Source organism: Symphalangus syndactylus, chromosome 3 (genome assembly GCF_028878055.3).
Source record: "Symphalangus syndactylus isolate Jambi chromosome 3, NHGRI_mSymSyn1-v2.1_pri, whole genome shotgun sequence".
Taxonomy (NCBI): domain Eukaryota; kingdom Metazoa; phylum Chordata; class Mammalia; order Primates; family Hylobatidae; genus Symphalangus; species Symphalangus syndactylus.
The window spans coordinates 75,244,969-75,533,326 of NC_072425.2; the positions used below are offsets into that span (position 1 = coordinate 75,244,969).

Genomic DNA, 288,358 nt, shown 5'->3' on the forward strand with positions numbered 1-288,358 from the left:
TTTCTTAAATTGCTTATATTAATATTACCTAGTTCCTCAAATGCTCTTTAAATGAGTCTTAACATCGTATTGGTTCTCTCTTTTAGTACTGAGTTCATTTTATACTTGCATGAGAATAATTTCACCCCTTTGAAAATTACACTTTAACATTAGCCTGGTCAAATTAAGATCTTAGCAGATTTTCTCCACTTTCACTAATGTTTTCCAGTTTGTGTCAGTGGTGTCAAGTGTTGAAGTTTAAACCAGGCACGATGTGAGAAAATCATTATGTGATCAACCCTCTTTTGTCATAAAAGCAAATAGTGGATTTCAACTTATTTCTCTCCTTATTAATTCACTCCATTTTTCATATAGGGCACTGATAAGAATACATAGGTGAATACAGATACACCTCCCTTAATGGAACTTAGAAGCAAGTGGGGGCCAGGCGCAGTGGCTCACGCCTGTAATCCCAACACTTTGGGAGGTTGAGGCAGGTAGATCACCTGAGGTCAGGAGTTTGAGACCAGCCTGGCCCACATGGTGAAATGCCATCTCTACTAAAAATACAAAAATTAGTTGGGTATGGTGGCATGTGCCTGTAATCCCAGCTACTTGGGAGGCTGAGACCAGAGAATTGCTTGAACCTGGGAGGCGGAGGTTGCAGTGAGCCGAGATCGTGCCATTGCACTCCAGCCTGGGCAACAAGACCAAAACTCCATGAGAAGGAGGAGGAAGAGAAGGAGGAGGAGAAGGAAGAAGAGGAGGAGGAGGAGCAGGAGGATGAGGAGAAGGAGAAGGAGGAGGAGGAAGAAGAGGAGGAGGAGGAGCAGGAGGACGAGGAGAAGGAGAAGGAGGAGAAGGAGGAAAAGGAAGAGAAGGAGAAGCAGCTAGTGGGAAGCAGATTTGTGCATCAATAACTAGAATGTCAGAGGATATAGGTAAAGGGATATGGGAGCTTTTTGAAGAAGTCAATGACAAATTTGGTTGGGGGCTTCAGAGAAGGCTTGACAGAAAATGTGACATAGTAACTGGACCTAGAAGGATAATACGGTTTTAAAAGATGGTAAAGAAAGAGGAAGGATATCCTCCAGTGGAGGTACCCACAGAGAATTCAGGGAGTGCTTCCATGTAATCGGAGCATATGTGAGTTTTGCAGGACAAAGTTACATGGAAAGGATTTGGAGGTTTATTGTTACATAACAACTCACCCCCAAGCTCAGTGGCTTAAAACAACCCTTTTTTATTATTTCTCATACATCTATGGGTTGGCTGATCTAGGCTGGACTCAGCTAGAGTGCTTCTGTTTACATCTCTCTCGTGCTGCCCTGGGCACACAGCACCTCTCATGGGTGGCAGAGGTGCCAGAGAACAAGTCATATGGCCAATCCAAAGCCAAGGGTCACGGAAATATCTTCTGACCTTTAGTGGGAGGAGCTGTAAAGTCACAGGACAGAGGACACAGATACATAGAGGACACAGAGGGATGAAGAACTGAAGCCAGTGATGCAATCCACTACAGGGACAGATGGTGTGGAAAATCATTTTGAATGCTGTAATAAAATTAAATTGAGGCTGGGCACGGTGGCTCACGCCTGTAATCCCAGCACTTTGGGAGGCCCAGGCGGGTGGATCATGAGGTCAGGAGATTGAGACCATCCTGGCTAACATGGTGAAACCCTGTCTCTACTAAAAATACAAAAAATTAGCTGAGTGTGGTGGCATGCGCCTGTAGCCCCAGCTACTCGGGAGGCTGAGGCAGAAGAATCGCTTGAACCCAGGAGGCAGAGGTTGCAGTGAGCTGAGATGGTGCCATTGCACTCCAGGTTGGGTGACAGGGTGAGACTCCGTCCCCCAAAAAAAAAGAAAGAAAGAAAGAAAAGAAAAAAAGAAATTGGTTCTAGGCAAGGGGAAGTCATCACTGTTTTTCAAGCAGGAGGGAGACATTCTCAGATCTAAGTTAGAAAGACGATTCTGCCTGCTAGCTGAGTGGAGGATTAGAAAGTTTACAACCATCTGAACTAGGGTAGTGGCTGTGGGAAAAGGGACACAGAGACAAGTTAAAAATAGTTATTAAGTATAATAAAGTAGGTCATCATCTGGAGGAAGAGTAAGAAAATCAAAGACACCACTCAGGTTTCTAAATTGATATGGCAAAACCATTGACAGTGATAATAATACTAGATGCTTTTATTGAGCACTTACTGTGTGCCAGCCACTATTGCAAACATTTTATATATGCGATCTTATTAACGTGCCACAAAAAACTTAAGATGTCATGTTAGTTATAGTTTTCCATTCCTATTCTATAAATGAAAAAACTGAGGCTAAAAACATTTAAGTAACTTGCCCAAGGTTTTACAGCTTGTACCTGACAGAGCTGGAGTTTGAATGAAAGTCACTTTGATTTCAGAATCTTAGTTCATAACTTTTGTGTGCTGCCTCAGGAGGATGGGGATAATAAGGAAACCAGCTCTGGGGAGGAACTAACGTCTGATTTGGGGTAGGGACTTCATTCGTGATTTTTATATTCTGACTCACCATATTATTTTGAGTAACAAAATGCTAGTGTATTTATAGATGTATAACATCATTTTAATATTTTAAAATACCTGGTGTGAATAATTTACATATTAGATTTGCCCAGAGAATCATATGTTTCATTGTGACTCACAGGTGCATTCATTTGGACAGCATTCAGGATCTAGCCGTTCCCTGTTTAATACCCTTCCAAACTGTCTTGCTGTCATCCCCGTTTCCCAGGCTTCTCATGAGGTGGAGCTGTGTTTCCTATGTGGAGTCACCATTTCCATTTCCCACAGATCCTATGGTGGGCCCCTCTGTGCTTCCTAATGGAAATGTGTGAGAATGGAAGGGGGGCAGAGGGCAGGGAATTAAAGCAGAAAAGAAAGAACATGTGGTGGGAGATTAGGGAAGGAGGAGGGAGGGGAAGCTCCTGCCCTGCTCCAGCCCTCCCCTCCTTTCTTCCAGGTCTGGGTTCTCTCCATTCCTCTCTTCCCTGAACCTCAGAGGTGGGTCTCCTGGACACCAGGCCCTCCATACCTGCAGGTTCTACATCCTCGGACTCAATCAACCTCAGACCAAAAATATTCCCCAGGGGGAGAAAAAATAATAAAAAATACAAATAGAAAAACAATACAAGATAACAACAATTTACACAGTATTTATACTGTATTGGCTACTATAAGTAATCTGGAGATGATTTAAAGTATACATGAGGAAGTATGTAGGTTATATGCAAATACCACACCATTTTATTTATTTATTTATTTATTTATTTTTATTTATTTATTTTTTAAGATGGAGTCTCACTCTGTCTCCCAGGCTGGAGTGCATTGGCGCAATCTCAGCTCACTGCAAGCTCTGCCTCCCGGGTTCACGCCATTCTCCTGCCTCAGCCTCCCAAATAGCTGGGACTACAGGCGCCTACCACCATGCCTGGCTAATTTTTTCTATTTTTTAGTAGAGACGGGGTTTCACCATGTTAGCCAGGATGGTTTCGATCTCCTGACCTCGTGATCCATCCGCCTCGGCCTCCCAAAGTGCTGGGATTACAAGTGTGAGCCACCGTGCCCAGCCCTATTTTATGTTATTTTTTTGAGACAGCATCTTGCTCTGCCACCCAGGCTGGAGTGCAGTGGTATGATCATAGCTCACTGCAGCCTCACACTCTTGAACTCAGGCCATCTTTCCACCTCAGTCTCCAGAGTAGCTGGGACCACAGGCACGCGCCACCATGCTGAGCTTATTTATTTATTTATTTATTTTAGAGGTGGTGTCTCACTATGTTGCCCAGGTGAACTCCTGGCCTCAAGCGATCCTTCCCCCTCAGCCTCCCAAAATGCTGGGATTACATGCATGAGCCATTGTACTCGGCCTACCACACCATTATATCAGAGACCTGGGCATCACTGGATTCTGGTATCCATGGGAAGTCACAGGAAACATCCTCCACAGATACCAAGGGACAGCTGCATTTTCAAAGCTCAACCTATGTCTCTTGGGATACTTTCTGTTTTTTTGTTTTTTGAGATGGAGTTTCACGTTTCTCACCCAGACTGGAGTGCAATGATGCGATCTCAGCTCACTGCAACCTCCACCTCCCAAGTTCAAGCGATTCTCCAGCCTCAGTCTCCTGAGTAGCTGGGATTACAGGCAAGCACCATTACACCTGGCTAATTTTTGTATTTTTAGTAGAGATGGGGTTTCACCATGTTGGGCAGGCTGGTCTTGAACTCCTGACCTCAGGTGATTCACTCCCCTCGGCCTCCCAAAGTGCTGGGACTACAGGCGTGAGTCACCGTGCCCGGCCTCTTTTTTTTTTTTTTTTTTTGAGACGGAGTCTTGCTCTGTTGCCCAGGGTCGAGTGCAGTGGTGTGATCTCAGCTTACTGCAGCCTCTGCCTCCTGGGTTCAAGCGATTCTCCTGCCTCAGCCTCCTGAGTAGCTGGGATTACAGGTGCTTGCCACCAAGCCCAGCTAATTTTTGTATTTTACTTAGTAGAGACAGGGTTTCACCGTGTTGGTCAGGCTGGTCTCGAACTCTTGGCCTCAAGTGATCCACCTGCCTCAGCCTCTCAAAGTGGTGGGATTACAGGCATGAACCACCGCACCCGGCCCCAGGATACTTTCAGTCAGGATCTTCTTCCCCAGATATCCTTCCTAGAGAGACTCAAACTCAGAAGGACAGAGCAACCTGGACTCTCGAAGGTGGAACGGCATCCGAGGACAGTGCAGAAGCAATCAAACCACATTTCACTTCTTATTGCACAAAATAAATGCCAAAATGCTCTAATTGCCTTTGCAGTCACTAGTGTGGGGAATATAAAATGTGCCAATTTTCTATGTATATATAAATGAGATTTAAAATAAAAGGAGGCAGGATGGAAATGTTTTATCTCTGTCTCTGCATATATACACAAACATATATACATATTATTTGCCATTCAGCCTTTTGTCTCATTTATTTCACTAAATATTTTTAAATATAAAGTATTTTATTTTTATTGGAGTTTCAGCTCTATTATTCAAATTTCTTTCATTTTTGTTTCTTCATTTTTAAGGCTTTTTTTTTTTTTTTTGAGACAGAGTTTTGCTCTTGTTGTCCAGGCTGGAGTACAATGGCACCGGCTCACTGCAACCTCTGCCCCTTGAGTTCAAGCGATTCTCCTGCTTCAGCCTCTCGAGTAGCTGGGATTACAGGCACCCGCCACTACGCCCAGCTAATTTTTTGTACTTTTAGTAGAGACGGTGGTTCACCATGTTGGCCAGGCTGGTCTCAAACTCCTAACCTCAGATGATCCACCTGCCTTGGCATCCCAAAATGCTGGGATTACAGGCATGAGCCACCACGCCGGCCCATTTTTAATGCTTTTCTATTCATCAAATTTGCTCATCTTTATTTAAAACAAAATATAGGCCGGGTGCGGTGGCTCTGTAGTTCTGCAGTCTGTAGTTCCAGCACTTTGGGAGGCCGAAGTGGATGGATTGCTTGAGCCCAGGAGTTCAAGACCAGTCTGGGCAACATGGTGAAACCTCTTCTCTACAAAAAATAAAAAAATTAGCTGGGCATGCTGGCACACACCTGTAGTCCCAGCTACTTGGGAGGCTAAGGTGAGAGGATTGCTTGAATCCAGGAGATCGAAACGGCAGTGAGCTGTGACTGTACCCCTGCACTTAAGCCTGGGTGAGTGAGACTGTGTCTCAAAAAATAATAAAACAAAAACATAATTTATAATATATGTATATCCAGAGTATATATATTGTATAAAACCTATACATATGTGTAAATATATGTAAATAATTCTCCCTTTTTCTGGTTCATTCATTCACTCATGCTTTAACACTAAACCAAAAGGACGGCTGCAGGGTGGCCTACATGGTAAACAGGATGAGGGACTGCAATGGTTAATTTTTATGCATCAACTTGGCTGGGCCACGATGCCCAAATATTTGGTCAAACATTATTATGGTTGTTTCAGTAAAAGTTTTGTTGTTGTTGTTTTATTTAGGAGATTAACACTCAAATTGGTGGACTTTGGGTAAAGCAGATTGCCCTCTGAAATGTAGGTCGGCCTCATCCAATCAGCTGAAGGCCTTAAAACAGAACAAAGACTCACCTCACACTAGCTAGAAGGATTGGATTACATCTCTCCTCTGGGTCTCCAGCCTGCTGGTCTACCCTTCAGATTTTAGACTTACCAATCCCCTACAACCCTGTAAGCCAATTCATTAAAATAAATCTCTTTCTCTTCACATATGTATATGAAAGCTAGAACTGGCAAAATGACCCCAACTGAAAAGAGGTTAGAAAAGGAGGGGGCAGATTGACTGTGAACCTTTCTCTTAAAAGACAGCTGCAATTGCTTAAATGGACTGTTCCTAACCAACTTTTCTTCATATAAAGAAATTTGTTAGTGTCAAATTACTACTGATGTTAGTGACATCAGTAGCATCTGATATCATTCTGGAATACCCATCGCTCATCTATCTCACTGGGCTAGAAGCACAGGCATAATTCTATCATAGATCCAAGGTGCCACCGGGGCCACACTGGCTTCTGGAGAGCTGCAGAGTCCTGACAGTGCAGAAAGTGAACACGGCTCTCACTCATGCCTCTGTCTTCCCTCTACTGATACTCTTCTCCGTTTCTTCATTTGCTTAACATCATTTTTTTTCATTATGTTCCATGTATACTGTAGGCAGCTTTAAATCTTTCCCAGAACAAAGGAAGATATGCATAAACAGGGGTGGTGAAAGCACTGGGGGTCCGTCAGGCACACTGCTGGACATTCTGAGGAATAGTGGCACTGCCCGCATCACAAAATTGCTGGAGCCAGATGACAACCCAGCTCCTGCTGAAAGCCTCCTCGCCTCCCCACCTATGTTTGCAAAGGGCTCATTTCTGGATTTAAAGAACACAAGCAAACAGTATTATCATATAGTTAACTAGTACATTTTTCCCCTGTTCACAAAAGGTGGCTTTTATTTATGGAATATGCAAATTTTAGTCAGTGCCCTGAGGAGTGTTCAGAAATTCAAGATACATTAAATGATTTATAAGTGACAGCACCCATATTGGAAGAGACATAAACAAGGACACCTTTATAGTATAACTCAGTTACCAGTAAGCCAAATTTCTACCACCACTAAAACACAAGCCCAACTCCTTTGTGTCAATTCATATCATCAAAGACCCTTAATGGAGCCAAGACTCTTTTCTCCTTTTCCAAGTTCATTGTTCATTAATACAAGTCTAAATTCCTAATCTGTCTTGCTTAAATTCTAAATTTATTTTAGTACTTCGAGAATTTAAGTGGTGTTTGGGCATGGTGGCTCATACCTGTAATCCCAACACTTTGGGAGGCTGAGGTGGGAGGATCACTAAAGGAGTTCAAGACCAGGACCAGCCTGGGGGCAGCAAAGCAAGACCCTGACAAAAAAAAAAGGGGGGTGGGGAAGAGAAAGAAAGAGAGAGAGAGAGATAGAGAAGGGAGGGAAGGAGGCAGGAAGGAAGGGAGGGAGGGAGGAAGGAAGGAGAAAAGAAAGGAAAGGAAAAGAAAAGAGGAAGAGGAAGAGGAGGAAGAGGAGGAAGAAGAGGAAAAGGAAGAGTGGATGTAGGGCTGTAAATCGATGCAACTTCTCTAGGAAGCCATTTGGCAGTAAACATAGAGAGCCTTAAAAATGTTCCTATACTTTCACTCAGTAATTCTACTTCGAGAACTTGCCTGCAGAAAAATACTGAAATGCTGATCAATGATATACAAAACTGAATTACATACAAAGAGGTGCATTTCATGTTAAAAAAAAAAAAAGGCAAAAACCTGGAATTAATCAGAACAGCCAACAACAGAATTGTTCACTTATGAAGCAGTCATGGGATATATTGCTCTGTGGTTGTTAATGACGATGTGTGCACCACGCTTTAACTACCTTGCTGCACAGTCGTAACCACCTGAGAAACGTTAGTGATAGAATGATAAACAGAAAAAATAGGAAATAGAACTACAAACACAGTACACCCTCAAGTATCATATGCAGAGACATCCACAAATATGTAATTGGAGAAAATACACCAAAAGTATCTGAGGGATGGGATTATGGGTATAATTTTCTTTTTCACGTTTCCATTTTCCAATGTTTGACAAGGAGATAAGTACTCACTTCCATGATTAGTAACAGAAATAAAAGTTGCATTTAAAAATAGGAAGTAGCATACAAATCCACCACAAAGAAAATTATGGATTGCAATGTATTCCTTTTTATTAAATTATAAAACTGTTGTCAATACATATGCTTTTGGAAATAGTGTTTTCCTCAAGTATCTGCTTTTGTGCAGCACTTGGTTTGAAGCAAACAAAAAATTTCAATACCAACTTCTTGGGCTTCAAGCTGTTGAGCACTTATAGCCAAACTATCAAGTATAGCTATGATATATACAGTCCGAATTTATGGAAAATATTACAAAGACAAATGCCTTGAAAAGATGACACAGTGCAGGGAAAACTACAGCTATTAAGCTGGTATAAAAATTAGTCAAAATGTTTTAGTCCATTATGGCTCTGCCTAAAGCTTCAAAGGAAGAAAATTTAAGACACTTCTCATCCAAGGCACTTAAGAGTTGCAATAAAGTACTTCTTTGAATTTAGTTTCAGCCCAACAGTATTTTTTATTCCTTTTTCACATTCTGACTCACACTGAAACAGTCCTTGAAGGCAGCTATTAATGGGAAAAATAGTTATTGCTTCTTAATATACATATTAAAAGTACACAAACAGAATACAGATTTTGGTCTACTGAAGCAAGTAACAGGATCTGACTGTAGTGTTCTGCTTAATTCTGAGCAAAAAGCCACAGACTCCTCTAACCCAGTCCCACAAACAGAGCCTTCAGTTCTGAATTTGCACCAGCTGTCCCCTGGGTTCTCCATGAGGACACACAAGCTGGAGTCCCACCACGTCTCCATGGTACATTCTAACTGGAGAAGAACCATCCCGGCGGCCTGGCAGGAGCGGCTAGTCTGATGCCATGGCAGGCGGGCCTGGGAGAGTCCGTGCTCAGACATCTATAATTCCGTGTCCCGGTATCGGGCAGACTGGCCATAGTAACCGCGCTTGGAGTGTTCCGACAGCTGCTGGCGGTACTCCTCCTCCTCGGCGTCACTGCCATAACTTCCTCTGGTATCCTGATAAGGTCTGGAAGGAGCTTTCTGTGGCTCGGGGGGTCTGGAACTAACAAAAAAAGGGTGTTAAAGACATTCCAGAGCACCTCCATGTCCTCCAGCTGCCCGGGGAGGCACGGCTCTGAGCACAGTGACTGAGCATCCCGAGCAGATCACTCACCTCTGAGCCACATTCTGCAGAGCCACCAGGGGCATCCCTGGTCCTGCTCCAGGTTCGTAATAGGTCAGATCCAATGCCCACTTGGGCGGTGAGTGAGGAAGCCAGCCAGGTGCTCCCTGACCTAAGAATCTCCCTGTTGGACAGGGGGTGCCCTCCTTACCCCTAAGCTCCCTGGCTAGTCTCACCCAGCAGCGAGAGTTCTCTGCCAGTTTCAGTCCATCATAACCAAGAACTCTTTGTTGCCAGAGGCAACCTGGTTGACTGTGTTACCACTCAACTGGTAAAGAAGAAATTTGTTTCCAGTTTTCTATCGCTGGAAAACTAGACTTCAGCTTCCAGTTGGAAGGGCCACAAGAGGCCAGGTACAGTGCCTCACACCTGTAATCCCAGCACTTTGGGAGGCCGAGGCGGGCGGGGGTCAGGAGTTTGAGACCAGCCTGGCCAACACGGTGAAACCCCGTCTCTATTTAAAATAAAAAAACTAGCTGGATATGGTGGCACACACCTGTAATCCCAGCTACCCAGGAGGCTGAGGCACGAGAATCGCTTGAACCTGGGAGACGGAGGTTGCAGTGAGCTGAGATTGTACCAGTGCACTTCAGCCTGGGCGACAGTCACTCTGTCTCCAAAAAAAAAAAAAAAATGGCCACAAGAAAATGTGACTTTTTTTTTTTCCTATTCTCGGAAGCAGGAAGCAATCCAGTCCAAAACTTCAACAGGAAGACACTGTGAACATTCCTACTGTTTGTGTGGCATTTACCAAGACTGCTCATTTGCTTGTCACGGTCCCTTTAGACTTCAGGGCAGCACGAGTGGTCTGACTTTGCTGGATGATGCAAAGGAATTAAGAAGCTTGGCTGAGAGTCAGCAAACAAGACAAAACAGGTCTAAGCCCTAGGAATTCTGCTCACGTGCTAACCATGTGCAATGTAACATAACCAGGCTCCAATGTGTCAAATGTACCGGCTTGAAACATCAGTGATTACACTTTGTCAGAGTTTTAGCACACAAGCAAACTATGCTTAAATTTTGACTCTGTAATCTTTACAATTAAATTTGATGGAATGAGTAAGGCAAACAGTCGACCAGTGGAAAAAAAAATCCTCCTGTTACTCTGAAATTTGGGTAAAGGAAATTCTTTCTTCAAGTCCCATTCCTTGAGAAGTCCCCGCCTTAGACCTGCACCCACTAGGCAGCCCTTACCTTGTGTGCTGGGGCAGGCCGGGGTCTGGCTTGTGCGTTTTGATTGGAACTGCATAGATATCAGGATGCTTCTGGGCAATTTCAATCTGTGGTAATTAAAAAAGAAAAGAAAAGAGTGAAAGAATGAACCACTGGGCACTCTGCTTGCTGGTTTCCTGCTGGTCCCACCCTTTCCCCATATCCTACTTATTTTCCCAACCCATTTCAAGAAGAGGAAACACAGAAGCGGCTTCCTCATTTCCATGGTCATGTGCGGTACACGTCAGACAGGAAAACCATTTAAAAGGAATGAAACTCTGACATATGCTACAACCTGGATGAACCTTGAGGACATCATGCTAAGGGAAATAAGCCAATCACAAAAAGACAAATAGTGTATGATTCTACTTATAGGAGGTTCCTACACTGTCCAATTCACAAAAAAACAGAAAGTAGAGGGGTGGGTGCCAGGGACTGCGGGGAGAGGAGAGTGGTGAGTTAGTATTTTATGGGTACGGAGTTTCACGTGGGGAGGATAAAAAAGTTTTGGGGATGGATGGTGGTGATGGCTGAACAGCGATGTGAAGGTACTTAATGCTGCTGAACTGAACGTTTTAAAATGGTTGAGGCTGGGTGCAGTGACTCATGACTGTAATCCTAGCACTTTGGGAGGCTGAGGAAGGTGGATTGCTTGAGCCCAGGAGTTCGAGACCAGCCTAGCAACATGACAAAACCCTGTCTCTTCAAAAAATACGAAAAATTAGCTGGGTGCAGTGGCGTGTGCCTGTGGTCACAGCTATTCAGGAGGCTGAGGTGATCAACGCTGAGAGGTCGAGGCTGCTGTGAGCTGTGATCGCACTGCTACACTCCAGCCTGGGTGACAGAGGGAGACCCTGTCTCATAACAGAACAAAACAAAATAAATAAAACAAAAGAAAAAAGTGGTTGAACTGGTAAATTTTATGTTATGTATCTTTTACCACAAGAAACGAAAAATGCTCAGATGTACTGCTGCTGTTGTGCTAGACCTGAAAGAAAACTCCCACATCTACTGGGCAAATATACTCCACAGACCTTTAGTTAAATTCTTCTTTGATGTTGGAAAAGTTCTATGTGCATATGGCATACAAATTCAAACAGCTCAAGAAGTACGATCTATGGGCCTTTCTGTTTTAGCACCCAAAGTTTGCTTGGTTTCTATGGTAAATCTGGGAGCTACACGTTTAAGAGAAAAGAAAAAAAAAATCACATTCTAATTAAAACGACTTCTGAGAGGCACTGATTCTCTCCTCACACTTCCTCATTCCAGAACCCTATACAAAGTTCTGTGTATAAACAGCAGAATCTTCTTCTCCTATATTGTCAAGTTTTCTTCATTGGAAGAACAAGGGACGTGCTGGGAGCTGGCCATCTGAAGTGACATACATAGCACCTGCCTTTGGTGCAGTGCGTGTGAACATCCGTCACGTCTGCGGCAGTGGAAAAGGGGTTGTTCACTGTTATATTGAAATCAAACTTATTTAAAACTCTTATTGATGATGGGTAGCTTAAAAACAATTACCCTTGCATTCTGTGCTTCCTGGAGCTCCTGCATTCTCTGTAATCTGGCCTTGTGATCCATCTTCTCAAATATTTTGACTTTGCCCAGGACTGATTTGGGAGCATTATCTTGCTCCTCACTGCTCTCTCCCACCTCCTCACCCTCTTGAGGAGGGATGGGAGTGGAGGGCTTCAGTATAGACCGCCCAAAGGTAGGTTTTGCTGCAACAGGAGGAGGATAACCTTTGGTAGATGCCCCAGGAGTTTCATTACCAGCAACGGCAGAGGGGTTTGACTTATATTCATAGGATTTGGAGAAGTCATAGGATTCTTCTTTGTTCTGGGGTTTGGCCTGTGGAGAGCAATGACACGTTTTCACCTTGGGCTTTTAAGTTTATTTTCAAATTTATATTAGTGATGTAATACACTCCATTTCCTGATCAGTTTCCAAAGGTGGTCCACAAATACAATTCTGACAAGGAATGTAATACAGCAGGGCAAATAGCCACTGGCCAGGCTTCCTGAGCCCTATCTCCCTTCCTATACTAGTTTATTAGGAATGTCAGGAAGCCAAAAAGGAGTAGGGAAAGTGCTGGGAAGGCTGTGATTGCTGGAGGTAAGATCAGACCTGGAATAATTTTGTTCTAGAGGAGATTAGCATCTTGGAGAATATCTCAGAACAATTCAGGCTTTGGGACTGGAAGAGTGGGCTTCTGAGGTCACTGCTGCACTGAGGGTACATGAGCCGGCCAGTTGAGACCCATGTCCAGCTGAGGAATGAGACTGGGGTGGGGAGCGAGGAGAGCACTGCTTCACGCTAATAGCCACTTTTCCTTCACACTTCCAGTCTTGCTCAGCTTGCAAATTTTTGCTGATGTATTTTATGAGGTCACTTATTATTACTTAGTACCTATCACATTTACTACTTCTGATGGCTCACACAATCAATTATGGCTTTCTTCTCATCTAAATTATTGAGTTAGGCTGGGCGCAGTGGCTCACGCCTGTAATCCCAGCACTGTGGGAGGCCGAAGTGGGTGGATCACCTGAGGCCAGGAGTTTGAGACCAGCCTGGCCAACATGTCGAAACCCCGTCTCTACTAAAAATACAAAAATTAGCTGAATATAGTGGTGCACGCCTCTAAGTCCCAGCTACTCGGGAGGCTGAGGCAGGAGAATCACTTGAACCCAGGAGGTGGAGGTTGCAGTGAGCCGAGATTGCACCACTGCACTCCAGCCTGGGCAACAGAGTGAGACTCTGTCTCAAAAAATAGTAATAATAAATAATAAATTATTGAGTTAAATAGATTTTATTTGGGTATAAGGAAAAACATAGAGTCATAGCTCTGATTCTGACTGGAGGTAAATAATCTTTTGATATAAGCCCTTGTGTCTTTATATTGATTCTGTTCTGGATAATTATTTATTAAACAAATAAGCAGCTCTCTTAATGAGAGGCATTGTAAGCAGTGGTGATGATTATTCTCTTTAGCAAATCACCAGTAAGAATTATCCGGTGCATCTAAATCAGACTGTGGGCAGAAAACTTTAGCTGGACAGCAAAAGAAAAACAGGTTCTGCGATTGGTGATTCTGGGCATACAGTACAGTATTGTTCAATCTTTTTCTTTACAGTCTTTTTTTTTTTCTAACAAAAAAAGTAAATTAAATAAACATTAAGAGTCCTAAAATTATATGCTCTCCTAATATTGCCTTTCCTTCCTTTTTGCCCTTCCCTAATTTGGGAGTTCACCCAACAGGCCAAAAGATAGGCTCTAATAGAGAACACAGTGAGTCCGAACCGTAATTAAACACCATCTCAGTGTGCATGCTCCTCCCTGGCCGTCCAGGAGGCTTCAGAGGCATCTGCTTCCTCTTCCTTCCCATCCTGGGCTTCCCAGCCACGTACCTTGGGCGGCTCTGGCTTGAATGCTGGGGGCGGGCTATTGTCCCTAAGTTGATCGCTGCTAGCAGCCCTCCTCATCTGAGCTCGTGGCTCTGGGCTGGGTTTCCTTATGCTCTACAAGACATAAAGGTTCATTCACAACAAGAACATCCAAGCAGAGAGAACAGAGCACTCGACTGCTTTGGAGGAGTTCTCCAAACTTGAGTAAGTTCAGAAGTTGAGGTTCTGAGCCGGTGCTTCTTTACTGAACAGGCAGAAACCATCACCAAATGCTTCAGACACATTTTTAAAAACTGGCTGCATCCAATGTAGAGTCTCTTCCCTTAAAGTACAATTTTTTAAGAACCCTCCAAAAGTCTAAAATCTCTTGTGTCACTAATATCCATGTCTATAGGCATTTGAGAGTTAATTTACTCTTTACAACTTGTCTAGCATAAACTAATTTGTTGCTGTGGTAACGGTGTATTTTTCTCCCCCTTCAGTTTGTTGTCGTTGGTTTTTTTTTTCTTTTTTTGGTAGTTCTATTTCATAAAGAAAAAAATCATTTACTGGAATGAGCTAAAATGCTAGAGAGAAATCCACAGCAATAATTATCCAAATATATGAACAATCCCATCTTCAAAGATCATTATTCCAACATTCTCTGAGGTGCAACTAATAATTGCTAACTTGGCTGTGACTTTACAGTGCCTGTCAATGTGATTTCAATGATCCCATAAACTAATCACAGTGGATGCACAGTACATGTGATCAGATGAAGGTTTGATCATGAACTCAATTAAAAAACTGAAATATAAGAGAGAAGGAAACTGATGGGGAAACACTCAAGAGCTTTGGCAAGATTAGAAAGGTTAAAGGCAGGATGGGGAAGAAAAGCAAGGACATCTAAGAGTACAGAGAGAAACCTAATCAAAGGTTACAAGTACATACAACAATACTGCATGGGAAGGAATGTTCCGCTGGTAATTTGGACAGCCAGCACATAAAGCCATTCTGTTTATCCATCACACCTGAGGGCATGGGTGTGAGGAGTGCTGACCCCTCAAGCTCTTCTGAAGTCCACCTGCCTGCCCCACTTTCCCACAGACTGCAGCCATGCCAGCGTGGAATCAAAGCGAGAGACTCCCTGGAAGTCATCTGCTCCAACCCTTAGGAATGCCTTCCACAGCACCCTGAACACACAGCTGTCCACGAGAGTGCAAGGAAAACACCAGGCTCTCCTGCTCCTGCCCGTGGCCTGCCTCGCCTCACCTCCTCGTGCTGCACCGGCTCTGAGGAGCGGGTGATGGACGAAACCAGCGGCTCCTCGGCTGGCTCATCCAGCTCATTGTCAGTGTAGGCGCCTCCTTCGCCATCCGTGTCTTCAAAGTCGCTGATGAGGCGGCTGTCGCAACTCAGATAGTCCGCGCCCATGGCGGTTAAGTAGGACATGCGGTCTTCGGGGTCATCATCCATCCCTTCCATCTAGAGGAATTTGTGTTGGAGGGTCAGTGGGGTCTGATGTGGCTCCTGGGAGTGGAGACTCAAGAAAATTCCCAAGGACACAGCCAAGCGACTGAAACCTTGATGTGCTCGCCAGGGAAGGCATCTTTTATTTTTCTCCCTGAAATCACTTGGCTTTGGTACAATGTTGATATTAAGGTCATTTTTGTGCAGGAACTCAAATTAGGGGCCCTGCAGCCTATCTGTGCTACCATCCATCCTCCATACCACGGCTGAGCCACACTTCCTCAGACTGTCTTGCTTTTCTTCTGAATCCAGCTCCTCTGCAGCCTGTTCTCCTGGTACCACTCTCCTAGTAATATCAACACATGTGCACTGCCTTGTGCTACACTCACATCCATGCCTCTATAAGATTCTCAGACCCTCAAAGGCAGAAGCTATGTACTGTTCAACTTGTCCTCCCCAGGGAAGCCTGCATAGAGCCTTCCAAACTGGAAGCACTCCATAGATGCCAGATACTTTCATTACACATCTAGTTTTCAAAGAGCAAAACTTAGTCAATTCTGCAACAAAATAGTCACTGTAAAGTCTCAGAAAACTACCTCAGTTCAGCTGGTGTACAGGATACTAGCACCAAAAGCTTCTAAAATAAAAGGGGCCACAGGTAATAGAATCTCCCTTTTTCCTCCCTGCAGCACAGCCGTGTGTGAGCTATCTCCCCGAGGGAGAAGCGATCCAATTCTAGAGGCCTAGACAAATTCCCTAACGCTCTCATATCACCATTCAAACTCCCAAAACGATGGCACATTCTCAACCAACCTTTTTTTCTAAGTAATTCTGACTCCATTAGCTTTTCTTCTTTTTATTAATGTTCAGCCATATTCTCCAAGTTACTCAACCTCACCTCTCATCTGCACTCTAAGTTTCCCATGTCCTTAGTAAGCTGTGGAGCTCAGCATGAGATCTTGTAAGCTCTGATTAGTGTACTTGGAATGTAACACTAGTTACTACGTTAAAAGTGAAAGGGAAGTGAATGTAGGGCTGCACGTCACATTCTGCTCTTCTTTTAAAAGTCCCTTCATTTTTATTACTTCGTCAGAGAATTTATGAAATTTCAAACTTGATTAGCACACATGTGAGCATCACTTCAAATGGGCATGGCTTGACTACATTCACTGCCCTCTTGAGAAAAGTTTCAGAACAGGGACTCTCACCTCATAGCAGCATATCTATGCCACATACCTTTCCTTCAGAGACCCAAACCGCTTCTCCTTGCTGATGCTGAATAGTGTCCTTTAAGCTGCCAAACCAGCTATCATTGGCTGAATTTAGGTTGATTGTAGCTATAGAAATATAAACAAAAAGGTCTGCATTAATTTCCAGAGGCATGTTTATCAAGGATGCTACTTGACATAACTTATACTCATTTCTGTGATATTTAAGACTTTGGCAGATGCAAGAAAATGTTTGCACATCTTTGAATATTAAAACCCTTTTAATGAATGCAATTAAAACTGTTAATCATGTAGCTGTTTTGAGTTCACATTATAGGTGGATGTGATAAAGCTAAAAATAGATTTTTAGAATGTTTATTTTCAAAAAGGCTAACTTTAAAAAATGTTTTTAAAAAGTGTGTTTTCGGCCAGGTGTGGTGGCTCACGCCTGTAATCTCAGCACTTTGGGAGGCTGAGGTGGACGGATTGCCTGAGGTCAGGAGTTCAAGACCAGCCCCACCACATGGTGAAACCCCATCTCTACAAAAATACAAAAATTAGCCGGGCGTGATGGCGGGTGCCTATAATCCCAGCTACTAGGGAGGCTGAGGCAGGATAATCCCTTGAACTCGGGAGGCGGAGGTTGCAGTGAGCCAATATCGCGCCACTGCACTCCAGCCTAGGTGACAGAGCAAGACTCTTTCTCAAAAAAAAAAAAAAAAAAAAAAAAAATAGTGTGTTTTCAGGAACAAAGAAACATCTAAAACAAACATAGGCAAGCTGCCATGGCTCATGCCTGTAATCCCAGCACTTTGGGAGGCCTAGGTGGGTGGATCACTTGAGGCCAGGAGTTTGAGATCAGCCTGACCAACCCGGTCTCTACTAAAAATATCAAAATTAGCTGGGTGTGGTGATGCACACCTGTGGTTCCAGCTACTCAGGAGGCTGAGGCACGAGAATTGCTTGAACCCAGGAGGTGCAGGTTGCAGTTAGCCGAGATCACACCATTGCACTCCAGCCTGGGTAACAGAGCAAGACTCTAAAGATCATTTATACAGACATGTATATTATAAATAAGAAAAATATACACTAATATACTGTTGGCTACCTCCAATAAAACACTAAAAGTAACACTTAAACATAAAGTTGTCCCTTGGTATCTGTAGAGGATTGGTTCCAGGACACCCCCCACTTGGATACCAAAATCCACAGATGCCAAGTACCTGATACAAAATGACAACAGTATTTGCATATGACTTATGTACATCCTCTTATATACTTTAAATCATCTCTGGATTACTTATAATTCCTAACACAATGTAATGCTATGCAAATCGTTGTTATACTATATTGTTCAGGGAATAATGACAAGAAAAAAAACCTGCACGTTTAGATGTAACCATCCATTTTACCCCTCAAATATTTCCTATACATGGTTAGTGGAATTCATGGATGTGGAAACTACAGATACAGAGAGCTGACTGTATATTACTTTGATAGACTTACACATTTTAGAATATACATATGGATTAAACAAACCCAACCAGTATGTATTCAAAGAATATACACTGTCTTTTTTTTTTTTTTTTTTGAGACGGAGTCTTGCTCTGTCACCCAGGCTGGAGTGCAGTGGCGCGATCTCGGCCCACTGCAGGCTCCGCCCCCCGGGGTTCACGCCATTCTCCTGCCTCAGCCTCCCGCGTAGCTGGGACTACAGGCGCCTGCCACCTCGCCCGGCTAATTTTTTGTATTTTTAGTAGAGACGGGGTTTCACTGTGTTAGCCAGGATGGTCTCGATCTCCTGACCTTGTGATCCGCCCGCCTCGGCCTCCCAAAGTGCTGGGATTACAGGCGTGAGCCACCGCGCCCGGCAGAATATACATTTTCTACTCAGAACAAAGTATATCTTACATAATAGCACTTACTATGCATCAATCTGTTACTTTCCAAGTACCTTACCTGGATTAGCTCATTTCATGATTACACAAACTTTGCAAGGTAGGTATTGCTATGATGCCCATCTTATAGATGAGAAACCAAGGCAGAGTAGCGAAATCAACTAGCCCAAGGCCACACACCAAGCAAGTGTGAAGCTTGGATGCAAGCTCAGAAGATTGCTTTCAGAGCCTATGGCCTCAGCCACCACACTACATGGCCCATCTAAAAAAAAGAAATTTAGAGCACAGATACAAAATACCAACAAAGTATAACATATGCCATTTCTTCAGCAATATGTATCATGGACCTAATGGAGATAAATTAGACAAGGAAGTTGGTCCAAAATAACAAATTAAATTGTACCCCTAAAATTATCAGACTGCAGGTAAATTAGGATTTCTTTTAAACTACATTGCCATGGCCTCTTATTGTACTATCACTTCTAAAGCCAAAAAGAACCATTAAGCAAATTTTGTGAGCAATGGTGCTTCAGGTTTTCCTCCAAGTAACATAGCTTTCTTCTGTTTAAGAAGTTCTAACAGTGACCTTAGAAAATCCTGAACGAGCTTACAGTTTCCTTGGTTATTAATTACTTACAGCATTGAAATAAACTGATCCATTGGACAACCCGAAGAAAATTAACTTTGATTCCACGGACTTCTGTATTCCTATTATGGTACTCTGCAAAGATTACTGTGCTCGTCTCATAGCTAAAATATGATACTTACAAATGGAAGTGAGATTTTGTACCCCAGAGACAAAATGAGTGATTTACACTAAATATATACAAAATGTTAAGCAGTCTTTTAAAGCCTTATGTTGCAGCTGTCTGAGGTAAGTATTCATTATAAAGAAAATCTAAAGTTAAAAGGGCATTTTGTGAGATGCAGGAAATATGTTCTTGCCCCTTGATAGAATACAGAAAATCACAAAACCTCTTACTGAATTCACATTAACAGTCAAGTTTATGAATAAAAATTGAGAGCTTCACAGTAGCTAACTTCCTAAGCTGCATATAAAGGTAACATCCAACTCATGCACTTGACCTCTTTTTAACAGGCAGGTGCACAGACATCAGGCTGCCTTCCTTTGACCCTGCTGAATTAAGTACCTTTAGCTTATTATTGGATTCTCTCATTCCGCTTCTCAGATTCTTTGCCTTAGAGCAATAGTAGTTAATTATCTGTTGCTCCCAACCTCTGGGCTATGCCTATATCCCCTTGGATAGACTTACTCTATCTTTTGAGCTCAAGAAAGTGAAATACTGAAAGGATGCTGACTCAGCCACTGCCTTAGTTGGGAGTACTGAGGTTCTGAGGGCACGTGTGCCCAGCCCTGACATGTATGGTCAGTGCTACTTCCCCCTCCGCAGCCAAGGAGGTTTGGAAGCACTAAGAGCAACAGCAAAAGGTAACATCTAAGACTAGAGGGTTTAGGGAAAGGGAGAAATGGGGAATGACTGCTAATGGGTATGGGGTATCTTTTGGGGATGATAAAAATGTTCTAAGATTGATTGATTGTGATGACAGCTGTACAACTCTGAATATACTAAAACCCACTGAATTGCATACTTTTTTTTTTTTTTTTTTTCCCTGAGACAGGGTCTGTCACCCAGGCTGGAGTGCCGTAGTGCAATCTCGGCTCACTGAAACCTCCAGCTCCCGTGCTCAAGTGATCCTCCCACCTCAGCCTCCAAAGTCGCTGGGACTACCGGCACCCACCACCATGCCCAGCTAATTTTTGTATTTTTAGTAGAGACAGTGTTTCATCATGTTGCCCAGGCTGGTCTCAAACTCCTGAGCTCAAGTGACCTGCCCACCTTGGCCTCCCAATGTGCTGGGATTACAGGCGTGAGCCACCATGCCCGGCTGAACTGTATACTTTCAATAGGTGGATTATATGGTATGTAAGTCAAATCTCAATAAAGCTTTTCATGTAGCTGGGTTAACAGTGGCACACTAGACCCCCCTCTAAATGGGCATGCAACAGCAAAGGTATCCATCTAGGGGCCCAGCATCTTCCTTCTCTTTTCTGTGGTCAACTAACTACTCTATATAATCCTTTGAGAAAGCAGGAATTAAAATTCTACAATTAGCATAAAAGGGTAGCCCCATTTGGGTCTCTAAATCCACAATTCAACTTAAATGATCTTCAAACCATGAACTGAGTGCTTTGAAGACTCCAAGAAAACATGTAATTCAAAGTTTGTTTTTTTAAAAAAAAATTTGTGATATGCAAATGTATTTTATAGTCAATTTTTAAAAACTGGTAGTGGGGGAGGCAAACCTAAAACTTAAACTTATTATGACAAGTCAACTTGCCTTTGGGCAAATCTCAGAATAAAGCTTCTCTTGTTTAACTGAGAAGTACTGTAAGCCTTGTAAGGAGAACCATTTTCATATTGTCATAATTAAATACTTGTGAGGAAGAGGAGCTTTCTTATTACTTTGCAAAAAGGAAAACAAAAGGATATTGAGCCTAAAGAGACTAATGCAACATAAAGCTTGACTTCAAATTACTGTGTACATCAAAGCACTCTATTATTCTCAACTACTAACTCACAAAAATGCCATATACTTAAAATCATTTTAAAAGCCTACAAAATAGGTCAGGCACGGTGGCTCATGCCTGTAATCCCAGCACTTTAGGAGGCCAACACGGGCAGATTGCTTGAGCCCTGGGGTTTGAGACCAGCTTGGGCAACATGGTGAAACCCCGTTGCCAGAAAAAATACAAAAATTAGCCGGGCATGGTGGTGTGTGCCTGTAGTCCCAGCTACTCGGGGGGCTGAGGAGGGAAGGTGCCTTGAGCCCAGGAAGCAGAGGTTGCAGTGAGCCGAGATCGTGCCATTGCACTCTAGCTTGGGCGACAGAGAGAGACTATGTCTCAAAAACAAACAAAAACTATAAAATATTAATTCTGCCTGAAGGTTCTACTGCTCAAATGTAAAGACTAGTGTTTCTGGCCATGGTACACAGCCTCAAGTCAAAACCTGGTCAAGCTAAGTGGGACGAGGGTGAGATGGGGAATAAAAGCAATTAGTGCAGTCATCCACACAGCTGTAGGGAATCAAACTTAGAAGTCTGGAAGAGTACTGTAAAAGACCACTTGCTAGAAAATTGGAGCTTGCTGGTCAAAGTTGCTCGACACCCTACACCATCTATCCTGAAGACTGCACAATTCTACATAACAGATTGGCAATTTCTGGTGAGATAAGATCACTTCAATGTTCTAGATGAAACTCAATGCTTACAGTATATGTTTCCATTCCAATCTCTGACTTGAGTTATTCTAAAACTTTTAACTTCCTGATGAGTTTAGGCAAGAAATGGCTTGGTGTGCCAGGGGCAGTTATAATGTAAGTTACAAACATTTATTCCTTGCCCATGTGCTAGTCCTGATGCTGGCCTCAGGCACGCAACGCTGGGAAATGTTCAGGCTCTGCCTTCAAGGATCTTGAAATCCATATGTGGAGCTAACAGAGGTGTTGCTAACCCCTTCGACACACATGGAACCCTCCAGATCTTCACTCAGACTCAGCCAGCTACCGTGGCCCGTGCTCCCAAGAGCAAATGATGCGGACTCAGGTTAGATCAAGGGAGAGCCCCACAGTCACTGGCTGCCTTCTTCTGCCCTGCTCTCCTCGTCCGGCTGCCTTCAGCCTAGTTCCTCCTCTACAATGCACTGTATTTCCCTTCCCGATTTTCCTACATCCTCACGTGAACCCCAAATTTAACTCTCTGAAGGAAGATGCTCGCTATTCAGTGTACTCAGACAAAGGCGGGGGGAAAATAAAGTGCGGATAGTCTTAACTTCATTTATAATCACTTCAGCCTCAGTTTTTTAATCTGTCAAAAGGAAGAGCTGCATTACGTGACCCCTTTTGGGATTAGAATATGTCTGTGCTGTAACATATGTACAATATTGGACAGTTAGGGACACCATAGTTTAGTCTGGGCTCAGCCATACACCAGAACTGTGATTATGCAAAAGTGCTGGCCTTTCTTATGGCCTAATAAGACAGCATACATGGAAGGCTGTACTACTCTTCACTGTTGCTATAATAGTAATAATCATAATAATTACAATACTAGTAGTAAAAAGGACAGAAATGATATTCATAAATATACCAAGAGTATGAGTACTTAAGACTACATTCACAGAAATCTAGTTTATGATGGACCACTTCCTCCTCTGCATTTGGTTAAACTATCTCTCATTTGGCCACAGTGGTAAGTAGCGCACCTCTCTTTAACAAGAAAAACCAAGTTACACTAAAACAAGCATCTAATGTGAACACAATCACTCACCCCCTTCCTCTCTAGTATCAGAGATACGCTAAAAATGACATGGGTGGATGATGATGGGCAATGAACTCAATGAGCTATCCTCATCCTGAGGATATCATATCCTTGCAGTCTCCTCGTGTTGCCCCGACAAAATAATGCCCTGCATGACCACAAAATTTATGTAACCCTTTAAAACTCTTAATAATCCCATATGCACAGAATTAATCATTTATATAGACAGTGTATATATTGTTACTAAAATATGTCATGTTCTTAGACCATTTTACTTTCATGAGTAATAGCAATGGCTCTTCATTTCATGGACTTAAAAATATACTCTATTAGGTAAATCTTTAAATATGTACAAAAGTACACATAGCAGTTTAATGAACTCCCATGTACACATCAACCAGTTCAACAACTAACAACTAGCAAGTCTTGGCCAGTCTTGTCCTTGTCTATAATCCCATCTACTCCCCTCACTGCAGACTATTTAGGCAAATTTTCAACATTATATTAGGTCAACCATAAATATTTTATTTAGTATGCATTCCTAAAAAAACTGTTTTAAAAAAATCACAATATTATTATTATTATTACTAACAAAGAGAAGTAATAAATCTTTTTTTTTTTTTTTTTTTTTTTTTTGAGACAGAGTCTCGCTCTGTCACCCAGGCTGGAGTGCAGTGGCGCAATCTTGGCTCACTCAAGCTCCGCCTCCCGGGTTCACGCCATTCTCCTGCCTCAGCCTCCCGAGTAGCTGGGACTACAGGCGCCCGCCACCACACCCGGCTAATTTTTTGTATTTTTAGTAGAGACAGGGTTTCACCGTGGTCTCGATCTCCTGACCTCGTGATCCACCCGCCTCGGCCTCCCAAAGCGCTGGGATTACAAGCGTGAGCCACTGCGCCCGGCCGTGAAGTAATAAATTTTTAAATCATCCAGTATTCAGAGTGTCCAAGTTTCTAGATTTTTTTTTTTTTTTTTTTTTTTTGAAGAGACAGGGTCTCACTCAGTTACCAGGCAGGAGTGCAGCAGTGCCATCATAGCTCACTGCAGCTTTGAACTCCTGGCTCAAGCGATCCTCCAACCTCAGCCATAGGCATGCACCACCATGCTCGGCCTTTTAGTAGAGACGGGATCTCACCATGTTGCTCAGGCTGCTCTCCAACTCCTGGGCTCAAGTGATCCTCCTGCCTTGGCCTCCCAAAGTGGGAGGATTACAAGTGTTATCCACCATGCTGGACAGGAATATTTTTAAATAATGAAACCAAGTTCCTCTCACTTTGTAAGTTAATGCATGTATTGATGGTGAGTAGAGAACAATGACACAATCTCTAGAGAGACGTAGGTGTTTGGCCTGGCTCAATCACTAGCCTTATAGTCTCACAGGAAAATATGAACTTCATCAAAATGGCTAATTATTACATCATGGATCTTTATGATCATTTTCAAATAGACAAAATTACAAAGTTCAATATATAAATGCCATTGGCCTAATATCCCATTTTATAGGATTAACTATTTTTCAAGGAGACATGAACATGATTTCAAATTCTCCATTCAGATTAATTATTTCTTCTATTCTTCAATTCTCTATTTCTCATTTTTTAGCAAAGGGACTACATTTACATTTCACTTACCAGTAAAAAGGTGTGCACACGTTTTTTTAAGCTTGTTGGCTTGATCAAATAACTTTCGAGAACTTTTGTTGGACGTTGGATTTAACCTTTGTCTCATGGTTTTGACACCTTGTCTGGAGTCTGGGTTGAAAAAAATCACAATTGGGAACCACTGGGTGTAATTCAACAGGTCCACGGCTTTCGGAGTCACATCCAGTAGTGCATGCTTATCCTGTTACAAAAGGGGAAAAGTTATAGAAATGGATATATAAAGTAATATAGCATCAAATACTTTAATAAGTAAAGGCTGTATGAGATATATCTTGTTTGTTTATTTACTTATTTGAGATAGATTCTTGCTCTGTTGCCCAGGCTGGAGTGCAGTGGCACAATCTTGGCTCACTGTGACCTCCGCCTCCCGGGTTCAAGCAATTATCTTGTCTCAGCCTCCTGAGTAGCTGGGATTACAGGCCATGGCCAGCTAATTTTTGCATTTTTAGTAGAGATGGGGTTTCACCAAGTTGGCCAGACTGGTCTCAAACTCCTGACTTCAGGTGATCCGCCCGCCTCTGCCTCCCAAAGTGCTGGGATTACACACATGAGCCACCGCGCCCAGCCTATCTTGTAAATTTAAATCAAGAAGCAGAACACATTTCCTTCTACACAATGCCCACTTCAATATTACCAATGTGTTAGAACTTCTGATAAAACGAATTAACACATTATTTGGTATAATGCTGGGAACTCTGAAAAAAAAAAAAAAAAAAAAAAAAAAAAAACCAGTATGTTACTGCCAGAGAACAGTGACTGGTTTCCACACAGTGAAATGGTTTGCATTTACATTAATTTTTTTTTTTTTTTTTTGAGATGGAGTTTCACTCTTGTCATCCAGGCTGGGGTGCAATGGTGCAATCTCTGCTCACTGCAAACTCCGCCTCCTGAGTTCAAGCGATTCTCCTGCCTCAGCCTCCTGAGTAGCTGGGACTACAGGCACCTGCCACTGTGCCCGGCTAATTTTTTATATTTTTAGTAGAGACAGGGTTTCACCATGTTGGCCAGGCTGGTCTTGAACTCCTGACCTCAGGTGATCCACCCGCCTCAACCTCTCAAAGTGTTGGGATTACAGGTGTGAGCCACTGTGCCCGGCCAATTTTTTATTATTAACATTTAATGATTAAAGTACAGATACTATCCTAAAAGTCACTGCAGTAAACCATAATCTAATTCTTTCTGAAAACATGGTCTGTGGATGAATTTTCTCACCTGTTCAATAATTTGCCTCACGGTATTTAACCGGACCACTCCAGTGGATTTCTCACATCCTGCATCTTTTGGTTCCGTTTCTGCAAAAGCAAAAACAGGGAGCTAAATAATTGTTTAGAAAACGATGACAACCAAATACTCCCACCTAGCATCAGCAATGATGGCACACCTGACATTATGTGTCTCCTAACAAGATTCAGTGGGAAGGACCCACACAACCTGGTTAGTGGAAATCTAATCGTGAAGAAATGGTTAGGCCAGTCCAACAGGAAGCATTCTAGGAGACAACTAGCTTGGATTCTTCAAAATATCAGTGTAACAAAATTATTTAGAAAAAAGAGGGGACTGGAAAGACATAAAAATCACAAAAAGACATAAAAATCAAATGTCATGAATGATCCTTGGTTGTATTCTGAATTTAAAAAAAAAAAAGCTATGAAGCACATAACTAGGACAATTGAGAAAATGTGGAAAATGGACTATATACAAAATCACACTGTATCAATCCTTTCTTGGCTGTGTTAATGGTATTGCAGTTATGTGGGGGAAAGTCCTTGTTCTTAGGAGATTCACATAAGTATTCAGGAATAAAGTGTTATAAATGATTCTGCAGAAATTTTTCAAAGAGTATGTGTGTGTGTGTCTATGGTGCAGGCAGTGGGTGAAAGAAAATGCATGACAAAATGTTAGCAACTGGTGATTCCAGGTGAAGGGTACGTGGGTGTTCATGATTCTTCCAACTCCTCTGTTAGAAATTTTTCAAAATAAAAATTGGGGAGAAAAAAAAAAAAACACTGACAGACTTACTAGCAGTTTGAAACAAGTCAGGTAACTCATTTGCCAATTTTTCCATTGCTATATCAGCTATGGGGCCGAATAAGACCACAGGTCTCTTGAAACCAGCTGAAATGACAAGAAAGGCCGTTAAAGCATACACACTTGCCTAGCTGTTAAGATAAGCAGTAAAAGTATTGTATGGGCTTTTGATAACATAACTAAACGAAAGAAACTGTGGTTTCTCCCCAATTCAGCTCGTGTCTATTCTGAAGAATATGCTTTCACTATCCTCACCATTTAAAACAATTTTTTTCTTTTCATTCAACCACATACTAACCTAGATTTTTTTTTAAGAGACAACATCTCACTATGTTGCCCAGACTAAACTCAAACTTCTAGGCTCAAGTGATCCTCCTACCTCAAGCCTCCTGAGTAGCTGGGACTACACTGCCTAGCTCCTCACCATTTTTAAACATAAACTTTCCCATTGATAATATATGGAAACTTTTTTTATTTTTTGCAGAGATGAGGTCTTACTATATTGCCCAGGCTAGTCTTGAACTTGCTGAGCTCAAGTGATCCTCCCACCTTGGCCTCCCAAAGTGCTAAGATTATAGGCGTAAGGTACAGTGCCCAGCCAATATACCGAAACTTTTCAACAGTGGTATTAAAACATATTTTAGGTTGCAGAGATAAGCCTCAATTTAGGAACTGAAACGGCTTTTTGTAAATCATGCTCCTTGTTAGAATTCGATTTCATCTCTATAAACTGCCTTTGGCATAACTGACATATATAAGTTAAAACTTGACCACACAGTCTGAAAATAAAGGTGAATAGGCTCAGAGCCCAGTCAGTTCATTTCCAGGCCCCATGTGACCTCCTCACCTTCTCGCAGCAAAACCCTCTCATAAGCTGGGAATTTGGTGCTGACAGACACAACGGCTGTGAGGTCTTCCCGACTTTTCCTCAGGTTCTTCTTCACCCCAGACCTCTGGCCACGCATTCTCCAGAAATCTGCCCGGTCCCCAGCATTGTCTCTCTGGGCATTTTGAACACTGGCCATTTGTTCAGCTCTGAGAAGAAACCATGGGAAGTAAATCTCTAAAGCCAGAAAACGCAGCAAACATGCATTTCATTAATCAAATCCAGTCAATTTTACTTCTGAGCTCAGAGAAGATTCTGCTTGACAATGAAGAAGTTTCAGAGGGTGGAAAATGTGGGGACCTTCACTTCCAAATGGGAGCAGAAAAAGGCTGGGTCTCTATGAAATCTCCCAGAAGTGGCTCAGCAATAAACATGTGAAATTTGGCTCATTCTGATATGCAGGTACACAGTACACACACCTGGAACTCCTGCTCAAATACAGGCTTCTTTTCTAGGTTCCTCACTGTCAGCCAAACACCAAGTGTTCACTGGGGTGCATAAACCTCTCCAAGGATAGAGACTGGGCACCAGACAAGGGTATCTTGTCTCTGAGAGGTGTGCTGGTGTGCTACGGCCATTCAGTATATCTCTTGTACACGGTACAAGGCAGTGGATGCTCCTTAGGAAGTTGTTCAAACAGCCACATTCAACAGCCAACCACATGATGCTAAATTTACTCACAACAAACTGGCTGGTGGCTATTTCCAGTTCACGCCACTCTCCATAAACAAGAAATAGATGATGACAAATAATGAACTCATCATGTGGGGTTTCCTTTTACGGGGGAAGGGGGGCGGTCTCTGTAGTTTTCTGCAGGGGGAAGGATTAAAGGGGTATGTGAGAATTCGATCTCTGTTACCTGCTCTTGTTGGGGATTAAGCCTTTCTCCAACTCGTTCCCAATCCTCACAGCCAGCCAGTTGCCCAGCTTGCCGTCATACAGTGTGTCTACCACTCGGAAGACCTCCCCTCTGGTGAAGGCCAGGCTCTGTGGAGTTTCCTTCTCACATTCAAAGTGGCTTCTTATAAAAAACGAATCCCCTCTGCCACAAGCCAGGATGTCTCTATACACTGAAACACAAAAGCATCGTTTGTTGCATTCATCTTAGTACAAGTTACAGTATTAGACACTCGACACAGCTTCTCCTATCTCTGATCTCCCCTTTACCTTCCTTCCATTCAGTGCACAAGTCCCATGGGAGTCACAGCTCCAACAGGAACAAGGACAAATACGCAGCTTCACGGCTTGCTGCAATGGTTAATTTTATTTCAACTTGACCGGATCATGAAATAACCAGGTATTTGGTCAGACTTTATCCTATGCCTTTCTCTGAGGGTGTTTTTGAATGACAGTCACGTATAAATGGGTAGACTTAGCAAAGAAGATCGCCCTCCCCAACGCGGGTGGGCCTCATCCAATCAGTTGAGGGCCTGAAGAGAATGACAATCAGACCCTTTCTCAATTAAGAGGAAACTAGGCTGGGCGTGGTGGCTCACGCCTATAATCCCGGCACTTTGGGAGGCCGAGGTGGGTGGATCACAAGGTCAGGAGATCGAGACCATCCTGGCTGACACAGTGAAATCCCGTCTCTACTAAAAATACAAAAAATTAGCCGGGCGTGGTGGCGGGCGCCTGTAGTCCCAGCTACTCGGGAGGCTGAGGCAGGAGAATGGGGTGAACCCGGGAGGCAGAGCTTGCAGTGAGCCAAGATTGCTCCACTGCACTCCAGCCTCGGCGACAAAGCCAGACTCTGTCTCAAAAAAATTAAGAGGAAACTACTCTTCCTGCCTGATGGCCTTCAAAAGGCGACATCAGTTCTTTTCCCTGACATTGTACTGGAACTACACCATTGGCTCTCCTGGTTCTAAGGCCTTCAGACTGAGACTAGAACTAAATCACTGGCTCTCCTGAGTCTCTACCTTGCCCATTTTCACTGCAGATCTTGGCACTTGCCAGTCTCCGTAATTATGTGAGCCAATTTTTTATAATAAATCTCTTTCTCTCCTACTGATTCCAATATCTCCTATTGGTTCTGTTTCTCTGGAGAACATTGATTAACACAGTTGCCAATCAAGCTCTGAAGCAGACAAGGAGGATACTCTCAACCCCCACTTAACAGATGGCAACAAGGCCTGGAAAGGTGAAACAACTTGTCAGACTGGCCAGGGGTAACAGGTGCACCAGCCAGCAGCCATGGCCTTTGTACCTGTCGTATGTAAACTCACTAATAACTCCAGGCAGAATGTAAGGCTGCATCACTGTTCAGAAAGGCAGTTTTATTCCAAATTGACACAACTAGTAAAATTATTTCAGTGCATGCACAGAAAATATTTTTATGGAAAGTTAAATGGCACTCACATTTTCTTCACACACCTAGGACCCAAGGATTAGGTGTTGAGATCCATCTCAACTTTTTAATACCCAGACTTGGTTATTCTGGTACCAAGACACCTCTTTCATCCTTCCCACTCCCCACCCCCCACCCCAACTAAACTAAATGACCAAACTTGCTCACCATCGGCTCGGCTCTGAGCTAAAATGGTCACCATTTCACCTTTAGGGATTTCTAACAGGTACAGAACGGCATCCTCCCGCACTAGTCCTCTGAAATCCTGTGTGTTCACCTATTAGGAAGGAAAAACAGAAAAAGAAAAAAAAAGAAAAGAAGAAAAGAAAGAAAAAAACAGAGAAGTTTATAGTAAGATGCCACTGACCCTTTTGTTTGTTTTCATCGGGGCCTGCCCAGAGCAAAGCCAAGACGTAAATGAGTCCTTAACGTCACTATTCAAGTCCTTCCGCCCAGCACCTTGCTATGGGCCTGCGCACTATACCTTCCTGCCTCCCCACACTGCTAACCGCACCTTAGAGATAAGCCATTGAAGCAAGGATCTGTAACCAGATCAGATTAGAATTTCTTGTGGTTGTTTCTATCCATCTCCCTTCTATGAGTCTCTCACAGATGTGGCCAAGAAGGTAATACACAAGTATAAAACAGATAACTATAATGCAATGGGGAGTGTTGGGGTCTGTGACAATTGAGCATGCTGGCCCAGCATTCATGCTAATTTTAAACTGGTTCAAATAAAAGTATGCAAATAAAGACTCTGACCAATTCTACCCTTCTCCTATAGCTTCTATCACCTAAAAGAGTTTAACATGTGTTTATAAAATTGAAAGGTATTTATCAAATTAAAGAGCATCAGCCTTATAGTTACAAAGCAAGTAAAATTGAAACGTAGCACAAAGAACAAGACATTTTGAAATCATAGTGCTGTATCTTTTTTTTTTTTTTTTTTTTGAGATGTAGTCTCCCTCTGTCTCCCAGGCCAGAGTACAATGGTGCGATCTTGGCTCACTGCGACCTCCGCCTCCTGGGTTCAAGCAATTCTTCTGCCTCAGCCTCCCCAAGTAGCTGAGAGTACAGGCATGTGCCACCACGCCCAGCTAATTTTTTTTTTTGTATTTTTAATAGAGATGAGGTTTCATCATGTTGGCCAGGCTGGTCTTGAACTCTTGACCTCAGGTGATCCGCCCACCTCGGCCTCCCAAAGTGCTGGGATTATATGCGTGAGCCACCACGCCTGGCCCATAGTTCTATATCTTTAAGCCTATTTTAAGCCAGAATTATAAATAAGTAAAATGCAAAAACCATATTAAAGTACCTGATATGTTAATAATATTTTATAGAAATAAAGATATAAAATTCCTATGAAATATTTTCTTCAGTCATTGACAATTACAGAATCCTTTTAATCACAAGAGTAATGTTTTATTAAAGAAGAAACTTATCCTTAGTTGGGTGGGCCTTAATTAAGGCCAAAATTTATGATTAAGTGAAAGTCGGCATTAGACTAAAACTAATTTGGTGCTTTTAAAATAAAGTGATGTGCTAAAGCAACTGAGTTAATTTTTCCTTTGAAACAGTATTTAGTATTTAAGGTACTGTCATTTGTACCTTTCTGTCCCCCAATTAGGGATCATCCCATTTTGGTATCCTTTCTTGTGCCATTTGTTTATCTACATCTGTATCTACATATAGACATACGTATATTTTTACATGTACTACATATGCTTATATTTGTTTACTTAAATAAGACAGGGCCACAAGGCTGTGGGAGGACTTTGGGAGTCCTTTAGTCCATCTCTGTGGCCACAAGAGATTAACCTTAGATCAGTCTCGATCATAGTCTTCGATAGCCAAAAACTATAATGGTCAAAATTAAAGCACACATGGTAGTTACATTTTAAAAATCTACATGGTTAATAACCAAACTTAGAAGTCTTTTTTCTCTTTTCCATCCCATAGAAGTTTCTGAAACAGAAATGACAACTCTATCAGATAAATAACAAGTAAAGAGGTAGTTAAGCCAAGCAGGAATAAGCAAAAGCACATATATCTCTATTATTGATAAGGAATATACATATCCGGCTCATGCCTTCATTCCACACATCAGGCTGTCTGTCACCTTTGCAAAACAAAGAGCCACACTTAAAAACCCCACAACAGAAGAAAGTGATTAGCATGTGTATAAGGCTCACTTTATATATTCAATTTGACCATGAAAAGGAGCATTGAAACAAATTAAAGTGAAAAAAGGCTAGGGCAGCACTTTTCTACTTGAAGGTTACATTGACCAGTCCTTTCCAATAAATATCCTCTTTGATTAGCTATTTAGTAGTCTACAGGGTCTAGCCATGTCTGCTGTGAGCCTTAAGAGGATCCTGTATCAGCCACAGCTTACTTAGTATTGTGCAGCAGCTTCTCCGCCCTCGTAGGCAAACTCAATGTTTTTCACCCCTTTCTAGAACTAAAAGCTTCTTTTGTAATCAACAGAAAATTTATTCGCACCCAAGAAATGAGGACCACCTATTGCCTGACCTCCATATGGGATGACTGCAAAAGAAGGCAGTTCCCAGAGTTCCTTCCGTGTTGCCAGGGTGATAACAAGAAACAAAACACCTTAAGTATAAATGCTGATATCATGACTTTTTATCCACCAAAGTGACTCTCCCCGTCTAGCAACAATAGCAACAACTGACAGAGAGGTCTGACTGCCAGGCCTCTAGGTGAATTCACTACTTTTCTTCACGGAAATTTAGAAAATCTCCCAGCCCCTCAACGTACAAAAATATTTTATCATTGAACCTTAATGAGCAAAAGCTCCTAATTTCTAGCTATCATCCCATGGTCTCACAATAGTTAGAAAAAAATGCCTTTTTCCTTCATTAGCATATATGCAAAGAGTAAACTGGTATGAGCTGGCACTCAGATGGGTTTTTATCAGTAACATTTGGTGAGTGGTATTTCCTAGGATCATACGGCAACATGAGGTTCGTGCAGGTACATAGTCTTCTAGGATCCTGACTAGGGCCAAGGATAGAATTTCAATGGAAAGCTTTTGCAAAGCTCATGATCAAGGTTTGCCCTTCATCTGCTCCAGAAATGAAATCTGAACTACTGCAATGGGGCCAAGAAGGAAGGGGGCCACCTGCTTTTGTACTTTGCTGCCTGCTTTCCTTGAGAATTCTAGAACTTTTTTCTCCCCTCTCCTTGGAGCCTTAGAAGCCCCTACCAGACCCCTTAGTTTACTACAAATGGATTTTTTACTAACATTAACAAGAAAAAAAACTCATCTATATGAACTGCAAGTTTGCAGACACATAAAGAAATTGCAATGAAGACAGTTCCCAGCCAAGTGCGTGGCTCACGCCTGTCATCTCAGCACTTTGGGAGGCCAAGGTGGGTGGATTGCTTGAGCTCAGGAGCTCGAGACCAGCCTGGGCAACATGGTGAAACCCTGTCTCTACTACAAAGACAAAAATTAAGAGTTCACCTGTAATCCCAGCTACTGGGGAGGCTGAGGACTAAGAATTGCTTGAACCCAGGAGGCGGAGATTGCGGTGATGTGAGATAGCACCACTACACTCCAGCCTGGGTGACAGAGTGAGACTGTCAAAAAAAGACAGTTCCTTAGTACTCTATATTTTTATTGTAAGGAGATACTTGATGTTCTTGAAATTTATTCTGAAGTCAACAAAGAATGCTACACACACACACACACACATAAATGTCAAGTTATTTTTCAATTCCTTAACAGATTATACAAACACATAGTAATATTAAAAGTATCAATATTTGATTAACCAGGAATTCCCTTTCCTGGACAATTTTAAATGTAAATAACATTGAGTAGTAGCTATTTGTTATCTTCCAGTAAGAAAAAAGAATGGACACTGACCTTCCTATTCTGTGCCAGGGAACTCTGCTAGGTGCCTTGTAAATGTTACCTGGTCTAATCTTCCCAGGGTCCCTGTGAGGCAGGTATTCTCATCCCCATTAAACAGATACAGAAACCTGAGCCTCAGGGTGAACCAAGGCCACAGAACTAATGAGAGGCTGGGACGAAATTCCAATCACCCAGTCTGATGCCGACACTCACCTTTGTTCAATTACAGGACACTACCTTAAGAAAGACGGCAGGCAGGGGGAACACAGTGAAAAAAGCAAAAATCAGAAAGATCTTCTTGAAAAATCTTTCCTGTAAGTGCTTACTTAGAGTCTCAATGTTTTCACATTAATCAGACTAATAAAATCTTGGCAAGGGTAGAAACACTATCAGTTCTCACGGATACATGGATGAGTTCTGGGTTCCATGACTGAGAAGACAGGACCAATTTGAGGAATACAGAGACTTCAATGCTGGGCATCAACAAACTCGCAGCTGCTCTATTTCACCAGCTGAACCACTTTGTCTTCCCTTACAGAAAGAACACCCAGAAAAGCGCACTCCTTACAAGTAACTTCTAGAAACAGAGCTGGGCTGTTCTTACCTTCAGAATCTGGTCTCCTTCTTGAAGGCCCTCCTGCTCCGCCGAAGTCCCTTCTTGAATGCCAGCAACAAATATCCCGACATCGTTGCCACCAGCCAACCGGAGGCCCACGCTGTCTCCCTTCTTGAACCTTACCATTTTGGTATTAGGGCTGCAATAGGTTCCATTTCAGAAAGGAAAGATAGGAGATATTTTTTAAAAAGGAGAACAACATTAGCAAATGAGAGACTTAATTTCTTCTAGCTACAGACTGATTTACAGTTTACAAAGACCTCTGATTTTTCTCATCTATCTTTTATATCCTACAATTTTATCTTTCTTGGGACCATGAGATGAGTATCAGTAGGTCCCTGTTACTGGTGAAGACGTAGAATTATAGAATCTCTATGGCAACTCATTCAAGATGAGAAAGCAAATAAAGGGCAGAGTTAGGGCTAAAATTCTTCCAAAGGAAGGCTGGCTTGCACTGCATTCTTGTCAAATAAAGACACAGTCTGGGTACAAAGAAGAAGAATCCTAATCCAGGAGGCTGCTGCCCTTGACCCCTGCTGAACTAGGGGTTCTGATTACCAAGTGCAGAGCACAGCAGCACTCCTCCTCCCTCTCCTACACAGACTGACACTGGGATCATCACATCAGTGCAGTCACCACGGGGCACCGTAGTTTAGCAATACTTCACCTATTTGGGAGTGAATTTATCTGACAAACGCAAATACTCAGGGTAACACTCTGGAAAGGTAGCTAGATAGGTAGGTAAACAGACAACATTAACATCACAAAGTTCACCCACTTCCACATTTTGCTTTCCTACAAATGATTCCTCTTTCTCATAAGCACTACCAATGGGGGTTGGTTAAAGGTGGCTGACAGTGTACAAAATCACCATCTAGGCAAAAGCCACCACTCTTCTGGATTTCAGTTAGAGACAGAGCTGTAAGGAAGAAGGGAAAACAAACACAGATGGAAATACATACCCATATATTGCTTCATCTTCAGGACTAGGACGAAGAAAACTTCTCGGGGCTGCTTTTGGTTGAGGAACTGTAAGTTAAGAAACATCTATTGTTATCAATCTGGACTAACAAGAGTGCGTTTCTAAATAGAAAAATCACAAAATCCACAAAAAAATGTAAGTGTATGCCACATATACGTCATCAGAAACAAAAAGAAGTCTCTAAGGTGCAGTTTAACTCTGAAGCGTTAGCAGGTGCCAATGGTTTCTCAAAATACAAGAGATTAAAAAATGAACCTCTAAAATGCAAGGTGTACGGTCATGTGTACAAGAACACAGAATTTTTAATAACTTAAAAAACATATAATAATGATACTGTTTCCCCTTAAATATTTATGAATATAAAATTATGATGATAATTGCAGTGTGGTGGGGAAGGGTTGGGGGAAGAGGTCAGGATCGAGAATGGGAGAAAACAATGACCTCAACTCATCAAATACGACAAAGTGTGACCAATTCTAATGGCATTTAGACAAGGTTATTATTTTATAGTTTGTCAACATCAAGAGAGAGAGAGAAAGGAGGGCCTCTTCCATATGTAATTTTTTATTTCCCTCTTCCCTTTCAGCCACCCTCTGGAATTAAGTACACACTTATTTATATATACACATATACATGTACATACATATCTGTATACATACACATATATACGTATATATGCATACATATATAGACACATACATATATGTATGCATATATATGTATTTACATATATGTGTATAATTTCAACTTTTATTTTAGGTTCAGGGGGTGCACGTGCAGGTCTGTTACATGGGTATACTGCATGATGCTGAGGTTTGGGGTACAATTGATCCTGTCACTGAGGTGTAAGCACGGTACCTAATGGTTTTTCAACCCTTTCCATCTCCTCCTTCAGTAGTTTCCCACCTACTAGTCCCCAGTTTCTGTTATTGCCACCTTTATGTCCATTTGTACCCAATGTTTAGCTCCCACTTAAAAGTGAGAACATGTGCTATGTGGTTTTCTGTTCCCATGTTAATTAGCTTAGGATAATGGCCTCCAGCTGCATCCACGTGGCTGCAAAGGACACGATTTCACTCTTTGTTATGGCTGTGCGAGCACACACTTCTCAATACAACTGTTGAAACTGAGTAGTCTTAAAGGCTCACCTGGGGGGTCCTCTTGGTATCTGGGTTCCTTGTTGGTCTCCGGGACAACTGTGCCTGCAATATCCCCTGTGGACTTAAAGGGAGTGGGTGTCGCACCCATCCTGGACAATCTGCTCGGCGTGTCCTCTCTGGAACTGAAGCACATGTCATATGTTAATGTCTCAAGAGATAACAGTTTCATAAATACATACGTGTGTACATTCACAATGACATGTACAAGAGAAAATGCATGTCATCTTACCTTGGCCTTTCCTTCAGCTTCTCACTTGAAGAATGATAATCATAATCAGAATACTGCTGACGTCTCTCCTCTGGAGAAAATGATCGGTTTGACTCTATTTCTGAGATATCTAGTTTCAAAAATAAGAAAAGACTTTTAAATAAAATATTTAAAATATTCTCCTACCCAGAGAAATTGCACTATTCTCTGGGTAGGAAACATGGGAAATGGAAGCAAGGTAGGCAGGAAATGTGCTAATAGTCTATTAGTCCTGGAGAAAAACTTGCTCATTTTAAGGGAAAAGGCATTAATTAATAAAGGGGAAGGCAAATTTAGAATTGTGTATTTCTCTTTTGTCTCATTTTCCATCAAAGCTGCTACAGAACAGTCAAAATTCTATTACTGGATCACAGATGTATACACTAATTCTTCCCAAGCAGCCCAGTGCTTCTCAAACTTTAAAGTGCATATAAATCTTGTTAGGATGCAGTTGTTGTGGGGCAGCTGAGGGGAGACTGAGATTCTGCAATTCTATCCAGTTCCCTGATTATGCAGATGCTATTGGGGTCAGGGGTTGGGGGGATGAGGACCACACACAGAGTAGCAAGGAAATAAACTGCAAACCCCCTAACATGCTGGCATTATTTCTCATGCTCCTTTCGTTTTCCTGCACTGCACCCATAACAGTGATCAACAACTTCTGATACACTGGAAACTGAATTAAGTTTTAAGGTTTTATAAAGAAATTCCTTAAAAAAAAAAATCAACAAAAGTCTGCTTTACAACTTGGTAACTTAATATTTTCTAAACTTCTCTGCACAAAAGCAATAGTAGATGGTTCAGTAGGATATACTGTGATTAACTATTTTTACTGGCAATTTTTACAAGGCCAAAATGTTATCCTATGTATAATTCATATTCAAATAATGAATATAGCTCTTTAAAAGGGAAGAGGTGATGCAGACTGCTAACTAATGAATGCCACAATATTAGCCATTTTGATTCTTTTTGAGCATCTACTTGTTTTAGCTATCCTCCAAATTGTCTTCTCTATTAGAAATATTAATAGCCACTTTTAAAGAATGAGCAATTAAGGCTGGGCCTGGTGGCTCACGCCTGTAATCCCAGCACTTTGGGAGGACAAGATGGGCAGATCACGAGGTCAGGAGTTCGAGACCAGCCTGGCCAACATGGCGAAACCCTGTCTCTACTAAAAATACAAAAATTAGCCGGGTGTGGTGGCAGGCACCTGCAATCCCAGCTACTCAGGAGGCTGAGGCAGAAGGATCACTTGAACCTGGAAGGCAGAGGTTGCAGTGAGCCAAGACTGTACCACTGCACCCCAGCTTGGGCAACAGAGGGAGACTGTCTCAAAAAAAAACACAATAAGCAATTAGCAAATATATAAATGATATGGTTAGTTCTTTGAACCACTCAAACACACATTTTTTTACTGACAACTTTTGCTTTCAATTGCCTAATTAATAGTTCTCTGAGAGTTTGCAAGTGCACCAGAATTTTATATTGGAAACCTAATTTCAATAGGCACTTTAATAAGCAAATAACAACCAACCAGTGACCTTTGGGGATTAAGGTTTCAAGGGGTCTTTCCTTAGAAATTTAACTTCCAGCTGGATAGCTACACTAAATAGAATGGGGAAGCAACAGCCTTCCTTACTTCCAGCTAAGCTCACAGCCTCCTCTTCTTTTACCTTCTATTTCTGAGTCACTGTCATTTAATGATGGGATGTTGATGAGGGTCTGCTGGCTGTCTCTCAACACCACTAGCTGTAGTTTTCCTCTTGACTTTTCTATCAATTTTCGAGCATCCGTTAAAGACATGTTCTCAGTTACAGTCCCATTGATCTGTGTTTATAAAGAATGGTAATGTTAAATGCAATAAAATTATTCACAGTAGAAAATTCATATTTTCCCCTTCTAAAAATGTAAAGGCATTGCTCAGATATTCAAAGAGATATTGGCTTTAGGATGACTCAATAAAAATGAACTGTCCTTTAAATTAAATATAATCCTGCATGCCTGGATCCCAAATACAGGTGTAAGTTACTCTGCTAATTTATTTAACTTCCAAGCTCAAGACAACGGTTTGGTTTACTATTGGAACATGTTTCCTGACTGGAGAGGTTTACAAGACCTATTAAATATTCAGCATTCATATACCACCAACTTTCCTTCTCATCTTTCCTTAGTTTAGGGAACAGGGATCTAAACTTTAAACAGGAAAGAAGAAAATATTCATGGAGTTTTTTGTTTTTATTTTCTAAACTGACATTAAACTGTTACAACCCTCGATGTCCGGTTTTTCTGATAAAAATCATCTCATTATGCTGCTCTTGCCACCTCTGTCTTACCACTGACTCTCACTGGACCTAAGTCTCACTGTGTTGGTGCTGCATGTGGACATGCAGGCTATGAACGGCAATATGCACACTACCGTTCTCTGCCCCCATCTACCCACCTTGAGAATTATGTCTCCTTCGTGAAGGTTGCCATCTTTAGTTGCCAGACCCGTTCGGGTCATTTCCTTTATGAAGATCTGACTCCCAAGCCGGAGACCATACTCTAGGAGACAAACACATAAACATACACGTATGTCATCCATTTGTTCAAAAAACTTAGTCTGGCTTATAGGACTATTTTAAAATATGTATTAAAAAGTTAATTTTGTATATGGGAAATTCTGTAAGATGACTGGCCTGAACTCTTCAAAAAAGTCAATGCCATAAAAAACAAAAAGGTAGAGAAACTGTTCTAGATTAAAAGATACATAAAAGGCCGGGCGCAGTGGCTCACGCTTGTAATCCCAGCACTTTGGGAGGCCGAGGCAGGCGGATCACGAGGTCAGGAGATCGAGACCATGGTGAAACCCCGTCTCTACTAAAAATACAAAAAATTAGCCGGGCGTGGTGGCAGGTGCCTGTAGTCCCAGCTACTCAGAGAGGCTGAGGCAGGAGAATGGCGTGAACCTGGGAGGCGGAGCTTGCAGTGAGCCGAGATTGCGCCACTGCACTCCAGCCTGGGCGACAGAGCGAGACTCTGTCTCAAAAAAAAAAAAAAAAAAAAGATACATAAAAACCAAATGCAATGCATGAACTATCATAGGTCCCTGATACAGTGGAGGGTGGAAGCAGAATGAGTTACATCATTTGGAGCAATTTGAAAATGAACTATAATATATGAAAGGGATATTAATGTTAATTTTCTTAAGTGTTACAATGGTATTACGGTGACTGATGTAGGAGAATGTTCTTATCCTTGGAAGATACCTCTGAAATATTTATGGGTAATGGTGAGTTGCCTGCAACTTACTTAAATAGTACCAAAAAACCCACTGAGAGAGGTAACAGGAAGGGTGATGGAGTAGAAGGAAAGAAAAAAAAAGGAGGAGGAAAAAGAAAGTAAGTGTGGCAAAATGTTAACAATTGGTAAAACTAGATGAAGGTTATACGTGTATTTGCTATAAAATTAACATTTTTCTTTTTCTTTTATTGGGACAGAATCTTGCTTTGTCACCCAGGCTGGAGTGCAGGGGCATGATCTCAGCTCACTGCAACCTCCGCCTCCCAGGTTCAAGTGATTCTCCTGCCTCAGCCTCCCAAGTAGCTGGGATTACAGGTGCCTACCACCACGCCCAGCTAATTTTTGTATTTTATTAGAGACAGGGTTTCACCATGTAGGCCAGGTTTGTCTCGAACTCCTGACTTCAGGTGATCCACCCGCCTCGGCCTCCCAAAGTGCTAGGATTACAGGTGTGAGTCACTGCACCTGGCCAAATTAAACACTTTTCAAATAAAATGTTGGGGAGAAAAAAAAACAATTCAGCACACCTTAATAGGCATGTTCTGCTGACAATGAGGCTCTCTACAGGAAGGCACTGCAAAAAATCTAGCATTTTAGATTATATGAAGCTTGGCATTGAAAGGAATTCAGTGGGTGAAGAAAAGGGGTAAAGAAGTCAGGCAAAGTAATTAATAAAGCATTTAACTAAAACCAGCATAGCTTTGGGAGTTTATGGGCTCTGAATTGCTATCGAAAGCAAAAACATTGTAATTACTAAGTATATATATTTTTAAATACTTTCAATGCTACTTAGACTATTCTGGTTTTACTTAATAAACTTGTAAAAATACATCATTTTAAGAATAAATTTTCACATTCTAGGAAACTACCACAACAGAGCAGGTTTTAAAACAGGCACAAAATATTTTATTATCATTCAAACTAAAAATCTTATAATTACAAAACAAAGTAACTTTCTACAATTCAGGAAAGGTATGAAGTCAATTTTAAAATAAGTTTTAAATGATTTACAATAAACTTGTCAGCTAGATCTTACCACAAAGATTAGAAGTGTTGTGGAAGCTGACAGTCAAGAATGGAGTAAGGGAAGGGCAAAGCTACTTTCATGGATGGCGACCCCCTAGTGGTCAAACAGCCTCACAGCCCAGAACAGAAGGCTGAGTGAGACAAGCTTGAGTGATAATGTCTCTCTGGCATTTTTCAACAATTCCTCAATCCTCTTAAAAAATGCACTCATTATAATTTTGCAAATAGATCTTCTGGTGTGTATGTGGGCATTTCACAAATGAAGATAAAAAAATCAGTTGACCAGCTTCTAAGAAAGACAACTGGTGCCGTGAAATATAATAGCTGGATCATATTTTTTCTTAATCAAATGTAGGTCTTACCTACTGTCGAATTTCTTTAAACATTAATTCTTATAAAACCCTAGCCAATGATAGCCAAATTATTATGCAATCTTAACAAAAGGTAGCAAAAATTTTTCTTTTATAAAGTGGAACTGGCCAGGTGCAGTGGCTCACACCTTTAATCCTGACGCTTTGGGAGGCTGAGGCAGGCAGATCACCTGAGGTTGGGGGTTTGAGACCAGTCTGGCCAACATGGTGAAACCCCATCTCTACTAAAAGTGCAAAAATTAGCTGGGCATGATGGCGGGCGCCTGTAGTCCCAGCTACTCAGGAGGCTGAGGCAGGAGAATCGCTTGAACCCGGGAGATGGAGTTTGCAGTGAGCCGAGATCACGCCACTGCACTCCAGCCTGGGCGACAGTGAGACTCCATCTCAAAAAAAAAAAAAAAAAAACACTCTGAAATCCTTACACTTCCTAAAATGCACACCCTCAGGGAGATATTGCAATCTCAACGTTCCCATTTATTTTCATGGACTGGACTCCAGGTATCTCACTATTCACATCTTTGCATTATTCTTCGGTTATTTCAATAGGCACTTAGTTACATAACTCAACTCTTCACAAAAAAACTAAAGAAAACAAACCCTCTCATCCGATAGGCTATCAAAATGCAAATCCCAAACCTAAAACGCAAGTCTTTTCCTTTGCATTCTCAGGTGCTCTTTAACTTTTTTCCTCTTAAAATGAGAACAATTAAGAAAACAAAAGGAAATTAAAGATGTTACATGCTACAAGGAATTGTAAGTCAGAAGACAAGAAATAGTGCTAGGCGTATCTCAACACTAGGCTCAAAAGCCCTGCTCACTCACCTACTTGTTTCCAATCACCTATTTCCAGAGGATGGAGTTTGAGTTCCAGCTCCACCTTTACTTACTGGCTTCCAGACATGGGCAAGTCACTTCCCTAGTCTGAGTTTCAGAATCCTCACCTATAAATGTCCCCTATAAACTCCTCTGTATGGCTTGGCACAGTGGCTCACATCTGTAATCCCAGCACTTTGTAATCCCAACCAAGGCACGTGGATCCCAGATTGGGCAACATGGTGAAAACCCGTGTACACCAAAAAAAAAAAAAAAAATTAGCCAAGCGTGGTGGCACACAACTGTAATCCCAGCTAGCTACTGTGGGTTGGGGAAGCTGAGGTGGGAGGATCGCTTGAGCCCAGGAGGCAGAGGTTGCAATGAGCCACTGCACTCCAGCCTGGGTGACAGAGTGAGACCCCATATCAAAAATAAATAAATAAAACCCCTCTCTATCGTGGTATTCCTCACTTGTAAAACAGAAACGAAGTCTCCTAACACACAGGGTTCTTGTGGGGACTACGTAAAAGAATATTCAACACAGCCCCTTGCATAGAGCAGAAACTCAACAATGATTAGGCGGAGTGCTGTCCTCCACTGTTGTTTTCCACTTGAGATGCTGCAAGGCCACAAGGAGAGCTTATTAACACAGACTCTGGAGGTCCATCCCATGGTTTCTATTTTTTTTTTTTTTCCGAGACCGAGTCTCGCTCTGTCACCCAGGCTGGAGTGCAGTGACATGATCTCTGCTCACTGCAACCTCCGCCCCTCGGGGTTCAAGCTATTCTCCTGCCTCAGTCTCCCCAGAAGTGGGGATTACAGGTACCCACCATCACGCCCAGCTAATTTTTACATTTTTAGTACAGATGGGGTTTCATCGTGTTGGCCAGGCTGGTCTCCAACTCCTGACCTCAAGTGATCCACTCACCTCGGCCTCCCATAGTGCTGGGATTACAGGTGTAATTCCACTGCACCCAGCCCCACCCCATGGTTTCTGATCTAATGGGACTGGGCTGGACCTGAGAGTCCGCATTTCAAACAGGTGCCCAGGTGATGCACTGCTTTGAGAACCACTGGTTTCCTAGTTTAAAGCCAAAATTCTAGAGCCTGGCTCTTCCACTGATGACACAACTTTGTGTATGTCAATTAACCTTCTGTGCCTCAGTTTCCTTGTCTATAAAATGGAGATACAAGAGTCCTCCCTCATGAGGTAGTTCTGAGGATTAAACAACTAATTGGTGTTAGGCATTTAGGTCAGTGCTGGGTACAATGCTGGTTAAGTGCAATTAAGAGATAGCTCGGCCAGACGCGGTGGCTCACACATGTAATCCCAGCACTTTGGGAGGCCGAGGCGGGCAGATCACCTGAGGTCAGGAGTTTGAGACCAGCCTAGCCAACCTGGCAAAACCCTGTCTCTACTGAAAATACAAAAATTAGCCGGGCGTGGTGGCAGGCACCTATAATCCCACCTACTTGGGAGGCTGAGGCAGGAGAATCACTTGAACCCAGGAGGCAGAGGTTGCAGTGAGCCGAGATCATGCCACTGCACTCTCCAGCCAGGGTGACACAGTGAGACTCTTGTCTCAAAAAAAAAAAAACAGCTGGCCGGGTGCAGTGGCTCATGCCTATAATCCCAGCACTTTGGAAGGCTGTGGTGGGCATATCATCTGAGGTGAGGAGTTCAAGACCAGCCTGGCCAACATGGTGAAACCCCGTTTCTACTAAAAATAAAAAAATCAGCCAGGTGTGGTGGTGTGCGCCTGTAAGCCCAGCTACTAGGGAGGCTGAGGCAGGAGAACTGCTTGAACCTGGGAGGCGGAGGTTGCAGTGAGCCCAGATTACGCCACTGCACTCCAGCCTGGGCAAGAGAGCAAGACTCAAGACTCCGTCACACACACACAAAAAAGTAGCTATTCCTGGCCAGGCGCCGTGGCTCATGCCTGTAATCCCAGCACTGTGAGAGACCAAGGTGGACGGATCACCTGAAGTTGGGAGTTCAAGTCCAGCCTGGCCAACATGTTGAAACCTGTCTCCACTAAAAATACAAAATTAGCTGGGCGTGGTGGTAGACGCAGCTACTCAGGAGGCTGAGGCAGGAGAATCGCTTGAACCTGGGAGGTGGAGGTTGCAGTGAGCCGAGATCACACTACTGCCCTCCAGCCTGGATGACAGAGCAACTCTTCCGGGAAAAAAAAAAAAAAAAAAAAAAATAGAAGTTAGTTATGCATATCACAACAGTGCTTTTCTTCCTACATCAAGCATGCCTACCTTCGTTCGCTCTGCTTTTCGTCAGGAGGACCCCGATGGGCCCCGGCCGCCCCCTCGGCTCGGGGCTGGGGCTGCGTGAGTGCGGGTGCTCGCGGCTGCGGCTTCGGGGCCCCCGAGAGCGGGCGTCGTGGCGGGCCCCGCGCCTGTACTCTGGGCTGTAGGCCCGCTCGTAGTCTGGGTCGTAGGCCTGGTGATAGGCCCGCTCGTAGTCCTGGTCAATGCTCCGGCCGCGGCTACGGTCGCGGTCCCGGTCCCGGGATGGCCCAAAGTCGTGGTCCAGGCCCCGCTCCAGGCTCCGGCCACGGCTGCGGTCTCGGGCGCGCGCATGATCTTGGTCCAGGCCCCGCTCCAGGCTCCGGCCGCGGCTCCGGCCGCGGCTCCGGTCCTGGCTGAGGTCCCGCTCCCGGCTCCAGGCCTGATCGTGGGGACGCCCCCTTTCCGGGCTGTCCTCCCAGCTGCGGCTGCGCCCCCCATGGCTGCTCAGCCGGCTCCTCTCGCTGTACCCACTCCGGAAACTTCTGCCATCAAACTCGTCCATCACCTCAAAAGCCCGGTCATCCTGATCCAGGGGAGGGCTGGCCTGAAGCGGGGCCACCTGGACCTTCCGGGGCCTCTTGACCACCTGTTGTCAAAACAAACTCAGTGTGAACGCAGGACAATCACAACTGAACGTGGAGAAGGCAGTGGTTAAGAGCCCTGGTTCTGGTTTCAAGAAAACTGTATCCCTGCCGACTCACTAAGGTTCAGGTTCCTCATCGGGAAACGGATAATAAAAATCTCACAGGGTTAGAATGAGACAATGATGGTGAAGCTCTGAGTACAGTGCCTTGAATTAAGGTAATAATAAAATAGTACCTCCAAAATCTGCTTCTGCTGAAGTTTGAAAAGTCTCAGAGGCCCAAATCACTAAGTTATAAAACTCAAACAAAAATCCAGAAAGTGTGACATTCTATACATAGCTGCCTAGGGGGCAAAGGGGAATAAAGAGAAGTTGATTGATGGGTACAAATATACGGTCTGATAGAAGAAAATAAGACCTAATGTTAGATCGGCAGGCTGACTACAGCTTACAGGAATCTACTGTACATTCCAAAATAGCTGGAAGAGAATAATCTGAACATTTCTACCATAAAGAAAACACAATTATTTAAGGTGATGGATATTCCAAATACACTGATTTGAATTTTACAAATCATGTCTACAGCCATACCATCCTGAACACGCCCGATCTCGTCTGAATTTTACAAATCATATTAATGTATTAATCACACATACCCTATAACTATGCATTATGCATAAATTTTTAAATTTTTAAGGAAGAAAAGTCAATGCCTTATTTATTTATTTATTATTAAGACAAAGTTTCACTCTGTTGCCCAGGCTGGACTGTACTCAGGTCACTGCAACCTCTGCCTCCCAGGTTCAAGCGATTCTCGTGCCTCACCCTCCCAATGGCTGGGATTACAGGTGCACACCACCATGCGTGGCTAATTTTTGTTTTTTTAGTAGAGATGGGGTTTCACCATGTTGGCCAGGCTGGTGGCTGGGTGACAGAGTGAGACCCCATATCAAAAATAAATAAATAAAACCCCTCTCTATCGTGGTATTCCTCACTCCTGACCTCAGGTGATCTGCCTGCCTCCAACTCCCAAAGTGCTGGCGTGAACCACTGAGCCTGGCCCAATGCCATTTTTAAAGTGGGGGATGGGGTAGAGGGGCAAGGGGAAAGAGGAACCCTTCTAGATTAAAAGGAACTAAAGAGATAATTAAATGCAATGAGTGAACTTTGGATCCTGGATAGGGAAGAAAACATTTATCAAAGACATTTTGAGAGCTGCGTATGGTGGCTCACACCTGTAATCCCAGCACCTTGGGAGGCTGAGGTGGAACGATCGCTTGAACCCAGGAGATCAAGATCAGCCTGGGAAACACAACAAGATCCCATCTCTAAAAATGAAAAAGACATCTTGAGATATGGGCTGGATTTTAGACAATACTGTAAAATTATTACTTTTCTTAGATCAGATAATAGTATTATATAAATGAATATCCTCATTCATAGGAAATGCATGTGAAGTAAGTAGAAATGAACTGTCATGTCTGTAACTTTCCTTCAAATGGTTGGCCAGAAAGACGTGAATGTTTATATACAAACAGAGACCAAGTAAAGATGGCAGAATAGTAATATTTTAGAAGATAAATGTTTATTACGTTGATCTTTCAACTTTCCTTTTTGTTTGAAAATCTTCATAATATAAAGTTGAAAAACATTAAATACCATATATGTGGCCAGGTGAGGTGGCTCATGCCTGTAATCCCAGCATTTTGGGAGGCTGAGGCTGGCGGATCACCCGAAGTTGGGAGTTCGGGACCAGCCTGACCAACATGGTGAAACCCCGTCTCTACTAAAAATACAAAATTAGACGGGTGTGGTGGCACATGACTGTAATCCCAGCTACTCGGGAGGCTGAGGCAGGAGAATCGCTTGAACCCGGGAGGCGGAGGTTGCAATGAGCCATGATCGTGCCACTGCACTCCAGCCTGGGCAATAAGAGCAAAACTCTGTCTCCAAAAAAAAAAAAAAAAAAAAAATATATATATATATATATATATATATACACACATATACACATACACACACACACACACACACACACAACCATATATGTGGGTATATCCCTACTAGCATTGCCTCTAAGCACACTTTATTACCATTCTCACTTTGTGTGTCTACCTGCCCCACTGTAGTGAACACATCTTGCAACACAGATTGGCCCCAGGGCCTAATGGCATCCAGCTCATAGTTGATTCTCAGCCAGTGAATGAATGAATGAATAGATGAATGAAGATTATAGACAGTCTTCTAATGAAACTCTTAGTCTATGAAGATATAATATATCTTGCTTGGGCCTTTACAAGTGAGTTTTTGCGCTGAAAGATTTTTTCTCAATTAATATTGTTTTACCAGTATTCTGAATCTAGCTAATTCTCTTAGGGAATAATTGCCTAACTTGGTTCCTAAGGCAAACTAACTCAGATTAGGCAATCACCGGCCTCAGGAGAAGACACAAGGAAAGGTAGGAAGGATAACTTACACACATCTTCACACCCCTCCGAAAGTACTGAGGATCCAAGAACAGCGGTCCCTAGGTTATGTAATTCTGTCAACTGCTTAAAAGCAAGGGGTAATTTTCTTCTGGGCAAAAAAACAAAATGCTATTGAGGCAAGCTGAAAGCAAACCCAGTACTTACAATAGCAGCGACCTTCCCACTTTTTCTGAGCTGCTGAACTGCAAACGAATGAAGCACATCCTCCATGGGGGTGCCATTGACCATGACCACTCTGTCATTTTCTCTGTAAACAAGAAATAAAAATGGGTCATGAAAAACTCCCATCTATTCATTGTAAATTATTTATTTAGGAACAAATAGAAGCAGCAAATCGACCTGAAAGGCTTTCTAAAGGGCTCAGTGTCTGGTGGCGCCCAAGGCCCAGTCAAGTTGGCCTGAGATCTTTCAAAGAAAGGAACTGGGGGCCATACAGCTCAATTCTGAGTGTCTAAATGGAAATCATCTGGGAAGAGAGAGGCCTGATCGCCCCAAACCACAGGGTCACACCAGGAGGTACTTGATGACGGTGAGGTCTGGACACCAAAAGGAATTTCTCTATCAGTCCCCTATTGCCTGAGGCGCATGGTGGGCTTCAGAAAAGTCTAAAAACACTCCCTCCAAGTAGGTGTATATCCATTTGTGCTTTTGTGCAGGAAAAGGGCCAAGAGCTTGCCTCGGATTCTTAAAGAAATTCTGAGATCACAGAATCCTATTGCCCCAGTTCATCCCAAATATTACTTTAAAATTTTGCATTTCTCCATATGAAAGACTACTGACTTTGATAAAACTATAGAGGCTTTCTTAATTATAATTTTCTTTTTTAAGAGGTATGGTTTCCCTCTCTCACCCAGGATGGACTGCAGTAGTGTGACTGATAGCTCACTGCAACCTCAACTTCCTGAGCTCAAAGGATTCTCTCACCTTAGCCTCCCAAGTAGCTGGGACCCGAGTAAGTGCATGCCATCCCAGCAGGGTCTCACTATGTTGCCCAGGCTGATCTTGAACACCTGGCTTAAGCGTTCCTGCCACCTCAGCCTCCCAAAGTGCAGGATTATAGGTGTGAGCCACTGTGCTTAGTCCACAGAGGCTTTAAACACCAACAGAACCTAAACTTTTGAGCTATTTAGCCAATGCAGCCATACAGTTAACTTTCGATTTCTTCCTGAGAAGTTATCTCGTGGGAATCAGGCATGCATCATTTAAAATGGTGTTACCAGCTGGGTACGGTGGCTCATGCCTGTAATCCCAGCACTTTGGGAGGCCGAGTTGGGCAGATCACTTCAGGTCAGGAGTTTGACACCAGCCTGGCCAACATGGCGAAAACCCATCTGTACTAAAAATACAAAAATTAGCTGGGTGTGGTGGCAGGCACCTGTAATCCCAGCTACTCAGGTGGCTGAGGCAGCAGAGAATTGCTTGAACTCGGAAGGTGATGGTTGCGGTGAGCTGAGATCGCACCACTGCAATCCAGACTGGGTGACAAAGCAAGACTCTGTCTCACAAAAAAAAAAAGAAAAAATTTATTAAAAATTAAAATAAAATGGTGTTACCTCTTCAGGTCAGAAAGCTGGCAGTTGGAAAACTTGTGGTTTTCCCATAGTAAATTTTCCCAACTTCCACATCACTCTTATAAATAATCAATAAACCAAAGTCTCCTCATTAAATTCTTAAAGAATATAAATTAAAACAAACATAAACAGTGTTGGCTAAGCATTGGGGTTCAGAAGCATGCCAATTTAAAACTCCACGTTCAGAAATGATTCCTAAACATAGGAGGGATGTTTGGAACTATCTTCTTACGGAAACAACTGCCCTCCTCGCTCCAAAGCTGGGGTGTTCCCAAGGTTTGGGCATTATTCAAACATGGTGTGTTATGGCTTCCATTCCAGCTTGAAGACTTTTCAAATATTATATAAAAGTTTGTTATTTTTTCTTTTTTTTTAAAAAAATAAAGTGGATACCAACCAAAATACCCTGTCTAGGGCCAACCAGTAGGGCTGGCAGGGGCTGGGGGCGAGGGAGGACACTCACTGGAGCAGCCCATCAGCAGGCCCACCCGGGAGCACATCAGAAATGACAATGGATGTTTCTCCATTTTCAAAGTGGGGGTTGTCTCTGCCTCCAGACACTGCAATTCCAAATCCTCTTTTGGAATCCTGTACATCAGAGAGGAGAAATATTAAAAATCCTTCAATAAGTGGCTTTCAGGATTTATTACAAGCACTCAATAAAATAAAGGTCAAATCAATAACCAGAGACTGTTCAGGAACAGATGGGCTTACAGAAACAAATGAGAAACAAAATAAAGCATAGTCATAGTCAGCTGACAGGTTTATAAAGGGAAATTCCTCATCTGAAAGAAACAGCGTGTGGAGGCTGGAAAAGATTGATAGTGCAGACTGGAGTTATCACTAGAAGCAGGCAGGGATAGGAAACAATGTCTTCAGTCCAAATAGGGATGTACTGTTTGAAGCACCAGTTGTACCTCTTTGCATTATGCTGGCCTGAGCTGGAACAACTTCAGTAAAAACTGAATCTGTACTAAAACTGTATTTTTTTAATTTTCAGATTTTCTTATTGTATTTTTTTTTTTTTTAAGAGACAGAGTTTTGATCTGTTGCTAGGCTGGAGTGCAGCGGCGTGATCACTACTCACCGCAGCCTCAAATTTCTGGGCTCAAATGAGCCTCCTGCTTCAACCTCCCAAAGCACTGGAATTACAACAGGGAGCCATTGTGCCTGGCCTGTACTGTAAATATTTTTAATTCCTCTGTATATTATGATATTTTGACGTATTAAAAAAAAAAATAAAACCTTCTGCCTAGGCTCTTGGCTCACTTCTATAATCCCAGCACTTTGGGAGGCCAACGCAGCCAGAATGCTTGAGTCCAGCAGCTCGAGACCAGCCTGGACAACATGGCAAAACCCTGTCTCTACTAGAAATACAAAAAATTAGCTGGTCATGGTGGTGCACGTCTGTAGTCCCAGCTACTCGAGAGGCTGAGGTGGGAGAATCACCTGATCCTGTGAGGTCAAGGCTGCAACAAGCCAAGGCAGCTTCTGCACTTTAAACTGGGCAACTGAAGAAGTCTCTAAAAAACAAAAAAAACCCACAACTTTCTAGCTGGGTGGGAAGAGACTGCTCTTCCCAGTGCTAGCCAACCCTTTTTATTTTTCTTTATTTTTATTTTAGATTCAGGAGTACATGTGCAGGTTTGTTATATATGGGTATTGTCTGATGCTGAGGTTTGGGCTTCTAATGATCCTGTCACCCAAGTACCGAACACAGTACCCAAGAAGTAGTTTTTCAAACTTTGCTACTCTCCCTCCCTCTCTACTTTTGGAATTCCCAGTGTTAACTGTTCCTATCTTTGTGTCTGTGTGTACCCAATGTTTAGCTCCCACTTCTAAGTGAGAACATGTAGTATTTGGTTTTCTGTTTCTGCATTAATTTGCTTAGGATAATGGCCTCCAGGTGCATTCATGTTGCTGTAAAGGACATGATTTTGTTCTTTTTTATGTCTGCCTAAAATCGTATTTTTAAAGTATACCTTTAACTTCAAAGTAGATGAGTTGGTAGTTTCATTTCAACATATAGTGAAAAAGAAATAAATGGATTTTTTTGTTTTGTTTTGTTTTTTGAGACAGAGTCTTGCTCTGTTGCCAGGCTGGAGTGCAGTGGTGCTTGGCTCACTGAAATCTCCGCCTCCCAGGTTCAAGTGATTCTCCTGCCTCAGCCTCCTGAGTAGCTGGGACTACAGGCATGTGCCACCACACCCAGCTAATTTTTGTATTTTTAGTAGAGACAGGGTTTCACCATGTTGGCCAGGATGGTCTCGATCTCCTGACCTTGTGATCCGCCTGCCTCTGCCTCCCAAAGTGTGGGGATTACAGGCGTGAGCTACTGCGCCCGGCCCGTAAATGGATTTTAAAGATAAAATTTGAACATAAAATGTGTGTTGAGATCTCATGAGAAAGCAAAGCACTAAACCCTTTTCTACATGCATGGAAGATCGGAAATAAGATTTATTACATCCATGATTGGTCTAGCAATGCACAGTGGTGAGCATAGATAATACATAACCCTAATTCATTTGTGTTTTAAAAAGCTAAGCCTGGGCCAGGTGCAGTGGCTCACACCTGTAATCCCAGCACTTTGGGAGGCCAAGGCGGGTGAATTGCTTGAGTCCAGGAGTTCGAGATCAGCCTGGCCAACATGGCAAAACCCCACCTCTACTAAAAATACAAAAATTAGCCAGGCGTGGTGGCACACCCCTGTAACCCCAGCTACTTAGGAGGCTGGAGCAGGAAAATCACTTGAACCTAGGAGGTGGAGGTTGCAGTGAGCTGAGATCATGCAATTACACTCCAGCCTGGGCGACTGAATGAGACTCCATTTCAAAAAAAAAAAAAAAATCTAAGCCCAGTTTCATCCAGATAATATGAGTATATGTGATTGTATATTCTTAAATCTGGGTTCGATTATATAAAAAATTACTCCGAGACTAAAAGAAAATCTTCCCTTCCAAGGAAGTTTCCCATGTGAGGCCCACTATGCTGACTGATTATACACAATTACAAACTCAAAACAGGTTGAGAGTGTTGTCTATTAATCACATGGCTTTGAATTTGGCAGCACCACCAGCTGGCACCTGGTTTTAGACAGAGGCAGCTCCATCCTCTATGCCAAGCCTAAAAAAATCTCTGACCTCTGCCAATTTTGGGTCCACAACTCAAGGAATGCATGAAATGCTCAGGGAAAGGGCAGAGGAGAGTCAGAAAGATGAGGAGAGTTGAAAAATAAGACCTAAGCAGACAAAACCCCTCAAATGAAGAAATTGTGATTACTGATCTGAAAGTCTGGGCACCTGGGCACTGGCCCAGAGACATTTTTTTCTACCTGGATTAATTCAATAAACATTAAATTCAGGAATGTCTTTAATTTTCATAGAAGACAAAGCTTGAAGCTCACAGTTCTGAGGGTCAAAGGAAAACTCTTCCTATGAGGAACTTATGGTCCCTCTAGGAGATGACAGACCTTGGAGGAATTCAGAGCCAGAAGAAGAAAGCCTGCAGAAAGACCAGGAAAATCACAGTGATGATAACTGGATGGCAGCTTGATGGAATAAAAATGCAGAACCTTCTGGGCGTGGTGGCTCATGCCTGTAACCCCAGCACTTTGGGGGCCGAGGCGGGTGGATCACCTGAGGTCAGAAGTTCGAGACCAGCCTGACCAACATGGAGAAACCTCGTCTCTATTAAAAATACAAAATTAGCCGGGTGTGGTGATGGGAACCTGTAATCCCAGCTACTTGGGAGGCTGAGGCAGGAAAATTGCTTGAACCCGGGAGGCGGAGGTTGCGCTGAGCCAAGATTGCACCACTGCACTCCAGCCTGGGCGACAAGAGTGCAATTCCATCTCAGAAAAAAAAAAAAAAAAAATGCAGAACCACGAGTGCAGTTCTCCAGCTTAGCCTCACACAAATGACTTACGGTCTCTTGGATGCCTTTTAAGAGTTATAAGGTATGTATAATATGTCATAATTAAAATGACAGAAGTTGTAAAAAGCTCCCTTAACATCCTTAAACAGTACAGGTCATTTTCATTCTTCCCTTTCTTTTCTTTCATAACCTGTTCTATCTGGAGATAAGAGTATACACTAAATAACCTCTAAAATGTTCTATATTAAACAGTCCTTAATCAAAAAATACAATAGCATGCAAATCTTTGTTAACATAGCAATTATTGCCAGTTAGTATCTATAATGCATTATGCACCTCAAGGGGAAAAAAAGCCAAAACTGTGTGTAGGCAAAAATAAACAAGATCCATGATCCGTAAAATCAAGAACATGACTGTAGAATAGATGAAATGTGCAGAACTCACCTTTTGTAGGGTCACAGTGTACTGTTCCCATATCAGCTCTTCCATGCCTGGGGCCTGTTTTAAAAGAACAAAACCAATCTGATGAAAACCACAAGGTTTTCAATGCTAGAAATAAAATTATCATTCAAAATGCCTTGACATAAAGTCCAGCTCACACTTTCTATACCAAAAAGAGTTCATATTTGTTCATTATGCTACCTATTTTCAAACACAACTCTCTTTCAATGAAATGAAACTAGAAACAATACTTGAAAGGTAAGTGAAATACACAGTGAGAGGCAGACCCTAAAAAGAATGGAATGTTAAGTGCTGAGTCCTTTTATTATCACTATTCCAAAACATTGTCATCATAAAACCCCTTTAAAAATATCTAGTTTCAAAAAGATTCTTTTTTTTTTTTTAATAATTCTCCCCCTCTTCCTGTCAAAGGTGACCTCGTAGGCAAGTTTTCTGCATGTTTATGTCTAAAAATATCCTTAGCCTTATCATAGGGTATGCCCAATTGGGTGATCTGCGGGATCTTTTGGCTTTTTCTCCATCTGTATCACCGGGTATGAAAGATGAATGTCTTCATAAATGGACCACTGGGACTTCCATCTCTGACAATATTCCACAGTAGGTATCCAGAAAAAACTAAAACTGGTGGTATCATTTTAAAAATAATAATCCATTAAATGCAGGCTGCCTGTGAGAAAGCTAGAAATGCCAAGAACACTCAGAACCACAGAGGTAAGCCAGCACTGAAGCAGGCATTTAGAGGAGGCTGGGGATCCAAACAGGGTGGGAGATCAGGTCTGGGTGGATCTATTAGGGGAAAAAAATACCAGCACACAGATAGAGATGCAGTGACTGTCTCATCCTTGGCTATGGGTAGAGTGGAAATAACTAAAATAAAACCCTGGAGAATTTCTATTAACAGACCTGTATTCACACAGGTTTGAGCATTCATATTACAGATGTGACCACACCCTGCCAAACACTCATGCCTACTGGGGTTCTGCACTGGCCATACCACCACGTACACAGAGGCAGATGTGAATCCTCTCCAGAGATCACACTCAAACACAGCCCTCAAAGATTCCCCAGATAGTATGTATCCAAGGAAATGAGCCCACAATTTAAACATCCACATTACCATGAGTGAGAGGTAAAAGAAACATAAACTGAAGTATCAAAGACTTTAAATATTTGAAATACCAGCCACAGACAAAAACAGAGTATCTATAATATGTGTATACGTTGGTTTCTTGCTTTGTTTGAGACGGAGTCTCATTCTGTTGCCCAGGCTGGAGTACAGTGGCGTGATCTTCACTCACTGCAACCTCTGCCTCCCAGGTTCAAGTGATTCTCCTGACTCAGTCTCCTGGGTAGCTAGGATTACAGGTGCGCACTACCACGCCCGGCTAATTTTTGTATTTTAGTAGAGATGGGGCTTCACCATGTTCATCAGGCTGGTCTCAAACTCCTGACCTCGTGATCCACCTGCCTCGGCCTCCCAAAGTGCTGGGATTACAGGCGTGAGCCACTGAGCCGCCCGGACTATGTGTTTATGTTTTAAGAAATTAGAAGAGGGCTGGGTGCAGTGGCTCACGTCTGTATTTCCAGCACTCAGTCTGAAGCGAGAGGATCGCTTGAGTCTAGGAGTTCAAGGCCAGCCTGTGCAACATAGTGAGACCCCATCTCTACAAAAAATTTTTAAAGTTAGCCAGGCATGGTGGCACATGCTGTAGTCCCAGCTACTCAGGAGGCTGAGGCGGGGTGATCAGTTGAGTGCAGGAGTTTAAGACCAACCTGAGCAACATAGTGAGACCCCATCTGTATATTTAATAAGAAAAAAAAGAACTCAAAATACCTGAGAAAGGCCAGAATGAGAGATCTGTGCTACCAGCAATCCTGGGACTGGGTGGTGAATGGGGCCTGGGGTGCCAGGGACACGAGTAGCCCAAAAGTGCAAGATTTAGAAGATTAAATGAAGGCCCATCAACACAAGGAAATATGTAAACGTTCCAAAAGATTATTATCTAAACTATGTAAAACTCCCCAGTTACTTAAAGTCTGTTCACTGTAACAACTGTTCTTCAATTTTAAAAAATAAAAGTGAATTTTCAGGTGAAATTTTTATATCCTACTCATCTTTGTCCCATTATCTGCTACAACAGTGTCTGGCACACAGAGTAGGCACTCAGAGATTTTTCTTTTTAATACATCAAGAGATGGATACACTATTCATTCATCATTCAATTAATATAACCGAAGCGCTGACTGCTGCTACTTACTTTTTTTTTTTTTTTTTTTTTGGGAGGGGGTCTCACTCTGTCACCCAGGCTGGAATGCAGGGGTGAGATCTAGGTTCACGGCAACCTCTGCCTCCTGGGTTCAAGTGATTTGCATACCTCAGCCTCCCGAGCAGCTGGGATTACAGTTGTGCGCCACCACACCCAGCTCATTATTTTGTATTTTTGGTAGAGACACGGTTTCACCATGTTGGCCAGGCTCATCTCAAACTCCTGACCTCAAATGGTCCGCCTGCCTTAGCCTCCCAAAATGCTGGGATTACAGGTGTGAGACACCATGCCCAGCCTACAAATTTTCTTAAAGAAAGTTTCTATCGAATTCATGGCTCTCTGCTTCTTTGATAGCATACGTGAGGTGGATGGACTAAAAACTCAGGTGCTCATGGTCTGACTTTCTAGATGTGCTCTATAGCCATACCTCTCTGGAATTCTGTGTCTAAAACAGCATTTTCCAATATGTGGCAGCACAACAAATTTTCCAAGATTTTAATGAAGCTGTACATATTTGTTAAAAAGTTGTTTTTTGTTTTGAGATGGAGTTTCACTCTTGTTGCCCAGGCTGGAGTGCACTGGCACGATCTGGGCTCACCGCAACCTCCGCCTCCCGGGTTCTAGCGATTCTCCTGCCTCAGCCTCCCAAATAGTTGGGATTACAGGCATGCGCCACCACGCCCAGCTAATTTTTGTATTTTTAGTAGAGATGGGGTTTCACCATGCTGGTCAGGCTGGTCTCAAACTCCCAACCTTAGATGACCCGCCCGCCTCGGCCTCCCAAAGCACTGGGATTACAGGTGTGAGCCACCACGCCCGGCCAAAAAGTTTTCTTAAATGGAAACAGAAAGCGGAAACCGGGTCCGGCGTGGTGGTTCACGCCTATAATCCCAGCACTTTGGGAGGCCAAGGCAGGTGGATCACTTGGGGCCAGCAGTTCAAGACCAGCCTGGCCAACATGGTGAAACCCTGTCTCTACCAAAAACACAAAAAATTAGCCGGGTGTGGTGGCACATATCTGTAGTCCCAGCTACTTGGGAGGCTGAAGCAAGAGAATCACTTGAACCTGGGAGGTAGAGGTTGCAATGAGCTGAGATTGCGCCACTGCACTCCAGAGCGAGACTCTGTCTCAAAAAAAAAAAAAAAAAAAAGAAAGAAAAGAAAAAGAAAGCAGACACTCAACTGAACTCCTGCAGTAAGTCAGAATTGGTTGCCCTTTTCCATTTCCATAGAACACCTTACTAATTCCTTGACAACTTCAGTTTTAGATGTGGCCTTAGTAAAACTAAGCCACTACCACCCAGAAATGACCTTATGAGCATGCCCACTTCTCCAAGCTCATCTTCTCAATGCCTTCTTGTACCTTAAAGCTGTCAAATTTCAACAAAGTGAATTAATCTAGAAACTGTGGTAAAATAAATATATTTGCCAACTCTTCTTTGGATATAGTTATAGCCCCATGAATTAAGGGGGAAAAAAATCACATGGCACCCTCTCCACAAAACTTACTTTAAAATTATCAGGAAAAGGGCCGGGCATGGTGACTCACGCCTGTAATCCCAGCACTTTGGGAGGCCGAGGCAGGCGGATCACAAGGTCAGGAGATCGAGACCATCCTGGTTAACACGGTGAAATCCTGTCTCTACTAAAAATACAAAAAATTAGCCAGGCTTGGTGGCAGGCGCCTGTAGTCCCAGCTACTCGGGAGGCTGAGGCAGGAGAATGGTGTGAACCCAGGAGGCGGAGATTGCAGTGAGCCGAGATCACGCCACTGCACTCCAGCCTGGGCAACAGAGCAAGACTCCGTCTCAAAAAAAAAAAAAAAAAGTTATCAGGAAAAAAAACTAACTGGGACTATGACAATCATCCCCAGGATTGGACAATGCTACATACCAAAAAAATGTTGAATATCCCAAGGAGCTGTGCTATCATAGAGAATATTTTTATGAGTACATTACTTTTAAAATACATTTCTATTTTGGAATTTAAAACTACAAACTCTTCAAAGTTTTGGATTTAAATTTGTTTATCATTTAGCCAAACGAATGAGTTCCTGCAAAATTTTATTGTTTATATGTGGCTCAAGTAGAATGAATCTGGCTTTTGAAATTCACAGCCCTTCAATAATGGGATGCTACTATCTTTAAGTGTCCTGTGCTGCCTGCAAGGGTAATTTAAATTAAATTTTTCAGAGAGACGATTAATCTCCTACCACTACCACCACCAATCAGACCTTGCTATTAACTTGCCTGGTGCCTGAAACCAATCAGACTGCGAGGCTTCTTCTTACCTATGGTTAACAGGTAGCAAAATTAACCATTAGCTACTTAATATAATATTCAAAGAATATATGCTCTGCTAAGCCAAGTGATAAAGAGAAAATCTTAATTGTAAAGGTAGGGAACTAGAGCAAAAATAAATTTTAATAGCACTGTTGAGCATTAAAAATACACCATAATTATGTATATTTAGCCTACAGAACTGTGACTTTTTGGGAAAGTCTCACAGAAAACTCTTCACTATGCACTCATTTTTCATTTATGCAAAAACATTTATTAAGCATCCACCTTCTGCCAAGCAAGTGGTTTGTGGCACTTCAGAGATATCAGTGAATAAGATCGCCAAAGCCCTTGGGCAGCTTACCATCTAACTACAAGTGTACCCAAAGAGCAAACTACTGAGTGTCTTTCCCACCTCATTTATATAATTTTTCAGAAACACAGAGCACCCCACATAATCATCTTTATTCCTCAGAACATCAGCTCTAGGAACATCCCTGGGCACAGGCTGCCAGGGTGCAGCAGCTTAGCTGAGAGCTGTGGTCCTGACATTCAAACTAGGCCACCGGCCTCTGGTCCCACCCACCTTGTGCTTGGCTATGCGCAGATCAGACTTGCTAGCAATATCTGACCTCTCTCTGAATGACAGCAGGTAGCTGCTTAGCACCAAGGGAAGCTTTACAGGCAGGCCCATAGAAAAAGCACACATATATCAGAATTAAAGGTATGCACATTCCACGACCCAGTGATTCCTCTACCCGGGCAGAGGCCCCCGGAGAACCGTGTGACTAAATGCACAAGGATACATGTATAGAGTATTCACAGCAGCAATGTTCCCAACGGCCAAAACCTGGAAAATATCCCACTGTCTCTCAAGGGCAGGATGGACAAATTGATACATTATTAAAATACAATGTTATACTGCAATGAAGACGAACAAACCAGTCACACAGACCACCACAAAAGGGATGCATCTCAAACATAAAGTTGAACGAAAAAACACCCCAGAAGGATTTGTAGTGTGATACCATTTTTATATAGCTCAAAAAACAATGTTTTACAACAACTTGAATATACTTAACACTACTGAACTGTACATTTACAAATGGTACAGACAGTAAATTTTGTTATGCATTTTTCACTACGGTAAAAAATTGCCAACAAAATTGATCTATTGTTTAGGGGCGTGTGTGTGTGTGTACGCACGCATGCAGTGGAAATATAAAGAAAAAGCAAGGAAATGAAAAATATAACATTCAGGATGAGGTGACCTGGACAGGAGGCAGAGTGTGGTGGGAGGTACACAAATTTCCCTCGTGTTTTGTCTTGGTGATGGTCTGCAGATATGTGTAATGGGCTCATGGCATTTGTTTAATTATTATGCTCCACGATTTAGATATTTAATTCTTTTATAGTATCAAACATTTCGTAAGTTTAAAAAATAGGGAGATGAGGCCGGGCGCGATGGCTCAGGCCTGTAATCCCAGCACTTTGGGAGGCCGAGGCGGGTGGATCACGAGGTCAGGAGATCAAGACCATCCTGGCTAACATGGTTAAACCCCATCTCTACTAAAAATACAAAAAATTAGCCGGGCATGGTGGCGGGCGCCTGTAGTCCCAGCTACTCGGGAGGCTGAGGCAGGAGAATGGCTTGAACCCGGGAGGCAGAGCTTGCAGCGAGCCGAAATCGCGCCACCGCACTCCAGCCTGGGCGACAGAGCAAGACTCTGTCTCAAAAATAATAATAATAATAATAATAAAATAAATAAACAAAAAATAGGGAGATGAGTGGGTGAACACCAAAGTGAATACTGACTCCTGGTGAAGGATTTAATACCAAGAGGTACGGGTATATTTAACAGCAAATTTTTCAATGCAGTTAGAATTTTGCAAAGTGAAGAGGGGATAATAATTTCAACTGGAAGGAGGGCAAGTTGAAGGATGGTACCAGTAATTTGAAAGGGGCAAAGAGGGTAAAGCAAGGCAGGTGCAGTGGACAGAGTGGGGACGCAGGTTAGGTCTGGGGAGCTGTGGGGGGGAGGTGCATGCAGAAAATGCCAAGGCACCTTTTTAATCCAAGTGTCAACATTCTATCCATCAGGAGGATCTTCAATGTGCTTTCATCATCTTTCCTTATCACTTTTACTTTTCATGTAAGTAGTGTTCATGACAACCCCCTTTATATCGTAACAGGTCATTCTTAGACCTCATGGAAAGTTAAAAGTGAGCTAACTTTTCTACCATAAACAAAAAACTTAATGCATTAACAGTAAGGTTTTTGTGTGACAAAAGAAGAGAAAGGAACTAAGGCAAATAGTTATTTGTTGTGTTTTTTCTTTAATCTACTTTTTATAAAGCTTTTTTCCTTTGAAAAATCTTGGCCAGATAGGTAAAAATCCTATATATTTTACATAACGAATGTAGAAATGTGTTAAAAGCCCACCCCAAAACAGATACCGATGTGTTCACTGCCCAAAGTCCCCCTGAACAGGCAGGCGGCTTTTAGATTCTGTATCCACAGACTGCTGCTGCCCAGTGATGGAGGTCAAAGCTAAAACCAAAGATTAATTGAAAGCTGTCCACATAAGGGACATGCTTCATAAAAGTCTCAAGCCATAAAAGTAAACACTCACACATGTTCAAACTGTAAGAGGAAAAAAGAACATGTGAAAAACACTTTTTCTTCTAAGTTAGAAGCCTAGACATAATAAGAATATAGATTTCTGCAGTGTAAGAAAGCAAAAAGTTTAATGCCAAAACAAAAAATTATCAAACATGAACAAACACAAAAGCCAGTATGTTAAGCTCTACCCAGGAAGCAAAACCACTACAGATTCCTAGCATATGGAAAACAGCAGCCTTTGATCCACAGATCCAGTAAGAGGCTATCAGTTTCACACTGATCTGCTAAAATTAATACAAGTATTTTTAAAAACCCACCAGTGACTACAACCTACAATCTCACAATTTGTTGCTGAAAGATGCCAGAAGCACAAATCAATCTGAGGATAAAGGAGTCACTGTGAGAATGGTTTTGCTTCCCTCCCCTTCCCATGAAGAAAGGTTGGGGAAAACAAGGGGAGAGCTTGCAGAGGGACTCACACGGCCTTTCCATCTCCTCAACTTTTTAACAGCCTGGATCCACATCCTACGCAGGGCTTGAGCAGTCTTCATGGTCTCTGGAGATGCATGGGCCAGGCCACCGCCTACATCCCAGGCTGCTCACCCATTTCCATCACTCCACGTGGTTACGTAAGGCGGATACAATAGTGGCCCACATTTCCAGCAAATCCTGTTGTCATCTCACACAGTGACACATCCATACGGCAGGGATGCCAAATGCTTTGAAAGGCACTACTTATGAGCAAAAAAGAAAGCAGTTTGGATTTGTACCACTTTAACAGCTTTCTTTTTCTCCCTCTCTCTCCCTTGCCAGGGAACTACAGCATCCGAGTAGATATTTCTTTTAGGCACATAAAATGATTCAGCATCTAAGTTGACAGTATTGAGTAAATGAGACATTTTAGAGCAACACTATGGAAAAGAATATTTAGAGAAGTATTTATTTATACAGTATAGACCCTCTGATACACACACACACACACACACACACACACACCACACACACCAGCTAGAAATAAACTAGCAATGTTTCAGGTCAACTGAATGGCTAATGTTACATAGAAATTAAAAGGCATGAAAAGAAAATGTTTTACATCCTTGGAGATAACAAGGGGAAGATAAGACTCGGTCATTTGGTGCTGCTCAGAGACAACTCAGGGACAGAACGCTTGCTCAGCAAAGTTCCACTATCTAACATTTTTGTAAACTTAGCAGATAAAAGAATAACAAAGAGCCCTGCCGTCTGTTTCTTTGTCTTTACCACTTGGGGAGAAGGGAGGGGTGGAGAAGCAAATTTTAAGTTTCTGAACATCTAGCAAAGATTTTATGGGATGCCTGGGGCTTGGAAGCTGGGGTTAGGATTTCAGGAACCTGGTCTTGGGGAGCCTCTGGCCAATTCTTCCTACCATAGTGTATGTTATACTTCAATGGGCTGGGCCAAACAGCTTGCAAATGCAAAGTGTGCCATTTGATTTGAGGCTGAGATGTATATAAATCTAGACCATGAGACGGCCACCATCTAGGAAACAAGGCGAAGCAGAGCCAAGAAAGTGATTTTTAAAGTCACAAGATCTGGAGTGAGATCCTTGTCCTGTCACTTAGCTGTGGGGTGTTGGATAAACTATACCCTTCTTTAAACAGTGGCGATAAAACCATCTACACTTCAGAAGGGCAATGCCGGCAAGAAATGAGGCAATCTCTACAAAGCACTCGTGCTGGTGCTGGACAGGCACTGGGAAACGTGTGTGTCCTTCCCTAAGAGTCTATGAGAGTCAGTTCTTAGTTGAGTTCTTCATGTTATGACAGTTAAATGAGATCAAAAGTAAATAAAAGTTTACGTTTCAAATCCTACACTTTGCCAGACGCAGTCACTCACGCCTGTAATCCTAGCACTTTGGGAGGCCGAGATGGACAGATCACTTGAGCCCAGAAGTTCGAGACCAGCCTGGCCAACATGGTGAAACCCCATCTCTACTAAAAATAGAAAAATTAGCTGGGCATGGTGGTGCACACCTGTAGTCCCAGCTACTTGGAAGGCTGAGGTAGGAGGATCACCTCAGCCCAGGAGGCGGAGGTTGCAGTGACCTGAGATCAGGCCACTGCATTCCAGCCTGGGCCATAGAGTGAGACCCTGTCTCAAAAAAAAATTATATCCAGGCTGAGCACAGTGGTTCATGCCTATAATCCCAGCACTTTGGGAGGCTGAGGTGGGAGGATCACCTGAGGCCAGGAGTTCAAGACCAGCCTGGCCAACATGTTGGAACCTCGTCTCTACTAAAAACACACACAAAAAAATCCAGGCGTGTTGGCAGGTGCCTGTAATCCCAGCTACTTGGGAGACTGAGGCAGGAGAATCACTTGAACCCTGCAGCGAGCCAAGATCCCACCATTGCACTCCAGCCTAGGCAACAAGAGTGAAACTCCGTCTCAAAAAAATAATAATAATAAATTATTATTTATTACATAAATAAATGGGTACAAAGGAGGACCTTGGAATCTAAGCAAGTGTCCAAACCTCAACCTAGGCTATGTAGACATGTGCAGGCTCTGTACATACCAGCCAGGTTCGGCCCATGGGCTGGCTCACTAGCCCCAGGCGCAGAGGAGCCTGAGAACCCAGGCAACTCGGGAAGGGTTCAGGCCAGCCCACTCCTTCACCCTGACAGTCCTAAGGAAAACACCTGAGCTTACCCTCATGAGGAAATAAATACTTCGTTCCCTTAAGTTCATGCATACTACCCAGAAGTCAGAGGTGTCCTAGAATTTAAGAATTCCAGATTCTTCTACAGTGATTTCCAGAGGTCACAGTTTCTAGCAGCAGTAATTCTTTATTTTTAATTGTGTTGAAAAATATATAACCTAAAATTTATTATCTTAACCATTTCTAAGTACAGTTGACCCTTGAACAGCAAGGTTTGAACTGCCCTGGTCCACTTATCCATGGGTTTTTTTCAATAAAAGTTATACAGAGTGTGGCTGCCTCCCCTGCCTCCCCTTCACCTCCTCCACCTCTTCCGCCTCTGCCGCCTGGGCACAGCAGGACCAAACCGTCGTCGTCTTCCTCAGCCTACTCAACATGAAGACAATCAGGATGAAGTCCTTTAGGACTATCCACTTCCACTTAGTGAGTAATAAATATATTTTCTCTTCCCTAGCTTACTTTATTGTGAGAAAACAGTATATAATACATACAGCATATAAAATGTGTTAATTGACTGTTTATGTTATGGTAAGGTTTCTGGTAAACAGCAGGCTATTAGTTAAGTTTTTGGGGAGTCAAAAGTTATACATGGATTTTTGACTGTGTGAGGGTCGGCACTCCTAACCTCTCATTTTTTGAGGATATACAATGTAGCACCTGCTAAGGTTTGAATGTATGTGTCCCACCAAAACTCATATGCTAGAACCTAAGACCCAATGCAATAAGTGTTAAGGGGTGGAGCTTTTAGGAGGTGATTAAGAGGGCTCCAACCTCATGAATGGGATTTGTGCTCTTACAAAAGGGCTGGAGGGACCTACCTAAACCCCCCTGCTTTTCCACCTCTTATGTCATGTGAGGATACGGCAACAAGGCACCATCTTGGAAGGAGACAGCTGCCCTCACCAGATGCCAAATCTGCTGTTGCCTTGATCTTCAACTTCCCAGCCAAAACTGTGGGCAAATAAATTTCTGTTTTTTATAAATTTCCCAGTTACAGGAGTAGAAATTGACTAAGACAGTAGTATATTCACACTTCAGAATATACTGAACTTAAGAACTCTTCACCTTGCAAAACTGAAACTCTTGCCTGTCAAACAACTCCCCATTTCCTTCTCCCCTCAGCTCCTGGCAACCACCATTCTGTTTTGTGATTCTATGAATTTGACTACATTAGACATATCATATAAGTGGACTCACACAGGATTTGTCTTCCTGTGACTGGCTTACTTCACATAGCATAATGTCCTCAAGGTTCGTCTATGTGGTGGCGTATGTCAGAATTTCCTCCCTTTCTAAGGCTGAATAATATTCCATTGTATGTATATGACATATTTTGTTTATCCACTCATCTGTCAACAGACACTCGGGTTACTTTCACCTCTTGGCTATAGTGAAAAATGCTGCCATGAACATGGGTATGCAAATATGCCATCACTAATTCTTTACTCATTCATTCAACAAATGTCGACCAAGTGCAATGTGCTCTGAGGAACAAATGAAAAGCAAAACAAAGAAAGCACTGCCCTCAGGAAGCTTTGCAGGAGCCAGAGTCTGATCAAGGCAGGTTGGCCAGGGAGGGTTCCCATGAGCCAGGGACACCAAGATGAGGTCTGAAGGAAAGGGCAGGATTAGGGGGGTGGGGAGAAAGGTTTGTTCAGGGTCCAAAGAACAGCACAGGGCAAAGACCTGACAAAGAAAAAGGGGAGGGGACAGTACAGGATGGCCATCAGAACGTAAGAAGAACTGCAGCCTGCTCCAACCAGTACTTGTTCTACCACTGGCATCAGAAGGACATTTTGTGGTGGACAGCTACCTCTATGAGAAGAGCTTATGGGTTTAAGGATGTGCCTTCTCAAAGATTCCTAGCTTCCATACTCACAGACCCAAGAGCAACCATGCACCTGGCCCTGTGGACAGAAAGACAAATCACCCCAAGTCCTGATGCTAAGGAAGTCACACAGCCCAGTGGGGAGGTGGGATGTGTAAACAAGCAATTACAATTCAGTGCAAGTAAAAGAGCCAACCAAGAGGCTCATTCATTCGACATATACGCCCTGAGTACTTACAACATGTCAGATGCTGCCAGGGGATATGTGCCAAAGTTGTTTCCTCACAGGGAGGATTTTAGCAGAGGAAGCAGACAAGAGTCAATATGTATCATCATCTCAGGTAGTAATAAGTGCCATGGGATGGGAGACTGGGAAGAATTAATTCTAGGAAAATCTGAACAGCTCTCCAGATTGCTGCGGGAACAGCAAATGCAAAGGCCCTGGGGTGGGAAACAAGCTTAGTACATTTAGGAAAGAAAAAAGGTGACGTGGGCTGGAGCAGGGTGAGTGATGGGGTGATAGCAACTACATAAAATGTGAAGTGAGGCCAGCCCCATGGTGGCTCAAGCCTGTAATCCCAGCACTTTAAGAGGCTGAAGTGGGAGCATCAGTTGAGCCCAGGAGTTCAAGACTGGGCTGGGCAACAAAGCAAGATCCTATCTCTACAAAAAGAAATGTTAAAATCTAGCCAGGTGCAGTGGCATATGCCTATAGTCCTAGCTGCTCAGGAGACTGAGGCAGGAGGATCACTTGAGCACAGGAGTTGGAGGCTACAGTGAGCTATGATCGTGCCACCGCACTCCAGCCTTGGCAATACAGTGAGATTCTGTCTCTAGAAAAAAAAGTGTAAAAAACCACAAAACAGTGAAATTGATGGCACAGGCAGGTTGTTAACTGGGGATGAGAGGCCTGGGGTGGAGGGAGGTATGTCCCAACCACAGGGAGGCTCCCTCTCCCACAGCTCCACGCTGAAGGATGACTGACTGGTCAGGTGGGTGGGCGTTCTGCATAGAGGGAACAGCCCGTTCAGAGCTAGAAGGGGTAACCTGCAAGGTGTGTTCAAGACATTGCGAGTACTCAGTGCGGCCGGGCAGTAAACTGTTTATTTAATAACACACACAGGATTTCACATTTTCAGCAGGGACAGACATGTCAAAACAGCTTAATCTGTGGCTTAGGAGCCTTAAAATGCATATTCACCTCAGAAATGGGAGACAAGATGAGTGTGAAAACTGGAGAGGAAGGAAGTCATTAACATTTGGCAGGGCACCACACCAAGTACTAAATATACAATTTTTCCCTGAATGCCCACAACCCTGTGAGTTAGCACCACCATCCCCATTTTACAAATAGGGAAGCTGAGGCCAGAGAGCGTACACAGCCCAGCACTGTCAGAGATGGGATCCGAGCTGCTGCCTGACTCCAGACCCTCGTCTCCATGAACAATGTGACGTGTGCTTTCCACATGCTGAGCCTTTAATACATGTTACTGGATAGCTGGAAAGAAGGAAAGGAGGGAGAAAGGAAAGAAAGGAAGGAAAGACAAAGTAAGACAGAGGGAGCACTAAATGACATCAGCCAGGTTCTCAGCAGGCTCCAAACAGCGGATGTGAAACTTCGGGAGGACACCATCCAATAAATGGGCCAATGGTTTTCTGCATGATACTTCCCTCTGGGGTGTGTGTGTGTCTGTGTGTGTGTGTGTGTGTGTGTGTGTTTGAGACAGGATCTTGTTCTGTCACCCATGCTGGAGTGCAGTGGCACAAACAGGGCTCACTGCAGCCTCAACCTCCTGGGCTCAAGCGGTCCTCCTGCCTCAGCCCCGGAGTAGCTGGACTTAAAGGCACATGCCACCACACCTGGCTAATTTTTTCTTTTTTATTTTAGTAGAGACAAGGTCTCGCTATGTTGCCCAGGCTGGTCTTGAACTCCTGAGACTCCTCCTGCCTTGGCTTCCCAAAGTGCTGAGATTACAGATGTGAGCCACCACGTTCAGCCCCCTCTGGTATTATGCTGTGTCTGCTATGTCATTTTACAAACCAACTCAAATCCTTAGAAAGGGACAGCGTAAAGAAACAGCTAGCTGGCCTAGGCTGGTAGGTAAACCTACCTCCAGATGAAAATAGGACTTTTATAGCTCCCCACCTGCCCCCAGGAAATTGGTCTTATTTTTAACTATTGTGAAGAATTTAGTCAAAATTCTGCTCACTGGACAAAACTTTGAAACAGCTGTCTAATAACAAAACAGGAAATGCTTTTTCCCAGAGAAGGCGTAAAATGAGTTCAACTCTTGTTCTTCCAAAAATGAATAATTTTTAACATTATGAACCAAGTCCTTTTGGCTTCAGGGCACTTACCTGTGGTCTATTCAAACTTAAACCCCTCCTGGTAGCAATAAACTAGTCGTCACCTAATCCAACAATCCCTTATACAGTGTTTGTTTTATAAATAAAACCCTTTCATCGTTTATTCCACAAGTATTTCAGTTTCAGATATGATTTCACCAGCTCCTTACCCTCCCTTCACAATGCACTAAGTGCCAGCAGTGGATGATTAAATCTAGTGTATGCAATGTGCTCACAGCACACACTTCACAATGGACACAGCTTGGTTATGACCAAGTTTAAAGGCAAAAAGCTACATAAATAAGCTTAGAGAGGGGTTTGTGATAGGTCACCAGAATTAACACAACTAGATCCCAGACCTACTACTGAAGAGTACCAGATTTACTGAGTTGTGTTTTTTAACCACATTGTCCTTTATTTACCTAAGGTAAATTTTTTAGCGTGCATTTAAGTAAATAATAAAGAATTGAGAAAGGTGGCCGGGCGTGGTGGCTCACGCCTGTAATCCCAGCACTTTGGGAGGCCGAGGCGGGCAGATCACCTGAGGTCAGGAGATCAAGACCAGCCTGGCCAACATGGTGAAACTCCATCTCTACTAAAAATACAAAAAATTAGCCAGGTGTGGTGGCACCTGTAATCCCAGCTACTGGGGAGGCTGAAGCAGGAGAATCACTTGAACTGGGGAGGCGGAGGTTGCAGTGAACCCAGATTGCGCCACTGCACTCCAGCCTGGGCAATAGAGTGAGACTCTGCCTCCAGAAAACATGTGTGTGTGTGTGTGTGTGTGTGTGTGTGTATAACAAGCAAAAGAAGTCAGATATAAAATGACAAATTATGTGACATAGAATGACAAATTTATGTGAAATGTCAAGGAGGGGCAAATCCAAACAGGCTGAAAGATTACTGGTTCCCTAAGACGACGGGAGTTTGGGGAAAATGAGGAGTGACTGCTAATGGGTACACAGTTTCCTTTTGGGGTGAAGAAAATGTTCTAAAATGAATTGTGGTGATGGCCGCACAACTCTGTGAATATACAGTACTAAAAGCCACTGGTTGCATACTTTTATTGTATGGTATATGAATTATATCTCAATAAAGCTGTTTAAAAAAAAAGATCACATCGTAGAGTCTGTAGTCAGAAAGTGTGGATTCAAATCCATGCTCCACCCTTTACCTTGGGCAAGTTACTTAATTTCTCCTTGCCTCAGTTTCCTCCATCTGTAAAGCAGAGGCAGTAGCAGTAATAAGACCCACCTCTCTAAGGTTGTTGTGAGAATTTAATCAGACAACACATGTAGAGAAATCAAGGTAATGCCTGGCACATAGTACATGCTCAATTTTAGCTATTATCAATGTCATTATTAATGGACTCATTTTACAGAAAGGACACTGAAGTCAGAAGTAAAGTAAGTTGGTTGAGGTCATACAAGTAAAAAGTGGCAGAGGACAGATTCTAACTCAGGCTGGTGTGGCTAGAAAGCTTATATCCTTTCCACTGAAGAACCTTGCCTCTCCACTATACACCTATTGTGCCTTCCAAAACCTACTAGTGACTGATCACTGGCCTTCAAACCAAAAGAAATCCCAGCTTGGCTCAGTGGCTCATGCCTGCAATCCAAGCACATTGGGAGGCCGTGGAGAGAGCACTGCTTGAGCCCAGGAGTTTGAGACTGCAGTGAGCTATGATGGCACCACTGCACTCTAGCCTGGGTGACAGAGTGAGGCCCTGTCTCTTAAAAAACAAACAAACACACAAACAAAAACATGATTGTTGGTGCTTGGGCACCAGACCAATCATGGATTCAATCACTCTGACAACTCAGAACATCTTCACAAGCATGACAGCTATTTCCATGCCACTGGCCTGAGTCCAGTCGACACAGCTCAATAACTCTTCTGCAGTGAGTTGGTAAAAAGAGGGTGCAGGAAGGGAGTCGGGTCGGATTTTATTTCTGGCTGTTTGAACAGTCAGCTTTGGTGTATATGCACAAGCTCCCTAATGCCTATGCCTTTGTGAACACCATGGAAAAGGGGGGTCCTGAAACATATCATCACTGATTGGATGTTAACAATATGCCAGACACCATGCTAAGTACTTTATGGCTATTGCCTATTAATCCTCCAAAAACCCTATGCCCTAACCCTACTCCTGCTTTTTTCACATACAAAAATAGAAGGCGTGAGATCTCAAGGAACTTGCCCATGGCAAGGCCCCACAGCTAACAGGTGCCTGGTCACAATTTTAATGCAAATTTGCATGAGTCCAATTTTCATAAGATAATGAGGCAAAAAAAAATCAGCTGATAGTTACATTTAAGACCTCTATGTTCCTAGTTCTGATACACTAAGCTAAGCTATAAACAGATCATTCTTATTTGTAATTACAAAGAAGCCATTAATAAGCCAAAAGGAAGGTGCTAATTTGGCAACACAGGCACAGCCCTGTCTACCCTATGATTTTAAACCTGACTAAGCTCATATAACACTAAAACATAGCTTCACTTTAAAAAAACAAACATACATACAAACCACCACCCCCACAATAGGCACCAAGACAAAGATAATTATAAACGGCTTTGTCAAAAGGCAAGTTGAAAAAACAATTATTAGAGCTGCTCAGCTAAATGTCACCATCAAGGTTGGCCCCATAGGAAACGCACAAGGTCAACCGTTCCCTCCCAGACCTGGGGCACCATCAGAGGATGGTTCCCACAGAAAAGAGGGACACATTAGTACCACCTAGCAATGCGCCTGGTTAATCCCATAAAGCCAGTGAGCCTACATAGGGAGTCCTGAGCTTCAAACACATGCCTTTCCTATTAGAATTGGAGAATAAATGCAAGAACTCCACCCTTTGGGTATTACGTAGCCAACCCCTGGGAGCCTGTTAAAAATACAGAATCTCAAGCCCTAACTTGGACCTACTGATAAAAATATGCATTCTAACTAGAGCCCCTATGTGATTAATATGCACATTAACGTTTGAGAAGCACCTCCCATCAGGGAGGTGACGGGGAAAAAAAACGTTCGAGAACCACCTGTCTAGCACCACTCTCCAACAGAAGTTTCTACCATGGTGACAACGTTCTATAGCTGTGCTGTCCAACACAGTAACCACTAGCCACATGTGGCTACTGAACATGTGAAATGTGGCTACTGCAACTGAAGAATGCAATGTTTAATTTAAGTTAATTTAAATTTGTAAATAGCCACATTTACTATATAATTAACCATACCCCTAGCAGTCATTTAAGCCATTTCCGATTTTTTGCTACTATAACTAATGCTATGGCAGACACTGTGTGCATATAGCTCCCCCTCCATATTTTGTAGTTAACTATGGATCAAAGGGCACTTTTAAGCCTCTTCATGTGTAATGACCTATAACTTTTAGCAATTTACAGTGCTGCAACCATGAGCAGAATGCCAGGTATTAAGAAAAAAATAGTACTTATTTTCAGAAACAGTGAAATTCATTTTTATACTTTAAGAATCGTTTTGGTAATCTCTAAAATTTTTCCTGGGAGGGAAAAATAAAAAGGCTGTGGGAGTGCAGAGGAAGACTGTGAATTCCTTATAGAGGCACATGACAAAACTTAGTAAACTGATACTTTGAAAATACTGTTTTAACTAGCTGCCAGTAAGAGACACAATAATTTTATTTTAAACCATTAATCTATGGACAAGACTAAAAATCTTACAATTTATGGTTTCAATTGCATAAGTATGTTACATATTTAAAATACCATAAACGTGGTAACTGAATGTGTTCTTGCATGGTATACTTAGCACAATGACCAATGCCCACTGCACCTAATGGAAATCAACAGACAAAAACAAACAATTGCTCCGTCATACTGGAACATACTCCATCCAGGCAGGGGGCAGCAAAGACAAGAGACAGGGAGGGGAAAGGTGAGGTTTCCTGTATCAAATGTGGAGCCAAAGCCAAGCTACTAAAAATAATGAAAATGCAAATCAACAAGCCTTCCTAATTCTTTTGACTTAATAACAGAGCAGATGAAATTGAAGCAAGCTATAAAAAAAAAAAGTTCAGGTGTTTGAAATAGCCTTGTTTCTAAACTTAGAAAAAGACCTCATTCTTCTATCTTGTATGCCATTATCATATAAACTGAGTGAAACTGACAGTCTGCATCATTATCCTTTATTGGTGTCATGGGAAACTTCAGATATGGGCTGACATTTTTTTTTAATTCTGAAACGTTATTAAGCTCCTCTCAAAAAGTCCGTACTTGCCTAGAAACAAAAATTACTGGCAGAAATTATATGTGATTTGCATAAAAAGGCACCCAATTTTCCTTTTTGTAGAATTTGTAGTTATACAAAATCATCAAAGGCCACTGCCTGGTAAAAGATGTATTATCCACTAGGTGGTGCAGCAATGCAGAAATAAAAAGGGAGAGACTGCCTGTTCCCTACGAATTGAAAATTTCAAAACATAATTTAGATGAAATTAGAAATAGACTTTAAAAATTACAATAAAAGGCAGGCACGGTGGCTCATGCCTGTAATCTCAGCACTTTGGGAGGCCAAGGTGGGTGAATCGTCTGAGCTTAAGAGTTCAAGACCAGCCTGGGCAACACGGTAAAACCCTGTCTCTACTAAAAATACAAAAATTAGCCAGACGTGGTGGCGCATGCCTGTAGTGCCAGCTACTCAGGAGATTGACGTGGGAGGACAGCTTGAGCCCAGGAGGCTCAAGTGAGCTGAGACTGTGCCACTGGACACTAGCCTGGGTGACAGAGTGAGAACCCATCTCAAAAAAAAAAAAAAGTGAGAGAGAAGGAAGAAAGGAAGACCCTGGCACTGATCACACCTGCAGTGATGGCTCTCTCAGAGTCACTGAGGCCAAGGGAAACATCCAAGGACTTGGCACCAATCAAGATCCCCTTGTCACCATGAGGAATGAATAAAGCAACCCATAATGTCTACACCAGGTCCCAAAGCCACTGCTGCAGCACATTACTGAGGAGTAGGTAAGAAACTGGCATTAGGGTATGCAACAGAAATGTTTACTAAACATTCTGAGAAACGGATGTACACACCAGAATAAGAACATATTGAAGGAAGAAACGGCACTATCAAGAAATGTTTATCTGAAGGAGAGCAACAAACCACCACCAAAAACTGTCTACTAAAAGAAAATCCAAGCGAGAACTTCTACAGCATTTGCCAAGATGAATTAGGCTTTTGCTTCCTCTTGGGGCCTGGAGACCAAGAGACAGACAATGTCAAACACACCAAGCTTTCTCCGACTGCTCCAGTTTATAAGTAGTTCAAGTTCCTGGTATGCACTAGCCAGCTGTATGATCTCTAGGTTCTCTGAGCATCCGGTGAGCAACACTCATCTCACAGGGTTCTTGGTGAGGATCAAGTGACAATTTAATATGAAAGTTTTTTTTCTTTTTTTGATATAAGTTCTTGCTATGTTGCCCAGGCTGGTCTCAAACTTCTGGGCTGGAGCAATCCTCCTGCCTCAGCCTCCTAAGCAGCTGGAATTACAGGCATGTGCCACCATGCCCAACTTTATGTAGAGGTTGCTATAAACTGTAAAGTACCAGTCAAATGAGGGGTGTTTCTAATATTAATATAAGCCCCACTGTAGCAAGGGCAATCAACAGTCGTATAAGCTTAATATAAGATTTAAAACATACAGCTGGGCATGGTGGCTCACGCCTGTAATCCCAGCACTTTTGGAGACAGAGGCGGGTGGATCACTGAGGTTGGGAGTTCGAGACCAGCCTGGCCAAAAAGGCAAAACCCTGTCTCTACTAAAAATACAAAAATTAGTCAGGCGTGGTGGCACGTGCCTATAATCCCAGGTAGTCAGGAGACTGAGGCAGAAAAATCGCTTGAACCTGGGAGGTAGAGGTTGCAATGAGCTGGTATCATGCCACTGCACTCCAGCCTGGTCAACAGAGTGAGATTCTGTCTCAAAAAAAATTAAATAAAATAAAAATGAACTGCATTCAGTCATTGAACATTTAGTCTCTATTGTACATCAAACTTTGAAAACAAAGACCTGTCAACATAGAACACAGTCCCCACCCTCAAAATGATGTTGGTTTTTAGGACACAGAAAGGCTTGGAAACAGCTAACGGACCTGGAGTAACAGTGACTGATACATACATTTACTCGCTCAAAGCCTTTCTGAACCTTCTAAGCCAAAGGAACCTCACAAAATTTCTCCACTGCTTTTCATTTCTCCAAGCCTTTGAACCTTCACCAGCACTTTATTGTTACTCTGAAGTTTCCTCTGACAGGAAATAGCGAACTGTTTGGAACTGAAATAGTCAACAAGTCAGAAACACAACAGCACACGTTGCAAAGTTGAAATCCTGCAATCCAGAGAAATAGGAACATCTGAAACATCAAAAACACAGAAATGTTTGATGATAGAAAGACATTTCAGTTTTATAGCCTTTCTACACCCTAAAAACAAAGTATGCTTTTATTGATCACCACCTAACACGGAGGAAATCTGCATTTGCAACTTCTCAAGTGGCCCTTGTTATCAGGTCACCTTACTACATTGAAACCAGAAGCAAACCTGCCTGTCAGTGCTCAGATCCAACCCTTTTTCCTTTTTGCTCTTCCAAGCTATGAGTGACCGCAGACAGGGGCGTCTCATGCAGCCAGCATCTTCCCACAAGTCAGCATCCTGATCGACTATTCCTAAATTGCAGAACAGGAGACAAATCAAGCCAACACCCAGCTTCCGGGAGGTCTGAGGCAGGCCAGGAAACATTTCATCGAAGGGCCTGACAATAAATATTTTAGCCTTTCCACTACAAGAGGCAAAATCAAGGAGATCATATAGATACTTATATAACTATTTAAAATGCAAGAACAGTTCTTAGCTAGCAGGCAGAAAAAAACAACAAACAGGCAGCCGGCTGTATGTAGCGTGCTAACCACCAGACTCAATTTATGCAAAAGTTAGTAACAGAAGACTGATGTGCAGGGGCCATGGGTCCTTACCTGCCAGGGGCTCACACGGGTGCGGGTACAGGCACACACACATCTCAATTCCTGGTTTCTTTTGCCTCATTTTTCATTTCTATCCTCAACAAACTTTAGGTCTGTCCTTAGCATCAAGTACACTATTTGGGGATAAACTTGTTGTGAGTGTTTTTATTGGGTTATTTATTTCCTTGTATTTGTTTAATTAATAAGAGATAAGTTCTTAGTGAGTACATAATCCAAAAGTTAGGTCAGCTCAAAGTCAACTATGCTTGGTAGCAAATTCTCTGGTTATATTTTTACCTAAACTAAAATCTGAACTTGTTCACAGTTTCCAATCACATACTGCAGGGGAAGCTGACCTAAGGTCAAAATCTTGCTTCAGATAATCTTCAAAGAAGAAGATTAACTATGTTTGTCAGTATTATCAACACATGTATTGGGCAAGACACTGTGTAGAAGAATTGTGTTGGACACAGAGAAGTAAAAACCATGACTCCTGATCTCAAGCTAGGATGCAATTTATTTATGTACCCTCAGAAAAAGACAGTGAGGGAGGTAGCACCCACAACTCAAGGCAAACTGCTACAGGAGAAGTTTGTTTTTTTGTTTTGTTTTGTTTTTTGTTTTTTTTTTTTGAGACAGAGTCTCGCTCTGTTGCCCAGGCTGGAGTGCAGTGGCACCATCTCGGCTCACTGCAAACTCCACCTACCGGGTTCACGCCATTCTCCTGCCTCAGCCTCTCGAGTAACTGGGACTACAGGTGCCTGCCACCACACCCAGCTAATTTCTTTTTGTATTTTTAGTAGAGACGGAGTTTCACCGTGTTAGCCAGTAAGGTCTCAATCTCCTGACCTGGTGATCCGCCCGCCTCAGCCTCCCAAAGTGGTGGGATTACAGGCATGAGCCACCACGCCCGGCCCAGGAGAAGTTGTTTAAAGAGGGGATAAGTACTGGAAGTTTCCCTTGCCCACCATCAAGTCCAATTTAGAATGTGGTCAGAATCATATATCCACCATTTGTCAACTTTCCTTTTTCTTTGTCTTTTTTTTTAAACTTTTTAAAACTTTAAAAAAAAAAAAGGTGGAGTCTCCACTGTGGTGGCCAGGCTGGACTGCAGTGGCTATTCCTATTCTCAGGAGCAATCAGAACTCACTGCAGCCTCCAACTCCTGGGCTCAAGCGATCCTCCTGCCTGCCTCAGTCTCCAAGTAGTTGGGACCACAGGCATATGCCACCACACTCAGCAAGAATCTCAGTGAATCTGAAAATGTTACTAACGTTTTAAATAGTAACACATCCTTAGACTGCCCACAGAAACTCAACTAACCTATCAATTCTGGGTCCTGGGGAAAGACACTGAGGAAGAGAAATAAGCACCCTTCCCAGGGTTCAGTGGAGAAACAGGAAAGAAGCAAAATTTGTATGTGGGACTTCCTAGGTCTTTCTACCCCTTGGGCTGGTTGCTCTGGTTATCAGTGTCCTCCTCCTCCACCCTGTCCCGAGGCCAACATCTCAACAGTATCTGCTCCATCACCAGAATGTTCTGGCTTCAGAATTCCCTATCTTCATCCCCAATCAAAATTATCTCTTTAACAATGTGTTTGGTGTCAGTTAGATAGTAGAAGAAAGCTGACTAGTCTACTCCACACTAAAGTGTGGCTGTCTGATAGCCTAAAACCTCTTGGAGGTATTTGATGTTTTAGGAGATGTACTTTGACCCCAAGGAAACTTGCAGTGGGAATTCCAATCCTCAAGGCAAGCTCCCAAACACAGCATATCTAAGTTGTTCCTTCCAATTCTATAACCCAGGAGTTTGTAACCATAAGTTTTTCCTGATATTGATAATAGTTTTTGAGTGAAGGGGTTGATGGGACAACACAGTCATTTCTAACTAGAGGCTATGGACTTGAAGAAAGAATACTCTCACATGATAAGACATATTCTTATTATTTCTGTAATAAAGTTGTGGTTTTAGCTAGCTGTATACATAATCGCTTAATATCTCCCTGTAAGGCTGTTCTTAGAGGCAACTTGGAGTCTTTGGGGTCTCATACAGTAATGAACACACAGAGGTCTCTGATGAATGAAGACATCTCTTGACAACACTGATATGTTACTTTTACTCAAGATTCTCTGGGGATACAAATATTTCTATGCACTTTCAGCGATGATGTTTAAACTCCTAATAATCAACACAGGGCCTTGAGCTTCTCCTATTTTCTTGCCACTGCGATTCTAAAAAGCAGAGACTGGTGGAATTGACAGAATCTACAGGTTTCAAATTAGTCAAATGGATCTTGGCTCAAATCCCCTCCCTGTCACACAAGCCGTGTGACACTGGGCAATTTACTTAATGTTTCTGAGCCTCTGTTTCCCACCTATAAAATAGGGTTAACATTTACCCCTAGTTGATTGGGAAAAGTCAGTGAGATCTACCCCAAGGGCCTACCACTACATCAGCCCTGTGATCTCCTTCCCCAGCTTTGCTAGAGAAAAGCTAACCAAATGTGGTCTTACAGCAAAGCAAACCACACCTCACTTTGTCTCCTGGGCTCCGTCATGGTTAGGCATTCAACAGATCAGAAGTTCCACTTAACACATGGGAACTGAGCTGGAGTGAGCCAGCCCCCAACACACACCATAATATTTGTAGAACTCAAGAACACATTCTCAGAGCAGTTCTATAAGCTCCACTAATGCATATTTTGGACTTCTCAGTCCAATAATACAAAGTCACAGGTTCAAAAGATCTCCATATTTCCTGCAAAGTGCTTTTTTCAGGAGGCAAGGAATACTCTAAGAAAGGGGAGAGAATACACACCCAGTGTGATAAACGTGTGCTTATCACATTCCAGTCTTTTGAGACTCACCTTCTCTCCCTTCTCTTCCTTTCACCTTCCCCTATTTACTGAGCAACTACTCTACATCATGCCTACCTAGGAATGCAAAGAACCAGCCCTGCTCTCAAGAGCTCACAATCAACACTCCCTAATGTTAAAACTGACCACCCATACAACAAGAGGAGGAATCCAGGCCAGTGGGTTTAGACCCTCACTGAAAACACACTGATCTTCTGAAAGGATAAACATGTGCACTGAAGCCTGTATCTAATTGAGGACATTTTTTACAGTTCACTGTTTCCCAGCATTCCTTTTGATTACGCTCGTCTCAATCAAAAAGCTTATGTTGCTTATGTTGCTGAAAGATAAAGGACTATCCATGTAGCAGACTACACTAACATAGTCAGTATATCTCAAATTGGAACAGACAAAAGAGACAGAGAAACAGAAATGACAGCATCCCAGTTTCTACAACACTTAAATATAAAGCCAGCTTACTAAGTCTGGTAACCGTCTGGAGTGGTATGTTACAGCTGTTTATTCAGGACAGTTCATTGCTGTGATATAATCCAATCAGGTCAACATTTATATTTAATCATCCAATCACACTCAAAGACAATTCAGAACAACAATGCAATTGTTACTTGGAGCTTACTACTAAGCCAAATGAGATGTTTTTCCCCCACACAGACAAGTGTATGTTCCTTCTGTTCTATTAATAGGCGAGAGATATTCTTTCAGGCCGTGCATGCTGACTGCAAATATTCTTTCTGTGGTAACAAAAAGGAGCAAAAACATTGCCAATTTATGTTTCCTGAAAAAGTACATCACAAACATGATACTTAGAAGTTTAGCAATGCCTGAACTAATTTTATTTTTAGCTCAGTCCTGTTTCCCCACATTTCTCAGCAGAAACGCCCACAGAGAAATTTATCTTTAAAAACCAGGTGACTAACAAATTCCTGATTGTGGGGAGGTTCCAGGGACTAAGGAGGAAACTGATGGAATTTCAGCTGCCTCTCTTAACTTTCCCTAACTTTTGTGGAATATTAGTTCACTTGACAATTTATTTCTAAAGAATATTGTCAAATCAAAATAAAGGCTGTACTTTATAAAAATACACAAAGCAACACCACGGGTCCCTTCCTCCAGCTGTAACACTACTAGCTGAAATATTTATAGATATTTGGGTCAGAAATATGTATATTGATTTAAAACCAAGAATTTTTGCCAAAAGGAGTGAATTAGGTCAATGCCCATAAGAAGCTCCCCTCTGGCTCTATTTTCTAGTCTCCAAACAGTGAAGCCCTTTGTGCATTGTATATCAGCCACTGTAAACTGTTTGGACATCCATTGTTAGCCCTGGCCGACTAAAAGTCTGGAGAAAAAGAGATAAAACCAAATTCTGTCAATATATTTCTAGCACATTCATTTACTAAGCAAGCTTTACAAACAGCCAGCTCACTTGAACTGCTAAACCAGTGGCTGAAATAGTCACTGGTTATACTTATCTTTCCACTTTGAATATTTGCTTTCCTTATCACTTCAAATTTCTCTGCAAGGAGCCTTCAGAAGTAGTACTACAGAAGTAAGCCTAAAACGTTAATCAATACATCTTGACCACTCCGTTTCTAGCAAATTACCTTAGGGCAGTAATAGTAGGGTCCCTGGAAAGTAAAACAGATTTGGGTTATAGGAAAAAGTATTTGAAGGAGGAAAAAATTCACATTCTAAAGTTAAGAAAAACTCGGTTCTTTCCACGTGTGACATCATTACAGACAGGCTGTTGCCAACATTGATCCAAGATTTTTAAATGTCTTAAAAGCACTACATTGGCCAGGTGCAGCGGCTCACGCCTGTAATCCCAGCACTTTGGGAGGCCAAGGCAGGCGGCTCATGAGGTCAGGAGATCGAGACCATCCTGGCTAACACGGTGAAACCCCATCTCTACTAAAAAATACAAAAAATTAGCCGGGTGTGAGAGAGACTCTGTCTCAAAAAAAAAAAAAAAAAAAAAAAAAAAAGCACTACATTATAGCTCATGTTTCATAAAATAAGCTCACAATAGGACAGACACTTCTGCCAAACTACAGTGTTCCCTCCGCGAGAGATTTGAGGTACAAAATATGATAAAAATCTTCCATCTCATTTATCAAAAGATAAAGGAAGTTAAAGACAGGGAAAAAAGTAACCCCATCTATCAGCCAGATTTATATATTACCTTTTATTTTATTAATAATAAAGTGGAATGACTTTGAAAACACTCATTAGGTTCCATAAAATTATACATAAAGCAGCAGCTCTTAGAATTAAGTCACCTTTCAGCTCTACATTAATTACAGGCTTGAAAACTAATTTCTCAAGCTTATACCTTTAGAAAAGTACCTAGAATCACAGAGCAATAGATGCAGAATCTGAGAGGCCCTTCCAGAAAAACAACACCTTATGTGGCAGGGAGCTCTTACAGTGGCATCCATGTGACTATAAAGTGAAAAGAATGAACATGCATTATAGAAATCAGTCTGGGCCGGACACGGTGGCTCACGCCTATAATCCCAGCACTTTGGGAGGCCAAGGCGGGCGGATCACCTGAGGTCAGGAGTTCGAGACCAGCCTGGCCAACATGGTGAAACCCTGCCTCTACTAAAAATACAAAAATTAGCTAGGCATGGTGGCACCCGCCTGTAATCCTAGCTACTCGGGAGGCTGAGGCAAGAGAATCGCTTGAACCCGGGAGGCAGAGGTTGCAGTGAGCTGAGATTGTGCCACTGCATTCCAGCCTGGGCAACAGAGCAAGACTCTGTCTCAAAAAAAAAAAAAAGAAATCAGTCTGGTGCCCAAGCATGGTGACTCACGCCTATAATCCTAGCATTTCGGGAGGCCGAGGTAGGAGGATCACTTGAGCCCAGGAGTTCAAGGCCCGCCTGGGCAACATAGACAGACCTCATCTCTACAAAAGACTTAAAAAATAGCCAGGTGTGGTGGCGCATGCCCGTGGTTCCAGCTAATCGGGAGGCTGAGGTGAGAGGATCACTTGAGCCAGGGAAGTCAAGGCTGCAGTGAGCTGTGACGGCACCACTGCACTCCAGCCTGGGTGACAGGGCAAGCCCATCTCAAGAAAAAAAAAAAAGGGAGAGAGAGAGAAATCAGTCTGAACTGCAGCAGCAGTTCTTGAGGAATAATGATGAAAATAATAAATTATAACCACTGCCATTTACTGAGCACCTCAAAGCAACCCCAGGTGGCATCTATGCCATTTCTTCTTTGCTGGCACTGAGTTTCTGTTTCTACCAGAGATCCCCCAACTCTCTTGCCAACAGGGTTCTACCAGCGAGGTACACGTGTTTGAGATCTGGAAGGATGAAGGAAAGCAGAAGCCGTTTGTTTTTCTTCTTCCTACAGACAGCAGCAGTAGCAGGCAAAAGTTGGATTCCTCAGACATGAGCTTTACAGCATGTCCAGATTCCCTGCCCTTTCACCAGCCTCAAGGCTGGAGAGGCTGAGAAGGTGGAAGGTCAAGACCTTCTGGGTCTGCTCTGGGTGGCAGCAGCTTTCTAACTTTTTTTGCGGCAAATCAGAAAGCCAGCGGTGGTCTTCCATTTTTTGCGCATCTCGCCTTTTCTTTGTTCTGAAGGCAATTAATACTCTGTATTGAATCCCCTTCTCCTTGAAATAGCTAGAATGACATGTCTTCTTGATTGAACCATGACTGATAAGGTAGGCCCATTTTACAGCTGAGAAAACCGAACATGAGAAAAAGGTAAATTGCTCAAGGTCAAGCAAGCAAGTGGCAGTTCAAAAGAATTCACACCCAGGTTTATCTGACTTCAGAGGTAAAGAATCAATGTTAAACATCCGTAACCTGGCTGGGTGTGGTGGCTCACGCTTATAATCCTAGCATTTTGGGAAGCCAAGGTGGGCAGACTGCTTGAACTCAGGAGTTGAAGAGAAACCTGTCTTTACTAAAAATACAAAAACTAGCTAGGTGTAGTGGCGCATGCCTGTAATCCCAGCTACTTGGGAGGCTGAGACAGGAGAATCACTTGAACCTGGGAGGCACAGGTCGCAATGAGCTGAGATCACGCCACTGCACTCCAGCCTGGGTGACAGAGTGAGACTGTCTCAAAAAATATTTTTTTAATTTAAAATAAGTTTTTTAAAAAATCCCTAACCTATGGTCCTAGGAATTCACACAAGAGAAACGGGTGCACATGTCCACAAGGCAATGTGTAGGTGCTTTTCATGGCAGCTTTATTCATAATAGCAAAAACACTGAAAATAACCCAAATACCTATCAACAGAAGAGATAAGCCAAATGTGACAGATGCATATAAACGGAATACGACTCAGCGGCAAAAAAGAACTACTGAATCTCACGCAACAAATATGGATGAATTTTCACAGAGGTTAGGCTGAGTGAAAGATGACAGACATAAAATGTTGATTTTATTTATATATGGGTCCTCTCCCAAGTTCAAGCAAAAGTGTTCCACGGTGAGAGAAGTCAGAAGAGAAGTTCCCTTTTAGGTAGGTGTGGTAATCATTGGAAAAGTGGCAAGAGAGAACTTTCCAGAGCGATGGAAAATTCTAGTTTTTAATCTAGGTGGTAATCATGCAGGTGAATACGTTCATGTAAAAATTCATCTATCTCTGGAACTAGAGTGATGATGGTGTTTACAAAATACTGTGAGTGTATTAAATGCCATTGAATTTTATACTTTAAAATGGTTAAAATGGTATACTTAATGTTATATGTACTTTACCACAATAAATAAAATTCACTGGCCAGGCACAGTGGCGCTCACGCCTGTAATTCCAGCACTTTGGGAGGCTAAGGCAGGTGGATCACCAGAGATCAGGAGTTCAAGACCAGCCTGACCAACATGGAGAAACTTTGTCTCTACTAAAAAAAAAAAAAAAAAATACAAAATTAGCCGGGCATGGTGGTGCGTGCCTGTAGTCCCAGCTACTCCGGAGGCTGAGGCCGGAGAATTGCTTGAACCCGGAGGGCACAGGTTGTGGTGAGCTGAGATGGCACCACTGCACTTCAGCCTGGGCAACAAGAATGAAACTCCATCTCAAAAAAAAAAAAAGAAATTCATCAAGCACTCTACTTGAGATTTGTGTGTGTGTATATGTATATACATATATATAAATTCAATGAAATTGATAACACAGAAAAAGCTTCATTATCAATATGCAGACTTTTAACAGAGGTCATGCCACTGCTTCTACAGGAAAATTTTCTTCATGGAAACATACCAGGCAAATTTTTTCAGCTCTAAGTCTGGCAAATTGAGTCTACCTTTTCTGCCTCTTCCAGATCCTTCACTGCCCAAAGTCATCTGCCAAATTGTGCACTTAAATAGTATAAGTAGACTAAATATTTCTCCCAGACCTTTGATTAAAATTCAATTTAGGCTCAAAATGAACTTGGGGCCTCTTCCTTTCAATGTGTTGCAAACTTGGGGCCTCTTCATTTCAATGTGTTGCCACTTGCCCTTGTTTTTAGGCTTTAACAATAACACCAGAAGGAAACGCACAAATGTTTCCAGTTCCATTTCTGGAAAATTTCAGTGAGCGTCTAAGATGCCACAATCTCTCTCCCCTCTTAAAACTCACCCAGACACTAAACAGACCAGCCCAAGGAAGGCAAAGTGCTCTGCCTGAGGTGATGTTGAAAAATTCCAACATGCCTGAAGTTATGCTGAAACTCAGATGACAGCAGTGATTTTACACCAGTGAACAATGTGGTTTTTTGCAGTAGTTACCAGTAGGCTCATCTTCAACACATTTGTGAAGAACAAATCAGAAAGGGCTCCCAGCTGCAGGCCTGCCCCTCCTTGCAAGCGTGTGTCACAGGCAATGAGGCCGGGGGAGAAGTCCATGGGGGGTGGAGAGGAAGAGGAAGAGGAAGAAGGATTCTCAAGAAGCTCTGCAAGATGGTTGCAGTTGCTGGCTTAGCCTGCAAAGTAAGGAAGAGAATCCAGCACACGTGGTGCTGGTACATAATTTAAGCTGCAACTGAATAATAGATCTTTCCATCACTTCATGAGCAAAACAACTACCAGCCACTCTTGGGCTCTGTTTGTCTTTTTAAAAAATGCTTTTCAGAGAGAATCCACTGGATCTCTAGAAAAAAAAAAAAGAAGAAAGAAAGAAAGAGTGAGAGAAAGAAAGAAAGAAAGAAAGGGAAAACACAAACGTAGTTTAAGGAGCACAAAAACATTTTAAGATGATAAGAACAAATAGAAATAATTTAGAATGTTCTCTAGGCTTTATACTCAGACTTCAAAACCCTCAGAATCTTAAGCACAAAAGACTTTGAGATGATCAACTGCAACTACTCATTTTCTGATAAAGAAACTGAGAACTAGGCCAGGCGCGGTGGCTCATGCCTGTAATCCCAGCACTTCGGGAGGCCAAGACAGGCAGATCACGAGGTCAGGAGTTCGAGACCAGCCTGGCCAACATGGTGAAACCCCGTCTCTACTAAAGATACAAAAAATTAGCAGGGCCTGGTGACACGTGCCTGTAATCCCAGCTACTTGGGAGGCTGAGGCAGGAGAATCGCTTGAACCTGGGAGGCAGATGTTGCAGTGGGCTGAGATTGGGCCACTGCACTCCAGCCTCGGTGACAGGGCTAGACTCCATCTCAAAAAAAATAAAAATAAAAAAATAAAGAAATTGAAAACTAGAGTCACAAGACAGCAAAAGCCACCCAGCTAATCAGTGGTGCAGCTAATGCTGCTTCCACGCCGTTACAAAAATGGTCTGGATGAAATTCTATAATTTTTTTTGGACAAAATTTTCTGGATGAAATTCACAATTCTAACAAATGATCATCTACTCACTATATAAATGTCAGGAATCCACTGTCCTAATTTCTCAATTAGTCACTTATTCCTACTAGCTTATACAACAAGCCTGCCCCAAATCAAGTCAGTCCAATGTTTAGTGGATGTGTTTGGTGCTCTGTTAGCTTCTGGGGTTACCAAGATGACTCAGACCAGGGAAGGGCTCAGGGCTGATGGGAAGTGATAAGGGCTAGAATAAATACTAGCATGTGCATCCTCACCAATCACAGGCAAGAACACAATTGATTCAGCCAGACTGCAGAAGGGTAAGGGAGAAACCAGGCTGCTAAAACTGAGCTCACCAGGAAGTTCCTTCCAAATGATTCATTCCTTTCAAAAACAGAAATGTTTAGTTTTGCTAATTAATTCCCTCAAATAATTCCATCTGCTTTGCCATATACACCTAGGAACCATCTTCCAAGGACTGAGAGTGGAATGATTGTCTCTGGAAACCTACATTACTTACTCCTCCTGTTCCTATTACAGAGCTCCACCCAGGGTCTCAGGTGTGCTCGGCTTTATAAGGCATCAAAGAAACACAACCTAGAACTCGGAACACTTCCTTCAATACTCTGAAAACAAATGACTCTCAACAAATGGAAAAAATGGCTCCAAGTGCAACATTATTTCCCCCTCAGAAGAACCTAGAAGGTCCTTGAAGCTACATGTCCTGGAAGAGTTCATTAATTCCTACTGATGACTACAAAGTACTGTTTTCTCTATTTACCTTCAACTCAAGTGACAAAATCCAAAGTATCTGCAATGTTCTCATGTCTTCATCAAAGCTTTTAATACAATGGCAAAGGCATAACTGGATTTTAGTCACATTCTCTTCATTACAGTCATAACTGTTATCTACCAGTAAGAATAACTATGCTAATAACTCTCTCCCACCATGGGTTACAAACATTCCCTCCAAATGCCTGACTTGTCACTAACTCGTGTGTTTAGTACCATAGTTATATAGGGTATCTATAATTTAGGGCATACTATAAAGTTTCCAAAGATGACACCACCATGTTTTCTCTGTGAACATAATGCATATATTTAATATGGCTGATTAAAGTCTACAATAGAAATAATAATTACCACACTAATTAATTCTGAAGTCCATGTTCACACACACACATACGTAAAATTTAGTGAACGTGTGCACTCAAGAATGTGACATAAGATCTTTGCCATGATTAAAGGTATGATTTGAAATCTTCTGGTCAGCCTAACTTCCTAAAACACAAATATTTGATTCATGGAAGATCCATTAACAGATCCACTTTCAGCTGGGCACGGTGGCTCACACCTCTAATCCCAGCACTTGGGAGGCCAAGGCGGGTGGATCACAAGGTCAGGAGATCGAGACCATCCTGGCTAACACAGTGAAACCCCATCTCTACTAAAAATACAAAAAATTAGCCAGGTGTGGTGGCGGGCGCCTGTAGTCCCAGCTACTCGGGAGGCTGAATGGCATGAACCCAGGAGGTGGAGCTTGCAGTGAGCCAAGATTGCGCCACTGCACTCCATCCAGCCTGGGCAACAGAGCGAGACTCCGTCTCAAAAAAAGAAAAAGAAAAGAAATTTACTTTCACCACCACTGCTGTTACTGCACCCCCATACAGTAACTGTAGGAAGAGAAACAAAATAGAAACCATAACCACTGATATTCTAATTGAGCTAAAAAGTAAAATAAACATTCATTATAACGAAATGTATCTGACTATGGTCTGCAATACACAACGGTGTGTAAATGGTTAAGGAAAGCTACATTATGTTTTTCAGGTTAAAAAACCTGATTTAACTTTAACCCTCTGGCAGAGGCACTAAACAAATATCTGTGCTGATTTGAAATGACTAAAGTACAAGTTACTAATTGAAAGCTTAGGATTTCTCATAAATGGTGTGAACACACACATCACTAGAGTCTACTGAAACAGTATTTTCTCTTCTCCTTGATTCATTTACCTGCCATGAGCATGCATCTCTCTAGGTCAAAGCAGGGATACTTGTTTTCTACCTCAAGGCTTCCTGTTCCTACGAAAATCCTTGTTAAAGCCTATTTTACAGACCAATACAAGCTTCATATTAAAAAAAAAAAAAAAAGAAAAAGAAAAAAAACAACTCATCCAGTTGGCATTCTTCCGAAAGACTTTCAGAAATTAAATGCGTTTACAGGTGAGGCTGTTTGGCTGTCCACATTCTTCGGCAATGAATCATGAGCAAGAGTCACTTGATAATAGAGTGATGTCCTTCATCGATGCCAAAATACTTCCTCTCCTATCACTCTATCATATCAAAAATGTCATACCAACAGACTTTTAAAAACTGCAGAATGGCTTGTGGAAGCAGAGAAAGGAATCAGAATTGGGCCAGACATTAAAACAAACAGCTGGCTCTACAAATACACTGTCTGCAACCACATCTAAGAGATCTGAGTGGATAAGAGCAGGATGCACACGCTTAAGACAGAAAGTCCATCAAATTCAACTTTCCTGGCTATTCTGGGCCATTCTGTGTTTGACTTTCTTGAAGGCATGGTCGAGGTATACCAGGCTCTCTATAAGTAAGCACCACACTCATATTTTAAGCAGTATTATGCACACCTCAAATGTCAAGGGCTAGCTTTACCATTTTTGCCTTAGCCTCATATTACTCATTCCCAGAGTTGATAATTTTTCTTAAAGCAAACTCACTGCTTTACTTAATATTTATTTTTGTCTCATTCTAAGCAATCTAGCCATGAAATAAATGGATGTGGTAGCTGGTTTTCTGTTTTTATTCCTAACGTATAATATTCATGCATCATAATTGAAAAATAGAATATATATCTCTCTGCACCACCTGTAAGTCTGTCTGTATACCAGACTTTGGAAAGCACTGTTTTGGGGATAGCATAAAAGGTAAAGAAAATGCTTTATTAAATGATTAGGTATTTTGCGGGTATGACAGTCCTTACACTGTCTCCTCTGAGAGCTCTAGGATGATGAAGCTTTGGTTGTTTAATGGCCAGCTGGATGATAGAGACATGAATCCCTTTAAAAAACAAAATGGAACCGTCACTGTTATGGGTAGCCATTGCCCCAGCTTGTGCAGGTCTTCTGGGGCTCTAGCTGTCAGTCACCCAGTTCTAAGAAGTGCTTTTCCTAATCAAATGGAAAAAGTGGAAGCAGACACTCTCCAACCTGGAACTCTGCCTCTCACACTACAATGTATGCAGCATACTAGCTCAACTGCTTTCCTAGGTACCATCCAAAATTAAAACTAGTGGCCAGGCACGATGGCTCACTTCTGTAATCCCAGCTACTTCGAAGGCTGAAGCAGGAGAACCGCTTGAACCTGGGAGGCAGAGGTTGCAGTGAGCCAAGACTGCCCCACCACACTCCAGCCTGGGCAACAGAGCAGGACTCCATCTCCCAAAAAAAAAACAAAAACAAAAATAAAATTAAAACTAGCTATTGCAATACCGCATATTGGATTTTCATGTCTGAATTTTTTTCCCATTGCTATCACATAGTCTTTTCAAAAAGTTTTAATAGTAATACCACCTTAGACCCTCCCAAATTCACTTTCTATATGGGCATCTACTAAAAAGGCTGATTGCAAAAATTCCTATGAGGGTGAAATAGGCCCTAAATAGTTTTTTTAACCTTAACAAAGTTCACATAACCATTGATGTGTTTAACCCACTAAACGGGTGTTAAATCTAACCTCTGAGTCTATGTTTCTGACCCTAAACCTTGGATTTAGGATCAAGACACAAACTCAGTAAAACGCCAGAGAAAACTGTTCTGCTTCCCTCCACTCCCATCTGGGGCAATCTCACCCTCAGATACTACCATATACCAAATCACCTTCTCTGGAAAATCAAGGCTGGTTGGTCCAACAACTGTTGGGCCCCTGATTACTGTTTAGAGTCAAATCAATGAGGCATGTTATTGGGAATCAGCTCTCAACCTAGATAAATTCATCTGTAGCCGCAACTGCTTAATGGGATTCGTTCTAGAGATAAGGCAAGGAATTCCCTGGTGGCTCATATTGTTGGTAGAATATGTTGAAAGTTTCAGCAGTGATTGCGAACCCTTCTACCGCTTCACCCCGCCCCCGCCACACCCACACTTCATGCCTCTCCCCAACCAAGTCTGCATGACTTTTTAAATTACTATTTATATTACTACACATATTATTGCACACAGGACTAAAGTGGCCCCGCCTAGTTTCAAGAACTTGTGTCTCGTAAAAAGATAACCTTCTTAAGGAGGGAAAACCTTGCTAACCTCAAAATCTCCCTTGCCTTCAGCAGTATGCAGAAAGTTCTCACACTTGTCCTGAAGAGAAATGGTTGGCCGTGAACTTTTGTCAGTGTACAAAGAACTAGATCAAAAGTTAAATGTAGGCAGAAGTCATTGCAAATGCAATTCCCCTGGGGGTGATGTAAAAATTCATTGGTCTTAAGCCTATGAATGCCTCAAAAATAGTTATGGGGTGGGATGTTTACTGGGAAACTAGTTCGCTTCCTTTGGAGGGAAAGTCAAGTCATTTAATACATTAGGGATTTCTATGACTTCCCCCCACCCAAAGCTTCGTTATGGCCTTCAAGGCCTTTCAACAGAGTGTGAACAACAACTCTTTCAGTTTTTTTCCCGGACACCTACCTGGCACCTCCTACTTGTATCTTTAGATCTCACCTCCCTTATCAACCCAGGACCCGGCACTTAAGAGTTTTCAGCACCCGTTTGGTTCATATTACTAGGTACCATTTACTTAGCATCCACCACATGCCTTGTACTCTACGTCCTTTCATTCAGACCTCACTCAGCCCGGTGAGGTGGACGCATTACTAGCCCCATTTTCTACAGTAGCTTGCTCGGTGAGGTATCTGTTCAAATGCCCTTTATTCCCAGCAAGAATCCCCTGAAGGGAATGCATATAGGACCAATCCCACTCTTGGCTAAATTTCTGTATTGCAGAGTGTGCATCGGCATCATACATTCCCTCCCTCAGTCTCAGGAATCCCGACAGAGATTGCAGAGTAAAGTCTAACAGTTTCAGGTCCACTAGACTCCTAAATGGAGAAATTGAATCTTGTTCATCTTTGTATCCCCCACAGTGACTGGCAGGAGTAGGGGCTCATTCAGTATTATAACAGCTGGACGGTACTGAAAAAGTAACAGCAGCATTTCAGAGGGGAAATGTTCCCTTTCTTCATCAATCTGCATAAGTAGCTCTGAAAAGAACTAAAGTGGCCCCACTGCAGAAGTAGCTCTGAAAAACCACAAGAAACACCTCAAAAGCCACCGGTGCTTTAGTAAAGCACCTCCGCTTCTGCCATCTCCCCACAATGAGGAAGCTCCAGTACCCTGTCCATATTTCTAAATGGCACTCATCGGATTCTTAATGACTTGCAGGCTTTCCCAACGGGACTGTGTGACAGAGCCACGCTCTTGCCCATCTGCGTAATCCCCACACTGAAGTGGAGCTGTTCATGAAAACTTACTGAATAATAAAATTTCATTCTCTCAAGCAGGATATGCAGTGGTACTTTGCTACAAATACATTTACCACTACGAATTTCTCACTTCAAGCGATCTCCTGCCTAGGTGTGCGCTCACAGAAAATTACATCTCTTTCTGAGTTATGCAGGCAAAGGTGGACCCGTTTTCCCAAAAGGACCGTCAGCACACCCAGCACAGACCACCTGGGGAGCTGAAGAAAACGGCCTCCCTCCCTCCTCCCCGCTGGGATTCCCCGGGCTGAGAGCCGGAGTGAGGAGCGCAAGGCAGTTTCTATCATGGGATGACTCTCCGCTGGGAACTTCAGGGAAAAAAACAACCATCATTACTAAGGCCAGACAGCTGCCAGAAAAGCAGCCTAGCCTAAGAACTGAAGCTGAAATAAAAGTGGGAGGCTGTATTCCATTACCAAGCGCGGGAGCACTCACTCCCAAGTTTGTCCACATTTCAAGAATGTTAAAACCCTGTGGTAGAAACCCTTGATTATTTATAACTTAAACTACCGTGTAAAAGCAGAAACTTGACAAATGAAGACATAAAATAAAATGAACTGGTGACAGGTAGGACAGTACTAGAATACAAAGCATTCATCACACTCCTCTTTTGTGGGTCCTTCCAAATCTCCATCCCCATTCCCTAGTGGAAAAAAAAAAAAAAAAAACCTTTTACTTATATTACAGACGCAGCTGATTGAAAAGGAAAAGGAATTCTGCTTTGTGATGAGTTTTCAGTTTCTCTCACGTACACAAGCCTGTAACTTTGCATCAATACCGAATGTGGTTTCAAATAGAGAAGGAAAACACAAAGACACGGAAGCGACACAACAGACACGAGATGCCTCCAAGCCAGCAGAAATACAGGACACCGGGTTCAAGACAGTGTCCCCTACTCGCGCCTTAATCTCCAGCCCAAGTGACTTCAGAGTAAAGGTTCCAGGAGCACCGGAGGCCACGAGCCATCAGCCCGGACGGTGAAACCTACCCCTCCCCTGCATCCCACGTCCGGTGGGAGAATCCCAGCTTCCTACGGCGCATCGGGGAACAACTTCAGAGCAGCACGCGAGCAGAGCCCTCAGCGCTCCCACGCTCACGCTAGCGACCCTCCTCCCAACCGCGCGGCGCAAGGAGGCGCTTACACGGAGCAAACCTGACAGCTCTCGCCGGGGCGGAAACTCGCGGTCTCCTCGCACCGGCATCTCGGACGCAGGTCCCGCGTAGGCGCGCAGCTCGGGGCCCCGCTTCTGCTCCTGCTCCTGCTCCTACTCCTCCTGGGCACCACCGGACAGTGTTCTGACCCGCAGCCCCAGCCGCCGCGGTGCCGACCCGCGGGGACCCACCCCTTTGTCCCTCCTCCCGCGGCGGCGGCGGCGGCGTCGGCCCGCCCCCGACCCGAGCGTTGCACCTCCCCGCCGGCCGCCCGGCCCGGGAAACTCTCAAATTGGCCGCTACCACCCACGCGCCTGTCGGGGAAGGGCTCGCCGGCGCCGCGCCTCCGAGGCTCCCGCAGCGAACCACGTCACGCGCGACTCCTGGACGAGGGCGGGAGGCGGCGGCGGCGGCAGGAGAAGCCGAAGGCCCGAACGGCCCGCAGCCCCCACGCCTGCACCCTTCCACCCCCGCCAGCCCGATGGTTCGCTCCGCGGCGTGCACTGGAGCAAGCAGGTCCCGCTCCGAGCGCGCGCGCTCTGGGAAGCGCTGCAAGTTTGGAGACCTGGAGTGAGCTCCGGACGCTGCTGGCCCGAGTGTCCGCGGTGTTTCCCCGGTGAGGTCGCGGGGGCATCCTGTAGGAAGACTTTTTGGCGAGGTTCGCAGGGCCTCACACAGGCAGCTTCAGCTCTCTTAGAAGAGTCGAACTGGGAAAACCTCAAAGTTTTGGGTCCTGTCTAGAGGCCTGCCCGGCCAACCAGCACATACACGGCCTTGCACCCCAGATTTCTGAGCCCAACAACTGCCTACCCGAATTCCGAGGGTATAAGATGTTCGTATTAAATATTAAAACATGACTTTTCAGGACAATATACTGCAGGTTATCTCTTTGGCACACTTCCAACAACTCCAATAAAGAGATTGAAACTCCTCTCCCATCATCAGCTTATAAAAGGTTGCCAGTAGGTCACAACTGCTTATCTGACAGGATTCATGTAATGCAACTCAGTGTGCTTATTCGTTTCGAAGTCCTCTATGTGCAAAGAACTGTGCAGTGAGGTAAGTGTCTTTATTTTAAGAGCATACAAATTAATTTGGAGAATCCAAACAGGTACCGATTAAAAATATAACCTTGGGTTTGAAATCTTAAAAAACCATCTTGTAAGAGAATAGTTTTGCCTGCCCTGCTCTTCTCTTAATTGGAAAGCAAAACTCGACCTAGGCTCACAACTAGAAGGTAAAAGGTGTGGTTTGCCCCAGAGGAGATGCAGATGCTGGGCTCTCTCCCTGAAAAGTTGCTTCACTTCCTGCCTGATCAAAACAAGTCTAGCAGTTTCGTGGAAAAACAAGTCCAGTAGATGCCTCTCCAGAAGTGTTAGGCTTCTGGCCTCCTTTGGAGTAACTAAGTCTGGATAAAAAGCACTGTGAGTAACGTTTCCCACTTTTGCCTCAAGTCTCCAGACTTAGAGATTTTGGTTGTATTGCCGGGCACGGTGGCTCACGCTTGTAATCCCAGCACTTTGGGAGGCCGAGGAGGGCGGATCACGAGGTCAGGAGATCGAGACCACGGTGAAACCCCGTCTCTACTAAAAAAAATACAAAAAATTAGCCGGGCGTGGTGGCGGGCGCCTGTAGTCCCAGCTACTCGGAGAGGCTGAGGCAGGAGAATGGCGTGAACCCGGGAGGCAGAGCTTGCAGTGAGCTGAGATCGCGCCACTGCACTCCAGCCTGGGTGACAGAGCGAGACTCCGTCTCAAAAAAACAAAACAAAACAAAAAAACAAAAAAAAAAAAAAAAAAGAGATTTTGGTTGTATTCCTGATGTAAGGCGTTGCTCTCCTAATCTAAGCACCTATTTATAAAATGTTTCCCAAATCTGACCAGGCATGGTGGCTCATGCCTGTAATCCCAACACTTTGGGAGGGCAAGGCGGGAGAATCACTTGAGCCCACGAGTTTGAGACCAGTCTGGGCAACATAGTGAGACCCCATCTCTATTTTTTTAAAATTGTTTTAATCAAAAAAAAGGAAAAAATAAAATATTTCCCAAATTAGGTGGTGCTGACTAATACAAATGATAGCACTCGAGAGCTGGCCACACCTCAGTGATGTGGGCTTAGAGCCACTAACATTTAAAAAAAATCCAAAATGTGGCAGTTACATCTACTGACTGATTTCCTTTTTTCTCTCTAGAGTTGCACTGTTCAATAAGATGACCACTTACCACCAGTGAGTGTTTACATTTACATGTAAATTAACTAAAATTAGAGGAAATGACAAATTCAGTTCCTCAGTCACACTTGTCTCATTTCAAGGGCTCAGAAGCCACACGTGGCTAATAGCTACCCTATTGGACAGTGTAAATATAGAATATTTCCATCACTGCAGAAAGTTCTATTGGACTGCACTACTCAAAATGATGAAATATTTATAGACAGAAACTCCATTCTTCTGGCACAACACCTGATAGATGATAAGCATTCAGTAAATGCTTGTTAGAAACATGGTTCAGTTGATATACTGGCTTTTTTGCTGGTGGCAGTGTAAATCAATACAACTCTTTGGAGAAGCAATTTATTAGTCATCTTCTTCACATGTGGGTTTGCACATTTTAACCCCACTCCTAGAATGTGTTTATCCACAGAACTTATACTCAGCAGGGCGCGGTGGCTCACGCCTGTAACCCAGCACTTTGGGAGGCCGAGGCAGACAGACTGCGAGGTCAAGAAATCAAGACCATCCTAGCCAACATGGGGAGACCCAGTCTCTACTAAAAATAACAAAAATTAGCTGGGCGTGGTGGTGCATGCCTGTAGTCCCAGCTATTCAGGAGGCTGAAAGCAGGAGAATCGCTTGAACCCAGGAGGCAGAGGTTACAGTGAGACGAGATTGCACCACTGCACTCCAGCCTGGTGACAGAGCGAGATTCCGTCTCAAAACAAAAAAAAAAGTCTACTCGACAGGTACTTACTGAACACCTCTGTCAACTCCTTGATAAAATACTCAGGATCCTGCCTCAGGGAACTCAGTCTATTGCAGTAGACAATCAACAAGTAATGATAAACTGTGTAAGTACTGAGATTCCTGGCAGGCTCAGGGTGGTCTAGCAGGAGAGAGTTAGGGAAGGCTTTCCAGAGATGGGGTTGCTTATACATTCTAAAGGAGAGGTTGGAATGCGTTTTTAAGACACAAAGAAGGAAAAAAGCCTTCCAGGTAAGGGGAATAAATAACACAGAGAGATGTAAAGAATGAAGAGGCAGCAGGCTTACTCTTGAGGTGCCAGGAGGTGAAGTTGCCCAGGCAAGTATAAAGATGGATTTGACAGTTGGTGGGAGACGGGTTGTGGGGGAGGAGAATGTTAGTAAGAATGACAAGACTGGCAAAAAATGCATTTTTGTGGGAATAGAGGTGAGAGATGATGTGGCCGTGAAGTTAGGCAGTGTTAGACAAAAGGGAGTCAGATTCTAGAGAAACTAAGGAAGTAGATCAGCAGGCTGGATGACTGCCTGACTAGATATGGGGAGACGCGAGAGGGAAGTGAGCCTACGCTGACTCTCAGGTTTCTGGCTTACTTAAAGGAGATGACGGTGGCTTTTATCAAAACAGAACACAGGAGCGGGAGCAGATCTTGGGAGGAGCTTGAAGAAGGATAGTTTAGTTATAGACTGATTTTCAAGTGCTATGAGTCATGCAGGTGAAGATGTTCAGTAATTTAACAAACATGTATCAAGTGTCTCCTATGTGCTAGGCACTAATGAGTATTTGAGTAGAGAGATTTGAGATGGAGGAAGTGATTTGGGTATCATCAATGTATCATAAAAGTTGAAGTCCTGGGAGGGGACAATCCCACATTCAGAGACGTGATGTAGATTAAGCCAAGAGAGGACTAAGGACAGGACTCATCTCTGGGAATGCCAATATTTAGGGAGCAGACTTGAGTCGTCAGAACAGAGACCAAAGAGGAGCTGCCAGAAAGGAAACGCCTCTGGAGGAGAGTGTCCAAAAAGCCAAGGAAAGAACAAACTTCAGGAAAGAGGGAGAGGCCAAAAACATGGAATTTCAAGGAGGTCTTACCTAATTTCAATTAAGGTAAGAACTGATGATGTTCATTAAGTAGAGGACCACTGCTTATCTTGGCCAGAGCTGTTTCAATGGAAAGATACGACTGGAGGTTAGATTACAGTGGATGACTAGGTGTGACGCAGCACTTCACTATCTGCCTATATCTAATAATGAACGATAGAAACCACCAATGTCCAATGATGGTGGGCTGGGCTGTTAAATTACAGTAAATCAACATAATTGGCATAGCAAAATATCATTTAAAATTGTAATAAGGAAGTCTACACAAGGAGAATGATAATGCTATAATTATCAACAAAAAAACAAATTACATCTAATGTATGATGATAATGATAAAATTATAAAAAAATAAAAACTGGAAATTATGCAAAAAAATGATTTCATGAAAAGACAAGCTTGTGCATATATTTTTCTTTTTAAATTTAGTTATTGTTTGTGCAATGGACAATTTTTTTCAACACTTTTCAGTGTATATTACAATATATAAGGTCTCTGAAATAGGTTGGTCAGCTGGGTGCAGGGGCTCATGCTTGTAATCCCAGCACTTTGGGAGGCTAAATGGGAGGATTGCTTGAGCCTAGGGATTCGAGTCCAGCCTGGACAACATAGTGAGACTCTGTCTCTACAAAAAATAATAATAAAATAAAATTAGCTGGGCATGGTAGCATGTGCCTGTAGTCCCAGCTACTCGAGGACTGAGGGGAGAGGATTGTTTGAGCCCAGGAGTTTGAGGCTGCAGTAAGCTATGACTGCACCACTACACTCCAGCCTAGGTGACAGAGAGAGACACTGTCTCAAAAAATAAGAAATAAGTTGGTCAGAAGACCTTAAATTAATGTGATAAACTAAATGCCTTTTAGTTGTATTTTCTCAAGAATGTGGAGATTCTTGAGAAACACATATGTATGTGCGTGTATATATATATATGTATATATCTGCAATATGGTTATAAAGTATCATCAACTGGGAGCAAAGAAAACTAACACTGAAAAGTTTACAGGTTCAGCCGGGTGTGGTGGCTCATGCCTGTAATCCCAGCACTTTGGGAGGCCGAGGCGGGTGGATCAACTGAGGTCAGGAGTTCGAGACCAGCCTGACTAACATGGTGAAACCCTGTCTCTACTAAAAATACAAAAAATTAGCTGGGCGTGGTGGCAGGCGCCTGTAGTCCCAGCTACTTGGGAGACTGAGGCAGGAGAATCACTTGAACTCGGGAGGTGGAGGTTTCAGTAAACCCAGATCACGCCACTGCACTCTAGCCTGGGCAACAAGAGTGAAACTCCGTCTCAAAAAAAAAAAAAAAAAAAAAAAAAAGAACAGTTTACAGGTTCACCAAACAATTTGGTTAACGTGTACACTGTAAAGTAGACTGGAATTGTAACTCTCCTTTAACAAACCTTTCTTGAATGCCTACCATATACCCTGGGGTAGCTATAGAGAAGATAATGACAATTTATAAAAGGGAGCCTGCTCAGTGTGTTGAAGACAAAGATATGTAAACACATTGTGACACATCAAAATTGCTCAACTACAGAGATGACTAAAGTGCTGAGGCAGCAGCTAAAACTCCACCAGAGGGACCTGATGTTTTTTCGGTAAAGGCCTTGTGTCCTCCCCCGTCCCCGTCCCCGCCCCCACGTCCAGGTAGCCTCGTCTCCTCTCCGGGTTCCACCCATCTTCCTCAGTCCAAACACCAGTTAACAATAACCACCCGGTTCACCTGCAGGCTTCCTCCTACAATAATCACCCCACTCAATGGCCCCTCTGATTACCTCCAGGAGAGCGGCATCTAACGTTCTGCTTGCCCCCTTATGCTTTCACTTTTAGTTATTATATATTACTTTTTTTTTTTTTTTTGAGACAGAGTTTCGCGCTTGTTGCTCAGGCTGGATTGCAATGTGCAATGGCGCAGTCTTAGCTCACTGCAACCTCTGCCTCCCGGGTTCAAGCAATTCCCCTGCCTCAGCCTCCCAAGTAGCTGGGACTACAGGCGCCCACCACCACACCTGGCTAATTTTTGTATTTTTAGTAGAGACGGGGTTTCACCGTGTTGGCCAGGATGGTCTCAATCTCCTGACCTCAGGTGATCCACCTGCCTCGGCCTCCCAAAGCGCTGGGATTACAGGCATGAGCCACTGCGTCTGGCCCTAATGATCACTTTCAAAGTTAAAGTCCTCTTCTTTTTTCTTTTTTGGGGGTGGGGGTAGTTAACTTGTACGCTTACTTCCCAGATCCTAAATAGCTACAAGACTGTTTTCAGTTGTATATAGAGCTGCTTCTAATGCCATATGCCCTCTGACATCTACCCCCAAGAAATAATAGACCTGTGAATTGAGATGGTCCTCATTCTAATATATGATGGTTCTAGAAATAGAGAACAAAGCTCACTTTATAGCAATCATAGATGTGTAAAGATTACAAAGACAGCAAAGTATTTTCAAGCTATCTTCCAGCACAGAGGAACACATTCTAAACCACTGTAAGAATTCTCAGGCCTCCTCCATCTTTTAGGCAACTGAAGATTCTTGCTTTTCCTTTAGAAACATTCTGTGGATCACTCATAAGTAATTTTCAGACTGCCTGTCTTCAGGATTGTTCCCATATCTTGACATTATGTAGAAAGAACAGAAAGCTGCTCTTCAGTTGCCACTTTGTCAATTATTTTAGGTTGGTGCAAAAGTAATTGCGGTTTTTGCCATTAAACCCAATATGTTGGTATCTACATTTCTAGTATCTCAAAGAACAGAACAAATTTTCACGCAGACATTCCTTTTTTTTTTTTTTTGTGACAGACTCTCGCTCTGTTGCCCAGGCTGGAGTGCAGTGGTGCAATCTTGGCTCACCACAACCTCTGCCTCCCAGGTCCAAGCAATTCTCATGCCTTAGCCTCCCAAGTAGCTGGGATTACAGGCATGTGCCACCATGCCCGGCTAATTTTTGTATTTTTAGTAGAGGTGGAGTTTCACCACGTTGGCCAAGCTGGTCTTGAACTCCTGGCCTCAATTGATCTGCCTGCTTCAACCTCCCAGCCTCCCAAAGTGCTGGGATTACAGACGTGAGCCACCACACCAGGCCAGGTAGACATTCTTCTATTTAGTAAAGCAAGTAACTTCAGATGTAAGGCTATTTACGTTGTTCCATAGTTACTAAAAACTATTTTCATTTTTGTTAATTTTTTAGACCACTGAGTTTTGCAAGAATAAGGTGCTCATTATAAAGCATCTGAGGAGTTCAGAAAAGCACAAAGAAATGTAAAAACTGAAGTCCTAATACCTATCTTTGACATTAGGTAAACATTCTAGACATATATACAGACAGAAGACCACATGGATGACTATCAAGAAATGAAAAATGTTTACAAAAATGAGATCCTACTACAGTATTATTTTTATTTATTTTCATTTTTTATTTTTTTTGAGACAGAGTCTTGATTTCACCCAGGCTGGGGTGCAGTGGCATCATCTAGGCTCACTGCAACCTCCGCCTCCTGAGTTCAAGCAATTATCCTGCCTCAGCCTCCCAAACTGGGATTACAACAAGCATGTGCCACCACGCCCAGCTAATTTTTCTGGGGTTTTTTTTCGTAGAGACGGGGTTTCACCATGCTGGCCAGGCTGGTTTCAAACTCCTGACCTCAAGTGATTCTCCTGTCTTGGCCTCCCAAAGTGCTAGGATTATGGGCGTGAGCCACTGCACCCAGCCTATTTTATTTATTTTTGAGAAAAGGTCTCACTCTTGCCCAGGCTGGAGTGCAGTGGCACAATCATAGCTCACAGCAACCTCCAACTCCTGGGCTCAAGCAGTCCTTCCACCTCAGCCTCCCAAGTAGCTGGGACTATAGGCCCACGCCACCAGGCCTGGCTAATTTTTTTAAAAAAATATTGTTAAGGCTGGGCACAGTGGCTCAAGCCTGTAATCCCAGCACTTTGGGAGGCAGGCAGATCACTTGAGGCCAGGAATTCAAGACCAGCCTGGCCAACATGGTGAAAGCCCGTCTCTACTAAAAATACAAAACTTAGCCAGGCATGGTGGCCCACGCCTGTAATCCCGGCTACTCAGAAAAAAAAAAAAAAAAATTATTTTTAGTAGAGATGGGGTCTTGCTATGTTGCACAGGCTGGCCTCAAACTCCTGGCTTCTAGCTATCCTCCTACCTTGGTCTCCCAAAGTGCTGTGAATACAGGAATGAGCCAAGGTACCTGGCCCTGTGTTATTTTAATTAAAAACAGTAAATAAGACTAGGCAGATGGCTCACGCCTGCAATCCCAGCACTTTGGGAGGCCAAGATGGGAGGATTGTTTGAGCCCAGGAATTCAAGACCAGCCTTGGGCAACATAGCAAGAACTGATCTCTACAAAAAACTTAGCTGGGCCTGGTGGTGCATGCCTGTAGTCCCAGCTACTTGGGAGGCTGAAGCAAGAGGATGGCTTGAGCCTGGAAAGCAGAGCTGCCTAGCCCAGATCACACCACTGCACTCCAGCCTGGATGCCAGAGCAAGACCCTGCCTCAAAAAAAAATAAAAAAAGAATTAGCTGTGCAATTCAGAGTCAGCTGTGGCCTGAATGGATTAAGAAGCTGGGGTGCCCAGGCCGGGCGCGGTGGCTCACACCTGTAATCCCAGCACTTTGGGAGGCCGAGGCGGGCGGATCACGAAGTCAGGAGATCAAGACCATCTTGGCTAACACAGTGAAACCCCATCTCTACTAAAAATACAAAAAATTAGCCGGGCGCGGTGGCAGGCGCCTGTAGTCCCAGCTACTTGGGAGGCTGAGGCAGGAGAATGGTGTGAACCCAGGAGGCGGGGCTTGCAGTGAGCCGAGATCGCGCCACTGCACTCCAGCCTGGGCGACAGAGTGAGACTCTGTCTCAAAAAAAAAAAAAAAAAAAGAAGCTGGGGTGCCCTAGACTGGTGTTTGAGGAGAGTCCTGGGTTGGAAGGAGATGGCTGTAGTCTAGGCTGACCACATGCAGACTCCTAGGTGACTCATAGGGCTCATCTGGGTGTGCTCAGGTGGTGGGCAGAGGCCACAGTGGTGCTCCGCCTGGGGCTGAGGCAGAGCGTAGCCCAGATCCACTCCTGGAAAGCCAGGAAGCATCCTATGGCACACGGTCTAGTTTAGACATACCTGCTGGGGAGCATGCTTTGCAACATGGAGGAGCACTTCTTCCTGGAAGGACACCCTGGGTCCTCAGAGGCACTCCAAGGTGCTCCAAAGTATGACAGCTTTTACTATTTTACTGCTGTTTACACTGTAGAATATATGAAAGCCACACCCGCTTTTCGGGGATAGAGACCTCTTGTTAGCCCTTCACTGAGAAACAAACAGAAACAGAAACTCTAATAAACAATGATTGACTAAATGCATATTATGTGCCAAGAGCTTTTCATATACTACACTGTCATTCTACGTAGTGACTATATAGTCATTATTATTGCCCCTGCTTTATACGTGAAGAAACTATGCTTCAGAGAAAGCAGTTTGCCCAAGGTCATCCTCAAGCAGATGGAATCCAAACCCACTGGGCATTGTGGCCACACCTGTAATCCCAGCACTTTGGGAGACCAAGGTGGGAGGATCGCATGAGCCCAGGAGTTCAAGACCAGCCTAGGCAACATAGGAAGACCCTGTCTCTACAAAAAATAAAAATAATAAAAGTAAATGAGCCAGCGTGATGGCACACACCTCAAGTCCCAGCTACTCAGGAGGCTGAGGCAGAAGGATCACTTGAGTCCAAGAGATTGAGGCTGCAGTGAGCCGTGATTGTGCCACTGCCCTCCAGCCTCAGCGACAGAGGGAGACCCTGTCTCAAAAAAAGAAAGAATCCAGCCAGGCGCCGTGGCTCAAGCCTGTAATCCCAGCACTTTGGGAGGCCAAGGCAGGCGGATCACTTGAGGCCAGGAGTTCAGGACCAGCCCGGCCAACATGGTGAAACCCCGTCTCTACTAAAAATATAAAAATTAGCCAGGCGTAGTGATGGGCACCTGTAATCCCAGCTACTCGGGAGGCTGAGGCAGAAGAATTGCATGAACCTGGGAGGCAGAGGTTGCAGTGAGCCGAGATCACGCCACTACACTCCATCCTGAGCGACAGAGCAAGACTCCGTCTCAAAAAAAAGAAAAAAAAATCCAAGCCCAGGTCTGTCAGATTCAAAGCCCATTCACTTCCCGGCTTTCCGGCCTCTCTATTCTTTGCCTCTACACAGTAAAACAATTGCATGGAGTGGGAGGAGAGGTGTGGCTGTTATTGTTGCTTTCCTTTTAGCTTCTTTTAACAGAATGCAAGACGATTTTTGCTCTCGCAGCAACTAAAGTGAGTTTTATCCAAGCAATGCTGGGGAATCAAGTTTGTGAAACTCTTCCTATAAGCTATTAAAAAGGTCGATGCCACAAATGCGATTTGACTCCCTCCAATGAGAGAATCCTTGATTCAAATGCTGTTCTGTTGTCTAACTGAATTTCAGAGCTCCCTTCACCCCCAAAATACTTTAAGAAAAACACTTCAGTAAACAAATGTTTTCACTAAAAAAAAAGGCCCTCCTCTCAGGGGCTCTAAAAGGGAATCTAAGGTGAGCAAGGCCCAGGGGACTGTCGAGTACTCTGGGGAAACCAGAGGGCCCTCTGCATTCCTGAATTGCTTTAAAAAACTTATCACCAGACTCCACTAGCTCTAAGAATTCAGGATCCTCGATCAACACAGATTAAAGTTGAAGAGTATCTTAGATTCACAAAGAATTTTCGGATCTGAAAGTGGCCTTAGAAAAAACCTGCAAACAAATAGCTTTCCAGGGTAGCTATGCAAATTTGCATGGGCCTCTTTAAACAAAGGAAACTGGCCCGGAAAAGGCACCTCCAGGAGATGTTCAATAAAAATTGAAAATGTGGCTCATAAAATTTATGGTTCTGTAAGACAGTGTCCTAAATTTCTCTGATGATAGGAATCACCAGAGGCACTTGTTAAAACCAGTGTCCTAGGTCCCTTGCTAGAGATTCCAATTCAGTGGGTCTGAGAAGGGCGTTGGGATCTGACAGCGTTCCCATGCACCCCCAGGTGATTCTCATCATGGGATAGGTTTAGGAAATTCTGCTAAAGGGACATCATTACAATTCTCTGACACAAGACAGAAAGATTACAATTTTGAAGTCAGGTAAAACATTTTGAAGTTTAAAAAAATAATTATTTGCAGCTGGGCGTGGCAGCTCACGCATGCCTGTAATCCCAGCACTTTGGGAGGGCTGAGGTGGATGGATCGCTTGAGCTCAGGGATTTGAGTTCAGTCTGGGCAACATGGTGAAACCCCATCTCAATTTTTTTTTTTTTTTTTTTTTTGGAGACAGGGTCTCTCATTCTTTTGCCCAGGCTGGAGTGCAGTGATACAATCTTAGGTCACTGCAACCTCCGCCTCCCAGGCTCAAGTGATCCTCCCACCTCAGCCTCTCAAGTAACTGGGAATATAGGCGTGCACCACCATGCCCAGCTAAATTTTTGTATTTTGGGTAGAGATGGGGTTTCGCCATGTTGCCCAGGCTGGTCTTGAATTTCTGAACTGAGGCAATCCACCTGCCTTGGCCTCCCAAAGTGCTGAGATTACAGGCCTGAGCCACCACACTTGGCTAAAAATGTTTTAAAATAGGTCGGGCGCGGTGGCTCACGCCTGTAATCCCAGCACTTTGGGAGGCCAAGGCGGGCGGATCACGAGGTCAGGAGATCGAGACCACCTGGCTAACATGGTGAAACCCCATCTCTACTAAAAATACAAAAAATCAGCCGGGCGCATTGGTGGGCGCCTGTAGTCCCAGCTACCCCGGGGGGCTGAGGCAGGAGAATGGCGTGAACCCAGGAGGTGGAGCTTGCAGTGAGCGGAGATTGCGCCACTGCGCTCCTGGCTGGGCGAAAGAGCGAGACCTGATCTCGAAAAAAAAAAAAAAAAGTTTTAAAATAAAGATACTTTTTAAAAAATAATTATTTGCAAAATGCTGTGTACGGTTTTCAAAAGAAAAGGGTCTGGTCTTACAATTCTTTTTATGTTATTTATGTATGTTTGTACAAACACACATTTGGATTTAAGTTTTTAATGTAAGTGATAATTGCTTATTCACTCAAACTATACAGTAAGTAGATCACCAAAAAGTGGTAAAGTACAACTAAAATGTCACCATCCAGAGCCAACTACTGAGCACCTTTCCAGGTATCTCTCTGCACAGATAAGTAGGTACATATTGTACACAACTTAGACACCTGGGGTATACACTTGGGATACACCAGATTTGCTCTTTTGCAACCTATTTCTACATAAGAATAGTGTTTGACTTTTTGTTTCATGAACTAGATCTATATCATCATTTTTTCTAACTGCATAATATTCCATTTGTATGAATATACCATAATTGGCTGAATAAATACTTTCATTTAAAGTTCTCCTTCAAACTAGTACAGAGGACAATTTAAAAATCAGATGAGCCGGGCGCAGTGGCTCACGCCTGTAATCCCAGCACTTTGGGAGGCCGAGGCGGGCGGATCATGAGGTCAGGAGATCGAGACCATCCTGGCTAACACAGTGAAACCCCGTCTCTACTAAAAATACAAAAAAAAAAAATTAGCTGGGCGAGGTGGCGGGCGCCTGTAGTCCCAGCTACTCGGGAGGCTGAGGCAGGAGAATGGCGTGAACCCTGGGGGGCAGAGCCTGCAGTGAGCCGAGATCGCGCCACTGCACTCCAGCCTGGGCGACAGTGAGACTGTCTCAAAAAAAAAAAAAAAAAAAAATCAGATGAATGAAACTCCTGATTTATTTAGCATAGATAATGAGGAAATAAGTAGCTTGTAAGACTCACGCAGAATTCATAAGATGTGTTAAGTGTAGACAGTAAGTTGTAAGACATGTAAGATAACCTGTAAGATATGTTAAACAGAATAGAATATTCCTGTGTTAAATATAGATTAAAAGAATGAAACAAATGAGTTTTACTTATACATACAAAGAAATTGAAGAATGAAATAAATTTTAAATCTTACAATATTTACTTAATAGTAAATTTAATAAATATTTAACTTATATTTTATATATAATATATAATACAAAATTATATATTTTATGTATATTTATATAATATATAATGGCATATATATTCATATATAATATATAAAAATTATATTTATCATGTAATACAATTTTATAAAATATAATTTGTATAATTATATGCTGTTATTTATTTATTTATTTGAGATGGAGTTTTTACTCGTCACCCAGACTGGAGTGCCATGGCATGATCTTGGTTCACTGCAACCTCTGCCTCCTGAGTTCAAGCAATTCTGCCTCACCCTCCCAAGGAGCTGGAATTACAGGCATGCACCACCACGCCGGCTAATTTTGTATTTTTTAGTACAGATGGAGTTCCACCATGTTGGCCAGGCTGGTCTCAAATTCCTGACCTCAGGTGATCCACCTGCCTCGGCCTTCCAAAGTGCTAGGATTACAGGCATGAGCCACCACACCTGGTCAATTATATACTGTTTATATAATATATAATTATATATAAAATATTTTTCTAGATTATGATTTACATTAATAATAGACACTTCATAAACATTAATAATATATAATAGTGCTCAGCTCATGTTACCCCAAGATTGACAGCTATGTCATTCCTAAATTGATCACCCATCAGTGACATCCATCATGTTCAGTTCTGGCCCCACATATACTCTGCCTCAAAATGTAGATAAAACACAGATCAGGGCCGGGCGCGCTGGCTCACGCCTGTAATCCCAGCACTTTGGGAGGCTGAGGCGGGCGGATCACAAGGTCAGGAGATCGAGACCATCCTGGCTAACACGGTGAAACCCCGTCTCTACTAAAAAAATACAAAAAATTAGCCAGGCATGGTGGCGGGCGCCTGTAGTCCCAGCTACCCGGGAGGCTGAGGCAGGAGAATGGCATGAACCCAGGAGGTGGAGCTTGCAGCGAGCCGAGATCGTGCCACTGCACTCTAGCCTGGGCAACAGAGTGAGACTCCATCTCAAAAAAAAAAAAAAAAAACCACAGATCAGGCCAGACACAGTGGCTCATGCCTGTAATCCCAGCATTTTGGGAGGCCGAGGCAGATGGATCACGAGGTCAGGAGTTCGAGACCAGCCTGGCCAAGATGGTGAAACCCCATCTCTACTAAAAATAGAAAAATTAGCCGGGCATGGTGGCACATGCCTGTAGCCCCAGCTACTTGGGAGGCTGAGGCAGGAGAATCGCCTGAACCCAGGAGGCGGAGGTTGCAGTGAGCCAAGATCGTGCCATTGCACTCCAGCCTGAGCAACAAGAGCGAAACTCCATCTTAAAAAAAAAAAAAAAAAAAAACACACAAACACACACACAGATCACTGATGACCTACAGCTATTAACCAGGCATATTGCCTTGCATCCCCCTGAAAGAGCACACATGTGCTGACTTCAGATACTTCCCATCCGCTGAAGCCCCTTGTTCAACCTTAACTTTGGTTTTTGTGACCACACCATCAGCAGGGAAAGCTGACACTGCAAGCACAGGGTTCCAGAAGTGTGGCTCTCTCACCCCATTTGTATCCTCACCTACCTATGTTAGTCTCCATCAATATGGTTTGGCTGTGTCCCCACCCAAATCTCATCTTGAATTTCCACAAGTTACGGGAGGGACCCAGTAGGAGGTAATTGAATCAAGGGGGCAAGTCTCTCCCATCCTGTTCTCATGATAGTGAGTAAGTCTCACGAGATCTGATGGTTTTAAAAAGGAGTTTCCCTGCACAAGCTCTCTTCTCTTGTCTGCCGCCATGTGAGACGTGCTTTTTACCTTCTGCCATGATTGTGAGGCCTCCCCAGCCATGTGGAACTGTGAGTCCAATTAAACCTCTTTCTTTTGTAAATTGCCCAGTCTTGGGTATGTCTTTATCAGCAGCATGAAAATGGACTAATATACCATCTTCTTCCCCTTGCTTCTCACTATGTTTTCAAGTTGAGTGAATCGTGTGATTTTAACACCTGGTTTTGGTCTCTGAGCTTTTCTGTCCCATGATCTCTGGGAGAGCTTGCTGGTAGTCCAGGACTACATCCAGCTAAACTTTTCCACATTCCCAGAGTAGTGAAGGAAAGCAAGCAAGGTGGGGAATCATAATGAATAAAATCAGGTTTGTAGAAGGCACATCAAATTCTTTGCTAATCTAGGATCTGAAGGCCAGGTTAAACACAAGAGTGAAATCTCTCATTTAATTTCAGGAATGTAGGGAGCGTTCAGCTTTTCCTACCTCCAAAGTCATAAGCTAAGTTTTTGTTTGTTTCTGTTTTGGTTTTTTGTTTTTGTTTTTTGCTGAGCTCTGTCACTGAGACATGATCTAAGTTTTTACACAAGTCAACCCAGGTTTATTTCCAAAAGATTCAGATGTCCTTCAGATTTACATTGTAAACACTAAATCACATAAGCAGAGTGTTTTTCTATTATTTTTTCCACAGCCAGTCCTAGCTATTCTTCCCAATGACACTTTATTTTTTACATATCTTTTCCCTTTTTGATCGAGTTCTGCCTTTACTTGAATCATCCTTCAGTTGCTAAAGTATTTTGATTTCTTGTTCCAAGTCTTGGGAAAGCATCCCTCTTTATTGTTTTATATATATATATATAAAACTATATATATATATAAAAAACTATATATATAAAACTATATATATATATAAAAAACTATATATATAAAACTATATATATATAAAACTATATATATAAAACTATATATATATAAAACTATATATATAAAACTATATATATAAAACTATATATATATAAAACTGTATATATATAAAACTGTATATATATAAAACTATATATATATAAAACTGTATATATATAAAACTATATATATATAAAACTGTATATATATAAAACTATATATATATAAAACTGTATATATATAAAACTATATATATATATATATATATATATATACACACATACACACACACATTCTAGGAAAAAAAAGAAATATATATATATATTTCTTTTTTTTTTTTTTTGAGACAGAGTCACCCTCTGTTGCCCAAGCTGACGTGCAGTGGCACGATCTTAGCTCACTGCAACCTCTGCCACCCGGGTTCAAGCGATTCTCCTGCCTCAGCCTCCCGAGTAGCTGGGACTACAGGCGCATTCCACCACCCGGCTAATTTTTTGTATTTTTAGTAGAGATGGGGTTTCACTGTGTTAGCCAGGATGGTCTCGATCTCCTGACCTCTTGATCTGCCCGCCTTGGCCTCCCAAATTGCTGGGATTACAGGCATGAGCCACCATGCCCAGCCAAGGAAAACAATTTCTGGAGTCTGAGCAGGTATCTATCTTCTCATGTTTGGGACTTTTTTTTGTTGCTGAGACAGAGTGTCACTCTGTTGCCCAGGCTGGAGTGCAGTGGTGCAATTATAGCTCACTGCAGCCTCGAATTCCTGGGCTCAAGCGATCCTCCCACCTCAGCTTCTCATGTAGCTAGGACTACAGGAGCACACCACCCTGCCCAGCAAGTTATTATTATTTAGTTACTATTATTATTTTTTAAAATAGAGACAGGGTCTCACTATGTTGCCTAGGCTGGTTTCAAACTCTTGGCCTCAAGCAATCCTTCCACCTCTACTTCCCAAAACAGTGGGATTATAGGTATGAGCTGCCTTGCCTGGCTGGGACCTTTAAGAGCTCCAGAGAGAACATTTCAGTAAACAAAACCCACATCCAGCCCTGTTAATTCAGTGGAAAATGAGGACTTCCCCCACTTGAATGTCCTCATTTGGACAACTAGACACTGAGAAAGGCCTTAGCATGGGCCTGGTACTTGCTGGGCCCATTAACTCATTTAGTTTCATGTCGACATTCCCTTTTTACAGATGAAGGATCTGAGGCTCAGAAGCATTAAGACATGTGCCCAAGATCACACAATTAGAAGGCAGCAGGACTAGGATCTGAATGACTATCTGCTCTTCTGGAGTGTGCCATTCACACTCCACTAAACTCCAGTTCACACATTTATCTGGAATCCACCCAGTTAGGGGCTGCCAACTTCAACAGACAGGAATTATAAAACAAGCACATGAAAAAAATTACAACCCCATTCCAGCTAGCCATGGCCTGGCCTATAAACAGAGGTCAAAGTGTAACAAAAAAACAAATGCATCCCACATCTGTCAAAATTTAAGACCTTGTAAATCTCATTTGATTCATTCTTAAAAGTGAATCAGTAAATAGATAATACTCGCTCCTAGCTCTTTCACTAAAAGCTTGGACATAATTAATCTTTAGAAGCCAGTGTGACTGATGTCCTTTATCTTTTCATCAAAGTGCTTACCACTGTTACATAATTTTACTACCTCAATGATAATGAAAAAATATAACCTGTTAAAATGACCTCCAATCCCAGACATCATCAGCACTAAATGCCAATTTAGGCATTTATTTTGAACCACAGAAGTTGTACTTATATGCCAGGAAGGTCATCCTCAATAAGCATCACCAACCATGGCAAAGTTATACCTATCAATTCAGTCCATTAATTCAGGTAAGATGTTTCTATTCTTCGGTAAACAGGACATTACCATTAAGTTTTCTATGAAAATGTATATATCAGCAACATCGAAAATGGTAACTCTGACTACCTCTAGGATGTGAAAATGGTAACTCTTAGAACAAATTTTGGGGGAGACCAGTAACTAGGTTGATGAGAGATTAAATAAGCAAATACCTGGCAACGTGGGCCGTGTACTGGTACAGCTCTGTGCTTCCTGGAATACTTTCGCCTGGAGCTGCAGCCGGGGTGCCAATCCCACTCACAGGGAGATGACGGTAATGTGGTACTTCGCACCCTGAAAAAGACAGTGTTGTTAAAAATCCAACTTACTCATTCCCTGCAATGGTAAGATTTTGGGAAATGCACTGAAGTCCACACACCATACAATTTGCCGGTTTTTAGGATGGCTTTTAGTACCTTCACAGAGTTATGCAACTGTCCAACTGTCACCACAATCCTTTTTTTTTTTTTGAGATGGAGTTTTGCTCTTGTTGCCCAGGTTGGAGTGCAATGGTGTGATATTGGCTCACCGCAACCTCTGCCTGCTGGGTTCAAGCAATTCTCCTGCCTCAACCTTCCAAGTAGCTGGGATTACAGGCATGCGCCACCACACTCGGCTAATTTTGTACTTTTAGTAGAGACGGGGTTTCTGCATGTTGGTCAGGCTGGTCTCGAACTCCTGACCTCAGGTGATCTGCCCACCTCGACTTCTCAAAGGGCTGGGATTACAGGCGTCAGCCACTGCGCCCGGACCACAGTCCATTTTAGAATATCTTCATTACCCCCCCCAAAAAAGCCCCATAACCATTAGCCACCATTCCGAGCCCCCAGTTCTCTCCCTGCCTCTTGGCCCTAGGCAACCACCAATCTAATTTTTTACTCTATAGATTTATCTATTCTGGATATTTCATATGAATGGACTCATATGATATGAGGCCTTTTGTGACTGCCTTCTTTTACTTAGCATAATGTATTCAGGGTTCACTGATGTTACAGCATACATCAGCACTTCATTTTTATGGCCAAATAATATTACATTGTATGGATATACCACATTTTATTATCTGTTCTTCAGTTGGTGGAGGTTTGGGTTGTTTCTACTCTTTGGCCATTATGAACACTTGTGTACAAGTGTTTTTGTGGACATATGTTTTCATTTCTCTCAGAAATAATGGAATTGCTGCCCCTAATGTTTTCAGTCTTCAAAAAATGGAGAAAGTGAATTGCCACCTAAACTTTGGTATCACCAGTCCACCTGAGGGTCACTCTGAGAAACAAGATCTTATAAGAATTCGCCTTTCAGGTTAAACAAATATCAGCAGGTGAGAAAATAGCTAGAACAAAATATTTTAGGCTGGGCATGGTGGCTCATGCCTGTAATCCCAGCACTTTGGGAGGCTGAGGCGGGCAGATCACCTGAGGCCAGGAGTTCGATCAAGACCAGCCTGGCCAACATGGTGAAACCCCGTCTCTACTAAAAATATAAAAATTAGCTGGGCATGGTGGGGAGATGCTGTAATCCCAGCTACTCAGGAGGCTGAGGCAGGAGAATCGCTGGAACCCAGGAGGCAGAGGTTGCAATGAGGTGAGATCTTGCCACTGCATTCCAGCCTGGTGACAAGAGTGAAACTCTGTCTCAAAAAAAAAAAAAAAAAAAAAGAAAAAAAATTTTTATTATGGTAAAATACACATAACATAAAATTTACCATGCCAAAGTATACTACAGAGAAAACATTTTAAACCAAAAGGGAATTTGTTTTTCATAGCATTTATAATACTGGCTTGTGTTTATTGTTTTGTTTTTTGAGACAGAGTCTCACTTGTCGCCCAGGCTGGAGTGCAGTGGCACAATCTCGGCTCACTGCAACCACCGCCTCCTGGGTTCAAGCAGTTTTCCTGCCTCAGCCTCTCAGGTAGCTGGGATTACAGGCACATGCCACCACGGCTGGCTAATTTTTGTATTTTCAGTAGAAACTGGGTTTCACCATGTTGGCCAGGCTGGTCTCGAACTCCTGACCTCAAGTGATCCAACCTTCTTGGCCTCCTAAAGTGCTGGGATTACAGGCATGAGCCACTGCACCCGGCCTAGGCTTGTGTTTATATTTATGGGTTGCTCACCAGCAGGAAAGATGGCAAATACTTTCTCGTTTTACCCCTAAGACCAAGAAAACCCAAGAAATACCCCTTCTGCAAATTCTTATGAAGCCTGCATGTGCCTTTCAAATACCACAAGGAGGCAAGCTCCTTTCTGGGTTGAGCTTGTGAAGGCAGCTTCACTCGGGCAGTCACAGGAAAAACTTTCAGTGGGAGGAAGAATGCAGCCTCTCACCAGTTCTGGACATACTCTTCGGTTTGCTAGACAAAGTGATATTGTGGCGTCTGTGCAAAACACTCTACTCCCTACACGATGAAATAGAAAGAAAAGATGGTGTCAATTTTATTTGTACAGGCGGAAGGCACATTTCCCTTCTCCCAGGATCAGCAGGAAATGTAGGCAAAGGCTAAAGCTAGGCCATCTGGACATCCTACAAAGCAAGCAACGGGATTAAAGCCCAGCCCATACATGGTTTCTATTATTACTTCCAAAGATAAATAAATGGCTTACAAATCGAGAGGTGCTTGGTTATGCCTTTGGCTTCATATGCAAACTTTTCTACAGGTATCAGCTCCAAGGATAGCTTATTTCTTTTATTAAAATGGCTTGCTTTTTAATTCAAGGAGTTTTCTGCATTTCTAATGCATACTGGCTTTAACTTTCTCTACAATAATCCAGGGAGTTTTTTCATGTATACAAACCCCCAATAACAATCAGTTGTTTCTAAAATACAGCATTATTGAATAGGGCCTCTAAATTAAAAGAACACTTGGTAGAAAGAAATAAAATATATTCTTGGATTTCAATAGTATTGACAGATAATGTAAAATTGTCAGGTAACATGAGTTAAAGCTGAAAAACTTTACAGATTTCAAAAAGAAGATTCATAGGTGGCTGGGTATTTTAGTTTAGTATTTGGGTATCAATTATTTTTATTCCATCTTTCTCCATTTGTGGCTACACTGAAACTGAGTTGGCACTGGAAAATATTTCCTCAGCACCTACCATGTGCTGGGCAATGGGCAAATATACACATGCGTAAGTCATCCAATCTCTGTTTCAATGAACTTGCAACACTCAGTCAATTGTCAGTTGGTAGCCATTCGTTTTGGCCAATCATGCAAGTGTACAGTTTGCAGAATTGAAGCCCAAGCACATCCCTGCTTGCAGACAGCAAGAAAAAGTATTACAGAGGGGGCGGTGGCTCATGCCTGTAATCCCAGCACTTTGGGAGGCTGAGGCGGGTGGATCACTTGGGGTCAGGAGTTCGAGACTAGCCCGGCCAACATGGTAAAACTGCATCTCTACTGAAAATACAAAAATTAGCTAGGCGTGGTGGTATCTGTAGTCCCAGCTATTTGGGAGGTGGAGACAGGAGAATTGCTTCAACCCGGAAGGCAGAGATTACAGTGAGCCAAGATCCTGCCACTGCACTCCAGCCTCCTGGGCGACAAAGTGTGGCTCCGTCTCAAAAAAAAAAGTATTACAGAGGGGGAAGCATGAGAAGAATGAACGAATTCCTTGAGGTTTTAAATACTGGATTATAACCTGACTTCCAATTGTGGCTTCTTTTTTTTTTTTGGAGAGGGAGTCTCCGTCTGTCACCCAGGCTAGAGCGCAGTCATCCAGGTGCGATCTTGGCTCACTACAACCTCTGCCTCCCAGGTTCAAGCAATTCTCCCTGTCTTAGCTTCCACAGTAGCTGGGATTACAAGCGCCCACCACCACTCCTGACTCATTTTTGTACTTTTAGAGATGGGGTTTCACCATGTTGGTCAGGCTGGCCTCGAACTCCAGACCTCAGGTGATCTGCCCGCCTCAGTCTCCCAAAGTCCTGGGATTACAGACATAAGCAACTGCTCCCAGCCTCAGTTGTGTTTTAAAATGCAAAAGCAGCTGCTCCTAAAAACTATGCAGTATTACATGTATGTTGTAGCAATCAGAATACTTCTTGAAAAGAATGAATGAGACAGAGTTCTTGGAAGAAAAAAAATCAGCCTCACTAGTCAACCAGGCCAACAGAAATTTCTGGTTAAAATGTTTGTAGGACTTCTTTCCATAGAAGCTCAGCCAATAACCTACTCTCCTACTGCTGATATCTTTAACAGCTTCTGAGACGGGAGGTATTGGGACTAAAAGCCATCAGAAAGATCAGAAAGTGCAAGATTAATCAGGAGGGGTGAACTGGCCCCCGGTCAGAAACAGAGCGGGTTAAAACTCCTGGGCTTATCAATGGTGAGGTCACACCTGTGAATAGCCATGGCACTCCTGCCTGGGCAACACAGCGAGACTCTCTCCCTATTATTTTTTTAAAAAAGAAAGAGGTCAGGCATGGTGGCTCAACGCCTGTAATCTCAGCACCTTGGGAGGCCGAGGCGGGCAGATCACGAGGTCAAGAGATCGAGACCATCCTGGCTAACACTGTGAAACCCTGTCTCTACTAAAAACACAAAAAATTAGCTGGGTGTGGTGGCACGCACCTGTAGTCTCAGCTACTCAGGAAGCTGAGGCAGGAGAATCGCTTGAACCTGGGAGGCAGAGGTTGCAGTGAGCTGAGATCGTGCCACTGCACTCCAGCCTGTGTGACAGACAGAGATTGTGTCCCCCCAAAAAAAAAAAAATTAAAAAAAATATAAAAAAGAAAGGGCCAGGCACGGTGGCTCACGCCTGTAATCTCAGCACTTTGGGAGGCCAAGGTGGGCAGATCACCTAAGGTCAGGAGTTCGAGACCACCCTGACCAACATGGTGGTCATCTCCACTAAAAATACAAGATTAGCCAGACGTGGTAGCGCATGCCTGTAATCCGAGCTACTCCTGAGGCTGAGGCAAGAGAATCTCTGGAACCCGGGAGGCGGAGGTTGCAGTGAGCCGAGATGGCACCATTGCACTCCAGCCTGGGCAGCAAGAGCTAAATTTTGTCTCAAAAAAAAAAAAAAAGTAATCAGTGAAATGTTTCGTCCCTGTGTATTCACAGAACTCAAAGAGTATTATAGGTACAAGGAAGATCTTGTTTGTCCTCTGATCCAGTGCTATTTCATCCAGCTTAAGGAAACGTTCTCTCTCTCAAAAAAAAAAAAGGCACATTCAACATCCCTTATTAAGGGCCACTTTGTAATAATTTGACTTCTGTTTCGTTTGATTTGGGGAAATGAGAAGAGGCAGAGATCTATTTAGGTCTATTTAAGGTACTTATTCCAATTGCTAGAAGAGGTTATCTCTGAACAAAAATTAATAGTCTAGCAATCAACTTGCACATCTGAATCGTGTGAGCTTGTTTAGGGCGAATCCCTTGATGGAAGACCCTGAGGCAGAAACTAAGAACATCCCGTTTCTGTCTGAGAGCCAGGCCCTTGATCAGGATGACTCCAATGAGGCTGAGTTTCCCACTTGTAAAATTCGAACACTAAACTAGAATTCAGGAATGGTAAATATATAGGCCACGGCTTGCATCTCCCCAATTCCCTAATCATAGGTTTAGAACAAACATCCTTAATCAGTTGCGATATTCCTTTCCCGCTAAGCCCAGGTTTGGCCTCGGGGTCCTCCTAGCTAGATACTCCAAGCAGCCAACCATCAACTGACACCTGCCTTCCACACGAAACCTGTTTGCCATCCCTGGCAAAGGTCCTCCCAGTTCTAAACTTTCGTCATTCTGAGACTAAGGTCTAGGCTACAGCATGCCCAATCGCGAGAGGCTACTTGGAGAATCACAGTTTAGTCATTGCAATGTTTTCCACAGTCCTGGCTGAACAGCAGTAACCTGCGTGGACTCCAATAGAGTCTCTATATGCCCCCTGCCCTCTCCACACATATACGTACTTCCATTTACTTTCAAGACAATAACAGTAGAATAATAATAATATAATTAAAATGTTGCCTCAGAATTCCATTCTAAAGCATCCCTAAGATTTCCCAAAGAAATTTTTTTTTCTAATAAAATATACCGTTTTACAGATGGGAAGAAAATCTATCTAAATCAAATGTCTCACCAGTGGCACTATTGACACTGTGGGCTGGATAATTCGTTGTTGCAGGGGGCTGTCCTGTGCATTGTGGGATGTTGGGCAGTATCCCCAGACTCTACCAACTAGATGCCAATAGCAATCCCTGGGCTATAACAACAAAAAAATGCCCTCAGACATTGACAATTGTCCCCTGGGGAGCAAAATTCCCTATTTCCACCTTCCCGTTGACAGCCACTGACCTAAATGATTCTAGTAGTTCTCTTGGGGAGATAAGACAATGGGTAATTTTCCCCCTTATTTTTCTGTATTTTCTAAATCTTCTATAATGAATGTACATTGTTCATTTGATAAAAATAAGCTAGTAACCAATTGTTAAAAAGAAATATTTGCTACACAGATGCAAGTTGATCAGTACATGCTACTATGTGACTCATTCAGTTTAAAAATGAAATTCAGACCCTAAAAATACTGTCTACCATACAGGCACCTTAAATTCAACTTGTGTTTAATATGTAAAAAGCACAAAAGAAAGACTTCAGAGAAGAAAGTTAGAACTAAGGCTTGTGGCTATGCATAAAGAACTTCTCAGGCTTTCTTCATCATGGTAAATCAGTGGGGCTGCAGAAAGAGATGTCGAATGAAAACTGCTGTTTCAAGCAAAGTATTTCCCCAAAGCATAGTCTGCACATACACTTTAATCAGAAAAACACTTGTATTGTTGAAAAACATTATAGTAATAAGGCATATTTTCTTCATTCTTAAGAATTGCTACATTTGTAAATCATGTAAAAAAAAACTTTCAAAATCAGAAAATTAAATATCTAGATTGTAAAAATGGGCTCTAGACACACCCATTATTCATCTCCTTGGGTATTAGAATATTATCCAACAATTTCATTCCTATTTTTAAATCAGTCTAGGAGTTCCATTCTCCACCAAGAAGAAACAAGTTCTTAATGAAGAACTCATTATGGGTCCCCAAAACAGCCGAAAAGTATTTACATCTGTAGTGAGAAGCTTCCAGCCTCCTCTGCTTACCCAGGTTGTTGCCAAAGGTTCACGTGTCTTCTGCTCTCAGGTAGAAGTTCTCTTTTGTTAAGTGGGGTAATACCAACTGCTGCTTCCAGAATACCGATATATTTCTTGTACCTCATCTTGTATCTCTCGGTACAAGGTCCTATAAATTTCAGTCACTGTTCACCTGAAGCAACTGAACTAATCTTTACTGGAAGCTGCTGTTCCTTTGGATGTTCTCTATGTAGCCCTAGCTAGATCTATTAAAAAAAACGGTGGTGATGGGGGGGCAGACCACAAATAAAGAGAACGTCTTTCAGATTTCCCTGCAATGGCAGTATTATACAAGGCTAAACAATTCTGAATAAAGCACTAATGAAAATGATTTGCAGGAATGACTGCGGTTTTAAACACGGCGATCTAATGTACACTCCAATTAATCCGCACATAAATCTTTGAGGCCGCTAATCCTTCAAGAACTAATGGCTCATGAGGTGATTTATCTCAAGGTCTGGTAATAATTGGTCCAAAAAGCCTGCCTGCCGCTGGATGAACTAAAATCAGAAGCAGATTTGCTCTTTCTACAAAAATATCTCTCTCTAAAAGACTATGCTTTGACAAATGAGGAAGGAATTCTAGTTGTCATTTTATAGCAACGCATTTCTAAATACTATAAACTCCTTGCTTGGGTCAATAGCAAAGATTAATTAAGAAACAAATTGGTGGGTTTTTAAAATTATTATTAAAAACATCTTTTTAAATACTTCTAGAACCCAACATGTGTGATCCCTGCCATCATGAAAATATATTGTTTGGAGAGGTTCAGAATCTACCTCATCTCCATTTTTTTAAGTCTCCTCTTGGCTTTGAAGAGCTTCCTTACCCTTTGTCCATGGGTAAAGGTGGACCACCTATCATGGTGGCCCACTCAATGGGCCATGGTACACATGATCCACATACTGGGTCAACCAGTCTTCCCTGGGGTGAACATATGACTGTAAGAGGGAAATGTCCTGTTTCCACTGGATTTGCTAACCAGGGCTGATAGGAAGTTGGAGCTCTTGATAGTAGTCATGTGCCCCGCCACATGGAGAGGGCTCTTCACTAGTATTACAATAGTTGAGAAAAACAGTGCCAAGAGAAATGTCATGACATCACTCGAGCTTCTGGATCTGGCTATGCCGGAGGCCACTGTCACCCTAGGATATTCCAGTTATCGTTTTATGGAAGCAAATAAATTGACTTTTGTGAAATTTAATTTTAATTGAGTTTCTGTCACTCTGAGAGTTCTGACTTATGTAGCTCCTTCCTCACCAACTTCTTCAAGCTATTTTTTTTTTCCTATTTGATATGCTATGGCAACATATAAGAGTCACGATGGCCGGGTGCGGTGGCTCACGCTTGTAATCCCAGCACTTTGGGAGGCCGAGGCGGGCGGATCACGAGGTCAGGAGATCGAGACCACGGTGAAACCCCGTCTCTACTAAAACAAAAAATTAGCCGGGCGTGGTGGTGGGTGCCTGTAGTCCCAGCTACTCGGGAGGCTGAGGCAGGAGAATGGCGTGAACCCGGGAGGCGGAGCTTGCAGTGAGCCGAGATTGCGCCACTGCACTCCAGCCTGGGCGAAAGAGGGAGACTCTGTCTCAAAAATAAAACAAAACAAAACAAAAAAATCTGACAGGGTATATTAAAGTTTGGTGACTTTAAATAACCCTTCAACTATTCCCTAAGCCTCAATTTCCCCGTTTATAAGATGAGAGGACTGAATAGATGAAGGCTAAGTTTTCTTCCAAAACCAACAAAAGCCCAAGAGCTCCCACTTCACTTGGCCTGATTATGCAATTAATATAATCTGACCACAATAAAGTAAAAAACAAGGGCTAAACCATTTGGTCTTGGAATATTTCATTTCCATAGTATTCATGAATATTACTCCCACTGGTTGTCCTGCAAACAATTAGTACCAGTTAGTCCCAAGAATTCTTTTATAGGCTCAACTTGGTTGGTTACAGCTGCCACCTCTGAGTAAAGGTCCCATACAGCCCTCATTTAATCATACAGGAAGATGTAATTACACTCACACAACAGCCATTGTTCTAACAAATTGTATTTCTGATGACGCATGATAAAAATTACTATACAGTACTCTCAAATAAGAAACAAAGCCTGAGCTAACAACAAGAAAAAATCAACAAACTTGTTACCCATTGGAAGCCGTTCTCCTGCAGTGAAAAGTGACATGATATTTTGTAAATGGGATGTTTTAAAGTTTCATTTTTATTGGAATTTTTGATGCATTTAACATGCAGCTCTTACACAGTGATTCTTATCTATGATGATTTCATATAAAATTAAAATTGCATCTTTCATTAGGAAAATAATTCTGCCTTAGCAAATATTAGAAAGAATTTGCTTTTCTTCCATAAATCAGACTGTTCAACTTGCTAATTTATTTATTCATTTTTTAAAATTATCATGTTTGTGTGGAATCTCTCATAATTGTACATAAGGTTAATAATGCAGAAAATAATAAATCTAGCCCAAATACCCCTTCCAGATATGACACTTTCTTTATAATCCTAGAAATTATTTAGAAATATGCATATATTGGGTTAATTCCCTTAGAGTTCTAGAAATTGTTTATAACTGGAACTATTAACTAAAAATCATTTATCTATTAAAAATGTTTTTAAATATACATGATCCAAAAAAAGCTTTTAAGTCAGGATGCTCAAGTTTTCTTTCTGGATGATTAAAATTGAACATAAAACTTCACAGATCAGACTGACATTTCCTTTGAACTAATATTTCTACTTTATTTCTTCTGGAGAAAGACAGCGGCCATGCTTCTTCACGGGGTGTTTTAACAGTTACTGTGCTTTGGAAGTATAAAAATGGAAATGAACTAATGCCCTGTACAGTCTGTTTTATAGGGTGTGGTCTGCTTTTCAGGAGCTGGAAAAAGCTTTAACTAAAAGTAGAAGAGTTAAGGAAACAGCAATTTTTTTTGTTTTTGCTTTTTTAGCTCTACTGAAAAAAGCATTTCATTTCTCTCCTCCTTAATATGTTCATAAATAATATCTTTACATATTTGCTACTCAGATGCCCCACCAATACACTGTAAGAAAAGCAGATTACATGATGTAAAAGAATTACCAAAGAGTTAATAAAGCTTAGTGTGGCTCTCCTAGACTCACCCTGCTCAGCCCAAACTAGCCTTCTCTCTTCAGAGTCATCCTCAGAACATATTCACTACTGGGTTTAAACTATTACCTTCAACTGGATGTCATCAAATTTATCGTTCCAATCCTGTCCTCTGGCACAACCCAGTATCTATTGGAAATAACCCATGTGCCCAGCCCCAGCTACAGTGCCCCTTGCCTTTTCCTGCTTCTGTGCATCCACCTCCTGGTTCACCCAGCATGAGACCTTGAAGACACCCTCACCCATTCCTGTGTGTCCCCAGTCATACCAACCCCATGATACAGGGGAAAGACTTGGTTTGAATCCCACCTCTACTGTTTAAGACCTGGTGACCTTCAACAAGTTACTGACCTTTCTGAACCTCTGTTCCATCATTCGTACAGCTAGACTAAGACCACAACACAGGGCTTGTTTTAAATAATAAATGCAGCCAGGCACGGTGGCTCACACCTGTAATCCCAGCACTGTGGCAGGCCGAGGTGAGTGGATCACATGAGGCCAGGAGTTCAAGACCTGCCTGGCCAACATGGTGAAACCCTGTCTGTACTAAAAATACAAAAATAGCTGGGCGTGGTGGTGGGCACCTCTAATCCCAGCTACTCAGGAGGCTGAGGCATAAGAATCGCTTGAACCCAGGAGGTGGAGGTCACAGTGAGCCAAGATCATGACACTGCACTCCAGCCTGAGTGACAGAGTGAGACTCTGTCTCAAAATAAATGAATAAATAATGCCATAATGTGTATACATTCGGTAGATATCATCCCTCCCTCCCTTCCTCTCTCCCATCTGTCTTTCTTTCTCCATTCCTAATGCCTCTTCAGGAAGAGTGGTCCTTGTGGGAAAAACAGTGAGACTGAAAGACAGGCTGGCTGGAGGGTACAGGGACCCAAGGGCTGGAGTGAGCAGTGGAAAACACCACAAAGAAAAGCAAGTAGGCTCCTGAGTCCTGCTGCAGTGAGCAGAGGAAAGGGGCCTGGCTCTGGTGGGCCAACTGGGGAGGCCCTCCCTTATGGTTGTGATACGTCGTAGATTTTTAACCCCTGCTACTGAATAGTTAAAGCCAACATTAAAATCACTTAATTGACTGCCCTTCCCAAACAACTGGCATATATATAATAATTCATGGATTCTCTGAGTACTCTCAGTCCTAAGAAATAAAAAGCTTTAAGCCGGGTCTGGTGGCTCACGCCTGTAATCCCAGCACTTTGGGAGGCTGAGGCGGGTGGATCACCTGAGGTCAGGAGTTCGAGACCAGCCTGGCCAACACATAGTGAAACCCCATCTCTACTAAAAACATACAAAAATTAGCTGGGTGTGGTGGTGCACGCCTGTAGTCCCAGCTACTTGGGAAGCTAAGGCAGGAGAATTGCTTGAACCTGGGAGGCGGAAGTGGCAGTGAGCCAAGATCGCACCCCTGCACTCCAGCCTAGGTGACAGCGAGACTCCGTCTCCCAAAAAAAACAAAAAGACATAAAAAACTGAACTCCTTATGTGAGGGAACACCGCTCCCTATTACTGTTGGTAGAAACTGATCTTACGCTGTTTCTACTATGAGCCTAGAATTGTAGGATTCTAGCAGTTCCCTTGCCTGGGAGCACATGAGCAATGAGGTGTTGCACAGAATTCAGAATCTTGGCAGAAGCTGGTTTAAGACAAGTGTGGCTTGGCCATTCATTGGGTGAGGGGAATATCAGTCACCTCTGCTCTGGAATTTTAGGAAAGGAACACCCCTCACATCAGAATTGGGAACTTGGTAGTGACTACACCGGGTATGACGTGTTGAGATACAGCAGTCGGCTGACAGTAGTTGGAGAGAGTAGTTCACATGATCCCACACTGCACCTGCTGACACACCCCTCCCACTCTGTAGCATGAATTGGGGGGCCACATTGCCTGAGACTGAAGTCCAGCTCCATCACTGACTAGCTCTGTGACTTTGGAAGAGTCAATGTCTCTGCCTCAGTTATCTGTAAAGTGGGGCTAATAATAGTGCCTACCTCATAGAGTTGTTTTTAAAATTACACCAGTTATTACATGGAAAGCACTGAGCACATGTAACATGCAGCACATAATATACACCGTGTAAGTGTATTTTAATTTCCTGGCTGACTAGTTGTGGCTTCATTTCTTCCAGAAAGCTTTCTTTGGTTGAATCCCCAGACTGGGTTTGGTGTTCCTATTCTGCCCTCTCACATACTTTGGGCTTCATCTATTAAAACTGGAACCACGATGACTTAAAATGTGTTTAAGCATGTGTGGAGGAAAGGGTGGGCACTCTGAGGCCATGGAAGATTAAGCAGATGAAAGAAGGAGGCCGGGGCAGCTCTGAGGGTGTTTGAGTTCCATACTGATTTAAGCCTGCCCCCAGCGCTCTCGGCAGCGGTTGCCTACTTGCTCTAGACGAAGGTTTGACTCCAGGCAGAAGCCTGCCCAGTGACCACAGTGTTGTGCCCCAGCTGGCCAGGAAGGCCCCAGGGGACTCTGTGGCAGTATAGGGCCCTATGGAGGAACTTCGTCCTGCTACAGAGCTGTTGCTCTTGGTAAACCCAGGAGACACTGCCGAGTTCGAAACAGAAGGACCTGGCTACGGGAGACCTGATCTCGTCCTTGCTGCTCATCAATGGGAGATGGTAGCTATGCCATGAGCTGCTGCATTAATAGCTCTCTTGGTTTTAGGTAGAATTTCTTATTCTGCCTGAATTAGTTTCCTGGGGCTACCACAACAAAATGCCACAGACTGTGTGGCTTAAACAACAGAAATTCATTATCTTATGCCTGCGAGGGCTGTGAGGGAAGGAGCTGCTCCAGGCCACTCTCCCTGGCTTGCGAAGGCCCATCTTTTCTCTATGTCTTCACATTACCTTCCCTCTGTATGTGTCTGTGTCCAAATTTCCTCCTCTTGTAAGAACAGATTGGATTAGGGGCCACCTTAATGATCTCATTTTAGCTTGATTACCTCTATAAACACCGCATCTCCAAATAAAGGCACATTCTGAGGAACTGGGGGTTAGGACTTGAACATATAAATTTTGGAGGTGGGAAATATAATTCAACCCATAACATTGACTAAAGTAAAACATTTTGTTTATTTGTTTGGTTGGTTTTTTTGAGACGAAGTCTCACTCTGTCACCCAGGCTGGAGTGCAGTGGCTCAATCTCAGCTTACTGCAACCTCCACCTCCAGGGTTCAAGTGATTCTCCCACCTCAGCCTCCCCAGCAGCTGCAGTTACAGGTGCAAGCCACCACACTCGGCTAAATTTTTTGTATTTTTAGTAGAGACGGGAGTTTTACCATGTTGACCAGACTGGTCTCGAACTCCTGACCTCAGGTGATCTGCCTGCCTTGGCCTCCCAAAATGCTGGGATTATAGGCCTGAGCCACTGCATACTGCATCCGGCCCTTTTTTTTTTTTTTTTTTGAGATGGAATCTCACTCTGTCACCCGGTCTGGAGTGCAGTAGTGCGATCTCGGCTCACTACAACCTCTGCCTCCCAGGTTCAAGCGATTCTCCTGCCTCATTCTCCCAAGTAGCTGGGATTACAGGCATGCACCACCATGCCCGGCTAATTTTGTATTTTGAGTAGAGATGGGGTTTTTCCATGTTGGTCAGGCTGATCTCAAACTCCCAACCACCCGACTGCCTGGCTAATTTTTGTATTTTTAGTAGAGATGCGGTTTTGCCATGTTGGTCAGGCTGGTCTTGAACTCCTTGACCTCAAGTGATCTGCCCACCTCAGCCTCCCAAAGTGCTGGGATTATAGGCATAAGCCATGGTCCCTGGCCCTTTTTTTTTTATTATTTGTAAAGTTCTCATCCAGTTTTGTCCTGTGATGGAAAAACGTGAAAGCCCAGAAGTTCCTGATGGCCTGGATCTGTCCAGCCCTGTGATTGGGCCCATCATATACTTTATAGCAAACCAGCTGGGAAAAGACAATCCTCCACTCTCTAGATAAGCCAATGTCTGATATGTGAGAACAATCTAGACTCTGGCAGCAGAAGCCAAATCCATCCAAACTCAAGAGGAAGAAGCTAAAACCCACTTACAACTATTATGAGCAAACAAGAAAGACATGGGACCTCCAGACAGCACGGAGGGTCTGGGTATGGAACGGGCGGAATGTTGGTTCAAGATGAGAGAACTGGCAGTTCCTCTTAGACAAGAGAACAGGGCTGATAAGTTGGAATCAGGGGATGGAGATCCTGTTGATGACAGGCAGAACGATGAGGCCAGAAAGTGATTGATGTTCCAAAGTCAAGCATGCCTCTGACCAACCAAGTGGGAGAGAAAAATCAATTCTATACTAACCCTGTGGAAGAACAGAACAGAAAAGCAGACCCAAAGGGGCACCTTAAAGATGTCCAGATTGAGCAGCCCAAAGTCTTCCGGAGAGACGAAATGAAATGACTGCACGTTGTCACAAGAAAGAAATGGAGCCTGCTGGGATATTACCTGTCAAAGTAGACGAAGAGGAGGAAAGATCTGAGGCAAATGACAAGATGAGCTGTGACCAGGAGATCTGGGGACCCACAAAAAGAGATTCAAAGATCTTGAAGAAAAGCTGGAAAATCTCTTTCTTATTCTCAAGGCCAGATTCTGTCCCTTGAAAAAAAAGCTCAGCTGAGTACAGTGGCTCATGCTTGTATTCCCAGCACTTTGGGAAGCCGAAGCAGGTGGATCACTTGAGCCCAGGAGTTTGAGACCAGCCTGGGCAACATGACAAAACTCCATCTCAACAAAAAAATACAAAAATTAGCCGGGCCTTGTGGTGCGCATCTGTGGTTCCAGCTACTCAGGAGGCTGAGGCGAGAGGATCGTTTGAGCCTGGGAGGCAGACGTTACAGTGAGCTGTGATCACACCACTGCACACTCCATCCAGCCTGGGCAACAGGGCAAAACCCTGTCTAAAAAAAAAAAAAAAAGAAAAAGAAAGAAAGAAGGAAGAAAACAAAGAAGCTCATGATCATTGGTTGAAGAGTGTGGGCAGCTGGACAAAACCTCAGCTCATGACGAGAGGCTGCAGACCTGAGACAGAGAATAACCAACAGAACAATGAAACTCGAGCCACATAATTGAGGGATCAGGCAGAGCTAAGGAATCTGCCCTGGATCGCACAGCTCCTACGTGGCAGGGCTGACTCTTTCCAATCTGCTCAGTGCCTTCTGGAAGTGGATCCTCTAGCATCTGAATTGACATTTGAATTGACACCAAAAATGATGTCTCTTTGAGCATTCTGAGATAGCCTAAAAGGTAGGTATGATGTCATAGTCATCCTTCTATCTCTAATATCTCTCCTCACTCAGGAACTAGCACTTGACAGATGTCCAATAATATTAGAGTTTACTTCTTAATTAAGAGTCAGGCAAGTATAATGATTAAGACCCTAGACTTGGCTAGGCACGGTGACTCACGCCTGTAATCTCAGCACTTTGGGAGGCTGAGGCAAATGGATCACATGAGGCCAGGAGTTTGAGACCAGCCTGGCCAACATGGTGAAACACCATCTCTACTAAAAATACAAAAATTAGGCCAGGCACGGTGGCTCACGCCTGTAATCCCAGCACTTTGGGAGGCCGAGGCGGGTGAATCACGAGGTCAAGAGATCAAGACCATCCTGGCCAACATGGTAAAACCTCGTCTCTACTAAAAATACAAAAATTAGCTGGGCGTGGTGGCATGAGCCTATAGCCCCAGCTACTCGGGAGGGTGAGGCAGGAGAATCACTTGAACCCTGGAGGCGGAGGTTGCAGTGAGCCAAGATCGTGCCACTGCACTCCAGCCTGGCAAAAGAGTAAAACTCCATCTCAAAAAAAAAATTAGCTAGGTGTGGTGGTGCATGCCTGTAATCCCAGCCACTTAGGGGGCTGAGGCAGGAGAATCACTTGAATCCGGGAGACAGAGGTTGCAGTGAGCTGAGATCGTGTCACTGCACTCCAGCCTGGGTGACAGAGCGAGACTTTGCCTCAAAAAACAAACAACAACAACAATAAAAAACCGTAGACTCTAGAAGCAGACTGCCTGGTCAGAATCCCAGCTTCACACTTAATTAGCAAATCACTTAAACTCTTCAGGGCCTGGGTTTCCTCATCTGTAAACCGGGGATAATAATGGCCATACCTAGTGAGATTGTTTGAGAATGAATTTTAATGACTATATGCAAAACATTTAGGTCCTGTCCCATTCAAAGAGCTATTAGAGTGCCAGCCATGATTATTTACTCAGCAAATTGTTATTGGCCTGGGTTGCTAAGGACTGAATGTTTGTATCTCCCCAAAATTCATATGCTGAAGACCTAACCTCCAGTGTGATGCTATTTGGAGACAGGACTTTTGGGAGGTAATTAGGTTTAGATGAGGTCATGAGGGTGGGACTCTCATGATGGGATTAGTGTCCTTACAACAAGAGGGAGAAGGAGAGAAACAGACCTCTCTCTCTCTCTTCTCTCTTCTCTCTCTTTCTCTCTCTCTCTCTCTCTCCATACTCAGTGCATCCAGGAAAGGCCATGTGAGCATACAGCAAGATGGTGGCTGTCTGCAAGCCAGGAAAAGGGTCCTCACCACGAACCCGACCATGCTGGCACCTGGTATCAAACCTCATGTCTCCAGAGCGGTGAGAAGCAAATGTCTGCTACTTCTTATGTCTCCAGAGTGCTGAGAAACACATGTCTGTTACTTAACCCACCCAGTCATTGGTACTTCATTATAGCAGCCCGAGCTGACTAAGGCACAGGTCGTAGGCCCAGATCAGACAGGTCTTTCAGCTCGCTCGGTCGTACTTCCTCTATCGACCTTGGGTTCCTTGACCCCAGTTTGTCTTGCTTGAGTGAAGCACTTCAGCCTTCCAAGTGGACACTTAAATCTTGCTGCAATCTTGCCCTCTGGCAGCTGAGGTGCCAGTGACCACTGCTTCACCATCCACCTCCTAGCTCTCCAGGTGTGCACCCCACAGGACCAGCCCTTCAGGCCTCCACCACCACCCACACTCCAGACGACAGCCCCACATTGCCCAGGGTATCAACATTCCAACTTCCTATTTCTCCCTCTTCCCGGGAGAGACTCCCTGCACCTGCTGCGGGACTTGTGTCACTGCTTAGTCTCTAACTGTTATATTTATGTTTACCTGTGCACCATCTGCCTCCTCCAGACTGTAAGCTCTGCTCTGAGGGCAGAGACCTATTTTGCTGACATTGTATCCATTTCATGTTGGGTGTTCTAGTCCAACTCCACATTCATTCACTCACTCCCTCTACATCCCCTGAGCTGGTCCCTATCAAACAGTCTGATTGACACTGGAGATTCAGATAATACCAAACCATCCTTGCCTTCAAGAATCACTCAATCTAAAGGTGCAACAAGCAACTGCGACCCAGCATGTTGTAATATGGATGTGAGTGACCATGGAACCAGGGTAGGACAAAGGAGAGCATGAACAATCCTGTCTGAGGGACTTGGCTTGGGAAAGAGAAAGAGAGAAAAGAGAAAGTACTTGAGTTGGGTCTTAATAATAGGAGTACACATTCCTTAGGCTGACAAAAGAAATCTGGGGCATCCAGGCAAAGAGAAAAGTGCCTTCAAGAGCAAGAAAAATGAGGCTGGGCGTTGGGAGGCCGAGGCAGGCGGGTCGCCTGAGGTCAGGAATTCGAGACCAGCCTGGGCAACATGGTGAAACACTGTCTCTACTAAAAATATAAAACTTAGCTGGGCATGATAGTGCACGCTGTAGCCCCAGATACTCAAGAGGCTGAGGCAGGAGAATCGTTTGAACTTGGGAGGCGGAGGCTGCAGTGAGCCAAGATCGCGCCACTGTACTCCAGCCTGGGTGACAGAGCGAGACCCTGTCTCAAAAAAAAAAAAAAAAAAAGCCAGAAAAATGGAACAGGAAAGCGTTCTTAGACCAATAAGCAGAGCAGTGTGGCAGGAATGCAGGCTTGTGTGCACCTGTGAGCCCACGGCTGAAGGGGATGCCTCTGAAGTGACTTGCAGAGTGAAGATGCAGCAGATGCCAGTCTTTCCGGAGAATACCCACCTCTCCTTGGCTAGGCGTCGCTAAGCCATTATTTAGTGAACATTTCTACTGTGCCAGCCCCTGAAATAAGTACTCTACATACACAGCCTTGTTTAGTTCTCACAACAGCCTTAAAAGAAAGGATGGGCTCAGTGGCTCATGCCTATAATCCCAGCACTTTGGGAGGCCGAGGCAGGAGGGTTGCTTGAACCCAAGCGTTCGAGACCAGGCTGAGCAATATGGTAAAACCCTGTCTCTACAAAAAAATACAAAAATTAACCAGGTGTGATGGCACATGCCTGTAGTCCCAGCTGTTTGGGAGGCTGAGGTATAGGAGGATCGCTTGAATCCAGGAAGCAGAGGTTGCAGTGAGTCGAGATTGCACCACTGCACTCCAGCCTAAGCAACACGGTGAGACCCTATCTTAAAAAAAGGCTATAAATTCTCCCTGTTTTTAGATGAAGAAATGAAGAAATCTAGGCACCAGGTGACTAAGTAACTTGCCCAAGGCACACAGGTAATAAGTAGTAGAGGTATGATTCCTACCCAGGTTGGTCTGATTATAAAATTCATGCCTTCTGACTCCCACTAAGCCTACCAGGTGGGTACCCTAGGATATGGGGATATCCTAGGGCCCTTGGTATATCCCCATAGCAATGAATTTAACTGCCCCTTTCCTCATTCATTCCCTCTAGAAGTGGGTCTCATGAGAGCAGAGAATTTACCCTGCTTACGGTGGTATCCTTAGCACCTTGCCACAGTGCCTCAAAGGGTGTAGGCATTGATAAGCCCCTGTTAAGAATGAATAAATGGATGAATGAATGCACAGGACTTTGAACTCTTTTCCACCCTTCTCTATCCGTGTAGTGCAGGAATCCCAGTTATCATTCTGAACCCAGGATCTAGGTGTAAAACCCCAGTTCACTTCCTTCCACCTTCTCCTGCAGCACCAGGCCCTGAGGCTGCATTAACAGATCCCTTCTCCAAGTTCAGGGGTCCCCACCACCATCCTCACCTGCCACTCTCATCCCCATCCAAAAGGTAACACAGCAAGCCTGACTGTTATCCTTTGAAAGATCCACTTACAAGGTGGCTCTCAGCTGATGCCTGGGAATTTGGATTCCCACCATTGCCAGGACTGGTAAGAGTCTCACACTGTCCTTAAACTGTACAAACCACGTGGTTTATGCTGAACAGCTGCTTTCCTTGTGTGAGTCTGAAATTTGGGTAGCTGGTAGGCAGAGGACACCAGTTTAACAATCCTCCAGTAAAAACCCGGGGCAGTGAGTCCCTTATAAGCTTCCCTGGTTGATAACATTTCACACGTGTGGTCACAACTAGTTGCCAGGGAATTAAGCACATCATGTGTAACTCCACTGGGAAAGGAGCCTTGGAAACTGGTGCCTGCTTTCCTTGGACTTCGCTCCTGTACTTCTCCCCTTGGCTTATTTTGCTTTGCATCTTTGAGCCGTAATAAATCATAGCCATGAGTACAACTCTATGCTGAGTCCTGTGAGTCCTCCTAGTGAATCACTGAACCTGGGGGTGGTCTTGGGGATTCCAGGACACTCCCTCTCCACAGATGCAGGGTTGTGAAATATTTCCTTTCCAGTCCTGTCCGTTAACCAGAGGAATCACACACACAGGGCCTACAGGGGCCAGCAGGAATGTTCATGTGTGCAAAGGGCTGAGTGGGATCAAAGGCAAATTGGAAAGTCTAAACTAAGGAGCTGCTACTCAGTTCCTGACCATACAGCAAGTCACCAGGCAGTTGGTTTACAAGCACTGATATTAAATCACCTTGCTCTCTGCTAACAACAGGTGCCCCAAATGGTAACAGAGAACATCTTGGGGCAGGCTTTGGCCTCTTTCCGAACCCAAGAGAAATATTTTACATCCTCAGATGCAATGAGGATTCCTTTAAAATTAAATACACAATCAAATTAGGGGATATTTCTCTTTACTTTGTGACGTGAGTAGGAAGAGTAGAACACAGCTCACTTTCAGAGGACCCAACACCAGTGGGCCACTGCCCTTCTTGGATTTCTTTCCTGTAGCAGACCTCCTGACCTTCACAACATGGACTGTCAAAAACACTTCCATATGTCAGCACCTACTCTCAGAATCGGCTTATATCAAGTTATGCTAAGAAGACTGGATGCCTAAAGCTATTAAGCTGAGCAGGCAAATGCACACAAGGACACAAACTCCAGTTTTAGAGATGACAGTAACTCCTTGCACAAAGAAATCTTGCTTCTGGTTTGCAAAACTCATCCTGGTTTTAGGTTAATTATCAGTGACGGGCAGAAAAAGAGAAAGAACTTAGTCATGACCCCTGGGACTACGGCCAGAAAGACTGAAGGAATTCTCTTATCTTACAGGAAAGTCCACATGTGACCCTGTGGCCACAAGCAGCACATCCCACTGCCCGGGGATGCTGCCCTTCCTGAAAGAATGGTGGAAAGGCCAGGCCTGCACAGCTACAACACCTACCATCCGGGTGACCACTCAGTCACTCCCCTGACACCAGTACCCATACATGTCCTCACTCTCCTGAACCTTTACACAGGAGTTTGTGGGTTTTCACTCACCCAGGTCTCCTCATAACCCTCTGTCCATTCCTTCCCTATCTCTTAGCCCGCTCTGTTCTTCCTCGCAGTACCCCCTCCCCACAGTATTCCTGCATCCATCCTCAGCACTTGTCTATGTGCCCTGCTTTGGCTGGTACCCACTTCCATCGCTCCACCAAGCCCCTGCACACACAGGATGCCCAGACCAGCCTCAAGCCCGGCCCCTTCCCTCATGCGAGTTCCAGTCCTGCACTTCCAAAGGCCTCCAAACCACTGGTTCTCAAAGTGGGATTCCCAGAGCAGCAGCAGCAGTATGACCTGGGTGGGCACTCATTAGAGACACAGATTCTTGAGCCCCCACCCCAGATCTACGCAATCAGAAACTCCAGGACAGGGGCCCGCGATCTGTATTTTGACAAGCCTTCCAGATGGTTCAGACGCAAACTAATGTTTCAGAATCACTGCGCTACACACTTCCACTCACCTATCCCACTGCTGTCTCAAAGAATCCTCAAATGGAAGTTTTCTTTTTCTAAATCCAGCTGACTTCCCTAGTTCTCTGCTGTTACCGACATTTCCCCATAATACAAGATCCAAACAGCATAACCTGAGGTCAGGTTATAGCAAGCCTCCAAAACAAACAGGTATTTAAGAAACTCAATATTGGCTTGTGACTGTAGAGAATGAAGAAAATTCTCCATGACTACAAAGGAAAAACACTGCCATGCAGCTTGGGAAAGAAAGAACAAAAATGCACTGACTCGTGAAAAATGTCTTATTAATCTACTCTTTTTTTTACTATTTTTTCTTTTTTTTTTTTTTTTTGAGACAGAGTTTCACTCTTGTCCCCCAGGCTGGAGTGCAATGGTGCGATCTTGGCTCACTGCAACCTCCACCTCCCGGGTTCAAGCGATTTTCCTGCCGCAGCCTCCCAAGCAGCTGGGATTACAGGCACGCCACCACGCCCAGTTAATTTTTTTATTTTTAGTAGAGATGGGGTTTCACCATGTTGGCCAGGCTGGTCTCGAACTCCTGCCCTCAGGTGATTCTCCTGCCTCAGCTTCCCAAAGTGCTGGGATTACAGGCCTGAGCCACTTCGCCGGGCTTTGGTCTTGAACTCCTGACCTCAAGTGATCCGCATGCCTCAGCCTACCAAAGTGCTAGGATTCCAGGCATGAGACATCACACCCAGCCTTAGTCTACTCTTCTTTTGGCAGTACTTGAGAATAAAATAAAGAGTACCCTATTAAAATATATAGACAATGTATTAATATGATTTTTAAAGTATATTATTGTATATTTTAGTAAGTGGAATTGATGTTTTGTTTTGTTTTGTTTTGTTCTTGTTTGTTTTTTGCGACAGGGTCTTGCTGTTGCCGAGGTGGAGTGCAGTGGTGCTATCACAGCTCACTGCAGCCTGGACCTCCCAGGCTCAAAGGATTCTCCCACCTCAGCCTCCTGAGTAGCTGGGAGGACAGGCACACGCCACCATGCCTGGCTAATTTTTCATATTTTTAGTAGAGAGTGGGTTTCACCATGTTGGCCAGGCTGGTCTCAAACTCTTGGATTCAAGTGATCTGCCCACCTCAGCCTCCCAAAGTGCTGGTATTACAGGCGTGAACCACCTCATCTGGCCCTGACAGATGTTAATCTATAAATATGTTGGTGAAAGAGTTTAAAATGCCCACCATGTGCACTAGTCCATTTGTGTGTGTGTATTATTAACATCTTAGTGTATGATTATTTTCATGGACATTAAATCAGCAGGTAGAATAGTAAGTCCCTGCTTACTTACTCCCCATCAACCCCAAGAAACTACGTATTCATTAATTCTTCATTCAAATCTTTGGGAACATCAGGTATTACACTAGGCCCTAAGGCCTAAGCCGAAATAAATTCCAAAAGAGCAAAGGGCTCAATTTACATTTTCAGTATTCTTCTAATCTAAACCATTGAAACTGGAGAATCTATTCAAAACAGAATTTCCTCTTTCCCTATGTCCTTTTTCCTTAGAAAAGAATCAAGAAAAAAGTCCAGGAAGAATAGTCTAATAGCCAGGCGCAGTGGCTCACGCCTGTAATCCCAGCACTTTGGAAGGCCGAAGCGGGCGGATCACGAGGTCAGGATCGAGACCATCCTGGCTAACATGGTGAAACCCCGTCTCTACTAAAAAATAAAACAAAAATTAGCCGAGCGTGGTGTCGGGCGCCTGTAGTCCCAGCTACTCCGGAGGCTGAGGCAGGAGAATGGCGTGAACCTGGGAGGCGGAGCTTGTAGTCAGCCAAGACTGTGCCACTGCACTCCAGCCTGGGCGACAGAGCAAGACTCCGTCTCAAAAAAAAAAAAAAAAAAAAAAAGAATGGCCTAATAAGCACATGAAAAGATAGATATTCAACATCATTAGCCATCAGAGAAGTAAAAACCAAAAACGCACACCAACTAGCGTGGTTAAAATTGAAAAAGACAGACAACAGTAATAATGTATGTGGATGAAGACATGAAATTGGAACCCTGAATACGTGGCTGGTGGGACTGTAGAAGAATACAGCCACTCTGGAAAACAATATGGCAATTCCTGAAAATATTAAATACGGAGTTGCCATATATTTTCCACTTCTAGGTATGTACTCAAGCAAATGAAAACATGTCCACATAAAAACTTGTACATGAGTGTTCATAGCAACATTATTCATAATAGCCAGAAAGCAGAAACAATCCAGATGCCCGTAATGGATGAATGGATAAGCAAAACATGACATGTCCATGCAATGGATGATTATTCAGCAATAAAAAGAATAAAGTACTGGCCTGGCATGATGGCTCACACCTATAATCTTAGCACTTTGGGAGGCCAAGGCAGGAGGACTGCTTGAGGCCAGAAGTTCAAGGCTGCAGCAGTGAACTATGATTGTGCCACTGCACTCCAGCCTGAGCAACAGAGCAAGATCCTGACTCAAAAAAAAAAAAAAAAAAAAAGGAACAGATACATACTACAATAAAGCCTTTAGTTTTTGTTTTCGTAGAGACGGGTTGCCCAGGACTCAGGTGATCCTCCCACCTTGGTCCCCCAAAGGAGTGGGATTACTGGCATGAACCACAGCTCCTGTAGATAAACTTTGCAAACATGCTAAGTGAAAGAAGCCAGACAATGAAGGGCCACATAGTCTATGATTCCATTTATATAAAATGTTCAGAATAGGCTAATCTATAGGGACAGAAAGTAGATTCCTGGTAGCCTGGTTGGGGGTAGGGGGGGAATATTGACAGGAGCCAGCTAAGGGATGGAGGGGGTTTATTGGGGAAAATGTTCTTTGGGGGGCATTAAAAACATCTTTCTTTTTTTTTTAATGCTTTTTTTTTGAGACAGGATCTTACTGTGTCACCCAGGCTGGAGTCCAGTGGCATGATCATAGCTTGCTGAAGCCCCAATCTTGGGCTCAAGTGATCCCCCAACTCGGCCTCCTGAGTAGCTGGGACTATAGGCATAAACTACCATGCCCAGCTAATTTTTAAAGTTTTTTAGAGACAGGGGTCTCCCTATGTTGCCCAGGCTGGACTTGAACTCCCGGGCTCAAGCAATCCTCCCACCTCAGCCTTCCAAACTGCTGGGGTTACAGGCATGAGCTACCACACCTAGCCTTGAAAATGTCTTAATATTGATTGTGGTGATGGTTAACAACTCCACGAATATAGTAAAAGACATTGAATTGTAGACTAAATAGGTGAATTGTATAGTATGTGAATTATATCTCAATGTAACTGTTTAAAACAAAAATGGCCAAAGCTAAAAGAGATTATAAACAGCCTCAGTTAACTAAAAAGTACACTGAAAAGTGCTAGGTAAATGTATGGCTTTTTCTGTTTCCTTTGCATTATAAATTTCTCCCAAATGGAGGTGAGTAGCCATTGTTATCATTTTACATTTTACAAGCCCTTGTACAAATAAGGTCTTTTTGAGTCTTCACTATAATTCAGGAGCAAGATAATTATTTCCTTTATTTTATATACCAGCATGTGGCAGCTTCGAGCTTATGAGATTTACTGTGGTTCGTTCGTCTGGTTGTAGCAGAGATCAGTTCTTCCGCACCTAAATCCTGGGTACTTTCTTTTACACTGTGTAGCATTTCAGAGTGCCAGGTAGGTACTGTCACGCAGAAATGACACTTCTAACCCATCTCAATAAGAAAATGCCCACAACTTGATTTTTTGGGGAGCTGGCCTAGCCAACCTAAGACCCCATTCAAGTATAATCTAACTCATCAGAGGTCTCAGGGTACCATGGAAAGAACCTTTTGCTCTTGAGTCCTTTGCTCTTTGGAAATTTATTTCCATTTTGGCTCATCTTTTTATTTGCCTCAGGGCCTAGCACAGTACCTGATGTTCCAAAAGATTTGAATGAAGAATTTATGAATACTGTACATAGCTTGTCATCAATTACATCTCAATATAACTGTTGGAGGTGAAGGGGAGTGAGTAGGTAGGAATTTCTTATTCTACATGGGAGGACCATGAAAAGAACCATGGTTTCAAGCAAGAAAACCCAAAGTGGCCTCAATTTTCTTTTCCATAAAATGAGAAGAAAAGAAATACCATGCTCAAGGTTGTCGTAAAGATTTAATGACAGTATATCTGAAAATCCCTGTTTCACAATGGGCACACAACTAATGTTCATTAGTGCTAAATCAAATACTAGTCCAGTACCTTAATATCTCCTATGGAGACCAGTAGTTCTGGACACTAGGGATTCTAAAGTTCAGTGACAATCAATATCAAAAGGTGCTAATTAGATTTGCCAAACTTGAACTGTCTACCTAATTATAAGGAAGAAACTATTGTTAATTTTATTTCATGTTGTATATAAAATTGTGTTATCTTGTAACTTCAGATTAATTTTATGTCTTGGTTTGCACTCACATTCGAGTGTGTGTGTGTGCATGCGTGTTTATTCTAGTGACCCCCAAACCTAATTACATATCAGAATCAAGGTGGGCCAGGTGCAATGGCTCATGCCTGTAATCCCAGCACTTTGGGAAGTGGAAGCCGAGGTGGGCAGATCACTTGAGGCCAGGAGTTCAAGACCAGCCTGGCCAACATGGACAAATCCCATCTCTACTAAAAATTAGCTGGGCATTGTGGTGCATGCCTGTAGTCCCAGCTGCTTGGGAGGCTGAGGCACGAGAATTGCTTGAACCCAGGAGGCAGAGGTTGCAGTGAGCTGAGATGACACCAGTGCACTCCAACTTGGATAACAGAGTTAGACTCTGTCTCAAAAAAAAAAAAAAAAAAATCACTTAGGATGCTATTGAACGCACAGATTGTAGTATAAAGACTTTGACTTGGCCGGGCGCAGTGGCTCACACCTGTAATCCCAGCACTTTGGGAGACCAAAGTGGGTGGATCACCTGAGGTCAGGAGTTTGAGACTAGCCTGACCAACATGGAGAAACCCTGTCTCTACTAAAAATACAAAAATTAGCTGAGCATGGTGGCACATGCCTGTAATCCCAGCTACTTGGGAGACTGAGGCAGGAAAATCACTTGAACCTGGGAAGCAGAGGTTGCAGTAAGCCAAGATCGCGCCATTGCACTCCAGCCTGGGTGACAAGAGCGAAACTCCGTCTCAACAACAACAAAAAAAGAGTTTGACTTAGTAAATCTGGAATATTTGGAGAGTTTCCATTTTTATTAAGCTACCAGGTGATTCCCCAAACATCACTGAATCACTGATAAAACCATTCACTGGACATTTTCTAAGAAATGTTTTCTCATGTAGATTGCAAAATGCATCCATTTACCAAATAAAACTCTGAACTATATTGTTATTTCAGAAGAGAACATACTATAGGAGGGTAAACATTTTCTCTCTTGCCTTACTAGAATTAAAAGGAAGTAATAACATTCTGAAAGTCTGTGAATGCAGGAATCTTCTGAAGAGAGAATGTTCTGCCAAATCTTGCCGTTTGAATTATCTTCATTCACCATTTCAAAGGGACTTTTCAATCAAAGGAAGCTGTAAATTCTTACTACAAGTTGATAATCTCATTCTGATGAAAGTTGTAACACAAGAAGAGTCAAGCGTCAAGAAAAAATAGCGGGGGCTCACACCTGTAATCCCAACACTTTGGGAGGCCAAGGCAGGAGGATGGCTTAGGAGTTCGAGACTAGTCTGGGCAGCAAAGCAAGAACCCGATCTACAGAAAAAAAAAGTAATAATAATTTAAACTAGCCTCCACAAAAATAAAATTAGCCAGGCATTGTAGTTTGCACCTGTAGTCCTAGCTACTTGGGAGGCTGAGGTGGGAGGATCACTTGAGCCTGACAGGTTGAAGCTGCAGTGAACCAAGATTGCACCACTGCACTCCAGCCTGGAAACACAGCAAGACTCTGTCTCAAAAAATAAAATAAGGCTAGGCGCAGTGGCTCAGGCCTGTAATCCCAGCACTTTGGAAGGCCGAGGTGGGCGGATCACGAGGTCAGGAGCTCAAGACCATCCTGGCTAACAGGCTGAGACCCCGTCTCTACTAAAAAAAAAAAAAATTCAAAAAAATTAGCCGGGCATGGTGGCGGGTGCCTATAGTCCCAGCTACTCGGGAGGCTGAGGCAGGAGAATGGTGTGAACCCGGGAGGCGGAGCTTGCAGTGAGCAGAGATCGCGCCACTGCACTCCATTCCAGCCTGGGCGACAGAGCGAGACTCCGTCTCTAAATAAGTAAATAAATAAATAAATAAAATAATTAAAAAACAAAAACCAACTAAACCCAATATGAACAGGAGACCTAAAATGAGGCCAGTTAAAAGAAGCAGAGTTAGAGATCGTCAGGCATCTATGCCCTAGTTAATTAGAGCAGGTTAAGCACTGGGTAACTCCATTCCATTTCAGTCAAAATAGGAAACCCTTGAAGGTTTATAGACTACTCTATTAAAGAAAGTACGTGCACTCTAAGAACCTTGAGCTATAGTGCTTTGTCTACCCAGGAATTCCCAAATGTTTGTTCATATTCTGCCAGCGTGATTCTACTACACATTTACTATACATTCTCTTATTTTTTGAGACATTTACTGTACATTCTTAGTCAACATCTTCTGTTCCCTCCAAAAAACATAATAATAATAATTAAAAGTATCCAGAAGCCCAGAGGCTGGGGAAAGGAGAAAATAGGGTATTCTAATGGCTTTCTGTTTGGGATGATGAAAAAGTTCTGGAAATGGGTAGCAGTGATGGTGGCACGACATTGAATTAAGGGTCCATTTTTAAATGGTTAAAATGGTACATTTTATGTATATTTTACCACAGAATCAAAAACATCATTGGCCAGTATGTTGATCACATATCCTGTCACCCTGGGGTGCAGGTGCTCTAACCCATGCGGCTGTAGAGTGTCCTGGTGGGCAAAACAAAGATTCAAATACCTAACTGGATGGAAATGTAAAGCACTCCTTGACACTGGACAGAAAACTTCACTCCAACATACCTAGGCCAGTGCTTCTCAGACGTTAATGTGCAAACGGATCCCTTGGGTGATCCTGATTCAGCAGATCTGGATGGGGCCTGAGATCCTGCATGTCAAAAGGCCGCTAGGTAATGCACCCGTGAACACGGACCTTACTTAAAGTGGCAAGACACCTGAACACTTGAAAGTACACAGAATGTTACCCTATCACCAACTAGAATAACACGCTCCTCACCAGGAAACGAAGAGGATAGGTAATATCTCTCAAGTGAATTGGTTAGGGGCTTAACTTACCTACTGACCACGTTTGTGGAAATGCGTTCAGAAACCTGGACAGAAGACCTGCCTGCGGAGGCCTCCCTACGGAACCCGCCCCCCTCTGGGACTGGGAAGCAGCCACAGACAATAAGGATAGTTGAGACACTCCGTTGCGCAGAAAGCCCTCGAGCAAACTTCAAAACAGTCTTGAAAATGTCCTTCTCCAGCTCGAAGAATGCCTGGAATTCAGTGGCCTTTTTCCAACATAAAGATCTCCAAGTCGGTTTTGACTGAGAGCTCCCTATAGGAGAACCTTGCAATGCAGCCCTGGGAAACTTACAACGCCATGTATATGCTGACAAGCTCGGCCCCTTCCTTACAAATGGGTCAGAAAGTGAAATTTTTTTTTGTTTAAATGTTTTCTAAGGCTCTGCCGCGTTAGGCGGCGGAGATCCCTGTTTTGCGGACTGCACGGGCAGGGCGAGCACCTCCAGGGCTGTACGGTCAAGCTCTCTAGAGTGCGGAGTTTTCAAGCCCCGCGGCGGAGGCTCAGCGGGCACTCAAGTAGCCCCACCAGCTTCCAATAACCAGCGCCGCGCTCCGCCCGTGTCACTCCAAGGCACCGGCTCCTGCCCCCTCCCGATACAGTTGGCTGCGCCAACAGAAACTCAAAGGCCCTTTTAATCGGGTAAAAGAGAAACTCAGCAGAAAGTGAAAGTTTCCATCCCTTGAGTGAAAGGGTGCCAGGCCAGGAAGGAGAAAAAAGGTGGCTCCCAGACACCTGTGGCTGCCGCAGGTGCGTGTTCAGGCACACCTGTTGATGATTCCCCTAGAGATCCTATGAGGCGCTGCCGCCCCGGAGGCGTTGGGGAAACAGGGAAAAAGTAAATGCCCGATAAAGTACACCGCGCACTCTGCAGAAAAACCCAGGGGATGTCAACCCCTATTTACTCGCGCTGCCCCTCTCCCCCGCCTGCACAAACGACCCAGGGCACCAGCGCGAATTCGCGCCCACCAAATCATTCCCTGGTCAAAGTCGGGACAGGAGGGAAGGCTTCCCGGCGACGCCTGGGCACAGGCTGCCGCGCCTCGGCGGCTCTCCCGGGGCGTGCGGCAGGCAGCACCTGGACCGGGGAGGGAGAGAGAGGAGGGTACTCGCCTAGAGCCAGTAGCGGCCGCGGCCGGCGGTGTCGGGCGCTGGGCGAGGGCGAAGGCGGCTTTCCGGGACGCTGGGCGGCGCGGTGCTAGCTGCTGGGCGGCGCGGTGCTAGCTGCTGGGCTGGTGTCCCCCTGCGCTCCCCGCGCGCGTCGCTGGCTGCACTTCACCCGAGCCGGAGTGTGGGAAGCTCCCCGGGAATGGGAGGGCGCCAGCGTCCTCCGCGGCTGCTCCCTTATATTATTGTGACTCGGGCTATTTCCTGTTTAGAGGTTTGAGAGAAGGGGAAAAAAAATCCAGGGTGGGGGCGAGCCAGAGAGCTGCGGCCGGGAGGGGAAGGAGGTGGGTGGCGGCTGTCACCTGCTTCCTTGAGACCGGAGGTTTCTGGGCGCGCGAGCCCCGGGAGGGAGACGCAGCTGCTCGCAGCGCTACTTTGGAGTGTCGGGAAGGGCGGAGAGGGTGGGCCTGCACGCACGCCACCCAGCGGTGGGGCAGGGGCTGCGGCCGTCTGGGAAACCTTTGTCACTGGAGCCCGCGCGCCCACTTTGCCGCCTCTTTTCTTCTACATAGAACTGCAGCTGAGCTTCCTCCCAGAGTGGGTGCAAGAGGAATTTGCTGGGCTTCTTTCTCTATTCGTGCCCAGGTCCGCTTCCTGATCCTTTCCAGGGTGTGGGCAAGGAGGAGGTCAGCTCCTCTACCCTTCAAAGCCCCCGGGAAGCATGGTTGTGGGCCACTGTGGGTGCGTGGGGGGCTCTTGGGGGGTGAGGTGACTGCTTTTATTGGGGCGTGTGAGGAAAGTTAATGATTTTAGTGTAAAGTTAACTTTTACGACTCGCTTCCGTTCCCCTCCCCCGCCAGCCTCGCCCTTAGCCGGGATCACTGGGTCTGAGGCCCCCATCTGGAAATACCGGTTCCTCCACCCGGACAATAGGTGAGGGCGGGAGCGCTACCCAGAGAGCCTGCTTAGTCACCTCGGGAGCCCCTGCTCAGTCGGGAGGGCAGAACCCTGCCAGTGCCCAGGCCTCCACCTGGCAAGCAGGTGCCCCTTCTGTTTAACGTGGCCTTGTTAAAAACCCTGGGAAGAGAATGGGAACTTAGTGTTTAATAGGTAGCGTTTCAATGTGGGATAACAAAAAGTTCCGGAGACCGAGAGTGGGGATGTTTGCACAACAGTGTTAATATACCTAATAATGCTGTAACCGCCCAGTGGGTTCACCTCGCCCGCTGCGTAGACAGAGCTGATTTGTCAAGACAGGGGAATTGCAATGGCGAAAGAGTAATTCATGCAGAGCCGGCTGTGCGGGAGACCGGAGTTTTATTATTACTCAAATCAGTTTCTTCTAACATTCGGGGATCAGATTTTGTTTGTTTGGTTGGTTGGTTTTCGGTTTTTTTGTTTGTTTTGTCTGAGACCGAGTATCGCTCTTGTCGCCCAGGCTGTAGTGCAGTGGCACGTGCCATCTCGGCCCACTGCAACCTCCGTCCGAGTTCAAGCGATTCTCCCGCCACAGCCTCCTGAGTAGCTGGGATTACGGGCGCCCGCCACCAGGCCCAGCTAATTTTTATATTTTTAGTGGAGAAGGAGTTCACCACTTTGGCCAGGCTGGTCTCGAACTCCTGACCTCAGGAGATCCACCCGCCTCGGGATCCCAAAGTGCCGGGATTACAGGCACGAGCCACCGCAACCTGCCCTGTGTTTGTAAAGATAATTTGGCTGGTAGGGGCTTGAGAAGTGGGGAGTGCTGATTGGTCAGGTTGGAGATGGAATCACGGCGGGGTCGAAGTTAGGTTTTCATATGTCTTCTGTTCCTATCTGCGATGGCAGAACTGATTGGGCCAGGTTACTGGTCTGGGTGGTGTCAGCTGATCCATCGAGTGCAGGGTCTGCAAAGTATCTCAAGCACTGTTCTTAGATTTTACAATAGTGATGTTATCCACAGGAGCAAATTTGGAGAGGTTCAGACTCTTGGATCTGGAAGCAGCAAGACCCCTTAATTGTAATTTCTAATCTTGTAGCTAATTTGTTAGTACTGCAAAGGCAGACTGGACCCCAGGCAAGAAGGGGGTCTTTTCAGGAAAGGGCTGTTAGCAATTTTGTTTCAGAGTCAAATCATGAACAGAATTCCTTCCCAAAGTTAGTTCCGCCTACGCCCAGGAATGAACAAGGACAGTTTAAGGGTTAGAAGCAAGATAGAGTCAGTTAGGTCTGATTTCTTTCACTGTCGTAATTTCCTCAGTTATAGTTTTGCAGAGGCGGTTTCAGTGCCTTACACTGTACACTTAAAAATGGTTAACTGGATTAAGAAAATGTGGCACATATACACCATGGAATACTATGCAGCCATAAAAAATGATGAGTTCGTGTCCTTTGTAGGGACATGGATGAAACTGGAAAACATCATTCTCAGTAAACTATCGCAAGGACAAAAAACCAAACACCGCATATTCTCACTCATAGGTGGGAATTGAACAATGAGAACTCATGGACACAGGAAGGGGAACATCAGACTCCGGGGACTGTTGTGGGGTGGGGGGAGAGGGGAGGGACAGCATTAGGAGATACACCTAATGCTAAATGACGAGTTAATGGGTGCAGGAAATCAACATGGCACATGGATACATATGTAACAAATCTGCACATTGTGCACATGTACCCTAAAACCCTAAAGTATAAAAAAAAAAAAAAAAAAAAAAAAATGGTTAAAACGGGCCGAGCGCGGTGGCTCACGCCTATAATCCCAGTACTTTGGGAGGCCGAGGCGGGCGGATCACGAGGTCAGGGGATCGAGACCATCCTGGCTAACACAGTGAAACCCCGTCTCTACTAAAAATACAAAAAAATTAGCTGGGTGTGGTGGCGGGCGCCTGTAGTCCTAGCAACTCGGGAGGCTGAGGCAGGAGAATGGCGTGAACCCAGGAGAGGGAGATTGCAGTGAGCCGAGATCGCGCCACTGCACTCCAGCCTGGGCGAAAGAGGGAGACTCCGTCTCAAAAAAAAAAAAAAAAAAAAAAAAAAAAAGGTTAAAAGGGCTGGGCTCGGTGGCTCAAACTGTACTCCCAGCACTTTGGGAGGCCGAGGCGGGCGGATCACTTGAGGTCAGGAGTTCGAGACCAGCCTGGTCAACGTGGTGAAACCCTGTCTCCACTAAATACAAAAATTACCTAGGCCTGGTGGTGCATGCCAGTAATACCACCTACTCAGGAGGCTGAGGCGGGAGAATTACTTGAACCCGGGAGGCGGAGGTTGCAGTGAGCCGAGATCTCGCCATTGCACTCTGCACTCCAGCCTGGGCAACAGAGTGAGACTCCGTCTCAAATAAAAAATAAAAATGTTAAAACGGTACATTTTATGCTGTGTATATTTTACCACACACACAAAATCCTGGGTAGGAGGCCATCACTCACGCCAGACAACTTTGCTTAGGACTGCCAAACTCTTCTTCCCCAAAGCAAACCTTTGCCAGAAGTAATAGAATGGATAACAGTACTTTTTATAAAACTCAGCTTCAGGCGGGGTGTGGTGGCTCACGCCTGTAATCCCAGCACTTTCGGAGGCCGAGGCAAGCGGATCACGAGGTCAGGAGATCGAGACCATCCTGGCTAACACGGTGAAACCCCGTCTCTACTAAAAGATACAAAAAAATTAGCCGGGCGAGGTGGCGGGCGCCTGTAGTCCCAGCTACGCTGGAGGCTGAGGCAGGAGAATGGCGTGAACCCCGGGGGGTGGAGCCTGCAGTGAGCCGAGATCACGCCACTGCACTGCAGCCTGGGTGAAAGAGCGAGACTCCGTCTCAAAAATAAATAAATAAATAAATTAATTAATTAAAAAAATAAATAAAACTCAGGTTCAAGCCGGACATAGTGGCTCACGCCTGTAATCCCAGCATTTTGGGAGGCCAAGGCGGGCAGATCACGAGGTCAGTAGTTCAAGACCAGCTTGGCCAATATGGTGAAACCCCCCCTCTCTACTAAAAATACAAAATTAGCCAAGCGTGATGGTGCGTGCCTGTAATCCCAGCTACTTGGGAGGCTGAGTCAGGAGAATTGCTTGAACCTGGGAGGCAGAGGTTACAGTGAGCTGAGATTGTGCCACTGCACTCCAGCCTGGTGACAGAGCAAGACAGTGTCTCAAAACAGTTTCATTTAGGTTAAACTTCTGATGATACCCATCAACAACTTACTTCAACAAGAGGGAAGATCAAGGCTGAAGAACACTGCAATTTTAAGAAAGATGAACAATAATTTGTCAGAAACTAGGGTATTAACAAAGTAATAAAAGTGTATACAAGATGCTACTGTTTACCTAGGAAAGCAGAAACACACGTAAGTGCGTTTGCTTTTTTTGGGGGGGAAGGATAAATTATTAAATAAAATGGAAACCTATAAGGGAGGGAGGGACCAGGATGGAAAGACAAGGATCGAAGCTAGACTTCTCAGAATATACCATGTTTTGGCCAGGTGCGGTGGCTCATGCCTGTAATTCCAGCACTTTGGGAGGCTGAGGTGGGTGGATCATGAGGTCAGGAGTTCAAGACCAACCTGGCCAAGATGGTGAAACCCTGTCTCTACTAAAAATACAAAAACATTACAAATACTAAAAATACAAAAACAAATTACCCAGGCATGGTGGTGGGCACCTGTAATTCCAGCTACTCGGGAGGCTGAGACAGAGAATTGCTTGAACCCAGGAGGCAGAGGTTGCAGTGAGCCAAGGTCGCGCCACTGCACTCCAGTCTGGGTGACAGAGCAAGACTCTGTCTCAAAAAAAAAAAAAAAAAAAAACCATGTTTTGTGGATTTGACTTTGGAATGATATAAATGTTTTACATTCTTATGAAACAAAATTAAATTTAAAAAAAGCAAAATGCAACACATGAATGCTGGTATCAAGTTGGTAGCTTAACAGTGTGAAGAGAAATTATATAAAGTGATTTTAAAACACAATTATTGCCAGGAGCAATGGCTCACTCTGTAATCCCAGCACTTTGGGAGGCCGAGCTGGCTGGATCACCTGACGTCAGGAGTTGGAGACCAGCCTGGTCAACATGGAGAAGCCCCATCTCTACTAAAATTAGCCGAGTGTGATGGCACATGCCTGTAACCCAGCTACTCAGGAGGCTGAGGCAGGACAATCACTTGAACCAGGGAGGCAGAGGTTGCAGTGAGCCCAGATCACGCCACTGCACTCCAGCCGGGCAATAGAGGCAGACTCTGTCTCAAAAGAAAACAAAAAACCACACACAGACACAATTAATTATTTGGGCTGGACAAAGTGGCTCATGCTCTTGATCCCAGCACTTTGGGAGGCCAAGTCGGGCAGGTCACTTGAGGCCAGGAGTTTGAGACCAGCCTGGTCAACAGGCCATCTCTACTAAAAATACAAAAAATAAGGCCGGGCGCGGTGGCTCAAGCCTGTAATCGCAGCACTTTAGGAGGCCAAGGCAGGAAGATCATGAGGTCAAGAGTCCAAGACCAGCCTGACCAACATGGTGAAACCCCGTCTCTACTAAAGATACATTAGCCGGGCGTGGTGGTGCCTGCCTGTAATCCTAGCTACTCAGGAGGCTGAGGCAGGAGAATTGCTTGAACCGGGAGGCGGAGGTTGCAGTGAGCCGAGATCATGCCATTGCACTCCAGCCCGGGCGACAGAGCCAGATTCCGTCTCTAAATAAATAAAGTAAAAATACAAAAATTAGCCAGATGTGGAGGCTGAGGCACGAGAATTGCTTGAGCCCAGGAGGTGGAGGTTGCAGTAGGCCGAGATCACGCCACTGAACTCCACTTCAGCCTGGATGACCGAGGGAGAAAATCCACAATTATTTGACTCTATATCCTTTGGGGATATACCTAAGGACAAAGAGAACTTTAAGAAAAAAACTATAACCTTTTTCAATAATCATAATGTTAGCAGTAATTATGTTAATATCCTTAGATATCAATATTTTTCTTTTTTTTTTCTTTTTTTTGAGACGGAGTCTCGCTCAGTCGCCCAGGCTGGAGTGCAGTGGCGCCATCTTGGCTCACTGCAAGCTCTGCCTCCCGGGTTCACCCCATTCTCCTGCCTCAGCCTCCCGAGTAGCTGGGACTACCAGTGCCTGCCACCATACCTGGCTAATTTTTGTATTTTTAGTGGAGACAGGGTTTCACCATGTTGGCCAGGTGGTCTTGATCTCCTGACCCCGTGATCTGCCCACCTCGGCCTCCCAAAGTGCTGGGATTACAGGCATGGGCCACCATGCCCAGCCAAGATTTTTCGGAGTAAAAGATAAATATAAAATCAAAAAAGTTGAGCAATATTAAAATTTGAGATGGAATTATTATAACTCATGATGCACTTTTCTTAAATAAATAAAATTAATAAAGTCCAAGATCTAGTCACTGAAAACAAACAATAACCAACCTGACAGGAATAGGTATCCTCAGATCCCACACTATGCTTTCAAAATACCATTTTCCCTTAAAAGGATCTACTTATCCTTGGAGACGTGGTTGATAATAGGTCTAGAGTAAGATGAATGCCAAATAAGCCTGGAATATCTTGCCAATTCAGAAAGCAAGGAAGCGCTCAGAAACAAATTTATTTGAAATGTCATCTGAAACCAGTTTATAGAAACTCCTGCTGGCCAAAGTGGAAGAAATTTGAGCATCAATAAGAAAAATAACAGCAATAAATTGAGACATAACAAATATTTGTATATCCATGAGTCATAATTATACTTTTTAAAAAATCTTAATTGCTCAACTTTGGAAATACAATAGAACTAATTCATTATTTTGAAAGCTGGCAAATGGTAAATAAAGGAAAAGAATTGCACATTTTGCCTACCTTTTCTGGGTCTAACATTTCTTATGTGCCATTTCAGATCTTCTTGGCTTTACCTATCTTATTCCAGCCACTACTGCAGCAACAAGTTCCAGGGGGGCTCTGACCAGCTTCATGCAGGGACAACCCTTAAAAATGTTACCACTTGGTTGGCCCGGCATGTTGGCTCATGCCTGTAATCCCACCACTTTGGGAGGCCGAGGCAGGCAGATCACGAGGTCAGGAGATCGAGACCACCCTGACCAACATGGTGAAACCCCGTCTCCACTAAAAATACAAAAGTTAGCTGGGCGTGGTGGCGCGTGCCTGTAGTCCCAGCTACTTGGCAGGTTGAGGCAGGAGAATCGCTTGAACCCAGGAGGCAGAGGTTACAGTGAGCTGAGATCACACCATTGCACTCCAGCCTGGGCGACAGAGCGAGACTCCATCTCAAAAAAAACCAAAAAAGGAAAAACCTTACCATTTGGCCAGACACGGTGGCTCATGCCTATAATCCCAGCACTTTGGGAGGCCTAGGCTGGTGGGTGCCTGTAATCCCAGCTACTAAGGAGGCTGAGGCAGGAGAATTGCTTGAACCTGGGAGGCAGAGGTTGCAGTGAGCCGAGATCGTGTCGTTGCACTCAAGCCTGGGTGACAAGAGCAAGACTCTGGCTCAAAAAAAAAAAAAACTCCCTTACCTCTCACCTCCCATTCCAGGGGTTCTCTCTTAATGACAGTGTGGGGATCTATGGAAGCTATCAGGGTGCCCATGAACCCAACACCCTGAAGTGTGGGTGAGTTAATGTTTCATGGTCTAACCTTTAACCAGTGGGGGATAGGAACTGATAAACCTTCCTCCCTTTTCCCCGCAAGATGAAGGAGCCCGAGACTCATTCTATACAACTCATATGGTCACACACAGCCAGCCAGTCAGGAACCTGAAGCAGCAGCCTACTCAGTGAGGCTCCCTTGAATTGTCTCTCCTGCTTCCCCATCCCTCACTTCTTTCCCTAGGATCACCACATTCTCCAGTCAAGCCTTTGTCTCTAGGCTCTGCTTGCTGGAAGACCCAAGCTAAGATGTGTATGTACCACTTGTATCTCAGAGTAACTGAAGAGTTGATGAGGAAATTATGTCAGCCAATAAATAAGAAACAACATTTGAATTACCAGCATTTTGTAAAACTCTAATAAAATAATGGATCCAGGCAGTGGTCATTGAATAGCCACTCACATCACAGAAAAGGAGATCACCAGACATTATGTGCCATCTGATAGAAATATAAAACCACAGCCGGGCGCGGTGGCTCACGCCTGTAATCCCAGCACTTTGGGAGGCTGAGGCAGGCAGATCACAAGGTCAGGAGATCGAGACCATCTTGGCTAACATGGTGAAACCCCGTCTCTACTAAAAATACAAAAAATTAGCCTGGTGCGGTGGCGGGCGCCTGTAATCCCAGCTACTCAGGAGGCTGAGGCAGGAGAATGGCATGAACCTGGGAGGCGGAGCTTGCAGTGAGCCGAGATAGCACCACTGCAGTCCGGCCTGGGTGAAAGAGAGAGACTCCATCTCAAAAAAAAAAAAAAAAAATACAACCACAAATGACATATTCTTGCCAAAAAGAACAAACTAGTGTCTGACCCAGGATCTAGATCCAATTAACTGTTTAGAAAAACTCTTGAAATAGAGGTATGTGTTAAACAACGCTACACTACTGCTGGGTACAATAAATGAAGTCCAGGATGTAAAAAACTCTAAAAGAAAAATCACTCAGGCTGGGTGTGATAGCCCCTGCCTATAATCCCAGCACTTTAGGAGGCTGAGGCAGGAGGATCACGTGAGCTCAGGAGTTCAAGATCAGCCTGGGCAAAATAGTGAGACCCTGTCTCAAAAAGAAAAAAAAAAAAATTAGCCAGATATGGTAGTGCATGCTGTGGTCCCAGCTATTTGGGAAGATGAGGTGGGAGGATCGCTTGAGCCTGGGAAGGTTGAAGCTGCAATGAGTTGTGATTGTGCCACTGCACTCCAGCCTGGATGAAAGAGCGAGACACAGTCTCAAAAAAAAAAAAAGAAAAGAAAAAAGACAAATCACCCAGTTTCCTCAACATGTAGCAAGGCATTAAAAAAGATAGAGGAGGCTGGGCGTGGTGGCTCACACCTGTAATCCCAGCATTTTGGGAAGCCAAGGTGAGTGGATCACCTGAGGTCAGGAGTTGGAGACCAGCCTGACCAACATGGAGAAACCCCATCTTTACTAAAAATACAAAATTACTCAGGCATGGTGGCACATGCCTGTAATCCCAGCTACTCAGGAGGCTGAGGCAGGAGAGGCAGAGGTTGTGGTGAGCTGAGATCATGCCATTGCACTCCAGCCTGGGCAACAAGAGTGAAACTCCATCTCAAAAAAAAAAAAAAAAAAAGATGGAGCAGAAACCTATAGACTAAAATACTTAAGAGAGATCAGTGAAATACAATGTGTAAATCTTGTCTGGGTCTTGGTTAAAAAAAAAAAAACCTCTAGGAAAAATTATGAGATATTTGAAGAAACTGTATATTCTCTAAGTTGCTAAAAAAATTAGGAAAATTATTTAATGGCATGTTTTATTCACATACCATTGATTTAGTATATAGAGTTGATGTTGCTACTACATGTGTCTGAGTGGCGTATTAATTTAATTTTTCTTTTTTTTTTTTTTTTTTTGAGATGGAGTCTCACTCTCATTGCAACCTCTGCCTCCCAGATTCAAGAGATTATCCTGCCTAAGCCTCCGGAGTAGCTGGAATTACAGGCGCTGGCCGCCATGCCCAGCTAAATTTTGTATTTTTAGTTGTATTTTTAGTTTGTATTTTAGTTTTCGCCATGTTGGTCACGCTGGTCTTGAATTCCTGACCTCAGGTGATTCACCTGCCTCACCCTCCCAAAGTGCTGGGATTACAGGTGTGAGCCACTGCACCTGGCCTTTTCTTTTTTTGAGACGGAGTCTCATTCTGTCGCCCAGGCTGGAGTGCAGTGATGCTATGTCGGCTTGTTGCAAGCTCCACCTCTCAGATTCACACCATTCTCCTGCCTCAGCCTCCCAAGTAGCTGGAACTACAGGCACCCACCACCTTGCCTGGCTAATTTTTTTGTATTTTTAGTAGAGACGTGGTTTCACCGTGTTAGCCAGGATGGTCTCAATCTCCTGACCTCGTGATCTGCCCGCCTCAGCCTCCCAAAGTGCTGGGATTACAGGCATGAGCCACAGCGCCTGGCATTTTTTTTTTTTTTTTTTTAGATGGAGTCTCGTTCTGTTGCCCAGGCTGGAGTGCAGTGGTGAGATCTCAGTTCACTGAAACCTCCGCCTCCCAAGTTCAAGTGATTCTCCTGCCTCAGCCTCTTGAGTAGCTGGGATTACAGGTGCCTGCCACCATGCCCAGATATTTTTGTATTTTTAGTAGAGATGGGGTTTTCGCCATGTTGGCCAGGCTGGTCTGGAACTTCTGACCTCGAGTGATTGGCCTGCCTCAGCCTTCAAAAGAGCTGGGATTACAGGCATGAGCCACCGCACCCAACCTTGTTTAATTTCTTTATCTGAAATAAAATGAACATTTCAAAGAAGAATTGGATTGTTCTGGAATGTGTTCAGATAGGAAGAAAGGGACTCTGGCAAGCATAGGTGGTAACTGACATTATCTTTGTTTTTCTTGTCGTTGTAGGTGCATGTTGTATGTATTTTTTTGTCTGTATTTTTCTGTAATCAGCAAAACAGCATTTTCCTTAGCTGATAAACATTTCCGCTTTGACAACTGAGCATTGCAAAATCTGCCCAGGGAAATAAAAAGGGACGCCTCCTTGGGTTACAAGAGCAGTACTATGAAAAATGGGGCAGGAACTCTGAGTTCTGACTTGGTGCTCAGCAGAGTCTCCCTCCCTGCCACTGGCACCGAGACAGTCCCGAAGAAGCAATCAAGCCTTTTTAAGAGACAAAGCTCTATTCTGTGCCTCTCATGACAGGGAGCTCTTGTGTTCTGTGTCCTGAGGTCCTGAAATCAATACTGAGCTTCACCTGCAGTCTGGACAAACAAGAATGGGAAAGAGTCAAATCAAAGTGGAAAGTGGAGCACTCGTTTTGACAGGACTAATGTTTTCATTTTCTTTTCCTTAGAAATGGGGTTTTGCTATGTTGCCCAGCCTGGACTTGAACTCCGGGGATCAAATGATCCTCCCACCTCAGCATCCTGAGTGGCTGGGACTACAGGCACCACCGTGCTGGGCAGGACCAGTGTTTTCTCTTTTTTTTTTTTTAGACGGAGTCTCGCTCTGTCGCCCAGGCTGGAGTGCAGTGGCACAATCTGGCTTACTGCAAGCTCCACCTCCTGGGTTCATGCCATTCTTCTGCCTCAGCCTCCTGAGTAGCTGGGACTACAGGTGCCCACCACCATGCCCAGCTAATTTTTTTTTGTATTTTTAGTAGAGACGGGGTTTCACCGTGTTAGCCAGGATGGTCTCGATCTCCTGACCTCATGATCCGCCCATCTCAGCTTCCCAAAGTGCTGAGATTACAGGTGTGAGCCACCGCGCCAGGCCAGGACTATGGTTTTCTTTGTAATCGGGGTGATGTGGAGCCCCAAAAGGAGCCCTGTGTGATGCGGCTTTGCCACCTGCTGCCTGTGTGATGTGAGTTATGCATTTAACTTCTCCGAGTCTTGACTTCAGTCTCCTCACCCTTTGACTCAGCAACTCCATTCTTAAGCATCTATCTCAAAAAACAATACTCACACAAGTATTGAAAGAGATAGACTGGGCACGGTGGCTCACACCTGTAATCCCAGCACTTTGGGAGGCCTAGGCGGGTGGATCACCTGAGGTCAGGAGTTTGCTACCAGCCTGACCAACATGGTGAAACCCCATCTCTACTAAAAAATAATAACAATAATAATAATAAAATTAGCCAGGCGTGGTGGCAGGTGCCTGTAATCCCACCTACTCAGGAGGCTGAGGCAGGAGAATCGCTTGAACTCCTGAGGCGGAGGTTGCAGTGAGCTGAGATCGCGCCATTGCACTCCAGCCTGGGCAACAAGAGTGAAACTCCTTCTCAAAAAAAAAAAAAAAGAAGGAAAGAGGTAAGTTCAAAAATGCTTATTCCTATCTATCTGAAATAGCAAAAATTAAAATTACATTTTTAGCCACCAAAAGAATGGCAGGATAAACAATGGTACGCTACATGATGTGTTAAATGTCTTTCTGTATGGACTATTCAGATGTTTGCTTTGGTTCCAAAATGAATATCCAATTAGTTAAAGTTACAAGTCTAAAACCCTAGTTCTCTAGGTTTTAACTTAACACATTTGCTTGATTATTCTATTTTATAAAAGTAGCATTTTTTCACTTACATAATTTTATTACACAATATTTGATATATATAAAATAATACAAGTAACATCTCTGTAAGCTTGGGAGTATATAATAAAATGAATACATGAACCCACCATACAATTTATGCAGAAAGCATTGCCATTGCTTTTCAAGCCACCATGTGCCTTCCAAATCCTAAACCCATCTTCTCCATCCATTTCGAGGTAATCACCATCCTAAATTATGCATTCATTAAAAAAAAAATGATTTTAACAAACATGTACGTCTTTCTAAACAATACGTTGTTTAGATTAACTTGGTTTTGAGCTTCTTTATAAAAATGGAATCACACTGTATGTAGTCTTCTGCAACCAGCTCTTTTCACTGCAAATTATATTTCCGAGATTTATTCTGTTTGTTGGATATAGCTGTATTTCCTTTTTATTTATTTATTTATTTTTTGAGATAAAGTGTCACTCTGTTGCCCAAGCTGGAGTGCAGTGGCACGATCTCAGCTCACTGCAAGCTCTGCCTCCCAGGTTCACACCATTCTCCTGACTCAGCCTCCTGAGTAGCTGGGACTATAGGCGCCTGGCTAATTTTTTGTATTTTTAGTAGAGACGGGGTTTCACTGTATTAGCCAGGATGGTCTCGATATCATGACCTCATGATCCACCTGCCTTGGCCTCCCAAAAGTGCTGGGATTACAGGTGTGAGCCACCGTGCCCGGCCCATGAATTTTCAACAAAATGTAATTAAAGTATATATGTTTTCAGATGTTAAAAAACAAACAAAAAAAGACCTGGGGAGGGGGATTGAATTGAAATGAATTTTAGATGTCTTTAGTGGCTTTTCCTGATTTGGGGTCACAACTTTTAGTGTATTTCTGCCACCCAACTCTAAGGAATGCTCTCCATTAGTTAAAAATGGTAAGCTAGTCCATATGGGCCAATATGCAAAGTTCTTCAAGACACATGGTTAAGGAAAAAGGCAACTTGCAAAACAATACATATAGTTTGACCTGTTTATTTAGTAAATACACATATATGCTAATAAGTAGAAAAAGGGCTGGAAAGAGGCATAGCATCTTGGTAACAATGGTTAACTGGAAAGGTGAGAGACGTTTTTAGGGGGGTAAGGGAACAGTGGTGAAGACAAACCTGTACTTTATTTATTTATTTATCTATTTATCTATTTATTTGTTTATTGAGATGGAGTTTCACTCGTTGCCCAGGCTGGACCCAGTGAGAGGTTGCTGTTAGGGTGTTCTGGTACTTCCTGAAGACTAAACAGGGCCAGCTGTACCTCTCAGAAACAGGCTGGCCAAGGTCACAAGGGTCACATGACTGCTGAGTGCTCTTTTGGCACTCCTTACCCCTCCCCAGCCACACCTGCCTGGCCTGAGGGCAGGGCTGCTCCTGAGCCTGGAGAAAACCTGGGTCCCTCCTCCCAGGAAGCTCCACCTTCTCTCTGAGTAGTGGCACAAATAGGTAAACACCCGACCTGTGGCTACCAGTCAGGTGTTGAGAAGAAAGGAAAGGGGAAGAGCCAACGAGAGTCCCTCCTCCATGCTCAGCAATCACTGGGTGAAAGATTACTTTGGTCCTCTTTAACACACTTCACAGTCCACTCTACTTTGACATGATGTTGTAAGTCATTCAATTTACAAATCTCCATGGAGTTTAGAGTCAGTGGTTACCTCTGGATTCACGGCTAGAATGGCTTTAAAAGACATTTTTAACAAGTTTTTTTTTTCTCTCTTTTAAAGCTATCTTTAAAAAGCTTTCTTAAGAAAATATCAGTTCAAGTAAGCGGCATACCATTTGCTTTATGGCATTTGGACTTTAGCAAACAACTCATAAATAAATATTTTGTGTTGGCCATTTGTTAACAGTCCAAAGATCACTGTAGTTTTATTTAAGCCTCTGGCAAACACAACTAATTTTAAATTCACATAGAAAAGCATAGCTTCTCTGGAGTTGGAATTACCTATGAATTTCCAGTGAGAAAGCTACAGCTATACAGATATAGATATAGATAGACATACATATAGATATATTCATTGGATGCCTTCGTAGAAAATGAAGGTAATATTAGTGATAGTGCGTAATGTAAAAATCAACTTACTCATTGTGATGTTCGAAGAGTTGTGAACAATAATATAGTTCTGTAATAATACAACTGGTATTTATTCGTATAGGTTAATAATTGAAATTAGAGATACAGCTGAATTGCACCTTTGCTTATTATCCATAGGGTAATAGTAGAGACAATAGGCACATGACCAAAATAATGGGCTTACATTTTAATGAGTGTTTATTTGGCACAGTATCCCTGTGATGTAAACTATGGTTATATAAGTAGGCTAATTGATTAAAAAATTCTTTCACTTGGCCAGGCACAGTGGCCCACACCTGTAATCCCAACACTTTGGGAGGCCGAGGTGGGCAGATCATGAGGTCAGGAGATTAAGACCATCCTAGCTAACACGGTGAAACCCCGTCTCCACTAAAAATACAAAAAATTAGCCGGGCGTGGTGGCGGCACCTATAGTTCCAGCTACTCGAGAGGCTGAGGCAGGAGAATGGCATGAACCTGGGAGGTGGAGCTTGCAGTGAGCCGAGATTGCACCACTGCACTCTTGCCTGGGCGACAGAGCTAGATTCTGTCTCAAAAAAAAAAAAGAAAGAAAAGAAAAAATTCTTTCACTTAAATCAATAATAAAAATTGAAAAACACAACAAAAAAACCAGGGCAGGTGAAGGTGTGGTAAAGCTTGTACATGGCTATTGCCCATTGTAAACTGTCCCAGCTTTTTTTGTTTGTTTTTAAGACGAAGTTTTGCTCTTGTTACCCAGGCTGGAGTGCAATGGTGCGATCTCAGCTCACCACAACCTCCGCCTCCCAGGTTCAAGCAATTCTCCTGCCTCAGCCTCCTGAGTAGCTGGGATTACAGGCTTGTGCCACCATGTCCGGCTAATTTTGTATTTTTAGTAGAGATGGGGTTTCTCCATGTTGGTTAGGTTGGTCTTGAACTCCCGACCTCAGGTGATCCTCCCGCCTCAGTCTCCCAAAGTGCTGAGATTACAGGCATGAGCCACCGCACCTGGCTGTCCCAGCTTTTTTAAAAAGCATTTTAATTTAAAATGCATTAAGACTTGCAAAACTGTCCAAATCATTTGATCCTCTGATTTCACCCTATCTTAAGACAATAGTCAAGGCTGGGCATGGTCGCTCATGCCTGTAATCCTAGCACTTTGGGAGGCTGAGGCAGGAGGATCACCTGAGGTCAGGAGTTTGAGACCAGCCTGGCTAACATGGTGAAACCCCATCTCTACTAAAAATACAAAAATAGCTGGGCATGGTGGTGGGCACCTGTAATTCTAGCTACTTGGGAGGCTGAGGCAGGAGAATAGCTTGAACCCAGGAGGTGGAAGTTGCAGTGAGCCCAGATTGCGCCACTGCACTGCAGCCTGAGTGACAGCATGAGACTCTATCTCAAAAAAAGAAAAAAAAAAAAGACAATGGTCCAAATGCAGAGAAAACTATATGCACAAATCTTTTCATCAACACATTATTCATAAAAGCAAAAAAATGGCAACTGAAATATCCAACAATTAGTACAAAGTGAAGTAAATTAATGCAGTCACTAAAAAATTTTATATGCTTATATATATGTTAATCAGGAAGAGCATGTAACAACATTTATTCAATCAGCAAATATTTATTGAGCCAGCTTTACTATACCATGCTAAGTACAATGGTGAAAAAGATGGAGAAGGTTTGGTCCTCACGGAACTTGTAGATAACACTTATGATATAATATTCCGTTGAAATTACAGAATACAAAATTCACCCAGGATGATTATTACCACAACTCAAAAATGAAATGCACAGGCAAAGGACAGGAGCAAAATAAGCCCTAGTGCAAACTGTATTTGTATTCAGGGTAGTGACAGTACTAATCACTATTCTTCCTTTTACCATTTTAGAACTTATGGTAGATGTTTTTATTAAATATTAAAGTGATATAAAATGTGTAGAGACATCAAGAAATAATATTGTCACATTAAAAAACAGAATATAAGTAGAATAGCTGCATAGTATACCTGCAACTCTCCACTCAGATGAACAGGGATTGAAATCAATCGTGCAAGTATTATGAAAAGTAGTAGCATCTGAGCTAATTTATTTTCCTTTAACGAATGCATGTTAATGTTGTTAGTTCAAGGTCTTGTAATAATGTGTACTTTTATTTATTTATTTATTTGAGACAGGGTCTCTCTCTGTCACCCAGGCTAGACTGAAGTGGTGAGATCACCCCTCACTGCAGCCTCGACCTCTGGGCTCAAGCAGCTGTCTCACTTCAGTCTCCCCAGTAGCTGCGACTACAGACGTGTGCCACCACGCCCAGCAAATTTTTGTATTTTTAGTACAGATGGGGTTTCTCCATGTTGGCCAGGCTGGTCTTGAACTCCTGACCTCAAGTGATCCACCCACCTCGGCCTCCCAAAGTGCTGGGATTGATTACAGGCTGAGACACTGCACCTGTCCCCTACGTGTACTTTTTTTTTTTTTTTTCGAGACAGAGTCTTGCCCTGTCACGCAGGCTGGAGTGCAGTGGCACACTGCAACCTCCGCCTCCCAGGTTCAAGCGATTCTCCTGCCTCAGCCTCCCAAGTAGCTGAGACTACAGGCACGTGCCACCAGCCCCGGCTAATTTTTTGTATTTTTAGTAAAGACGGGGTTTCACTGTGTTAGCCGGGATGGTCTCGATCTCCTGACCTTGTGATCCACCCGCCTTGGCCTCCCAAAGTGCTCGGATTACAGGCGTAAGCCACTGCGCCCGGCCTAAATTTGTTTTAAAAGTACACGTAGGAAGGCTGGGAGCTGTGGCTCATGCCTGTAATCCCAGCACTTTGGGAGGCCAAGGCGGGTGGATCACAAGGTCAGGAGATCGAGACCATCCCGGCTAACACAGTGAAACCCCTTCTCTACTAAAAATATAAAAAACTAGCCGGGCGTGGTGGCAGGCGCCTGTAGTCCCAGCTACTCAGGAGGCTGAGGCAGGAGAATGGTATGAACCTGGGAGGCGGAGCTTGCAGTGAGCTGAGATCGCGCCACTGCACTCCAGCCTGGGTGACAGAGCGAGACTCCGTCTCAAAAAAATAAAATACATAAATAAATAAATAAATAAAACAAATTTAGAGGAGCCTCTTCTGCCCATCCAAGAACCCTAGAGAGAGAGATGTGATACAAGAGAAAGCATGAACGTTGGAGTCTTACAGTGGGCATAAGTCGCAGTGTTTTCACATTTCAGTTATGTGACTGAGGTAATCTCACTGGACTTGCTTTCCCTTTCAAAAATGAGGATAGACTCTTCTGCCACCCAGGATGAGATGCAAGATAAGGAATGTCCTGGCCAGTTTGAAGTTTCACCCTATGATAGAAGCCCTGCTGGACAGATAAGCGAGAGTGAGGAACTTGGCAAAACTGGGTGAATGAGCACTTTCTTATAAGATACCCACCCACATTGCACAGCACAGCCAAGGGCAGTCTTTTATGGACCTCTGCTGTCACGGGAAAGGGTCCTTCCAGGCATCAAAAGCTGTCAATAGGCTGGCATGGTGGCTTATGCTTGTAATCCCAGCAATTTGGGAGGCTGAAGCAGGAAGATCACTTAAACCCAGGAGTTCCAGACCAACCTGGGCAAATAGCCAGATTTCATTTTTACAAATAATAAAAAAATTAGCCAGGCGCGGTAGTGTGTGCCTGTGGTCCCAGCAACTCCAGATGTTGAGATGGGAGGATTGCTTGAGCCCAGGAGGTCGAGCCTGCAGTGAACTGTATTTGCGCCTTGCACTCCAGCCTGGGCAACAGAGCAAGACCCTGTCTCAAAAACAAAGCAAAACAAAGCAAAACACCAAGTATTTCTTGGTGGAATTTTTTTTTTTTTTTTTTTTTTTTTTTTTTTTTTTTTTTTAGACAGAGTCTCACTCTCTTGCCCAGGCTGGAATATAGTGGTGTGATCTTGGCTTACTGCAACCTCTGCCGCCCGGGTTCAAGTGATCCTCCTGCCTTAGCCTCCCAAGCAGCTGGGATTACAGGTGCCTGCCACTGTGCCCGGCTAATTTTTGTAGTTTTAGTAGACACGGGGTTTCACCTTGTTGGCCATGCTGGTCTCTAACTCTTGACCTTGTGATCCACCCGCCTCGACCTCCCAAAGTGCTGGGATTACAGGTGTGAGCCACCACGCCTGGTCTAGCCTTATGTTTAATTCTGTCACATTTGAGCAGCACAGATGAATAGTTTACAAGCTTGGTCTTTAGGTAAGAGTGTTGCAGGTACTATTTGATTTTACTGCTTTTTTTTTTTTTTTTTAATATAACTTTAGGCCAGGCACAGTGGCTCACACCTGTAATCCCAGCACTTTGGGAGGCCAAGGCAGGTGGATCACTTGAGGTCAGGAGTTTGAGGACAGCCTGGCCAACATGATGAAACTCCATCTCTACTAAAAACACAAAAATTAGCCGGGCGTAGTGGCGCATGCCTATAATCCCAGCTACTCAGGAGGCTAACGCAAGAGAATCTCTTGAACCCAGGAGGCAGAGGTTGCAAAGAGCTGATAATCACACCACTGCACTCCACCAGCCTGGGCAACAAGAGCGAAACTCCATCTCAAAATAAATAAATAAATAATAAATAAATAAAATAAATTTAAAGCGGTACAAGCGCAGTTTTGTTACTGGATGTATTGGGCAGTGGTAAAGTCTGGGCTTTTAGTGTAACCATCTTAACCATCCTTCGAATAATGTATGTCGTACTCATTAAGTAATTTCTCATCTCTCACTCCCTTTCATCTTCCTACCCTTCCAAGTCTCCAGTGTCTGTTATTCCACACTCTATGTCCATGTGTACACATTATGTAGTTCCCATTTGTACATGAGAACATGCAGTATTTGGTTTTCTGTTCCTGCCTTAATTCACTCAGGATAATGGCTGCTAGTTCCATCCATGTTGCTGCAAAAGACATATTTCATTCTTTTTTGTGGCTGAATAGTATGCAGTGTGTGTGTGTGTGTGTGTGCGCGTGCGCGCACGCCACATTTTCTTTATTCAATTATCCATTGATGGATGCTTTGGCTGATTCCATGTTGCTACTGTAAATACTGCTGCAATAAATACACAAGGGCAGGTATATTATTATTATTATTATTTTATTTTATTTTATTTTTTGAGATGGCTCTGTCGGCCAGGCTGGAGTGGAGTTGTGCAATCTCAGCTCATTGTGACCTCCGCCTCCCGGGTTCAAGCAATTCTTGTGCCTCAGCCTCCCGAGTAGCTGGGATTACAGGCACCCACGACCACGCCCGGCTAATTTTTGTAGTTTTAGTAGAGACGGGGTTTTACCATGTTGGCCAGTCTGGTCTCGAACTCCTGACCTCAGGTCTTCCAAAGTGTTGGGATTACAGGCGTGAGCCACTGTGCTCGGCCACAAGTGCAGGTATCTTTTTAATTTTTTTTGAGATGGAGTCTTGCTCTGCCGCTCAGGCTAGAGTGCAGTGGTGCTATCTCGGCTCACGGCAAGCTCAAGCTCCGCCTGCCGGGTTCACGCCGTTCTCCTGCCTCAGCCTCCGGAGTAGCTGGGACTACAGGCGCCCACTATCACCCCCGGCTAATTTTTTTTTTGTATTTTTAGTAGAGATGGGGTTTCACCGTGTTAGCTAGGATGGTCTCGATCTCTTGACCTCTTGATCCACCCGCCTCGGCCTCCCAAAGTGCTGGGATTAGAGGCATGAGCCACTGCGCCCAGCCGCAGGTATCCTTTTTATATGATTTATTTTCCTTTCTACCCAGGAGTAGGATTGCTGGCTCGAATGGTCATTCTATTTTTAGTTGTCTGAGATATCTCCATACTGTTTTCCATAGAGGTTGTACTTACATTCCCACCAACAGTGTATCCCGCCTGTAATCCAGCACCTTTGGAGGTGGAGGCGAGCAGATCACGAGGTCAGGACATCAAGACCATCCTGGCTATCACAGTGAAACCCCATCTCAACTAAAAATACAAAAAATTAGCTGGGTGTGGTGGCATGTGCCTGTGGTCCCAGCTACTTGAGGCAGGAGAATCGCTTGAACCGGGGCGGGGGTTGGGGGGGGCGGAGGTTGTGATGAGCCGAGATGTCGCCACTGCACTCCAGCCCAGGCGACAGAGCGAAACTCCATCTCAAAAAAAAAAAAAAAAAAAGAGTTTCCTTTTCTCTGCGTCCTTGCCAGCATCTGTTATTTTTTTGAATTTTTAATAATAGCAATTCTGACTGCTGTAAGATGGTATCTCATTGTAGTTTTAATTTGCCTTTCTCTGATTATTAGTGATGTTAAGCATTTTTTTTTCACATGCTTGTTGGCTATTTGTATGTCTTCGTTTGAAAAATATCTATTGAAGTCCTTTGCCCACTTTGTAACACGGTTATTCTGTTTTTGTTGTTGAGTTGTTTGAGTTCCTTGTACATTTTAGATATCAGTCCCCTGTCAGATGCTTAGTTTGCAAATGTTTTCTTCTACTCTGCAGGTTGTCTGTTCATTCTGTTGATTGTTTCTTTTTACTGTGAAGAATGTTTTAGTTTATGTCCTATTTGTCTATTTGTATTGTTGTTGCTTGTGTTTTTGTGGTCTTAGTCATAAATGTTTTGCCTAGACAAATGTTCAGAAGAGGTTTGCCTAGGTTTTCTTTTTTTTTTTTTTTTTCTCAGCTCACTGCAACCTCCACCTTCTGGGTTCAAGCAATCCTCTTGCCTCAGTCTGCTGAGTAGCTGGGATTACAGGCATGCACCACCACATCTAGCTAAATTTTTGTATTTTTGTTAGAGATGGGGTCTCACCATGTTGGCCAGGCTGCTCTCAAACTGCTGACCTCAAGTGATCCGCCCACCTCTGCCTCCCAAAGTGCTGCGATTACAGGCATGAGCCACCGCTCCCAGCCTTGCCTAGGTTTTCTTCTAGTTTTTTGTTTTTTTTTTTGAGAGGGAGTCTTGCTCTGTCACCCAGGCTGGAGTGCAGTGCGCGATCTCAGCTCACTGCAACCTCCGCCTCCCGGGTTCATGCCATTCTCCTGCCTCAGCCTCCCATGTAGCTGGGACTACAGGTGCCTGCCAACATGCCCTGCTAATTTTTTATATTTTTAGTACAAAAATACAAAAAATATATATTTAGTAAGGGGTTTCACCGTGTTAGCCAGGATGGTCTCGATCTCCTGACCTCGTGATCCACCCACCTCGGCCACCCAAAGTCCGGGGATTATAGGCGTGAGCCACTGCGCCCAGCCTTCTTCTAGTATTTTCATAGCTTCAGGTCTTACACGTAAGTCCTTAATCCATCTTGAGTCAATTTTTGTATATGGTGAGAGATAGGGGTCCAGTTTCATCCTTCTGCAAATGGTAATCTAATTTTCCCAGCACCATTTAATTGGTAAGGGTGTTCTTTCCATGTTGTATGTTTTTGTCAACTGATTTTATTTTTTAATTGAGACAATCTTACTTGTCACCCAGGCTGGAGTGCAGTGGCATAATCTTGGCTCACTGCAACCTCCACCTCCTGGGTTCAAGCAGTTCTCCTGCCTCTGCCTCCCAAGTAGCTGGGATTACAGGCACACCTGACCTCAAGTGATCTGCCCACCTTGGCCTCCCAAAGGGCTGGGATTACAGGCATGAGCCACCTCGCCCAGACTCGTCAACTGATTTTTCTAAGGTGTTTTTAACTCTTGATCCCCTTAGATGTGAGAGTGGGGGACCTGCTTGCTGAGAGTTGCTTTGTAACTGTGGTACCAGCAGATCATTCTCGATTTTGTTTTCACTAGTGTAATATCTTTGTTAGTAAAGACTTTTTCTCTTACAACAGTAACACCATTTTAAAGAGCGAAACTTGTAAAACTACCTTGGACTATGAGCTAGTCATTCAGACTGTATAACCACGTAAAAATAAAAACTGAAGACCACTATATTACATGGGCAACTATTGACCAGAGTAACAAACATGATTTTAAAAACAAAAATAAATACATAAAATGAGAATAACATTACCTGCCTTGGCCAGGTGCAGTGGCTGATGCCTGTAATGCTAGCACTTTGGGAGGCTGAGGTCGGTAAGTCACTTGAGGTCAGGAGCTCGAGACCAGCCTGGCCAACATGGTAAAACCCCACCTCTATTAAAAATACAAAAATTAGCCAGGTGTGGTAGCGGGTGCCTGTAGTCCCAGCTACTCAGAAGGCTGAAGTATGAGAATCGCTTGAACTCAGGAAGTAGAGGCTTCAGAGAGCCAAGATTGCACCACTGCACTCCAGCCTGGGTGACAGAGAGAGACTCCGTCTCAAAAACAAAACAAAAACAAAAACAAAAAAACCTGCCTCATAGACTTCTGGTGTCAAAAAGTATGTATTTATAAATGCATAGGAAAAACTTGAGAAGGAGATTGTATCAGGATTATAATCAGCTATAGATAACAGAATCTCAACCACGATGGCCAAACTATAGGCCACTAAAGGACAAAATTAGACCTTTTTTTTTCTTTTTCTTTTTCTTTTTTGAGACAGAGTCTTGCTCTGTTGCCCAGGCAGGAGTGCAGTGGCGCGATCTCAGCTCACTGCAACCTCCACCTCCCAGGTTCAATCGATTCTCCTGCCTCAGCCTCCCAAGTAGCTGGGACTACAGGTGTCTGCCACCACGCCCAGCTAATTTTTGTATTTTTAGTAGAAACGGGTTTTCATCATGTTGGTCAGGCTGGTCTCCAACTCCTGATCTCAGGTGATCCATCCACCTCGGCCTCCCAAAGTGTTGGGATAACAGGGGGAGTCACTGCGCCCTGCCTTATTTTTTTTCACATCACAAAATATCTGGAGTCAGACAGTCCAGTTTTGGTACAGCACCTCTACGATGACAACAAGGGAGAAGGATTTTCCAATCTCTCTGCTGTGTCATTTTTGCCTGTGCTTTTGACCCTCATGGGTCCAAAATGCTTCCTCCACCTTCAACCATCTAGTACATCATATAGGCAAAAGCCCATGCCAGCTGAGCCTGCTTGTCCGCTTTACTGCAAGCTTTCCTGTTTACCTTACATTAGTCAAAGTTGGGTCCTAAGGCTTTTCAGAGTTGCAAATAATTCTGATAAATTTTTTTTTTGTTTTTGTTTTGTTTTTCTCAAACTGGGTTTATTGATTCCCAAACAAAATGGTGATTATGTTAGAAAGACAGGAGAACATGGATATTGGGTTGGGAACTAGCAGTTCTTATCAGGTACATACCAAAATGGTAACAATAATGCTCTCAGATGGTGTGGTTGTGGATTTTTTTTTTCGGGGGGACAGGATTTCACTATGTCACCCAGGCTGAAGTGCAGTGGTACTATCTGGGCTCACTGCAGCTTTGACTGCCTGGACTGAAGCCCTTCTCCAACCTCAGCCTCCCGAGTAGCTGGGAGCACAGGCAAGCACCACCATACCTGGCTAATTTTTTTTATAATTTGTAGAGATGAGGTCTCACAGTTTTGCCCAAGTTGGTCTGTAACTCCTGGGCTTAAGTGATCCTCTTGCTTCAGCCCCGCAAAGTGCTGGGCTTACAGGCATGAGCCACTGTGCCGTCAGCTGTTTTTAGTTTTTTCAAATATGCCTGAATCTGGCAGCTGAGTGGGGAAAAAGCACTGCACAAGTTTTACAAGTGGCCTAAGAGTTTCTGAGACAACCTTCTCCCTCACTGAAAACCACTGGGTTCACAATTGATTTAATATTTATTATATCATTATCAACTTTGTTTTCAGGCCTGTCAACAGTAACCCAGGTTTATAGTCTTTGAGTAACGTCTGCGGGCTTTCTCACTGTAATGGACATTGTTGGTTGCTCTCCAGCCTTGCTTCCTCCTGGGTTCTTTCCTAACAGACCTTGGATTTTTTTTTTTCTTTTTTTTGAGATGGAGTCTCACTCTTTGCCCAGGCTGACTCTCTGCACCCTTCGCCTCCCAGGTTCAAGCAATTCTCCTACTCCTACCTCAACCTCCAGAGTAGCTGGGATTACAGGCTTGTGCCACCATGCCTGGCTAATTTTTGTATTTTTAGTAGAGATGGGGTTTTCCCATGTTGGCCAGGCTGGTCTTGAACTCCTGACCCCAGGTGATCCATCCACCTCAGCCTCCCATTGTGCCTGGCCAGAGCTTTGATTTTTCTCTTGTGTATCTACTCTTTCTGCAGCTCAGGGTCTCAGAAAAATGTTACCTATTCCCAGCTCCTGGTACAATTAATGATCATTCTAAGTGGGGTCCTACTTCTCCAACTAGTAATTGACTCAAGCACCCATTCTTCATCAGTGACCTTCCTCTGGTGATGGCTTCCCAACTGAGCCAGGGACCTGATTTCTATGGATGAGACTCTAGGGTATGTTTGCCTTGGACTTCTGGTTGGTGTGTTTCCTCCCTCTTAAGAAAGAGTTGGCTGTTGCAGTGGCTCACACTTGTAATCCCAGATCTTTGGAATGTTGAGGAGGAAGGATTGCTTGAGCTCAAGAGTTTGAGACCAGCCTGGGCAACATAGGGAGACTCCATCTCTACAAAAATTTAAAAAATTAGCCGAGATTGGTGGAGCGAGCGTGTAGTCCCAGCTACTTGGGCAAGAGGATCACTTGAGCTCAGGAAGTAGAGGCTGTAGTGAGCGGTGATTGTGCAACTGCACTCTAGCCTGGGCAATAGAGTGTAAGACCCTGTCAAAAAGGAAGGGAGGAAGAGAGGAAGAGAGGAAGGGAGGAAGGGAGGAAGAAAGGAAGGAAGGGAGGGAGGGACAGAGGGAGGGAAGGAGGGGAAGAAGAGAAAAAGAAAGAAAGAAAAGAAAGAGAAAGAAGGAAGAAAAGAGAGAGAGAGAGGTAGGAAGGAAGGAAGGAAGGAAGGAAGGAAAGAAAGAAGGAAGGAAGGAAGGAAGGGAGGAAGGAAAGGAAAGGAAGGAAGGAAGGAAGGAGTTGCATACATAGGGGGCTTCTGGGATGCTGGCAAAGTTTTGTTTCTTAATCTGGGTGATGATTCCATGGGTATTTCCTTTATAAAAGTTAACTGAATTGTAATTAAATTTGTGGGGTTTCCCTCCCCCCTCCCTCTCTCTCTCTCTCTGTTTCCTTCCTTCCTTCCTTCCTTCCTTCCTTCCTTCCTTCCTTCCTTCCTTCCTTCCTTCCTTCCTTCTTTCAGTAGGTCTTGCTCTGTCATCCAGGCTGTAGCACAGTGGTGCACTCACAGCTCACTGCAACCTCAAACTCCTAATCCTCCTGCCTCAGCCTCCCAGGTAGCTGGGACTGCAGGCATGCATCACCACACACTTCATTTTTTAATTTTTTGTGGAGATGGGTTCTCACTATGTTGCCCAGGCTAGTCTTGAACTTCTGGCATCAAGTGATGATCCTCCTGCCTCAGCTTCCTGAAGTGCTGGAATTAGAGGCATGAACCACCACACCTCGTCTTAAATCTGTTTTATGTACTTTTCCATTTGTGTGTCACATTTCGCAATTTAGAAAGTTTTTTAAAAAAATAAGAAGGGAGGCCAGGCACGGTGGCTCACGCGTGTAATCCCAGCACTTTGGGAGGCTGAGGCAGGCGGAACACCTGAGGTCAGGAGTTCAAGACCAGCCTGACCAACATGGCGAAACCACATCTCTACTAAAAATACAAAAAATTAGCTGGGCACGGTGGCAGGCTCCTGTAATCCCAGCCACTTGGGAGGCTGAGGGAGGAGAATCGCTTGAACCCAGGTGGCGGAGGTTGCAGTGAGCTTAGATGGTGCCACTGCACTCCAGCCTGGGCAACAAGAGTGAAACTCCATCTCAAAAATAAAAAGGATACATTTTAAAAAGAGAATGAGCCACGAGAAAAGTCAATCTCTTTCCTTTCCTGAGTGAGCTGCTGTGTCGTTGTAAAGCCAACAGTTTTACAGCATTTTAACCATTTTGTTACCATGTTAGAAGCTGCCTGAGGATGCAGATGATGGCACCAAGGGAAGTGCAGGGAAGCAGAGCCAGAACCCCTGGATTAGACTGGATGCTGAAGCCTGTCTCCTTTCTGGGCTTGCATTTTCATAAGCCAATCAATGCCCTTTTTGTTTAAACAAGTTTGAGATTTTCTGGTCCTAGCAGGCAAACGTGTCAAATCTGACACACTCTTGACCCATGTTCAATCAGCTGTTAAGTGTAAATTTTCTGCAGTGCCCTCACCTCCATCAACTTCTCTTATTCTCCTTGCCCTTATATCTTCACGGCTGACTTTGAGAGCTTCTCAACAGCTTCTCAACTTCAAGCCTGTCCACACACAGTTCTTTAGCTTTGGCCACGTCACTTTCTAGTTTAAATTCCTTTGAAAGATTTCTCCAGGTTATATCTCTTTCTGCCCTCCTAGAAGAAGGTGAAACTCCTCAGCCTGGCACTCAGGGTACATAACAGCTCAAGGCATTTTCCTACTCATGTGAATCTACAAACTACACTCTGCCAACCTGGACCTTTCTCCCAGAAGAATTCACACTTTCTCATGGTTTTACTAAGGCACCCTCTTCCCTCTAATCTAGCCGTTAAAATCTTGTCCACCAGGGGTGGGTGCAGTGACTTATTTCTGTAATCCCAGCACTTTGAGGAGCCAAGGCAGGAGGATCACTTGAACCTAGAAGTTTGTGACCAGCCTGGGCAATATAGCAAGACCCCATCTCTAAAACAAAAATTTAGCGGGGCATGGTGGCACGTATCTGTACTTCCAGCTACTCAGGAGGCTGAGGTGGTAGGATCCCTTGAGCCCGAGAGTTCAAGGCTGCAGTGAGACATGATTGTGCCAGTGCACTCCAGCCCGGGTGACAAAGCGAGACTCTGTCTAAAACAAACAAAAAAAATCTTGTCACTGGGCGTGGTGGCTCACGCCTGTAATCCCAGCACTTTGGGAGGCTGAGGCAGGTGGATCATGAGGTCAGGAGATAGAGACCATCCTAGCTAACACGGTGAAACCCGGTCTCTACTAAAAATACAAAAAATGAGCTGGGCATAGTGGCAGGCTCCTGTAGTCTTAGCTACTCGGGAGGCTGAGGCAGGAGAATGGCGTGAACCCAGGAGGTGGAGCTTGCAGTGAGCTGAGATCGCACCACTGCACTCCAGCCTGGGCAACAGAGCGAGACTCCATCTCAAAAAAAAAAAAAAGTCTTGTCCACCTTTCAAGGCCCATGTCTAAATTCACTCAGATTATTGAAGTATCTCCTGACCTCACTCTCTAGAAATGGTCCCCAGTGCATCCTCTGATTCTCTCTGCTATACCCGTGGTTTGCTTCTTTGCTAGCCTGTTGCGTATTATGCCTATGCAGTGTACCTCTGGGGCTTGTCTTCCTCTTCTTCCCCAGGAGTCGTCTTTGTTATACACACTCACACATCCCTCCCATACACATATTCCAGCTCCTAAAATCCTTGTAGATAGAGCTTATATCTGGTACCCTGACACATAGTATGTGTCCAATAAAAAATATGTGTTGAATTGTCTCCTCACCAATATTTGATTTCTTTTCTTGTCTTTTTCTTTTTTTTGAGACAGGGTCTCACTCTATCACCCAGGCTGGAGTGCAGTGGTATAATCATGGCTCACTATAGCCTCCACCTCCTGGGCTGAGGTGATCCTCCCACCTCAGCCTCCCAGCTAGCTAGGGCTACAGGCAACCTGACCACTCCCAGCTAATTTTTTGTATTTTTTGTAGAGACAGGGTTTCACCGTGTTGCCCAGGCTGGTCTTAAACTTCTTGGCTCAAGTGATCTGCCTGCTTTGGCCTCCCAAAGTGCTGGGATTATAGGCATGAGACACTACGCCTGGCCAAGATATAATTGTTTATATTAATAATAAGTCAAAAATAAAATATTAATTTTTTTTGTTTTGAGACGGAGTCTCACTCTGTTGGCCAGGCTGGAGTGCGATGGTGTGATCTCAGCTCACTGCAACCTCCATCTCCCAGGTTCAGGCAATTCTCTTGTCTCAGCCTCCCGGGTAGCTGGGACTACAAGTATGTACCACCACACCCAGCTAATTTTTGTATTTTTAGTAGAGACGGGATTTTACCATGTTGGCCAGGCTGGTCTCGAACTCCTGACCTCAGGTGATCCACCCGCCTTGGCCTCCCAAAGTGCTGGGATTATAGGCGTGAGCCACTGCGCCCAGCCTAAACATTAATTTATTGACTTGATATGACTAAATGTTCCCATCCAGAATGTTCTGGCCGGGTGCAGCGGCTCACGCCTGTAATCCCAGCTCTCAGGGAGGCAAGAAGTGGGAGGATAGCTTGAGCCCAGGAGTTCGAGATCTGCCTGGGCAATATAGCGAGACCCCGTTCTCCACAAAAAGGAAAAAAAAATAAAAGACAGAATGTTCTACAGATTTCTTCACTGGTACATATCCACAGTAAGGTAAAAACAAACAGCCACTTACCCAGCCATCCTATGAACCGCACTGTCTGGGTTGCTTTGTTGCTCACTTGCTGATTGGAATCCCAGAAGACAGAAACAGAGGTAGTCCAGCACATGGCCTGTTTGGAGAGCATGGTCCTCACTTTTCCTCAGGGATGGAACAGCCACAGGAGCCACGTTAACCTTCCAGGAGAAGGAGTATGTCTCGAGCATGGGTTTGGCATATTAAGGAGCCATGCCTGCAAATAAATTCCATCTCCAACTGAAGAGGCACTAACCGAGGAGCTGAGTTAATTATTCTTGCCTGTGGTTCCCAAGGCTACAACCTCCTTAGGATGCTGGGTAACAAGATCCTTTTCAACTCACTTGGGAGATATTGGTTGTCTATTGCCTGCAGCTGCCCCCTGGATATGATTCATAGGGTTTCTGTCTGCTGCGGAGCCAGAGAAGGCAACCAGCAAAGATATATTAACTCCTACGTGGTGTTTTCAGGCCCCACTGATATGCCCTAAAAACTCCCAGCTAAGGACCTCCTATTACGAACGCACCCACTGTGTGAAGGATGTGATGTTAAACTCACATGCCAGAGAGAACTGGCCTATGAGGAAACAGGAAGAAAGTATTCTCTCTTTCTCTCTCTCTTTTTTTTTTTTTTTGATACAGAGTCTCGCTATGTTGCCCAGCTGGAGTGCAGAGGCACGATCTCGGCTCACTGCAACCTCTACCTCCCGGGTTCAAGCAATTCTCACGCCTCAGCCTACCAAGTAGCTGGGATGACAGGTGTCTGTCACCACGCCCAGCTAATTTTTGTATTTTCAGTAGAGACAGGATTTCACCATGTTGGCCATGCTGGTCTCGAACTCCCAACCTCAAGTGCACTGCCCACTTCTGCCTCCCAACGTGCTGGGATTATAGGTGTGAGTTACTGCACGCAGCTAGAAGAAAGTATTCTCTATATCACTGCATTCACCTACTGGAGACTTCTTTCCTCAGGTAGCCAAGACCCAGAAGCAAAATGACTGGAAATCAAGATGGATATTAAGAGCACATTCATCTTCTTCATCAACTGCTGACAACTATTACTCAGGTGTGTAACGTGTAGGCAAAAGGTCTCTGCTATACCGGGGGCATGTCAGCAATTCGGTCCTGCCCAGATTCGGATTCATTTTTTTTTTTTTTGAGACAGAGTCTCACTCTGTTGCCCAGGCTGGAGTGCAGCAGCATGATCTCAGCTAACTGTAGTTTCCTCCTCCCGGGTTCAGGCGATTCTACTGCCTCAGCCTCCCCAGTAGCTGGGATTACAAGTGCCTGCCACCATGCCCGGCTAATTTCAGATCTGGATTCTTGATTCCTAGAATCACAGCTACTCATGAGACTGGGTGATGCAATTGCTTGCTTTTAGGAATTATGGAGAGGAGGGTTACATGGGTCCACAACCCCATAATATAATCTAAAATTTCACAGTTTTGTCTCTGAAACCAAAAGTTTGATGTCCAAACTAATTCGGCAGCAAAATCTGACCTGAAGTAATGTAAGTCTATTTATGATTCTTATTTCTTTTAGTTAGTAAAAATAGTCATACATTTCACTGGGATATATTTATGTGTTTGTTTATAGGATGTGACTCCAAGTCTTTCTTGGAGGTATTATGTCATAATATACAATATATGCAACATATTTCTGAAAAAATTCTAAATTCTATAACACATAGTGGAAGTTTCAGATAAAGAGCTGTGGAACTGTAAACTTAAACCTCAGGGAGATCAACAGTTACCAGTGAACTATCCGGCATGTCAAATTGCAGTTGTAGCACCTTAGAGTCTCTGCATTTCCTGCCCAAACATACATGACAATATATCTAATCCTAGCCCTAATTGGATACTGTATCAGCCTTGTAGAAAATTTTGCAAAATCATTATATACACTTCAACATTCTAACACTGAATTTGCACTGAACTGTGTTTACAGTGGCTGCCCCTCCTTAACAGGCCAAAAAACTCCATTTCCTCTTACTGCTTTTCATATCAATAAAAAAACAAGCATCCACCTAAGGCAAACATACTCAAGTTTCTCTGAAAGTTTTCCAGGAAAGAAAATTAGAAGAGTCACTAAAAGGACTACAATATGGTCAATTTCTTTTGTATATCACCTAATTTCCTTTAGGTGGCTATGGCAGGGTAGGGCTTGATTTTGTGACTCTAGTATGGTATCACCACAGCAAGTTAATCTTTCAAATATCCAGGTAAGTCAGAGATCATGATTTGGGTCTTTAACTGAGCAGGAATTAGGTGCAAGATGTCGAATTCAGAACACCTGAAGGTTTTATGGATGGCAAAATTATTAGATTGGATGAATGGATTATGGCCAAGAGGTATTTCTGTTGACCGAATAGAGGAAATATAGGAATTTCCCTTTTGCCCTCTGTACCCAGAAAAATGGAATGTGCTCAATGATTTATGAGTAATTGCATTCGTCACAGGCAAAACATGTATCAACAGGCTAAAGGACATTCCAAAGGAAACTCATGACTCCTTATTCATATCTCATGGAAGAAAGTCATACAACTCAGAAAGGAAACTTGGTAGGGTTCACAGTCTCGTACATTTGTGTTCACAATCACCACATGCTGTTTGATGTAGGATCCCAGGACAGATACAAAAATCCTCTCCATGCTTAAAGCACAGTTCTTGTGCAGAGTACTGAATTGTATGTCTTGTGGATCTGGGTTGGCTTCTCTGCTACATGAATTGCTTCTGGGAGGAACGTGACTTCCCATCTGTTCTCCTTTACATTCTGAAGATGGGGTTTCAGCTACACAAACTGTATTGTATCATCTTTCTCCTGGGCTATTGTGATAGTCTTAACTATTTCCAGGACCAGGAACATACTTCCCTAAACTATGTAAAAGGCTTCTCTCACTTCATTCAAGCTTCTGCTCAGATGCTACTGTGTCACAGAGGCCTTCAACTACCCTATTAAAAAGAGCACCACTCGAAAAACTTCTGGAGATGGATGGTGATGATGGCTGCATAACAATGCAAGTGTACTTAATGCTACTGAATTGTATTATAATTTTTTTTTAATTTATTTTTGAGACGGAGTCTTGCTCTATTGTCCAGGCTGGAGTGCAGTGGTATGATCTCAGCTCACTGCAACCTCTGCCTCCCAGGTTCCAGCGATTCTCCTGCCTCAGCTTCCTCAGTAGCTGGGACTACAGGCATGTGCCACCACGCCTGGCTAATTTTTGTATTTTTTAGTAGAGATGGGGTTTCACCATATTGGCCAGACTGGCCTCAAACTCCTGACCTCGTGATCCGCCTGCCTCAGCCTCCCAAAATGCTGGGATTATAGGCGTGAGCCACCATGCCCGGCCTTGAATTGTATTCTTAAAAATGATTAAGGCCAGGCGTGGTGGCTCATGCTTGTAATCCTAGCACTTTGGGAGGCCGAGGCGGGCGGATCACGAGGTCAGGAGATCGAGACCACGGCGAAACCCCGTCTCTACTAAATATACAAAAAATTAGCCGGGCGTGGTGGCGGGTGCCTGTAGTCCCAGCTACTCGGAGAGGCTGAGGCAGGAGAATGGCGTGAACCCGGGAGGCAGAGCTTGCAGTGAGCCGAGATTGCGCCACTACACTCTAGCCTGGGTGACAGAGCGAGACTCTGTCTCCAAAAAAAAAAAAAAAAAAAAAAAAATGGTTAAGAAGGTAAATTTTATGTTATGTACATTTTAAGACAATAAAAAAACAAAGAAAGAGAGAGAGAAAGGAAGAAAGAGAAAAGAAGAAAGGAAGGAAAGAAAGAAGGAAGGAAAGAAAGAAGGATGGAGGGAGGGAAGGAAAGGAAGGAAGGAAGGAAGGAAGGAAGGAAGGAAGGAAGGAAGGAAGGAAGGAAGGAAGGAAAAGAAGATACATTCTGCTCAGCATGATCCATCTCACCTGCTTCATTTTTCTATTAGCACTTACTGATACTGTAGATGTATGTGTCCACTATCTGCATTCCCCCAGTGAAAAGTGAGCTCCAGGAGAGCAAGTGCTTTATTTACTTTATTCAATCCTATATTTGTGACTCCCAGAACAGTGCCTGAGCATTGTAGAACTACTAAATGTTTTCTAAATGAGAGCAAGCAAGCAAGCAAAGTCCCAAACTAGTATTCCCATCTTTAGTTTTTCTCCCTTGGTCTAATCCAATTCATCTTAAACACTGACCACAAGGTTATCTGGGTTATCTTTTTAAAACATAGATCCAGCCAGGTATAGCAGCTCTTACTTTAATTCCTTTAATTTTGTGAGGCTGAGGTGGGAGGATCACTTAAGAGAGATATTACTCCTAATATCACCGTGGGTGTATGCCCTGTGATATTATTTGTAATATCTAAGGGAGATATAACTCCTAATATCACAGTAGATGTGCACCCTGTGATATTATTTGTAGTATCTAAAGGTGGTATTACTTGTAATATCACAGTGGGTGTACGCACTGTAATATTATTTGTAATATCATAGGGAGGTATTACTCCTAACATCACAGTGGGTGTACACTCTGTGATATTATTCGTCATATCTAAGGGAGATATTATGCCTGTAGTCTTAGCTACTCTGGAGGCTGAGGCAGAAGAATCACTTGAACCCAGGGTGGAAGTTGCAGTGAGCCAAGGTCACGCCACTGCACTCCAGCCTGGGAGACACAGCGAGCCTCCGTCTCAAAAAAAAAAGGTATGTAGGCCTGGTGCAGTGCCTCATGCCTGTAATCCTAGCACTTTGGGATACTGAGGCAGGAAAATTGCTTGAGCCCAGGCGTTTGAGACTAGCCTGGGCAACAAAGCAAGACTTCATCTCTACAATATTTTTTCTTTTTTAAGGCTATGTCTTGCTCTGTCACCCAGGCCGGAGTGCATGGTGTGATCTCGGCTCACTGCAATCTCCGACCCTCGGGTTCCAGGGATTCTCCGGCCTCAGCCTTGCGAGTAGCTGGTATTACAGGTACCCACCGCCACATCCGGCTAATTTTTGTATTTTTTTTAGAGAGATAGAGCTTTCACCATGTTGGCCAGGCTGGTCTCAAACTCTTGACCTCAAGTGATCCGCCCACCTCGGCCTACCAAAGTGTTGGGATTACAGGGATTATAAAGTGTGAGCCACTGGGCCCAGCCCCTACAAAAAATTTTAAGAATTAGCTAGGCATGGTGATATGTACCTGTAATCTTACCTATTTGGGAGGCTGAGATGGGAGGATTGCTCCAGCCCAGGTGTTCAAAGTTACAGTGAGCTGCGATTGCACCACTGCACTCCAGCCTGACTGACAGAGTGAGACCTTGCTTCAAAAAAAAAAAAAAAAAAGATATGTTGAAGTACTAAACCCTAGTACCTCAGAATGTGACCTCATTTAGAAATAAGGTTGTTGCAGATGTTTTAGTTAAATTAAGACAATGAAATCATACTGGAATAAGGTAGGCCTCTAATCCAATATGACTGATTTCCTTACAAGAAGTCAGTGAAGACAAAGACACCAAAAGAAGAATGCCATGGGCCAACTGCGGTGGCTCACGCTTGTAATCCCAGCACTTTAGAAGGCCAAAGCAGGCAGATCACCTGAGGTTGGGAGTTCGAGACCAGCCTGGCCAGCATGGTGAAACCCCACCTCTACTAAAAATGCAAAAATTAGCTGGGTGTGGTGGCACACACCTGTAGTCCCAGCTACTTGGGAGCCTGAGGGAAGAGAATCACTTGAACCTGGGAGGCAGAGGTTGCAGTGAGCCGAGATCATGCCACTGCACTCCAGCCTGGGTGACAGAGCGAAACTCTGTCTCAAAAAGAAAAAAAGAAAGAAAAATAAAGAAGAATGCCACAGGATGATGGAGGTAGAGATTGGAGTTACAAAGATGAAAGTCAAGGATCGCCAAAGATTACCCGTGAAACCAGAAGCTGAGGAAAAGACATGCACCAGATTATCTAGAGCCATCAAAAGAGCAGAGTCCTGCTCATACCTTAATTTTCTATTTCTGCCCTCCAGAACTGTGAGATAATAGATTTCTGTGTTTAAGACCCCCGTTCGTGGAACTTTGTTACAGCAGCTCCAGGAAACTAATACAGAGTTGGTGGTAAATTGAGAGCTAATATGAACAACAGCCTGGCCCTGCTAACCATCCTCTACTGGGCCAAGGACTCCCTGACAGTGGGGTGCTGGAGGCCACTGCTCTTGGCATGGGCTGGTACCATGTGCACATCTCTGCCCAACTCCTCGTCCAGTTCTGTCATATCGGGAGCTTGCAACGGGCCATTAGGGTGACCAATCAACCTATTTCCTGGGGAATGAGGAATTTTCTGGGATTCAGGACTTTCAGGCCTAAAAATGGGAAAGCCCCTGGCAAACCAGAACAAGTTGGTCACCCTACCAGCCGTGGGAAGAGTATTTATACCATGGAAACTGACAAATCCTACAAATCAGGGTTTTTCCCCTTTGGAGAACTGGTTAAATATTGACCAGTACACCACTCTGCCAGTAAGCTCTTGCAGTTTCAATTAGTCAAAGCCAAAAAAAAAAAGAAAAAAGGCAAGCTTTTGCTAGATAAGTACTATAGTTACAACCCCAGCATTATGAATACCATTTTGTTTTGTTTTGCTTTTGAGACGGAGTCTGACTCTGTCACCCAGGCTGGAGTGCAGTGGCACAATCTCAGCTCACTGCAACCTTCGCCTCCTGGGTTCAAGTGATTCCCCTGCCTCAGCCTCCTGAGTAGCTGGGATTACAGGTGTGTGCTACTACACCTGGCTAATTTTTAGTAGAGATGGGGTTTTACCATGTTGGCCAGGCTGCTCTCTAACTCCTGGCCTCAAGTGATCCACCTGCATTGGCCTCCCAAAGTGCTGGGATTACAGGTGTGAGCCACCAGGCCTGGCCCATGAATCACATTTATAAAACATTTTTAAATATAAAGCTAAAAAAGGCCTCTCCCTAAACTTTACCTTCTCTTTCCAGATCAATCATATTTATTTATTTAGAGCTACCAATATCAAAGTTCTTCTCAACTGGAAACATACAATTATAAAATCTTAGAATTGAACACAAGTTTGGAAATGTTAAAAATGGCCATTTTAAGGCCCCAACATCCTTTTTCCTAATAACTACATAACAGAAATACAGATGCTTCACACCCTCCTATGGACTTACATACCTAGATCTAAGCCTTACAAACAATTGTACTTGTCACAATAATTTATGGAGAATCAGCAGTGACTTATTGAACATTGGCACAGTGCTTAGCCCACCATATCTATGGCATAAATAAAATAACTTGGCCAGGCGCGGTGGCTCACGCCTGTAATCCCAGCACTTTGGGAGGCTGAGGCGGGCGGATCACGAGGTCAGGAGATCAAGACCATCCTGGCTAACACAGTGAAACCCCGTCTCTACTAAAAATACAAAAAATTAGCCGGGCGAGGTGGCGGACGCCTGTAGTCCCAGCTACTCGGGAGGCTGAGGCAGGAGAATGGCGTGAACCCCGGGGGGCAGAGCTTGCAGTGAGCCGAGATCGCGCCACTGCACTCCAGCCTGTGTGACAGCGAGACTCTGTCTCAAAAAAAAAAAAAAAAAAACTTCTAGGTTGCACCCTAGCAGCAATAACACCACTTTTCTCTTCCATTAGAGAAACTGTAGAAGAATTTGAGAGACTGAGTGAATCTCCACTAGATCCAGCAGCAGCCTAGAGGCCTCCCTCTCTCAATCAGGCACAGGCATGAAGATGTTCTTGTCAGAGGCGTGTGAACCAGAGCAACTTTATCTTAAATAGGAGCTGGGTAAAATAAGGCTGAAACCTACTGGGCTGCATTCCTAGACAGTTAAGGCATTCTAAGTCACAGGATGAGACAGGAGGTGGGCACAGAATACGGGTCATAAAGACCTTGCTGATAAAACAACAAGCCGGTTTTGGAGCTGGCCAAAACCTACCAACACTAAGATGGCCATGAGAGTGACCTCTGGTCGTCCTCACTACTACACACCCACCAGCGCCATGACAGTTTACAATGCCATGGCAACGTCAAGAAGTTACCCTATATGGTCTAAAAAGGGAGACATGAATAATCCACCCCTTGTTTAGCATATCATGAAGAAATAACCATAAAAATGGGCAACAGCAGCCCTCGGGGCTGCTCTGTCTATGGAATAGCCATTCTTTTATTTCTCTACTTTCTTAATAAACTTGCTTTCACTTTACTGTATGGACTCGCCCTGAATTCTTTCTTGAGCGAGATCCAACAATCCTCTCCTAGGGTGTGGATCGGGACCCCTTTCCGGTAACACTCTGACAGCGCCCTCCCTCCCTAACTCTCTAACTCACTCATCACTCTCCCAGTTCATCCTACTCACTGCCTGTAGCCAGATGACCTGTTTAAAATGTTCAGCTACTAGATGGAATGATCTCCAAGATATATGGTAAAACAACAACAAAACCCAAGCAGTTTGTACTATGTACTGCCTTTTTTTTTTGAGATGGAGTTTAGCTCTTGTTGCCTAGGCTGGAGTGCAATGGCGCCATCTCAGCTCACTGTAACCTCTGCCTCCTGGGTTCAAGTGATTCTCCCGCCTCAGCCTTCCGAGTAGCTGGGATGAGGCGCCCACCACCACACCTGGCTATTTTTTTTTTTGTATTTTTAGTAGAAATGGGGTTTCACCATGTTGGCCAGGCTGGTCTCGAACTCATGGCCTCAGATGATCCGCCCGCCTCTGCCTCCCAAAGTGCTGGGATTACAGGTGTGAGCCACCACGCCTGGCCTATGTACTGCCTTTTATAATTTAAAAAGCAGTCTTATGTATGTTTGTACAAAGGCAGCCTCTATAAGCTTATAGTACACACTATGACCATAACTCTTTCCACAATGCATTTTATTTTATACTTTTCTATTTCTTTTCTATCTCTGTATTTCACTAGACCATGAATTCCTTGAGGGGAGGGAATGTGTTTATTAACTATTGTATCCTAGCACGTGGCCTGGTTCAAAATAGGCAATCAATAACAGTTGGTTGAATATATGAATTATTAAATAATGGCAAAAATACAGTCCTTCACAGTTTCCTTATCCCAGTTAAATTTATTAAGCCAATTCTTTAATATAAACACAGGTCCATCAAGGGTGTGTGCCACTTCCTACCACTTTAAGTATTTTTTTTAATCAGGAAGAGCCGGAGGCAAAAGTCATGAAATTAACCATATGCGAGCGCGCGCACACAAACACACACACACGCACATACACAGATAGGTGCAAACGTCTAATTAGGAAAACCAAAACAAAACCAATTTACAAGCCTTGGCTCATCATCTCAATAGCTACTTGCACTAATCCTATAATTTATGTCTACTAAACACTGTTATTTTCCTTCTCTGGGCATTAGGCAACTTGGGAAAGGATTCCAGAAAAATTTCAACACTACTGACACTCATGATTATTAATATTATTAATACTGTTTATTTTTTTAATGGCCAGTCTTCTAAATGCTTGTATCCAACCTTAGAGAAGAATGTATTTTATAGGATTGCAGCCAAATGCAGCCCTGAACGCTATCTACTGGGAGTCTTCAGCCTTCCCAGTACTAACCTGACTTCCCAAAGTCCCTGGAGATCTCCCTTCTTTCCAAGCGGAGCCTTAGGATTCCTTCTTTTTTCACATCTCCTTGTCACTGACACATCCCTGGAGCAGGACAAGGGAAGTGTCCACCTATTCTACCTTCCTCCTTTCTCAGGCCAAGTGTCATTTTCGGAGGGCGGGGGCAGGGAGTGGGGGGAAGGAGAGGAGGGGAGGGGTTCGGGAAAGGGATGTAGTGGAGGGAGAGTTAATGCCTGGTTCTGCCTTCCTCCCTCCCCCAGCCCAGCGGATTTCCTTCCCAGGGCAGTAGCCAGTGGCTCCAGGAAATAATTGCCCTTATCAGCCCTCACTCTGAACAATAAGAAAGGAAAGGTCTCAATTCTTCCCTGAAAAGGAAGGGAATCTCAGTCTACTTTTTGGTTTTTCAAATAACCCATCTTAGCACCTCTAGGGCTCATCCTAACATCCCCAGGGCTCTTGATTTCTCTCCTGATGCAGTTCTTGGATCTTACTTTACATAAGAATGCCCCAGTGGAGTTAGTCAAGGATGCAGCTTTTTCTTCTGCCCTGGAGTTTATCAGGGCTTTGTATGGTTACATGACACTCTTTAGGAGTCTGATGAGTTTCTACCTTTTTGTACCACTTACACTTTTCACCTTGGGCATGGAGTGGTCCTGACAAATCTTTCTGAAACTCTGGTGAAAAATTCTAAGCGAGAGAAGGGGAGACAAACAGAAGCTGGGGTTTTCTTCCTGAGTGGTGAGGGGGCAGTGAACCACAAAGACTGGATCTGGTGTGAAGGGATGGAGGCTGAGCTCCATTTACATTCCAATGAGCATCTAGAAAGGTGTTTGCTTTACTGGGATGTTTTTATGGCACCCTGCAATATTTTAATTTTTCTCTTATTCATTCTTTTCTAAAATCCTTGAAAGATCCCACTAGGGCTGTTCTTGCCTTTAGAACTGTGAGCCTAGTGAAGCAGAGAAGCTTCTTTGGGAGCAAATGGCAGGGTAGAACACCCCCACCTCCACCCTGACCCATCCAGACGCTGCTAACACAGAGCGAGAGCCGGGTTGAACATCCTCCTCCCTATTCCTTCTTTCAGGGTTGGGCACACACCTGGCTGGGATAAAGGAGTCAGGTCATCTGAAAGGCTCATCTCTCTATCACTGGGGGAGGGCGTCCAGGTTCTTGGCGTCTTGAACAAAGAATCGGATAAAATGCACAAAGCACAAACAAAGCAAGAAGGAATGAAGGGACTTATTGAAAATGAAAGTACACTCCACAGTGTGGGAACAGGCCCGAGCGTAGGGGCTCAAAGGCTCCATTACAGAATTTTTGGGAGTTTAAATACCCTCTAGATGATTCCATTGGTTACTTGGGATACATCCTACGTAAATGAAGAGGATGAAGTAAAGTTACAGGCGTACGCCCTATGGAGAGGATATTTCCTGTCATAGCTGAAGTGTGAATCAGCTTATGTTTTCTGCCTCCGGACCCTATTTTCCTGCCTCATCTCTTTCTTTCTTCCATTCCCTGTGCCACACAGAAGGGTTCCTTTGGGTTTCCAGGGACTGTCAGAGGTGTCCTAACCAGAGTGACTCCATCTTGAATAAAGGCCGAATAAAGCCAAACCTGCTGGGTTACATTTCCCAGGAATTGGTCACTCTTGGTCATGAGATGTTTATGATTGAGGGAATGAGTTAATGTTGCTACCTAAAGACCCAGAACTTATGGAAATGTCCCAGTATTTTAAGAACAAAAAGCATTCTTAGTTTAAGAATAGGTTTTGCTTTAAATATAATAGTGTACTCATAAATTCTTGCTGAAATCAATAGTAACAGGAAAATAACAGTACCAATAGCCTGTCACAAGCTGATCACAAGCCTTTGTAATAAAGTACACAATTCTTGTATAACCTACATAAGCAAGCCCTACATTTAAGGTAGTGCTTTCCTCCTCTTGTTTTCTGAGGACACCCTACTCTGTAATTGAGTAGCCTCTTATTAACTATCTTAACTTCATTATACTCTGCAACTTGCCCTGAATTCTTTCCCAGGCAAGATCCAAGAACACTCTCGGGGTCTGGAACAAGACCCCTTTTCTGGTGTCAGGACTGGGCACCAGATCTGGAAGAAGCAGGACTCAGGCTGGGTGCGTTGGCTTATGCCTGTAATCCCAACATTTTGGGAGGCCAAGGCAGGCGGATCACCTGAGGTCAGGAGTTCAAGACCAGCCTAGCCAACATGGCGAAACCCCATCTCTACTAAAAATACAAAAATTAGTCGCCAGGCACCATGGCTCATGCCTGTAATCCCAGCACTTTGGAAGGCCAAGGCGGACGGATCACGAGGTCAGGAGATAGAGACCATCCTGGCTAACACGGTGAAACCCTGTCTCTACTAAAAATACAAAAAATTAGCCAGTCATGGTGGTGGGCGCCTGTAGTCCCAGCTATCCAGGAGGCTGAGGCAGGAGAATCACTGGAACCCGGAAGGCAGAGGCTGCAGTGAGCCGAGATCGTGCCACTGCAATCCAGCCTGGGCGACAGAGCGAGACTCTGAGAAAGAGAAGAAGGAGAAGGAGAAGGAGAAGAAGAAGGACTCTGCAGGTGGCACACAAAATTAGATGAAAAGAATAAGGGGACCTTACAGGGGGAAGAAAAAAATGAGAAGTCCAAATGGAGAAAGATTCCTTAAATAATAGCTAGGAGATGCTATGAGGGGTCCTTGAGGGTCTAGAACACGTCTCTCCTGCCAAGGGGAGAACCAGGATGGCTTGCGGAGAGCTAGTAGGCTAGGAGAGTGCAGTGGTTCTCTTTAAAGAAAAATCTCAGGACCCTTTATATTCTTGAGTTATAGAGGACTCCAAAGAGCTTTTGTTTGTGTGTTATATCTATCCTTTTAATCATATTTAAAATTAAAACTGAGAAATTTTGAAAATGTTCATCTGTTCATTAATTTACAAATAATAGCTGGGTGTGGTGACTCATGCCTGTGGTCCCAGCACTTTGGAAGGCTGAGGCAAGAGGATCACTTGAACTCAGGAGTTCGAGATCAACCTGGGCAGCGTGGCAAAACCCCATCTCTACAAAAAATACAAAAAAAAAATTAGCCAGGCATGGTTGCATGCACTTGGACTCCCAACTACTCAGGAGGCTGAGATGGAGGATTGCTTGAGCCTGGGAGTGCAAGACTACAGTGAGCGGTGATCATGCCACTGTATTCCAGCCTGGGGGAAAGAGTGAGAACTTGTCTCAAAAAAAAAAAAAAAAAAAAAAAAGACATAACAATCATAAACTCATCTGTTTATATGGTTAAAAGAAAACCTTAGACAAATTAAATTTAACCAAGTTTAATTGAACAGTTTGAGAATTGGGCAGCCTCCTCAGCCAGAGTAGGCTCAGAGACTCCAGCACAACCACGTGGTGGAAGAAAAGTGGCGTACAAAAAACGGAAGTGAGGTATAGAAACAGCCAGATTGGTTACAGCTCCATATTTGTCTTATTTGAAAGCAGTGTCAAGAGTTGAACTCCTTTGATTGGCCAAAATCCAATGATTGTCACAAGAGTAGGTCACAGTCTTGTTTACACATCTAGGTAGGCTACAATTCACTAAATACAGAGAAACCTTTAGGTCGAGCTTAAACTATGTAAGGAGGCAGCTTTAGGCTAAATTTGATTTAACAATATTAATGACATATTATGATAAATAACTATATTTTCGAAACAAAACATATTTGGTGGGAAGAATGGAATTGTTGCAGGACTTTTCCTTAGTTCAGCTAAAGATAAGGTTCTTGTCTATCCCACAGCCATAAAAATTTAGGCTTGCAGATGGTTTAAAGGGTAAGTAAAGCAGGGTTTTATTAAGTGAAAAGGAGAAATAAAGGGGTAAGGGGAACAGAGATCCTCCGCAAGGCCAGAGTCTCCTGCTGGAGTGCTTCCCACCAGGCTGCTAGAATCCCAGGTACACACAGCAAGAGGAGGCGCCAGGCTCCACCCTGCTGCAAACTCCCGAGGCTCCACTCTAGTAGGCAGGCTGGTTGGAGTTTCTCCAGGGACCCCCCTCCCACCTGGCTGTCAAAGAACTATTTTAGAGTTTTATAAAACTCTGAGAAATGAAAATGAAATCCTAAGTCCCCCAGCTGACTAAACTGATGCCCCACCTCTTGGCCAAGGGGACCTCAGAGAAACCTTGAAAACTGAGTTCTTGCCATGATGTGTTGTTATACCCTGTCCATTGCTAAACGCCATTAGGATTTCCTTCCTACAGGTTAAACAGAAATCAGCCCTTTGGAAAGACGAGCTGCACCGCTGATATCAACCAATGGTCTGACACTGCCCCTTCCTTTTGCAGTTTCTGCACAACTAACCAGCATTCCTTCCTACTAATAGACTGCCCACAATGGGGTGGTTCTGGCCAGTTTACAGAGGATGCGCAGTGAGGGTTTCTGTGTCCTCTGTTTCACTTTTTGATGTCAGAGGACAGAAAACTCCACCCTCTGATCATGCTAATGCTGCCATTTTTTGCACACACATCCTATGGAGAGGCATGAAGCTCAAGTGAGCATGTGCATGTTTCTCCTTTCATGAATATTCATGACTTCTCCTGTAGTGTATTGAACATGTATATTTGGCCATCCTATCCAGCATAAATGCCCGTCTTATTCTTCTGACCCTCAGTGTCTGTTTTTGGCTTCTGGCCAGAGACTGCATTTCTCAGCCTGTCAGAACGGCCACCCTGCAGGCTGCAATCTTGTATGAGAAATGAAGCTTTTCTTTCCAAATTTATGAATCTCAGAATTCTTCAGCTGACAACTGTAATGTTTGGCTTAATAGAAAACAGCTGGATTCTTCTACTTGCCTCTTCATTCCATCTGTTGCAATATGTTGTTTTCATTGGAGTATATGAAGAAAACCCAGCTTAAAGAGTTATGTAGTTGGAAAAAGGAGAACATTACATATCTCTGAAGAGATCTGGGGGGCCCAGAGGTTCACTTTTTTTTTTTTTTTGAGACAGAATCTTGCTCTGTTACCCAGGCTGGAGTGCAGTGGCATGATCTTGGCTCACTTCAACCTCCACCTCACAGGCTCAAGTGATTCTCCTGCCTTAGCCTCCTGAGTAGCTGGGATTACAGGTGTGTGCCACCACGCCCAGCTAATTTTGTATTTTTAGTAGAGATAAGGTTTCACTGTGTTGGCCAGGCTGGTCTCAAACTCCTGACCTCAAGTGAACCCCCTGCCTCTGCCTCCCAAAGTGCTGGGATTACAGGTGTGAGCCGCCGCTTCACTTTGAAAGCTGTTGGGATGAAGAAGCTCTTCTCATACTCCAGCAACTCCATAAAACATCTGTAATGATGGGTGAAAATGTGTAACTCAAACTTAATGCATAAATAATATTTTATAAATTTGTATTCAGTGAGCTATCAATAAAATGTTTTCTTTTTAAAGTTTTGAATTTATTTTTTATAATTTATCAAATAATGAACATATATTGTTTAGCAAGTTTTTTTGTTGTGTTTTTTTTTTTTTTTTTTTTGAGACAGAGTCTCGCTCTGTTGTCAAGACTGGAGTACAGTGGCACGATCTCAGCTCACTGCAACCTCTGCCTCCCAGATTCAAGCAATTCTCCTGCCTCAGCTTCCTGAGTAGCTGGGACTACAGGCACATGCTACCATGCCCGTCTAACTTTTGTATTTTTAGTAGAGATGGGGGTTTCACCATGTTGACCAGGCTGGTCTCGAACTCCTAACCTCAGGTGATCCACCCACCTCAGCCTCCCAAAGTGCTGGGATTACAGGTGTGAGCTACTGCACCCAGCCCATTGTTTGGCAAGTACTACAAGGCTTGTTTACAAATGTCAAAAGACAAAATTAGTTAAATGATCTAATTGGCTGTCATTTGCAATTCATGGATCAGGGCAGCATGTCTTCTAAAAATTCAGAGAAGGTATTCCAGTGAGCTGGGCAGAGGAGGTTAGCTTTATAGGCAGAAAAGGCAGAAGAAAATAGAAACAGGGACCAAAAAGTGGACGGTCTTTTCAAAGTTACTCTCCTAATACAGTTAAAACAGAGAGGACTTCCTTACTATGCCAGCTAAAACTGGCCTGTTTGGGGATTTGTCTATTATTTCTCTCACCTAATTTCCCAGAAGGTAAGATAAACTACTTAGCTTTGGTTTGGTGACAGGGAACTTTAGCAAGAGTGACTCCATTTGGTTTGGTCTATTGGGGCCTAGTGCAGGAGCACAGTCCAAATCAATGGCATCCTACAAATTTTATTTGGCATAAATAATAACAGTTCTCCCCGGCTGGGCGCAGTGGCTCACGCCTGTAATCCCAGCACTTTGGGAGGCCGAGGCGGGTGGATCACGAGGTCAGGAGATCAAGACCATCCTGGCTAACACGGTGAAACCCTGTCTCTACTAAAAATACAAAAAATTAGCCGGGCGTGATGGTGGGCGCCTGTAGTCCCAGCTGCTCAGGAGGCTGAGGCAGGAGAATGGCGTGAAACCCGGGAGGCAGAGCTTGCAGTGAGCCGAGATCGCGCCACTGCACTCCTCCAGCCTGAGCCACAGAGCGAGACTCCGTCTCAAAAAATAAAAAATAAAAAATAACACTTCTCCCCTCCACATGGGCAACCATTTTCAATTTTTCTAGCAGATTATTTTGAGGTTTCCCTTAATGTATCTAAATGAGTTTTCAGGCCAGGCATGATGGCTCACGTCTGTAATCCCAGCACTTTGGGGGACCAAGGCGGATGGATCACCTGAGGTTAGGAGTTTGAAACCAGCCTGGACAATATGGCAAAACCCCATCTCTACTAAAAATACAAAAGTTAGCCAGACATGATAGTGTGCACCTGTAGTCCCAAATACTCAGAAGGCTGAGGCAGGAGAATCTCTTGAACCTGGGAGGCAGAGGTTGCAGTGAGCTGAGATTGTGCCACTGTACTCCAGCCTGGACGACAGAGTGAGACCCCATCTCAAAAAAAAAAAAAAAAAGTTTGAGTTTTTTTTTGGTTCCTATCAGGAATTATCAGTCTCCATCCCACTCTAGATGATGAGATTTTGTTTCCTTAACCATTTTTCTCCCCATTTTCTGGCCACAAACATTCACATTCCTCCAAATGTTTAAACTGGATTGTTGGTCAAATCACTATTTAGCGTTTTCATTATAATAATGATGAAAACAATACCCACTGTTGCATTGTGTAACATAACAGGACGTTTCCTATCCTGTACAATGCCTTGTGTCTCCTAGTGTTATTAACTGCTTTTCTGTTTTGTTTTCTTTTTCCTTTGTTTTTTATTACATCACATTTTTTTAATGTGGAGGCTGGTTTTATTACAGAATGTCCCTTCACCATGTAGGAGAGGAAAAGTTTCTGTTCTACCCTCTTAAGTTTCCAGCTAGGCCTAAGAATTAAACTGACACAGGACAGATTAACAGGAGAAAAGCATGCAAGTCTTATTACAATTTTACATGTACCTGGGAGTCCTCACAAGCAAATGTAGACCCAAAGAAGTCACCATAACAGACAAGTTTATATATGTTTTAGACAAAGAAATGATAAATTTGTCAAGAAATGACAGGACAAAGGGGCTTGGGGAAATCACTAAGAGCTATATTGGGGATAAGTAGTGGAAGATAAGGGTTATTCCAATAAGTTTGTTCAGATCCATTTTGGCATTGATTCCCTATCTCTGGTCATAAGGATGTTTTTCTCTTTCTAGTAGAGGGAGGGCACCTTTATCATGGGAAATTTTCTAGCCTGTTTTTAGGTAGAAAAGAGGAGGTTGGAAAGCCCTTCCTGTACAGTCTGCTGTTTTTCAACTGCTTTCAGCTAATAATAATCAGTATGCCAAAATGGCATATTTTGGGGTGATGGCATTGTCTGAACTGCTTCAACCAGAATTTTAAAGGCTTTTTGTTATTATTGAGAACTATAAAGCTATTGTGATGCATATTACTTTGTATATGACCTATTTATCTTGTTTTATTTGTTTATTTTTTCCCTCTCTAGTTACTTGTATTGTCTTCTTTTGTCCCTCATGTTATGAAAATTCAGAACGATGTGATTTTGTATGGGATATTTTTCTATATGTGGAATATACCTGGAATCTCATGCCCTTCACTTTGAGGAAATTTTCTTGAATTATTTCTTTGATAATTTTTTTCTATCTTTCCTGTTCTCTTTTTTGTGATTCTTCTCATTTGGAAGTGACTATTTCCTATCTCTTAGTATTTTTACTGTAATTTCTGAACAATTTCAACTCTGTCTTCCAACTCTTTCATATTGTATTTTTAAAATTTCTGCTTTCACATGTTTCAATCTAAAGACTGTGTTTTTTGTTCTCTAAAATTTTTTTTTTTTTTTGAGACAGAGTCTCGCTCTGTCACCCAGGCTGGAGTGCAGTGGCACAATCTCGGCTCACTGCAAGCTCTGCCTCCTGGGTTCACACCATTCTCCTGCCTCAGCCTCTCCGAGTAGCTGGAACTACAGGCGCCCGCCACTGAGCCCGGCTAATTTTTTGTATTTTTAGTAGAGACGGGGTTTCACTGTGGTCTCGATCTCCTGACCTCGTGATCCGCCTGCCTCGGCCTCCCAAAGTGCTGGGATTACAAGCGTGAGCCACTGCGCCCAGCTCTAAAAAATTTAAGAGCCTGTAGTCCCAGCTACTTGGGAGGATGAGATGGAAGCATTGCTTGAGCCCAGGAGGCTGAGGCTGCAGTGAGCCATGACCACACCACTGCACTCCAGCCTGGGCAACAGAGTGAAATCCTGTTTCAATTAAAATATGTATATACATTTTACTTAGGGAATGACTGAAACTTCATTTCCAATCCCTTCCCTATAGGTTTGAAGGCAAAATAATTGAAGGAGGGGATTATAATGGGACTAAATGAAGAGTAGCCTAGTACAGGCTCCTTAGAACTTGAAAAAGGGGACTGCCAATAGGCTGAACCAAGAGATGGAGACCCCAACTCAGGAGATATTTCTTTTTGTTTTTGTTGTTTTCCTTCAACTTTTATTTTAGAATCAGGGGGTACATGTGTAGGTTTGTTACGAAGGTATATTGTGTGATGCTGAGCTTTGGAGTGCTAATGACTGTCACCCAGATAGTGAGCAGAGCACTGAATAGGTAGTTTTTCAGCCCTTGCCTCTCTCCCTAATAGCCTCCACTGTCTATTGTTCCCATCTTTATGTCCATGTGTATTCAGGGTTTAGCTCCCACTTTTAAGTCAGAACATGCATTATTTGGTTTTCTGTTTCTGTGTTAGTTTGTTTAGAATAATGGCCTCTAGCTACATCCATATTGCTGCAAAGTACATGATTACGTTCTTTTTTGTGGCAGCATAGTATTCCACAGTATATATGTACCACATGGCGGTGTATGTGTACACAATCTAATCCACCATTGATGAGCACCGGTTGGTTTCATGTCTTTGCCATTGTGAATAGTGCTGTGATGAACACATTGGTGTATTTGTCTTTTTGATAGAACAATTTATTTTCCTTTGGGCATATACCCAATAATGGCATTGCTGGGTCGACTGGTAGTTCAATACAGTTCTTTGAGAAATCTCCAAACTGTTCTCCATGGTGGTTGAATGTATTTACATTCCTACCAATAGTGTATAAATGTTCTCTTTTCTCTGCAGTCTTGCAACATCTGTTATTTTTTGACTTTTTTAATAGTAGTGATTCTGGCTGGTATGAAATGATATCTCATTGTGCTTTTGATTTGCATTTCTCTCATGATTAGTGATGATGAGGATTTTTTCATGTTCATTGGCTACTTGTATTTCTTCTTTTGAGAAATGTCTCTTCGTGTCCTTTGCCCACTTTTTAATAGGGTTATTTGGTTTTTGCTTGTTCATTTAAGTTCCTTATAGATTCTGGATATTAGACCTTTGTCAGATGCATAATTTGTGAATATTTTCTCCCATTCTGTAGGCTGTCTGTTTACTCCCTTGATAGCTTCTCTTACTGTGCAGAATGTTTAGTTTAATTAGATCCCACTTGTAAATTTTTGTTTTTGTTGCAATTGCTTTCTAGAATTTAGTCATAACTTCTTTTTCAAGGCTGATATAAGAAGTGTATTTCCTAGGTTTTCTTCTAGGATATTTTTTTTCTTTTCTTTTTTTTTTTTTTGAGATGGAATCTTGCTCCTGTCACCCAGGCTGGAGTGTAATAGTGCAATCTGGGCTCACTCTGCCTCCCAGGCTCAAGCGATTCTCCTGTCTCAGCCTCCTGAGTAGCTGAGATTACAAGCACACACTACCACATCCAGCTAATTTTTGTATTTTTAGTAGAGACAGGGTTTCACCATGTTGGCCAGCCTGGCCTCGAACTCCTATCCTCAGGTGATCCATCCGCCTCAGCCTCCCAGAGTGCTGGGATTACAGGCATGAGCCACCGTGCCTGGCTCTTCTAGGATTTTTATAGTTTGAGATCTTACATTTAAGTCTTTAATCCATCTTGATTTAATTTTTGTGTATGGGGTTAGGTAGCAGTCTAGTTTCATTCTTCTGTATATGGATAGCCAGTTATCCCAGCACTACTTTTTGAATAGGGAGTCCTTTCCCCATTACTTAATATTGTTGAGTTTTTCGAAGATCAGATGGTTGCAGGTGTGTGGCTTTATTTCTGAGTTGCCTATTCTGTTCCATTAGTCTACCTGTCTGTTTTTGTAGCAGTGCCATGCTGTTTTAGTTGCTATACCCTTGTAGTAGAGTTTGAAGTTGGGTAATGTGATGCTTCCAGCTTTGTTCTTTTTGCTTAGGATTACTTTGGCTATTTGGGCTCTTTTTTGGTTCTATATGAATTTTATTTTATTTATTTTTTTGAGATGGAGTCTCACTCTGTTGCCCAGGCTAGAGTGCAGTGGCGTGATCTCGGCTCACTGCAACCTCCACCTCCTGGGTTAAAGCAATTCTCCTGCCTTAGCTTCTAGAGTAGCTGGGACTACAGGTGCCTGCCATCACGACTGGCAAATTTTTGTATTTTTAGTAGAGGCGATGCTTCAACGTGTTGGCCAGGCTGGTCTAGAACTCCTGACCTCAGATGATCCTCCTGCCTCCATCTCCCAAAGTGCTGGGATTACAGGCATGAGCCACCTCGCCTGGCTGCTATATGAATTTTAGAATAGTTTCCTCTGCTTCTGTGAAAAATTACCATGGGCTGGGCACAGTGGCTCATGCTGTAATCCCTGCACTTTGGGAGGCCAAGGCAGGTGGATCACCTGAGGTCAGGAGTTCAAGACCAGCCTGGCCAACATGTTGAAGCCTCGTCTCTACTAAAAATACAAAAATTAGCCAGGTGTGGTGGCAGGCACCTGTAATCCCACCTACTTGGGAGGCTGAGGCAGGAGAATTACTTGAACCCGGGAGGCGGAGGTTGCAGTGAGTTGAGATCGCGCCACTGTACTCCAGCCTGGGTGACAATAGCAAGATTGTCTCAAAGAAAAAAATAATAAAATAAAAATGACCTTGATAGTTTGATAGAAATAGCATTGAATCTGTAAATTGCTATGGGCAGTTATGGCCATTTTAATGATATTGATTCTTTAAGAAGATATTAGAGTGCCTATGTTATACCAACAACTGTAGTGAGCCCTGGGAACCAAACATGAAAATATGTGGACACTTACTCTCAAGGAACTTTCAGCCTAATTGTTGCAATATACCTGAGTCATGGAGTCAGAGAGTCTTGCCCTCCACATCCCCAACAAAATAAGTTGGCTAATTACCAGGCCTTTGTATTTCAGAATGGGAAACCTATCTAAGCTTAAGAACAAACCCTAAAGCAATTTTTGAGGAAGTGGTGTGGTGAAGAGAGAAATGAGACCAGGCAATGGGAATCCAGGAGAGAAAATGGGAAAGAGAGAATAAAAGTGTCCTTAGGAGGTTCAAGTTTTTCTGTGCCTGTGTGAGGTAACTCACTCCATGGACACCCTCCCCACCTCCAACCACTCTTCTGTAAAATTTACATTTCTTGCTAACACTCTTGGAGTTGGGGTTATTTAGAGTTTATCTGAACAACAATCTTTTTTTTTTTTTGGGGATGGAGTCTCGCTGTCGCCCAAGCTGGAGTGCAGTGGCGCGATCTCGGCTCACTGCAGTCTCCACCCCCTGGGGTTCACACCATTCTCCTGCCTCAGCCTCCCGAGTAGCTGGGAACTATAGGTGCCCACCACCACGCCCGGCCAATTTTTTCTATTTTTAATAGAGATGGGGTTTCACCATGTTAGCCAGGATGGTCTCGATCTCCTGACCTCGTGATCCGCCCACCTTGGCCTCCCAAAGTGCTGGGATTACAGGCGTGAGCCACCATGCCCGTCCTGAACAACAATCTTAAACATATAATTATAACACATTTATTTGACATTTATAGAGCTCTAATTGTGTGCAAGGAACTGTGCGAGATGCTAGGGCAACAGCAGTCAACAAAGGACTCACATAGTCCTAGCCTCATGGAAGGTACAGCCCAGCACGGGTGACACATGGTAGGTCAGTGCTGGGAAAGACAAACATGATATGCTGAGGACATGGAACAATCAAGGGCATCCAGGCAGAGGCTCAGTGGAGGAGGAGTTTGCAAGGCTGTGCCAAGAACATTTTTCAGAGTAGAATCTACTCCCCCGGCAGAGATGTGGGGAATAAAGATCAAAATGGAAACAGCACTGGCCAAGTCTCAGAGCCATGTGAAATAGCACAGCACACTTAGGGATCTGGGGATTTGGGGTTGTTGAAGTCAAAGTGTTGAGTGTGAGGGGGTAGAAAAGCATAATTTTATGTAGAGTCAGTGTCTGAACAGTTCAGTTAGAAAAGCACATTTTTCAGGCTAAGAAACTTGGCCTTGGTCTTGCTTAGGTTTTACAGACAAGGGATTGCCTTTCTGAAAGCTTACTCTGGAGACTGTGTAGATAGATAATAGGCTGAGAGAAAAGGAGGAAGGTGGATATAATAAAGCTCCTGCAAAAATGCAGGTGAAAAATGATGAAGACCTCCACTGGGGATGGGCAGGAGAGGGCAGATTTAAGGGATGTTTGGTGAAACATTCAAGGGGAACTGCTGATGGATTGGCAAGAGGAATTCCAGCAGTATCAGGTGGCTATGCTCTGGACAATTTGCATAACTGTCAGTGGCACCATTCACCTCACATTGTAGTTATAATCTCTGTGAACAGTGGCACCTGGAGATGTGCAGTACACAGCCTAGGCAACCTTACACAGAAATCCTGACTCCAAACTCATCTGTTTCTATTACTTTTGAGCTTTGGAGGGATCTAAAGTTTTTCTTTCTCTTAGGGTTTTATTTAAGCCATTTTCTTTTGGAAAAATCTCAACCAGCATTGTAGAGTGTGGTAGGAAAGGAATGTAATTGGGAAATGATATTGTCTTATTTTTCTATGTAATTTAGCCACCTTTACACTTAAGATGGCAGACACGGGAGCTACATTTTTTTTTATGGAGTTTCCCTCTTGTCGCCCAGGCTGGAGTGCAGTGGTGCAATCTCGGCTCATTGCAACCTCCACCACCCAGGTTCAAGCAATTCTCCTGCCTCAGCCTCCCGAGTAGCTGGGATAACAGGCATGAGCCACTACGCCCAGCTAATTTTTGTATTTTTAGTAGAGATGGGGTTTTACCACCATGTTGACCAGGCTGGCCTCGAACTCCTAACCTCAGGTGATCCACCTGCCTCAGCCTCTCAATGTGCTGGGATTACAGGTGTGAGCCACCGTGCCCGGCCAGGAGCTAAACAATTTGAGGTCAAGATGTGGCACTAACAATGTTCCCACAGATCACAGAAACACAAGTGGACAGCAGAGGCCCTTCTTGAACTAGTATTTCTACCTGGATGGAGCTTCAGAGGTCTGACTTTCCACAGGAGAAGAAAATCTTTGAGAGCCAATTTTACTGCTGGGTGCCGGTGTTTTCAACTGTCTAAATAAATCTTCAGCTAATAAACATTTCAATAAATCTGTTCTGGTGCCTTCCATTCCTTAAACGATACAGCCAGAGAAGATAGAACATATGAGCTTGGATTCTGTCTCTGTAGCGGATGCAGGGATATAAGTGAGCTGAGTTTTACACATTCCAAAGGGGCCACTGATCAGGTACTTTGGGATGCACTCCAAGTGTCCTGGCTAATTAAGTTAAACCAAAGATTAGAAGGCATTTCTGGCTGGGTGCAGTGGCTCACGCCTGTAATCCCAGCACTTTGGGAGGCCGAGGCAGGTGGATTAAGACCAGCCTGGCCACGATGGTGAAACCCCATCTCTACTAAAAATACAAAAATTAGCCAGGTGTGGTGGCGGGCGCCTGTAATCCCAGCTACTCGGGAGGCTGAGGCAGAGAATTGCTTGAACCCAGGAGGCAGAGGTTGCAGTGAGCCCAGATTGCGCCATTGCACTCCAGCCTGGGTGACAGAGCAAGACTCTGTCTCAAAAAAGAAAAGGCATTTCTTACTTTATACACAAAGTCATGAACTCGTCGTTTTGAACAGTATAAACTTACATGAAATTTCAAAACTTTGCCCCTCCTTCCCCTTTCTCCTTTGCTAGCATGTAGCTGTTTTAGTTTGCAGAAGATAACTATGTGCCAAGAATCCAACTGGACACGGACTAAAATTACTTTCATCTTAGTGTATACCTTGGAAGTGTAAAGCGATTTTTCCTTGGCAACCTTGCATGGTTAATCCACACAAATTCCATCATTATGAACATGGGTCTTCCTTTAGAGGTGGCAAAGGCATTTGTCAGAATTTGGGGCAGGTATACCTGGATAAAGCATATTGTAAACCTATAATTTAATGCAAACTGTCAAATTTTAAATTGGCTAAAATAGTTTTAGAAGGTATACAAAAGATGGAGTAAAATATAAGCATGGTAAGGCACATGATAAATGGTTCCAGGGAATCAGAATCCAATACAAAGTTAAGTAAACAGAGTATTTTGATTAAGTTCAAGGTTGAGTGGAGAATGTCATCCATATTTTGGGGGAAGTCCTCCAATGTGAATATGAAATTATGCTATGCATGTGAGAACAACAGTTGTCATGAACTGAGTACTTCTCACATCAGGACTGTGCTTTGCCTGTGGGCCCAGGCTCAACATGTTAGATATCTCCATTTTATAGATTAAAAAAAAACATGAGGCCACTGTCAGTGTCTACAAACAAGTAAGAGGCAGAGTTTCGATTAAATTCTAAATTTGTGATTCAAAAACCCAGGTTCTCTTTTACACACCTCATTGCTTCTTTGTAACTCCAGAGAGAGCTAAGTAAGTCATGCCAGAACATTTTATTTTCTATGTGGCTGAGGGTCTACCCACTCAAGAAGGTAAACATAATAGAACAAGCTTTCTGATGAACACCTGTGGCACACACCTGTAATCCCAGCATTTTGGGAGGACAAGACAGGTGGGTCACTTGAGCCCAAGTGTAAGAGACCAGCCTGGGCAACATGGTGAAACCCCATCTCTACAAAAAATACACAAATTAGCCAGGTATGGTGGCACACACCTGTGGGAGGATTGCCCGAGCCCAGGGAGGTCAAGGCTGCCATGAGCTTTGATTGTACCACTGTCCTCCAGCCTGAGTGACAAAGTGGGATCCTGTCTCAAAAAATAGAAAGGGGAAAAAAAAGTTTTCTAAGATTGTATTATGCAATTCCTCACCTCCTCCAGTATGTTACAGTGAATATTTAATAACCTTTTCTTGGAAACTCATCCTTCACGTGGATGACTGGACCGTACCATAAATGAGGCGATGCTCCCAGGGTCTGTGGTGGGGGGGCTATTGGTCCACACAGTGGTACTTTTCCAGTTTGCTTGTCAGAATATGATTTTGATTCTTCCCCTGGCTGCTGTTCATGTGTTTGAAGTCCCTTTATTTATTTATTTGAGATGGAGTTTGGCTCTGTTGGCCAGGCTGGAGTGAAGTGGCATGATTTCGTCTCACTGCAACCTCCATCTCCCAGGTTACAGCAATTCACCTGCCTCAGCCTCCTGAGTAGCTGGAATTATAGGCACGAGCCACCATGCCCAGCTAATTTTTTAAATATTTTTAGTAGACACGGGATTTTGCCACGTTGGCCAGGCTGGTCTTGAACTCCTGATCTCAGGTGATCCACCCACCTCAGTCTCCCAAAGTGCTGGGATTACAGGCATGAGCCACTGTGCCAGGCCCCTTTTCTTTCCTTAAATGGGGATCTCCCACTGCCTTGGGAACTAGATAATCAAACCAATTAGAGCTATATGTAAAATGAAAGTAAAATAGGCCTGAAGGGCTGGCCCACAAGGACCCCATAAGAGCCCAGATTCCTTAACTTCAACTTTCATGTCACAGCAGCCCCACTGCATACCTCTTTTGTGCTGTGTCTCAGATAAAGGAGTACATCATGTCACCGAGTTCTAGGTAAGTGGGGTGCACTGAAACTTTCAGTAGAAGCAAGATGCAAACACACACAAACATGTATGATTTTATTTATTTTCTCACTGGCACTGGCCTACCACACTTAAACATTACCATCAGACTCAAAAAATAATTTTATTTTATTTTTTTATTTTTATTTTTATTTTTGAGGCAGAGTCTCGCTCTGTCACCCAGGCTGGAGTGCAGTGGCATGATCTCCGCTCACTGCAAGCTCCACCTCCTGGGTTCACGCCATTCTCCTGCCTCAGCCTCCCGAGTATCTGGGACTACAGGTGCCCACCACTGCGCCCGGCTAGTTTTTTGTATTTTTAGTAGAGACAGGGTTTCACCGTGCTAGCCAGGATGGTCTCAATCTCCTGACCTCGTGATCCACCCGCCTCGGCCTCCCAAACTGCTAAGATTACAGGTGTGAGCCACCATGCCTGGCCTAAAATAATTTTATTTCAGAAAAAATATTTTACTTATTTAGCTTTTGTTTATACTGTTTTATTATTAATAGTTTTTTTTTTCTTTTTTTAAGAGATAGGATCTTGCTATGTTGCCCAGGCTGATCTCCAATTCCCGGCTTCAAGCAATCCTCCTGTCTCACCCTCCTGAGCAGCTGCGACTATAGGTATATGCCACTTCCCATTCCATTCCATTCCATTCCACTCCATTCCATTCCTTTCCATTCCATTCCATTTCGTTCCATTCCATTCCATTCCGTTCAATTGCACTCCATTCCATTCTGTTCCGTTCCGTTCTGTTCCGTTCCCTTCCATTCCATTCCATTTCGATCCATTCCATTCCATTCCATTGCACTCCATTCCATTCCATTGCATTGCATTCCATTCTAATCCATTCCATTCCATTCCATTCCATTCCATTCCATTCCATTCCATTCCATTCCATTCCATTCCATTCCATTCGAATCCATTCCTTTCCATTCCATTCCATTCCAATAAATTCCATTCCATTCCATTCCACACTATTCTATTCTAGTCATTTCTTTCAACAAGTTCTCAATAAGTCACAGTGGCTGGATTGCTGTGGCACAATGTCAGCTCACATTTTATTTCACCATTTCATTCCATTCTGTTCCATTCCATTCCATGGCACTACATTCCATTCCATTCCATTCCACATTATTCTATTCTATTCCTTTCTTTCAACTAGTTCTCAGTCTGTCACCCTGGATGGTTTGCAGTGGCTCAAAGTCAGCTTACAGTTTATTTCACCGTTCCATTCCATTCCATTCCATTCCGTTCCGTTCCGTTCCGTTCCATTCCGTTCCATTCCGTTTCATTCCGTTCCATTCCATGGCACTCCATTGCATTCCATTCCATTCCATTCCATTCCATTCCATTCCATTCCATTCCATTCCATTCCATTCCATTCCATACCAATCAATCCACACTATTCTATTCTATTACTTTCTTTAAACAAGTTCTCAATCTGGCACCCTGGCTGGATTGCAGTGGCACAATATCAGCTCACATTTTATTTCAACATTCCATTCCATTCCGTTACATTACATTCCGTTCCGTTCCATTCTGTTCCATTCCATTCCATTTCGTTCCATTCCATTCCATTCCATTCCATTCCATTCCATTCCATTCCATTCCATTCCGTTCCGTTCCGTTCCCTTCTGTTCCCTTCCATTGCACCCTATTACATTCCATTCCGTTCCATTGCACTCCACTCCATTCCATTCCATTCCATTCCATTCCATTCCATTCCATTCCATTCCATTCCATTCCTTTCCCTTCCGTTAAATTCCATTCCATTCCACACTATTGTACTCTTTTCCTTTCCTTCAACAAGTTCTCAATCTATCACTGTGGCAGGATTATAGTGGCACAATGTCAGCTCACATTTTATTTCACCGTTCCATTCCATTCCATTCCATTCCATTCCATTCCATTCCATTCCATTCCATTCCATTCCATTCCATTCCATTCCGTTCCATTCTGTTCCATTCCGGTCTATTCCGTTCCATTCCATTCCATTCCATGTCATTCGATTCCATTCCATTTCGTTCCATTGAATTCCATTCCATTCCTTTCTATTGCATTCCATTCCTTTCCATTCCATTTGGTTCCATTCCGTTCTTTCCATTCCAATGCATTCCATTCCATTCCATTCCATTCCATTCCATTCCATTCCATTCCATTCCACCCTGTTCTATTCTATTCCTTTCTTTCAACAAGTTCTCAATCTGTCACCCTGGGTGGATTGCAGTGGCACAATGTCAGCTCACATTTTATTTCACCGTTGCATTCCATTCCATTGCATTCCATTCCATTCCTTTCCATTCCTTTCCATTGCACTCTATTCCATTCCATTCCATTGCATTCCATTCCATTCCATTCCATTCCATTCCATTCCATTCCATTCCACACTATTCTATTCTATTCCTTTCTTTCAACAAGTACTCAATCTGTCACACTGGCTGAATTGCAGTGGCACAATGTCGGCTCACATTTTATTTCACCATTCCATTCCATTCCATTCCATTCCATTCCATTCCATTCCATTCCATTCCATTCTATTCCATTCAATTTCATTCCATTCCATTCCACTCCATTCCGATCCATTGCACTCCATTCCATTCCGTTCTGTTCCATTCCATTCCATTGCATTCCATTACTTTCAATTTTATTCCATTCTGTTCCATTCCGTTCCATTTCACTCTTTTGATTCCATTCCATTCCATTCCGTTCCATTCCGTTCCATTCCATTCCATTCCGTTCCACTCCTTTCCATTGCACTCCATTCCATTCCATTCTGTTCCATTGCATTCCATTCCATTCCATTCCATTCCATTCCATTCCATTCCATTCCATTCCATTGCATTCCATTCCATTCCATTCCATTCCATTCCATTCCATTCCATTCCATTCCATTCCATTCCATTGCATTCCATTCCATTCCATTCCATTCCATTCCATTCCATTGCATTCCATTCCTTTCCATTTCATTCCCTTCTGTTCCATTCCATTCCATTTCACTTCATTCCATTCCATACCATTCCATTCCCATCCATTCTGTTCCATTGCCCTCCATTCCATTCCGTTGCATTCCATTCCATGACATTTCTTTCCATTACACACTATTCTATACTATTCCTTTCTTTCAACAAGTTCTCAATCTGTCACCCTGGCTGGATTGCAGTGGCACAATGTCAGCTCACATTTCTTTCACCATTCCATTCCATTCCATTCCATTCCATTCCATTCCATTCCACTGCATTCCATTCCATTTCATTCCAATCCATTCAATTCCGTTCCATTGCACTCCATTCCATTCAATTCTGTTCCACTGCACTGCATTGTGTTCCATTCCGTTGCATTCTTTTCCATTCCATTCCATTCCATTCCATTTCGTTCCATTCCATTGTATTCCATTCCATTGCAGTCTATTCCATTCCATTCCACTCCATTCCGATCTGTTCCGTTCACTTCCATTCCATTCCATTTCGTTCCATTCCGTTCCATTCCATTCCACTGCACTCCATTCCTTTCCATTCCATTCTATCACAGTCCATTCCATTCTACTTGACACTATTCTTTTCTATTCCTTTCTTTCAACAAGTTCACAGTCTGTCAACTTGGCTGGATTGTGGCACAATGTCAGCACACATATTATTTCACCAATCTATTCCATTCCATTCCATTCCATTCCATTCCATTCCATTCCATTCCATTCCATTCCATTCCGTTCCGTTCATTTCCGTTCCGTTCCATTCCGTTCCATTCCACTCCATTCTGTTACGTTCCAATCCATTCCATTCCATTTCGTTCCATTCCATTCCATGGCACTCCATTCCATTCCGTTCTGTTCTGTTCTGTTCCATTCTGTTCCCTTTAAATCCATTCCATTTCAATCCATTCTGTTCCATTATATTGCATTGCACTCCATTCCATTCCATTGCATTTCATTCCATTCCATTCAATGCCATTCGATTCCATTCAATTCCATTCCATTCCAATCCATTCCATTCCATTCCATTCCATTCCATTCCATCCCATCCCATCCCATCCCATCCCATCCCATCCCATCCCATCCCATTCCATTCCATTCCATTCCATTCCACACTATTCTATTCTATTCCTTTCTTTCAACAAGTTCTCAATCTGTCACTCTGGCTGGATTGCAGTGGCACAATGTAAGCTCCCATTTTATTTCAATGTTCCATTCCATTCCATTCCATTCCATTACGTTCCGTTCCATTCCGTTCCATTCCATTCCATTCCATTCCATTCCATTCCATTCCGTTCCGTTCCATTGTACTCCATTCCATTACATTCCATTTCATTCCATTCCATTCTGTTCCATTACATTCCATTCGATTCCATTCCATTCCACACTATTCTATTCTATTCTATTCCTTTCTTTCAACAAGCTCTCAATCTGTCACCCTGACGGGATTACAGTGGCACAATGTCAGCTCACATTTTATTTCACCGTTCCATTTAATTCCATTCCATTCCATTCCACTCCATTCCATTCCATTTCATTTCATTCCCTTCCATTCGGTTCCGTTCCATTGTGGTCCATTCTATTCCATTCCGATCCATTCCATTCCATTCCATTCCATTCCATTCCATTCCGTTCCGTTCCGTTCCGTTCCATTCCAATCCATTCGTTTCCATTCCATTCCATTCCACACTATTCTATTCTATTCCTTTCTTTCAACAAGTTCTCAATCTGTCACCCTGACTGGATTGCAGTGACATAATGTCAGCTCACATTTTATTTCACCGATCCATTTCATTCCATTCCATTCCAGTCCATTCCATTGCATTCCACTCCATTCCATTCCTTTTCATTCCATTTGGTTCGATTCGTTTCCATTGCACTCGATTTTGTTCCATTCCGTTCCATTCCATTCTATTCCATTCCATTTCTTTCCATTCCATTCCGTTCTTTCCATTGCACTCCATTCCTTTCCATTCCACTCCGTTCTGGTCCATTGCGTTCCATTCCGTTCACTTCCATTCTATTCCATTTCATTCCATACTGTTCCATTCCGTTCCTTTGCACTCCATTCCATTCCATTCCATTCCATTCCAATCCATTCCATTCTATTCCACACTATTCTATTCTATTCCTTTCTTTCAACAAGTTCGCAATCTGTCACCTTGGCTAGGTTGCCGTGGCACAAAATCAGCTCACATATTATTTCACCATCCCTTTCCATTCTGTTCTATTCCATTCCATTCCATTCATTTCATACTATTCTATTCTGTTCCTTTCTTCCGACAAGTTCTCACTCTGTCACGCTGGCTGGATTGCAGTGACAGAATGTCAGTTCAGATTTTATTTTACAGTTATACTCCATTCCATTCCATTCCATTGCATTCCATTCCATTGCATTCCATTCCATTGCATTCCATTCCATTCCATTCCATTCCATTCCATTCCATTCCATTGCATTCCATTCCATTCCATTCCATTCCATTCCATTCCATTCCATTCCATTCCATTCCATTCCATTCCATTCTGTTGCAATCCATTCCATTTCATTCCATTCCTTTCCATTCCGTTGCGATCCATTGCGTTCCGTTCCATTCCATTCCATTCCATTCCTTTTGTTCCATTCGTTTCCATTCCATTCCATTGTACTCCATTCCATTCAATTCCATTCCAGTCCATTCCATTTTATTCCACACTATTCTATTCTATTCCTTAGTTTCTACAGGTTCTCAATCTGTCACCCTGGCTGGATTGCAGTGGCACAATATCAGCTCACATTTTATTTCACTGTTTCACTCCATTCCATTCCACTGCATTCCATTCCATTCCATTCCATACCATGCCGCTCCGTTCCGTTCCATTGCATTCCGTTCAATTCAGTTCCATTCCATTCCATTCCATTCCATTCCATTCCATTCCATTCCGTTCCATTCCTTTTCATTCCATTCCGTTCCATTCCGTTCTATTGCACTCCATTCCATTCTATTCCATTCCATGCCATTCCGTGCCATTCCGTTCCGTTCTGTTTCATTCCGTTCCATTCCATTCTGTTCACTTCGATTCCATTCCATTTCGTTCCATTCCGTTCCTTTGCACTCCATTCCATTCCATTCCTTTCCTTTCCATTCCATTCCATTCCATTCCAATCCATTCCATTCCATTCCATGCTATTCTAGTCTATTGCTTTCTTTCAACAAGTTCTCAGTCTGTCACCTTGGCTGCATTGCTGTGGCACAATGTCAGCTCAGATTTTATTTCACCATTAAATTCCATTCCATTGCACTCCATTCCATATCATTCCATTCCGTTCCGTTCCATTCCATTCCATGCAATCCATTCCATTCCATTCTATTCCATTTCATTCTATTCCATTCCATTCCATTCCATTCCATTGCATTCAATTCTGTATCGTTCCGTTCCATTCCATTCCATTCTATTTCATTCCATTCGTTTCCATTCCGTTCCACTGCACTCCATTCCATTTCATTGCTTTCCATTCCATTCCTATCCGTTCAATTCTGTCCCATTGCACCCCATTTCATTCCATTCCATTCCATACCACACTATTCTATTCTATGCCTTTCTTTCAACAAGTTCTCAATCTCTCACCCTGGCTGGATTGCAGTGGCACAATGTCAGCTCACATTTTATTTCACCGTTCCACTCCATTCCATTCCATTCCATTCCATTCCATTCCATTCCATTCCATTCCATTCCATTCCATTCCAATCCATTCCATTGCATTCCATTCCATTCCTTTCCATTTCGTTCCATTGCGTTCCATTCCATTCCATTCCAGTCCATTCCATTCCACTCCATTTCATTCCATTCCGTTCCATTCCGTTCCACTGCACTCAATTCCATTCCACTCCATTCCATTCCATTCCATTCCATTCCATTCCATTCCATTCCATTCCATTCCATTCCATTCCGTTCTGTGCCATTCCGTTTCGTTCTCTTCCATTCTGTTCTGTTCCATTCACTTCCATTCCATTCCATTTCATTCCATTCCATTCCATTCCGTTCCTTCGCACTCTATTCCGTTCCATTCCATTCCATTCCAATCCATTCTATTCCCTTCCACGCTATTCTATTCTATTCCTTTCTTTCACCAAGTTCTCAAACAGTCATCTTGGCTGGATTGCCGTGGCACAATGTCAGCTTACATATTCTTTCACCATCCCATTCCATTCCATTCCATTCCACTCCATTCCATTCCTTTCCATTCCATTCCATTTCATTCCATTCCATTCCATTCCGTTCAATTGCACTCCATTCCATTCTGTTCCGTCCCGTTCTGTTCCGTTCCCTTCCATTCCATTCCATTTCGATCCATTCCGTTCCATTCCGTTCCATTGCCATCCATTCCATTCCATTGCATTGCATTCTATTCCATTCCATTCCATTCCATTCCATTCCATTCCATTCCATTCCATTCCATTCCAATCCACTCCATTCCATTCCATTCTAATCCACTCCATTCCATTCCATTTCATAACATTACATTCCATTACATTCCATTCTGTTCCATTGCACTCCATACCATTCCATTCCATTCCATTCCGTTCCCTTCTGTTCCCTTCCATTCCACTCTATTTCGTTCCATTCCATTCCATTCCATTCTGTTCCATTGCACTCCATTCCATTCCATTCCATTCTGTTCCATTGCATTCCATTCCATTCCATTCCATTCCATTCCATTCCATTCCATTCCATTCCATTCCATTCCACTCCACTCCTTTCCATTCCATTCCTTTCCATTCCATTCCATTCCATTCCATTACACTCCTTTGCATTCGATTCCATTCCATTACACACTATTCTATTCTTTCCTTTCATTCAACAAGTTCTCAATCTGTCACCGTGACAGGATTATAGTGGCACAATATCAGCTCACATTTTATTTCACCGTTCCATTCCATTCCATTCCAATCCGTTCCGATCTGTTATGTTCCGTTCCATTCCATTCCATTTTGTTCCATTCCATTCTTTCCATTCCATGGCATTCCATTCCATTCCATTCCATTCCATTCCAGTCTATCCAATCCATTCCATTCCACACAATTGTATTCTGTTCCTCTCTTTCAAGAAGTTCTCAACCTGTCACCCTGGCTGGATTGCAGTGGCACAATGTCAGCTCACATTTTATTTCACGGTTCCATTTCATTCCATTCCATTCCATATCATTCCATTCCTTTCCAATTCGTTCCATTGAACTGTATTCCATTCCATTCCGTTCCGTTCCGTTCCGTTCTGTTCCTTTCCATTCCATTCCATTCCATTCTGCTGCATTCCGTTCCATTCCATTCCATTTCGTTCCATTCCGTTCTTTCCATTCCATTGCATTCCATTCTATTCCAGTGCATTGCATTCCATTCTATTCCATTGCATTGCATTCCATTCCATTCCCTCCTTTACCACAAGAATCTATTCCACTGCCCTCCAATCCATTCCATTGCATTCCCTTCAATTCATATCCACTCTTCTCTAAAATCCCCTTCCAAACTCTGCATTCCATTCCTTCCCATTTGCCTCCATTCCATTCCATTCCATTGCATTCCTTTCCACTCCATTGCACTCCACCCCACTCCCTTCCTTTCTTCTCTTTTCCACTCCACTGCACTCCACTGCACTTTTTTCCATTCCATTCCATTCCATTCCATTCCATTCCATTCCATTCCATTCCATTCCATTCCGTTCCATTCCATTCCAATCCACAGAACTCAATTCCAGTCCTCTGGATTCCATTCCATTCCTTTCTTTTACATTCCAATCCTTTCCACCTGATTCCACTCTACTACCCTCCACTCCACTCCACTCCACTCCACTCCACTCCACTCCACTCCACTCCATTCCATTACTTCGCATTCCACTTCATTCCACTCCAGTCCTCTGCATACCATTCAATTCCAATCCACTGCAATCCACTGCAATCTATTCCCTTCCATTCCATTCCATTGCATTCCATTCCATTCAATTGACATCCACTCTTCTCCCCTCCACACCTCCACTCCACTGTACTGTATTCCTAACCATACGCCTCCATTCCAGTGCACTACATTCCATTCCATTCGTTTCCATTCCATTCCAATCCATTGCAATCCACTCCACTCCCTTCCTTTCTTCCCATTTCAAATCCACTACTATCCACTGCACTCTTTTCCATTCCATTCCATTCCATTCCATTCCATTCCATTCCATTCCATTTTTTCTTTTCCAGTAGAATCCACTCCACTACACTCCAATCCATTCCATTCCATTCTATTCCATTCCATTCCATTCCATTCCATTCCATAGCATTCCATTCCATTCCATACCATTCCATTCCATTCCATTCCATTCCATTCCATTCCATTCCATTCCGTTCCGTTCCGATCCATTCCGTTCCGTTCCATTCCATTCCATTCCATTCCATTCCACGACTTTCCTCTCGTCTCCACTCCCTTCCTTTCTTCTTCATTCAACTCCTCTACACTCCACTGTACTTTTTTCCATTCCATTCCATTCCATTCCATTCCATTCCATTCCATTCCATTCCATTCCACTTTTCCACTAGAATCTACCCCACTATACTCCAATCCATTCAATTCCATTCCTTTCCATTCAAATGCACTCTACCCAACAACACTCCTCTCCAATCCACTGTATTCCATTCCTTCCAATTCGCATCCATTCCAGTTTACTCCATTCCATTCCATTCTATTCCACTCCGTGACACTCCTTTTCACTCCATTCCTTTCTTTTCCATTTCAACTACACTACACTCAACTTCACTATTTTCAATTCCATTCCATTCCATTCTGTTCCATTCCATTCCATTCCATTGCATTCCACTCAATACTTATCCACTACAAGCCACTCCATTGCACTCCGCTTCATTCCATTCCACTCAATTTCACTCTTCTTTATTCCACTCCTCTCCACTCCACTGCATTCCATTCCTTCCCTTTCGCCTCCATTCCAGTCCACTCTATTCCATTCCATTCCATTCCTTTCCATTCCATTCCTTTCCGCTCGATTCCATTCCTTTCCATTCCATTCCACTCCACTCCTTTCCATCCCATTCCATTCCATTCCTTTCCATTTCATTCCATACTGTTTCATTGCGTTCCTTTGCATTCCATTCCATTCCATTCCATTCCAATCCATTCCATTCTATTCCATACTATTCTATTCTATTCCTTTCTTTCAACAAGTTCGCAATCTGTCACCTTGGCTAGGTTGCCGTGGCACAAAATCAGCTCACATATTATTTCACCATCCCTTTCCACTCTGTTCCATTCCATTCCGTTCCATTCCATTCATTTCATACTATTCTATTCTATTCCTTTCTTTCGACAAGTTCTCTGTCTCGCTGGCTGGACTGCAGTGACAGAATGTCAGTTCAGATTTTATTTTACCGTTATACTCCATTCCATTCCATTCCATTGCATTCCATTCCATTCCATTCCATTCCATTCCATTCCATTCCATTCCATTCTATTCCACTGCATTCCATTCCATTCCATTTCATTCCATTTCACTGCATTCCATTCCATTACATTCCATACCATTCCATTCCATTCCATTCCATTCCATTCCATTCCATTCCATTCCATTCCATTCCATTCCGTTCTGTTGCAATCCATTCCATTTCATTCAATTCCATTTCATTCCGTTGCGATCCATTGCGTTCCGTTCCATTCCATTCCATTTTGTTCCATTCGTTTCCATTCCATTCCATTGTACTCCATTCCATTCCATTCCATTCCATTCCATTCCATTCCATTCCATTCATTATTTTTTTCCACACTGTTCAATTCTATTCCTTACTTTCTACAGGTTCTCAATCTGTCACCCTGGTTGGATTGCAGTGGCACAATGTCAGCTCACATTTTATTTCACTGTTCCACTCCATTCCATTCCATTCCACTTAATTCCATTCCATTCCATTCCATTCCATAGCATTCCGTTCAATTCAGTTCCATTGCACTCCATTCCATTCCATTCCATTCCATTCCATTCCATTCCATTCCATTCCATTCCATTCCACTCCTTTTCATTCTATTCCATTCCATTCCGTTCTATTGCACTGCATTCCATTCTATTCCATTCCATGCCATTCCGTGCCTCTCCGTTCCGTTCTGTTTCATTCCGTTCCATTTTATTCCATTCACTTCGATTCCATTGAATTTCGTTCCATACTGTTCCATTCCGTTCCTTTGCACTCCATTCCATTCCATTCCATTCCATTCCAATCCATTCCATTCTATTCCACACTATTCTATTCTATTCCTTTCTTTCAACAAGTTGGCAATCTGTCACCTTGCCTAGGTTGCCGTGGCACAAAATCAGCACACATATTATTTCACTGTCCCTTTCCATTCTGTTCCATTCCATTCCATTCCATTCCATTCCATTTAATTCATTTCATACTATTCTTTTCTATGCCTTTCTTTTGACAAGTTCTCACTCTGTCACGCTGGCTGTATTGCAGTGACAGAATGTCAGTTCAGATTTTATTTTACCGTTATACTCCATTCCATTCCATTTCATTCCATTCCATTCCATTCCATTCTGTTGCAATCCATTCCATTTCATTCCATTCCTTTCCATTCCATTGCAATCCATTGCGTTCCGTTCCATTCCGTTCCATTCCATTCCGTTTTGTTCCATTCGTTTCCATTCCATTCCATTGTACTTCATTCCATTCAATTCCATTCCAGTCCATTCCATTTTATTCCACACTATTCTATTCTATTCCTTAGTTTCTACAGGTTCTCAGTCTGTCACCCTGGCTGGATTGCAGTGGCACAATGTCAGCTCACATTTTATTTCACTGTTCCACTCCATTCCATTCCATTCCACTGCATTCCATTCCATTCCATTCCATACCATTCCGTTCCATTCCGTTCCATTGCACTCCATTCCATTCCATTTCATTCCATTCCATTCCATTCCTTTTCATTCCATTCCGTTCCATTCCGTTCTATTGCACTCCATTCCATTCTATTCCATTCCATGCCATTCCGTGCCATTCCGTTCCGTTCTGTTTCATTCCGTTCCATTCCATTCTGTTCACTACGATTCCCTTCCATTTCGTTCCATTCCGTTCCTTTGCACTCCATTCCATTCCATTCCTTTCCTTTCCATTCCATTCCATTCCATTCCATTCCAATCCATTCCATTCCATTCCATGCTATTCTAGTCTATTCCTTTCTTTCAACAAGTTCTCAGTCTGTCACCTTGGCTGGATTGCTGTGGCACAATGTCAGCTCAGATTTTATTTCACCATTAAATTCCATTCCATTGCACTCCATTCCATATCATTCCATTCCGTTCCGTTCCATTCCATTCCATGCAATCCATTCCATTCCATTCTATTCCATTTCATTCTATTCCATTCCATTCCATTCCATTCCATTCCATTCCATTCCATTCCATTGCATTCAATTCTGTATCGTTCCGTTCCATTCCATTCCATTCTATTTCATTCCATTCGTTTCCATTCCGTTCCATTGCACTCCATTCCATTTCATTGCTTTCCATTCCATTCCTATCCGTTCAATTCTGTCCCATTGCAGCCCATTTCATTCCATTCCATTCCATACCACACTATTCTATTCTATGCCTTTCTTTCAACAAGTTCTCAATCTCTCACCCTGGCTGGATTGCAGTGGCACAATGTCACCTCACATTTTATTTCACCGTTCCACTCCATTCCATTCCATTCCAATCCATTCCATTGCATTCCATTCCATTCCTTTCCATTTCGTTCCATTGAGTTCCATTCCATTCCATTCCAGTCCATTCCATTCCACTCCATTTCATTCCATTCCGTTCCATTCCGTTCCATTGCACTCAATTCCATTCCATTCCATTCCATTCCATTCCATTCCATTCCATTCCATTCCATTCCATTCCATTCCGTTCCATGCCATTCCGTTTCGTTCTCTTGCATTCCGTTGTGTTCCATTCACTTCCATTCCATTCCATTTCGTTCTATTCCGTTCCATTCCGTTCCTTTGTACTCTATTCCGTTCCATTCCATGCCATTCCAATCCATTCTATTCCCTTCCACGCTATTCTATTCTATTCCTTTCTTTCAACAAGTTCTCAAACAGTCTTCTTGGCTGGATTGCCGTGGCACAATGTCAGCTTACATATTCTTTCACCGTACCATTCCATTCCATTCCATTCCACTCCATTCCATTCCTTTCCATTACATTCCATTTCATTCCATTCCATTCCATTCCGTTCAATTGCCCTCCATTCCATTCTGTTCCGTCCCGTTCTGTTCCGTTTCCTTCCATTCCATTCCATTTCGATCCATTCCGTTCCATTCCCTTCCATTGCCATCCATTCCATTCCATTGCATTGCATTCAATTCCATTCCATTCCATTCCATTCCATTCCATTCCATTCCATTCCATTCCATTCCATTCCAATCCACTCCATTCCATTCCATTCCAATCCACTCCATTCCATTCCATTTCATAACATTACATTCCATTACATTCCATTCTGTTCCGTTGCACTCCATACCATTCCATTCCATTCCATTCCGTTCCCTTCCATTCCCTTCCATTCCACTCTATTTCGTTCCATTCCATTCCATTCCATTCTGTTCCATTGCACTCCATTCCATTCCATTCCATTCTGTTCCATTGCATTCTATTCTGTTCCATTCCATTCCATTCCATTCCATTCCATTCCATTCCATTCAACTCCACTCCTTTCCATTCCATTCCTTTCCATTCCATTGGATTCCATTACACTCCATTGCATTCGATTCCATTCCATTACACACTATTCTATTCTTTCCTTTCATTCAACAAGTTCTCAATCTGTCACCGTGACAGGATTATAGTGGCACAATATCAGCTCATATTTTATTTCACCGTTCCATTCCATTCCATTCCATTCCAATCCGTTCGGATCCATTGCGTTCCATTCCATTCCATTCCATTCCATTCCATTCCATTCCATTCCATTCCATTCCATTCTTTCCATTACATTGCATTCTATTCCATTCCATTCCATTCCACACTATTCTCTTCTATCCGTTTCTTTCAATAAGTTCTCAATCCGTCACCATGGCTGGATTGCAGTTGCACAATGTCAGCTCACATTTTATTTCACCATTCCTTTCCATTCCATTGCATTGCATTCCATTCCATTCCATTCCAGTCTATCCAATCCATTCCATTCCTCACAATTGTATTCTGTTCCTTTCTTTCAAGAAGTTCTCAACCTGTCACCCTGGCTGGATTGCAGTGGCACAATGTCAGCTCACATTTTATTTCACAGTTCCATTGCATTCCATTCCATTCCATATCATTCCATTCCTTTCCAATTCGTTCCATTGAACTATATTCCATTCCATTCCATTCTGTTCTTTTCCTTTCCGTTCTGTTCCTTTCCATTCCATTCCATTCCATTCTGCTGCATTCCGTTCCATTCCATTCCATTCCATGTCATTCGATTCCATTCCATTTCGTTCCATTGAATTCCATTCCATTCCTTTCCATTGCATTCCATTCCTTTGCATTCCATTTCGTTCCATTCTATTCTTTCCATTCCAATGCTTTCCATTCCATTCCATTCCATTCTGTTCTTTTCCGTTCCGTTCTGTTCCTTTCCATTCCATTCCATTCCATTCTGCTGCATTCCGTTCCATTCCATTCCATTCCATGTCATTAGATTCCATTCCATTTCGTTCCATTGAATTCCATTCCATTCCTTTCCATTGCATTCCATTCCTTTGCATTCCATTTCGTTCCATTCCATTCTTTCCATTCCAATGCTTTCCATTCCATTCCATTCCATTCTGTTCTTTTCCGTTCCGTTCTGTTTCTTTCCATTCCATTCCATTCCATTCTGCTGCATTCCGTTTCATTCCATTCCATTCCATGTCATTCGATTCCATTCCATTTCGTTCCATTGAATTCCATTCCATTCCTTTCCATTGCATTCCATTCCTTTGCATTCCATTTCGTTCCATTCCATTTTTTCCATTCCAATGCTTTCCATTCCATTCCATTCCATTCCATTCCATTCCATTCCATTCCACCCTGTTCTATTCTATTCCTTTCTTTCAACAAGTTCTCAATCTGTCACCCTGGGTGGATTGCAGTGGCACAATGTCAGCTCATATTTTATTTCACCGTTGCATTCCATTCCATTGCATTCCATTCCATTCCTTTCCATTGCACTCTATTCCATTCCATTCCATTGCATTCCATTCCATTCCGTTCTGTTCCATTCCATTCCATTGCATTCCATTACTTTCAATTTTATTCCATTCCGTTCCATTCCGTTCCATTTCACTCTTTTGATTCCATTCCATTCCATTCCGTTCCATTCCGTTCCATTCCATTCCATTCCGTTCCACTCCCTTCCATTGCACTCCATTCCATTCCATTCTGTTCCATTCCATTCCATTCCATTCCATTCCATTGCATTCCATTCCTTTCCATTTCATTCCCTTCTGTTCCATTCCATTCCATTTCACTTCATTCCATTCCATACCATTCCATTCCCATCCATTCTGTTCCATTGCCCTCCATTCCATTCCGTTGCATTCCATTCCATGACATTTCTTTCCATTACACACTATTCTATACTATTTCTTTCTTTCAACAAGTTCTCAATCTGTCACCCTGGCTGGATTGCAGTGGCACAATGTCAGCACACATTTCTTTCACCATTCCATTTCATTCCATTCCATTCCATTCCATTCCATTCCATTCCATTCCATTCCATTCCATTCCATTCCATTCCATTCCATTCCATTCCACTGCATTCCATTCCATTTCATTCCAATCCGTTCAATTCCGTTCCATTGCACTCCATTCCATTCAATTCTGTTCCACTGCACTGCATTGTGTTCCATTCCGTTGCATTCTTTTCCATTCCATTCCATTCCATTTCGTTCCATTCCATTGTATTCCATTCCATTGCAGTCTATTCCATTCCATTCCACTCCGTTCCGATCCGTTCCGTTCACTTCCATTCCATTCCATTTCGTTCCATTCCGTTCCATTCCATTCCACTGCACTCCATTCCTTTCCATTCCATTCTATCACAATCCATTCCATTCTATTTGACACTATTCTTTTCCATTCCTTTCTTTCAACAAGTTCACAATCTGTCAACTTGGCTGGATTGTGGCACAATGTCAGCACACATATTATTTCACCAATCTATTCCATTCCATTCCATTCCATTCCGTTCCGTTCCGTTCCGTTCCGTTCCATTCCACTCCGTTCCATTCCACTCCATTCCGTTACGTTCCAATCCATTCCATTCCATTTCGTTCCATTCCATTCCATTCCATTCCATGGCACTCCATTCCATTCCGTTCTGTTCTGTTCTGTTCCATTCTGTTCCCTTTAAATCCATTCCATTTCAATCCATTCTGTTCCATTATATTGCATTGCACTCCATTCCATTCCATTGCATTTCATTCCATTCCATTCAATGCCATACGATTCCATTCAATTCCATTCCATTCCAATCCATTCCATTCCATTCCATTCCATTCCATTCCATTCCATCCCATCCCATCCCATCCCATCCCATCCCATCCCATCCCATTCCATTCCATTCCATTCCATTCCACACTATTCTATTCTATTCCTTTCTTTCAACAAGTTCTCAATCTGTCACTCTGGCTGGATTGCAGTGGCACAATGTAAGCTCCCATTTTATTTCAATGTTCCATTCCATTCCATTCCATTTTATTACGTTCCGTTCCATTCGGTTCCATTCCATTCCATTCCATTCCATTCCATTCCATTCCATTCCACTCCAGTCCGTTCCATTGTACTCCATTCCATTCCATTCCATTCCATTTCATTCCATTCCATTCTGTTCCATTACATTCCATTCGATTCCATTCCATTCCACACTATTCTATTCTATTCCTTTCTTTCAACAAGTTCTCAATCTGTCACCCTGACGGGATTACAGTGGCACAATATCAGCTCACATTTTATTTCACCGTTCCATTTAATTCCATTCCATTCCATTCCACTCCATTCCATTCCATTTCGTTTCATTCCCTTCCATTCGGTTCCGTTCCATTGTGGTCCATTCTATTCCATTCCGATCCATTCCATTCCATTCCATTCCGTTCCTTTCCGTTCCATTCCAATCCATTCCGTTCCATTCCATTCCATTCCACACTATTCTATTCTATTCCTTTCTTTCAACAAGTTCTCAATCTGTCACACTGACTGGATTGCAGTGACATAATGTCAGCTCACATTTTATTTCACCGATCCATTTCATTCCATTCCATTCCAGTCCATTCCGTTGCATTCCACTCCATTCCATTCCTTTTCATTCCATTTGGTTCGATTCGTTTCCATTGCACTCGATTCTGTTCCATTCCGTTCCATTCCATTTCTTTCCATTCCATTCCGTTCCTTTCCATTGCACTCCATTCCTTTCCATTCCACTCCGTTCTGGCACATTGCGTTCCATTCCGTTCACTTCCATTCTATTCCATTTCATTCCATACTGTTCCATTCCGTTCCTTTGCACTCCATTCCATTCCATTCCAATCCATTCCATTCTATTCCACACTATTCTATTCTATTCTATTCCTTTCTTTCAACAAGTTCGCAATCTGTCACCTTGGCTAGGTTGCCGTGGCACAAAATCAGCTCACATATTATTTCACCGTCCCTTTCCATTCTGTTCTATTCCATTCCATTCCATTCATTTCATACTATTCTATTCTGTTCCTTTCTTCCGACAAGTTCTCACTCTGTCACGCTGGCTGGATTGCAGTGACAGAATGTCAGTTCAGATTTTATTTTACAGTTATACTCCATTACATTCCATTCCATTGCATTCCATTCCATTCCATTCCATTCCATTCCATTCCATTCCATTCCATTCCACTGCATTCCATTCCATTTCATTCCAATCCGTTCAATTCCGTTCCATTGCACTCCATTCCATTCAATTCTGTTCCACTGCACTGCATTGTGTTCCATTCCGTTGCATTCTTTTCCATTCCATTCCATTCCATTTCGTTCCATTCCATTGTATTCCATTCCATTGCAGTCTATTCCATTCCATTCCACTCCGTTCCGATCCGTTCCGTTCACTTCCATTCCATTCCATTTCGTTCCATTCCGTTCCATTCCATTCCACTGCACTCCATTCCTTTCCATTCCATTCTATCACAATCCATTCCATTCTATTTGACACTATTCTTTTCTATTCCTTTCTTTCAGCAAGTTCACAATCTGTCAACTTGGCTGGATTGTGGCACAATGTCAGCACACATATTATTTCACCAATCTATTCCATTCCATTCCATTCCATTCCGTTCCGTTCCGTTCCGTTCCATTCCGTTCCATTCCACTCCATTCCGTTACATTCCAATCCATTCCATTCCATTTCGTTCCATTCCATTCCATTCCATTCCATTCCATGGCACTCCATTCCATTCCGTTCTGTTCTGTTCTGTTCCATTCTGTTCCCTTTAAATCCATTCCATTTCAATCCATTCTGTTCCATTATATTGCATTGCACTCCATTCCATTCCATTGCATTTCATTCCATTTCATTCAATGCCATTCGATTCCATTCAATTCCATTCCATTCCAATCCATTCCACTCCATTCCATTCCATTCCATTCCATTCCATTCCATCCCATCCCATCCCATCCCATCCCATCCCATCCCATCCCATCCCATCCCATTCCATTCCATTCCACACTATTCTATTCTATTCCTTTCTTTCAACAAGTTCTCAATCTGTCACTCTGGCTGGATTGCAGTGGCACAATGTAAGCTCCCATTTTATTTCAATGTTCCATTCCATTCCATTCCATTCCATTACGTTCCGTTCCATTCCGTTCCATTCCATTCCATTCCATTCCATTCCATTCCATTCCATTCCATTCCACTCCATTCCGTTCCATTGTACTCCATTCCATTCCATTCCATTACATTCCATTTCATTCCATTCCATTCTGTTCCATTACATTCTATTCGATTCCATTCCTTTCCACACTATTCTATTCTATTCCTTTCTTTCAACAAGTTCTCAATCTGTCACCCTGACTGGATTGCCGTGACATAATGTCAGCTCACATTTTATTTCACCGATCCATTTCATTCCATTCCATTCCAGTCCATTCCATTGCATTCAACTCCATTCCATTCCTTTTCATTCCATTTGGTTCGATTCGTTTCCATTGCACTCAATTCTGTTCCATTCCGTTCCATTCCATTTCTTTCCATTCCATTCCGTTCCTTTCCATTGCACTCCATTCCTTTCCATTCCACTCCGTTCTGGTCCATTGCGTTCCATTCCGTTCACTTCCATTCTATTCCATTTCATTCCATACTGTTCCATTCCGTTCCTTTGCACTCCATTCCATTCCATTCCAATCCATTCCATTCTATTCCACACTATTCTATTCTATTCTATTCCTTTCTTTCAACAAGTTCGCAATCTGTCACCTTGGCTAGGTTGCCGTGGCACAAAATCGGCTCACATATTATTTCACCGTCCCTTTCCATTCTGTTCTATTCCATTCCATTCCATTCATTTCATACTATTCTATTCTGTTCCTTTCTTCCGACAAGTTCTCACTCTGTCACGCTGGCTGGATTGCAGTGACAGAATGTCAGTTCAGATTTTATTTTACAGTTACACTCCATTCCATTCCATTCCATTGCATTATATTCCATTGCATTCCATTCCATTGCATTCCATTCCATTCCATTCCATTCCATTGCAGTCCATTCCATTCCATTCCATTCCATTCCATTCCATTCCATTCCATTCCATTCCATTCCTTTCCATTCCATTGCATTCCATTGCATTCCATTGCGTTCCATTCCATTCCATTCCATTCCATTCCATTCTGTTGCAATCCATTCCATTTCATTCCATTCCTTTCCATTCCGTTGTGATCCATTGCGTTCCGTTCCATTCCATTCCATTCCATTCATTTTGTTCCATTCGTTTCCATTCCATTCCATTGTAATCCATTCCATTCAATTCCATTCCAGTCCATTCCATTTTATTCCACACTATTCTATTCTATTCCTTAGTTTCTACAGGTTCTCAATCTGTCACCCTGGCTGGATTGCAGTGGCACAATGTCAGCTCACATTTTATTTCACTGTTCCACTCCATTCCATTCCATTCCACTGCATTCCATTCCATTCCATTCCATACCATGCCGCTGTGTTCCGTTCCATTGCAGTCCATTCCATTCCATTCCATTTCAATCCATTTCATTGCATTCCATTCCGTTCCTTTCCATTTCATTCCATTGCGTTCCATTCCATTCCATTCCAGTCCATTCCATTCCACTCCATTTCATTCCATTCCGTTCCATTCCGTTCCATTGCACTCAATTCCATTCCACTCCATTCCATTCCATTCCATTCCATTCCATTCCATTCCGTTCCGTGCCATTCCGTTTCGTTCTCTTCCTTTCTGTGCTGTTCCATTCACTTCCATTCCATTCCATTTCATTCCATTCCATTCCATTCCGTTCCTTTGTACTCTATTCCTTTCCATTCCATTCCATTCCAATCCATTCTATTCCCTTACACGCTATTCTATTCTATTCCTTTCTTTCAACAAGTTCTCAAACAGTCATCTTGGCTGGATTGCCGTGGCACAATGTCAGCTTAGATATTCTTTCACCATCCCATTCCATTCCATTCCATTCCACTCCATTCCATTCCTTTCCATTCCATTCCATTCCATTCCATTCCATTCCATTCCATTCCGTTCAATTGCACTCCATTCCATTCTGTTCCGTCCCGTTCTGTTCCGTTCCCTTCCATTCCATTCCATTTCGATCCATTCCGTTCCATTCCATTCCATTGCCATCCATTCCATTCCATTGCATTGCATTCTATTCCATTCCATTCCATTCCATTCCACTCCATTCCATTCCATTCCAATCCACTCCATTCCACTCCATTCCATTCCATTTGATAACATTATATTCCATTCTGTTCTGTTGCACTCCATACCATTCCATTCCATTCCATTCCGTTCCCTTCCATTCCCTTCCATTCCACTCTATTTCGTTCCATTCCATTCCATTCCATTCCATTCCATTCTGTTCCATTGCACTCCATTCCATTCCATTCCATTCTGTTCCATTGCATTCCATTCCATTCCTTTCCATTCCATTCAATTCCATTCCATTCCATTCCACTCCACCGCTTTCCATTCCATTCCTTTCCATTCCATTCCATTCCCTTACACTCCATTGCATTCGATTCCATTCCATTACACACTATTCTATTCTTTCCTTTCATTCAACAAGTTCTCAATCTGTCACCGTGACAGGATTATAGTGGCACAATATCAGCTCACATTTTATTTCACCGTTCCATTCCATTGCATTCCATTCGAATCCGTTCCGATCTGTTGCGTTCTCTTCCATTCCATTCCATTTCATTCCATTCCATTCTTTCCATTCCATGGCATTCTATTCCATTCCATTCCATTCCACACTATTCTCTTCTATCACTTTCTTTCAATAAGTTCTCAATCCGTCACCATGGCTGGATTGCAGTTGCACAATGTCAGCTCACATTTTATTTCACCATTCCTTTCCATTCCATTGCATTCCATTCCATTCCATTCCATTCCAGTCTATCCAATCCATTCCATTCCACACAATTGTATTCTGTTCCTTTCTTTCAAGAAGTTCTCAACCTGTCACCCTGGCTGGATTGCAGTGGCACAATGTCAGCTCACATTTTATTTCACGGTTCCATTGCATTCCATTCCATTCCATTCCATTCCAATTATTCCATTCCTTTCCAATTCGTTCCATTGAACTATATTCCATTCCATTCCATTCCGTTCCGTTCCGTTACATTCTGTTTCTTTCCATTCCATTCCATTCCATTCTGCTGCATTCCGTTCCATTCCATTGCATTTCGTTCCATTCCGTTCTTTCCATTCCATTGCATTCCATTCTATTCCATTGAATTGCATTCCATTACATTCCCTCCTTTACCACAAGAATCTATTCCACTGCCCTCCAATCCATTCCATTGCATTCCCTTCAATTCGTATCCACTCTTCTCTAAACTCCCCTTCCAAACTCTGCATTCCATTCCTTCCCATTTGCCTCCATTCCATTCCATTCCATTGCATTCCTTTCCACTCCATTGCACTCCACCCCACTCCCTTCCTTTCTTCTCTTTTCCACTCCACTGCACTCCACTGCACTTTTTTCCATTCCATTCCATTCCATTCCATTCTGTTCCATTCGATTCCAATCCACAGAACTCAATTCCATTCCTCTGGATTCCATTCCATTCCTTTCTTTTACATTCCAATCCTTTCCACCTGATTCCACTCTACTACCCTCCACTCCACTCCACTCCACTCCACTCCATTCCATTACTTCGCATTGCACTTCATTCCACTCCACTCCTCTCCATACCATTCAATTCCAATACACTGCAATCCACTGCAATCTATTCCCTTCCATTCCATTCCATTGCATTCCATTCCATTCAATTGACATCCACTCTTCTCCCCTCCACTCCTCTCCACTCCACTGTACTCCATTCCTAACCATACGCCTCCATTCCAGTGCACTACATTCCATTCCATTCCTTTCCCTTCCATTCCAATCCATTGCACTCCACTCAACTCCCTTCCTTTCTTCCCCTTTCAACTCCACTACTATCCACTGCACTCTTTTCCATTCCATTCCATTCCATTCCATTCCATTCCATTCCATTCCATTCCATTCCATTCCATGTTCCTTTTCCAGTAGAATCCACTCCACTACACTCCAATCCATTCCATTCCATTCTATTCCATTCCATTCCATTCTATACCATTCCATTCCATTCCATGACTTTCCTCTCGTCTCCACTCCCTTCCTTTCTTCTTCATTCAACTCCTCTACACTCCACTCTACTTTTATCCATTGCATTCCATTCCATTCCATTCCATTCCATTCCATTCTGTTCCATTACATTCCATTCCATTGCATTCCTCTCAATACTTATCCACTACAAGCCTCTCCATTGCACTCCGCTTCATTCCATTCCACTCAATTTCACTCTTCTTTATTCCACTCCTCTCCACTCCACTGCATTCCATTCCTTCCCTTTCGCCTCCATTCCAGTCCACTCTATTCCATTTCATTCCATTGCATTCCATTCATTTCATACTATTCTTTTCTATTCCTTTCTTTTGACAAGTTCTCACTCTGTCACGCTGGCTGGATTGCAGTGACAGAATGTCAGTTCAGATTTTATTTTACCGTTATACTCCGTTCCGTTCCATTCCATTCCATTCCATTCCATTCCATTCCATTCCATTGCATTGCATTCTGTTCCATTCCATTCCATTCCATTCCATTCCATTCCACTCCATTCCATTCCATTCCAATCCACTCCATTCCACTCCATTCCATTCCATTTCATAACATTATATTCCATTCTGTTCTGTTGCACTCCATACCATTCCATTCCATTCCATTCCATTCCGTTCCCTTCCATTCCCTTCCATTCCACTCTATTTCGTTCCATTCCATTCCATTCCATTCTGTTCCATTGCACTCCATTCCATTCCATTCCATTCTGTTCCATTGCATTCCATTCCATTCCATTCCAATCCATTCCATTCCATTCCATTCCATTCCATTCCATTCCATTCCATTCCATTCCATTCCATTCCATTCCACTCCACTCCTTTCCATTCCATTCCTTTCCATTCCATTCCATTCCATTACACTCCATTGCATTCGATTCCATTCCATTACACACTATTCTATTCTTTCCTTTCATTCAACAAGTTCTCAATCTGTCACCGTGACAGGATTATTGTGGCACAATATCAGCTCACATTTTATTTCACCGTTCCATTCCATTCCATTCCATTCGAATCCGTTCCGATCTGTTGCGTTCCCTTCCATTCCATTCCATTTCATTCCATTCCATTCTTTCCATTCCATGGCATTCTATTCCATTCCATTCCATTCCACACTATTCTCTTCTATCACTTTCTTTCAATAAGTTCTCAATCCGTCACCATGGCTGGATTGCAGTTGCACAATGTCAGCTCACATTTTATTTCACCATTCCTTTCCATTCCATTGCATTCCATTCCATTCCATTCCATTCCAGTCTATCCAATCCATTCCATTCCACACAATTGTATTCTGTTCCTTTCTTTCAAGAAGTTCTCAACCTGTCAACCTGGCTGAATTGCAGTGGCACAATGTCAGCTCACATTTTATTTCACGGTTCCATTGCATTCCATTCCATTCCATTCCATTCCATTCCATTCCATTCCATTCCATTCCATTCCATTCCATTCAATTCCATTCCATTCCAATTGTTCCATTCCTTTCCAATTCGTTCCATTGAACTATATTCCATTCCATTCCATTCCGTTCCGTTCCGTTACATTCTGTTTCTTTCCATTCCATTCCATTCTGCTGCATTCCGTTCCATTCCATTGCATTTCGTTCCATTCCGTTCTTTCCATTCCATTGCATTCCATTCTATTCCATTGCATTGCATTCCATTCCATTCCCAACTTTACCACAAGAATCTATTCCACTGCCCTCCAATCCATTCCATTGCATTCCCTTCAATTCGTATCCACTCTTCTCTAAACTCCCCTTCCAAACTCTGCATTCCATTCCTTCCCATTTGCCTCCATTCCATTCCATTCCATTGCATTCCTTTCCACTCCATTGCACTCCACCCCACTCCCTTCCTTTCTTCTCTTTTCCACTCCACTGCACTCCACTGCACTTTTTTCCATTCCATTCCATTCCATTCTGTTCCATTCGATTCCAATCCACAGAACTCAATTCCATTCCTCTGGATTCCATTCCATTCCTTTCTTTTACATTCCAATCCTTTCCACCTGATTCCACTCTACTACCCTCCACTCCACTCCACTCCACTCCATTCCATTACTTCGCATTGCACTTTATTCCACTCCACTCCACTCCATACCATTCAATTCCAATACACTGCAATCCACTGCAATCTATTCCCTTCCATTCCATTCCATTGCATTCCATTCCATTCAATTGACATCCACTCTTCTCCCCTCCACTCCTCTCCACTCCACTGTACTCCATTCCTAACCATACGCCTCCATTCCAGTGCACTACATTCCATTCCATTCCTTTCCCTTCCATTCCAATCCATTGCACTCCACTCAACTCCATTCCTTTCTTCCCCTTTCAACTCCACTACTATCCACTGCACTCTTTTCCATTCCATTCCATTCCATTCCATTCCATTCCATTCCATTCCATTCCATTCCATGTTTCTTTTCCAGTAGAATCCACTCCACTACACTCCAATCCATTCCATTCCATTCTATTCCATTCCATTCCATTCTATACCATTCCATTCCATTCCATGACTTTCCTCTCGTCTCCACTCCCTTCCTTTCTTCTTCATTCAACTCCTCTACACTCCACTCTACTTTTATCCATTGCATTCCATTCCATTCCATTCCATTCCACTTTTCCACTAGAATCTACCCCACTATACTCCAATCCATTCAATTCCATTCCTTTCCATTCAAATGCACTCTACCCAACACCACTCCTCTCCAATCCACTGTATTCCATTCCTTTCAATTCGCCTCCATTGCAGTTTACTCCATTCCATTCCATTCCATTCTATTCCACTCCATAACACTCCTATTCACTCCATTCCTTTCTTTTCCATTTCAACTACACTACACTCCACTTCACTATTTTCCATTCCATTCCATTCCATTCCATTCCATTCCATTCCATTCCATTCCATTCCATTCCATTCTGTTCCATTCCATTCCATTCCATTGCATTCCTCTCAATACTTATCCACTAAAAGCCACTCCATTGCACTCCGCTTCATTCCATTCCACTCAATTTCACTCTTCTTTATTCCACTCCTATCCACTCCACTGCATTCCATTCCTTCCCTTTCGCCTCCATTCCAGTCCACTCTATTCCATTCCATTCCATTCCATTCCATTCCATTCCATTCCATTCCATTCCATTCATTTTTTTTTTCCACACTGTTCTATTCTATTCCTTACTTTCTACAGGTTCTCAATCTGTCACCCTGGTTGGATTGCAGTGGCACAATGTCAGCTCACATTTTATTTCACTGTTCCACTCCATTCCATTCCATTCCACTTCATTCCATTCCATTCCATTCCATTCCATAGCATTCCGTTCAATTCAGTTCCATTGCACTCCCTTCCATTCCATTCCATTCCATTGCATTCCATTCCATTCCATTCTATTCCATTCCATTCCATTCCACTCCTTTTCATTCTATTCCGTTCCATTCCGTTCTATTGCACTGCATTCCATTCTATTCCATTCCATGCCATTCCGTGCCTCTCCGTTCCGTTCTGTTTCATTCCGTTCCATTTTATTCCGTTCACTTCGATTCCATTGCATTTCGTTCCATACTGTTCCATTCCGTTCCTTTGCACTCCATTCCATTCCATTCCATTTCAATCCATTCCATTCTATTCCACACTATTCTATTCTATTCCTTTCTTTCAACAAGTTGGCAATCTGTCACCTTGCCTAGGTTGCCGTGGCACAAAATCAGCACACATATTATTTCACCATCTCTTTCCATTCTGTTCCATTCCATTCCATTCCATTCCATTCCATTCCATTCCATTCCATTCATTTCATACTATTCTTTTCTATTCCTTTCTTTTGACAAGTTCTCACTCTGTCACGCTGGCTGGATTGCAGTGACAGAATGTCAGTTCAGATTTTATTTTACCGTTATACTCCGTTCCATTCCATTCCATTCCATTCCATTCCGTTCCGTTCCATTCCATTCCATTTCATTCCATTCCTTTCCACTCCGTTGCAATCCATTGCGTTCCGTTCCATTCCATTCCATTCCATTCCGTTTTGTTCCATTCGTTTCCATTCCATTCCATTGTACTTCATTCCATTCAATTCCATTCCAGTCCATTCCATTTTATTCCACACTATTCTATTCTATTCCTTAGTTTCTACAGGTTCTCAATCTGTCACCCTGGCTGGATTGCAGTGGCACAATGTCAGCTCACATTTTATTTCACTGTTCCACTCCATTCCATTCCATTCCACTGCATTCCATTCCATTCCATTCCATACCATTCCGTTCCATTCCGTTCCATTGCACTCCATTCCATTCCATTTCATTCCATTCCATTCCATTCCTTTTCATTCCATTCCGTTCCATTCCGTTCTATTGCACTCCATTCCATTCTATTCCATTCCATGCCATTCCGTGCCATTCCGTTCCGTTCTGTTTCATTCCGTTCCATTCCATTCTGTTCACTACGATTCCCTTCCATTTCGTTCCATTCCGTTCCTTTGCACTCCATTCCATTCCATTCCTTTCCTTTCCATTCCATTCCATTCCATTCCAATCCATTCCATTCCATTCCATGCTATTCTAGTCTATTCCTTTCTTTCAACAAGTTCTCAGTCTGTCACCTTGGCTGGATTGCTGTGGCACAATGTCAGCTCAGATTTTATTTCACCATTAAATTCCATTCCATTGCACTCCATTCCATATCATTCCATTCCGTTCCATTCCATTCCATTCCATGCAATCCATTCCATTCCATTCTATTCCATTTCATTCTATTCCATTCCATTCCATTCCATTCCATTCCATTGCATTCAATTCTGTATCGTTCCGTTCCATTCCATTCCATTCTATTTCATTCCATTCGTTTCCATTCCGTTCCATTGAACTCCATTCCATTTCATTGCTTTCCATTCCATTCCTATCCGTTCAATTCTGTCCCATTGCACCCCATTTCATTCCATTCCATTCCGTACCACACTATTCTATTCTATGCCTTTCTTTCAACAAGTTCTCAATCTCTCACCCTGGCTGGATTGCAGTGGCACAATGTCAGCTCACATTTTATTTCACCGTTCCACTCCATTCCATTCCATTCCATTCCATTCCAATCCATTCCATTGCATTCCATTCCATTCCTTTCCATTTCGTTCCATTGCGTTCCATTCCATTCCATTCCAGTCCATTCCATTCCACTCCATTTCATTCCATTCCGTTCCATTCCGTTCCATTGCACTCAATTCCATTCCATTCCATTCCATTCCATTCCATTCCATTCCATTCCATTCCATTCCATTCCTTTCCATGCCATTCCGTTTCGTTCTCTTGCATTCCGTTGTGTTCCATTCACTTCCATTCCATTCCATTTCGTTCTATTCCGTTCCATTCCGTTCCTTTGTACTCTATTCCGTTCCATTCCATTCCATTCCAATCCATTCTATTCCCTTCCACGCTATTCTATTCTATTCCTTTCTTTCAACAAGTTCTCAAACAGTCATCTTGGCTGGATTGCCGTGGCACAATGTCAGCTTACATATTCTTTCACCGTCCCATTCCATTCCATTCCATTCCACTCCATTCCATTCCTTTCCATTACATTCCATTTCATTCAATTCCATTCCATTCCGTTCAATTGCACTCCATTCCATTCTGTTCCATCCCGTTCTGTTCCGTTTCCTTCCATTCCATTCCATTTCGATCCATTCCGTTCCATTCCGTTCCATTGCCATCCATTCCATTCCTTTGCTTTGCATTCAATTCATTCCATTCCATTCCATTCCATTCCATTCCATTCCATTCCAATCCACTCCATTCCATTCCATTCCAATCCACTCCATTCCATTCCATTTCATAACATTACATTCCATTACATTCCATTCTGTTCCGTTGCACTCCATACCATTCCATTCCATTCCATTCCGTTCCCTTCCGTTCCCTTCCATTCCACTCTATTTCGTTCCATTCCATTCCATTCCATTCTGTTCCCTTGCACTCCATTCCATTCCATTCCATTCTGTTCCATTGCATTCTATTCCGTTCCATTCCATTCCATTCCATTCCATTCCATTCCATTCCGTTCCATTCCATTCAAATCCACTCCTTTCCATTCCATTCCTTTCCATTCCATTCGATTCCATTACACTCCATTGCATTCGATTCCATTACATTAAACACTATTCTATTCTTTCCTTTCATTCAAAAAGTTCTCAATCTGTCACCGTGACAGGATTATAGTGGCACAATATCAGCTCACATTTTATTTCACCGTTCCATTCCATTCCATTCTATTCCATTCCGTTGCGATCCATTGCGTTCCATTCCATTCCATTCCATTCCATTCCATTCCATTCCATTCTTTCCATTCCATTGCATTCTATTCCATTCCATTCCATTCCACAGTATTCTCTTCTATCCGTTTCTTTCAATAAGTTCTCAATCCGTCACCATGACTCGATTGCAGTTGCACAATGTCAGCTCACATTTTATTTCACCATTCCTTTCCATTCCATTGCATTCCATTCCAGTCTATCCAATCCATTCCATTCCACACAATTGTATTCTGTTCCTTTCTTTCAAGAAGTTCTCAACCTGTCACCCTGGCTGGATTGCAGTGGCACAATGTCAGCTCACATTTTATTTCACGGTTCCATTGCATTCCATTCCATTCCATTCCAATTATTCCATTCCTTTCCAATTCGTTCCATTGAACTATATTCCATTCCATTCCATTCCGTTCCGTTCCGTTACATTCTGTTTCTTTCCATTCCATTCCATTCTGCTGCATTCCGTTCCATTCCATTGCATTTCGTTCCATTCCGTTCTTTCCATTCCATTGCATTCCATTCTATTCCATTGCATTGCATTCCATTCCATTCCCAACTTTACCACAAGAATCTATTCCACTGCCCTCCAATCCATTCCATTGCATTCCCTTCAATTCGTATCCACTCTTCTCTAAACTCCCCTTCCAAACTCTGCATTCCATTCCTTCCCATTTGCCTCCATTCCATTCCATTCCATTGCATTCCTTTCCACTCCATTGCACTCCACCCCACTCCCTTCCTTTCTTCTCTTTTCCACTCCACTGCACTCCACTGCACTTTTTTCCATTCCATTCCATTCCATTCTGTTCCATTCGATTCCAATCCACAGAACTCAATTCCATTCCTCTGGATTCCATTCCATTCCTTTCTTTTACATTCCAATCCTTTCCACCTGATTCCACTCTACTACCCTCCACTCCACTCCACTCCACTCCATTCCATTACTTCGCATTGCACTTTATTCCACTCCACTCCACTCCATACCATTCAATTCCAATACACTGCAATCCACTGCAATCTATTCCCTTCCATTCCATTCCATTGCATTCCATTCCATTCAATTGACATCCACTCTTCTCCCCTCCACTCCTCTCCACTCCACTGTACTCCATTCCTAACCATACGCCTCCATTCCAGTGCACTACATTCCATTCCATTCCTTTCCCTTCCATTCCAATCCATTGCACTCCACTCAACTCCATTCCTTTCTTCCCCTTTCAACTCCACTACTATCCACTGCACTCTTTTCCATTCCATTCCATTCCATTCCATTCCATTCCATTCCATTCCATTCCATTCCATTCCATTCCATTCCATGTTTCTTTTCCAGTAGAATCCACTCCACTACACTCCAATCCATTCCATTCCATTCTATTCCATTCCATTCCATTCTATACCATTCCATTCCATTCCATGACTTTCCTCTCGTCTCCACTCCCTTCCTTTCTTCTTCATTCAACTCCTCTACACTCCACTCTACTTTTATCCATTGCATTCCATTCCATTCCATTCCATTCCACTTTTCCACTAGAATCTACCCCACTATACTCCAATCCATTCAATTCCATTCCTTTCCATTCAAATGCACTCTACCCAACACCACTCCTCTCCAATCCACTGTATTCCATTCCTTTCAATTCGCCTCCATTGCAGTTTACTCCATTCCATTCCATTCCATTCTATTCCACTCCATAACACTCCTATTCACTCCATTCCTTTCTTTTCCATTTCAACTACACTACACTCCACTTCACTATTTTCCATTCCATTCCATTCCATTCCATTCCATTCCATTCCATTCCATTCCATTCCATTCTGTTCCATTCCATTCCATTCCATTGCATTCCTCTCAATACTTATCCACTAAAAGCCACTCCATTTCACTCCGCTTCATTCCATTCCACTCAATTTCACTCTTCTTTATTCCACTCCTATCCACTCCACTGCATTCCATTCCTTCCCTTTCGCCTCCATTCCAGTCCACTCTATTCCATTCCATTCCATTCCATTCCATTCCATTCCATTCATTTTTTTTTTCCACACTGTTCTATTCTATTCCTTACTTTCTACAGGTTCTCAATCTGTCACCCTGGTTGGATTGCAGTGGCACAATGTCAGCTCACATTTTATTTCACTGTTCCACTCCATTCCATTCCATTCCACTTCATTCCATTCCATTCCATTCCATTCCATAGCATTCCGTTCAATTCAGTTCCATTGCACTCCCTTCCATTCCATTCCATTCCATTGCATTCCATTCCATTCCATTCTATTCCATTCCATTCCATTCCACTCCTTTTCATTCTATTCCGTTCCATTCCGTTCTATTGCACTGCATTCCATTCTATTCCATTCCATGCCATTCCGTGCCTCTCCGTTCCGTTCTGTTTCATTCCGTTCCATTTTATTCCGTTCACTTCGATTCCATTGCATTTCGTTCCATACTGTTCCATTCCGTTCCTTTGCACTCCATTCCATTCCATTCCATTTCAATCCATTCCATTCTATTCCACACTATTCTATTCTATTCCTTTCTTTCAACAAGTTGGCAATCTGTCACCTTGCCTAGGTTGCCGTGGCACAAAATCAGCACACATATTATTTCACCATCTCTTTCCATTCTGTTCCATTCCATTCCATTCCATTCCATTCCATTCCATTCCATTCATTTCATACTATTCTTTTCTATTCCTTTCTTTTGACAAGTTCTCACTCTGTCACGCTGGCTGGATTGCAGTGACAGAATGTCAGTTCAGATTTTATTTTACCGTTATACTCCGTTCCATTCCATTCCATTCCATTCCATTCCGTTCCGTTCCATTCCATTCCATTTCATTCCATTCCTTTCCACTCCGTTGCAATCCATTGCGTTCCGTTCCATTCCATTCCATTCCATTCCGTTTTGTTCCATTCGTTTCCATTCCATTCCATTGTACTTCATTCCATTCAATTCCATTCCAGTCCATTCCATTTTATTCCACACTATTCTATTCTATTCCTTAGTTTCTACAGGTTCTCAATCTGTCACCCTGGCTGGATTGCAGTGGCACAATGTCAGCTCACATTTTATTTCACTGTTCCACTCCATTCCATTCCATTCCACTGCATTCCATTCCATTCCATTCCATACCATTCCGTTCCATTCCGTTCCATTGCACTCCATTCCATTCCATTTCATTCCATTCCATTCCATTCCTTTTCATTCCATTCCGTTCCATTCCGTTCTATTGCACTCCATTCCATTCTATTCCATTCCATGCCATTCCGTGCCATTCCGTTCCGTTCTGTTTCATTCCGTTCCATTCCATTCTGTTCACTACGATTCCCTTCCATTTCGTTCCATTCCGTTCCTTTGCACTCCATTCCATTCCATTCCTTTCCTTTCCATTCCATTCCATTCCATTCCAATCCATTCCATTCCATTCCATGCTATTCTAGTCTATTCCTTTCTTTCAACAAGTTCTCAGTCTGTCACCTTGGCTGGATTGCTGTGGCACAATGTCAGCTCAGATTTTATTTCACCATTAAATTCCATTCCATTGCACTCCATTCCATATCATTCCATTCCGTTCCATTCCATTCCATTCCATGCAATCCATTCCATTCCATTCTATTCCATTTCATTCTATTCCATTCCATTCCATTCCATTCCATTGCATTCAATTCTGTATCGTTCCGTTCCATTCCATTCCATTCTATTTCATTCCATTCGTTTCCATTCCGTTCCATTGAACTCCATTCCATTTCATTGCTTTCCATTCCATTCCTATCCGTTCAATTCTGTCCCATTGCACCCCATTTCATTCCATTCCATTCCGTACCACACTATTCTATTCTATGCCTTTCTTTCAACAAGTTCTCAATCTCTCACCCTGGCTGGATTGCAGTGGCACAATGTCAGCTCACATTTTATTTCACCGTTCCACTCCATTCCATTCCATTCCATTCCATTCCAATCCATTCCATTGCATTCCATTCCATTCCTTTCCATTTCGTTCCATTGCGTTCCATTCCATTCCATTCCAGTCCATTCCATTCCACTCCATTTCATTCCATTCCGTTCCATTCCGTTCCATTGCACTCAATTCCATTCCATTCCATTCCATTCCATTCCATTCCATTCCATTCCATTCCATTCCTTTCCATGCCATTCCGTTTCGTTCTCTTGCATTCCGTTGTGTTCCATTCACTTCCATTCCATTCCATTTCGTTCTATTCCGTTCCATTCCGTTCCTTTGTACTCTATTCCGTTCCATTCCATTCCATTCCAATCCATTCTATTCCCTTCCACGCTATTCTATTCTATTCCTTTCTTTCAACAAGTTCTCAAACAGTCATCTTGGCTGGATTGCCGTGGCACAATGTCAGCTTACATATTCTTTCACCGTCCCATTCCATTCCATTCCATTCCACTCCATTCCATTCCTTTCCATTACATTCCATTTCATTCAATTCCATTCCATTCCGTTCAATTGCACTCCATTCCATTCTGTTCCATCCCGTTCTGTTCCGTTTCCTTCCATTCCATTCCATTTCGATCCATTCCGTTCCATTCCGTTCCATTGCCATCCATTCCATTCCTTTGCTTTGCATTCAATTCATTCCATTCCATTCCATTCCATTCCATTCCATTCCATTCCATTCCATTCCAATCCACTCCATTCCATTCCATTCCAATCCACTCCATTCCATTCCATTTCATAACATTACATTCCATTACATTCCATTCTGTTCCGTTGCACTCCATACCATTCCATTCCATTCCATTCCGTTCCCTTCCGTTCCCTTCCATTCCACTCTATTTCGTTCCATTCCATTCCATTCCATTCTGTTCCATTGCACTCCATTCCATTCCATTCCATTCTGTTCCATTGCATTCTATTCCGTTCCATTCCATTCCATTCCATTCCATTCCATTCCATTCCATTCAAATCCACTCCTTTCCATTCCATTCCTTTCCATTCCATTCGATTCCATTACACTCCATTGCATTCGATTCCATTACATTAAACACTATTCTATTCTTTCCTTTCATTCAAAAAGTTCTCAATCTGTCACCGTGACAGGATTATAGTGGCACAATATCAGCTCACATTTTATTTCACCGTTCCATTCCATTCCATTCTATTCCATTCCGTTCCGATCCATTGCGTTCCATTCCATTCCATTCCATTCCATTCCATTCCATTCCATTCTTTCCATTCCATTGCATTCTATTCCATTCCATTCCATTCCACAGTATTCTCTTCTATCCGTTTCTTTCAATAAGTTCTCAATCCGTCACCATGACTCGATTGCAGTTGCACAATGTCAGCTCACATTTTATTTCACCATTCCTTTCCATTCCATTGCATTCCATTCCAGTCTATCCAATCCATTCCATTCCACACAATTGTATTCTGTTCCTTTCTTTCAAGAAGTTCTCAACCTGTCACCCTGGCTGGATTGCAGTGGCACAATGTCAGCTCACATTTTATTTCACAGTTCCATTGCATTCCATTCCATTCCATATCATTCCATTCCTTTCCAATTCGTTCCATTGAACTATATTCCATTCCATTCCATTCTGTTCTTTTCCGTTCCGTTCTTTTCCTTTCCATTCCATTCCATTCCATTCTGCTGCATTCCGTTCCATTCCATTCCATTCCATGTCATTCGATTCCATTCCATTTCGTTCCATTGAATTCCATTCCATTCCTTTCCATTGCATTCTATTCCTTTGCATTCCATTTAGTTCCATTCCGTTCTTTCCATTCCAATGCATTCAATTCCATTCCATTCCATTCCATTCCACCCTGTTCTATTCTATTCCTTTCTTTCAACAACTTCTCAATCTGTCACCGTGGGTGGATTGCAGTGGCAAAATGTCAGCTCACATTTTATTTCACCGTTGCATTCCATTCCATTGCATTCCATTCCATTCCTTTCCATTCCTTTCCATTGCACTCTATTCCATTCCATTCCATTGCATTGCATTCCATTCCATTCCATTCCATTACATTCCATTCCATTCCATTCCATTCCATTCCACACTATTCTATTCTATTCCTTTCTTTCAACAAGTACTCAATCTGTCACACTGGCTGAATTACAGTGGCACAATGTCCGCTCACATTTATTTCACCACTCAATTCCATTCCATTCCATTCAATTTCATTCCATTCCATTCCACTCCATTCCAATCCATTGCACTCCATTCCATTCCGTTCTGTTCCATTCCATTCCATTGCATTCCATTACTTTCAATTTTATTCCATTCCGTTCCATTCCGTTCCATTTCACTCTTTTGATTCCATTCCATTCCATTCCGTTCCATTCCGTTCCATTCCATTCCATTCCGTTCCACTCCTTTCCATTGCACTCCATTCCATTCCATTCTGTTCCATTCCATTCCATTCCATTCCATTCCATTCCATTCCATTCCACTCCATTCCATTCCATTCCATTGCATTCCTTTCCTTTCCATTTCATTCCCTTCTGTTCCATTCCATTCCATTTCACTTCATTCCATTCCATACCATTCCATTCCCATCCATTCTGTTCCATTGCCCTCCATTCCATTGCGTTGCATTCCATTCCATGACATTTCTTTCCATTACACACTATTCTATACTATTTCTTTCTTTCAACAAGTTCTCAATCTGTCACCCTGGCTGGATTGCAGTGGCACAATGTCAGCTCACATTTCTTTCACCATTCCATTTCATTCCATTCCATTCCATTCCATTCCATTCCATTCCATTCCATTCCATTCCATTCCATTCCATTCCACTGCATTCCATTCCATTTCATTCCAATCCGTTCAATTCCGTTCCATTGCACTCCATTCCATTCAATTCTGTTCCACTGCACTGCATTGTGTTCCATTCCGTTGCATTCTTTTCCATTCCATTCCATTCCATTTCGTTCCATTCCATTGTATTCCATTCCATTGCAGTCTATTCCATTCCATTCCACTCCGTTCCGATCCGTTCCGTTCACTTCCATTCCATTCCATTTCATTCCATTCCGTTCCACTGCACTCCATTCCTTTCCATTCCATTCTATCACAATCCATTCCATTCTATTTGACACTATTCTTTTCTATTCCTTTCTTTCAACAAGTTCACAATCTGTCAACTTGGCTGGATTGTGGCACAATGTCAGCACACATATTATTTCACCAATCTATTCAATTCCATTCCATTCCATTCCGTTCCGTTCCATTCCGTTCCGTTCCGTTCCATTCCATTCCGTTCCATTCCACTCCATTCCGTTACGTTCCAATCCATTCCATTCCATTTCGTTCCATTCCATTCCATTCCATTCCATGGCACTCCATTCCATTCCGTTCTGTTCTGTTCTGTTCCATTCTGTTCCCTTTAAATCCATTCCATTTCAATCCATTCTGTTCCATTATATTGCATTGCACTCCATTCCATTCTATTGCATTTCATTCCATTCCATTCAATGCCATACGATTCCATTCAATTCCATTCCATTCCAATCCATTCCATTCCATTCCATTCCATTCCATCCCATCCCATCCCATCCCATCCCATCCCATCCCATCCCATCCCATTCCATTCCATTCCACACTATTCTATTCTATTCCTTTCTTTCAACAAGTTCTCAATCTGTCACTCTGGCTGGATTGCAGTGGCACAATGTAAGCTCCCATTTTATTTCAATGTTCCATTCCATTCCATTCCATTCCATTACGTTCCGTTCCATTCCGTTCCATTCCATTCCATTCCATTCCATTCCATTCCATTCCATTCCATTCCATTCCATTCCATTCCACTCCATTCCGTTCCATTGTACTCCATTCCATTCCATTCCATTACATTCCATTTCATTCCATTCCATTCTGTTCCATTACATTCCATTCGATTCCATTCCATTCCACACTATTCTATTCTATTCCTTTCTTTCAACAAGTTCTCAATCTGTCACCATGACGGGATTACAGTGGCACAATGTCAGCTCACATTTTATTTCACCGTTCCATTTAATTCCATTCCATTCCATTCCACTCCATTCCATTCCATTTCATTTCATTCCCTTCCATTCGGTTCCGTTCCATTGTGGTCCATTCTATTCCATTCCGATCCATTCCATTCCATTCCATTCCGTTCCGTTCCCTTCCATTCCAATCCATTCCTTTCCATTCCATTCCATTCCACACTATTCTATTCTATTCCTTTCTTTCAACAAGTTCTCAATCTGTCACCCTGACTGGATTGCAGTGACATAATGTCAGCTCACATTTTATTTCACCGATCCATTTCATTCCATTCCATTCCAGTCCATTCCGTTGCATTCCACTCCATTCCATTCCTTTTCATTCCATTTGGTTCGATTTGTTTCCATTGCACTCAATTCTGTTCCATTCCGTTCCATTCCATTTCTTTCCATTCCATTCCCTTCCTTTCCATTGCACTCCATTCCTTTCCAATCCACTCCGTTCTGGTCGATTGCGTTCCATTCCGTTCACTTCCATTCTGTTCCATTTCATTCCATACTGTTCCATTCCGTTCCTTTGCACTTCATTCCATTCCGTTCCATTCCATTCCATTCCATTCCATTCCATTCCATTCCATTCCATTCCATTCCATTCCATTCCAATCCATTCCATTCTATTCCATTCCAATCCATTCCATTCTATTCCACACTATTCTATTCTATTCTATTCCTTTCTTTCAACAAGTTCGCAATCTGTCACCTTGGCTAGGTTGCCGTGGCACAAAATCAGCTCACATATTATTTCACCGTCCCTTTCCTTTCTGTTCTATTCCATTCCATTCCATTCCATTCATTTCATACTATTCTATTCTGTTCCTTTCTTCCGACAAGTTCTCACTCTGTCACGCTGGCTGGATTGCAGTGACAGAATGTCAGTTCAGATTTTATTTTACAGTTATACTCCATTCCATTCCATTCCATTCCATTCCATTCCATTCCATTGCATTCCACTGCATTCCATTCCATTTCATTCCAATCCGTTCAATTCCGTTCCATTGCACTCCATTCCATTCAATTCTCTTCCACTGCACTGCAATGTGTTCCATTCCGTTGCATTCTTTTCCATTCCCTTCCATTCCCTTTCGTTCCATTCCATTGTATTCCATTCCATTGCAGTCTATTCCATTCCATTCCACTCCGTTCCGATCCGTTCCGTTCACTTCCATTTCATTCCATTTCGTTCCATTCCGTTCCATTCCGTTCCACTGCACTCCATTCCTTTCCATTCCATTCTATCACAATCCATTCCATTCTATTTGACACTATTCTTTTCTATTCCTTTCTTTCAACAAGTTCACAATCTGTCAACTTGGCTGGATTGTGGCACAATGTCAGCACACATATTATTTCACCAATCTATTCCATTCCATTCCATTCCATTCCATTCCATTCCATTCCATTCCATTGCATTCCATTCCATTCCGTTCCGTTCCGTTCCGTTCCGTTCCGTTCCATTCCGTTCCATTCCACTCCATTCCGTTACGTTCCAATCCATTCCATTCCATTTCGTTCCATTCCATTCCATTCCATTCCATGGCACTCCATTCCATTCCGTTCTGTTCTGTTCTGTTCCATTCTGTTCCCTTTAAATCCATTCCATTTCAATCCATTCTGTTCCATTATATTGCATTGCACTCCATTCCATTCCATTGCATTTCATTCCATTCCATTCAATGCCATTCGATTCCATTCCATTCCATTCCATTCCATTCCATTCCATTCCATCCCATCCCATCCCATCCCATCCCATCCCATCCCATCCCATTCCATTCCATTCCATTCCATTCCACACTATTCTATTCTATTCCTTTCTTTCAACAAGTTCTCAATCTGTCACTCTGGCTCGATTGCAGTGGCACAATGTAAGCTCCCATTTTATTTCAATGTTCCATTCCATTCCATTCCATTCCATTACGTTCCGTTCCATTCCGTTCCATTCCATTCCATTCCATTCCATTCCATTCCATTCCATTCCATTCCATTCCATTCCTTTCCACTCCATTCCGTTCCATTGTACTCCATTCCATTCCATTCCATTCCATTCCATTCCATTCCATTCCATTCCATTCCATTCCATTTCATTCCATTCCATTCCATTCCATTTCATTCCATTCCATTCTGTTCCATTACATTCCATTCGATTCCATTCCATTCCACACTATTCTATTCTATTCCTTTCTTTCAACAAGTTCTCAATCTGTCACCCTGACGGGATTACAGTGGCACAATGTCAGCTCACATTTTATTTCACCGTTCCATTTAATTCCATTCCATTCCATTCCACTCCATTCCATTCCATTTCATTTCATTCCCTTCCATTCGGTTCCGTTCCATTGTGGTCCATTCTATTCCATTCCGATCCATTCCATTCCATTCCATTCCGTTCCATTCCGTTCCATTCCAATCCATTCCTTTCCATTCCATTCCATTCCACACTATTCTATTCTATTCCTTTCTTTCAACAAGTTCTCAATCTGTCACACTGACTGGATTGCAGTGACGTAATGTCAGCTCACATTTTATTTCACCGATCCATTTCATTCCATTCCATTCCAGTCCATTCCATTGCATTCCACTCCATTCCATTCCTTTTCATTCCATTTGGTTCGATTCGTTTCCATTGCACTCAATTCTGTTCCATTCCGTTCCATTCCATTTCTTTCCATTCCATTCCGTTCCTTTCCATTGCACTCCATTCCTTTCCATTCCACTCCGTTCTGGTCCATTGCGTTCCATTCCGTTCACTTCCATTCTATTCCATTTCATTCCATACTGTTCCATTCCGTTCCTTTGCACTCCATTCCATTCCATTCCATTCCATTCCAATCCATTCCATTCTATTCCACACTATTCTATTCTATTCTATTCCTTTCTTTCAACAAGTTGGCAATCTGTCACCTTGCCTAGGTTGCCATGGCACAAAATCAGCACACATATTATTTCACCGTCCCTTTCCATTCTGTTCCATTCCATTCCATTCCATTCATTTCATACTATTCTTTTCTATTCCTCTCTTTTGACTAGTTCTCACTCTGTCACGCTGGCTGGATTGCAGTGACAGAATGTCAGTTCAGATTATATTTTACCGTTATACTCCATTCCATTCCATTCCATTCCATTCCATTCTGTTGCAATCCATTCCATTTCATTCCATTCCTTTCCACTCCGTTGCAATCCATTGCGTTCCGTTCCATTCCATTCCATTCCATTCCGTTTTGTTCCATTCGTTTCCTTTCCATTCCATTGTACTTCATTCCATTCAATTCCATTCCAGTCCATTCCATTTTATTCCACACTATTCTATTCTATTCCTTAGTTTCTACAGGTTCTCAATCTGTCACCCTGGCTGGATTGCAGTGGCACAATGTCAGCTCACATTTTATTTCACTGTTCCACTCCATTCCATTCCATTCCACTGCATTCCATTCCATTCCATTCCATACCATTCCGTTCCATTCCGTTCCATTGCACTCCATTCCATTCCATTTCATTCCATTCCATTCCATTCCTTTTCATTCCATTCCGTTCCATTCCGTTCTATTGCACTCCATTCCATTCTATTCCATTCCATGCCATTCCATGCCATTCCGTTCCGTTCTGTTTCATTCCGTTCCATTCCATTCTGTTCACTACGATTCCCTTCCATTTTGTTCCATTCCGTTCCTTTGCACTCCATTCCATTCCATTCCTTTCCTTTCCATTCCATTCCATTCCATTCCATTCCATTCCATTCCATTCCATTCCAATCCATTCCATGCTATTCTAGTCTATTCCTTTCTTTCAACAAGTTCTCAGTCTTTCACCTTGGCTGGATTGCTGTGGCACAATGTCAGCTCAGATTTTATTTCACCATTAAATTCCATTCCATTGCACTCCATTCCATATTATTCCATTCCGTTCCGTTCCATTCCATTCCATGCAATCCATTCCATTCCATTCTATTCCATTTCATTCTATTCCATTCCATTCCGTTCCATTCCATTCCATTCCATTCCATTCCATTCCATTGCATTCAATTCTGTATCGTTCCGTTCCATTCCATTCCATTCTATTTCATTCCATTCGTTTCCATTCCCTTCCATTGCACTCCATTCCATTTCATTGCTTTGCATTCCATTCCTATCCTTGCAATTCTGTCCCATTGCACCCCATTTCATTCCATTCCATTCCATACCACACTATTCTATTCTATGCCTTTCTTTCAACAAGTTCTCAATCTCTCACCCTGGCTGGATTGCAGTGGCACAATGTCAGCTCACATTTTATTTCACCGTTCCACTCCATTCCATTCCATTCCATTCCATTCCAATCCATTCCATTGCATTCCATTCCATTCCTTTCCATTTCGTTCCATTGCGTTCCATTCCATTCCATTCCAGTCCATTCCATTCCACTCCATTTCATTCCATTCCGTTCCATTCCGTTCCATTGCATTCAATTCCATTCCATTCCATTCCATTCCATTCCATTCCATTCCATTCCATTCCATTCCGTTCCATGCCATTCCGTTTCGTTCTCTTGCATTCCGTTGTGTTCCATTCACTTCCATTCCATTCCATTTCGTTCTATTCCATTCCATTCCGTTCCTTTTTACTCTATTCCGTTCCATTCCATTCCATTCCAATCCATTCTATTCCCTTCCACGCTATTTCTATTCTATTCCTTTCTTTCAACAAGTTCTCAAACAGTCATCTTGGCTGGATTGCCGTGGCACAATGTCAGCTTACATATTCTTTCACCGTCCCATTCCATTCCATTCCATTCCATTCCACTCCATTCCATTCCTTTTCATTACATTCCATTTCATTCCATTCCATTCCATTCCCTTCAATTGCACTCCATTCCATTCTGTTCCATCCCGTTCTGTTCCGTTTCCTTCCATTCCATTCCATTTCGATCCATTCTGTTCCATTCCGTTCCATTGCCATCCATTCCATTCGATTGCATTGCATACAATTCCATTCCATTCCATTCCATTCCATTCCATTCCATTCCATTCCATTCCAATCCACTCCATTCCATTCCAATCCACTCCATTCCATTCCATTTCATAACATTCCATTCCATTACATTCCATTCTGTTCCGTTGCACTCCATACCATTCCATTCCATTCCATTCCGTTCCCTTCCGTTCCCTTCCATTCCACTCTATTTCGTTCCATTCCATTCCATTCCATTCCATTCCATTCCATTCTGTTCCATTGCACTCCATTCCATTCCATTCCATTCTGTTCCATTGCATTCTATTCCGTTCCATTCCATTCCATTCCATTCCATTCCATTCCATTCCATTCCACTCCACTCCTTTCCATTCCATTCCTTTCCATTCCATTCGATTCCATTACACTCCATTGCATTCGATTCCATTCCATTAAACACTATTCTATTCTTTCCTTTCATTCAATAAGTTCTCAATCTGTCACCGTGACAGGATTATAGTGGCACAATATCAGCTCACATTTTATTTCACCGTTCCATTCCATTCCATTCCATTCCAATCCGTTCCGATCCATTGCGTTCCATTCCATTCCATTCCATTCCATTCCATTCCATTCCATTCCACAGTATTCTCTTCTATCCGTTTCTTTCAATAAGTTCTCAATCCGTCACCATGGCTGGATTGCAGTTGCACAATGTCAGCTCACATTTTATTTCACCATTCCTTTCCATTCCATTGCATTCCATTCCAGTCTATCCAATCCATTCCATTCCACAAAATTGTATTCTGTTCCTTTCTTTCAAGAAGTTCTCAACCTGTCACCCTGGCTGGATTGCAGTGGCACAATGTCAGCTCACATTTTATTTCACAGTTCCATTGCATTCCATTCCATTCCATATCATTCCATTCCTTTCCAATTCGTTCCATTGAACTATATTCCATTCCATTCCATTCTGTTCTTTTCCGTTCCGTTCTGTTCCTTTCCATTCCATTCCATTCCATTCTGCTGCATTCCGTTCCATTCCATTCCATTCCATGTCATTCGATTCCATTCCATTTCGTTCCATTGAATTCCATTCCATTCCTTTCCATTGCATTCCATTCGTTTGCATTCCATTTCGTTCCATTCCGTTCTTTCCATTCCAATGCATTGCATTCCATTCCATTCCATTCCATTCCATTCCATTCCATTCCATTCCATTCCACCCTGTTCTATTCTATTCCTTTCTTTCAACAAGTTCTCAATCTGTCACCCTGGGTGGATTGCAGTGGCAAAATGTCAGCTCACATTTTATTTCACCGTTGCATTCCATTCCATTGCATTCCATTCCATTCCTTTCCATTCCTTTCCATTGCACTCTATTCCATTCCATTCCATTGCATTGCATTCCATTCCATTCCATTCCATTCCATTCCATTCCACACTATTCTATTCTATTCCTTTCTTTCAACAAGTACTCAATCTGTCACACTGGCTGAATTACAGTGGCACAATGTCGGCTCACATTTTATTTCACCATTCAATTCCATTCCATTCCATTCAATTTCATTCCATTCCATTCCACTCCATTCCAATCCATTGCACTCCATTCCATTCCGTTCTGTTCCATTCCATTCCATTGCATTCCATTACTTTCAATTTTATTCCATTCCGTTCCATTCCGTTCCATTTCACTCTTTTGATTCCATTCCATTCCATTCCGTTCCATTCCGTTCCATTCCATTCCATTCCGTTCCACTCCTTTCCATTGCACTCCATTCCATTCCATTCTGTTCCATTCCATTCCATTCCATTCCATTCCATTCCATTCCATTCCATTCCATTCCATTCCATTGCATTCCTTTCCATTTCATTCCCTTCTGTTCCATTCCATTCCATTTCACTTCATTCCATTCCATACCATTCCATTCCCATCCATTCTGTTCCATTGCCCTCCATTCCATTCCGTTGCATTCCATTCCATGACATTTCTTTCCATTACACACTATTCTATACTATTTCTTTCTTTCAACAAGTTCTCAATCTGTCACCCTGGCTGGATTGCAGTGGCACAATGTCAGCTCACATTTCTTTCACCATTGCATTTCATTCTATTCCATTCCATTCCATTCCATTCCATTCCATTCCATTCCATTCCATTCCATTCCATTCCACTCCACTGCATTCCATTCCATTTCATTCCAATCCGTTCAATTCCGTTCCATTGCACTCCATTCCATTCAATTCTGTTCCACTGCACTGCATTGTGTTCCATTCCGTTGCATTCTTTTCCATTCCATTCCATTCCATTTCGTTCCATTCCATTGTATTCCATTCCAGTGCAGTCTATTCCATTCCATTCTACTCCGTTCCGATCCGTTCCGTTCACTTCCATTCCATTCCATTTCGTTCCATTCCGTTCCATTCCATTCCACTGCACTCCATTCCTTTCCATTCCATTCTATCACAATCCATTCCATTCTATTTGACACTATTCTTTTCTATTCCTTTCTTTCAACAAGTTCACAATCTGTCAACTTGGCTGGATTGTGGCACAAAGTCAGCACACATATTATTTCACCAATCTATTCCATTCCATTCCAATCCATGCCATTCCGTTCCGTTCCGTTCCGTTCCGTTCCATTCCGTTCCATTCCACTCCATTCCGTTACATTCCAATCCATTCCATTCCATTTCGTTCAATTCCATTCCATTCCATTCCATGGCACTCCATTCCATTCCGTTCTGTTCTGTTCTGTTCCATTCTGTTCCCTTTAAATCCATTCCATTTCAATCCATTCTGTTCCATTATATTGCATTGCACTCCATTCCATTCCATTGCATTTCATTCCATTCCATTCAATGCCATTCGATTCCATTCAATTCCATTCCATTCCAATCCATTCCATTCCATTCCATTCCATTCCATTCCATTCCATTCCATTCCATTCCATTCCACTTCATTCCATTCCATTCCATTCCATTCCATAGCATTCCGTTCAATTCAGTTCCATTGCACTCCATTCCATTCCATTCCATTCCATTCCACTCCATTCTACTCCATTCCATTCCATTCCACTCCTTTTCATTCTATTCCGTTCCATTCCGTTCTATTACACTGCATTCCATTCTATTCCATTCCATGCCATTCCGTGCCTCTCCGTTCCGTTCTGTTTCATTCCGTTCCATTTTATTCCGTTCACTACGATTCCATTGCATTTCGTTCCATACTGTTCCATTCCGTTCCTTTGCACTCCATTCCATTCCATTCCATTCCATTCCATTCCATTCTATTCCACACTATTCTATTCTATTCCTTTCTTTCAACAAGTTGGCAATCTGTCACCTTGCCTAGGTTGCCGTGGCACAAAATCAGCACACATATTATTTCACTGTCCCTTTCCATTCTGTTCCATTCCATTCCATTCCATTCCATTCATTTCATACTATTCTTTTCTATGCCTTTCTTTTGACAAGTTCTCACTCTGTCACGCTGGCTGTATTGCAGTGACAGAATGTCAGTTCAGATTTTATTTTACAGTTATACTCCATTCCATTCCATTCTATTCCATTCCATTCCATTCCATTCCATTCCATTCCATTCTGTTGCAATCCATTCCATTTCATTCCATTCCTTTCCATTCCATTGCAATCCATTGCGTTCCGTTCCATTCCGTTCCATTCCATTGCGTTTTGTTCCATTCGTTTCCATTCCATTCCATTGTACTTCATTCCATTTAATTCCATTCCAGTCCATTCCATTTTATTCCACACTATTCTATTCTATTCCTTAGTTTCTACAGGTTCTCAATCTGTCACCCTGGCTGGATTGCAGTGGCACAATGTCAGCTCACATTTTATTTCACTGTTCCACTCCATTCCATTCCATTCCACTGCATTCCATTCCATTCCATTCCATACCATTCCGTTCCATTCCGTTCCATTGCACTCCATTCCATTCCATTTCATTCCATTCCATTCCATTCCTTTTCATTCCATTCCGTTCCATTCCGTTCTATTGCACTCCATTCCATTCTATTCCATTCCATGCCATTCCGTGCCATTCCGTTCCGTTCTGTTTCATTACGTTCCATTCCATTCTGTTCACTACGATTCCCTTCCATTTCGTTCCATTCCGTTCCTTTGCACTCCATTCCATTCCATTCCTTTCCATTCCATTCCATTCCAATCCATTCCATTCCATTCCATGCTATTCTAGTCTATTCCTTTCTTTCAACAAGTTCTCAGTCTGTCACCTTGGCTGGATTGCTGTGGCACAATGTCAGCTCAGATTTTATTTCACCATTAAATTCCATTCCATTGCACTCCATTCCATATCATTCCATTCCGTTCCGTTCCATTCCATTCCATGCAATCCATTCCATTCCATTCTATTCCATTTCATTCTATTCCATTCCATTCCATTCCATTCCATTCCATTCAATTCTGTATCGTTCCGTTCCATTCCATTCCATTCTATTTCATTCCATTCGTTTCCATTCCGTTCCATTGCACTCCATTCCATTTCATTGCTTTCCATTCCATTCCTATCCGTTCAATTCTGTCCCATTGCACCCAATTTCATTCCATTCCATTCCATACCACACTATTCTATTCTATGCCTTTCTTTCAACAAGTTCTCAATCTCTCACCCTGGCTGGATTGCAGTGGCACAATGTCAGCTCACATTTTATTTCACCGTTCAACTCCATTCCATTCCATTCCATTCCATTCCATTCCATTCCATTGCATTCCATTCCATTCCTTTCCATTTCGTTTCATTGCGTTCCATTCCATTCCATTCCAGTCCATTCCATTCCACTCCATTCCATTCCATTCCGTTCCATTCCGTTCCATTGCACTCAATTCCATTCCATTCCATTCCATTCCATTCCATTGCATTCAATTCTGTATCGTTCCGTTCCATTCCATTCCATTCTATTTCATTCCATTCGTTTCCATTCCGTTCCATTGCACTCCATTCCATTTCATTGCTTTCCATTCCATTCCTATCCGTTCAATTCTGTCCCATTGCACCCCATTTCATTCCATTCCATTCCATACCACACTATTCTATTCTATGCCTTTCTTTCAACAAGTTCTCAATCTCTCACCCTGGCTGGATTGCAGTGGCACAATGTCAGCTCACATTTTATTTCACCGTTCCACTCCATTCCATTCCATTCCATTCCATTCCATTCCATTCCATTCCAAGCCATTCCATTGCATTCCATTCCATTCCTTTCCATTTCGTTCCATTGCGTTCCATTCAATTCCATTCCAGTCCATTCCATTCCACTCCATTTCATTCCATTCCGTTCCATTCCGTTCCATTGCACTCAATCCCATTCCATTCCATTCCATTCCATTCCATTCCATTCCATTCCATTCCGTGCCATTCTGTTTCGTTCTCTTCCTTTCTGTGCTGTTCCATTCACTTCCATTCCATTCCATTTCGTTCCATTCCGGTCCATTCCGTTCCTTTGTACTCTATTCCTTTCCATTCCATTCCATTCCAATCCATTCTATACCCTTACACGCTATTCTATTCTGTTCCTTTCTTTCAACAAGTTCTCAAACAGTCATCTTGGCTGGATTGCTATGGCACAATGTCAGCTTACATATTCTTTCACCATCCCATTCCATTCCATTCCATTCCACTCCATTCCATTCCTTTCCACTCCATTCCATTCCATTTCATTCCATTCCATTCCATTCCGTTCAATTGCATTCCATTCCATTCTGTTCCGTCCCGTTCTGTTCCGTTCCCTTCCATTCCATTCCATTTCGATCCATTCCGTTCCATTCCATTCCATTGCCGTCCATTCCATTCCATTGCATTGCATTCTATTCCATTCCATTCCATTCCATTCCATTCCATTCCATTCCATTCCATTCCATTCCGTTACGTTCCCTTCTGTTCCCTTCCATTGCACCCTATTACATTCCATTCCGTTCCATTGCACTCCACTCCATTCCATTCCATTCCATTGCATTCCATTCCATTCCATTCATTTCCCTTCCATTAAATTCCATTCCATTGCACACTATTGTACTCTTTTCCTTTCCTTCAACAAGTTCTCAATCTGTCACTGTGGCAGGATTATAGTGGCACAATGTCAGCTCACATTTTATTTCACCGTTCCATTCCATTCCATTCCATTCCATTCCATTCCATTCCATTCCATTCCATTCCATTCCACTCCGTTCCATTCTGTTCCATTGCGTTCTATTCCGTTCCATTCCATTCCATTCCATTCCATTCCATTCCATGTCATTCAATTCCATTCCATTTCGTTCCATTGAATTCCATTCCATTCCTTTCCATTGCATTCCATTCCTTTCCATTCCATTTGGTTCCATTCCGTTCTTTCCATTCCAATGCATTCCATTCCATTCCATTCCATTCCATTCCATTCCATTCCATTCCACCCTGTTCTATTCTATTCATTTCTTTCAAAAAGTTCTCAATCTGTCACCCTGGGTGGATTGCAGTGGCACAATGTCAGCTCACATTTTATTTCACCGTTGCATTCCATTCCATTCCATTCCATTCCACACTATTCTATTCTATTCGTTTCTTTCAACAAGTACTCAATCTGTCACACTGGCTGAATTGCAGTGGCACAATGTCGGCTCACATTTTATTTCACCATTCAATTCCATTCCATTCCATTCTATTCCATTCAATTTCATTCCATTCCATTCCACTCCATTCCGATCCATTGCACTCCATTCCATTCCGTTCTGTTCCATTCCATTCCATTGCATTCCATTACTTTCAATTTTATTCCATTCTGTTCCATTCCGTTCCATTTCACTCTTTTGATTCCATTCCATTTCTTTCCATTCCATTCCGTTCCTTTCCATTGCACTCCATTCCTTTCCATTCAACTCCGTTCTGGTCCATTGCGTTCCATTCCGTTCACTTCCATTCTATTCCATTTCATTCCATACTGTTCCATTCCGTTCCTTTGCATTCTATTCCATTCCATTCCATTCCATTCCAATCCATTCCATTCTATTCCACAGTATTCTATTCTATTCTATTCCTTTCTTTCAACAAGTTCGCAATCTGTCACCTTGGCTAGGTTGCCGTGGCACAAAATCAGCTCACATATTATTTCACCGTCCCTTTCCATTCTGTTCTATTCCATTCCATTCCATTCATTTCATACTATTCTATTCTGTTCCTTTCTTCCGACAAGTTCTCACTCTGTCACGCTGGCTGGATTGCAGTGACAGAATGTCAGTTCAGATTTTATTTTACAGTTATACTCCATTCCATTCCATTGCATTCCATTCCATTCCATTCCATTCCATTCCATTGCATTCCATTCCATTCCATTCCATTCCATTGCATTCCATTCCATTCCATTCCATTCCATTGCATTCCATTCCATTCCATTCCATTCCATTCCATTCCATTCCATTCCATTCCATTCCATTCCTTTCCATTCCTTTCCATTCCATTGCATTCCATTGCATTCCATTCCATTCCATTCCATTCCATTCCATTCCATTCCATTCCATTCCATTCCATTCTGTTGCAATCCTTTCCATTTCATTCCATTCCTTTCCATTCCGTTGTGATCCATTGCGTTCCGTTCCATTCCATTCCATTCCATTCATTTTGTTCCATTTGTTTCCATTCCATTCCATTGTAATCCATTCCATTCAATTCCATTCCAGTCCATTCCATTTTATTCCACACTATTCTATTCTATTCCTTAGTTTCTACAGGTTCTCAATCTGTCACCCTGGCTGGATTGCAGTGGCACAATGTCAGCTCACATTTTATTTCACTGTTCCACTCCATTCCATTCCATTCCACTGCATTCCATTCCATTCCATTCCATACCATGCCGCTGCGTTCCGTTCCATTGCAGTCCATTCCATTCCATTCCATTCCAATCCATTCCATTGCATTGCATTCCGTTCCTTTCCATTTCATTCCATTGCGTTCCATTCCATTCCATTCCAGTCCATTCCATTCCACTCCATTTCATTCCATTCCGTTCCATTCCGTTCCATTGCACTCAATTCCATTCCACTCCATTCCATTTCATTCCATTCCATTCCGTTCCGTGCCATTCTGTTTCGTTCTCTTCCTTTCTGTGCTGTTCCATTCACTTCCATTCCATTCCATTTCATTCCATTCCGTTCCATTCCGTTCCTTTGTACTCTATTCCTTTCCATTCCATTCCATTCCAATCCATTCTATTCCCTTACACGCTATTCTATTCTATTCCTTTCTTTCAACAAGTTCTCAAACAGTCATCTTGGCTGGATTGCTGTGGCACAATGTCAGCTTACATATTCTTTCACCATCCCATTCCATTCCATTCCATTCCATTCCACTCCATTCCATTCCTTTCCATTCCATTCCATTCCATTTCATTCCATTCCATTCCATTCCGTTCAATTGCACTCCATTCCATTCTGTTCCGTCCCGTTCTGTTCCGTTCCCTTCCATTCCATTCCATTTCGGTCCATTCCGTTCCATTCCATTCCATTGCCATCCATTCCATTCCATTGCATTGCATTCTATTCCATTGCATTCCATTCCATTCCATTCCATTCCATTCCGTTCCGTTCCGTTCCCTTCTGTTCCCTTCCATTGCACCCTATTATATTCCATTCCGTTCCATTGCACTCCACTCCATTCCATTCCATTCCATTCAATTCCATTCCATTCCATTCCATTCCATTCCATTCCATTCCATTCCATTCCATTGCATTCCATTCCATTCCTTTCCCTTCCATTAAATTCCATTCCATTCCACACTATTGTACTCTTTTCCTTTCCTTCAACAAGTTCTCAATATGTCACTGTGGCAGGATTATAGTGGCACAATGTCAGCTCACATTTTATTTCACCGTTCCATTCCATTCCATTCCATTCCACTCCGTTCCATTCTGTTCCATTCCGTTCTATTCCGTTCCATTCCATTCCATTCCATGTCATTCGATTACATTCCATTTCGTTCCATTGAATTCCATTCCATTCCTTTCCATTGCATTCCATTCCTTTCCATTCCATTTGGTTCCATTCCGTTCTTTCCATTCCAATGCATTCCATTCCATTCCATTCCATTCCATTCCATTCCATTCCATTCCACCCTGTTCTATTCTATTCATTTCTTTCAACAAGTTCTCAATCTGTCACCCTGGGTGGATTGCAGTGGCACAATGTCAGCTCACATTTTATTTCACCGTTGCATTCCATTCCGTTGCATTCCAATCCATTCCTTTCCATTCCTTTCCATTGCACTCTATTCCATTCCATTCCATTGCATTCCATTCCATTCCATTCCATTCCACACTATTCTATTCTATTCCTTTCTTTCAACAAGTACTCAATCTGTCACACTGGCTGAATTGCAGTGGCACAATGTCGGCTCACATTTTATTTCACCATTCAATTCCATTCCATTCCATTCTATTCCATTCAATTTCATTCCATTCCATTCCACTCCATTCCGATCCATTGCACTCCATTCAATTCCGTTCCGTTCCATTCCATTCCATTGCATTCCATTACTTTCAATTTTATTCCATTCTGTTCCATTCCGTTCCATTTCACTCTTTTGATTCCATTCCATTCCATTCCGTTCCATTCCGTTCCATTCCATTCCATTCCGTTCCACTCCTTTCCATTGCACTCCATTCCATTCCATTCTGTTCCATTCCATTCCATTCCATTCCATTCCATTCCATTGCATTCCATTCCTTTCCATTTCATTCCCTTCTGTTCCATTCCATTCCATTTCACTTCATTCCATTCAATACCATTCCATTCCCATCCATTCTGTTCCATTGCCCTCCATTCCATTCCGTTGCATTCCATTCCATGACATTTCTTTCCATTACACACTATTCTATACTATTCCTTTCTTTCAACAAGTTCTCAATCTGTCACCCTGGCTGGATTGCAGTGGCACAATGTCAGCTCACATTTCTTTCACCATTCCATTCCATTCCATTCCATTCCATTCCATTCCATTCCATTCCATTCCATTCCTTTCCATTCCATTCCACTGCATTCCATTCCATTTCATTCCAATCCATTCAATTCCGTTCCATTGCACTCCATTCCATTCAATTCTGTTCCACTGCACTGCATTGTGTTCCATTCCGTTGCATTCTTTTCCATTCCATTCCATTCCATTCCATTTCGTTCCATTCCATTGTATTCCATTCCATTGCAGTCTATTCCATTCCATTCCACTCCATTCCGATCTGTTCCGTTCACTTCCATTCCATTCCATTTCGTTCCATTCCGTTCCATTCCATTCCACTGCACTCCATTCCTTTCCATTCCATTCTATCAATCCATTCCATTCTATTTGACACTATTCTTTTCTATTCCTTTCTTTCAACAAGTTCACAATCTGTCAACTTGGCTGGATTGTGGCACAATGTCAGCACACATATTATTTCACCAATCTATTCCATTCCATTCCATTCCATTCCATTCCATTCCATTCCATTCCATTCCATTCCGTTCCGTTCCTTTCCGTTCCGTTCCATTCCGTTCCATTCCACTCCATTCTGTTACGTTCCAATCCATTCCATTCCATTTCGTTCCATTCCATTCCATTCCATTCCATGGCACTCCATTCCATTCCGTTCTGTTCTGTTCTGTTCCATTCTGTTCCCTTTAAATCCATTCCATTTCAATCCATTCTGTTCCATTATATTGCTTTGCACTCCATTCCATTCCATTGCATTCCATTCCATTCCATTCAATGCCATTCGATCCCATTCAATTCCATTCCATTCCAATCCATTCCATTCCATTCCATTCCATTCCTTTCCATCCCATCCCATCCCATCCCATCCCATCCCATCCCATCCCATACCATACCATTCCATTCCATTCCGTTCCATTCCACACTATTCTATTCTATTCCTTTCTTTCAACAAGTTCTCAATCTCTCACTCTGGCTGGATTGCAGTGGCACAATGTAAGCTCCCATTTTATTTCAATGTTCCATTCCATTCCATTCCATTCCATTGCGTTCCGTTCCATTCCATTCCATTCCATTCCATTCCATTCCATTCCATTCCATTCCACTCCATTCCGTTCCATTGTACTCCATTCCATTACATTCTATTTCATTCCATTCCATTCTGTTCCATTACATTCCGTTCGATTCCATTCCGTTCCACACTATTCTATTCTATTCCTTTCTTTCAACAAGCTCTCAATCTGTCACCCTGACGGGATTACAGTGGCACAATGTCAGCTCACGTTTTATTTCACCGTTCCATTTAATTGCATTCCATTCCATTCCACTCCATTCCATTCCATTTCATTTCTTTCCCTTCCATTCGGTTCCGTTCCATTGTGGTCCATTCTATTCCATTCCGATCCGTTACATTCCATTCCATTCCGTTCCGTTCCGTTCCGTTCCGTTCCGTTCCATTCCAATCCATTCATTTCCATTCCATTCCATTCCACACTATTCTATTCTATTCCTTTCTTTCAACAAGTTCTCAATCTGTCACCCTGACTGGATTGCAGTGACATAATTTCAGCTCACATTTTATTTCACCGATCCATTTCATTCCATTCCATTCCAGTCCATTCCATTGCATTCCACTCCATTCCATTCCTTTTCATTCCATTTGGTTCGATTCGTTTCCATTGCACTCGATTCTGTTCCATTCCCTTCCATTCCATTCTATTCCATTCCATTTCTTTCCATTTCATTCCGTTCTTTCCATTGCACTCCATTCCTTTCCATTCCACTCCGTTCTGGTCCATTGCATTCCATTCCGTTCACTTCCATTCTATTCCATTTCATTCCATACTGCTCCATTCCGTTCCTTTGCACTCCATTCCATTCCATTCCATTCCATTCCAATCCATTCCATTCTATTCCACACGATTCTATTCTATTCCTTTCTTTCAACAAGTTCGCAATCTGTCACCTTGGCTAGGTTGCCGTGGCACAAAATCAGCTCACATATTATTTCACCATCCCTTTCCATTCTGTTCTATTCCATTCCATTCCATTCATTTCATACTATTCTATTCTGTTCCTTTCTTCCGACAAGTTCTCACTCTGTCACGCTGGCTGGATTGCAGTGACAGAATGTCAGTTCAGATTTTATTTTACAGTTATACTCCATTCCATTCCATTCCATTGCATTCCATTCCATTCCATTCCATTCCATTCCATTGCATTCCATTCCATTCCATTCCATTCCATTGCATTCCATTCCATTCCATTCCATTCCATTCCATTGCATTCCATTGCATTCCATTCCATTCCATTCCATTCCATTCCATTCCATTCCATTCCATTCTGTTGCAATCCATTCCATTTCATTCCATTCCTTTCCATTCCGTTGCGATCCATTGCGTTCCGTTCCATTCCATTCCATTCCATTCATTTTGTTCCATTCGTTTCCATTCCATTCCATTGTACTCCATTCCATTCAATTCCATTCCAGTCCATTCCATTTTATTCCACACTATTCTATTCTATTTCTTAGTTTCTACAGGTTCTCAATCTGTCACCCTGGCTGGATTGCCATGGCACAATGTCAGCTCACATTTTATTTCACTGTTCCACTCCATTCCATTCCACTGCATTCCATTCCATTCCATTCCATACCATGCTGCTCCGTTCCGTTCCATTGCACTCCATTCCATTCCATTCCATTCCATTCCATTCCATTCCATTCCATTCCATTCCATTCCATTCCATTCCTTTTCATTCCATTCCGTTCCATTCCGTTCTATTGCACTCCATTCCATTCTATTCCATTCCATGCCATTCCGTGCATTCCATTCCATTCCATTCTATTCCATTTCATTCTATTCCATTCCATTCCATTCCATTCCATTCCATTCCATTCCATTGCATTCAATTCTGTATCGTTCCGTTCCATTCCATTCCATTCTATTTCATTCCATTCGTTTCCATTCCGTTCCACTGCACTCCATTCCATTTCATTGCTTTCCATTCCATTCCTATCCGTTCAATTCTGTCCCATTGCACCCCATTTCATTCCATTCCATTCCATACCACACTATTCTATTCTATGCCTTTCTTTCAACAAGTTCTCAATCTCTCACCCTGGCTGGATTGCAGTGGCACAATGTCAGCTCACATTTTATTTCACCGTTCCATTCCATTCCATTCCATTCCATTCCATTCCATTCCATTCCAATCCATTCCATTCCATTCCTTTCCATTTCGTTCCATTGCTTTCCATTCCATTCCATTCCAGTCCATTCCATTCCACTCCATTTCATTCCATTCCGTTCCATTCCGTTCCATTGCACTCAATTCCATTCCACTCCATTCCATTCCATTCCATTCCATTCCATTCCATTCCATTCCATTCCATTCCGTTCTGTGCCATTCCGTTTCATTCTCTTCCATTCTGTTCTGTTCCATTCACTTCCATTCCGTTCCATTTCATTCCATTCCGTTCCATTCCGTTCCTTCGCACTCTATTCCGTTCCATTCCATTCCATTCCAATCCATTCTATTCCCTTCCACGCTATTCTATTCTATTCCTTTCTTTCACCAAGTTCTCAAACAGTCATCTTGGCTGGATTGCCGTGGCACAATGTCAGCTTACATATTCTTTCACCATCCCATTCCATTCCATTCCATTCCATTCCACTCCATTCCATTCCTTTCCATTCCATTCCATTTCATTCCATTCCATTCCATTCCGTTCAATTGCACTCCATTCCATTCTGTTCCGTCCCGTTCTGTTCCGTTCCCTTCCATTCCATTCCATTTCGATCCATTCCGTTCCATTCCGTTCCATTGCCATCCATTCCATTCCATTGCATTGCATTCTATTCCATTCCATTCCATTCCATTCCATTCCATTCCTTTCCATTCCATTCCAATCCACTCCATTCCATTCCATTCTAATCCACTCCATTCCATTCCATTTCATAACATTACATTCCATTACATTACATTCTGTTCCATTGCACTCCATACCATTCCATTCCATTCCATTCCGTTCCCTTCCGTTCCCTTCCATTCCACTCTATTTCGTTCCATTCCATTCCATTCCATTCTGTTCCATTGCACTCCATTCCATTCCATTCCATTCTGTTCCATTGCATTCCATTCCATTCCATTCCATTCCATTCCATTCCACTCCACTCCTTTCCATTCCATTCCTTTCCATTCCATTCCTTTCCATTCCATTCCATTCCATTCCATTCCATTCCATTCCATTCCATTACACTCCATTGCATTCGATTCCATTCCATTACACACTATTCTATTCATTCTATTCTTTCCTTTCATTCAACAAGTTCTCAATCTGTCACCGTGACAGGATTATAGTGGCACAATATCAGCTCACATTTTATTTCACCGTTCCATTCCATTCCATTCCAATCCGTTCCGATCTGTTACATTCCGTTCCATTCCATTCCATTTCATTCCATTCCATTCTTTCCATTCCATGGCATTCTATTCCATTCCATTCCATTCCACACTATTCTCTTCTATCACTTTCTTTCAATAAGTTCTCAATCCGTCACCATGGCTGGATTGCAGTTGCACAATGTCAGCTCACATTTTATTTCACCATTCCTTTCCATTCCATTGCATTCCATTCCATTCCATTCCATTCCAGTCTATCCAATCCATTCCATTCCACACAATTGTATTCTGTTCCTTTCTTTCAAGATGTTCTCAACCTGTCACCCTGGCTGGATTGCAGTGGCACAATGTCAGCTCACATTTTATTTCACGGTTCCATTGCATTCCATTTCATTCCATATCATTCCATTCCTTTCCAATTCGTTCCATTGAACTATATTCCATTCCATTCCGTTCCGTTCCGTTCCGTTCTGTTCCTTTCCATTCCATTCCATTCCATTCTGCTGCATTCCGTTCCATTCCATTCCATTTCGTTCCATTCCGTTCTTTCCATTCCATTGCATTCCATTCTATTCCATTGCATTGCATTCCATTCTATTCCATTGCATTGCATTCCATTCCATTCCCTCCTTTACCACAAGAATCTATTCCACTGCCCTCCAATCCATTCCATTGCATTCCCTTCAATTCATATCCACTCTTCTCTAAAATCCCCTTCCAAACTCTGCATTCCATTCCTTCCCATTTGCCTCCATTCCATTCCATTCCATTGCATTCCTTTCCACTCCATTGCACTCCACCCCACTCCCTTCCTTTCTTCTCTTTTCCACTCCACTGCACTCCACTGCACTTTTTTCCATTCCATTTCATTCCATTCCATTCCATTCCATACCATTCCATTCCATTCCATTCCATTCCATTCCGTTCCATTCCATTCCAATCCACAGAACTCAATTCCAGTCCTCTGGATTCCATTCCATTCCTTTCTTTTACATTCCAATCCTTTCCACCTGATTCCACTCTACTACCCTCCACTCCACTCCACTCCACTCCACTCCACTCCATTCCATTACTTCGCATTCCACTTCATTCCACTCCAGTCCTCTGCATACCATTCAATTCCAATCCACTGCAATCCATTGCAATCTATTCCCTTCCATTCCATTCCATTGCATTCCATTCCATTCAATTGACATCCACTCTTCTCCCCTCCACTCCTCCACTCCACTGTACTCTATTCCTAACCATACGCCTCCATTCCTGTGCACTACATTCCATTCCATTCGTTTCCATTCCATTCCAATCCATTGCACTCCACTCCACTCCCTTCCTTTCTTCCCATTTCAACTCCACTACTATCCACTGCACTCTTTTCCATTCCATTCCATTCCATTCCATTCCATTTTTTCTTTTCCAGTAGAATCCACTCCACTACACTCCAATCCATTCCATTCCATTCTATTCCATTCCATTCCATTCCATTCCATACCATTCCATTCCATTCCATACCATTCCATTCCATTCCATTCCATTCCGTTCCGTTCCGTTCCGATCCATTCCGTTCCGTTCCATTCCATTCCATTCCATTCCATTCCATTCCACGACTTTCCTCTCGTCTCCACTCCCTTCCTTTCTTCTTCATTCAACTCCTCTACACTCCACTGTACTTTTTTCCATTCCCTTCCATTCCATTCCATTCCATTCCATTCCATTCCATTCCATTCCACTTTTCCACTAGAATCTACCCCACTATACTCCAATCCTTTCAATTCCATTCCTTTCCATTCAAATGCACTCTACCCAACAACACTCCTCTCCAATCCACTGTATTCCATTCCTTCCAATTCGCATCCATTCCAGTTTACTCCATTCCATTCCATTCTATTCCACTCCGTGACACTCCTTTTCACTCCATTCCTTTCTTTTCCATTTCAACTACACTACACTCCACTTCACTATTTTCCATTCCATTCCATTCCATTCTGTTCCATTCCATTCCATTCCATTGCATTCCACTCAATACTTATCCACTACAAGCCACTCCATTGCACTCCGCTTCATTCCATTCCACTCAGTTTCACTCTTCTTTATTCCACTCCTCTCCACTCCACTGCATTCCATTCCTTCCCTTTCGCCTCCATTCCAGTCCACTCTATTCCATTCCATTCCATTCCTTTCCATTCCATTCCTTTCCACTCGATTCCATTCCTTTCCATTCCATTCCACTCCACTCCTTTCCATCCCATTCCATTCGATTCCTTTCCATTTCATTCCATACTGTTCCATTGCGTTCCTTTGCATTCCATTCCATTCCATTCCATTCCATTCCATTCCATTCCATTCCATTCCAATCCATTCCATTCTATTCCATACTATTCTATTCTATTCCTTTCTTTCAACAAGTTCGCAATCTGTCACCTTGGCTAGGTTGCCGTGGCACAAAATCAGCTCACATATTATTTCACCATCCCTTTCCACTCTGTTCCATTCCATTCCGTTCCATTCCATTCATTTCATACTATTCTATTCTATTCCTTTCTTTCGACAAGTTCTCACTCTGTCTCGCTGGCTGGACTGCAGTGACAGAATGTCAGTTCAGATTTTATTTTACCGTTATACTCCATTCCATTCCATTCCATTGCATTCCATTCCATTGCATTCCATTCCATTCCATTTCATTCCATTTCACTGCATTCCATTCCATTCCATTCCATTCCATTCCATTCCATTCCATTCCATTCCATTCCGTTCCATTCCGTTCTATTGCAATCCATTACATTACATTCAATTCCATTTCATTCCGTTGCGATCCATTGCGTTCCGTTCCATTCCATTCCATTTTGTTCCATTCGTTTCCATTCCATTCCATTGTACTCCATTCCATTCCATTCCATTCCATTCCATTCCATTCCATTCCATTCCATTCATTATTTTTTTCCACACTGTTCTATTCTTTTCCTTACTTTCTACAGGCTCTCAATCTGTCACCCTGGTTGGATTGCAGTGGCACAATGTCAGCTCACATTTTATTTCACTGTTCCACTCCATTCCATTCCATTCCACTTCATTCCATTCCATTCCATTCCATAGCCTTCCGTTCAATTCAGTTCCATTGCACTCCATTCCATTCCATTCCATTCCATTCCATTCCATTCCATTCCACTCCTTTTCATTCTATTCCATTCCATTCCGTTCTATTGCACTGCATTCCATTCTATTCCATTCCATGCCATTCCGTGCCTCTCCGTTCCGTTCTGTTTCATTCCGTTCCATTTTATTCCATTCACTTCGATTCCATTGCATTTCGTTTCATACTGTTCCATTCCGTTCCTTTGCATTCCATTCCATTCCATTCCATTCCAATCCATTCCATTCTATTCCACACTATTCTATTCTATTCCTTTCTTTCAACAAGTTGGTAATCTGTCACCTTGCCTAGGTTGCCGTGGCACAAAATCAGCACACATATTATTTCACTGTCCCTTTCCATTCTGTTCCATTCCATTCCATTCCATTCCATTCCATTCCATTCCATTCCATTCATTTCATACTATTCTTTTCTATTCCTTTCCTTTGACAAGTTCTCACTCTGTCACGCTGGCTGTATTGCAGTGACAGAATGTCAGTTCAGATTTTATTTTACCGTTATACTCCATTCCATTCCATTCCATTCCATTCCATTGCATTCCATTCCATTCCATTCCATTCTGTTGCAATCCATTCCATTTCATTCCATTCCTTTCCACTCCGTTGCAATCCATTGCGTTCCGTTCCATTCCGTTCCATTCCATTCCGTTTTGTTCCATTCGTTTCCATTCCATTCCATTGTACTTCTTTTCATTCAATTCCATTCCAGTCCATTCCATTTTATTCCACACTATTCTATTCTATTCCTTAGTTTCTACAGGTTCTCAATCTGTCACCCTGGCTGGATTGCAGTGGCACAATGTCAGCTCACATTTTATTTCACTGTTCCACTCCATTCCATTCCATTCCACTGCATTCCATTCCATTCCATACCATTCCGTTCCATTCCGTTCCATTGCACTCCATTCCATTCCATTTCATTCCATTCCATTCCATTCCTTTTCATTCCATTCCGTTCCATTCCGTTCTGTTGCACTCCATTCCATTCTATTCCATTCCGTGCCATTCCGTTCCGTTCTGTTTCATTCCGTTCCATTCCATTCTGTTCACTACGATTCCCTTCCATTTCGTTCCATTCCGTTCCTTTGCACTCCATTCCATTCCATTCCTTTCCTTTCCATTCCATTCCATTCCATTCCATTCCATTCCAATCCATTCCATTCCATTCCATGCTATTCTAGTCTATTCCTTTCTTTCAACAAGTTCTCAGTCTGTCACCTTGGCTGGATTGCTGTGGCACAATGTCAGCTCAGATTTTATTTCACCATTAAATTCCATTCCATTGCATTCCATTCCATATCATTCCATTCCGTTCCGTTCCATTCCATTCCATGCAATCCATTCCATTCCATTCTATTCCATTTCATTCTATTCCATTCCATTCCATTCAATTCCATTCCATTCCATTCCATTGCATTCAATTCTGTATCGTTCCGTTCCATTCCATTCCATTCTATTTCATTCCATTCGTTTCCATTCCGTTCCATTGCACTCCATTCCATTTCATTGCTTTCCATTCCATTCCTATCCGTTCAATTCTGTCCCATTGCACCCCATTTCATTCCATTCCATTCCATACCACACTATTCTATTCTATGCCTTTCTTTCAACAAGTTCTCAATCTCTCACCCTGGCTGGATTGCAGTGGCACAATGTCAGCTCACATTTTATTTCACCGTTTCACTCCATTCCATTCCATTCCATTCCATTCCATTCCATTCCATTCCATTCCATTCCAATCCATTCCATTGCATTCCATTCCATTCCTTTCCATTTCGTTCCATTGCGTTCCATTCCATTCCATTCCACTCCATTGCATTCCACTCCATGTCATTCCATTCCGTTCCATTCCGTTCCATTGCACTCAATTCCATTCCATTCCATTCCATTCCATTGCATTCAATTCTGTATCGTTCCGTTCCATTCCATTCCATTCTATTTCATTCCATTCGTTTCCATTCCGTTCCATTGCACTCCATTCCATTTCATTGCTTTCCATTCCATTCCTATCCGTTCAATTCTGTCCCATTGCACCCCATTTCATTCCATTCCATTCCATACCACACTATTCTATTCTATGCCTTTCTTTCAACAAGTTCTCAATCTCTCACCCTGGCTGGATTGCAGTGGCACAATGTCACCTCACATTTTATTTCACCGTTCCACTCCATTCCATTCCATTCCAATCCATTCCATTGCATTCCATTCCATTCCTTTCCATTTCGTTCCATTGAGTTCCATTCCATTCCATTCCTGTCCCTTCCATTCCACTCCATTTCATTCCATTCCGTTCCATTCCGTTCCATTGCACTCAATTCCATTCCATTCCATTCCATTCCATTCCATTCCGTTCCATGCCATTCCGTTTCGTTCTCTTGCATTCCGTTGTGTTCCATTCACTTCCATTCCATTCCATTTCGTTCTATTCCGTTCCATTCCGTTCCTTTGTACTCTATTCCGTTCCATTCCATGCCATTCCAATCCATTCTATTCCCTTCCACGCTATTCTATTCTATTCCTTTCTTTCAACAAGCTCTCAAACAGTCATCTTGGCTGGATTGCCGTGGCACAATGTCAGCTTACATATTCTTTCACCGTCCCATTCCATTCCATTCCATTCCACTCCATTCCATTCCTTTCCATTACATTCCATTTCATTCCATTCCATTCCATTCCGTTCAATTGCACTCCATTCCATTCTGTTCCGTCCCGTTCTGTTCCGTTTCCTTCCATTCCATTCCATTTCGATCCATTCCGTTCCATTCCCTTCCATTGCCATCCATTCCATTCCATTGAATTGCATTCAATTCCATTCCATTCCATTCCATTCCTTTCCATTCCATTCCAATCCACTCCATTCCATTCCATTCCAATCCACTCCATTCCATTCCATTTCATAACATTACATTCCATTACATTCCATTCTGTTCCGTTGCACTCCATACCATTCCATTCCATTCCATTCCGTTCCCAACCATTCCCTTCCATTCCACTCTATTTCGTTCCATTCCATTCCATTCCATTCTGTTCCATTGCACTCCATTCCATTCCATTCCATTCTGTTCCATTGCATTCTATTCTGTTCCATTCCATTCCATTCCATTCCATTCCATTCCATTCCATTCAACTCCACTCCTTTCCATTCCATTCCTTTCCATTCCATTCGATTCCATTACACTCCATTGCATTCGATTCCATTCCATTACACACTATTCTATTCTTTCCTTTCATTCAACAAGTTCTCAATCTGTCGCCGTGACAGGATTATAGTGGCACAATATCAGATCATATTTTATTTCACCGTTCCATTCCATTCCATTCCATTCCATTCCAATCCGTTCGGATCCATTGCGTTCCATTCCATTCCATTCCATTCCATTCCATTCCATTCCATTCCATTCTTTCCATTACATTGCATTCTATTCCATTCCATTCCATTCCAAACTATTCTCTTCTATCCGTTTCTTTCAATAAGTTCTCAATCCGTCACCATGGCTGGATTGCAGTTGCACAATGTCAGCTCACATTTTATTTCACCATTCCTTTCCATTCCATTGCATTCCATTCCATTCCATTCCATTCCAGTCTATCCAATCCATTCCATTCCTCACAATTGTATTCTGTTCCTTTCTTTCAAGAAGTTCTCAACCTGTCACCCTGGCTGGATTGCAGTGGCACAATGTCAGCTCACATTTTATTTCACAGTTCCATTGCATTCCATTCCATTCCATATCATTCCATTCCTTTCCAATTCGTTCGATTGAACTATATTCCATTCCATTCCATTCTGTTCTTTTCCGTTCCGTTCTGTTCCTTTCCATTCCATTCCATTCCATTCTGCTGCATTCCGTTCCATTCCATTCCATTCCATGTCATTCGATTCCATTCCATTTCGTTCCATTGAATTCCATTCCATTCCTTTCCATTGCATTCCATTCCTTTGCATTCCATTTCGTTCCATTCCATTCTTTCCATTCCAATGCTTTCCATTCCATTCCATTCCATTCTGTTCTTTTCCGTTCCGTTCTGTTCCTTTCCATTCCATTCCATTCCATTCTGCTGCATTCCGTTCCATTCCATTCCATTCCATGTCATTCGATTCCATTCCATGTCGTTCCATTGAATTCCATTCCATTCCTTTCCATTGCATTCCATTCCTTTGCATTCCATTTCGTTCCATTCCATTTTTTCCATTCCAATGCTTTCCATTCCATTCCATTCCATTCCATTCCATTCCATTCCACCCTGTTCTATTCTATTCCTTTCTTTCAACAAGTTCTCAATCTGTCACCCTGGGTGGATTGCAGTGGCACAATGTCAGCTCATATTTTATTTCACCGTTGCATTGCATTCCATTGCATTCCATTCCATTCCTTTCCATTCCTTTCCATTGCACTCTATTCCATTCCATTCCATTGCATTCCATTCCATTCCGTTCTGTTCCATTCCATTCCATTGCATTCCATTACTTTCAATTTTATTCCTTTCCGTTCCATTCCGATCCATTTCACTCTTTTGATTACATTCCATTCCATTCCGTTCCATTCCGTTCCATTCCATTCCATTCCGTTCCACTCCTTTCCATTGCACTCCATTCCATTCCATTCTGTTCCATTCCATTCCATTCCATTGCATTCCATTCCTTTCCATTTCATTCCCTTCTGTTCCATTCCATTCCATTTCACTTCATTCCATTCCATACCATTCCATTCCCATCCATTCTGTTCCATTGCCCTCCATTCCATTCCGTTGCATTCCATTCCATGACATTTCTTTCCATTACACACTATTCTATACTATTTCTTTCTTTCAACAAGTTCTCAATCTGTCACCCTGGCTGGATTGCAGTGGCACAATGTCAGCACACGTTTCTTTCACCATTCCATTTCATTCCATTCCATTCCATTCCATTCCATTCCATTCCATTCCATTCCATTCCATTCCACTGCATTCCATTGCATTTCATTGCAATCCGTTCAATTCCGTTCCATTGCACTCCATTCCATTCAATTCTGTTCCACTGCACTGCATTGTGTTCCATTCCGTTGCATTCTTTTCGATTCCATTCCATTCCATTTCGTTCCATTCCATTGTATTCCATTCCATTGCAGTCTATTCCATTCCATTCCACTCCGTTCCGATCCGTTCCGTTCACTTCCATTCCATTCCATTTCGTTCCATTCCGTTCCATTCCATTCCACTGCACTCCATTCCTTTCCATTCCATTCTATCACAATCCATTCCATTCTATTTGACACTATTCTTTTCTATTCCTTTCTTTCAACAAGTTCACAATCTGTCAACTTGGCTGGATTGTGGCACAATGTCAGCACACATATTATTTCACCAACCTATTCCATTCCATTTCATTCCATTCCGTTCCGTTCCGTTCCGTTCCGTTCCATTCCATTCCGTTCCATTCCACTCCATTCCGTTACGTTCCAATCCATTCCATTCCATTTCGTTCCATTCCATTCCATTCCATTCCATTCCATGGCACTCCATTCCATTCCGTTCTGTTCTGTTCTGTTCCATTCTGTTCCCTTTAAATCCATTCCATTTCAATCCATTCTGTTCCATTATATTGCATTGCACTCCATTCCATTCCATTGCATTTCATTCCATTCCATTCAATGCCATTCGATTCCATTCAATTCCATTCCATTCCAATCCATTCCATTCCATTCCATTCCATTCCATTCCATTCCATTCCATCCCATCCCATCCCATCCCATCCCATCCCATCCCATCCCATTCCATTCCATTCCATTCCACACTATTCTATTCTATTCCTTTCTTTCAACAAGTTCTCAATCTGTCACTCTGGCTGGATTGCAGTGGCACAATGTAAGCTCCCTTTTTATTTCAATGTTCCATTCCATTCCATTCCATTTTATTACGTTCCGTTCCATTCCATTCCATTCCATTCCATTCCATTCCATTCCATTCCACTCCATTCCGTTCCATTGTACTCCATTCCATTCCTTCCATTACATTCCATTTCATTCCATTCCATTCTGTTCCATTACATTCCATTCGATTCCATTCCATTCCACACTATTCTATTCTATTCCTTTCTTTCAACAAGTTCTCAATCTGTCACCCTGACGGGATTACAGTGGCACAATGTCAGCTCACATTTTATTTCACCGTTCCATTTAATTCCATTCCATTCCATTCCACTCCATTCCATTCCGTTTCGTTTCATTCCCTTCCATTCGTTTCCGTTCCATTGTGGTCCATTCTATTCCATTCCGATCCATTCCATTCCATTCCATTCCGTTCCTTTCCGTTCCATTCCAATCCATTCCTTTCCATTCCATTCCATTCCACACTATTCTATTCTATTCCTTTCTTTCAACAAGTTCTCAATCTGTCACCCTGACTGGATTGCAGTGCCATAATGTCAGCTCACATTTTATTTCACCGATCCATTTCATTCCATTCCATTCCAGTCCATTCCGTTGCATTCCACTCCATTCCATTCCTTTTCATTCCATTTGGTTCGATTCGTTTCCATTGCACTCAATTCTGTTCCATTCCGTTCCATTCCATTTCTTTCCATTCCATTCCGTTCCTTTCCATTGCACTCCATTCCTTTCCATTCCACTCCGTTCTGGCACATTGCGTTCCATTCCGTTCACTTCCATTCTATTCCATTTCATTCCATACTGTTCCATTCCGTTCCTTTGCACTCCATTCCATTCCATTCCATTCCATTCCAATCCATTCCATTCTATTCCACACTATTCTATTCTATTCTATTCCTTTCTTTCAACAAGTTCGCAATCTGTCACCTTGGCTAGGTTGCCGTGGCACAAAATCAGCTCACATATTATTTCACCGTCTCTTTCCATTCTGTTCTATTCCATTCCATTCCATTCATTTCATACTATTCTCTTCTGTTCCTTTCTTCCGACAAGTTCTCACTCTGTCACGCTGGCTGGATTGCAGTGACAGAATGTCAGTTCAGATTTTATTTTACAGTTATACTCAATTCCATTCCATTCCATTGCATTCCATTCCATTGCATTCCATTCCATTCCATTCCATTCCATTCCATTCCATTCCATTCCATTCCACTGCATTCCATTCCATTTCATTCCAATCCGTTCAATTCCGTTCCATTGCACTCCATTCCCTTCAATTCTGTTCCACTGCACTGCATTGTGTTCCATTCCGTTGCATTCTTTTCCACTCCATTCCATTCCATTTCCTTCCATTCCATTGTATTCCATTCCATTGCAGTCTATTCCATTCCATTCCACTCCGTTCCGATCCGTTCCGTTCACTTCCATTCCATTCCATTTCGTTCCATTCCGTTCTATTCCATTCCACTGCACTCCATTCCTTTCCATTCCATTCTATCACAATCCATTCCATTCTATTTGACACTATTCTTTTCTATTCCTTTCTTTCAACAAGTTCACAATCTGTCAACTTGGCTGGATTGTGGCACAATGTCAGCACACATATTATTTCACCAATCTATTCCATTCCATTCCATTCCATTCCATTCCGTTCCGTTCCGTTCCGTTCCGTTCCATTCCGTTCCATTCCACTCCATTCCGTTACGTTCCAATCCATTCCATTCCATTTCGTTCCATTCCATTCCATTCCATTCCATGGCACTCCATTCCATTCCGTTCTGTTCTGTTCTGTTCCATTCTGTTCCCTTTAAATCCATTCCATTTCAATCCATTCTGTTCCATTATATTGCATTGCACTCCATTCCATTCCATTGCATTTCATTCCATTCCCTTCAATGCCATTTGATTCCATTCAATTCCATTCCATTCCAATCCATTCCACTCCATTCCATTCCATTCCATTCCATTCCATTCCATTCCATTCCATCCCATCCCATCCCATCCCATCCCATCCCATCCCATTCCATTCCATTCCATTCCATTCCACACTATTCCATTCTATTCCTTTCTTTCAACAAGTTCTCAATCTGTCACTCTGGCTGGATTGCAGTGGCACAATGTAAGCTCCCATTTTATTTCAATGTTCCATTCCATTCCATTCCATTCCATTCCATTCCATTACGTTCCGTTCCATTCCGTTCCATTCCATTCCATTCCATTCCAATCCATTCCATTCCATTCCACTCCATTCCGTTCCATTGTACTCCATTCCATTCCATTCCATTACATTCCATTTCATTCCATTCCATTCTGTTCCATTACATTCCATTCGATTCCATTCCTTTCCACACTATTCTATTCTATTCCTTTCTTTCAACAAGTTCTCAATCTGTCACCCTGACTGGATTGCCGTGACATAATGTCAGCTCACATTTTATTTCACCGATCCATTTCATTCCATTCCATTCCAGTCCATTCCATTGCATTCCACTCCATTCCATTCCTTTTCATTCCATTTGGTTCGATTCGTTTCCATTGCACTCAATTCTGTTCCATTCCGTTCCATTCCATTTCTTTCCATTCCATTCCGTTCCTTTCCATTGCACTCCATTCCTTTCCATTCCACTCCGTTCTGGTCCATTGCGTTCCATTCCGTTCACTTCCATTCTATTCCATTTCATTCCATACTGTTCCATTCCGTTCCTTTGCACTCCATTCCATTCCATTCCATTCCATTCCAATCCATTCCATTCTATTCCACACTATTCTATTCTATTCTATTCCTTTCTTTCAACAAGTTCGCAATCTGTCACCTTGGCTAGGTTGCCGTGGCACAAAATCGGCTCACATATTATTTCACCGTCCCTTTCCATTCTGTTCTATTCCATTCCATTCCATTCATTTCATACTATTCTATTCTGTTCCTTTCTTCCGACAAGTTCTCACTCTGTCACGCTGGCTGGATTGCAGTGACAGAATGTCAGTTCAGATTTTATTTTACAGTTACACTCCATTCCATTCCATTCCATTCCATTGCATTATATTGCATTCCATTCCATTCCATTGCATTCCATTCCATTCCATTCCATTCCATTGCAGTCCATTCCATTCCATTCCATTCCATTCCATTCCATTCCATTCCATTCCATTCCATTCCTTTCCATTCCATTGCGTTCCATTGCGTTCCATTGCGTTCCATTCCATTCCATTCCATTCCATTCCATTCCATTCCATTCCATTCCATTCTGTTGCAATCCATTCCATTTCATTCCATTCCTTTCCATTCCGTTGTGATCCATTGCGTTCCGTTCCATTCCATTCCATTCCATTCATTTTGTTCCATTCGTTTCCATTCCATTCCATTGTAATCCATTCCATTCAATTCCATTCCAGTCCATTCCATTTTATTCCACACTATTCTATTCTATTCCTTAGTTTCTACAGGTTCTCAATCTGTCACCCTGGCTGGATTGCAGTGGCACAATGTCAGCTCACATTTTATTTCACTGTTCCACTCCATTCCATTCCATTCCACTGCATTCCATTCCATTCCATTCCATACCATGCCGCTGCGTTCCGTTCCATTGCAGTCCATTCCATTCCATTCCATTCCAATCCATTCCATTGCATTCCATTCCGTTCCTTTCCTTTTCATTCCATTGCGTTCCATTCCATTCCATTCCATTCCATTCCATTCCACTCCATTTCATTCCATTCCGTTCCATTCCGTTCCATTGCACTCAATTCCATTCCACCCCATTCCATTCCATTCCATTCCATTCCATTCCATTCCGTTCCGTGCCATTCCGTTTCGTTCTCTTCCTTTCTGTGCTGTTCCATTCACTTCCATTCCATTCCATTTCATTCCATTCCATTCCATTCCGTTCCTTTGTACTCTATTCCTTTCCATTCCATTCCATTCCAATCCATTCTATTCCCTTACACGCTATTCTATTCTATTCCTTTCTTTCAACAAGTTCTCATCAGTCATCTTGGCTGGATTGCCGTGGCACAATGTCAGCTTAGATATTCTTTCACCATCCCATTCCATTCCATTCCATTCCACTCCATTCCATTCCTTTCCATTCCATTCCATTCCATTCCTTTCCATTCCATTCCATTCCATTCCATTCCATTCCATTCCATTCCATTCCGTTCAATTGCACTCCATTCCATTCTGTTCCGTCCCGTTCTGTTCCGTTCCCTTCCATTCCATTCCATTTCGATCCATTCCGTTCCATTCCATTCCATTGCCATCCATTCCATTCCATTGCATTGCATTCTATTCCATTCCATTCCATTCCATTCCACTCCATTCCATTCCATTCCAATCCACTCCATTCCACTCCATTCCATTCCATTTCATAACATTATATTCCATTCTGTTTTGTTGCACTCCATACCATTCCATTCCATTCCATTCCGTTCCCTTCCATTCCCTTCCATTCCACTCTATTTCGTTCCATTCCATTCCATTCCATTCCATTCTGTTACATTGCACTCCATTCCATTCCATTCCATTCTGTTCCATTGCATTCCATTCCATTCCTTTCCATTCCATTCAATTCCATTCCATTCCATTCCACTCCACTCCTTTCCATTCCATTCCTTTCCATTCCATTCCATTCCCTTACACTCCATTGCATTCGATTCCATTCCATTACACACTATTCTATTCTTTCCTTTCATTCAACAAGTTCTCAATCTGTCACCGTGACAGGATTATAGTGGCACAATATCAGCTCACATTTTATTTCACCGTTCCATTCCATTCCATTCCATTCGAATCCGTTCCGATCTGTTGCGTTCTCTTCCATTCCATTCCATTTCATTCCATTCCATTCTTTCCATTCCATGGCATTCTATTCCATTCCATTCCATTCCACACTATTCTCTTCTATCACTTTCTTTCAATAAGTTCTCAATCCGTCACCATGGCTGGATTGCAGTTGCACAATGTCAGCTCACATTTTATTTCACCATTCCTTTCCATTCCATTGCATTCCATTCCATTCCATTCCATTCCAGTCTATCCAATCCATTCCATTCCACACAATTGTATTCTGTTCCTTTCTTTCAAGAAGTTCTCAACCTGTCACCCTGGCTGGATTGCAGTGGCACAATGTCAGCTCACATTTTATTTCACGGTTCCATTGCATTCCATTCCATTCCATTCCAATTATTCCATTCCTTTCCAATTCGTTCCATTGAACTATATTCCATTCCATTCCATTCCGTTCCGTTCCGTTACATTCTGTTTCTTTCCATTCCATTCCATTCCATTCTGCTGCATTCCGTTCCATTCCATTGCATTTCGTTCCATTCCGTTCTTTCCATTCCATTGCATTCCATTCTATTCCATTGAATTGCATTCCATTCCATTCCCTCCTTTACCACAAGAATCTATTCCACTGCCCTCCAATCCATTCCATTGCATTCCCTTCAATTCGTATCCACTCTTCTCTAAACTCCCCTTCCAAACTCTGCATTCCATTCCTTCCCATTTGCCTCCATTCCATTCCATTCCATTGCATTCCTTTCCACTCCATTGCACTCCACCCCACTCCCTTCCTTTCTTCTCTTTTCCACTCCACTGCACTCCACTGCACTTTTTTCCATTCCATTCCATTCCATTCCATTCTGTTCCATTCGATTCCAATCCACAGAACTCAATTCCATTCCTCTGGATTCCATTCCATTCCTTTCTTTTACATTCCAATCCTTTCCACCTGATTCCACTCTACTACCCTCCACTCCACTCCACTCCACTCCACTCCATTCCATTACTTCGCATTGCACTTCATTCCACTCCACTCCTCTCCATACCATTCAATTCCAATACACTGCAATCCACTGCAATCTATTCCCTTCCATTCCATTCCATTGCATTCGATTCCATTCAATTGACATCCACTCTTCTCCCCTCCACTGCTCTCCACTCCACTGTACTCCATTCCTAACCATACGCCTCCATTCCAGTGCACTACATTCCATTCCATTCCATTCCCTTCCATTCCAATCCATTGCACTCCACTCAACTCCCTTCCTTTCTTCCCCTTTCAACTCCACTACTATCCACTGCACTCTTTTCCATTCCATTCCATTCCATTCCATTCCATTCCATTCCATTCCATTCCATTCCATGTTTCTTTTCCAGTAGAATCCACTCCACTACACTCCAATCCATTCCATTCCATTCTATTCCATTCCATTCCATTCTATACCATTCCATTCCATTCCATGACTTTCCTCTCGTCTCCACTCCCTTCCTTTCTTCTTCATTCAACTCCTCTACACTCCACTCTACTTTTATCCATTGCATTCCATTCCATTCCATTCCATTCCATTCCATTCCATTCCACTTTTCCACTAGAATCTACCCCACTATACTCCAATCCATTCAATTCCATTCCTTTCCATTCAAATGCACTCTACCCAACACCACTCCTCTCCAATCCACTGTATTCCATTCCTTCCAATTCGCCTCCATTCCAGTTTACTCCATTCCATTCCATTCCATTCTATTCCACTCCGTAACACTCCTATTCACTCCATTCCTTTCTTTTCCATTTCAACTACACTACACTCCACTTCACTATTTTCCATTCCATTCCATTCCATTCCATTCCATTCCATTCCATTCCATTCCATTCCATTCCATTCCATTCCATTCTGTTCCATTCCATTCCATTCCATTGCATTCCTCTCAATACTTATCCACTAAAAGCCACTCCATTGCACTCCGCTTCATTCCATTCCACTCAATTTCACTCTTCTTTATTCCACTCCTATCCACTCCACTGCATTCTATTCCTTCCCTTTCGCCTCCATTCCAGTCCACTCTATTCCATTCCATTCCATTCCATTCCATTCCATTCCATTCCATTCCATTCCATTCATTATTTTTTTCCACACTGTTCTATTCTATTCCTTACTTTCTACAGGTTCTCAATCTGTCACCCTGGTTGGATTGCAGTGGCACAATGTCAGCTCACATTTTATTTCACTGTTCCACTCCATTCCATTCCATTCCACTTCATTCCATTCCATTCCATTCCATTCCATAGCATTCCGTTCAATTCAGTTCCATTGCACTCCCTCCCATTCCATTCCATTCCATTCCATTCCATTCCATTCCATTCCATTCTATTCCATTCCATTCCATTCCACTCCTTTTCATTCTATTACGTTCCATTCCGTTCTATTGCACTGCATTCCATTCTATTCCATTCCATGCCATTCCGTGCCTCTCCGTTCCGTTCTGTTTCATTCCGTTCCATTTTATTCCGTTCACTTCGATTCCATTGCATTTCGTTCCATACTGTTCCATTCCGTTCCTCTGCACTCCATTCCATTCCATTCCATTCCATTTCTATCCATTCCTTTCTATTCCACACTATTCTATTCTATTCCTTTCTTTCAACAAGTTGGCAATCTGTCACCTTGCCTAGGTTGCCGTGGCACAAAATCAGCACACATATTATTTCACCGTCCCTTTCCATTCTGTTCCATTCCATTCCATTCCATTCCATTCCATTCCATTCCATTCCATTCATTTCATACTATTCTTTTCTATTCCTTTCTTTTGACAAGTTCTCACTCTGTCACGCTGGCTGGATTGCAGTGACAGAATGTCAGTTCAGATTTTATTCTACCGTTATACTCCGTTCCATTCCATTCCATTCCATTCCATTCCATTCCGTTCCGTTCCATTCCATTCCATTTCATTCCATTCCTTTCCACTCCGTTGCAATCCATTGCGTTCCGTTCCATTCCATTCCATTCCATTCCGTTTTGTTCCATTCGTTTCCATTCCATTCCATTGTACTTCATTCCATTCAATTCCATTCCAGTCCATTCCATTTTATTCCACACTATTCTATTCTATTCCTTAGTTTCTACAGGTTCTCAATCTGTCACCCTGGCTGGATTGCAGTGGCACAATGTCAGCTCACATTTTATTTCACTGTTCCACTCCATTCCATTCCATTCCACTGCATTCCATTCCATTCCATTCCATACCATTCCGTTCCATTCCGTTCCATTGCACTCCATTCCATTCCATTTCATTCCATTCCATTCCATTCCTTTTCATTCCATTCCGTTCCATTCCGTTCTATTGCACTCCATTCCATTCTATTCCATTCCATGCCATTCCGTGCCATTCCGTTCCGTTCTGTTTCATTCCGTTCCATTCCATTCTGTTCACTACAATTCCCTTCCATTTCGTTCCATTCCGTTCCTTTGCACTCCATTCCATTCCATTCCTTTCCTTTCCATTCCATTCCATTCCATTCCATTCCAATCCATTCCATTCCATTCCATGCTATTCTAGTCTATTCCTTTCTTTCAACAAGTTCTCAGTCTGTCACCTTGGCTGGATTGCTGTGGCACAATGTCAGCTCAGATTTTATTTCACCATTAAATTCCATTCCATTGCACTCCATTCCATATCATTCCATTCCGTTCCGTTCCATTCCATTCCATGCAATCCATTCCATTCCATTCTATTCCATTTCATTCTATTCCATTCCATTCCATTCCATTCCATTCCATTCCATTCCATTCCATTCCATTCCATTCCATTCCATTCCATTGCATTCAATTCTGTATCGTTCCGTTCCATTCCATTCCATTCTATTTCATTCCATTCGTTTCCATTCCGTTCCATTGAACTCCATTCCATTTCATTGCTTTCCATTCCATTCCTATCCGTTCAATTCTGTCCCATTGCACCCCATTTCATTCCATTCCATTCCGTACCACACTATTCTATTCTATGCCTTTCTTTCAACAAGTTCTCAATCTCTCACCCTGGCTGGATTGCAGTGGCACAATGTCAGCTCACATTTTATTTCACCGTTCCACTCCATTCCATTCCATTCCATTCCATTCCAATCCATTCCATTGCATTCCATTCCATTCCTTTCCATTTCGTTCCATTGCGTTCCATTCCATTCCATTCCAGTCCATTCCATTCCACTCCATTTCATTCCATTCCTTTCCATTCCGTTCCATTGCACTCAATTCCATTCCATTCCATTCCATTCCATTCCATTCCATTCCATTCCATTCCATTCCATTCCATTCCGTTCCATGCCATTCCGTTTCGTTCTCTTGCATTCCGTTGTGTTCCATTCACTTCCATTCCATTCCATTTCGTTCTATTGCGTTCCATTCCGTTTCTTTGTACTCTATTCCGTTCCATTCCATTCCATTCCAATCCATTCTATTCCCTTCCACGCTATTCTATTCTATTCCTTTCTTTCAACAAGTTCTCAAACAGTCATCTTGGCTGGATTGCCGTGGCACAATGTCAGCTTACATATTCTTTCACCGTCCCATTCCATTCCATTCCATTCCACTCCATTCCATTCCTTTCCATTACATTCCATTTCATTCCATTCCATTCCATTCCGTTCAATTGCACTCCATTCCATTCTGTTCCATCCCGTTCTGTTCCGTTTCCTTCCATTCCATTCCATTTCGATCCATTCCGTTCCATTCCGTTCCATTGCCATCCATTCCATTCCTTTGCATTGCATTCAATTCCATTCCATTCCATTCCAATCCACTCCATTCCATTCCATTCCAATCCACTCCATTCCATTCCATTTCATAACATTACATTCCATTACATTCCATTCTGTTCCGTTGCACTCCATACCATTCCATTCCATTCCATTCCGTTCCCTTCCGTTCCCTTCCATTCCACTCTATTTTGTTCCATTCTATTCCATTCCATTCTGTTCCATTGCACTCCATTAAATTCCATTCCATTCTGTTCCATTGCATTCTATTCCGTTCCATTCCATTCCATTCCATTCCATTCCATTCCATTCCATTCAAATCCACTCCTTTCCATTCCATTCCTTTAAATTCCATTCGATTCCATTACACTCCATTGCATTCGATTCCATTACATTAAACACTATTCTATTCTTTCCTTTCATTCAACAAGTTCTCAATCTGTCACCGTGACAGGATTATAGTGGCACAATATCAGCTCACATTTTATTTCACCGTTCTATTCCATTCCATTCTATTCCAATCCGTTCCGATCCATTGCGTTCCATTCCATTCCATTCCATTCCATTCCATTCCATTCCATTCTTTCCATTCCATTGCATTCTATTCCATTCCATTCCATTCCACAGTATTCTCTTCTATCCGTTTCTTTCAATAAGTTCTCAATCCGTCACCATGACTGGATTGCAGTTGCACAATGTCAGCTCACATTTTATTTCACCATTCCTTTCCATTCCATTGCATTCCATTCCAGTCTATCCAATCCATTCCATTCCACACAATTGTATTCTGTTCCTTTCTTTCAAGAAGTTCTCAACCTGTCACCCTGGCTGGATTGCAGTGGCACAATGTCAGCTCACATTTTATTTCACAGTTCCATTGCATTCCATTCCATTCCATATGATTCCATTCCATTCCAATTCGTTCCATTGAACTATATTCCATTCCATTCCATTCTGTTCTTTTCCGTTCCGTTCTTTTCCTTTCCATTCCATTCCATTCCATTCTGCTGCATTCCATTCCATTCCATTCCATTCCATGTCATTCGATTCCATTCCATTTCGTTCCATTGAATTCCATTCCATTTCTTTCCATTGCATTCCATTCCTTTGCATTCCATTTAGTTCCATTCCGTTCTTTCCATTCCAATGCATTCCATTCCATTCCATTCCATTCCATTCCATTCCATTCCATTCCACCCTGTTCTATTCTATTCCTTTCTTTCAACATCTTCTCAATCTGTCACCGTGGGTGGATTGCAGTGGCAAAATGTCAGCTCACATTTTATTTCACCGTTGCATTCCATTCCATTGCATTCCATTCCATTCCTTTCCATTCCTCTCCATTGCACTCTATTCCATTCCATTCCATTGCATTGCATTCCATTCCATTCCATTCCATTCCATTCCATTCCATTCCATTCCACACTATTCTATTCTATTCCTTTCTTTCAACAAGTACTCAATCTGTCACACTGGCTGAATTACAGTGGCACAATGTCGGCTCACATTTATTTCACCATTCAATTCCATTCCATTCCATTCAATTTCATTCCATTCCATTCCACTCCATTCCAATCCATTGCACTCCATTCCATTCCGTTCTGTTCCATTCCATTCCATTGCATTCCATTACTTTCAATTTTATTCCATTCCGTTCCATTCCGTTCCATTTCACTCTTTTGATTCCATTCCATTCCATTCCGTTCCATTCCGTTCCATTCCATTCCATTCCGTTCCACTCCTTTCCATTGCACTCCATTCCATTCCATTCTGTTCCATTCCATTCCATTCCATTCCATTCCATTCCATTCCATTCCATTCCATTCCATTGCATTCCATTCCTTTCCATTTCATTCCCTTCTGTTCCATTCCATTCCATTTCACTTCATTCCATTCCATACCATTCCATTCCCATCCATTCTGTTCCATTGCCCTCCATTCCATTCCGTTGCATTCCATTCCATGACATTTCTTTCCATTACACACTATTCTATACTATTTCTTTCTTTCAACAAGTTCTCAATCTGTCACCCTGGCTGGATTGCAGTGGCACAATGTCAGCTCACATTTCTTTCACCATTCCATTTCATTCCATTCCATTCCATTCCATTCCATTCCATTCCATTCCATTCCATTCCATTCCATTCCATTCCATTCCACTGCATTCCATTCCATTTCATTCCAATCCGTTCAATTCCGTTCCATTGCACTCCATTCCATTCAATTCTGTTCCACCGCACTGCATTGTGTTCCATTCCGTTGCATTCTTTTCCATTCCATTCCATTCCATTTCGTTCCATTCCATTGTATTCCATTCCATTGCAGTCTATTCCATTCCATTCCACTCCGTTCCGATCCGTTCCGTTCACTTCCATTTCATTCCATTTCGTTCCATTCCGTTCCATTCCGTTCCACTGCACTCCATTCCTTTCCATTCCATTCTATCACAATCCATTCCATTCTATTTGACAGTATTCTTTTCTATTCCTTTCTTTCAACAAGTTCACAATCTGTCAACTTGGCTGGATTGTGGCACAATGTCAGCACACATATTATTTCACCAATCTATTCCATTCCATTCCATTCCATTCCATTCCGTTCCGTTCCGTTCCGTTCCGTTCCATTCCGTTCCATTCCACTCCATTCCGTTACGTTCCAATCCATTCCATTCCATTTCGTTCCATTCCATTCCATTCCATTCCATGGCACTCCATTCCATTCCGTTCTGTTCTGTTCTGTTCCATTCTGTTCCCTTTAAATCCATTCCATTTCAATCCATTCTGTTCCATTATATTGCATTGCACTCCATTCCATTCCATTGCATTTCATTCCATTACATTCAATGCCATTCGATTCCATTCAATTCCATTCCATTCCATTCCATTCCATTCCATTCCATTCCATCCCATCCCATCCCATCCCATCCCATCCCATCCCATCCAATCCCATTCCATTCCATTCCATTCCACACTATTCTATTCTATACATTTCTTTCAACAAGATCTCAATCTGTCACTCTGGCTGGATTGCAGTGGCACAATGTAAGCTCCCATTTTATTTCAATGTTCCATTCCATTCCATTCCATTCCTTTCCATTACGTTCCATTCCATTCAGTTCCATTCCATTCCATTCCATTCCATTCCATTCCATTCCATTCCATTCCATTCCTTTCCACTCCATTCCGTTCCATTGTACTCCATTCCATTCCATTCCATTCCATTCCATTCCATTCCATTTCATTCCATTCCATTCCATTCCATTTCATTCCATTCCATTCTGTTCCATTACATTCCATTCGATTCCATTCCATTCCACACTATTCTATTCTATTCCTTTCTTTCAACAAGTTCTCAATCTGTCACCCTGATGGGATTACAGTGGCACAATGTCAGCTCACATTTTATTTCACCGTTCCATTTAATTCCATTCCATTCCATTCCACTCCTTTCCATTCCATTTCATTTCATTCCCTTCCATTCGGTTCCATTCCATTGTGGTCCATTCTATTCCATTCCGATCCATTCCATTCCATTCCATTCCGTTCCGTTCCGTTCCATTCCAATCCATTCCTTTCCATTCCATTCCATTCCACACTATTCTATTCTATTCCTTTCTTTCAACAAGTTCTCAATCTGTCACCCTGACTGGATTGCAGTGACATAATGTCAGCTCACATTTTATTTCACCGATCCATTTCATTCCATTCCATTTCAGTCCATTCCATTGCATTCCACTCCATTCCATTCCTTTTCATTCCATTTGGTTCGATTCGTTTCCATTGCACTCAATTCTGTTCCATTCCGTTCCATTCCATTTCTTTCCATTCCATTCCGTTCCTTTCCATTGCACTCCATTCCTTTCCATTCCACTCCGTTCTGGTCCATTGCGTTCCATTCCGTTCACTTCCATTCTATTCCATTTCATTCCATACTGTTCCATTCCGTTCCTTTGCACTCCATTCCATTCCATTCCATTCCATTCCAATCCATTCCATTCTATTCCACACTATTCTATTCTATTCTATTCCTTTCTTTCAAAAAGTTCGCAATCTGTCACCTTGGCTAGGTTGCCGTGGCACAAAATCGGCTCACATATTATTTCACCGTCCCTTTCCATTCTGTTCTATTCCATTCCATTCCATTCATTTCATACTATTCTATTCTGTTCCTTTCTTCCGACAACTTCTCACTCTGTCACGCTGGCTGGATTGCAGTGACAGAATGTCAGTTCAGATTTTATTTTACAGTTATACTCCATTCCATTCCATTCCATTGCATTATATTCCATTCCATTCCATTCCATTGCATTCCGTTCCAATCCATTCCATTCCATTCCATTCCATTCCATTCCATTCCTTTCCATTCCATTGCATTCCATTTCATTCCAATGCGTTCCATTCCATTCCATTCCATTCCATTCCATTCCATGCCATTCCATTCCATTCCATTCTGTTGCAATCCATTCCATTTCATTCCATTCCTTTCCATTCCGTTGTGATCCATTGCGTTCCGTTCCATTCCATTCCATTCCATTCATTTTGTTCCATTCGTTTCCATTCCATTCCATTGTAATCCATTCCATTCAATTCCATTCCAGTCCATTCCATTTTATTCCACACTATTCTATTCTATTCCTTAGTTTCTACAGGTTCTCAATCTGTCACCCTGGCTGGATTGCAGTGGCACAATGTCACCTCACATTTTATTTCACTGTTCCACTCCATTCCATTCCATTCCACTGCATTCCATTCCATACCATGCCGCTGCGTTCCGTTACATTGCAGTCCATTCCATTCCATTCCATTCCAATCCATTCCATTGCATTCCATTCCGTTCCTTTCCATTTCATTCCATTGCGTTCCATTCCATTCCATTCCAGTCCATTCCATTCCACTCCATTTCATTCCATTCCGTTCCATTCCGTTCCATTGCACTCAATTCCATTCCACTACATTCCATTCCATTCCATTCCATTCCATTCCATTCCGTTCCGTGCCATTCCGTTTCGTTCTCTTCCTTTCTTTGCTGTTCCATTCACTTCCATTCCATTCCATTTCATTCCATTCCATTCCATTCCGTTCCTTTGTACTCTATTCCTTTCCATTCCATTCCATTCCAATCCATTCTATTCCCTTACACGCTATTCTATTCTATTCCTTTCTTTCAACAAGTTCTCAAACAGACATCTTGGCTGGATTGCCGTGGCACAATGTCAGCTTAGATATTCTTTCACCATCCCATTCCATTCCATTCCATTCCACTCCATTCCATTCCTTTCCATTCCATTCCATTCCATTTCATTCCATTCCATTCCATTCCGTTCAATTGCACTCAATTCCATTCTGTTCCGTCCCGTTCTGTTCCGTTCCCTTCCATTCCATTCCATTTCGATCCATTCCGTTCCATTCCATTCCATTGCCATCCATTCCATTCCATTGCATTGCATTCTATTCCATTCCATTCCATTCCATTCCATTCCACTCCATTCCATTCCATTCCAATCCACACCACTCCATTCCATTCCATTCCATTTCATAACATTATATTCCATTCTGTTCTGTTGCACTCCATACCATTCCATTCCATTCCATTCCGTTCCCTTCCATTCCCTTCCATTCCACTCTATTTCGTTCCATTCCATTCCATTCCATTCCATTCCATTCCATTCCATTCCATTCCATTCTGTTCCATTGCACTCCATTCCATTCCATTCCATTCTGTTCCATTGCATTCCATTCCATTCCTTTCCATTCCATTCAATTCCATTCCATTCCATTCCACTCCACTCCTTTCCATTCCATTCCTTTCCATTCCATTCCATTCCCTTACACTCCATTGCATTCGATTCCATTCCATTACACACTATTCTATTCTTTCCTTTCATTCAACAAGTTCTCAATCTGTCACCGTGACAGGATTATAGTGGCACAATATCAGCTCACATTTTATTTCACCGTTCCATTCCATTCCATTCCATTCGAATCCGTTCCGATCTGTTGCGTTCTCTTCCATTCCATTCCATTTCATTCCATTCAATTCTTTCCATTCCATGGCATTCTATTCCATTCCATTCCATTCCACACTATTCTCTTCTATCACTTTCTTTCAATAAGTTCTCAATCCGTCACCATGGCTGGATTGCAGGTGCACAATGTCAGCTCACATTTTATTTCACCATTCCTTTCCATTCCATTGCATTCCATTCCATTCCATTCCATTCCATTCCAGTCTGTCCAATCCATTCCATTCCACACAATTGTATTCTGTTCCTTTCTTTCAAGAAGTTCTCAACCTGTCACCCTGGCTGGATTGCAGTGGCACAATGTCAGCTCACATTATATTTCACGGTTCCATTGCATTCCATTCCATTCCATTCCATTCCATTCCATTCCAATTATTCCATTCCTTTCCAATTCGTTCCGTTGAACTATATTCCATTCCATTCCATTCCGTTCCGTTCCGTTACATTCTGTTTCTTTCCATTCCATTCCATTCCATTCCATTCTGCTGCATTCCGTTCCATTCCATTGCATTTCGTTCCATTCCGTTCTTTCCATTCCATTGCATTCCATTCTATTCCATTGCATTGCATTCCATTCCATTCCCTCCTTTACCACAAGAATCTATTCCACTGCCCTCCAATCCATTCCATTGCATTCCCTTCAATTCGTATCCACTCTTCTCTAAACTCCCCTTCCAAATTCTGCATTCCATTCCTTCCCATTTGCCTCCATTCCATTCCATTCCATTGCATTCCTTTCCACTCCATTGCACTCCACCCCACTCCCTTCCTTTCTTCTCTTTTCCACTCCACTGCACTCCACTGCACTTTTTTCCATTCCATTCCATTCCATTCTGTTCCATTCGATTCCAATCCACAGAACTCAATTCCATTCCTCTGGATTCCATTCCATTCCTTTCTTTTACATTCCAATCCTTTCCACCTGATTCCACTCTACTACCCTCCACTCCACTCCACTCCACTCCATTCCATTACTTCGCATTGCACTTCATTCCACTCCACTCCACTCCATACCATTCAATTCCAATACACTGCAATCCACTGCAATCTATTCCCTTCCATTCCATTCCATTGCATTCCATTCCATTCAATTGACATCCACTCTTCTCCCCTCCACTCCTCTCCACTCCACTGTACTCCATTCCTAACCATACGCCTCCATTCCAGTGCACTACATTCCATTCCATTCCTTTCCCTTCCATTCCAATCCATTGCACTCCACTCAACTCCCTTCCTTTCTTCCCCTTTCAACTCCACTACTATCCACTGCACTCTTTTCCATTCCATTCCATTCCATTCAATTCCATTCCATTCCATTCCATTCCATTCCATTCCATTCCATTCCATTCCATGTTTCTTTTCCAGTAGAATCCACTCCACTACACTCCAATCCATTGCATTCCATTCTATTCCATTCCATTCCATTCTATACCATTCCATTCCATTCCATGACTTTCCTCTCGTCTCCACTCCCTTCCTTTCTTCTTCATTCAACTCCTCTACACTCCACTCTACTTTTATCCATTGCATTCCATTCCATTCCATTCCATTCCATTCCATTCCACTTTTCCACTAGAATCTACCCCACTATACTCCAATCCATTCAATTCCATTCCTTTCCATTCAAATGCACTCTACCCAACACCACTCCTCTCCAATCCACTGTATTCCATTCCTTCCAATTCGCCTCCATTCCAGTTTACTCCATTCCATTCCATTCCATTCTATTCCACTCCGTAACACTCCTATTCACTCCATACCTATCGTTTCCATTTCAACTACACTACACTCCAATTCACTATTTTCCATTCCATTCCATTCCATTCCATTCCATTCCATTCCATTCCATTCCATTCTGTTCCATTCCATTCCATTCCATTGCATTCCTCTCAATACTTATCCACTACAAGCCACTCCATTGCACTCCACTTCATTCCATTCCACTCAATTTCACTCTTCTTTATTCCACTCCTCTCCACTCCACTGCATTCCATTCCTTCCCTTTCGCCTCCATTCCAGTCCACTCTATTCCATTCCATTCCATTCCATTCCATTCCATTCCATTCCATTCCATTCCATTCCATTCCATTCATTATTTTTTTCCACACTGTTCTATTCTATTCCTTACTTTCTACAGGTTCTCAATCTGTCACCCTGGTTGGATTGCAGTGGCACAATGTCAACTCACATTTTATTTCACTGTTCCACTCCATTCCATTCCATTCCACTTGATTCCATTCCATTCCATTCCATTCCATAGCATTCCGTTCAATTCAGTTCCATTGCACTCCATTCCATTCCATTCCATTCCATTCCATTCCATTCCATTCCATTCCACTCCTTTTCATTCTATTCCGTTCCATTCCGTTCTATTGCACTGCATTCCATTCTATTCCATTCCATGACATTCCGTGCCTCTCCGTTCCGTTCTGTTTCATTCCGTTCCATTTTATTCCGTTCACTTCGATTCCATTGCATTTCGTTCCATACTGTTCCATTCCGTTCCTTTGCACTCCATTCCATTCCATTCCATTCCATTCCAATCCATTCCATTCTATTCCACACTATTCTATTCTATTCCTTTCTTTCAACAAGTTGGCAATCTGTCACCTTGCCTAGGTTGCCGTGGCACAAAATCAGCACACATATTATTTCACCGTCCCTTTCCATTCTGTTCCATTCCATTCCATTCCATTCATTTCATACTATTCTTTTCTATTCCTTTCTTTTGACAAGTTCTCACTCTGTCACGCTGGCTGGATTGCAGTGACAGAATGTCAGTTCAGATTATATTTTACAGTTATACTCCATTCCATTCCATTCCATTCCATTCCATTCCATTCCATTCCATTCCATTCTGTTGCAATCCATTCCATTTCATTCCATTCCTTTCCACTCCGTTGCAATCCATTGCGTTCCGTTCCATTCCATTCCATTCCATTCCGTTTTGTTCCATTCGTTTCCTTTCCATTCCATTGTACTTCATTCCATTCAATTCCATTCCAGTCCATTCCATTTTATTCCACACTATTCTATTCTATTCCTTAGTTTCTACAGGTTCTCAATCTGTCACCCTGGCTGGATTGCAGTGGCACAATGTCATCTCACATTTTATTTCACTGTTCCACTCCATTCCATTCCATTCCACTGCATTCCATTCCATTCAATTCCATACCATTCCGTTCCATTCCGTTCCATTGCACTCCATTCCATTCCATTTCATTCCATTCCATTCCATTCCTTTTCATTCCATTCCGTTCCATTCCGTTCTATTGCACTCCATTCCATTCTATTCCATTCCATGCCATTCCGTGCCATTCCGTTCCGTTCTGTTTCATTCCGTTCCATTCCATTCTGTTCACTACGATTCCCTTCCATTTCGTTCCATTCCTTTCCTTTGCACTCCATTCCATTCCATTCCTTTCCTTTCCATTCCATTCCATTCCATTCCATTCCAATCCATTCCATGCTATTCTAGTCTATTCCTTTCTTTCAACAAGTTCTCAGTCTGTCACCTTGGCTGGATTGCTGTGGCACAATGTCAGCTCAGATTTTATTTCACCATTAAATTCCATTCCATTGCACTCCATTCCATATCCTTCCATTCCGTTCCGTTCCATTCCATTCCATGCAATCCATTCCATTCCATTCTATTCCATTTCATTCTATTCCATTCCATTCCATTCCATTCCATTCCATTCCATTCCATTCCAATCCATTCCATTCCATTCCATTCAATTCTGTATCGTTCCGTTCCATTCCATTCCATTCTATTTCATTCCATTCGTTTCCATTCCGTTCCATTGCACTCCATTCCATTTCATTGCTTTCCATTCCATTCCTATCAGTTCAATTCTGTCCCATTGCACCCCATTTCATTCCATTCCATTCCATACCACACTATTCTATTCTATGCCTTTCTTTCAACAAGTTCTCAATCTCTCACCCTGGCTGGATTGCAGTGGCACAATGTCAGCTCACATTTTATTTCACCGTTCCACTCCATTCCATTTCATTCCATTCCATTTCAATCCATTCCATTGCATTCCATTCCATTCCTTTCCATTTCGTTCCATTGCCTTCCATTCCATTCCATTCCAGTCCATTCCACTCCACTCCATTTCATTCCATTCCGTTCCATTCCGTTCCATTGCATTCAATTCCATTCCATTCCATTCCATTCCATTCCATTCCATTCCATTCCATTCCATTCCATTCCGTTCCATGCCATTCCTTTTCGTTCTCTTGCATTCCGTTGTGTTCCATTCACTTCCATTCCATTCCATTTCGTTCTATTCCATTCCATTCCGTTCCTTTTTACTCTATTCCGTTCCATTCCATTCCATTCCAATCCATTCTATTCCCTTCCACGCTATTCTATTTTATTCCTTTCTTTCAACAAGTTCTCAAACAGTCATCTTGGCTGGATTGCCGTGGCACAATGTCAGCTTACATATTCTTTCACCGTCCCATTCCATTCCATTCAATTCCACTCCATTCCATTCCACTCCATTCCATTCCTTTTCATTACATTCCATTTCATTCCATTCCATTCCATTCCATTCCCTTCAATTGCACTCCATTCCATTCTGTTCCATCCCGTTCTGATCCGTATCCTTCCATTCCATTCCATTTCGATCCATTCCGTTCCATTCCGTTCCATTGCCATCCATTCCATTCCATTGCATTGCATTCAATTCCATTCCATTCCATTCCATTCCATTCCATTCCATTCCATTCCATGCCATTCCAATCCACTCCATTCCATTCCATTCCAATCCACTCCATTCCATTCCATTTCACAACATTACATTCCATTACATTCCATTCTGTTCCGTTGCACTCCATACCATTCCATTCCATTCCATTCCGTTCCCTTCCGTTCCCTTCCATTCCACTCTATTTCGTTCCATTCCATTCCACTCTATTTCGTTCCATTCCATTCCATTCCATTCTGTTCCACTGCACTCCATTCCATTCCATTCCATTTTGTTCCATTGCATTCTATTCCGTTCCATTCCATTCCATTCCATTCCATTCCATTCCATTCCATTCCATTCCATTCCATTCAACTCCACTCCTTTCCATTCCATTCCTTTCCATTCCATTCGATTTCATTACACTCCATTGCATTCGATTCCATTCCATTAAACACTATTCTATTCTTTCCTTTCATTCAATAAGTTCTCAAACTGTCACCGTGACAGGATTATAGTGGCACAATATCAGCTCACATTTTATTTCACCGTTCCATTCCATTCCATTCCATTCCAATCCGTTCCGATCCATTGCGTTCCATTCCATTCCATTCCATTCCATTCCATTCCATTCCATTCCATTCTTTCCATTCCATTGCATTCTATTCCATTCCATTCCATTCCACAGTATTCTCTTCTATCCGTTTCTTTCAATAAGTTCTCAATCCGTCACCATGGCTGGATTGCAGTTGCACAATGTCAGCTCACATTTTATTTCACCATTCCTTTCCATTCCGTTGCATTCCATTCCAGTCTATCCAATCCATTCCATTCCACACAATTGTATTCTGTTCCTTTCTTTCAAGAAGTTCTCAACCTGTCACCCTGGCTGGATTGCAGTGGCACAATGTCAGCTCACATTTTATTTCACAGTTCCATTGCATTCCATTCCATTCCATATCATTCCATTCCTTTCCAATTCGTTCCATTGAACTATATTCCATTCCATTCCATTCTGTTCTTTTCCGTTCCGTTCTGTTCCTTTCCATTCCATTCCATTCCATTCTGCTGCATTCCGTTCCATTCCATTCCATTCCATGTCATTCGATTCCATTCCATTTCGTTCCATTGAATTCCATTCCATTCCTTTCCATTGCATTCCATTCCTTTGCATTCCATTTCGTTCCATTCCGTTCTTTCCATTCCAATGCATTCCATTCCATTCCATTCCATTCCATTCCATTCCATTCCACCCTGTTCTATTCTATTCCTTTCTTTCAACAAGTTCTCAATCTGTCACCCTGGGTGGATTGCAGTGGCAAAATGTCAGCTCACATTTTATTTCACCGTTGCATTCCATTCCATTGCATTAAATTCCATTCCTTTCCATTCCTTTCCATTGCACTCTATTCCATTCCATTCCATTGCATTGCATTCCATTCCATTCCATTCCATTCCATTCCATTCCATTCCATTCCATTCAATTCCACACTATTCTATTCTATTCCTTTCTTTCAACAAGTACTCAATCTGTCACACTGGCTGAATTACAGTGGCACAATGTCGGCTCACATTTTATTTCACCATTCAATTCCATTCCATTCCATTCAATTTCATTCCATTCCATTCCACTCCATTCCAATCCATTGCACTCCATTCCATTCCGTTCTGTTCCATTCCATTCCATTGCATTCCATTACTTTCAATTTTATTCCATTCCGTTCCATTCCGTTCCATTTCACTCTTTTGATTCCATTCCATTCCATTCCGTTCCATTCCGTTCCATTCCATTCCATTCCGTTCCACTCCTTTCCATTGCACTCCATTCCATTCCATTCTGTTCCATTCCATTCCATTCCATTCCATTCCATTCCATTCCATTCCATTCCATTCCATTCCATTGCATTCCTTTCCATTTCATTCCCTTCTGTTCCATTCCATTCCATTTCACTTCATTCCATTCCATACCATTCCATTCCCATCCATTCTGTTCCATTGCCCTCCATTCCATTCCGTTGCATTCCATTCCATGACATTTCTTTCCATTACACACTATTCTATACTATTTCTTTCTTTCAACAAGTTCTCAATCTGTCACCCTGGCTGGATTGCAGTGGCACAATGTCAGCTCACATTTCTTTCACCATTCCATTTCTTTCCATTCCATTCCATTCCATTCCATTCCATTCCATTCCATTCCATTCCATTCCACTGCATTCCATTCCATTTCATTCCAATCCGTTCAATTCCGTTCCATTGCACTCCATTCCATTCAATTCTGTTCCACTGCACTGCATTGTGTTCCATTCCGTTGCATTCTTTTCCATTCCATTCCATTCCATTTCGTTCCATTCCATTGTATTCCATTCCAGTGCAGTCTATTCCATTCCATTCTACTCCGTTCCGATCCATTCCGTTCACTTCCATTCCATTCCATTTCGTTCCATTCCGTTCCATTCCATTCCACTGCACTCCATTCCTTTCCATTCCATTCTATCACAATCCATTCCATTCTATTTGACATTATTCTTTTCTATTCCTTTCTTTCAACAAGTTCACAATCTGTCAACTTGGCTGGATTGTGGCACAATGTCAGCACACATATTATTTCACCAATCTATTCCATTCCATTCCATTCCATTCCATTCCGTTCCGTTCCGTTCCGTTCCGTTCCATTCCGTTCCATTCCACTCCATTCCGTTACATTCCAATCCATTCCATTCCATTTCGTTCAATTCCATTCCATTCCATTCCATGGCACTCCATTCCATTCCGTTCTGTTCTGTTCTGTTCCATTCTGTTCCCTTTAAATCCATTCCATTTCAATCCATTCTGTTCCATTATATTGCATTGCACTCCATTCCATTCCATTGCATTTCATTCCATTCCATTCAATGCCATTCGATTCCATTCAATTCCATTCCATTCCAATCCATTCCATTCCATTCCATTCCATTCCATTCCATTCCATTCCATTCCATTCCATTCCACTTCATTCCATTCCATTCCATTCCATTCCATAGCATTCCGTTCAATTCAGTTCCATTGCACTCCATTCCATTCCATTCCATTCCATTCCACTCCATTCTATTCCATTCCATTCCATTCCACTCCTTTTCATTCTATTCCGTTCCATTCCGTTCTATTACACTGCATTCCATTCTATTCCATTCCATGCCATTCCGTGCCTCTCCGTTCTGTTCTGTTTCATTCCGTTCCATTTTATTCCGTTCACTACGATTCCATTGCATTTCGTTCCATACTGTTCCATTCCGTTCCTTTGCACTCCATTCCATTCCATTCCATTCCATTCCATTCCATTCCAATCCATTCCATTCTATTCCACACTATTCTATTCTATTCCTTTCTTTCAACAAGTTGGCAATCTGTCACCTTGCCTAGGTTTCCGTTGCACAAAATCAGCACACATATTATTTCACCTTCCCTTTCCATTCTGTTCCATTCCATTCCATTCCATTCCATTCCATTCCATTCCATTCCATTCATTTTATACTATTCTTTTCTATTCCTTTCTTTTGAAAAGTTCTCACTCTGTCACGCTGGCTGGATTGCAGTGACAGAATGTCAGTTCAGATTTTATTTTACCGTTATACTCCATTCCATTCCATTCCATTCCATTCCATTCCATTCCATTCCATTCCGTTCCGTTCCGTTCCGTTCCATTCCATTCCATTCCATTTCATTCCATTCCTTTCCACTCCGTTGCAATCCATTGCGTTCCGTTCCATTCCATTCCATTCCATTCCGTTTTGTTCCATTCGTTTCCATTCCATTCCATTGTACTTCATTCTATTCAATTCCATTCCAGTCCATTCCATTTTATTCCACACTATTCTATTCTATTCCTTAGTTTCTACAGGTTCTCAATCTGTCACCCTGGCTGGATTGCAGTGGCACAATGTCAGCTCACATTTTATTTCACTGTTCCACTCCATTCCATTCCATTCCATTCCACTTCATTCCATTCCATTCCATTCCATTCCATTCCATTCCATAGCATTCCGTTCAATTCAGTTTCATTGCACTCCATTCCATTCCATTGCATTCCATTCCATTCCATTCCATTCCATTCCATTCCATTCCATTCTATTCCATTCCATTCCATTCCACTCCTTTTCATTCTATTCCGTTCCATTCCGTTCTATTGCACTGCATTCCATTCTATTCCATTCCATGCCATTCCGTGCCTCTCCGTTCCGTTCTGTTTTATTCCGTTCCATTTTATTCCATTCACTTCGATTCCATTGAATTTCGTTCCATACTGTTCCATTCCGTTCCTTTGCACTCCATTCCATTCCATTCCATTCCATTCCAATCCATTCCATTCTATTCCACACTATTCTATTCTATTCCTTTCTTTCAACAAGTTGGCAATCTGTCACCTTGCCTAGGTTGCCGTGGCACAAAATCAACACACATATTATTTCACTGTCCCTTTCCATTCTGTTCCATTCCATTCCATTCCATTCCATTCCATTCCATTCCATTCCATTCATTTCATACTATTCTTTTCTATGCCTTTCTTTTGACAAGTTCTCACTCTGTCACGCTGGCTGTATTGCAGTGACAGAATGTCAGTTCAGATTTTATTTTACCGTTATACTCCATTCCATTCCATTCCATTCCATTCCATTCCATTCCATTCCATTCCATTCTGTTGCAATCCATTCCATTTCATTCCATTCCTTTCCATTCCACTGCAATCCATTGCGTTCCGTTCCATTCCGTTCCATTCCATTCCGTTTTGTTCCATTCGTTTCCATTCCATTCCATTGTACTTCATTCCATTCAATTCCATTCCAGTCCATTCCATTTTATTCCACACTATTCTATTCTATTCCTTAGTTTCTACAGGTTCTCAATCTGTCACCCTGGCTGGATTGCAGTGGCACAATGTCAGCTCACATTTTATTTCACTGTTCCACTCCATTCCATTCCATTCCACTGCATTCCATTCCATTCCATTCCATACCATTCCGTTCCATTCCGTTCCATTGCACTCCATTCCATTCCATTTCATTCCATTCCATTCCATTCCTTTTCATTCCATTCCGTTCCATTCCGTTCTATTGCACTCCATTCCATTCTATTCCATTCCATGCCATTCCGTGCCATTCCGTTCCGTTCTGTTTCATTCCGTTCCATTCCATTCTGTTCACTACGATTCCCTTCCATTTCGTTCCATTCCGTTCCTTTGCACTCCATTCCATTCCATTCCTTTCCTTTCCATTCCATTCCATTCCATTCCATTCCATTCCATTCCATTCCAATCCATTCCATTCCATTCCATGCTATTCTTGTCTATTCCTTTCTTTCAACAAGTTCTCAGTCTGTCACCTTGGCTGGATTGCTGTGGCACAATGTCAGCTCAGATTTTATTTCACCATTAAATTCCATTCCATTGCACTCCATTCCATATCATTCCATTCCGTTCCGTTCCATTCCATTCCATGCAATCCATTCCATTCCATTCTATTCCATTTCATTCTATTCCATTCCATTCCATTCCATTCCATTCCATTCCATTCCATTCCATTCAATTCTGTATCGTTCCATTCCATTCCATTCCATTCTATTTCATTCCATTCGTTTCCATTCCGTTCCATTGCACTCCATTCCATTTCATTGCTTTCCATTCCATTCCTATCCGTTCAATTCTGTCCCATTGCACCCCATTTCATTCCATTCCATTCCATACCACACTATTCTATTCTATGCCTTTCTTTCAACAAGTTCTCAATCTCTCACCCTGGCTGGATTGCAGTGGCACAATGTCAGCTCACATTTTATTTCACCGTTCCACTCCATTCCATTCCATTCCATTCCATTCCATTCCATTCCATTCCATTCCATTCCAATCCATTCCATTGCATTCCATTCCATTCCTTTCCATTTCATTTCATTGCGTTCCATTCCATTCCATTCCAGTCCATTCCATTCCACTCCATTTCATTCCATTCCGTTCCATTCCGTTCCATTGCACTCAATTCCATTCCATTCCATTCCATTCCATTCCATTCCATTCCATTGCATTCAATTCTGTATCGTTCCGTTCCATTCCATTCCATTCTATTTCATTCCATTCGTTTCCATTCCGTTCCATTGCACTCCATTCCATTTCATTGCTTTCCATTCCATTCCTATCCGTTCAATTCTGTCCCATTGCACCCCATTTCATTCCATTCCATTCCATACCACACTATTCTATTCTATGCCTTTCTTTCAACAAGTTCTCAATCTCTCACCCTGGCTGGATTGCAGTGGCACAATGTCAGCTCACATTTTATTTCACCGTTCCACTCCATTCCATTCCATTCCATTCCATTCCATTCCAAGCCATTCCATTGCATTCCATTCCATTCCTTTCCATTTCGTTCCATTGTGTTCCATTCAATTCCATTCCAGTCCATTCCATTCCACTCCATTTCATTCCATTCCGTTCCATTCCGTTCCATTGCACTCAATCCCATTCCATTCCATTCCATTCCATTCCATTCCGTTCCATGCCATTCTGTTTCGTTCTCTTCCTTTCTGTGCTGTTCCATTCACTTTCATTCCATTCCATTTCGTTCCATTCCGGTCCATTCCGTTCCTTTGTACTCTATTCCTTTCCATTCCATTCCATTCCAATCCATTCTATTCCCTTACACGCTATTCTATTCTATTCCTTTCTTTCAACAAGTTCTCAAACAGTCATCTTGGCTGGATTGCTGTGGCACAATGTCAGCTTACATATTCTTTCACCATCCCATTCCATTCCATTCCATTCCATTCCATTCCATTCCTTTCCACTCCATTCCATTCCATTTCATTCCATTCCATTCCATTCCGTTCAATTGCATTCCATTCCATTCTGTTCCGTCCCGTTCTGTTCCGTTCCCTTCCATTCCATTCCATTTCGATCCATTCCGTTCCATTCCATTCCATTGCCGTCCATTCCATTCCATTGCATTGCATTCTATTCCATTCCATTCCATTCCATTCCATTCCATTCCATTCCGTTCCGTTCCCTTCTGTTCCCTTCCATTGCACCCTATTACATTCCATTCCTTTCCATTGCACTCCACTCCATTCCATTCCATTCCATTCCATTCCATTCCATTCCATTCCATTCCCTTCCATTAAATTCCATTCGATTGCACACTATTGTACTCTTTTCCTTTCCTTCAACAAGTTCTCAATCTGTCACTGTGGCAGGATTATAGTGGCACAATGTCAGCTCACATTTTATTTCACCGTTCCATTCCATTCCATTCCATTCCATTCCATTCCATTCCATTCCATTCCACTCCGTTCCATTCTGTTCCATTCCGTTCTATTCCGTTCCATTCCATTCCATTCCATTCCATGTCATTCAATTCCATTCCATTTCGTTCCATTGAATTCCATTCCGTTCCTTTCCATTGCATTCCATTCCTTTCCATTCCATTTGGTTCCATTCCGTTCTTTCCATTCCAATGCATTCCATTCCATTCCATTCCATTCCATTCCATTCCATTCCATTCCACCCTGTTCTATTCTATTCATTTCTTTCAACAAGTTCTCAATCTGTCACCCTGGGTGGATTGCAGTGGCACAATGTCAGCTCACATTTTATTTCACCGTTGCATTCCATTCCATTGCATTCCATTCCATTCCTTTCCATTCCTTTCCATTGCACTCTATTCCATTCCATTCCATTGCATTCCATTCCATTCCATTCCATTCCACACTATTCTATTCTATTCCTTTCTTTCAACAAGTACTCAATCTGTCACACTGGCTGAATTGCAGTGGCACAATGTCGGCTCACATTTTATTTCACCATTCAATTCCATTCCATTCCATTCTATTCCATTCAATTTCATTCCATTCCATTCCACTCCATTCCGATCCATTGCACTCCATTCCATTCCGTTCTGTTCCATTCCATTCCATTGCATTCCATTACTTTCAATTTTATTCCATTCTGTTCCATTCCGTTCCATTTCACTCTTTTGATTCCATTCCATTTCTTTCCACTCGATTCCGTTCCTTTCCATTGCACTCCATTCCTTTCCATTCCACTCCGTTCTGGTCCATTGCGTTCCATTCCGTTCACTTCCATTCTATTCCATTTCATTCCATACTGTTCCATTCCGTTCCTTTGCACTCTATTCCATTCCATTCCATTCCATTCCAATCCATTCCATTCTATTCCACAGTATTCTATTCTATTCTATTCCTTTCTTTCAACAAGTTCGCAATCTGTCACCTTGGCTAGGTTGCCGTGACACAAAATCAGCTCACATATTATTTCACCGTCCCTTTCCATTCTGTTCTATTCCATTCCATTCCATTCATTTCATACTATTCTATTCTGTTCCTTTCTTCCGACAAGTTCTCACTCTGTCACGCTGGCTGGATTGCAGTGACAGAATGTCAGTTCAGATTTTATTTTACAGTTATACTCCATTCCATTCCATTCCATTGCATTCCAATCCATTCCATTCCATTCCATTGCATTCCATTCCATTCCATTCCATTGCATTCCATTCCATTCCATTCCATTCCATTCCATTCCATTCCATTGCATTCCATTCCATTCCATTCCATTCCTTTCCATTCCATTGAATTCCATTGCATTCCATTGCATTCCATTCCATTCCATTCCATTCCATTCCATTCCATTCCATTCTGTTGCAATCCATTCCATTTCATTCCATTCCTTTCCATTCCGTTGTGATCCATTGCGTTCCGTTCCATTCCATTCCATTCCATTCATTTTGTTCCATTCGTTTCCATTCCATTCCATTGTAATCCATTATATTCAATTCCATTCCAGTCCATTCCATTTTATTCCACACTATTCTATTCTATTCCTTAGTTTCTACAGGTTCTCAATCTGTCACCCTGGCTGGATTGCAGTGGCACAATGTCAGCTCACATTTTATTTCACTGTTCCACTCCATTCCATTCCCTTCCACTGCATTCCATTCCATTCCATTCCATACCATGCCGCTGCGTTCCGTTCCATTGCACTCCATTCCATTCCATTCCATTCCAATCCATTCCATTGCATTGCATTCCGTTCCTTTCCATTTCATTCCATTGCGTTCCATTCCATTCCATTCCAGTCCATTCCATTCCACTCCATTTCATTCCATTCCGTTCCATTCCGTTCCATTGCACTCAATTCCATTCCACTCCATTCCATTTCATTCCATTCCATTCCGTTCCGTGTCATTCTGTTTCGTTCTCTTCCTTTCTGTGCTGTTCCATTCACTTCCATTCCATTCCATTTCATTCCATTCCGTTCCATTCCGTTCCTTTGTACTCTATTCCTTTCCATTCCATTCCATTCCAATCCATTCTATTCCCTTACACGCTATTCTTTTCTATTCCTTTCTTTCAACAAGTTCTCAAACAGTCATCTTGGCTGGATTGCTGTGGCACAATGTCAGCTTACATATTCTTTCACCATCCCATTCCATTCCATTCCATTCCATTCCACTCCATTCCATTCCTTTCCATTCCATTCCATTCCATTTCATTCCATTCCATTCCATTCCGTTCAATTGCACTCCATTCCATTCTGTTCCGTCCCGTTCTGTTCCGTTCCCTTCCATTCCATTCCATTTCGGTCCATTCCGTTCCATTCCATTCCATTGCCATCCATTCCATTCCATTGAATTGCATTCTATTCCATTGCATTCCATTCCATTCCATTCCATTCCTTTCCATTCCATTCCGTTCCGTTCCGTTCCCTTCTGTTCCCTTCCATTGCACCCTATTACATTCCATTCCGTTCCATTGCACTCCACTCCATTCCATTCCATTCCATTCAATTCCATTCCATTCCATTCCATTCCATTCCATTCCATTCCATTCCATTCCATTCTATTCCATTCCAT

At 42.9% G+C, this 288,358-nt stretch overlaps 1 protein-coding gene across 12 annotated transcripts; it reads right to left on the minus strand.

Annotated features, from left to right (window-relative positions):
- Nucleotides 1-8,236: 8,236 nt before the first annotated feature.
- TJP2 (tight junction protein 2) lies at nucleotides 8,237-138,222 on the minus strand. 12 transcript variants are annotated; one of them, XM_055272345.2, is made up of 24 exons: nucleotides 138,172-138,222; nucleotides 108,628-108,748; nucleotides 53,425-53,478; nucleotides 49,571-49,695; nucleotides 47,681-47,783; nucleotides 44,429-45,050; nucleotides 39,109-39,212; nucleotides 38,342-38,495; nucleotides 36,651-36,759; nucleotides 36,410-36,543; nucleotides 35,242-35,308; nucleotides 34,268-34,418; nucleotides 29,952-30,060; nucleotides 28,296-28,506; nucleotides 27,398-27,585; nucleotides 26,542-26,637; nucleotides 25,735-25,814; nucleotides 24,493-24,703; nucleotides 16,651-16,751; nucleotides 15,217-15,429; nucleotides 13,969-14,079; nucleotides 12,083-12,412; nucleotides 10,544-10,629; nucleotides 8,237-9,229 (listed from the first exon to the last, which is right to left on the minus strand). In XM_055272345.2, the coding sequence occupies exons 3-24, from the start codon at nucleotides 53,467-53,469 to the stop codon at nucleotides 9,064-9,066; spliced, it is 3,516 nt and encodes a 1,171-aa protein (XP_055128320.1). In that variant the 5' UTR covers nucleotides 53,470-53,478; nucleotides 108,628-108,748; nucleotides 138,172-138,222; the 3' UTR covers nucleotides 8,237-9,063. The 12 variants fall into 12 exon arrangements, with proteins under 12 accessions (XP_055128320.1, XP_055128318.1, XP_055128310.1 ...); XM_055272343.2 differs by lacking the exons at nucleotides 108,628-108,748; nucleotides 138,172-138,222 and adding an exon at nucleotides 90,820-91,024; XM_055272335.2 differs by lacking the exons at nucleotides 108,628-108,748; nucleotides 138,172-138,222 and adding an exon at nucleotides 90,809-91,010.
- Nucleotides 138,223-288,358: the final 150,136 nt, after the last annotated feature.

Coding starts and splice junctions, on each gene's coding strand:
- TJP2 (XM_055272331.2), bottom strand. CDS start 61,162: ATGAAGACTGCTCAAGCCCTGCGTAGGATGTGGATCCAGGCTGTTAAA. Junction 25,815..26,541: donor TGACTTGTTTCAAACTGCTA/GTAAGTCTGTCA, acceptor TTGCTTTTGCAG/AAACGGAACCAAAAGATGCA. Junction 15,430..16,650: donor TTTGGGTCTCTGAAGGAAAG/GTATGTGGCATA, acceptor AAATTCCTCTAG/ATGGAAGGGATGGATGATGA.